The sequence below is a fragment of the Podarcis bocagei genome, assembly GCF_964188305.1.
Source record: "Podarcis bocagei genome assembly, chromosome: 6".
Classification (NCBI taxonomy): Eukaryota; Metazoa; Chordata; class Lepidosauria; order Squamata; family Lacertidae; genus Podarcis; species Podarcis bocagei.
Genome location: NC_138130.1, coordinates 91,004,576 through 91,246,669, shown reverse-complemented (window position 1 = coordinate 91,246,669; position 242,094 = coordinate 91,004,576). Strand labels below are relative to the sequence as shown.

The 242,094-nt window shown below is 46.1% G+C and overlaps 4 protein-coding genes and 3 long non-coding RNA genes across 22 annotated transcripts; 4 read left to right on the top strand and 3 right to left on the bottom strand.

Annotated features, from left to right (window-relative positions):
- Positions 1 to 21,686: 21,686 nt before the first annotated feature.
- Positions 21,687 to 24,048, top strand: LOC308588513. Of its 2 annotated transcripts, XR_014008813.1 has the most exons (4): positions 21,687 to 22,479; positions 22,788 to 23,028; positions 23,131 to 23,213; positions 23,921 to 24,048. It is a non-coding gene; the product is annotated as an uncharacterized lncRNA (long non-coding RNA). The 2 variants fall into 2 exon arrangements; XR_014008814.1 differs by having other exon boundaries at positions 21,689 to 23,028.
- Positions 24,049 to 36,950: 12,902 nt separating this feature from the next.
- FUT4 (fucosyltransferase 4) lies at positions 36,951 to 40,269 on the top strand. The gene has a single exon (XM_081197759.1). The coding sequence runs from the start codon at positions 37,217 to 37,219 to the stop codon at positions 38,393 to 38,395; it is 1,179 nt and encodes a 392-aa protein (XP_081053885.1). The 5' UTR covers positions 36,951 to 37,216; the 3' UTR covers positions 38,396 to 40,269.
- Positions 40,270 to 56,718: 16,449 nt separating this feature from the next.
- On the bottom strand, positions 56,719 to 62,609 carry LOC308588988. Its single transcript, XR_014008999.1, has 2 exons — positions 62,074 to 62,609; positions 56,719 to 57,812 (listed from the first exon to the last, which is right to left on the bottom strand). It is a non-coding gene; the product is annotated as an uncharacterized lncRNA (long non-coding RNA).
- PIWIL4 (piwi like RNA-mediated gene silencing 4) lies at positions 58,971 to 106,911 on the top strand. Of its 8 annotated transcripts, none has more exons than XM_081197639.1 (21): positions 58,971 to 58,991; positions 71,458 to 71,562; positions 72,883 to 72,961; positions 80,475 to 80,600; positions 82,168 to 82,382; positions 83,659 to 83,780; positions 85,290 to 85,370; positions 85,738 to 85,935; positions 86,573 to 86,684; positions 86,951 to 87,074; positions 87,997 to 88,114; positions 89,324 to 89,435; positions 89,700 to 89,884; positions 98,336 to 98,408; positions 99,684 to 99,884; positions 100,177 to 100,280; positions 100,708 to 100,778; positions 102,710 to 102,863; positions 103,043 to 103,171; positions 105,268 to 105,415; positions 106,460 to 106,911. In XM_081197639.1, the coding sequence occupies exons 2-21, from the start codon at positions 71,476 to 71,478 to the stop codon at positions 106,574 to 106,576; spliced, it is 2,556 nt and encodes an 851-aa protein (XP_081053765.1). In that variant the 5' UTR covers positions 58,971 to 58,991; positions 71,458 to 71,475; the 3' UTR covers positions 106,577 to 106,911. The 8 variants fall into 8 exon arrangements, with proteins under 8 accessions (XP_081053765.1, XP_081053761.1, XP_081053763.1 ...); XM_081197635.1 differs by lacking the exon at positions 58,971 to 58,991 and adding an exon at positions 66,444 to 66,557; XM_081197637.1 differs by lacking the exon at positions 58,971 to 58,991 and adding an exon at positions 66,450 to 66,557 and having other exon boundaries at positions 71,461 to 71,562.
- LOC308588986 lies at positions 106,694 to 116,820 on the bottom strand. 2 transcript variants are annotated; one of them, XR_014008996.1, is made up of 3 exons: positions 116,182 to 116,820; positions 115,177 to 115,500; positions 106,694 to 107,852 (listed from the first exon to the last, which is right to left on the bottom strand). It is a non-coding gene; the product is annotated as an uncharacterized lncRNA (long non-coding RNA). The 2 variants fall into 2 exon arrangements; XR_014008997.1 differs by lacking the exon at positions 106,694 to 107,852 and having other exon boundaries at positions 114,645 to 115,500.
- AMOTL1 (angiomotin like 1) lies at positions 114,451 to 204,538 on the top strand. Of its 6 annotated transcripts, XM_081197619.1 has the most exons (15): positions 114,451 to 114,643; positions 128,406 to 128,582; positions 131,028 to 131,078; positions 163,205 to 163,345; positions 164,747 to 165,662; positions 170,443 to 170,740; positions 172,248 to 172,392; positions 173,539 to 173,628; positions 179,031 to 179,176; positions 180,901 to 181,050; positions 191,054 to 191,244; positions 194,733 to 194,858; positions 196,678 to 196,904; positions 198,984 to 199,259; positions 201,506 to 204,538. In XM_081197619.1, the coding sequence occupies exons 2-15, from the start codon at positions 128,498 to 128,500 to the stop codon at positions 201,616 to 201,618; spliced, it is 2,955 nt and encodes a 984-aa protein (XP_081053745.1). In that variant the 5' UTR covers positions 114,451 to 114,643; positions 128,406 to 128,497; the 3' UTR covers positions 201,619 to 204,538. The 6 variants fall into 6 exon arrangements, with proteins under 6 accessions (XP_081053745.1, XP_081053748.1, XP_081053747.1 ...); XM_081197622.1 differs by lacking the exons at positions 114,451 to 114,643; positions 128,406 to 128,582 and adding an exon at positions 130,336 to 130,602; XM_081197621.1 differs by lacking the exons at positions 114,451 to 114,643; positions 128,406 to 128,582 and adding an exon at positions 130,609 to 130,731.
- Positions 204,539 to 219,052: 14,514 nt separating this feature from the next.
- On the bottom strand, positions 219,053 to 227,804 carry CWC15 (CWC15 spliceosome associated protein homolog). 2 transcript variants are annotated; one of them, XM_081197723.1, is made up of 7 exons: positions 227,655 to 227,804; positions 226,155 to 226,332; positions 224,361 to 224,473; positions 223,097 to 223,185; positions 221,765 to 221,875; positions 220,041 to 220,159; positions 219,053 to 219,486 (listed from the first exon to the last, which is right to left on the bottom strand). In XM_081197723.1, exons 2-7 carry the CDS (start codon positions 226,283 to 226,285, stop codon positions 219,357 to 219,359), a joined length of 693 nt encoding a protein of 230 aa, XP_081053849.1. In that variant the 5' UTR covers positions 226,286 to 226,332; positions 227,655 to 227,804; the 3' UTR covers positions 219,053 to 219,356. The 2 variants fall into 2 exon arrangements, with proteins under 2 accessions (XP_081053849.1, XP_081053850.1); XM_081197724.1 differs by lacking the exon at positions 227,655 to 227,804 and adding an exon at positions 227,507 to 227,627.
- Positions 227,805 to 242,094: the final 14,290 nt, after the last annotated feature.

The following is a 242,094-nucleotide window of genomic DNA, read 5'->3' as shown; positions in this document are numbered from 1 at the left end:
ACGTGGTTAGCACTGAAAGAAGAAGAAGTTGCGCAAACGATAGAAAATGCTTTCAGAATAAAAATAAGACCCAAACAAAATAGATTGAAAAAGGTCCCAGGAGACTGCTTAGTGATTTTTAAATCGATTGAAATGAGAAATACGATTTTGAGAGAAAGCTATCAGAAGAAATTGGTAATTGATGGAAAACCAATCATTATTTTTAAAGAAATACCAATCAGACTCCTTCGCAAGAGAGATGGCTACAAACAAATAGTCAGCACCTTGAAAAAGAATGGCATACAACACAGATGGGAATTCCCAGAAGGGATTTCCTTTTTTTACAAAGGAAAAAGGTTCAAGATAACCGAAAATCAGGAAGTCAGCAAATTTTTACGCAGATATGAAAAAGATCTCGGGGGGATGGAGGAGAGACATGGAGGGAGAGATGGAGAGAGGGAGGAAAGAGGGGGGTGGGTTTGGGGGGGAGATTGGAGAATGGGGGTGGAGGGAGGAGGGGAGGAGGATGGGGATGAAGAGGTGGAGGAGGAAGAGGTGGGGGAGGAGGAAGAGGAAACAGAGGACAAAACCACCCGAATCTAAATCGGTTAAAACTTAAATCGGCAAATCACTGACTTATCAGTAGATAAAAGTGATAATGAACCTAAAAATTTTAACATGGAATGTAAACGGTTTGAACGAAAAAACTAAAAGGAATAAAATAGTAAATGTGTTGAAAAAGAAAAAATTGGATGTAATTTGTATACAAGAGACTCATGTAGCAAAAAAGCACAAACACGTTTTAGTAAATAAGCACTTAGGAACGGAATTTATAAACTCCGCGGAAGAGAAAAAAAAAGGAGTGGTAGTATATGTCAATGAAAAATGGGAACCAAAAATAATCTACAAGGATGAAGAGGGAAGGATACTGGGGGTTCAAATCAGCTTTCAGGGAGAAAAGATCAACGTGGTAAATATCTACGCCCCAAACACAAACAGGCCAGAGTTCTTCAAGAAATTGGAACAAGTGCTATTAGAGTTAGGAGACAACAAGACGATACTATTGGGAGACTTCAATGCGGTGCCGACACCAGAAATTGATAGACAAATGGAAAAGAGAAAATGAAACCAAGGAAAGTTACCGAAATCATTTCAAGATTTGGAAGAAAATATGGACATATGGACTTGATAGATATATGGAGACATAAGCACCCAACAGAAAAACAGTTCACCTTTTTTTCAGAGGTACATAAAAGTTGGGGCAGAATAGATCAAATTTGGACTTCAAGGGCACTTACCTTAAGAGCAACAAAATGTGAAATCCAGCCAAGAACCCTCTCCGACCACAACTCAGTAACTTTGGAAATAAAAGGCGTAACACATGGAGGCTTTAGATGGAGGCTGAATGAATATCTATTAGACAATGATGAGGTTATTGAAAAAGCTAAAGCCACTCTAAAAGAATACTTCGATCTGAATCTGAACACAGGAACAAATATAGAAGTGGTATGGGATGCCAGTAAGGCGGTATTAAGAGGTCTGTTTATCCAGCAAAATAATTATAAGAAGAAAATAGGACAGCAAAAGAAGGAAGAAATTCTCAAGCAGTTAAGAGAGTATGAGAAAAAATTAATAGATCACCCGAAAGATGAACAAAGCATTCAAACAATAAAAATATTACAAACACAATATTCAATGCTGACGAGTGAAGAAATTGAATGGAAAATTAAGTCAATGAGGCAAAGATATTTCGAATCAGCGAATAAAACGGGAAAATTCTTAGCTTGGCAATTGAGAAAAAGACAGAAACAGAATCTGATAAACAAAATAAAGGAAGATGAAGAATTGATAGTAGACCCAAAAAAAAATACAAAATAACTTTCTTAAATTCTATGAGGAGTTATACAAGAAAGGAGAAGAAGACCCAACCCAAATAGAAAGATATCTAAAGAGCTGTAACGGGAAGATCATCACAGAAGAAGAAAGATTTCAACTAAATAGACCCATTAACATAGAAGAGGTTCAGAATGCGATGAAAAAAATGAAAGTAGGAAAAGCACCAGGACCTGACGGCCTTTCAGCTAAATATTACAAAGTTCTGGGAAGCCAACTGTCACCAGTGCTTTGTTATACTATGAACAACATTTTAGGAGGAGGGAAAATACCTGAGTCTTGGAGGGAAGCTTTCATAACACTAATCCCAAAACCAGACACAGACAAAATGTGCATCAAAAACTATAGGCCAATATCTCTATTGAATAACGACTATAAAATATATGCTGACATTATGGCAAACAGATTGAAAAAGTGCCTATCAAACTTAATCCACAAAGACCAAGCAGGCTTCCTCCCAAATAGGTTCCTGAAGGACAATGTGAGGCATATTATAAACTTAATTGAATATTTGGAAATCAATAATGATATACCAGCAGCCTTGATCTTTATAGACGCGGAAAATGCGTTCGATAACGTTTCTTGGTTGTTCTTATTAAAAATTATAGAAAAGGCAGGGATAGAGGGCGATTTTTTGAAAGGAATACAGGGGCAATATATTCAAATCAATCTGCCAAATTGGTAATAAACAATAATCTCACAAACACATTCCAAATTGGAAAAGGAACAAGGCAGGGATGCCCTCTCTCCCCGCTTTTATTTATTATGGTCTTAGAAGTCCTGGCGAACAAAATAAGATCAACGCCTGAGATACGAGGGATCAAAATAGGATCAAAGGAGTTCAAATTAAAAGCCTACGCGGACGACCTGATGTTATCCTTAGAAGAGCCGCAAGGAAGTATCGACAAAGCGCTGGAAATACTAGAGGAATATGGCAGGTTATCGGGCTTCAAATTGAATAGATCAAAGACAAAAATGTTGATAAAGAATTTGAGGAACGATGTGAAGGAAAAATTAGAGAGACAATATGGAATTAAAGTGGCTAAAAAAATAAAATATTTGGGAATTTGGCTCACACCCAAAAATATAAACTTAATCGAAGATAATTATTCGGCGACCTGGAACAAAGTTAAAAAAGATCTGGATGTTTGGAGTAGAGCTAACCTCTCGTGGTTGGGCAGGATGGAGGCAATAAAAATGAATATTCTCCCTAAGATGCTGTTCTTATTTCAAAATATTCCTGTTATTAGAGGGACCAAAATATTTAAAGACTGGCAGAGAATTCTCTCAAGATTCATATGGCAGGGAAGAAGGCCAAGGATTAGATTTAAATTACTTACAGACCGAAAGGAGAGAGGAGGGCTTGCAGTACCCAACTTGAAATTGTATTACGAAGCTGCCTGTCTATGTTGGGTTAAAGACTGGATAACCTTGGAGAACACTGATTTATTGGACCTCGAAGGTGCAGATAACAGGTTTGGCTGGCACGCCTACCTTTGGTTAAATAAAGAAAAAGCACATAAAGGATTTTCGAGCCACATCATCAGAGGTCCTTTGTATGAAGTTTGGGGAAAAAACAAAAAATTGCTAGAACCGAAAACACCCTGGTGGCTGTCCCCAACAGATATCCTATCAATCAAAAAAATAAATCTGGAAGAGCAAAGATTGACATATGAAGACCTATTGGTTAGTTCTCATGATAGCTGGAAATTAAAACCGTATGAGGAGTTGAAGGAGAAGCTGAAGGGTTGGTTACAGTATCATCAGAACAATGCAATATGGACAGAAGATAAGAAAGTAGGAATGAACGAAAAGAAATCCAAATTCCAAATGGAAATATTAGAAAGTAATTCTAAGTTATTATCCAAAATGTACAACATTTTACTGGAATGGGACACAAAAGATGAAGAAATTAAAGAAGTCATGGTTAAGTGGGCAAGAGATCTGGGGTATAACATAGAATATGAGAAATGGTCAAAATTATGGAATGAGGGAATAAAATTCGCAGCAAGCGCTGCAATTAGAGAAAACTTAGAAAAGATGATATACAGATGGTATTTAACACCAGAAAAATTAAATAGAATGTATAAGACTGGTTACAAGGTCTGCTGGAAATGCAAAACAAAGGAAGGTAACTTTATACATATGTGGTGGACATGTGAGGAAACGAAAAAAATTTGGAATCAGATATATAATGAGTTAAAAAAAATATTCAGATACACATTCCCCAAAAAAACAGAGGCCTTCTTACTAGGGATTGTTGGAAAAGAAATACCGGAAAAAGATAAAACCTTATTTCAATATTCAACAGCAGCGGCTAGAATGTTAATCGCTCAAAATTGGAAAAGTACAAATCTACCAACGGTGAGGGACTGGCAACTGAAATTATATGATTTTATAGAATTGGCAAGAATGACGCAAAGAATTAGAAATCAAAAAAATACAAAGTTAAATGAAGACTGGAATAAGTTCATGGCTTACATTGAGGGTAATTTTAGTAATTTACCAACTATAGCAGGTCTGATATAAAACTTTTGATGTTATAAACTAAAAACCAATACCAGCAGTAAATTGAAATTACTAAAAGTAGAAACCCGAAATCAGGAGGGAAGGAAGTGGATGTATGTCAATTGTTATATGTTTTACTTTTTTGCACTTTTCTTTTTCTTTTTCACTTTTCTCTTTTTTCTTTTTTAGTGCCCTTTTTGTCAATTCACCCAACTACGGTGTGAATTTGAACTTTTTCTTTTATTGAATTGGTTGTTTTTCTTTGTTTTGTATGTGTATGATGAAGGAAACATAATAAAAAGAACTTTTTAAAAAAAATTAAATTGCCCGGGCTCTCCTTGCGCCTGAAGACGTTGCTACTGTTCCATACAAAACAATAATGGAACAGCTGAAGGGGCATTTTTCGCCACAGCCCTCAGTGGTGGCTCGTCGAAATGCCTTCTACGCAAAGCGGCAAGCCCCTAGGGAAACCATAACTGGGTTTGTGACCTCTCTCCACCAAGCCGCCCGTTCTGCAACTTCTCAGAGCTGGAGAACATGCTTCGGGACCGCCTCATCGGTGGCCTGAAGGATGAGAAGCTGCAACGACGCCTCTACGCTAAGAAGGACCTAACGTTCCAGGTCGCTCTGGAGGAGGCCTTGGCAACGGAAGCTGCCAAGAGGTCGATGCAAGAGGCACGGCCGAGCCTGCCATCCCAACCGAGGGTCCACCACGAAGACCTCACCGACGACTCAGGATCTGACAGGGAGGAGGTGCACTGTGTACAGCAGCGCACTCAAGCAGCCCACATACCACAGCTGCCTCGACGAGAAGGAGGGAACTGCGCAAGCTGCAGGGAAAGTCACGAGAGGAGGACCTGCCATTTCCGCAACGCAGAGTGCAGGCAGTGCAGAGTGCTCGGCAATGACCTTAAGGAAACTGTGTCCTACTGGGGGTCCCAAACTCAGGCCAGCCCCATTCACCCTTCCAGAATGTAAGGTCCCCACAATGGGGGTGGGGACCTTCAGGGTGCAATACCGAGGGCGGACGCGGCAACTGGACTTGCTTGTGGTCAAGGGCCCCTACATTAGCTTACTGTGATTGGCATGGTTTGGACCACTGGGGCTAGCCCCGTATAGACGAGGAATTGGACTGGCTCGTGGAGCAAGGAGTGCTGGAGCCGGTGCCTAATGCCCCCTGGGAAACCCCAATCATCACACCCGTCAAGCCTAATGGTTCGGTCCGCATCTGCGCAGACTACAAATGTACCATAAACAAGGCCCTCACGGCCCATGCATACCCAGTGCCAGTGGTCAGCCATGTCCTTACCACCCTGGCTGGGTCGAATTTTTTTGGCAAGCTGGACTTGGCCCAAGCATATCAACAGCTGCCAGTAGATGAGGCCACAGCAGAGGCACAGACGATTCATCATCATCATCATCAACCTTTTATTCGACCGTCAGTCAGAAAAAAGTACAATTGTCAATACACAGTTAAAACATCCAAGAAGATTTTTGAGCTTAGCCAACACTAAAATGGGCTAAACAGATAGCCCCATATCAATACAATCAATTAAAGTCTTGCGACGCTTAAAAGCTAAAAAAAGAAATTTGGCCACCAAGGAAGGTATAGCTCTAGTGATGTTATTCAGCAAGTGTAAAACCTGGTTTTCTCTGGGTAGGGAGCTAAATTGACATAGAAGTGGGTCTATAAAATTTTGTCTAAGCTCTGCATAAGAAGTGCAAGTCAAGAGAATGTGTTCGGTGGACTCAACCACACCCATGGCACAATGACAGGTTCTCTGGGCGTATGGTACTCCCCTGTACCTTCCCCACAATATCGCAGAGTCAAGGACATTTAATCTAGCCGCTGTAAGAAGTCTGCGGTATTCCACATAGTGGATTTCTGCAAGGTAGGGGGCTGGTATGGTCCGATAAATCTGGTCCCCTAGGAACATCCCTGGTTTTACCTGGGCTATGTCCTCTTGTCTGGCAATGTCACTCAGTCTCCGGGAGATCACAGCTCTAGCTTGATTGTACGACATAGACTCAAAGTAAAGATGAGACAATCCGCAGGATTGAACCTCATTAGTGACCTCCCTTTCCCACGATGATTGGAAATCATCCCTCAATATCAAGGGGGCAATACCCACTGGTTTAAAACAAAGCTTGAGCCATAGTCAGAGCTTCGTCTTCAAGGCCACATACCGTAGAGCTTGCCAGCCGACCTCTAATCTCATAACTGCACCCGCTACCGAGGGGGGAATCCTAAGGATGGCTCTAAGGAATCGCGTTTGGATAGAATCCAGTTTCAAAAAGTCCCTACGGGAGCCTAAAGAGATGCCCACCAAAAGAAGGGGGAGGACTTTCATTTGAAAGAGTCTCAAAGCTATCGTCACTGATTGAGCCTGATTCTTAGCATATAGAGATCTAATCTGGATGGCTGCTTTAGATGCATTAGTTGTTATATAGTCTCTATGGGCCAGAAAAGACCTATTTGACCGTATTACTTGTCCCAGATATTTAAAGCAGTTAACCTGCTCTAGGGGGATCCCGTTCATCGACCATTGATAGAGTCTCGGTCGAGCAGAGAAGACCATGATCTTGGTCTTAGCATAGTTGGGTTGGAGCTCATGCTGATCACAGTATTCATGTAGAGCTTGCAACATTCTCCTCAGTCCAATAGGGGATCTAGCAAGAAGTGCGGCGTCATCCGCATACAGAAGAACATTCAGAGATCGGCCTGCTAGTTTGGGGGGGTGGAAAGCATCATTGGCCATGTGAGTCACCAGTGAGTTAATGTAAAAGTTAAACAATGCTGGGGCCAATAAACAACCCTGTCTTACCCCTCTAGTGGTGGTAACGGGGTTGGAGACTAGGCCTTTATTGTCTAGCCTGATTCTCAGAAAGGTGTTTGTATGGAGGCTGATAATCAGATGAAGGAGACGACGATCGATATTTGTTGCAGCCAGTTTTGTCCATAGCTGCTTTCTAGAGATTCGATCAAATGCCTGCTTAAGGTCAATAAAAGCCACATGAAGAACCTTTGGGGCTTTGCCGGCATACTTTTCCGCCAGGTGATTCAAGGTTAATATTTGGTCTGTAGTAGATCTTCCAGGGCGAAAACCCGCCTGTTCATCGGCAATGATATTGTCGTCCTCCATCCATTTCGATAGTTTGTTTAGTAGGTACCCCGAGTAAATCTTCCCAATGACATTTAGCAAGCTGATTGGCCTAAAGTTGCTCGGCTCTGTACGTGGGCCTTTCTTATGTATTAATACAATCAACGCAGAGCTCCAGCTAGAGGGAAATTTTGCTGTTTTGTTTATATACGTGTAAAGTGCTGCTAAAAGTGGGATCCACCAATCTTTATTTGCTTTGATGGCATCAATGGATATAAGGTCATCACCGGGGGCCTTGCCTGCTTTAAATCGATCTATGGCACAGACGATTGTGACGCACAGAGGAGCGTTCAGGGTAAAGTGGCTGCAATTCGGTGTCAGTGTGGCACCAGGCATATTCCAGAATATAATGAACTCGCTCCTTAAAGGGATTCCTGGCGTCACCCCCTTCTTCGATGATGTGTTGATCGGCGGGCCCACACCAGAGGAGTTTAAGGACCGCCTCCGCACCGTTCTGCACCGTTTCCAGACGGCTGGTCTCAAGGTGAAGCGGGGAAAATGTCTACTAGGAGTGCCTCAGGTGGACTTTCTGGGATTTATGGTGGACGCAGAAGGGGTCCACCCGACTGGGGACAAGGTACGGGCCATTTGTGATGCCCCAGCGCCCAAGAGCAAGACTGAACTTCAGGCCTTCTTGGGACTATTGAACTTTTACCATTCCTTCTTTCCCCACAAGGCGGCGGTAGCAGAGCCCCTACACAGACTCCTGGACAAGCGGGCCCCTTGGGTGTGGGGCCAGCGCCAGGAGGCTGCATTCCAGGCAGTCAAGGACTTGCTTGTCTCAAACTCGGTCTTGGCACACTTCGACGAGAGGCTGCCGGTGGTGCTAGCATGCGACGCCTCGCCCTATGGCATTGGCGCTGTCCTGGGACACCAACTCCCGGATGGAAGAGAGGTACCGGTAGCATACTTTTCCCATACACTCAACGCAACCGAGCGGAACTACTCGCAAATAGACAAGGAGGGGCTGGCAATCGTGAAGGGAGTAAAAAAATTCCATGATTTCTTGTACGGGCGGCCCTTCACCGTGGTGACTGACCACAAGCCGTTGCTTGGCTTGTTTGCCCCCGAAAAGCAGACCCCCCAAGTGCTGTCTCCTCGCGTCCTCAGGTGGTCAATTTTCCTTGCCAGCTACCAGTATGCACTGATTAACCGCCCGGGGAAGGCATTGGGCCACGCGGATGCCTTCAGCAGGCTACCACTACCGGAAACAGGCCCCGACCCAGCACCTGCACAAGAGGTTATGAGCCTGGAGCTGCTTCCCGACCGCCCCATTCAGGCACAAGAAGTAGCACACCATTCCAAGAAAGACAGGGTCATCTCCCGGGTCCTGGACTGGGTGTGGAGGGGATGGCCCAGCAGCAGCCCTGGGCCAGAATTCGCTGGCCACACAACCCACAAACATGAACTGTCAGCCCACAAGGGGTGCCTGTTATGGGGAAGCAGGGTCGTTGTTCCCCAGCCCCTCCGCAAAAGGGTCCTCACAGCCCTACACGAGACACACCCAGGGGTAGTAAGAATGAAGGCCCTGGCCAGGAGTTATGTGTGGTGGCCGGGGATCGACGGAGAGATAGAGGCCTCGGTCAAACACTGCCAGGCCTGCCAAGAATCCCGCACAGATCTCCCAAGGGCTCCAGTCCAGTCCTGGGAGTCCGCCCGAGCACCATGGTCACGCCTGCATGTGGACTTCGCTGGCCCCTTTCAGGGGAAAACATTCTTCATAGTGGTGGACTCCTACACCAAATGGCTGGAAGTCGCACTGGTACCGTCCACTTCTACATCAGCAGCCATCCGGGTACTACGCAGGCTGTTTGCAACCCACGGGCTCCCTGACACTCTCGTCTCAGACAACGGGACTGTATTTACGTCAGGAGAATTCCAAACCTTCACAGCGCAGAACGCCATCCGCCACATCCGTTCGGCGCCATTCCACCCTGCCACCAATGGCCAAGCAGAACGCATGGTGCGGACCACCAAGGACACCCTTCGCCGCATGACGCAAGGGGACTGGGAGTACTGCCTTGCCACATTCCTTCTAGCACAGCACAGCACCCCCAGCTCAACGACTGGCTGGAGCCCTGCTGAACTACTAATGGGTCGGCGCCTTGCAATCAGATTGGACCGCCTTCACCCCGATAGAGCTCAGGATGAGGTAGTGGGGGGGGGAAGGCAGGAACCCCCGGACCTTCGAGGCCCAGGACCCAGTGTACGCAAAGAATTTGGGGGCAGGCCCAGCATGGGTACCCGCCACCGTCACCAGGGTCACTGGCCCTGTGTCGTACGCTAACGGATGGGGGGCAATGCTGGCGCCGCCACTGCGACCAGATACGGCGACGATTCCCGGGAGAAAACCAGGAGGAGGAAAGGTCAGAGGAGTCCCAAGGGAACAGAGGGGCAGTGAGGCCCATAGAGCAGGAGGGGCCAGCAGGAGAGGCCGAATCAGTAAATACAGAGAGGACCCGCGAGGCCGAAAGGACACCGGAACCAGAACCATGACTGAGCGAGCCAGTTGCGCCAGACCAAACAGGCCCATCACAGCCAGCATCCTTGGAACACAAGCCAGAACCTGAACCCCGGACCAGGGAACACCACAGGCCACAACGCACACGTAGGCCGCCGGCATACCTCGAGGACTATGAATGCGACCTCCCAGGCAGGACTGGAACTTAGAGGGGAGGGGTGTTATGTACTGAGTTGAATAGGATCCAAACTGCAGCAGTCTGATTGGTCCTAGAACAATAGGATCCAAATTGCAGCAGTCTGATTGGTCCTAGAACAAAAGGATTCAGAATGCAGCAGTCTGATTGTTCCTAGAACAATGCAGCAGTATGATTGGTTGGCAGGAACCACCCAATCACGCTCCAGATATAAGTGAATCCACAACCTGATTGGCTTACAGTAGAATTCCAGAATTAGCCAATCATGTGCAGCCCATTGTGTAAATAATGTATATATAGCAGATACTTTGAGGGGACTTTCATTCAATTCTCCTCACCACTATGAGCTGAATAAAGAGCATGAAATCACTTTGCGACTCTGAGTATATTTCCGTGGTGCTTCAGGTTAAGAACAGTTTCAGGTTAAGTACGGACCTCCGGAACAAATTAAGTACTTAACCTGAGGTTCCACTGTATTGTTGCAGAATGCCAGACCCTGGGCCCTCCAACAAGCTATTGGATGAAATTGATCCTTGCATTCTTTTTCTCAGTCTGTCCTCTGCTTTCCGTGTTGTAAAACGAAAGATCAAATCAATGCGCATGGTTGCCTCCTGCGCCATACTTCCATTATATCTTCACAACTATCCTGTGCAGTAGGAATGACACAGGATGCCAGAGTAAGCAAAAGGGAAATGATATTTGCAAGGGGTGATGATTTCCTCATGTGTTTGGGAAGAAAAGGTGGGACCTGTTTGCAGACTGCAGAGCCAGTATTTACAGGTACAGCTTAATGAAGCAATCAAATGTGTTAAGCCTAAAGCTTGACTATAAATCACAAGGTCGCTCCCTCCCTCACATCTCTTAAGTGCCACGTCAACCAGCAAAACTCACTGGAAGCAAGAGAGAATGGCGTTCGGGAAGAAGATTCCACCTAAACATTAGGAAGAACTTCCTGACAGTAAGAGCTGTTCGACAGTGGAATTTGCTGCCAAGGAGTGTGGTGGAGTCTCCTACTTTGGAGGTCTTTAAGCAGAGGCTTGACAACCATATGTCAGGAGTGCTCTGATGGTGTTTCCTGCTTGGCAGGGGGTTGGACTCGATGGCCCTTGTGGTCTCTTCCAACTCTATGATTCTATGATTCTATGAAGAAGAGGACTCGGTGCTGCTGCAGAAACCATTATGGTATTTTATGTTACACACTGTCCTCAGATCTATGGATGTAGGGTGGTGTACAAATAATATGCATATATATATCTTTCATAAATTGTGTGGAGAAAGAATTATTGGAACGTGTCTGATACCAAGTGAGGCCACTGGCCATTGTCTACACTCACTGGCAGCAGCCCTCTAGAGTTGAAAAACATGAGTCCTACCGGATCAGAACAAGAGAGGGGGAAAGGCGACGTTGTCTGAGGAAAGTGTGGATAGTGCTTAGAGGGCTGGAGTAGGGCTTGGGTTTGAATTCCCCTCAGCCTTGAAGCTCTCTGGGTGCACCATTGCTCGAGACCGCCTCTCCTGGTATGTCCCACAGAGGAACTTACGATCTTCAAACAAAAACATCTTGGAGGTCCCAGGCCACAGGGAGGTTAGGCTGGCCTCAACCAGAGCCAGGGCTTTTTTGGCTGTGGCTCCGACCTGGTGGAACGCTCTGCCACAAGAGATTAGGGCCCTGCGGGACTTGACATCTTTCCGCAGGGCCTGCAAGACAGAGCTGTTCCGCCAGGCCTTTGGCCAGGGCACAGCCTGACTCCCTCCTTTGGCAATCTTCACAGAACTCTAGCCCAATGGTTGCCATCAATTTAATTTGAAGTAATTTTTTAATGAAATGATTTTAGAATGTTGTATTATTTTATTGTTGTTAGCCGCCCTGAGCCCAGCCTTGACTGGGGAGGGCGGGATATAAATAAAAAGTTATTATTATTTTTTATTATTATTAACCCCAAGAGAGCCCTCACATATAGAGATGAATCTGACACCAAAAAAGACATGCTGATGTAGACAGCAGGGAAGAAAGAGCTGTGAAGCTCCCCTGCGCTGCAAACACTCTCTGAGTCATGGACCTTCATCTGTGGAGAATATATCTGTAGACTCTTGCAGCAGAATGCAAAATACCTGGTTTGGAAAGGGTGGGAGTTCTCTAGATGTTGCAGGAAGCCAACTCCCATCACCAGAGCCTAACAACATCTGGAAAGGTCACAAGCTCCCCATCCCATTCCCTAGTGTAGGTGGAACCACCTTCATAGCTGGAGGCAGAAATGTTTCTGAATCCTAGTTGCTGGAAACTGCAAGTGGGGAGATTGCCCTTGTGTTTGCATCCTGGCTGAGTGCTTCTCAGTGTCATTACGGTGGCTCAGTGCATGTAGCTGTTAACCAGAAGGTTGAGCTGGTTTGAGCGGGTAGCGCTGTGGTCTAAACCACTGAGCCTTGGGCTTGCCAATAAGAAGGTTGGCGGTTCAAATCCCCGCGACGGGGTGAGCTCCCGTTGCTCGGTCCCTGCTCCTGCCAACCTAGCAGTTCGAAAGCACGTCAAAGTGCAAGTAGATAAATAGGCACCACTATGGCGGGAAGGTAAACGGCATTTCCGTGCGCTGCTCTGGTTCGCCAGAAGCGGCTTAGTCATGCTGGCCACATGTCCCAGAAAAACTGTCTGCAGAAGTGGACAAACACCTGCTCCCTCAGCCTGTAAAGCGAGATGAGTGCCGCAACCCCAGAGTCATTCATGACTGGACTTAACTGTCAGGGGTCCCTTTACCTTTACCTTTAGGAATGGTTGTGAGCAGGATTCCTGCATTGCAGGGGGTTAGACTAGATGACAGTTGGGGGTCCCTTTCAACTCTTTGATTCCATGATCTGAGTAACCACTGTGACACTAGGAATGCTGGATTAGATGCACCATTGGCCTGATCCAGCAATCTCTCCTTATATTTTCCAGGGGTACATGTGTTTGCAGCACAGCTCAGCCCTGCAACTTTTTGTACCAGTGTGCTTGCCTACATTCCCCCCCCCGCCTCTTTCCCACTCAGCCACCCACATCCCAAGCCACCTCAGCAGTCTATATCCACCGTTTACTGGTACAGTTTAATGAAGCAATCAAACTGCAAGTTCCCAGAACAGGGCGGTGATCCCATGTCCTAATTAGACTGGGGTGCAGGTGAGAAAGGATGGTGTCTTCCCTGGGAGAGGAAGTATGCGCAAAGCTCAATTTCTAAAAATTAAGGGGGGGCAAAAGCTTTTCTGGAACTGTTGTTGTTGTTTAGTCGTTTAGTCGTGTCCGACTCTTCGTGACCCCATGGACCAGAGCACGCCAGGCACTCCTGTTTTCCACTGCCTCCCGCAGTTTGGTCAAACTCATGCTGGTAGCTTCGAGAACACTGTCCAACCATCTCATCCTCTGTCGTCTCCTTCTCCTTGTGCCCTCCATCTTTCCCAACATCAGGGTCTTTTCCAGGGAGTCTTCTCTTCTCATGAGGTGGCCAAAGTACTGGAGCCTCAGCTTCAGGATCTCTCCTTCCAGTGAGCACTCAGGGCTGATTTCCTTCAGAATGGAGAGGTTTGATCTTCTTGCAGTCCATGGGACTCTCAAGAGTCTCCTCCAGCACCATAATTCAAAAGCATCAATTCTTCGGCGATCAGCCTTCTTTATGGTCCAGCTTTCACTTCCATACATCACTACTGGGAAAACCATGGCTTTAACTATACGGACCTTTGTTGGCAAGGTGATGTCTCTGCTTTTTAAGATGCTGTCTAGGTTTGTCATTGCTTTTCTCCCAAGAAGCAGGCGTCTTTTAATTTCGTGGCCGCTGTCACTATCTGCAGTGATCATGGACCCCAAGAAAGTAAAACCTCTCACTGCCTCCATTTCTTCCCCTTCTATTTGCCAGGAGGTGATTGGACCAGTGGCCATGATCTTCATTTTTTTGATGTTGAGCTTCAAACCATATTTTGCGCTTTCCTCTTTCACCCTCATTAAAAGGTTCTTTAATTCCTCCTCACTTTCTGCCATCAATGTTGTGTCATCTGCATATCTGAGGTTGTTGATATTTCTTCCGGCAATCTTAATTCCGGCTAGGGATTCATCCAGCCCAGCCTTTCGCATGATGAATTCTGCATATCCTGCTGAAAAAGTTGAAAATCCCAAACAGAGGAGGAGAGGCCTGGGGGTGTGATTAAGCAAAGGGCTTTTGCCTATGTGTCTTCTTTGTTGATTTAATGAAACTTCTTTGATTGATTGATTGATTGATTGATTGATTGATTGATTGTAATAAAAGGCTTCTCAGTGGCTTGGGTGGCAAGAGGAAAAAGAGGAACAGGTCTGTGTAAATGAAAGATTTCCAGCTGGTTTCCAGCAGAGAAGTCCAGTTGCACCAATAAGTGATCAGATCCTGGCACTTCTTTGTTTCACTTTTATTTAGTGTCAGATCACCACATCCATTGAGGTGAACACTAGGTCTAAGGCATGTCAACGACTATGAGTTGGGCCAAACTTATTCATGGACAACCCTGTGGAGGCCATGCTTTCCACGAAGTCCCGAGTGGCCCCTTGTAAGGTCGTGTTGGTGTGGATGTTAAAATCCCCCAGGACAACCAAACTAGGTGTCTCCAGGAGTACATCCGCCATGACCTGAAGCAGCTCGGGCAGGGAATCCTTAGTGCAGTGGGGAGTACACCAAAAGGAATCCTGTACTGCCCCTATTGCCCAACTTCCAGAACATGCACTCAGAGAACTGGGTCTTCCCCATCGGACGCCTGGTGCAAGCTAATGACGTCCTAAAAATCACTGCAACCCCTCCGCGCCCACATGACCTGGGTGGCTGTGTCTAAGAGAAACCTGGTGGACAAGCAGTGGCAAGAACAGGCCCATCTGCTTCATCCAACCAAGTCTCTGTTACACATGCCAGGTCAAATCCTCAATTCACGATCAAGTCATGGATGGCAGTGGTCTTATTAATTATTGACCTGGCATTACACAGCTGCTCCTTCAGGACATGTGGGTCTCCCTTGCTGATTCCAGTATCCACCCGGTCAAGACCAGACCTGGAGGCAGGGATAGTCCTCAAACAGTGAGTAAATCTGCTTCCTTGGTAATGACATGCTCTGCCTTTGAGCATGTTCAGTATGCAATTCCTTCTTGCATCATTATCACAACTTGCATCACACTTATCCGTGCTTAGGGTTGCAATACCTCGTACAGATATCTACACTCTGGCATTCTTATCTCCTGCCAATACAATTAATGGGCCAGAAAATAGTCAAATAGGAATGTAAGCACTTGGTCTAGATCAGACCAACAAATTGGAATTTATAAGTTTTTGGAACGCAGAAATAAAGTAAATTGTTAAACCATCAATTCTAGCACACGAGAGGCCAACTAAATTGTATAATTTGGCATCTCAATGATTGGGATTGTTAATTGTCTTATAATGTACAAGGATCCTCATGGATCCTCCACTTTTTAAAAAATAACTCCAACAAATCCAGTGTCAAATCACATCTGGAAGGCACACATACAGACTGGACTATAAAAAACGTGGCTCCAACACTTAGCCACGCTGCAGCACCACAAAAACATGGATCCTCATGAATTCATATGATTTTTATATTGAAACAAAATAAAAACACCATGATACTCTACACTACGTATTTGTCTGTAGGCAGAACCCAAAAAATCACACATCCACCGTTTCATGGTACTGCAATGGCACAAAAACATGGTTAAAAAAACGGATCCTCATGGATCCTCATGATTTTTGCACTAGATCAGCCCAAAGTCAGCATCAGATCAAATATCATAGCCATGGGCACAGCCTGCACCACAGAAATCACGGATACACAGCTTCCTGGCGACACCGTGGCCCAAAAAGTGGTTTTGAAGCATGGATCCTCACGCTTTATGCATTGGGCCACCCCAAACCCACATCATAGCCAGGGGCACAGCCTGCACCACAAAAAACTCGGATTCACGGCTTCATGGCAACGCCATGGCCCAAAAATGTGGTTTCGAAGCACAGATCCTCATGGATCCTGAAGCTTTTTGCATTGGGCCAACTCAAACTCACTGTCAAATCACACATCATAGCCAGGGAACAGCCTGCACCACAAAAATCATGGATCCACAGCTTCCTGGCAACTCCATGGCCCCAAAACGTGGTTTCAAAGAAGAAGAAGAGGAGGAGGAGGAGTTTGGATTTGGTACCCCACTTTATCACTACTTCAAACACTCTTTGAGGTGAGTGGGGCTGAGAGACTTCAGAGAAGGGTGACTAGCCCAAGGTCACCCAGCAGCTGCATGTGGAGGAGCGGGGAAGCGAACCTGGTTCACCAGATTACGAGACTACAGCTCTTAACCACTACACCACACTGGCTCTCATGGATCCTCACGCTTTTTGCATTGGGCCACCCCAAAAGGGACTAACATATTCGATAATATTTTTATTAATTTTTGATTTCAATCCAATAATAGCCTCATTATAATGATACCAAACTGTAATACAATTACTAACATCTATTGTTCAAATACAAAATTATATAATTTAGGTGGCCTCCCATGTGCTAGAATTGATGGCTGGTTATTTTATTTCTGCGTTCCAAAATCTGACGAATTTCAATTACATTCCAGTCAAAAAAAACAATCCCTTATATAACAACTGCAATATTCACTCCATAAATAATAAAGGATGGGGAAGAGTCACCTCTAAGTCTCCATCGTAAACCTTTTGCAAAATAGTGTTTCCCTCCCTTTTCCATTTTTTTTTTTACACGCACAGTTCTGTTTAATGTTATCTTCCATATCTATAATATTGGCCAGCCTTGGTTTCTAACTGCCTCAACCGTTCCTCATAAGGCTTGATTTCCAGACCTTTCAGCATCCTGGTCATCCTCCTCTGCTCACTTTCCAGCTGCTCAATATCTTTCTTCAACTCACCTGCACTGAGCAGCAGCAGCTCTCCATGGTTTCAGAGGGGGGTGGCATTCCCAATCTCCCCCCCCCCCGAGATGCCGCCCAGGACGGAAGACCTGTATGCCAAGCAGATGGTCCAGTCCTGCGCTATGGAGATGCCTAGCCTGCCTGGAAGGGTGTGGGGCTGGTCTCCCTTTGGGAATGGGGCTGCAGGAAGAGGGATGTGAAGTGAAGATGCAGCCCAGCTGCAGCCAGAACAGCAGGTGCCTCCGAGTTCTGACAGAGGAGCATCACCACTCAGGAGTGGCCAGGTCCTTGGGGGGGGGGTTGCCACGGTGACAAGTGTGGGAATGTTCAGGGATGCAGGAGAGGATATATTGTCTGATAATAGCCTTTCCAACTACTTGTGTTAACAAGTTTACAATTTTAGCAGAGTAACATTCCCCCTTTTAAACTTGCAGCGGATGCGTTTGCTCAGGCTCACTAAAACCTCTAAAATAACTGTTCTGGTATTTCTCCGCTATTCCCTCATAAAATATAAGACACGACACAGTCTTCTACAAAAGTATAAAAAGGTTTATTCATATATCATTCTGTTCACAATCGGATCCCAGAAGGCAGACTTAGCTTAGAAAAGTAACATACACTTGGAAACTATTCCATAAGAAGGCAGTCCCTTTGTCCTCTCTTGGCTAGAGCCAAGAGAGCATCTTTGGCTAAGCAGATGTTGCTTCTTCGATGCATGTAGTCAAAGAGAGAGAGATGGCTGCCCTACCCTGTGCTTTTGTTGTTACCTGCACAGGTGAGGCCACGCCCACCTCTAGTCACATGCAGAGGAAGTCTGTCCCAGCCCAGAAGGAAACAGGAAGTTTACCTGCTGGCTGGACAAACATTCCTCCCCATGTGTAAACACGTTCACTCTAGGAATGTTGTACTTGACTGCTCTTGTGTTTCACATCCCACAACAAGGACCCGCCCTCCTTTGTGACATCTCTTGCTTCTCCTTTAAAAGCCACTGACCTGCAGGCGGCCATTGCGGGTTAGTGAGGAGAGGTCAGAGGAGAGAGGAGGTGGTGGCAGTTGGTGGAGAGTAGGCGGAGGACTTTTGAATTGTTCTTTTTTCGTGTTCTTATTTTGATTTTGATTTCATTTATTACTTTTATTTGATTTATTTGATTTGATTTCTTTTTATTTTCCTTTATTCTTTTCTTTTAACACTTTTATTTATTTTATCTTTTGTTCTTTGTTTTAATATTTTTGTTTTTTGTGCACATCTGTACATATTCTGTATATATTCTGTATATTTTTATTTTTTACATAGAGGAGTAGTTAGGGTTAAGTGTAGGGTTAGGGTGGGGGTTAGGTATAGACTTAGGGCAGGGGTTGGGGTCAGATTTAAGCTTGGGTGGGCATTTCAGATAGTTAGTTACCTTAGATAGGAGGGTGGGATCTTTCGTGGACGACATGGGCAGGCTGTAAGTAGCATCGCTTTCTCTTCATTTCCGGGGGGTGGGGTGAGTCTGTTTCCCAGCCAAGTTGTCCTGGCCAAGTCCCCAATCCATGTAGGTTGGATCCACTCTTGTCCTTGAGATGGCTACATGTCTGGCACTCAGAGACCAGGAGGGCAGTGATTATCACCCAAGCGGAAGGGTTGCTGTGTACGTGGTCTCATGCTTCAGGGATGATGGCTGCCCCTAGCCATGTCCCAAGTGCCTCCTCTGGTAGCCATCTTCCTTCTGAGCAGAACAGCATTGGAACGGTGTCAATCTGATGTTGGATTGCTTTTATATGAATATTTGAAGGTTTTTCCGCTGCAAGAGTAGGCGAGTGCTACGACCAGATTTTTCTTCTTCTTCTTCTTCTTCTTCTTCTTCTTCTTCTTCTTCTTCTTCTTCTTCTTCTTCTTCCACTCATAGCCGAGTAAGATTGACTTCCATGAACAGTGAGTTTTAATTGTGAGTCCATAAGTGATTGTGGAAGCCAATTCTGGATCCACATGTCCTTCCACGGTGTAGACATAGTTTTCTGGGCAGGAGTTGATCACAGTGAGGGTTTGCCAAGAGTGCCTTCTTCTTAGCTTGTTTCTTCCTTGCGTCCTGAGTTCAAGTGTCTTCAAAGCCCATGACACCTTGGGTAAAGGCTGTTCTCCAGTTGGAGCCCTCACAGGCCAGTGTTTCTCAGCCATTGGACATGACCAGTCCAACGAAGTTGGTGTTGAAGAATCATTGCTTCCACACTGGTGATCTTTGCTTCTTCCAGCACACTGGCATTAGTTTGCCTGTCTTCCTAAGTGATGTGTAAAAAAAATTCAGAGACACCATTGATGGAATCTTTCAAGGAGTTGGAGATGGCGTTTATAAGCGGTCCATGTTTCACAAGAGTACAGCTGGGTTGATAGTGCAAGAGCCTAGATTGAAACTTAAAAGACCAAGAATGGTTTTCATGGCGGGTTCTGACTTTCCCCTTTTCCCAGTGGGAATTCCTACTTGCAGAGCAGAGGCCATGGCTGGTCGGCAGCTGCAGTGCCTGTGTGCTTTGTTCTGTTGTTGTTGTTGTTGTTGTTTAGTCGCTTAGTCGTGTCCGACTCTTCGTGATCCCATGGATCAGAGCACGCCAGGCCCTCCTGTCTTCCACTGCCTCCTGCAGTTTGGTCCAACTCATGTTGGTAGCATCGAGAACACTGTCCAACCACCTCGTCCTGTGTCATCCCCTTCTCCTTGTGCCCTCAGTGCTTTGTTCTAGAGGGTGCTGTTTCGTAGTGCTCACTGGTTGCTCTTGGACAGTTCTTTGGATAGTCTGAGCGGATTGGTTGAGCGCCTTGCGAGCGAAAGGCTCAGTCTTCATTAGGGCAAATGTTCTACCCTTATTTATGGGAGCCTTTGGGATAGATTGTGTCAGGATGTGTTTTGTGGGGAAATTTGCAGAAGTGAAGGTGTTGATTTGGGGTACAGTTGGAGGGGGGGTATGGTGCCTGCTGGAGGGGGAAACCCCCGCCACCCTTTCCAAAAAAATCCGGTAACCATGTTAAGAATGACCCAAAGCTCTCCCCTCTCCCTATTCATTTCATTTGCTTCATGAAATTTATATACTGCTTGACTGCATGAATGAGGGGACCAGGCTCTCTGGGTCCTGACATGGCCGTAGCTCTTGAACCCAGAGCACTTGGGACCTCCTTTCTCTCCCTGCCAGCCCTTCATGCTCTGGGCTGCCTCTTTCAGGCTCTGATGATGCCCCTTCAGGTCACTGAACTGCAGAGAGATGGAAGGAATTGGTCATGATGGGCCGGCAAGGATCGATTAGGCTCCACATATGTATTTCTGTTCTGCCAATTTGGCAGTGGTTCACTGTTTTCTCCAGATGCCCCTCCTCTCACACAAACACCCCTCAAGAATTGGGGCTGCCGGCATCTGAGTCTCTCTCTCTGCTCATCTCTTCTAGGATCAGGTGCTTAAGGCGCCTGTTCAGGCGCTGCCACAGGGTGGCCCCTCAAGACCCAGACCAGCCCATGGCGCCAGGTGAGCCAGTGGCCCTTCTTTTTTGGACAGAGGAGGGCAGGAATGGGCATGGGGGCAACTAGTCCAAGGATGCGAAAGAGGACTCACCTCTTCCCGTGTCCTTCTGTTTGCAGTTCTGCTGCGGTTCCACATCCCAGCCCCAGGGTTAAGTATTGGAGAAAACAAGAGCAGGGACTGGATCCCTCAGACCTGCCCCCCACTGCCCGGGCTCTCTGCCCCCCACTCTGCACTCTCAGATGCGGAGAAACCCTCCCCTCATGAGGAACGGACAGCCTGACTTTTGCATTTCAGCTGCTGGAGGATGAACAGCTCTACCTCTTGGGGGTCATCCAGAGCTGCCAGGCAGCTGAGCTCAGGGGGCTTCGATCCCTGAAGTGCTCCATGCAGGAGACGGCCCAAGCCATTTTGGTGAGTGATGGGGTGTGGGGGGAAGGGGCTGTGCATCTGCGGAGAGGAGGACCCTGCCAGCTTAGGGCATGGGGTTGTCATTCCCCTGCAAAGCCAAGCCTGGTGTTTGGGGTCGGAGCTGATTTTCCTCCTCTGTTCTCTTCCAGGACATCTTGTGGCCCTTGGAGCACTTCAGGGATCGCCCCCTGGCCCTGGCTCTTGCCTTGGAGGCCCTCCTCCAGCTCAGGTGAGTGGGGTATTTGGCGTGGATGGGGTTGTGGGTGGGGGCAGAACTCTAGGGGGAAAGAGCAGGCGGGAGGGAGAAAGGGGCAAGGGAGACTCTAACCCTCTCCCTTTCATCTCTGCAGCACGATGAGGCCCAAATTCAGCTGCGATATGATCAGTGCCATCCTGCACAGGACGTCGGAGGCCGTGCTGAAAGGGGCCGATGAGGAGGAGAGAGAAGAAGTATGTCCTTGGTTTTGACTTCGCTTCACGGCTCTTCTTTTTCATCACGCACTTGCAGAATCCAACCCAGCATTCAAACTCTCTTCTCTCTTTTCCCTCAGGAACTGAAACTGAAGAGGCACTTCCGGCTCCTGCTGGGGCGTCTCCTTATGGAAGCCCCCAACCCTGGCACCCTCCTCCACCTTCTCAGTGAAAGTGTCCCGATGGCATCAGGGAGGTTTTAAGGTTCTCCCGTTCCCCCATCCCTTACCCAATGGACTGGCCCATTTCTGGGGCACAGAGCCTGTTTGGCCCCCAATTTGGTCCAAGACCAAAGTTGGCAAACCCTCATGGTCCAGAAGTGCCAGGGACTCCGTGGTGGGGGCAGTGGGGGCTGCTTTGGCCCAGACTGGCCCCTGACTCTGAGACGCTCTTTCCTCCTGCAGGACTTCTGAGGATACGCCCTGGGGGAAAGTGGGGAGGCTCAAGGCTCATTTCCTTGCTGCTGGCCTTTGCCCGGTGTGGCGATCACACAGGGCCCCTGGACGTTTCACGGTCTATTGACCCTGTGCCACCACTGCGATAGCTTTCTTCGCTGCTACCACCCCGCTTCGCACGGGGACACACGGAGTCCAGACAGTTGTTAACATAAACAAATAATCAAGTTTATTTTTAAATGCAGGAACAAACGTATGGTTGCAGTTTATTTTTCTCTTGTCAGTTTCCTAATCTTAGTTCCTAGCAACTCCAACTGAATTATTCCCCACTGTCTATCTAACTCAACCTAACAATTCCTCTCACTTCCTCACAGTACAACTCTACCAACCCACACCTAATCCTCCCTCTTCCTTCTCCAACACCCAAGCCTCAACTCCCAACTGACAAACCTCAACTGACTTTCAAAACCTCCCACTCTATCTTTTACCCCCCCCCCCTTGCATTCTCACTGGCCAATCACATCACACCCATTTTCACCCTTTCCTTGACCCATCCTAGGAGGCAAACGCCACACCCGGAAATACCCCAACTTCAGAGTAAGTACCTTGCCTTCTTCTAGTCATTTCTTTGGTTACTTCCATCCCCCCAAGATCACATCCCCAAGTGATCTTTAGCGCAGATGATGTGGGGTGTGTCCCTGGGGGCCAGGATGAGGCCAGAGGCTTTTCCTGCCCCCTTTCCTGCTGCTGCCCTTCCACCTCTGCCCAGGAGGCTACAGGGCCCAGGGAGGTCCTCCGGAACAAGGGATTGGGCCCAAGAAAGAGGGAGACCCGTCCTTCCTGACTTGGCACTGCTTCTGTGCTCTCTTGCTCCCATCTGACCCCGATTTTTCTTTCCTCTGCAGATGACAGTAGTTCGGCTGGACCTGGCTTGCTTCTGCCTGAAGGTAAGCCCCCACACCTTGGAGACAGTGACCTTTGACTAAAGGCCTGTGGGAAAATCTCATTTTCATTTTTATTTTCATTTTCATTCTCTTCTCATTCTCTTCCATCCAGATGACATCATCATTGAGGATTTATAGGTAGTGCGGACCTTGGGCTCCACTGGACGCCAGAGAGAGGCCAACATCCAAATGCACTCAGCAGGTAAGACTTTCTCAAAAGCCCACCTGTAGTTAGAGATGCCCTGTTTCATCTATGAGAGAAGCAGGCACTCCTGGCATCCTGCTTACCTTTTTTCTCTTGCAGGTGACAGAACGATGCCAGCAAGACCTCCTTCTCCATCTTTTCATGGCGGCAGAAGGGCAGCAGTGGCTGTGGGACCGGATCAGGTAGGGGGAAGCTGCCTTGTGGGGACAGAGGCCAAGGGTGGAACAATGTCATGGACTGGTTGGGCACAGAGGAATGGTGGGAGGAACCAGGAACCAGGAAGGGAAGACGTCTCAGAGCCCAGGGAGTGGAGGGGGGACAAGGAGGAGCAGTCAGAGGAAGAAGAGGCTGAGGAACCAGGGGAGGGGAGCCAATGGGTCTCAAGCCCTCGGTGAGTGAGGGACTTTCCCCTGTGTCAGAAGACAGGCTCCGGCAGATGGAGCGGACGAGATCCAGAGAAGGCTGTTTGTGCACGTGCTGTAGAGGGAAGTGAGGGGCCGATGGAGCTCTTCCCTCCGGAAGGGAGCCCATTGAGGAGAACTCTGATTCTAAACCTCTGCTGCCTCGTGGGATGGCTTCGGGAGAAGAAAAGGCTCCAGAGTAAAACCTACACAGCTGCAGAGTGGAGTCCCTAAGATGGTTGGGTGGCGTTTTGTAGGCCTCCTTCTGACAACTCCTGCAGCCAAGCTGGTGCCTTATGCCTTGCTCTTCTTTCCTCTGGACCACATCAGGGAGGCAAAGGGGAGGGGGCGGATCTGGGCACAGGGCTGACCCCTTCGTTTTGGCAAAAGACAGGGCAGGGGAGGGGACAGAGAGAGAGATCTGAAAATTGTTAACATTCTTTTGCCCCAAAAGATCTCACGGAATTTTGGGTTTTTCCGTTCCTTAGGATATATGATCTACTCCCTGTGTAACTCCACATGTCAAGAAGAAAAAGAACTGGAAAAGAATGGAATAAAAATAAATATTCTTTAATGGATTTTGAATAAATGCTCAATAAATTGTTACTGTTTTGAATTTCATTGTGTTATTGTCTTCTGGGACGCTGGTGGCGGTGTGGGTTAAACCACAGAGCCTAGGGCTTGCCGATCAGATCGGTCCCTGCTCCTGCCAACCTAGCAGTTTGAAAGCACGTCAAAGTGCAAGTAGATAAATAGGTAGCGCTCTGGCGGGAAGGTAAACGGCGTTTCCGTGTGCTGCTCTGGTTCTCCAGAAGCGGCTTAGTCATACTGGCCACATGACTGTACGCCAGCTCCCTTGGCCAATAAAGCGAGATAAGTGCCACAAGCCCAGAATCAGTCACGACTGGACCTAATGGTCAGGGGTCCCTTTACCTTTACCTCTACCTATTGTCTTCTATTGGACGCTTTTGTTGTTGCAGCCTGAAATAGCATTAGCATTTTTTGCTGCTGCCACATCACTCTCAGGTTGACCATGTTAAGCTTGTGGTCCCCTAAGATCCCTAGATCCTTTTCCCTACCAGCAAACCAGTGTCCCTCATCTTATATTGGTGCAGCTGGTTCTTCCTGCCAAAGTGCAGAATCTTAGATGTCCTCTTTGCCCGCCTTCAGGGTGTGACCGTGTTGCAGTCAGTGCTGTGGTAGCTCCGTGTGGCATTAACACAATTCAGTGCAATCGCTGGTGTCAATCCAGTGCAGCTGGTGCCAGATCTAAGATGAGATCTAAGATGTCTTCAGAACACTAAGTGTGTTGCCTTGGTAGAGCACACCATGTTCATGACGCTGAGGCTGTGGTATGAGCACAGTTCAGGTAGCCTTTGTCCTACCCCTGCGGTTATCCCAGCTGTGATGAACTCTCCCAGCAGTAATAGTAATAGTAATAATAATTTTATTACTTATACCCCTGCCACTCTGGGCAGCTCCCAGCAGAACACTAAGAACAGAATAAAACTTCAAACAGGGCTGCCTTCAGATGTCTTCTAAAAGTGAGAGAGTTGTTTATTTCTTTGACATCTGCTGGGAAGGTGTTCCACAGTGCAGGCGCCACTACCGAGAAGGCTGCTGACATGCTGGTCTAGTTCCTTGCAGAACTTGTTCTTGATCTGCATATCAGAGCACACACAGTGCGTACTCAATATGTTAACCAGAATGGAGGTAGATGAGAGATGGAGAGAAGGCAAGCATTCTGAGCCCTCAGCTGGCAGTTCTATCACAGACAGAAGCGAGTCCCTCGCTGCAAAAATCTTATACCGTGAATCTTCGGGATGCCCTCCTTGCCACAAAGGGTGTAGTTCTCTCTGAGGCTGCCATTCGAAGCAAGTCTTGTCCCCTGTAGAGCAGCAATGTCAATGTTGCGTGTTTTCAGCTCATGGTCAATGATGTTCATCTTCTGTGAGTTGCTGACTTGCAGCAAGCCAGAACACATGGTCCTAATGTGCCACTCTGGGCAGCTCCCAGCAGAACACTAAAAACAGAATAAAACTTCAAACAGGGCTGCCTTCAGATGTCTTCTAAAAGTGAGAGAGTTGATAAAGATTTTCTAGAGAGTAAAACACCAAGGAGGTTATCACCTATGGAAGCGAAAGCTTTGAAAAAACTGAATATGGAGGCTAAATGGCCAAAATACTGGGAAATTCTAGAACAGGAAGGTGACAAACTGAAATTGCAGAGTTATGACAAGCTTAAGGAGAAGGTGCGAGACTGCCTACATTATTTTCAAATAAGAGAGGTATATAATTGAGGACAAAAAAATTGGTTTCCAGGTGGAAAAATCAAAGTTAGAAACAGAATTGTTAGAACCCAATGTAGAGACACTTTCGAGAATGTATAATCTGCTGTTGAAATGGAATACTGAGGAAGAAACAGTAAAATCATCAATGATAAAATGGGCACAAGACATAGGCCATAACATTATGTTCACTGACTGGGAGAAGTTGTGGACCACCGGGATTAAATTTACGGCATGTAATGCCTTAAGAGAGAATATTATGAAAATGATGTATAGGTGGTACATGACCCCAGTCAAGCTTGCAAAGATATATCATTTGCCCGATAATAAATGTTGGAAGTGTAAAGAAATTGAAGGTACTTTCTTTCACCTTTGGTGGACATGCCCAAGGATTAAGGCTTTCTGGGAAATGATATATAATGAACTGAAAAGGGTATTTAAATATACCTTCCTGAAGAAACCAGAGGCCTTCCTCCTGGGCATAGTCGACCAATCGGTGTTAAAGAAGGACAGAACTTTCTTTATGTACGCTACAGCAGCAGCAAGAATTCTTATAGCAAAACATTGGAAGACAGAAGATCTACCCACCGTGGAAGACTGGCAGATGCAACTACCGGTAATTGACTACATGGAGATGGCGGAGATGACTGGCAGAATTCGAGACCAGGGAGAAGAGCAAGTGGAAGAAGACTGGGGGAAATTTAAAATCTATTTGCAGAAACATTGTAAAATTTCTGAATGTTGATGACATTGAAATGAATTGTGGGGGTTCTAGCAACAAGATAAAATTTAAGATTAAACCAACAATAGGTAAATTAATGGGCTATGAATTTGCTGAACCAATTTTGAAAAGGGATACAAGAACGGGGGACGCGAGGAAGTCAAGAAAATATGTGAATTTAAGATATAAAATTAAGAAAGAGGGAATTTTTGTGTTTTCCCTATATGTGCTTTTTCTTTTTATTATTAGTTTTTAATGTATGTATTTTTGTATTTTTGTGCTTAATGTTTGTATTGTTGTATTTTGTAGTATGTATTTTGTGTTTTTATATTTTTCTTGTCTTTATCCTTGTATTTTTTCTTTTATACTGTGCATTGTTAAAACTTAATAGAAAACTTTACTAAAAAAAAAAACACTAAAAGTGAGAGAGTTGTTTATTTCTTTGACATCTGCTGGGAAGGTGTTCCACAGTGCAGGCGCCACTACCGAGAAGGCTGCTGACATGCTGGTCTAGTTCCTTGCAGAACTTGTTCTTGATCTGCATATCAGAGCACACACAGAGTGTACTCAATATGTTAACCAGAATGGAGGTAGATGAGAGATGGAGAGAAGGCAAGCATTCTGAGCCCTCGGCTGGCAGTTCTATCACAGACAGAAGGGAGTCCCTCGCTGCAAAAATCTTATGCCGTGAATCTTCGGGATGCCCTCCTTGCCACAAAGGGTGTAGTTCTCTCTGAGGCTGCCATTCGAAGCAAGTCTTGTCCCCTATAGAGCAGCAATGTCAATGTTGCGTGTTTTCAGCTCATGGTCAATGATGTTCATCTTCCGTGAGTTGCTGACTTGCAGCAAGCCAGAACACATGGTCCTAATCTTCCAGCTTGCTGGGTGCAAGAGGGTTTGTTCCTTTATTTTTCCTGATATAGCAGTTTGGTCTGCTTAGTGTGAGTGATACTGTGAGCTCCAAACACCCACTGAGGAATAATAATAATAATAATAATAATAATAATAATAATAATAATTATTATTATTATTATTATTATTATTATTATTATTATTATTATTATTATTTATTTATACCCCGCCCATCTGGCTGGGTTTCCCCAGCCACTCTGGGCGGCTTCCAAAAGAATATTAAAATACTGTGATACATCAAACATTAAAAGCTTCCCTAAACAGGGCTGCCTTCAGATGTCTTCTAATGGTCTGGTAGTTGTTGTTCTCTTTGACATCTGGAGGGAGGGCGTTCCACAGGGAGGGCGCCACTACCGAGAAGGTGGCCAGTCAGCACTTTATTGATTGGGGACTGCCTGGCTTTATTGAGGTTGAGTGTGTGTGTGTGTGTGTGTGTGTGCGCGCGTTTGTGTGTGTGTGTGTGTGTGCGTGCACACACACACAAACAGTGATCACAGGGTTGGTGGGAGAAGGCAAAGGAAAGGGCACAACAAGTCCCACCCCCCTCCTTTCTCTCTAGCAAGGAATTTCTCATTTTTCTTTGAAAAGTTATCCTGTCTCCTCAGTTCAGTCCAATTTGCCCGGACAAAGTGAAGGCGAATACTGTCCTTGCCCAACAAGCAGTACTTTTTTCTGGGGGGACGCATACCCCTAAACATTTTGTGAATCTAAGTTTGGCCTTATTGAGGGGGCTCATATTTCAATATGAGTAGGAAAAGGAGAGTACCCCTCCACAGATTTTTAGGAAAAAGCCCTGCCCACAAGGATGCAGATTGATCCCTGGGAGCCTTGCTTTCTGAGGGAGGCTGGTCTGCTTTGAAGCTCTTGACCCCATGGGGATGGGGTTTCCTTCCTTCCTGACTCCTTCCCTTCCTGGTCCTCCCTGACCCAATCTTCCCCTGATCCTTTCCAGGTCAGATTCCTCTTCCTACCCTGGAATCTAGCTTACCTTCCCATCACACAGACTACGGAATGGATCTCCTTGCTTTTAACGCTCTTCTCCAGAGAGGCATTGGTGAGGCTAGATCTGGCGACAGGAAAAAGAAACAACTCAGAGAGAGATCCTTGAACCTATCAGAGTTGTCCTCTGCAGGACGCAGAATGGGAGGGAAACGAGCCACGTTCATGGATTGAGGCGAAGCTGAGAGCCTTTCAGAGAATCCCAAACATTTTTCTTTTCTTTTTTTAAATAATTTTTATTAACTGGCCAATCACATCAAATTAAATCATATCACATAAATTCCGAATTACAAAGCCGAATTTTAAATTTTGTTGGGAGGACCCATATTTCAAGATCCGATGGGGGATTCTGATCATCTTCTTGCTGCTGCGTTAATGTCCCAATCAGTCCCAATCAGTCGAAACAAAGTTCATAGTTCTATCCCATCTTATCTTGCTGTTTCCACATCACATCTTGTTCATATATTTTCTCTTTTTTCTTTATAATCTCTTCTGATAGTCTCCTTAAGCCGATAAACACCAATAGTAATAATAGTCCTGTGTGAATTTTCCGTTCTTCCAATCCTCAAATCGAGATGGTTTCCATATATCGTTTCCTTCATAGATAACATCACTCTTTCCATCATAGTCTCGTAAAACTGTCGCTCTTAAATCCCACTGAGGAGTTTAACCCACAATATATAAACAGCTCTATTTCTCTCTTTCTCCTCCCAGACTCAAGACCTCCGACAGAACTTCCCAATATGGCGACGGCAATTTTAACTGCGTCATTCCCAAGCTCTTACACATTCCACGCTCTTCTTAAAACGTGCTTTGGTTCGAAAGTTTATCTCCACACAGCCTTAAATCAACAGCTTAAGTCCTTAAAACGACATTTCTGACTCATGAGGGAAGGGGATTCTTGTTTAATCACATAGGGAAAGAATGAAGAGGTTTTTTCCCCCTCCCCCATCAGTCATTTGCCATACCTTGTCTTGGCGTATCTTCTCATGTTTTATTCTTATATTGTTTTCTCAGAGATCTCTTCTGTTAGCAGTCTTTACTCCCCCTTCTTTCTTGAAACATGTGCATTCCTTTCATCCAAATTGTTTCCTTTGAAGTTCTGCATCTAGTGGCGCAAATCAGGGACGGCGTTCAGGAGTGCCAAAATCCCACAGGAGGGCTTTGTGCCTAGTGCCCCCACCCCCACAAATTCGGGGGTGGTATAGGGCACAGCAGGCAAGGGCCATCCCCCCCCACAATCCTGGGGGGGGGGTTAAGGAGGCTAATTACCCCCATCATAGCCTCCAAATTACCTCGTGTGGGTCGGAGAGATGTTATTGTCAGCCATCTTCCAATGCGCCCCCTAGTGCCCCCCCAAACATTTTTCAAAGAGGGCCAGATTTGATGAAGTGAAGGGTGAAGGGCTGTGAGGGCCGATCAATAATAATAATAATAATAATAATAATAATAATAATAATAATAATAATAATAATAATAATTTATTATTTATACCCCGCCCATCTGGCTGGGCCTCCCCAGCCACTCTGGGCAACTTCCATAAAAACCAAAAATACAGTAAAATGTCACACGTTAAAAACTTCCCTGAACAGGGCTGCCTTAAGATGTCTCCTGAATGTCAGGTAGTTGTTTATCGCTTTGACATCTGCTGGAAGGGCGTTCCACAGGGCGGGCGCCACTACCGAGAAGGCCCTCTGCCTGGTTCCCTGTAGCTTTGCTTCTCGCAGTGAGGGAACCGCCAGAAGGCCCTCGGTGCTGGACCTCAGCGTCCGGGCAGAACGATGGGGGTGGAGACGCTCCAAAAACCAGTTGTTGACCTTTTTTTTTAGGATTGAAGCTGTGGAGTTTTTTTCAGGGTTGAAGCTGAGGTTTTTTTAGGATTTAACCCCACGGAATAAATTGCCACAGGGGGTGGATTCAACCAACCGCAAAACAGACTTTGGACATGCCTGCCAGGGTTGGACTCAGACTCTCATCGCCTGGAGGGATGGCAGCTCCGTGAAGGAGAAAGAGGAGCTCGCCTCCACTGGAGACAACCACTTGCATTGCTGAGCCACCCTGGCTCACCAAAAGTGGGAGGAAATGTCCACAATCAATTTAGAAACACCTGCAACACAGCTGAAAATACACATTTTTGAAATCCATTTTGCTGCTGAAGCCCTCAAGTGTAGAACTACGGAGGGTCTGTTCACTGTTCTCACCTATCATTAGACCAGGACCACATTGTTGTTGTGTAGTCGTTTAGTCATGTCCAACTCTTCGTGACCCCATGGACCAGAGCACGCCAGGCACTTCTGTCTTCCACTGCCTCCCGCAGTTTGGCCAAACTCATGCTGGTAGCTTCGCGAACACTGTCCAGCCATCTCGTCCTCTGTCGTCCCCTTCTCCATGTGCCCTCCACCTTTCCCAACATCAGGGTCTTTTCCAGGGAGTCTTCTCTTCACATGAGGTGGCCAAAGCATTGGAGCCTCAGCTTCACGATCTGTCCTTCCAGTGAGCACTCAGGGCTGATTTCCTTCAGAATGGAGAGGTTTGATCTTCTTGCAGTCCATGGGACTCTCAAGAGTCTCCTCCAGCACCATAATTCAAAAGCATCAATTATTCGGCGATCAGCCTTCTTTATGGTCCAGCTTTCACTTCCATACATCACTACTGGGAAAACCATAGCTTTTACTATACGGACCTTTGTTGGCAAGGTGATGTCTCTACTTTTTAAGATGCTGTGGACCAGGACCACATATTCTGCCTATTATGTGCATCCCATGATAGCCTTTCCCTGAATATGCAATCAGCAGCACAACCTTCCTTTTGGGGAACCTCTTCACCCAGTCCTCCACCTCCTCCCCATTGGTCTTGAACCGTTTCGTTTCATGCCCGTTTTCCTCCTGCTTTCTAACTTCTTCTGCTCCCTCCTCTATGTTGCTGCAGCTGCTCTGCAGCTCTTGGCTTGCTTGCCAGCCACGGTGCTCAACTCCTCGGCCATTGCAAAGTACTAGAAGAGATCATCCAAAAGCTAATGAAGTCCTACAACAGCAGCAAGAATACTCATCGCAAAGTATTGGAAGACACAAGATCTACCCACTCTGGAAGAATGGCAGATGAAGGTGATAGACTACATGGGACTGGCTGAAATGACTGGCAGAATCCGAGATCAGGGAAAAGAGACGACGGAAGAAGATTGGAAGAAATTTAAGATCTATCTTAAGAGACATTGTAAAATTAATGAGTGTTAAAATGTTGCGGCTATAGAAGTAAGCGGATTACAGCTGTAAAGATTAGGTTAAAGGAAAAGAAAGGATTACAATTAGATTAAATTAAGAGTGAGGATTTGCTGAACTAAATATTTGAAATTGGAATGCAGAAAGGGGAGGTATGAGGAGGTCGGTGAAGTAAGTTTTAAGAGAATAAGGATTTGATATTATATTTGTTTGTCTTTGTGTGTGTTTGTTTGTATTGTGTTTGATTTTATAATTTGTGAAAATTTAATAAATATCTTTTAAAAAAAACAAAAACAAAAGCTAATGAAGTCCTTCATTTAAAGGGCATGTCAGCCATAGGAACCTTCTTTACACAGATATTGAATCAATCACTCAAAATCAACTGACAAAAGACCATTCTCTTAAGGCAACCAAGCAAGTAAGTCCAAAAGAAGCTGCTGGGGGTTTTGGTGCAGTAATATCTGGAGAGATCACGCAGCCCAGACAGGGAACCTGCAGCATCCAGATGTTAAGACTATAAACCCCCGTCAGCCCCAGCCAGCAGAGCCAATGGTCTGGGGTGGGTGCTATTCTTTATTAATTCATTTCATTTGTGAATCGCTTTCCATGAAGCATGATGAATTGGGAGTAGAACAAGATCTAGATCCAGAGGGCCACAGATTCCCCATCCTAGCACTACACAAGCAACTCGAGAATCCTCACCAGATTCTAGATCAGAATTACCAGAGAATATATCCCTTTTGACTTTGCAAGTTTCCACATGCAAGCCTAAATTCTGTAAGGGTAGAAATCAAATCTTCCAAGCTAGCATTGGCCTTAGCAAACTCCAACAACATCAAGCTTTTATCATTAACCATCATTTCAAGGTGCTGTTCGGAACAGGTAAATTTGGGAGGGACAAAATGGCTTCAGGACTTTTTCTGCATGCTTCAGACGTGTGGTTTGTGTTTGTGTGTGTGTGTGTGCTTGGTACATCTATGAACATTTATTTTATGTACGTACGACCTTAGTTCTTATAACAATAATAATATTTGATAATAATATTATAATATTAATGATATAAGATAATGATAATTATTATTTTATTTATACCCCACCCATCTGACTAAGGCTGCCGGAGCCACTCTGGGAGGCTTCCAACATTCATAAAAACATAAGAAAACATTATGCACTTCCCTATACAGGGCTGCCTTCAGCTGCCTTCTAAAGGTTGCATAGTTACTTGATCTTCTTGGCTCCAGGATCGCAGGACTCCATGCCCTCACAACATTTGTCTCAGGAACATCATACCACGCCCTCCAACATTTCTCCGATGGAAATAGGGGCGTCCTAAGGAAAAGCAGGACTTTCCGGGATCAAATCAGAAACCAGAATGGCTTCTGTAAATCCAGGACTCTTCCTGGAAAGTAGAGACAAAAAGCATGAGGATCCATGGGGATCCGTGCTTCAGAACCATGTTTTTGGGCCATGGAGTTTCCAGGGAGCCGTGGATCCGAGTTTTTTGTGGTGCAGGCTGTGTCCCTGGACACGATGTGTGATTTAACAGTGAGTTAGGGGTGGCCCAATGCAAAAAGTGTAGTCAGCAGTTCGGACCCTGCTCCTGCCAACCTAGCAGTTTGAAAGCACATCAAAGTGCAAGTACAGTGGTGCCTCACAAGACAAAAAGAATCCGTTCTGTGATTCTCTTCGTCTAGTGGTTTTTTCATCTTGCGAAGCAAGCCCATTGACGGATTAGCAGATTAGCGCTATTAGCGCTATTAGCGGCTTTTATCGGCTTTTATCGGCTTATTGGCTTATCGGATCAGCTGATTAGCAGCTTACAAAAAGGGGGGGAGGGAAAAAACCCCACAGGAACTCGCAAGACATTTTCGTCTTGCGAAGCAAGCCCATAGGAATTCGTTTTGCGAAGCACCTCCAAAATGGAAAACTCTTTCGTCTAGCGAGTTTTCCGTCTTGCGAGGCATTCGTCTTGCGGGGCACCACTGTAGATAAATAGGTAGCGCTCTGGCGGGAAGGTAAACGGCGTTTCCGTGTGCTGCTCTGGTTCTCCAGAAGCGGCTTAGTCATACTGGCCACATGACCCGGAAGCAGTTTGAAAGCACGTCAAAGTGCAAGTAGATAAATAGGTACCGCTCTGGCGGGAAGGTAAACTGCGTTTCCATGCGCTGCTCTGGTTCGCCAGAAGCGGCTTAGTCACGCTGGCCACATGACCCGGAAGCTGTACGCTGGCTCCCTCGGCCAATAAAGCGAGATGAGCGCCGCAAGCCCAGAGTCGGTCACGACTGGACCTAATGGTCAGGGGTCCCTTTACCTTTACCTCTACCTATTGTCTTCCATTGGACACTTTTGTTGTTGCAGCCTGAAATAGCATTAGCATTTTTTGCTGCTGCCGCATCACTCTCAGGTTGACCATGTTAAGCTTGTGGTCCCCTAAGATCCCTAGATCCTTTTCCCTACCAGCAAACCAGTGTCCCTCATCTTATATTGGTGCAGCTGGTTCTTCCTGCCAAAGTGCAAAACCTTAGATGTCCTCTTTGCCCACCTTCAGGGTGTGACCGTGTCGCAGTCAGTGCTGTGGTAGCTCCGTGTGGCATTAACACAGTTCAGTGCAATCGTTGGTGTCAATCCAGTCCAGCTGGTGCCAGATCTAAGATGAGATCTAAGATGTCTTCAGAACACTAAGTGTGTTGCCTTGGTAGAGCACACCATGTTCATGACGCTGAGGCTGTGGTATGAGCACAGTTCAGGTAGGCTTTGTCCATTCTTGTTCAGGCTGTAGAGCAGCAATGTCAATGTTGTGTGTTTTCAGCTCATGGTCAATGATGTTCATCTTCTGTGAGTTGCTGACTTGCAGCAAGCCAGAACACATGGTCCTAATCTTCTAGCTTGCTGGGTGCAAGAGGGTTTGTTCCTTTATTTTTCCTGATATAGCAGTTTGGTCTGCTTAGTGTGAGTAATACTGTGAGCTCCACACACCCACTGGCAGGTGGCCAGTCAGCACTTTATTGATTGGGGACTGCCTGGCTTTATTGAGGTTGAATGTGTGTGTGTGTGTGTGTGTGTGCGCGCGCGCGCGCGCGTGCACACACACACACACGCACACACACACACACACACACACACACACACAGTGATCACACGGTTGGTGGGAGAAGGCAAAGGAAGGGGCACAACAAATCCCATCCTCCCCTCCTTTCTCTCTAGCAAGGAATTTCTCATTTTTCTTTGAAAAGTTAGCCTGTCTCCTAAGTTCAGTCCAATTTGCCCGGACAAAGTGAAGGCGAATACTGTCCTTGCCCAACAAGCAGTGCTTTTTTCTGGGGGGACGCATACCCCTAAACATTTTGTGAATCTAAGTTTGAACACCACAACCCCAGAGTTGGTCATGACTGGTCCTAATGGTCAGGGGTCCCTTTACCTTTACCTCTACCTATTGTCTTCCATTGGACACTTTTGTTGTTGCAGCCTGAAATAGCATTAGCATTTTTTGCTGCTGCCGCATTACTCTCAGGTTGACCATGTTAAGCTTGTGGTCCCCTAAGATCCCTAGATCCTTTTCCCTACCAGCAAACCAGTGTCCCTCATCTTATATTGGTACAGCTGGTTCTTCCTGCCAAAGTGCAAAACCTTAGATGTCCTCTTTGCCCACCTTCAGGGTGTGACCGTGTCGCAGTCAGTGCTGTGGTAGCTCCGTGTGGCATTAACACAGTTCAGTGCAATCGTTGGTGTCAATCCAGTCCAGCTGGTGCCAGATCTAAGATGAGATCTAAGATGTCTTCAGAACACTAAGTGTGTTGCCTTGGTAGAGCACACCATGTTCATGACGCTGAGGCTGTGGTATGAGCACAGTTCAGGTAGGCTTTGTCCATTCTTGTTCAGGCTGTAGAGCAGCAATGTCAATGTTGCGTGTTTTCAGCTCATGGTCAATGATGTTCATCTTCTGTGAGTTGCTGACTTGCAGCAAGCCAGAACACATGGTCCTAATCTTCTAGCTTGCTGGGTGCAAGAGGGTTTGTTCCTTTATTTTTCCTGATATAGCAGTTTGGTCTGCTTAGTGTGAGTAATACTGTGAGCTCCACACACCCACTGGCAGGTGGCCAGTCAGCACTTTATTGATTGGGGACTGCCTGGCTTTATTGAGGTTGAATGTGTGTGTGTGTGTGTGTGTGTGTGTGCGCGCGCACGCACACACACACACACACACACACACACACACACACACAAACACAGTGATCACACGGTTGGTGGGAGAAGGCAAAGGAAGGGGCACAACAAATCCCATCCTCCCCTCCTTTCTCTCTAGCAAGGAATTTCTCATTTTTCTTTGAAAAGTTAGCCTGTCTCCTCAGTTCAGTCCAATTTGCCCGGACAAAGTGAAGGCGAATACTGTCCTTGCCCAACAAGCAGTGCTTTTTTCTGGGGGGACGCATACCCCTAAACATTTTGTGAATCTAAGTTTGAACACCACAACCCCAGAGTTGGTCATGACTGGTCCTAATGGTCAGGGGTACCTTTACCTTTACCTTTATTACCAGGAAGCCGTGGATCCGAGTTTTTTGTGGTGCAGGCTGTGCCCCTGGCTATGATGTGTGATTTGACAGTGAGTTAGCGTTGGTCCAATGCAAAAAGTGTGAGGATCCATGAGGATCTATGCTTCAAAACTACGTTTTAGGGCCACTGTGTCACCAGGAAGCTGTGGATCCGTGATTTTTGTGGTGCATGGTGTGCCCATGGCCATGATGTTTGATCTGATGGTGACTTCGGGCTGATCTAGTGCAAAGATCATGAGGATCCATGAGGATTCGTGTTTTTTAACCATGTTTTTGCGCCATTGTGCGGCCCCACGAAACAGTGGGAGCATGACTTTTTTGATGCAGCCTACAGACTAAGACGTGGTCTACAGTATCATGGCAGTTTTATTTAATTTGAATGAAAAAAATCATATGAATTCATGAGGATCCGTTTAAAATCAGCTGGATCCGCCTTTTACCCGTTTCCCATGTGCAGCATGCATTTCGTTCTTGCATCGTGATCACAACATGCGTCGCACCTCTCCGTGCTTCGGGTTGCAACACCGCAGCAGGTTAACTCAACCAGAGGCTAACTTCTAAGTACGCTCTGCTTAGGAGTGCGCTGTTAAAGCTTTGGGCATTTCCCTCCCTCACCGTTCCAACTCCAGCTAAAACCGTTCCAGCTCCCAACTAAATCACTGCATCTCCGAGCAGGCAGAGAGCAACGCCACAGCAAAAGCCATCCGATTGCGCGGGCTCACACCCCCTTCCACCTCTTACAGCAGGCAGAAATCCAACAGGTCCAGCTCTGCCATCCCTTCACCCGCGCTGATGGCGGAGGGGAAAGCTGTCGCGGCTGAATCTCTGCCCGCCCCAAGGAAATCGGCATAGACAAACAAACAGACCAACAAAGGGACGAGGAGCAAGCGGGTCCTGTCCGGCGGCTCTCCAAGGAGTTCGGATCCTTGGAGCGGCCACCCTTCCGCTTTGAAGCAGGGCTTGGAGGAGGCCGGAGAGCCGCGGCCCCCTCTGGGGAAGGCGGGCCTGCAACCCGGGACCCATCGGGATGCGCCACTCGGCGCCCTGGCAGGCGGGGCCGGGCAGGAGGCGGTGGCAAAGGCCGCCAAAGGACCACGATGCGCCCTCGGCGCTTTCTTCACCCCCTCGGTCGGCGGCGGCCCGCGATGGAGCCTCCGGAGCCGGGCTTGTTGTGTCGGCTGCGAGGCCGGCTTGCGCCCTGGCTGTGCCACGGCTTCTCCTGCCCCGGGGCGCCGGGGCTTAAGCGGCGTCTGCTGGCGGCCGGGCTGTGCTGCTGCACCGTGGTGGTCTTGTACGCCGCCAACAGCCTGCGGGATCTGCCGCCCGTGTGGGACCGCGGCAGCGACGGGGGCGACGAGCTACGGACAGCGACGGGGGCGACGACCGTCCTCATGTGGTGGGCGCCCTACGGGCGCAACCAGCCCTTGGACGGCTGCGAGCGCCGCTTCGGCATCCGCGATTGCAACCTCATCACCGACCGGGGGCGCCAGCTGGAGGCGCAGGCTGTCGTCTTCCACCACTCGGACCTCATGAGCAATGGCCTCAAGAACCTGCCCCGGGTTAGGCCCCCTGGGCAGTGCTGGGTGTGGATGAACTTGGAGTCCCCCTCGCATACCCGACGCCTCCGGGACCTGGCGGGCATCTTCAACTGGACCATGTCCTACAAGGTGGACTCGGACATCTTCGTGCCCTACGGGTATCTCCGCCCCAGCCAGACACCCGCCCCGCACCTCTCCATGCCCAGGAAGACCAAGCTGGTGGCCTGGGTCATCAGCAACTGGAAGGAAGGGCAGGCCCGCGTACGCTATTACCGCCAGCTGAAGGACCACCTCCCCATCGACATCTACGGTGCCCACGGCCTAAAGCTGAAGGACAACAGTGTGGTCAAGACGGTCTCTGAATACAAGTTCTACTTGGCCTTCGAGAACTCCCAGCATCCAGACTACATCACTGAGAAGCTCTGGAGGAACGCCTTCACATCCTGGGCAGTGCCCGTCGTGCTTGGCCCCGCGAGGTCCAACTATGAGCGTTTCATTCCCCCCGATTCTTTCATCCATATCGACGACTTTGCCAGTCCCAGGCAGCTGGCCCTTTACCTGAAATTCCTAGATAAAAACAAGAGCCGGTACCAGAGGTATTTTGCCTGGAGGAAGCAGTACGACGTGCAGACGATGTTCTTCTGGGTGGAACACGGCTGCAGGGTTTGCGACGCAGTCAGGGCTGCAGGCAAGCAACCCAAGACCATCCAGAATCTAGCCAACTGGTTTGAGAGTTGACCCCGTGTGGGGTTAGCTGGGGTTTCTTCTTGGTGTAATTAAGGGGAGTATGTGACGGGTTAAGGGTCTGGGGTGGCAGGTTCTTGTACAGATGTCTACACCAAAAAAAGGGAAATCCTTGGAGTTTTGTCTAAAGGCAAATTTGCAAGTTTGGGTTGCTTGCCTCATGGAGAGTCGGAAAGGATGTTGGGTCTAGATAGGAGAACGGCATTTTAATGATTCTGTATGTAATTCCCCCAGCACTTTGAAAGCTAGCACTTTAGTTCTTGCTGATGTATTACTGTATCATTGTTTAATTATAGTTACCCATAAATGCAATTCCTCTATCTAGACACACACACCTGAATTGCAAAATAGCCCCAGGACTCTGCCAAATAATTTTGCCAAACATGTAGCTCAACAGTGATTTTGCAGGGTGTTTTTGAGGTGGTGACTTCTCACAAGTGGACTTGTGGCATGATGATGCCTGATTTTGAGCATGGCCAGCCAGTTTGGGATGGTGACTTGCCAGCTCCAGGCTCTGCCATATTTTTAAGCTTTTCCATTTCACCGTGCCCCACGATGGTCGATCGCTGATTGATGGTTCCATGAGCCTAACCATCGTGACTAAATTCCCCGGTAATGGCAGAATGTAATCTCACCATGTATGCACCGCAGGTAAATGATTGCATAACAGAAGACCAGTGATACTATCTTACCTATTACCAAATGGTAATTGCAGATTCAGGACATTGAAATATGTGAACTTACCTTGACATGAGTTTTCAAAGATGGTCTTATAAGTGCAGCTAAATTAAATCGCATCATTGGGTGCTGCTAGACCCAGTGCTGCTTCAGAACCAATGTTCACCTAAATCCATCCCATCGTGGTCTTCCGTAGCTGAATCCATAGATGCTGCACAGACCAAGCACACTGTGCTGAGGACTTAAATATTTGTTTCTGTAACCATCCTTTCCCGCCATGATAGCTCTTTTGGATTGATGGCCTCCACTGTACTTAAGGCTTACCTCAACCTGGAATGGGCTGCCTACAACCCCCCTGCAATGCAGGAATATGCAGCTGTCCTATATGGGGATCGAACCTGCAACTTTGGTGTTATCAGCACCACAGTCTAACCAACAGCTATCCAGGCTCAATAGCATTTGTTTTCATCTTGTGTTGCTGGGAATTCGGATTCCTTTGAAGCTTGTGAGAGATTCCTTAGAGAGAAATTCAACAACAGTGGGCCAGTTTATGGGGTGGGGACCAGCTTATCCACTACTACCGATCTTCTACAATATGCTGGCGTGGTATGTGTGTGTTCAGGCACACTCTTATGGTGAAGACAGACATCATAATACAGAAATCTCACCTGGCTTTTCAACTTTCCGATACCTGTGAATCAAACACTGGCTGAGCCATCAGCCTTCCCCAGCCCCCCATTCCCAAGTTTTTGGAGGGCTATGTTTTGAATTTAAAAATATTAAGTGCCAAATTCATGTTTCTATGTTCATCCATTATATATATATATATTAATGCTCTGAAATGGGAGAAGTGTATTGCACCACAGCGTGCCGCCTTCTGCAAATTTGTGGAGCTGTTTCTTCCTACCGCAAAGACCTTGAGAGCACAAGGTACATGGCATACTGAAAGGAAGGGTGCTTTCAAAGTAGATCTGCTGGTTTACAAGTCAAGTATCATGTCTGCCTTCATATTTAGTTCGTTGGCGGAGCCCAGCTGTGCCCTGCAGGTATGGAGAGATGAGCGCATAGCTCAGTGACTGAACACATGCAGTACATGCAGAACATCTCAGGTTCAATCCATGATATATCTCCAGTTTTAGAAAGGAGCAGGAAGGCAGTGATCGACAGTATATATTGACAATATATATTGACAATATATATTGACAATATATGTTGACAATATTACTGATTGACAGTATATGTTGACAATATATTGACAATATATATTGACAATATATGTTGACAATATTACTGATTGACAGTATATGTTGACAATAATGAATTACCGGTAGATTAACCAGCTATCTGACTTGGTAGCTTTGTTTGTGTTTTCATGGATTCGTGTCTGAGCTGCTGTGATTATTACACACACAGACAAATCTGTGTTGGCAACTTTTTTCCAAGGTATTAAAACTTGAATCACACTCCTAAAGATGGTTTTAATAGCAATAAGCCTTTCTCTGTGAACCCTCAGAGAAATCCCAGCAGGCAAGAATTGCACAGACACACGCACAAGCACACAAAAAGGTGTGGGTGTCAGGACAAACAAACAGCCAGCCCTTTAGAGTATAAAGTATTTCTTTCACTAAAAATAACTAGTTGTGCCCAGAGAGAAAAATGAAGAGAGCCAAAACAGGAGGAAACGATTTAAAATGTCTTCAGCGCCTGAGTTGGGAGTTTTGTGTTTGTTTACAGGCATTTGTGTAATTTTCCCCATGTTCTCATAAGAGGGGAAATTTGACTTGATCTGTGACTTCATCAGAACTTTTTATATTTTTATTTTAGTGTCATGAGCCTGTATTGCGCAATGATTAATCTGCAAAACTCAAAATTGACAGGTGCTATGCAAGTCAGGGAAGTTCCCAATTTATATTCATGATGAACTTTGCCTATCTGCAAATGGAGAATGTGGATTTTTAGGGGAATTGTTCTGTGGGGCTGAGAAGAGAAAAAAGTATGAATGTATATTTGTTTTTAAAGGCAGGGAGCCAGAGGCCGAGTGAAGAATTGCCACCTCTTGACCAACAGACTCCCCATAATAACAAAATACTTCTTTTCTGCCAGTTTTAGCAGAAACTGAAGATGTGTGTTTACTTTTCCCTTCTCAATAAGCTTGATAGCTAGTAATTGTAAATGTGACTAGATTCAGAAGCATGGGCTTTTTCTCTGGTTGCTGGATTCTACTTTAGACTCCTGTCTAAAATTAAATATAGTCTGGCCCCTCACAAGGTCTGAGGGACAGTGGACTGGCCCCCTGCTGAAGAAGTTTGCTGACCCCTGTCCTTATCAGAAGATTAACAGTTTTGAATGATCTTTTTTGTGGTTTGTACAGAAGGGACGTGGGTGGCGCTGTGGTCTAAACCACACAGCCTAGGGCTTGCCGATCAAAAGGTCGGCAGTTAGAATCCCCACGATGGGGTGAGCTCCCGTTGCTCGGTCCCTGCTCCTGCCAACCTAGCAGTTCAAAAGCACGTCAAAGTGCAAGCAGATAAATAGGTACCGCTCTGGCGGGAAGGTAAACTGCGTTTCCGTGCGCTGCTCTGGTTCGCCAGAAGCGGCTTAGTCACGCTGGCCACATGACCCGGAAGCTGTACGCTGGCTCCCTCGGCCAATAAAGCGAGATGAGCGCCGCAACTCCAGAGTCGGTCACGACTGGACCTAATGGTCAGGGGTCCCTTTACCTTTACCTTTACAGAAGGAAATGAAAACGATATTGCTACCTATTAGACTTGGGCAATGTTTTAATAATAGCAGACCGAAGACATAATTTATTTAGAGAGAAAATAAAGTGTTGCTTCACCACCTTGTACAAAGTCCAACCTGAATCCATCACTTGGAAGTTGCTTGGTTCCAATAGGAAAAGCTTAAATCTCTTTCCACTGAAATCAATGAGATTTAAAAAGACCTACCGGTATAATTTTCCCCAGAAATGCAATTAGGTCATGAGGGAGTGAGGGAGTACCTTTTGCATCATCTGTAGGAATTTCACCAGCTACAGACCAATTTTCTAAGTGGTTAAAGAGAGGCAAAATCCCAGTGGCTAAGCATTTAGTGCAGTCTGTTAAGATTCCCCCGCCCTGGCACATTGAATTAAGGATAAATAAGCCAGAGCTAAAACAAAGTGTTGCAATGTGACGTGTTGTCGTTGACTCTGCCAGCCATTCACCTATAAAGAAGGTGCTATTTATTCGTGATTATGTTATCTGCCATCAGGAAGTTGGATGGTGAGGTACACTCAGTGCTTGCTTCATCCTAGCATTCATGTTGAAAAGTGCATTCTAATGTACATTGGTACCTGAAGGACGTCTGCTTATGTGCACAGATTCCCTTTGCTGAATCAGTGTATATTCCATGCAACATCAGGAGATGCAATTATAATTGGTTACAATTAGGTGCATAGAGTTCTGCTGTACGGTGTCCTTGTGTAAAACTTTATTTCTTTCTGTTCTGACTTGCTTGCAAAATAACCTGCTTGGAAGACCTCTTGTTTATTTCTGACGTGTATGTCTTAAAGTAGTATGGGAGTGGTTCTTTAAAAAAAAAATATTTAAAAAATCAAGTGAGGCGTCTCGGTTATCTGGACCAACTGAGAGACAAATTTATATGGTCCTGTATTTTTTTTTTTAAAAAATGCATTTCTGATGCATGTAACTCAGGTAATTTTATATTTGCTGTCATTCTGATCCCAATTTGAAAACAGGTTATTTTTATATTTGCAGACCTATTTCTAATAAGGTGACAATAAAATAAGTTAAACGAAGCATATTAAGATGTGTGTTCCCTTTCTCTCATTTTTGTTCCTTTTCCTTAAACATTTGCGATGGGTTTGGAAGTCTTTTTTTTAGTTATTATTCAACCGGTGAGTGGGAAGGGTGAATACTGCTTGAATACTGCTTCATTGAGCTGTCATGGCCTGTGATGGGTTTTTTCATCAACCAGACTTCAGAAAGTTTGAAGGTGGCATTATTTAAGCATCCGTTCTGAGAGAAGCACCACGTCTTTGCTCAACACCAGTGGCGGCAACTTTTGATTTCCCCCGCCTTATCAAAAGCAAGCCTGTTCTCACCCTCGATTTTTGGACTTCTAATAAATTCCTTTCGTTGTCACTCCTTAAATTTAATCCGTGAATGAGGACTGTGTGCAATGAAGAGAGAAAGCTGAAGTGAGAAGGACTTTGGTTAGAGAGCTCCACCGGGAAGGGGGGGGGCGCGAAAATACAGCCTCATAAAGATGGGTGTAAAAGGGAAATTGTGGGCCAATAAAAGGTTTGTTGCCATGTTCCCACCTGTTCCTGCTGCACATGAAATCCTTCCAATTCAGTCCCTTTATCTGATTGTTGGAATTCTTAAGCCACAGCCCCTGTCTCTGTGTGCTTAAACTCTGACAATAGCTCTGGGTTGTCTAGATCAGGGGTCAGCAACCTTTTTCAACCATCCCTCAGACCATGTGGTGAGCCAGACTATATTTGGGGGGGGGGGTATGTGTGTGAAATGAACGAATTCCTATGCCCCACAAATAACCCAGAGATGCATTTTAAATACAGTGGTACCTCGGGTTAAGAACTTAATTCGTTCTGGAGGCCCATTCATAACCTGAAACTGTTCTTAACATGAGGTACCACTTTAGCTAATGGGGCCTCCCGCTGCCGCCGCACAATTTCTGTTCTCATCCAAAGCAAATTTCTTAACCTGAGGTAATATTTCTGGGTTAGCAGAGTCTGTAACCTGAAGGGTCTGTAACCCGAGGTACCACTGTAAAAGCACACATTCTACTCATGTAAAAACACCAGGCAGGCCCCACAAAACACCTAGAGATGCATTTTAAATAAAAGGACACATTCTACTCATGTAAAAACACGCTGATTCCCAGACTGTCCGCGGGCCGTATTGAGAGGGCGATTGGGCCGCATCCGGCCCCCGGGCCTTAGGTTGCCTACCCCTGGTCTAGATGGAGAATAGACGGTGGGGGGTGTCAAAAGTAAATAGCTGCACATTTGGTTTTTTAAAAAGTGGTTCATTGCTATGAGGAACAGTTGAAGGAGCTGGATATGTTTAGCCTGGAAAAGAGGAGGCTGAGAGGATACGGGCTGGCCATCTTAAAATATCTCAAGGGCTGTCCCATGGAAGATGGAGCAAACTTGTTCTCTCCTGCTCCGGTGGGCAGGATCCGAACCAATGGCTTCAAGTTACAAGAAAGGAGATTCGAACTAAACATCAGGAAGAACCTCCTGACAGTAAGAGCTGTTTGACAGCGGAGCGGTCTGTCACGGCTAAAATGGCTGCTGTTCCTTTAATGCGAATAAAGCTGGGTCAGCATGACTCAGCGGTCTGCACCAAGTTGTATATATAAGTGAGAAATGTTAGTTTGGGCTGTGGCTGGTGTTTGGGTTGGTTGGTGCTGGTGTGTATAGTTATTCAGTCGTGTTTTGCACAAGGACTTTTAAGAATAAAACTCTGCAAGGTTATTCTCGTGGACTCTTTTTGTGCCGACAAGGAGACTGAGAAGATAAAGGGAGGTCAGAACCCTTTCCTTCTTTTTTTTGCTCTTTTACAAACACTGACAGGTTATGGGCCCAGTGTTTCTGAGCATGTGCAGAGTGCAAAACGACTAACAGCATTTCAGCAAGGAGCTGGTGAGTCCTGGTGGTGTACGGAGACAGTGGCTGTGCGTTGGAGCAGTTGGTGGCAAGCTGTAACTGTCTGCAGCGACGCTGGAGCGGCTAGGATCTGAGGATCAGGAAAGCACTCAGCGTCGGCTACTGGAACAGTTTGAACTGCTAGAGGACCACAGTAGGCGACTCAGAGCGGCTACACCAGTTGCGGAGCCAGGCGGGACCTGAGGGTCAACAGAGGCAGCAGCTAGAAGCCGGTGAGTGCCAGCCAGGACCATCCAGTTGGACTCTAAAGAGAGAGTCAGGAGAGATTGCTGGAGACCCCACAGAAGGGGCTCAGCAAGCACCAGCAGAGATGGCAGATTTCCAGTCTTCCCAAGTTGTAAATATTGGGGGAGGCATCCCTTTTGAACTTCTCTCAGAGAGCAACTGGCTGAGTTGGTCAATTAAAATGCAGCAGTTGTTAAGGAGAGATGGACTATGGGACTGTGTTGAAACTGAGGTTTTGAGACGGGACTCTGCTGAGAAAAAACGGCTGGATGAAAGGGCCCGTGCCCAAATTATGCTGTGTTTGAGCAACTCTCAGTTATTGCATGTAGCAAATGCCAGCACAGCGTTTGAGTGCTGGAATTTATTAAGGGCAATGCATGTCAGAGAAACTGCTGGAACTATCATTTCTCTGACCAGAAGGCTGTTCAGGACTGTTATGAAGGAAGGTGAGAGTTTGGCAACTCATCTTCAAACGCTGAAATCTCTGTTTCTTCAACTACAACAGAGAGGTAAGCGTTATGATGAGACTGACCAAACCTACATTATCCTTTCAAGTTTGCCTGAAAGCTGGTTGCCTGTGATTAACAGCATGGAGAGTATGCGTCCCCGAGATCTGACCCTTGAGTATGTGGTTGGCAGATTGACCGAAGAAGCAGAAAGAAGGTCAGATAGACAGGCTGAACTCCAAGAACGGAGGAGTTACAGCCAAGGGGGCCAGCAGCAGAATCTGCCAATGGAGCAACGCCAAGGTTTGGACTTGGCCATGGCGGTGAGGAGGTGCTATAGATGCAACCAACCCGGGCATCTCCAACGTCAATGCAGGGCAAGACTAATAGGAGATGACATGGAGCAGAGACAGCAATCGACACAGAAACGTAAGCAGAAGGGGTTCTCTTCAGGGAAGAAGAACACGCATTCTGCTCAGTTTGTGTCTGCATTTTCTCGGGAGGAGAGAAAGATACCTCGAGGAACATGGTTGCTGGACTCTGGCAGCAGCAGGATTATCTGCAACCGTCGGGAGGACTTTAAGACCCTGGAGAAGCCAGCTGATGGAAAAGACTCAATTTATCTTGCTGATGGTCATAGAAGCAAGATTGATGCCCAGGGAACATGTTTCCTGCAGTGCTTGAACACTACTCTACCAGAGACTCTGTTTGTCAGCAGTTTGGACTATTGTTTGCTGTCTGTAAGCTGTTTGATTAATGCAGGGTATAGTGTTAAGTTCACGCAGGATGGCTGTCTGATAAAGAATGGAACTCAGGTATGTGGCCATGCAAAGTTGGAAAATGGGTTATATGTAATGCAGGACAAGCCTGTTAAAGCAGCCCAGGTGGTTCAGGATAATTTGCCAGTTCATAAGGGGTGTGTACATCAACTGCACAGAAAACTGGGTCACGCCAATTTCCGTGTGCTTTCAGAAATGCAAAAGGTGTGCAAGAACCTAAAAGTAAATAGCTGTAACTGTTTCCTAGATTGCAATGTATGTAAAATGGCCAAATCTAAGAGGAAGCCTGTGGCTTCTAAAAGCGACAGAGTATCTAAAGAGGTTTTAGAACTTGTCCATTGTGACGTGATAGGCCCTTTTCCACAGAAGACTGAAGGGGGCACCAGATATGCTTTTCTGGTAATAGATGACAAATCACGTTTTAGTTGGCTGTTTTTGTTAAAGCAGAAATCTGAGTGTTTCCCCACATTCAGAGAATGGGTTGCCCAAGCTGAAAAGCTCTTCGCTCGGCCTGTTCTGCAGCTGCAAACAGATAGGGGCGGAGAATTTCTGAACAAACAATTTGGGGCATGGTTGCGACATAAGGGGATCACTCAGCGTTTGACTAACCCTTATAGCCCTGCTGAAAATGGTCTGTGTGAAAGACGTGGGGCTGTGATACAGTCAGTAAAGGACTGCCTGCTAGTGGATGCAGGATTGGGCCACAACCATAGGCTGTGGGGCGAGGCTTTTCTGACCGCGAACTTTTTGATTAATAGAACCTGGTCTAGCTCTATAAAAGATATTCCATATCGTGTGTTGTTTGGGAAAGAACCAGAGTGGACAATGCTCCATAATTGGGGTTCTTGGGCACATGTAAACATTCCCAAAGCTCAGCGTCAGAAAGGGGGCGCTAGAGCGCAGAAACTGCGGTTTGTGGGATACCAGTCCTATGGCAAAGGGTGGCGTTTCAATTTACGCCCAGGACGCGTGGTTCTGTCACGAAGTGCCGACTTTGCTGACCAGGACAGATGGACTGCGATCCATGCCAACCCTGATTGCCTACTGCCCCTGCAAGTAAGAGAAGAGGCTTCTTCTCAGCCATTGGCAACACAGGAGCAGAATGAGGAGGAGGCACAGATTTCCCCAAAAGATGTGGCAATAGATAATACTTCTCTAGAGGAAGAGGAAGAAGAGCCAGAGATAAGGGGGGAAGAAGAAGTAGTTGTGCCTAGGCGCTCCCAGCGTTCAAACAAGGGTGTACCTCCTCAGCGTTTGACCCTAGGAGGAGTGAGAGTATGCAATGTGAGTTGTGTGGAACCACAAAGTTATAATGAAGTCTTAGACTTACCCCGTGGGGAACGTGCTTTGTGGGAACAAGCTATGAAAGAAGAAATGGACTCTTTTAAACGTAACAAAGTGTTTGAGGTCATAATGCCGCCACCTGGTGGCAGAGTGGTGTCATGCAAATGGGTTTACAAAAGGAAAACCCTTGCATCTGGGGAACCACGTTTTCGAGCCAGATTAGTAGCCAGAGGGTTCACTCAGATTAAAGGGGAGAGTTATGATGAAGTGTTTTCTCCCACGGTAAAGAGTGAAACTTTTCGTTTAATGCTTTCCATTGCTGCTGTAAGACAACTAGCAGTGCACCATTTTGATGTTGATGCTGCATATCTGCATGCAAATTTAGACCATGAAGTGTTAATGAGACAACCCCCTGGGTTTGAAGAGGGGAATGGTGCAGTCTGGCGTTTGAGAAAGGCTGTTTACGGTCTCAAACAAAGTGGAAGGTGTTGGAACCAGTGTTTAAATGAAGCCCTTGTAAAAATTGGTTTTAAAAGGAGTGTGGCTGATCCATGCTTGTACACCAAGGGGACAGGCAACAAATATCTAATGCTCTTAGTCTTTGTTGATGATTTGCTTGTAGCAGGGAGTTCCACAGATGAGATCCAGAGGCTCACAAGTCAACTAGAAAAGAGGTTTAAGCTTAAAGCCTTAGGGCCTGTAAGCAATTACTTGGGAGTAGAAGTAAGGCAGGAAGCTGATGGAAGCTTCCTATTCAGTCAGAAAGAGAAAATTCTTCATTTGATAGAGCAGTTTGGCATGGAAAACTGCAAGCCAGTTCAAACTCCCATGACACCAGATTTCCCAAAGACAGTGTGTGATGATGAATTTGATCAGCCTGAGTTGTATCACTCAAAAATAGGACCACTGTTGTATTTAAGCCAGTGGTCAAGGCCAGACATTGCATGTGCTACAAATGTTCTGAGCCAACGTGTATCTAAACCCAGTACTGCCGATTGGTGTGCTTTGAAAAGGCTTGTCAGATATCTAAAAGGGACATTAAATGTATGTTTAAAGATATCTAGTACACAAGACGAAAAACTAAAAGTATTTGTTGATGCGGACTGGGGAAGCTGTGTAGCTACTAGAAAATCTACAAGTGGAATGGTTATGATGTTTGCCAATTCCATAATTGGATGGAGGTCAAAGAAACAAGGATTTGTTGCAACCTCATTCTGTGAGGCAGAATATGGGAGCCTGTCGCTAGCATGCAATGAAATCATATGGTTTATACAGATACTAAAAGATCTAGATTGCAAAGTAGATTTGCCTATCCAAGTGTATGAAGACAGCCAATCGTGCATTGCATTAGTGGGCTCAGAAATAATGAAATCCGCATCAAAACATATTGCTATCCGTCATGCGAATGTGAGAGATTGTGTACAGAATGGGGTAATCAAACTGGAGTATTGTCAGTCACAAGATAATATTGCTGATTTGTTTACCAAGCCTTTGCCAGCAACATGTCATAATGAATTGATGACAAAACTGGGTTTATGTATATAGCGTATGTATGTATTGTATGTATGTATTGTTTCTGTTGGGGTTTTTCGCATTTAAGAAACAGAAGGGGTGTCACGGCTAAAATGGCCGCTGTTCCTTTAATGCGAATAAAACTGGGTCAGCATGACTCAGCGGTCTGCACCAAGTTGTATATATAAGTGAGAAATGTTAGTTTGGGCTGAGGCTGGTGTTTGGGTTGGTTGGTGCTGGTGTGTATAGTTATTCAGTCGTGTTTTGCACAAGGACTTTTAAGAATAAAACTCTGCAAGGATAGTCTCGTGGACTCTTTTTGTGCCGACAAGGAGACTGAGGAGACAAAGGGAGGTCAGAACCCTTTCCTTCTTCTTTTTTGCTCTTTTACAAACACTGACACGGTCTCCCTCAGGAGGTTGTGGATGCTCCGTTCTTGAAGGTTCTTAGGCAGAGGTTGGGTGGCCGTCTGTCAGGGATGCTTTACCTGACATTCCTGCATTGCAGGAGGTTGGACTAGATGACCCTTGGGGTCCCTTCCAGCTTTACAATTCTGATTCTAACAATTGGGTGCGTGCTCTGGAGTTCACAATGTTTCCTTTGTGGCTGCACTTGCACTGTTCCACACCTGCCGCCCTGGAAACACCTGTATTCTGCCTTTCGTTTTGGAATCAGTAATTTGGAGTGAGATAAGACTGTTAATTACCTACCCGGATTTACGCATTACGATCTGGGTAATGTACTTTAAAGTTTGCTTTCTGAGCAAACATGGGGCAGTAAAGTAAATCAAACAGGGAGAGGTTTGTTGTAACCTCGAATACTTTCCCTAGTAAATTCGATAGGCAGCCGAGTCATAGCTTACGTGGCACCAGAAAAACAAAGACTGGTGCGTGCATGAGGCAGGGTGAAGCAATTTGCTTCAGGTGGCAGGTCCGACTCTCCTCCCCCTTGTATCTGCCCTGTTGCCCCACTGCCTTTGCCCAGATCACTGCAGCCCACAGTGCCCCTGCCTTCACTGCTAATACTGCACTTGTGATGCTGTCACTGCATTATGGCAGTTGCAGTGAGGGAGCCGGTGTCAGCGCGGACTGATAGCAGGGGCGGGAAAGGGGCCCGAATCAGGGGTGGGGCATGGCATTTTCCCTACAGCAGCAAAACGTCACGGGGGCCCCCCTGAGAAAAAGCCATGCCACCAGGCAGTAGATGCAAATTAGAAATCCGAAGTCCTTCATTCTCTGCTTTTAGCAGAAGATTCTGCATGGAATCCATGGAAAAAAGCTTCCGCAGACTCCCACTGAAGCCTTTCAACAAAAAAACGGGTTCTAAAGTGTTTTGCTCCCCCCACTTCTCCAAATGGTGAGAGGTTCAGGAGTGCCAGCTTGGCACTGTGACTGTGGGTGCCCAGGGTTGGTGCATGGCCCTGGTGCTGAAATCTGTGGGTGCCCATCCCCTTCATGGGGAATTTTGTGGGTGCTCGGGCACCCAGGGCGTTGGCACCTATGGACAGCTTCCAAGGGTTGGTTTTATTTGAAAACTGAAGGCTTATTGGTGTTTTCCAATATTTGCATTTCTTTGCAAAACAGGTTGCACGTGGCTGGGATCACAGAATTAAATAGGAACAGGGAACAGGATCTGACCAGCTGCTTCCCTCCCCGCAGGCCACCCACCTGCCAGTCTCCTGACATTACAATGATGCCAGGGGACTCAGCGTCATAGAACTGAGAGCACACCTTAAGGATGTTCTCGTTGTTCCTTTGCAGCCGTGGCTTGAACTCAAGCCAGGCTGTGCCTCCAAATTCAAGCCACCTCTGCAAAGAAAGAATTCCATTCCATTTGAAGTGATGCCTGGACCAAGTTGAGTTTAAGAAATTCCAAGGAGGGGGAGTCAAGGGTCCTGGTGTTTTCCATCTGCAGAGTGTATAGCAGACCATGACAGATTAGTGTCAGGAGTGCGTGCAGGAGCCAGGCCCTGTGACCAGTAGGGCTTCGCAGGACTGGAGCCTTCCTAAGTTTGTTCTGGAGAGGCAAGGTGCGGCCGCACAGGTGAGGCCGCTTGGTAGGGGTAACTGTGCCCCTGAAGGACCAGGTGCGCAGCCTGGGAGTCATTTTGGTCTCACAGCTGTCCATGGAGGCGCAGGTTAACTCTGTGTCCAGGGCAGCTGTCTACCAGCTCCACCTGGTACGCAGGCTAAGACCCTACCTGCCCGCGAACTGTCTCGCCAGAGTGGTGCATGCTCTAGTTATCTCACGCTTGGACTACTGCAATGCGCTCTACGTGGGGCTACCTTTGAAGGTGACCCGGAAACTGCAATTAATCCAGAATGCGGCAGCTAGACTGGTGACTGGGAGTGGCTGCTGGGACCACATAACACCAGTTCTGAGAGATCTACATTGGCTCCCAGTACGTTTCCGACCACGATTCAAAGTGTTGGTGCTGACCTTTAAAGCCCTAAACGGCCTCGGTCCTGTATACCTGAAGAAGCGTCTCCACCCCCATCGTTCAGCCCGGACACTGAGATCCAGCGCCGAGGGCCTTCTGGCGGTTCCCTCATTGCGAGAAGTGAGGCTACAGGGAACCTGACAGAGGGCCTTCTCGGTAGTGGCGCCCGCCCTGTGGAACACCCTCCCATCAGATGTCAAAGAGATAAATAATTACCTGACATTCAGAAGACATCTTAAGGCAGCCCTGTTCAGGGAAGTTTTTAATATGTAACACTGTACTGTTTTTAACACTGATTGGGAGCCGCCCAGAGTGGCTGGGGAAACTCAGCCAGATGGGCGGGGTATAAATAATAATAATTATTATTATATTATTATAGTAGCTTACTGCACGTGGTGGCAAGAGCCAGGAAGGGATATAAGGTCAGCATTTCCTTTCAGCTCTTTGCCACAGCAACACGTTTTCTGCCTTGCTGCGTTTGGCTTCTTGCTTCCTGACCCTCAGACCTCAGCTTCTTGACTCCTTGCTTCTCGACCCTCGGACCTGTGATTCCCTGCTTCCTGACTCTCGTTCCTGCTCCCACCCCACCATCTTGCCCCTGGTCCCGACGTCCTCAGCCGGGACTTTGATCGCCCGTAGACTGGACCGTGACAATTAGGCTCTGCCTGAGAATTTCCCTGTAAGACACTCCTGTACAACGCAACCCCTAGACTTTGGCGTTAACCCATGTGTAATAGGTTTCCTGATGTGAGCTGTTCCCTTCAAATAAGGATTTTCCTTAGCTAAGAATTAAACAATTATTTTTTTAAAAAAATGGATGTCTGAAACCATGCTGACTGGATTACCTTTCTTTGCTGGCAAAATATTAATATTATAGAATAAGATTAGGATTACAAGATTATGTGGCATCATGATATAGGTATTATTTTTTGAAAAATAGCATGGGTTCTATTTTTTTTTAAAATATTTTATTAAATTTTCAAATACAAAGTTAGAAATATACACAGAAAAAAAGAAGTGAAAATAAAAAAATAAAAGAAGGGAAAAAAAGAAGAAAAAACCCAACCATTCAAAACATTTTTTGTATAACTAACTGAACTTCCTCACATCTCCCTTACCCTGCATTCTTTATAATAAAAATATCAGCAAATTATTACCTTGTTTTGTACCTTATTTTGTACTTTTCAAATGTTATACTTCTGAATTTAAAGTAATTTTTGTCAATTACTTATACCTTAAATTAAACATAGTATTACTTTAAATTTCGACCTTTTCTTACTTATAACTTAATTTTCTATTTCACCAAATCCAATTGCTGGAGCTAAAGTTTCCGAATCGTGCAAATTCTTAACATTCATACAACTTATATTGTTTTTGTAAATAGTCCTTGAATTTTTTCCAGTCCTCTTCCATTATTTCTTCTCCCAAATCTCGGATTCTGCCAGTCATTTCAGCCAGTTCCATATAGTCCATCAATTGCGTCTGCCACTCTTCCAGTGTGGGCAAATCTTGTGTCTTCCAATATTTTGCGATGAGTATTCTTGCTGCTATAGTCGCATACATGAAAAAGGTTCTATCCTTCTTTAACACTTTCTGGCCGACAATGCCCAAGAGGAAGGCCTCTGGTTTCTTAACAAAGGTATATTTAAATACCTTTTTTAACTCGTTATAGATCATTTCCCAGAAGGCCTTCACTCTTGGACATGTCCACCAGAGGTGAAAGAATGTCCCTTCAGCCTCCTTACATTTCCAACATTTGTTATCAGACAGGTGATATATTTTTGACAGCTTGACTGGGGTCATGTACCACCTATATATCATTTTCATAATATTTTCCTTCAGGGCATTACATGCCGTGAATTTCATTCCGGTCGTCCATAACCTTTCCCAGTCCTCAAACATGATGTTATACCCAATATCCTGAGCCCATTTTATCATGGCTGATTTAACTGTCTCATCCTGAGTGTTCCATTTAAGCAGCAAGTTATACATTCTCGAAAGTACCTTAGTCTTTGGTTCAAGCAATTCTGTCTCTAGTTTCGATTTTTCCACCTGGAATCCTATTTTTTTATCCAATTTAAAAACCTCTTGAATTTGAGCGTAATGTAACCAATCTCGCACCTTATTCTTTAATTTTTCTAAGCTCTGCAACCTCCAATTGTCTCCATTTTTTTCTATTATTTCCCAATATTTCGGCCAGCTGGCCTCCATATTGAGTCTTTTTCGGGCCTTAGCCTCCATTGGTGATAACCATCTCGGGGTCTTGTTTTCTAATAAGTCTTTATATTTTGTCCAGACAATAAATATTGCTTTTCTGACAATATGGTTTTTGAACAATTTGTGAACCTTTACCTTGTCGTACCACAAATATGCGTGCCATCCAAAAGCATTATTGAACCCTTCCAGATCTAGGACATCAGTGTTCTCTAAGAGTAGCCAATCCTTCATCCAGCAGAAAGCTGCAGCTTCATAATATAACCTCTTTCCTTTGCATCAGTTAGAATTTTAAATTTTATTCTGGGCTTTTTGCCCTGCCAGACAAACTTAGAGATATCTTTCTGCCACTTTCCAAAACATTCCACTCTGTCCACAATCTGTAGGGTTTGAAACAGAAACAACATCTTTGGCAATACATTCATCTTTATAGCTGCAATTCGACCCAACAAGGAAAGTTTCAATCTTGACCAAGTTTCTAGATCCTTTTTGATTTCTAACCAACATTTTTCATAATTGTCTTTAAATAAGTTCAAATTTTTAGCAGTCAAATTAACCCCTAGGTATTTCACTTTTTTAACCACATTTAACTCTGTCTCTTTCTGAAACCTTTCTGCTTCTAAAGATGTCAATTTTTCCCCAAAACCTTGGTTTTTTGCTTATTCAGCTTAAATCCCGCCACCCGACCAAACGCATAAATCAGTTCTAAAACTCTTTTCGTACTAGATTCTGGCTCCTGTAATGTTATTACCAAATCATCTGCAAAAGCTTTAAGTTTATACTGTTTCACTCCGACCTGTATTCCTTGCACCAACCGGTCCTCCCTAATCATGTTCAAAAGCACCTCCAGGACTGAAATAAATAACAGAGGGGATAGGGGGCAACCTTGTCGTGTTCCTTTTTCAATTTTAAACTCTTCCGTCACCACATTGTTAACTATCAATTTAGCTTTTTGCTCTGAGTAAATTGCCTCTATTCCATTTTCAAACCCCCGTCCCACTCCCATCCCTTCCAAATTTTTCTTCATAAACTTCCAAGAAATGTTGTCAAAGGCCTTCTCCGCATCAATAAAAATTAACACTGCTTTTGTATTGATATTAGTTTGCAAAAGTTCCAAAATGTCAATAATATTCCTAGTGTTATCAAACAAATGTCTACCTGGGAGAAAGCCTGCCTGGTCTTTATGAATTACTTCATTTAGCACTTTTTTAAGTCTACTTGCCAAAATATCTGCAAAAATTTTGTAATCCACATTTAGGAGTGAGATGGGACGGTAATTCTTAAGTTGAGTCTTTTCAGATTCCAATTTGGGTATCAATGTGATGAAGGCTTCTTTCCACGATTCTGGTGCCTTCTTCCCCTCCATAATCTGTTTGCAGACCTCCAATAGTGGTTGTGTCAAAAATTCTTTCAATATCTTATAATACTTGGAGGTAAGTCCATCTGGTCCTGGAGATTTGCCTAGTTGCATATTCTGAATGGCACCCTCAATTTCTTGTTGTGTTATTTTATAATTCAGGATTGTTCTCTTTTCCTGGGATAATTTTGGTAGTCCATTAATTTTTAGAAATTGGTCTATCTCAGTCTCTTCCTGCGGCCCTTGCGTATAAAGTTTTTTGAAGTATCTCTGGAAACACTTTCTAATTTCCTCGGGTTTCTGGATATTTCTCCCTTCAATCTCTAGGTTAGTAACCGTATTCAATTTTTGTCTCTTTTTCAACTGCCTGAAAAATAGCATGGGTTCTAGAAATGATTATGGATTATCAAATTTCTAGCACACAAGCAGTTTTTTTGAGGCAAGAAAACTCTGAATGCAACACCAGCAACTTGCCCTTGTATCTTTTTCTTACACTGCAATATATTTTATTTCTAATTTCTGTCTCGGATTGAAATAATTGCACTAGTGCCCCATGCCCCCCCACTCCATTGACTCTTGTGGGGTTGGCAAACACACACACACCCGCCAGAACAGTGGAGGGGTGGAAGAGAGTTGAGTTTTCTGTGTAATGTTTGTCCTTTCTGCAAATATATTTCAAAATGCGCCTTTTAGCACTGCATAATTGGTCACTCTAGAAGTCAACAGGAGAAAGCAAATATCTTATATCTCATGCTAATGAGTATAGGGCAGTATAAAAATTAAATTAATAATAATAATAATAATAATAATAATAATAATAATAATAATAATAATAATAATAATGGACACTTCATAAATAGACGGTTAAGCTTTTCTAGTGCATCATTCAGCTGAATAACCAATATTCCACTGGAAGTGTTTTGTAAAGAATGCTATAGAAAATTAAACCCACAGGCTAACTGCATTCGTGCTGATTTACCTGTATCGATTCCTCTAGCTGTGTTCTCCAAAGTATCTCTTGCTAAGAGAGTTGTCTCAACTGCCAAAGAGATATCAGATTTCCATCTGATTAAGTGTTTGATGCCAACAATTTGAATGTGTTTATAATTATCTTTCAAATACACCCTGTGAGCTGCAGCTGTAGAATCACCGGTCCCCTTCCTTGACTGCAAGAAATGCATCCATTCTAACAATTATGGGTAGACTTCAGGCTTCCGGGATCAACTTGGTTCTTGTATATAAACCTGATATCCACTGATCACAACCAGTGAGGTGCAGAAAGTGGTTATGGGATGGGCACCATGTTGATGAACCAAGGGGCTGATTGGGTATAAGGCAGCATCCTACATTTTGTGCATAAGGGCCCAGTCTTAATCCTCAGCATTGCTAGCTGAAATGATCTCAGACAAAAAGGGCTCAGGAAGACTACCTTGTAAACATGTGGGGCAGGGAAGAAGGAAGGAAGGATGGGGGGGGGGAGAGAAACACACACATTTTCCCCTCTTTGGGATTTTTTATTGAGGGCAGCAGTGAGATTCAATTCCGTGTCTTTGTGGTTCATCATAGCTCACACTCTGAACCCCTACATTTGACTGGGGTTCTTTCCTCTTAAAAATCCGCATCCTGAAGTACCTTACTAGACCTAACGGTGGTGTTTCAGCTAAAAGGAAGTTTTTCAAACACTGAGGATCCTTAAAAGTTTATGGTGGGCTGCTGGATTCTCTGTGACAAAAATCAGTTGTGACTTTTTTGACAGCTACGTAGGTGAGGCACAGGACAACAGGCAACTCCAATAGACAGGATGAAGCTAAACCAGATTTCCCTTCTCTGCCTCCAGCTGGCCCTGACCCAACTTCTCCAGAGCCTCCTTCACCTGAACCTCTTCCCTCTTCTGATAACTGTCATTTCTCCCTCAGCCACCATGTTCTTTTGTGACATCACAGGCAGTCCACAGCCAATAGCATCACCACAACCTCCCGTGGCTTGACGATTTTGGAGGCACCTCCACAGGGGTTTGCTTATTTCTTATTTATTTCTCACCCAGCACACCTTTCCTGTGTAACGATACCAAGTCAGGTGTGTGATAGCCCATTATGTGACTTTGAATAAAAAGATAGAATAGCTACTGCAGGTGGATGTGTTTAGAAAGGCGTTTCTTCAAATGAAATATAAGCTGGCTTGCTTAAGCCCTGCAGTTCTCTTCACTGCTTTCATGGGTGGCCTTGAGGAAACCTCACTGGCGTCAGACATCCATGGGACCACAAATGGGACAGCTACCATATGGCAGCATCATCCAGGCACTTCCACCGACTTCTGCCTAGGGACTTTATATGCTAACTTTCAGCCTTCCAGCTTCCATCTAATCATGAACATTTCCACACATCCCACCTTATTCGCTCACATACATGTACCATTTCACCCTGACCGTTTTTGAGACCTCCCATTCCCACACACAAGCGTACGCCAGCCAGCATCCACGATGAACACCGGCAGATACAATCGGTCACAATTTACTCTCCATTCGTTTACGTTTGGGTCCTGCTTCAGTCCACAAATATCCACCGGCTTCTGTTGACTGGCCTCCGAAGGTGAGTTTCAACCAGCTGACATCCACAAACACCAGCCTTGAGACATCTGCCCACTTTCAAATGCAAGCTCCACCAGCTTTCACCCGCCAACCCCTGACAGTTTCCATTAGGTCCGTCACTATAGACTTCAGCCAGCTTTGGACCACGGATATCGGTAGACTTCAAGCCGCAATCCCACTCAGCAAACTTGCCCCTATAAATAAAGTAGAGATGAAATCGGTACAAGTCAATTCCATGTCTGGGAAAGCTTGCTGCAATAAAAGCACATTTTTAGCAGGTGTCTTTAAAAGTGTAGGCAGGCACTCTCTGTGGCAAGTCCTAAATTGTGGAATTCCCTTCCCACAGAGATGTGTCTGTTACCTTCATTACAGTGGTGCCTCGCAAGATGAAAAGAATCCGTTCTGTGATTCTCTTCGTCTAGCGGTTTTTTCGTCTTGCGAAGCAAGCCCATTGACGGATTAGCGGCTTATCGGTTCAGCTGATAAGCGGCCTAGAAAAAGGGGGGGAAGGGGAAAAAACCCGCAGGAACTCGCAAGACATTTTCGTCTTGCGAAGCAAGCCCATAGGAGATTCGTTTTGTGAAGCACCTCCAAAACGGAAAACCCTTTCGTCTAGCGAGTTTTCCGTCTTGCGAGGCATTCGTCTTGCGGGGCACCACTGTACATAGTTTCTGGCATATGCTGAAGATCTACCTCTTTATCCTGACAGAGTATAAATAATAAAATTATTATTATTATTTGACACCTCAGATATTTTAAGACCCACCCTATTCTACCAACTGTAATTAGTTTTAATATTGTATTTTAAAATTGCTCTATTCTTCCTCTTTCGTCGTCTTTCTTTTAATTTCTAGGATCTCTACATCAAACTTTCACTTTCCAGCTTTGTTTTTTTTGGTGGGAATTAAGACTCTAGTTCCCATTTGCAGAGCTTTGAGGAAGAGAGCCCTGGGTTGCAGGACCCGTTAATTAGTTCCCTCCTATAAAAACTCTGTGTTTAAAGTTTAAAGAACAAATTACTTTTACTTAGTGTACTGTACTTGCAGTTGCAGATTAAATATACAATGCCGGTGGGTGTTTTCTTAAATTGTTAATACATCTTACACAGATTAAATTGTTAAGCCTCCCTGAGGCAGACAGCAGCACAACAGTTAAGACTCTTCAACTAACTGCCATAGCGTGTATGACATCAGAGTTCTACAGCTCTTGCAATTCATGCACTTTTAACATATGCATTTTGGATGCTAACATCCAAGTTTTCAGTCGTGGAAGGGGTGCCATAGAATCATTGTTTTTCTGCATGTTCTGTCTCTTTTTCCTTTTGTTTTATTTCCCCCTTTTATTTCTTGGGCTGGCGCTTTAATGCCAATTATGTAGCGTGGATATTGCAAATGAAACTTGCAAAATAATCCTGGGAACTGTAGTTTGCTAAGGCTGCTGAGAGTTGTTAGGAGACCCCCCCCTTCTCCTCACAGAACTACTACGATTCCCAGAGTTCCCTGGGAAGAGGGACTCATTGTTAAACCACTCTGTAACTCTGTGAGGAGAATAGGGGTCTCCTAACAACTCTCTGCACCCTTAGCACACTACAGTTCCCATAACTGGGGGGAAGCCTTGACAGTGGTATGATACTGCTTTAAATGTGAAGCTGCATCCAGTCTCATTGGATATTCTGTGCAAAGTGAGTTAGGTTGGCGGGCCCTCTGCCGATTTGGGGGCCCTGGCAAATGCCCAAACTTGCCACCCTCTGGAGCAAACCCTGATGCTAGATCAGGGGTCAGCGAACTTTTTCAGCAGGGGGCCGGTCCACTGTCCCTCAGACCTATATTTTGAAAAAATATATATGAATGAATTCCTATGCCCCACAAATAACCCAGAGATGCATTTTAAATAAAAGGACACACTCTACTCATGTTAAAACACGCTGATTCCTGGACTGTCCATGGGCCAGATTTAGAAGGCTATTGGGCCGGATCCGGCCCCTAGTTTGCCTACCCATGTGCTAGGTAAACAGTTTGGCCTTCAATCTGAGCATTGCTGACAGCCTTGAGTCCCTCAGCCAGAGGAGACCTGGAAGGTCTAAGTATCTTTGGTGGTGAAAGTATCTGGCCGAAAATGAGTTTCATAGTTAGGTGGGGATTTGAACCTTGATCTCTACGATTCAAGTCCTATCTTATCTGCTACCTCATGCTCCAATGCATTCCACCTGCCAGAGACCCCCAACAAAAAAGGCACAAGTTCCAAAATTCTAACTGATGCAAAGGAAAGAGGGGGAATTGCCCTGCCGGACTTAAGGTTATATTATGAAGCTGCAGCTTTCTGCTGGATGAAGGATTGGTTACTCTTAGAGAACACTGATGTCCTAGATCTGGAAGGGTTCAATAATGCTTTTGGATGGCATGCATATTTGTGGTACGACAAGGTAAAGGTTCATAAAGTGTTCAAGAACCATATTGTCAGGAAAGCAATATTTATTGTCTGGACAAAGTACAAAGACTTATTAGAAAATAAGACCCCAAGATGGTTATCACCAATGGAGGCTAAGGCCCGGAAAAGACTCAATATGGAGGCCGTTTGGCCGAAATATTGGGAAATAATAGAAAAAACCGGAGACACTTGGAGGTTGCAGAGCTTGGAGAAACTAAAGGATAAGGTGCGAGATTGGTTACATTACGCTCAAATTAAAGAGGTTTTTAATTTGGACAAAAAGATAGGATTCCAGGTGGAAAAATCGAAATTAGAAACAGAATTGTTAGAACCAAAGACTAAGGTACTTTCAAGAATGTATAATTTGCTGCTTAAATGGAACACTCAGGATGAGACAGTTAAATCAGCCATGATAAAATGGGCTCAGGATATTGGGTACAACATCATGTTTGAGGACTGGGAAAGGTTATGGACCACCGGTATGAAGTTCACGGCATGTAATGCCTTGAAGGAAAATATTATGAAAATGATATATAGGTGGTACATGACCCCAGTCAAGCTCGCAAAAATATATCACCTGTCTGATAATAAATGTTGGAAATGTAAGGAGGCTGAAGGGACATTCTTTCACCTCTGGTGGACTTGTCCAAGAGTGAAGGCCTTCTGGGAAATGATCTATAACGAGTTAAAAAAGGTATTTAAATATACCTTCACTAAGAAACCAGAGGCCTTCCTCTTGGGCATTGTTGGCCAGAAAGTGTTAAAGAAGGACAGAACTTTTTTTATGTATGCAACTACAGCAGCAAGAATACTCATCGCAAAATATTGGAAGACACAAGATTTGCCCACACTGGAAGAATGGCAGACGCAACTGATGGACTATATGGAGTTGGCTGAAATGACTGGCAGAATCCGTGATTTGGGAGAAGAAACAATGGAAGAGGATTGGAAAAAGTTTAAGGACTATTTACAAAAACAATATAAACTGTATGAATGTTAAGAAACGGCACGATTGGAAAAATATGGCTCCAGCAATTTAGTTGAAAGATACAGGAAACTAAGTGATGTGTAAGAAAAGGTTGAAACTTAAAGTAATATTATGTTTAAATTTAAATTATAAGTAATTGACAAAAGCTATTTGAAGTTTAGAGACATAATATGTGAGAGGTACAAAACAAGAATTGAAATAAGGTAATAAATTGCTGTTACTAGTTCTATCACAGAGAACGCAGGGAAGGGAGATGTGAGGAAGTCCAATTAGTCATATAAAGAAGTGTTATAAATAGTTATGTTTTTTTTCTTTCTTGTATTGTATGTTGGTGTAAGTGTATGTCTTTTTTGTTTGTTACTTGTTTGGTGAAGGGTTTGTATATGTTTGGTATATTTTTTCTTTTATGTTTGAAAACTGAATAAAAAATATTTTTAAAAAAACAACAAAAAAGGCACAATTTCCTGTGAACCAAGTACCTCCTGAATATTATCAGCACCCAGGCGCAGTAAAGCGATAGTACGGTCCGTATAGTAAAAGCTATGGTTTTCCCAGTAATGATGTATGGAAGTGAGAGCTGGACCATAAAGAAGGCTGATTGCCGAAGACTTGATGCTTTTGAATTATGGTGCTGGAGGAGACTCTTGAGAGTCCCATGGACTGCAAGAAGATCAAACCTCTCCATTCTGAAGGAAATCAGCCCTGAGTGCTCACTGGAAGGACAGATCCTGAAGCTGAGGCTCCAATACTTTGGCCACCTCATGAGAAGAGAAGACTCCCTGGAAAAGACCCTGATGTTGGGAAAGATGGAGGGCACAAGGAGAAGGGGACGACAGAGGACGAGATGGTTGGATAGTATTCTCAAAGCTACCAGCATGAGTTTGACCAAACTGCGGGAGGCAGTGGAAGACAGAAGTGCCTGGCGTGCTCTGGTCCATGGGGTCACGAAGAGTTGGACATGACTAAATGACTAAACAACAACAATCAGGCTGAGCATTGTGCCCTCTGACTGCTGGCGCGATGTGCCACGTTATCTTCACCTTGGGAAGATTATTCTCCACGTGTCGCTTTCAGAGGGATGTTCTTGGGTGCTAGCCAATATTCCAGAATCAGGCCTGACGGTATTTCAGTTCATTTGTTCCTCTGTAATCCTCACAAATCACACCCACGCAATCTGTTGTGCCCATCTGCTGCCTGCTGGAGTGATCAAGAATAGTCAGATAAATCCACTACATTATAACAGATGCGATAGGAAAATACAAATGCAGCAGAAGAGTGGATGCTTTGTGTTTCAGCTGAATGTGGAAAGTGAATCTCAACTGCACAGTGCCACTGTTTTAATGAATCACGTATCATCTGTCTGTCTGTCTATCTGCCTATATGGGGTGATATCTAAACCGCAAGCTGCAAACCATAGGAGACAGTGCAGTTACAGCTTGTGGTTAGCCCAAGGGTCGGCCCAAGACATTCTGGCACCCAAGGCGAACCACAAAATGTACACACACCCCCACCAGGGAAGAAGTGGGTGAGTGAAGATTTGCACTGAAAACAAGGCTGCTCAGCATTGTGCATCAATAAAATGACCCGAGAGGAGGAATCAACCAGCTCTCAGCCTGCTCCAACTGGCCTCTGCAAAGGATCAGTGCCGGATTTACGTATAAGCTAAACAAGCTATAGCTTGGGGCCCCACTCTCTTGGGGGCCCCCAAAAAAATTAAAGGGAAAAGAAAATGGATGTATATTTCCAAAATATAGGATAAGTTCAACAATTACTTTGATAAAAAAAACATATTTTGTTATGTGCAAATGGCTTTAGATACCTATTAGGTACATAAATTACTATATAGCACAGGGGTCAGCAACATAAATAATAATAATAATTTATTACGGCCATAGGCCCATACAGATAAAAACAAGACACAAATAACAGCTTGTGCACGTGGGGAAAAAACAGCCGCTAAAATACTATAAGATGGAATGGCATACTACGCCTTAATTAGCTTGTGGTGCTCCTTGGCAACGCTTTTGGGTAAGGACAGCGACCAGGAACCTAGCCACTTTCAGGGTCGTATGGGTATCCTTATCCTGCAAGATTTGGGCAAGGTGGAATTTTGGTGGGGTACCCTCTAGTTTCTGTATGATTGATCCCAACAAATTTGCCCGTGGCACCTTGAATAAGGGGCAAGTGAACATAATGTGCTGAAGCGACTCCGGCGTCTCCTTATCACATTCGCACATGGCGGAGGCTTGGCCCTTTGAGAATCTATGTCTCAAGACATTGGAGGGAAAAACGTTAAACCTCGCTTTGGTGAAGGCCAGCCTATGGGCAACAGTCGAAAGGGAGGAGAGGTATGATGGAACGTGGTAAGTTAAAGTGATACCAATGTTCTGGGGCGAACAAACACCTCCCCCCAGCATATAATTTCGCTGTAAATCGATGTCATCCAGTCTTTGGCGGATCAGTCTTTGAGCAGTGATTTGATCTAGTTTTAGGGAATCTAAGGGAGAGATTCCATAGCTCAGGAGTTTGGCATGAATTCTACTAGTCCAAAGGCTGGAGAATTCATCTCGCCATAAGCATTGGACAAGGTAATGGTCTGGTAATCTATGCCACAATGATAACCAATAATTGAAGACTTGCTTCCACAGGCAAGTTTCTAAGGATGCGATCTTCAATTCTAGTCGCATGGCTGCGTTGCTTACGCACGGGGGGAGCATTAGGAGCCGACGTAGGAATTGGTTTTGCAGAGTCTCAAGAGGAGCAAGGTCTGTCATCACGGCCCAGATGGCAGCCTTTGACAGCGTTCCTAGAAATATTCTTTGGGAGAAACTTGCGAAACAGGGCATTGATAGAAGACTCTTATGGCTTATAAGTCAGCTCCATGAAGGTACCCTTGCCAGAGTGAGACTTACTCCTGCGGGCGACCTCACAAATTCGATACCAATAAACAAGGGAGTGCGCCAAGGATGTATATTGGCTCCCTGCCTATTCAATCTATTCATCAGCGACATGCGAGCACCCCTAGTCAACTCATCTCCAAGTACACATGCGCCTAGACTAGCGGATTACCGCTGTCCACTCCTTTTATATGCGGACGACGCGGTAATTCTATCTTATACACGTGTTGGCCTAACCAGAGCTCTGAAGATCTTTGCCACGTATTGTCAACTCAACCAATTAACCATCAACCATGCTAAATCTAAGATTCTGATTTTCGCCAGAAGTCGGAGATTATACGAATGGAAGCTTGGTGGAGCAAAAATAGAGCAAGTCCTAAAATTTCAATACCTAGGAGTTTTTTTTCAGTACAATTTGGGGTGGAAAGCACAAATTCAACACCTCCTTAACAAGGCCAAAACTCTGTCATATGCGCTCCTCCGATTTTTCTTTTCGGATGGAGCTTTGCATGTTCCCTCGGCCTTAAAGGTGTTCAAGGCAAAAGTGGGGTCAGCAACCTTTTTTCAGCCGTGGGCCAGTCCACTGTCCCTCAGACCATGTGGTGGGCCAACTTTTTTGGGGGGGGGGGGAATGAACATATTCCTATGCCCCACAAATAGCCCAGAGATGCATTTTAAATAAAAGCACACATTCTACTTTCTTCAGATGGTTTTATTTAGGTTTTATTGATTTAGTATGCTGTAAACCGCTTTGAGATTTTTCTTAAAAATATAAAGCGGTACAGAAATAAAATAAAATAAAAATAAAATAAATACTCATGCAAAAATACCAGGCAGGCCCCACAAATAACGCAGAGATGCATTTTAAATAAAAGGACACATTCTACTCATGTAAAAACATGCTGATTCCTGGACCGTCCACGGGCCGGATATAGAAGACGATTGGGCCGCATCTGGTCCCCAGGCCTTAGGGTGCCCCCCCCCCCGATATAGCATATGTTCAACACAAAAAACAGTGGCCATTTGTTGTTGGCACAGGACAGCTGGACATATAAAGGGCCCCATTACCTTCAGTAGGTTGGGGCCTTATCAAACCTAAATCCTGCCCTGCAAAGGATCTGAATAAATTGTTATCACAACTGTTCCTGTTTATTTTACTGATGCGTTTTCCAGTGGCTGCTTAAAAACACTCTTGCTTAGGCAAGCCTAACCAGACGCATGCAATACGGACATGTGTTTTAAGTTTATCATGGGTTTTAATTATTTTTTTGAATTTTCCAAATGCTTGGTTTTAATTGTCGTCCCCCCCCCCCCCCGGGGATTATTTTATCTTTTTTTTATTTTTGCAAAATGCTTCAAGGGCTTTTAAAGTGCTTTAAAAAAAAATCAAGTCTTATATACATTTTATGGGGGGGAGCCTGCACACACAAAACCCAGATTTTATTTTTGTTTTATTTATTTAACTTCTATACCACTTTATATTTTTAAGAAAAATCTCAAAGTGGTTTACAGCATGCTAAATCAATAAAATCTAAATAAAACCATCCGAAGAAAGTCAAATACAGTCATACCTTGGGTTACAGACCTTAGCTGTCAACTTTTCCCTTTTCTTGCGAGGAATCCTATTTGGAATAAGGGAATCTCCCTTTAAAAAAGGCAAACGTTGACAGCTATGTTACAGATGCTTCAGGTTGCGTGTTTTCAGGTTGCACACTGCGCCAAACCCAGAAGTACCGGAATGGGTTACTTCCAGGTTTCAGCGCTTGCGCATGCACAGAGGTGCTAAATTGCGCTTTGCGCATAAGCGCCTAATCATGACCTGCGTGGGCGCAGATGCGGCGCTGCAAGTTGCGAACGTGCGTCCCGCACGGATCACGTTCACAACCAGAGCATCCACTGTATAAACAGTCAAAGCAATGTAATTAAAACTAAAATATTATCATAAAGATTTCAAAATAAAACATCACAAAGGAGGTTAACTACGGAATACATAAAGTTAACAAAAAAAATCTTAAAACATTTCAAAAGAAAACATTGCTAAGTGAAGTCAAATATAAAATGCACATTTAAAACAGCATAATTAACAAGAGAATAAAAGATTATGATAAGCGTGACACGGTTTAGGAACTGGATGAACAGACGCAGATGAACTGGAGCAGAGCAAAAACTTATTTGCAAACCGTCGGGGATTTGCGCGCGTTACTCCCAGCGACGGCCTCGGGCAGAGGAGGAAAAACACAACGGGATTTTTGCGCGCGCTTGTGCTCATTGCAAATTACCTTTTTAAAACCCCTAGGAAACCATCGGATTGCAAAACAAAACAAAATAAAATAAAATAAAATAAATCTCCTACCCCACCCCACCCCCTGCATATCCTACCCACAATTTCCAGCCACGGAAAATTAAATTATTCGGAATATACGGTGCACGCTCGCTTCCGTCCCCTCCCCGCACCGCCCCCTGCCGGCAGAAACGACGAACTGCAACGGCGGGCGAGGAAGAGGAGCGGCGCGCCAAGGGCGTCAACGGCGGCGCGTGCGGGAGGACGCCGGCAGCAGAGCCTCTCTGGCAGCGGTTGAGGGCTCGGCATTGGCGGGTCGTTGGCGGCCGCGAGGCTTCGCGCCGAGGCACGAGTGCAGGGAGGGGAGCGGGAGTTGCGGGGCGAAGCAGCTCCGCTTTCAGTGCGAGGCGGGAAGGGAGGCGGGGGGGGGAGCTCCCGCTGCCAAGTGCCATCCCCCCCCCCGGGGTCAGTACTGCTTTAAGCAAATTATAAGAATAAGAATATACCCTCACGTATTTTATATTAGGGTGGTGGGGGTTTTTTTGGAAAAAAGCCGTTCATTTAAGGAGCGTTGGGTGCGGCTGCCAAAGGGGCGATTTGAACCCGCGTCTCCTAAACCGTTGCGTCGGATTTTCCCCCCAACCCTAATTCAGACTCCCGCTGGCTCCAAGGCTCGGTTTCCCCAAATCTTGGCTTTTTCCCCTCCCCCCCCGCCATAATCTTTGTTTTCAAGCAGCTAAATTATGGGTTTTTTAAAAAAAACAACAACCCACCACAATATCCAGACATTTTGATCTGTGCAATCCCTCAGTCTACTTTGTAATTTTTATTTTTGTCTTTTAGTTTTGTTGCTGATGTTGCATTCAGTGTTTTTTTAGCTACTTTCGTTATCTTTAATGCTGTATTTTACACGAAATAAAAAAATTCCTTCCAGTAGCACCTTAAAGACCAACTAAGTTAGTTCTTGGTATGAGCTTTCGTGTGCATGCACACTTCTTCAGATATCTGAAGAAGTGTGCATGAAGTGTGTATCTGAAGAAGTGTGCATGCACACGAAAGCTCATACCAAGAACTAACTTAGTTGGTCTTTAAGGTGCTACTGGAAGGAATTTTTTTATTTTGACTATGGCAGACCAACACGGCTACCTATCTGTATTTTACACGGTCCTGGATGAAGGGCGGTATAAGAATGTAGTAAATTTTAAGGAAGGGCTATAACCTCTTTAGAGGACGTGGGTGGCGCTGTGGGTTAAACCACAGAGCCTAGGACTTGCCGATCAGAAGGTCGGCGGTTCGAATCCCTGCAATGGGGTGAGCTCCCGTTGCTTGGTCCCTGCTCCTGCCAACCTAGCAGTTCGAAAGCACCTCAAAGTGCAAGTAGATAAATAGGTACCGCTCCAGCAGGAAGGTAAACGGCGTTTCCATGCGCTGCTCTGGTTCACCAGAAGCGGCTTAGTCATGCTGGCCACATGACCCGGAAGCTGTACGCCGGCTCCCTCAGCCAATAAAGCAAGATGAGCGCCGCAACCCCAGAGTCAGTCACTACTGGACCTAATGGTCAGGGGTCCCTTTAGCTTTTATAACCTCTTTACATGCCCAACCATTGGGGTGGATGGGGAGAGGGATTTCACATTTCTGTCTCCCCAACATCCATTCCCTGTCCCAATCCATGGCTGCAATTTCATAAAGATACTGCTCCAGGTATTACTGCCTTTTTCTCCTGCCTTTACTGACTCCAAGCAGATCCCGACATTACCCTTGGTTCTTACCAATCATCCAGACCAATTTTAAACATTGCAACAACCCCTTTCAGTTTGGAATGAGAGACTGACTGGCCTAAGGTCATCAAATGAGCTGGATGAAACACTGACAATTTGACTGCTACTATACTTTGTATATTTTATCTATTTTTAAATTGTATAATATAGTATACTTCTCTGGCTCTTTTAGGACATTCTTCTCTAGTGTAAAATCTGCCCACAAATGGGGACGAGTGTGCTCCAGGGTGGATTTCATTTAAATCAAATCTATTTAAATCACTAGTCAGTAAATCAATTTTTTTACGGAAAGACATTCCTGCTGGTATAATCTTAATATTTACAACCAGATGAAGGTTTCACTATTGGAAGAATAAATTTTCAGAGTAGTTTTTACCGTTATATCAGAAATTACTGATTTGGTTATAGTATTAGAAATACATAGACAGATAATTATGAAATTATTGTGAGGTTTAATAAGTTAACTCTATATTTGGACAACTTTTCTGCTGTGCTTTATTGGAAGGAGAAAAATAATCATTTCCTTAATAACAATTTAAACAATTTATTTAACAAAAACAGTAATGTAGCATATGTATGGAGAGACCTGTGGCTCGGGCGCGCTGCGCGCCCCTCAGTGGTGACACCCGGGGCGGCCTGCCCCTACCGCAGCCCCCTTCCTCTGTCCCTGTGTCTTTTATTTCTAATCCATCATTGCTCATGCCTATTCCTCCATCATTTCTCTTCACTTCCCTTGTACACTTGCATTATACATATTCCAGCTGTCTAGAAACCTCCTGCTACATTTCTCCTCTCCCAATGTTTTGGTTTGTTTGTTTTTTTAAAAAAAAACTTGATTTTTTTTTTCATTGTGCAGATAAAGTGAACAAAATGGGGGGGGGGACTCAAAGAAAAAGTGCTTGAAACTGTAGTACAATTCAGTATAGGTAAAGGTAAAGGGACCCCTGACCATTAGGTCCAGTCGTGGCCGACTCTGGGGTTGCGGCGCTCATCTTGCTTTCTTGGCCGAGGGAGTTGGCGTACAGCTTCCGGGTCATGTGGCCAGCATGACTAAAGCCGCTTCTGGCGAACCAGAGCAGCGCACGGAAATGCCAATTTACCTTCCCGCCATAGCAGTACCTATTTATCTACTTGCACTTTGACGTGCTTTTGAATTGCTAGGTTGGCAGGAGCAGGGACCGAGCAACGGGAGCTTACCCTGTCGCGGGGATTCGAACTGCCAACCTTCTGATCAGCAAGTCCTAGGCTCTGTGGTTTAACCTACAGCGCCACCCGCATCCCTACATATAAGGGTATAAATAATGCTACTTTTCCAACAAGTGTGCAATAATTAACAAGTCATAATTGTTATAAATGCATTACAAATATAATATTTATCCATGCACAATCTGTGTCTAGAAGCAATCCACTCATATGATGCATGGTGGTACAGTGGACTGGGAACCCAGGAGAGATTATGCCATCTCCTGGAGCCCCAGGGGTACTGACACATCTCCCTTGCTCTGGCAAGTGAATGAGGTGATAACAAGGCTTTTATGTTTGTGATATGTTCGCATAAATCAAGGAGAGCAAATATGAATTCATTCATTATTACTGTCATGAAAACACAGTGAATTGCAGTCCCACTGATTTTAAGACAGGATATTTATACTGTATTTGTGCAGCTGTTCTTTGCTGTTTTTTACACACATACAACAGCAACAACAACAACAATAATAATAATGGAGAAAGCCCTGCTGCCTGCTTTTTTGTATTCATCTAGGGGAGCTGTTTTGATGAGCTCCAGCTTTTAAAAATTTACAAGTACACTACTGCTCCCAGCAAATCCCATGCTGGCGCCTCCTCCACATTTTCTTAAAATTACTTAGAATTGCCAAATGAGAATTTGCAACAATAGGAAAATGCCACTCCAAAACAGCAAGCACAGGTTAAATTATTTGAATTTGTCTGAATCCACAGTAGGGAGGAGGTCAGTCTTTCAAATAAGGAACATCTGCAAACTCTCAGAACCGTGGTTTAAGGGCTGCTGTACACACCACAAAATTCCTGTGCAGAAATAGGGAAGTTTTTCAGCATTGATGTTTTTAGATGTGTTGTGAGCCTCTGAGAGTGGCTGGGGAAACCCAGCCAGATGGGCAGTGTATAAATAATAATAATAAATTATTATTATTATTATTATTACTACTACTACTACTACAAATACCAACAACTAAATTAAGATGCTGAAACAAAGAAGCTTTGTGGGGAGGAACTAGGAGTGGATTTTTGTGGTCTTAGGAGGGGGTTCTAAAATCATGCCATTACCAAAAGCCAGTGAGAATAAGTGGTTAGAGTGTCAGACTAGAACCTGTGAGACCAGGATTAAAATCCCCATAGCCGTGAAACTCACCTTAGGCCAGTTGTTGCCTCTCAGTGGAACCTACCTCACAGGGTTGTTGTGAGGATTAAACAAGGAAAGGGAGAACCATGTACAGTGGTACCTTGGTTTTCGAACGTCTCAAAAGGTGAAGGTTTCAGCTTTCGAACACTGAAAACCCGGAAGTAACTGCTTCAGTTTTCAAACGCCTTTTGGAAGCCGAACGTGCCACGCGGCTTGTGTATTGAGTTTTCAGGACATAAATGCTTCCGGAAATGCATGCTTCGGTTTTTTAATGTTTCGGAAGTCGGTCTTCTGGAAAGGATTATGTTTGAAAACCAAGGTACCACTGTACTTTACCTTGATCTCTTTGGAAAAAAATATGGGGTATAAATGCAATAAATAAAGAAATAGCCCTGTCCCATATAACCACCCACTCACAGCACCTCTGAGAGTTGGGGAATATGGGCGAAACCTCTTAAAATGACTTCAGTGCACGGGTAGTTTCATACAGGGGAAGTCAATTAGAATCATAGAACTGTAGAGTTGGAAGGAATCCCGGGGGCCATCTAGTCCAATTCCCGGCAATGCAGAAATCTCAACTAGATCATACATGACAGGTAGCCATCCAACCTCTGCATAAAGACCTTCAGTAAAGGAAAGTACACCACTTTCTGAGGGAGTCCGTTTCACTGCCAAATAGCTCTTACTGTCAGAAGGTTCTTCCTGATGTTTAGTTAGATTCTCCTGTCTTGTAACTTGAATCCATTGGTTTGGGTCCTAGCCTCCAGAGCAGGAGAAAACAAGCTTGCTGCATCCTCAATGTGACAGCCCTTGAGATATTTTAAGATGGCTATTCTATCTCCTCTCAGTCTACTTTTTACCATGCTAAGCATACCAGATTCCCTCAACCATTCCTCATAAGGCTTGGTTTCCAGACCGTTTATCATCTTGGTCACTCTCCTCCCAGACACGTTCCAGCTGTTGAAGGATTCACAGTCCCCTCTTTCTTGTGCATTCTACAGTAGTACCTATATTGCTCAAACTTGACCTGGTTGGATAGCATTCATTTCAAATGTCTGGATTTCTCTGTATCATTTTCTTTATTTCAGCAGCTTAAATCTGCAGTGATGACTGGGCGGGCTCGAGTAAAAGCCAGAGGGCAAATCCTTTCTGAAGAAGAACCTACGTTTGGACAACCTGGCTCCCTGCAACCGGTATGTAGGTGGATTCTGTGACTGATTTGTTGTTTTTATGCGGGGGGGGGGGGAGAGAGTGTTCACTCAAGTCTCAGAAATGTCCCTACTTAAGCAGGGTGTGGAGACTCACCACATGCAGCAGATTTTGGGGTACTAGTCAATGCAAGCAAAGTTGCCAGTTATTTCACACGTGAAGGTTGGCAACGTCATCCCCACCGTTTGGGAATCCCTTGCAGACAACCACAGTGGCTGGAGACAGAGACAGGTTGTGCATCCATAGCAGTGTCCAGAGGAGGAATGATGGCTGGGAGGAGTACAGAGAGAAGTAACGCCATGGTGCATCTGCAGCAGCACAACCAGACGCCTTCATCTGCCCCAGCTGCAACAAAACTTGTCTCTCCTCTGTCAGTCTCTGCAGCCACAGCATGTGCTGCAACCACTGCCCCAAAGGCACACTCCTCCATTGTCTCCTGAGACAGATGGATGCCAACAACCGTATAACTGTCTGTTTTAGGCACCAAAATGTCTTGGACCATCTCCACAAATTCTAATCTTTTGAGGGAAAGTGGTGGGCTATTGCTCCCAAACCTTAGTCATTATTATTTGTCGTCTTGTAACCAATGGTTATTGCTAAACAGGGAAACCAATGTTAGGCAAACAAGCAAACGATATACAAATTTAAACACAGAACTCGCTATAAAGTTTACAAGGTGAAACAAACAAATGAATCCGATGATGGGCCTGGGCTTAGGTACACCCCAGAATACCTAACACATTTTGTGCAGTGTATTTATTTCTAATCTTCCAATTGTTGCTTCTGTCATCAAGTTCCGTCAACTCAAGAGGAAGCCTTAAGGCTTCGGTTCAATTCTCTCAGCCTCCCATCTGCAATATGCAGAAAGTGACCCAGACCTGCCTTAACAGGTCTGTTGTAGGTCTGTTCCAGCCCACTTCTCAGGATATAGAGCCTCATAACATGAATTGTATTATACTATATATTTAAGGGGGTCTGTTCTTTACTTGTTGGTTGCATGAAACCCGGGGTAGGGAATCTGCCTCTCTAGATGCTGGGCTACAGCTCCCATCATGCCTGACCATGGACCATGCTGGCTGGGGCTGATGGGAGTTGGGGTACAGCAATATCTGGCGGGCCACAAGTAGTCCCCATTGAAGCATTCAATTGTTTTGATGAACAAACATCTCTACACTTCTATTCTACCACATGTCAATAGGGAATGGTTTGTTTTTCTTTAAAATAAATTACTTTTGTGCATAGTATTTTAAAATGATATTTACTACCTTTGTGCCACTGTCTCTTCTGCCATTTCTACTTCACAGAGTTGCTCTGGGAGTGGGGATTCTTTTGCTTTGCAGAAAGAAAATTATAATACAGGTTCTGGGAACAGCTCCCCTAAATGTAAGTGTTTGGCTTAAATCACTATTTAATAAGTAACTATTGTTAACTCATCTTTCTCTCCAGAGCATGATAAGGTGTTCAAAATGCTGGTAGTTATTTGAGGGTTTTTTAATTAAATTTGTATACCACCCTCCATCTGTACATCACAGGGTAGTTCACAACATAAAACTTTTGCTTTTAAAACTTTACATGGCATATCTGAGACAGCACCCTCTTCCACACAGGCCACTTCACCCTTCAGGTCATCTGAAGAGGCTTTGCTCTAAGATCAATCCTTTTCCAAAGGAAAATATTGTTGCACACACTACAATTTTGAAGTAGAGATTTTAGGGGTGTAGGTACATATTCATGGTTTGGTTTTCTTGGAATGAAGTTTGCTGGAGATGGTGGTGCCTTCATGATAAGCCGCCCAGAGTGGCTGGGGAAACCCAGCCAGATGGGCAGGGTATAAAGGGACTCCTGCTGCGGGGAAGCCTCGGACCATCGGCTGGGTGAGGACTGCAGGGCCTGCTCCCTTCCAAGGCCTTTTCCAACTGGCCCAGGGGACGTGGCCCAGGCCCTCTCTCCCAGCTATAAAGGGACTCCTGTTGCAGGGAAGCCTCGGACCATCGGCTGGGTGAGGACTGCAGGGCCTGCTCCCTTCCAAGGCCTTTTCCAACTGGCCCAGGGGGCGTGGCCCAGGCCCTCTCTCCCAGCTATAAAGGGACTCCTGCTGCAGGGAAGCCTCGGACCATCGGCTGGGTGAGGACTGCAGGGCCTGCTCCCTTCCAGGGCCTTTTCCAACTGGCCCAGGGGGCGTGGCCCAGGCCCTTTCTCCCAGCTATAAAGGGACTCCTGCTGCGGGGAGGCCTCGGACCATCGGCTGGGTGAGGACTGCAGGGCCTGCTCCCTTCCAGGGCCTTTTCCAACTGGCCCAGGGGGCGTGGCCCAGGCCCTTTCTCCCAGCTATAAAGGGACTCCTGCTGCGGGGAGGCCTCGGACCATCGGCTGGGTGAGGACTGCAGGGCCTGCTCCCTTCCAGGGTCTTCTCCAACTGGCCCAGGCCCTCTCTCCCAGCTATAAAGGGGCTCCTGCTGCGGGGAGGCCTCGGACCCTTGGCTGTGGGGAGGACTGCAGGGCCTGCTCCCTTCCAAGGCCTTTTCCAACTGGCCCAGGGGGCATGGCCCAGGCCCTTATTTGGAACAAGCTTTTGGGGAAGCTGGGAAGTGTTCTGCAATTGCTTCCCTGTTCCAAGTGGTTAATGTGTTTTAAAATGTCCTCAAGCAGTCGGTGGCAATTTAAATTTGTATTTCTTTTTTTCCTTTTTTCCTTTGTTGGGGGTGGGTGGGTGGGATGGATATTTGGTTGGGGATTAATTTTAGTATAATTGTCCTGTTTTTGTTTTCTGTTGTTTTATTGATTCTTTATAGTTTGTGTTTTGTTTTTAAGGGGCGGGATCAGGGCTGCCTGGGAGTGGGGCCCCAGCCAACACGATGGCTGGGACAAGTTCCACAGGGGGGGAAGCACTGGGACATCCGATCTCGGTGATCATGGGCAGGAGGCGGAGTTACGCTAAGACCAGACCATGGTCATTACCGAGGAGGCAGGTTTAGTCGTTGTTTGAAGACTATCCCTGCCTCCGGGTCTGGCCTTGACCGGATGGATACTGGAATCAACAGGGGAAACCCACATGACCTAAAGGTGTTGCTGTGTAATGCCAGGTCAATGATGAATAAAACCACTGCCATCCATGACCTGATTGTGGATGGAGGATTTGACCTGGCATGTGTGACAGAGACCTGGTTGGAGGAAGCAGATTGGCCTGTCCTTGCTGCCGCTTGCCCACCAGGTTTCTCTTATGCACAGCAACCCAGGTCATGTGGGCGGGGAGGGGGGGTTGCAGTGATTTTTAGGAAGTCATTAGTTTGCATCAGGCGTCCTACTGGGAAGACCCAGTTTTCTGAGTGCATGTTCTGGAAGTTGGGCAATAGGGGCAGTACAGGATTCCTTTTGGTGTACCGACCTCTCCGCTGCACCAAGGATTCCTTGTCCGAGCTGCTTCAGGTCGTGGCGGATGTTCTCCTGGAGACACCTAGTTTGGTTGTCCTAGGGGATTTTAACATCCACGCCGACACGACCTTACAAGGGGCCGCTCGGGACTTCGTGGAAAGCATGGCCTCCATGTGGCTGTCCCTGAATAAGTTGGGCCCAACTCATAGTCGTTGACATGCCTTAGACCTGGTATTCACCTCTAGTGACGTGGGTGATCTGACACTAAGTAAGAGTGAAACCAAAGAAGTGTCATGTTCAGATCACTTCCTGGTGCAACTGGACTTCTGCGCGACCCTTCCCCTCTGCAGGGAGGTGGGACCAATTCGGATGGTCCGCCCCTGCCACTTAATGGATCCAAATGGTTTCCAGAGAGTGGTAGGGGATGCTTTATCCCATGTTGATGGCCTTTCAGCTGATTCCCTGGTGGCCCGCTGGAATGCGGAGTTAACCAGGGCTATTGACTGTCTGGCTCCGAAGCGCCCTCTCCGATTGCATGGAGCCCGGATAGCCCCGTGGTTTTCTTCGGAGCTGAGGGCGATGAAACAATCGCTGAGACGGCTAGAGCGTCGGTGGCAGAAAACTCACTCCGAATCTGACCGGACACAGGTTAGAGCTCAACGTCGAGCCTACCAAGTGGCGATAGCGACGGCGAAGAAGACTTTCTTCACCGCCTCTATTGCATCTGCAGAAAATAGTAGCAGGAGACTCTTTCAGGTGGTCCGCAATTTAACAGAACCACCTTTACCACCGGGGCCTTGTAAAGACCCCAAGATCTCCTGCAATGATTTTGCAAAGTTTTTTTGCAGATAAAATCACTCATATTTGGAAGGAGCTAGACACCACCGTGGGAGCAGGGCTGGGACGGGAGAGTGCTAGAGCCCTGTCTGGTCAAGTTGCATGGAATCAATTTCAATCCGTTACCCCCGAGGATGTGGACAGGCTGCTTGGACGCGTGAAACCAACCACCTGTCTCCTTGATCCTTGCCCATCCTGGCTAATAAAAGCAAGTCGGGAAGGGCTGGGTGATGGGCTCTGCGGGATGGTGAATGCTTCCCTCTGTGAGGGAACATTCCCAGATCCGCTGAAAGAGGCGGTCATTAAACCGATTCTTAAAAAAACATCTTTAGACCCAGCCAGTATGGCCAACTATCGCCCAGTCTCAAATCTTCCATTCTTGGGCAAGGTGATTGAGCGTGTGGTTGCTGAACAACTCCAGGCACGCCTGGAGGATGCGGACCATTTGGATCCCTTCCAATCAGGGTTCAGGCCTCATCATGGGACTGAAACTGCCTTGGTCGCACTGGTTGATGATCTCCGGCGAGCTAGGGACAAAGGTGAGAGTTGTTTCCTAGTTCTGCTGGATCTCTCAGCGGCCTTTGATACAATCGACCATAACATCCTTCTGGACCGTCTAGAGGGGTTGGGAGCTGGGGGCACTGTTATACAGTGGTTTCGCTCCTTCCTCCTGGGCCGTGTTCAGAAAGTGGTGGTGGGGGATGAGTGTTCAGACCCTTGGGCCCTCACTTGTGGGGTGCCTCAGGGTTCCGTCCTCTCCCCCATGCTTTTTAACATCTATATGAAGCTGCTGGGAGAGATCATCAGGGGGTTTGGACTGGGTGTCCATCAATATGCAGATGATACCCAGCTCTACCTCTCTTTCAAATCAGAACCAGTGAAGGCGGTGAAGGTCCTGTGTGAGTGCCTGGAGGCGGTTGGAGGATGGATGGCGGCTAATGGATTGAAGTTGAATCCTGACAAGACAGAAGTACTGTTTTTTGGGGGACAGGGGGCGGGCTGGTGTGGAGGACTCCCTGGTCCTGAATGGGGTAACTGTGCCCCTGAAGGACCAGGAGCGTAACCTGGGAGTCATTTTGGACTCACAGCTGTCCATGGAGGCGCAGGTCAATTCTGTATCCAGGGCAGCTGTCTACCAACTCCACCTGGTACGCAGGCTGAGACCCTACCTGCCCGCGGACTGTCTCGCCAGAGTGGTGCATGCTCTAGTTATCTCCTGCTTGGACTACTGCAATGCGCTCTACATGGGGCTACCTTTGAAGGTGACTCGGAAACTACAGCTAATCCAGAATGCGGCAGCTAGACTGGTGACTGGGGGCGGCCGCCGAGACCACATAACACCGGTCTTGAAAGACTACATTGGCTCCCAGTACGTTTCCGAGCACAATTCAAAGTGCTGATGTTGACCTTTAAAGCCCTAAACGGCCTCGGCCCAGTATACCTGAAGGAGCGTCTCCACCCCCATCGTTCTGCCCGGACGCTGAGGTCCAGCGCCGAGGGCCTTCTGGTGGTTCCCTCATTGCGAGAAGCAAAGCTATAGGGAACCAGGCAGAGGGCCTTTTCGGTAGTGGTGCCTGCCCTGTGGAACGCCCTCCCATCAGATGTCAAAACGATAAACAACTACCTGACATTCAGAAGACATCTTAAGGCAGCCCTGTTCAGGGAAGTTTTTAATGTATGATATTTTAGTGTTTTTTGGTTTCTATGGAAGCCGCCCAGAGTGACTGGGGAAACCCAGCCAGATGGGCGGGGTACAAATAATAAATAATAATAATAATAATATAGTTTTATTCACATATAGATGTAGAGGCTGAACATAAGAGGGAAGGGGGCTCTGCATTGACGCTCTAACATACCGTATTTTTCGCTCTATAGGACACACTTTTTCCCCTCCAAAAATGAAGGGGAAATGTGTGTGCGTCCTATGGAGCGAATGCAGGCTCCTTGGCTTCGCGGCGACGCGCCTGTCCTGGAAGCTGGAGGAGGAACAGAAGGGTCTCCTTCTGTTCAGCTTCGCTGAAGGGTGCTGCGCCTTTTCCCTCTCTGCGCAACGCCTCTCCTGTGAAGGAGAGGCGCTGCGCAGAGAGAGAGAGAGAGAGAGAAGGCGCAGCGCCCCTTGAGCAACGCGCTTATCAAGCGAAGCCCGAGGAGGAACAGAAGGGTCTCCTTCTGTTCCTTCTCCAGCTTCGCTGAAGGGCGCTGCGCCTTCTCCCTCGCTGCGCCCTCTCCTTCTGTTCCTCCTCCCGCATCGCAGCGACGCGCCTGTCCTGGAAGGCGAAGGAGGAACAGAAGGGTCTCCTTCTGTTCCTTCTCCAGCTTCGCTGAAGGGCGCTGCGCCTTCTCCCTCGCTGCGCCCTCTCCTTCTGTTCCTCCTCCCGCATCGCAGCGACGCGCCTGTCCTGGAAGGCGAAGGAGGAACAGAAGGGTCTCCTTCTGTTCCTCCTCCCGCTTCGCTGAAGGGCGCTGCGCCTTCTCCCTCTCTGCGCAGCGCCTCTCCTGTGAAGGAGAGGCGCTGCGCAGAGAGAGAGAGAGAGAGAAGGCGCAGCGCCCCTTGAGCGGAGCGCCTGTCATGCGAAGCCGGAGGAGGAACAGAAGGGTCTCCTCCCGTTCCTCCTCCCGCTTCGCAGCGGCGCGCCTGTCATGCGAAGCCCGAGGAGGAACAGAAGGGTCTCCTCCCGTTCCTCCTCCCGCTTCGCAGCGACGCGCCTGTCCAGCGAAGCCCGAGGAGGAACAGAAGGGTCTCCTTCTGTTCCTTCTCCAGCTTCGCTGAAGGGTGCTGTGCCTTCTCCCTCTCTGCGCAGCACCTTTCCTGTGAAGGAGAGGCGCTGCGCAGAGAGAGAGAGAGAAGGCGCAGCGCCCCTTGAACGACGCGCCTGCCATGCGAAGCCGGAGGAGGAACAGAAGGGTCTCCTCCCGTTCCTCCTCCCGCTTCGCAGCGACGCGCCTGTCCAGCAAAGCCCGAGGAGGAACAGAAGGGTCTCCTTCTGTTCCTTCTCCAGCTTCGCTGAAGGGGTGCTGTGCCTTCTCCCTCTCTGCGCAGCACCTTTCCTGTGAAGGAGAGGCGCTGCGCAGAGAGAGAGAGAGAAGGCGCAGCGCCCCTTGAACGACGCGCCTGCCATGCGAAGCCGGAGGAGGAACAGAAGGGTCTCCTTCTGTTCCTTCTCCAGCTTCGCTGAAGGGTGCTGTGCCTTCTCCCTCTCTGCGCAGCACCTTTCCTGTGAAGGAGGGGCGCTGCGCAGAGAGAGAGAAGGCACAGTGCCCCTTCAGCGACGCGTCTGTCCTGGCTTCTGCTTTAACCCTGCGCAGCCTCTTTGGGCAGGGGGAGCCTTCATCCCGCTGCCCTGAAGAGGCTTGGCGGGGTTACCCCAGAAGCCAGCACAGCCACACGGTATCCCAGAAGCCAGATCCCTCTTGCTGTTCTGGCTTCTGGGGTTCAGAATAATTTTTTCTTGTTTTCCGCCTCCCAAAACTAGGTGCGCCCTATGGTCCGGTGCGCCCTATGGTGCGAATAATACGGTACCTTAATCCCCCATTAGCTTTTTAGGGGGATTCCCAGAGCTGTAACTTTAGTTTCAGAACAGAGAGCAAGTCAAGCCTTGCTCTGCCTTCCCAGCTCCCACCTTACAAGCCCTAGCCTATTATTTTCTTTTACCCAGGATGGCATCACCTCCAACCAGGTAGGGGTGGATAGACCTCACTTCTTCTGGAAAGATCGCTAACTAGTAGTTTTATGGTAACACACCTGGGTTTGGCCAACTCTTTAGTCATGCAAAGACATACTTAAGAGACTTGGCCAGAGCCATTAATTTGACACAGAGGTTCATGAAGCCATTTTCCCTATTACAAAATACACCTCACATTTATAAAACCACAGGGGACCCAAATATGACATTAAACTCCCACCCCCAATCCAATAACAATATAGGTAAAGGGACCCCTGACCATTAGGTCCAGTCGCGGACGACTCTGGGGTTGCAGCGCTCATCTCGCTTTATCGGCTGAGGGAGCCGGCATACAGCTTCCGGGTCATGTGGCCAGCATGACTAAGCCGCTTCTGGAGAACCAGAGCAGCGCACGGAAACGCCGTTTACCTTCCCGCTGGAGTGGTACCTATTTATCTACTTGCACTTTGTGCTTTTGAACTGCTAGGTTGGCAGGAGCAGGGACCGAGCAAAGGGAGCTCACCCCTTCGCGGGGATTCGAACCGGCGACCTTCTGATTGGCAAGCCCTAGGCTCTGTGGTTTAACCCACAGCGCCACCCGCATCCCTAATAACAATATGTTAGGGTGCATAACAGAACCCCTGTATTGTGATATGCTGTTGCTGGAAAAGCTCACCATGCTTCTTCATTTTTTATATTTTGTTGATAGTTAAATGATGTTCATGGTGAGTTTTTCTCATTCTCTTTGATTTTATGTTTGCTTTGTCTTGTGGTGTGGTGTAGTGGTTAAGAGCGGTAGTCTCGTAATCTGGGGAACCGGGTTCGTGTCTCCACTCCTCCACATGCAGCTGCTGGGTGACCTTGGGCTAGTCACACTTCTCTGAAGTCTCTCAGCCCCACTCACCTCACAGAGTGTTTGTTGTGGGGGAGGAAGGGAAAGGAGAATGTTAGCCGCTTTGAGACTCCTTAAAGAGAGTGAAAGGCGGGATATCAAATCCAAACTCTTCTTCTTCTTCTTCTTTTAGATGGCTTTTCTGTCGGAAGTTCTGGGTATAAAGTGATGGACAGAGGGGGAAGGATCCGTTGCAACTTTCAAGACATGGGAGTAAATACCAGGGAGACAATAAAACATGTGAAAGATTCTAAAACAGGTACAGTAATCTTTGTCTGGAAAGGGATTTTCATCTGGAAGTAGCCATCCTACTATAGCAACATGGCCTTTGCCCTGAGCTTTACTAGCACTGTAGCAGCCAATCTGCAACAATATTCCAGTTGCCGTGTTATGGGAGAGAGTAGGGTTGTGTGCTCAGTTATAGAAAGAGAGACGGCACAAAGCCACCAAATAACCAATCTCTTTCTTTCTCTTTTTCTCTCTTGTGAAGTCTCATGGTCTAGCCACAGGCTCTTCTTGTCTGCTTTACACTGAAAAATATGAATTGCTCCTTCCAAGCAAACTTGGTTGCACCCACACTGAAGCCACTTCATTTGTAGGGCATGACAAAGGCTGCTTGACTCTGCACACATCTTCCCCCAGTGATGCTGCTGCAGCCTCCGCCACTGCCACCAGAAAAGTGTTGGTCGCTGGCAGGCTACTGGTGTGTGTGTGGGGGGGACTTTAACCACATCAGTTACGTGGACCACTGGTTGCCTACCCATGTGCTAGACCAATTTATAAAACAGCCTGAACAGAGAATTTGTACCTTTGGCAAAATGATTGCTTAAATTCAGCTGAGTAAACTGAGATTAGGAATGTACAAAAAAAAAATTGTAGTAAAAGCAGCAGTCTTGTGGCAGCATAAATACAAAAGATGGCCCCTCTCAAATTGGGGTGTAAACAGGGAGACAGAAGGAAATCTACTTGATAAGTCCATTTTCAGAGGATTTCTCTGATCCCTATTCAGGTGTGTCTACTTTTTATATTGTGTTATTCTATCAAGATTTGGGTTGTTAATTAATTTGGCACGTTCATGCCTGGGGAGACGGAAGAAAGTGGAAAGGGCATCACAACACTTAGGAGAACCAGAGCCAATCTCATACAGTCTTCACAACTGAGTGCATGCCCAATACATAGCATAGGCATTGTATATACTGTTTGTCCCAGTTTGCATATAGCACTAAGCCACGCCATGGCTATACGTGAACATGCAGACACAGTAAAAATGATGTCCATTTCACTCCCTTTACCAGCTCTGCTTCTGCACTACCCACAGTCATCCATGGTGTGTCATTTGTCTCTCTCCAGACAAGCCATAAGCTGTAGCCAAGATTTGTTGTTTGTTCAGGGGAGAGAAACCAAGGTTTGCTTGTGACGCAAAGAGAAACCATGGCTTCTCTGAGTAGGGTGACAGCAGCAGGACTGGAGGGTGGGGCGGAACAAAGTTGCTATAATTTTTACTGTGTGTACCTGCATGCTTATGTATTGACTTGGTCATGTCTTAGTGTTATGTGCGAATCAGGCCTATAGTCTTAAGTTAAATTTATCTATAAAGGCAGTCACATATTTAGCTCCTGTTGTGTGGCTCTGTATGCTAAACACTGCACATTGTTATGGCAGCTGCAAGTATATCTCTATTAGTACAGTAGGAGTGATTTGTAGTTTAGGTCTGTCATTGCCTGGAGAAAAGTTTTACCCAATCAAGGCTAGCAGCACATTGAAAAGAATCAAGAATACTTATTTGTTAATGCAAAGTGAATTTTTAATAAGTTTGTCTATTTCAGGCTCAAGTGGAATTCCTGTGAAACTTGTTACCAACCTGTTTAGTTTAGGCTTGCCAAGGGAATGGCAGCTTTACCAGTATCATGTAGAATTTATGCCAGAGCTGGTGTCGAGACGTTTGCGGACTGCACTGTTGTATAGCCATGCTGAATTTCAAGGGAAAACCAAAGTATTTGATGGTGCATCTCTGTTTCTAACAGAGAAACTGGAGAATAAGGTAAGATCGTGTGCATCATTAAAATATGCAGGAGCCAACATTCTGGTATGTTTTGTTTGGGAAAGAGTTGCTCAAGAGGCGATATGTTAGCCTTCAAATATTGTAAGAATTGTCTTGATGATGATGGAACAAATTTGTTTTGTGTTTCTCCAGAGGATAGGCCCTAAAACAGTTGATTCAAATCACAAGAACCTCCTAATGGTATGAGCTCCTCTGACAATGGAACAGAGACTGCCTTAGAAGGTGGTGGACTCCCATTGCTTACAGATTTTTAAGCAGTGGTTGGATGCCCAGCTATTAGGGAGGCTGTACTGCACTAACAAGGGTGTCATGGGCTAGCTGAATGCCAAGACTTGGTGAGAGGCACCAGCTGGTGAACCCCCTGGAAACTTTATTAGCCCCCCCCCCCCCAAGCATGAATGGCTTGCAAAAACAATAAAACTCTGGGAAAGTATTTCGTTAGTAAAATTAACTGCCTGTCCCGAGATTCATTTATTTCAAGTAATGAAATTCAATAATTTTATTTCCCTGATTGGTGCAATTACCCGATGACAAAACATAAGAAGTGCCCTGTTACATCAGGCCAAAGGCCCATTTAGTCCAGCATCGTGTTTTCACATTGGCCAACCAGATGCCGCAACAGTTCATGAGCAGTCTCCCTACTTGCATCTCTGATACTGGAGGTAGCATAGCCTTCATGCCTAGAAGCCATTGATAGCCATATCCTCTCCGAATAAGGCACCTACATTTATACCAGGCCTTGACAATCTGTAGACTTCCTGTTGTTCACTGGTTGTAGAAGCTGCCTGGTGTGTGATATCTGCTTTCCTTTCAGTTATGAAGAGAACTCGGAGGCTTTCGTATGCACATTTCAAAGAAAAGCAACTAGGCATGAGACTTCAGCCATTAGTTTCCTAACTCATCCCAGGGTCTACAATATTCTCAGTACAATCCTTTTGCAGTACAGTGGTACCTCGGGTTAAGAACTTAATTCGTTCCAGAGGTCTGTTCTTAACCTGAACTGTTCTTAAGCTGAAGCACTACTTTAGCTAATGGGGCCTCCCGCTGCTGCTGCACCGCCACTGCATGATTTCTGTTCTCATCCTGAAGCAAAGTTCTTAACCCGAGGTACTATTTCTGGGTTAGCGGAGTCTGTAACCTGAAGCGACTGTAACCTGAAGCATCTGTAACCCGAGGTACCACTGTATTTAGAAATGAGAAGATGTAGTCTGAAGAGAAACCACATAACTCATATATTCCACTGACCCCTGGTTAGGTTACAGAACTGTCTTGTGTAACCCGGAGAGATGAAACTGTGAAGATGACTATTACACTAACCCACCAGCTGCTTCCCAGCAATCCTGTGTGCATTCAGTTTTTAAACGTCGTCTTTAAAAAGTAAGCCTTTTGATAATTTATTGTCAAAGATCAGTTGGTCATTAAAAGGTGCTCATAATATTTATATACTGCTAAAACAATAAAACAGCAAGGTATTAAAATAAAACCTTAAACATCACTGGCAGTTTATCATGTTTCTCTTTCCAGACTTCTTTGGGTGCAGTTTTATTATTGAAAAAAGTAAATGAAGCCACTTTCACTGTTAACATTTTTAACTGCAACTAAATATTTAATTTTCTAGCAAGAGGTCCATATATTCAGTGCATCCAATGGCCTAGTTCACAAGTCACAGAAAGCCACAGCTTATGGTTAACCGTGAACGCAGGGCTCACTCCTGCTTTTCTTCTCTTTTAGAATGGGTAGAAACAGCAAATCATGATCCCCAGCTTAGTATTATACTTGGAGCAGAGATCATGGTTTGGTTGTTTCTCACTCAAACAAACCGCAATTAGTAAACCAAAAACAAACCATTACTTCATCTTGTGGCTTGTTTTGGAGCTAAACAAACAACAATTCTCTGTTCAGAAATAATGCTAGGCATCATGGATTGCACCTCACAAGGGGAAGAGAAGTGAGAGCCATTTGTGTGTCCATAGAAAGCTGTTGACTGTGGTTTACCACATGGATCAGGAAACCTTTTCAGCTTGAGGGCCACATTTCCCTCTGGGCAACCTTTTGGGGGGCCAAATGCCAGTGGTGAATGGAGCCAGAGGCAAACAAAAGTAGGGGGATCATGAATATGAACAGTAGATAATGGCCAAGGACATCTACTGCCTTATCTCTACAGATACAGATACCTTAAGGTATACAGTGGTACCTCGGTTCTCAAACAAAATCCCTTCCAGAAGCCCATTTGGCTTCCGAAACATTTGAAAACTGAGGTGTGGCTTCCCATTGGTTGCAAGAGCTTCTTGCACTCAACAGAAGCCGTGTCTCACGTTCAGGTTCCAAAAAAAGTTTGAAAATGGAAGCATTTACTTCTAGGTTTTCAGCGTTCGAGAACCGAAACGTATGACAACAGAAGCGTTCGGGAACTGAGGTTCCCCTGTATTTCTAAACCTACCCACTAGTTATTGTGGGCATCAGATGTAACTTCCAACATGGGATATTCTGAATGCTGATAAAAATTCTCATTTCCATTGCCAGTTGTTTTGAAACCAGCAGACCCCTTTCAGATTAGCCCATCCAAAATCCCCAAGACACCAGTCATGTTCAGACATTTTCCACCAATTTCTGCTAGCTGTGCTCTTCGTGGTGCTGATGCCTCAAAATCACCATTCAAGATTTATTAGATGAAAATTGCTCTTTTTATATAAGCATGTTAAAAAGTACTATATAACTCTATTTGATTGTTCTAACCATAGTTTATACACCCGAATAGTTTCTGCCAAGGTAGATTTTAGTTCACATGTTTAGTTAGATTTGAGAAGTTTGCCCTGTGTAAAATTAACAAATTAGGAAAATGATGCTTCTGTTGCATGCCACATTTAAACATATGTTACTATTTAGGGTTTTGAAAAAGTTGTCTATGCACCAGATTGGACGAAACTTCTACAGTCCTTCAGATCCAGTGGAAATTCCCCAGCACAAGTGAGTTGGTTGCCCCCATCTTGTAATTACATAATTGAATCTCTTATTGGTAGATTGATTGTATGGAAATATGTTTTATGTGCAGCCCAATCCTATCCATATTTACTCCAGATAAGTAAGTCTCATTGGATTCAGTTGGATTTGCTCCTGCGTAAGAATTGCAGCCTTAATCTTTTTGCAGCAAATGTAAACTTCAGCTGTTAAACGATGTCCAAATATAGAACTCTGCTTTTATATACCACCATGATTAAAATGTAATTCTAGTTTCATTAGTGCATATACATGCCATGCCTTTGAACCAGAAGGTGTGCACAGTCTGGATTTATTAGATCAACCCAGATATGTCTTTGCCATCCTTTTCTTTCAGATTGACGCTTTGGCCAGGATTTGCTGTGACTATTGGACAGTTTGAGGAGAAAGTGATGCTATGTGCAGATGTGAGCCACAAAGTCCTTCGCAATGAGAATGTCTTGGAATTTATGATGAACCTCTATGGAAGTGTGGACAACTCACGTTTCGCAGAAACATGTGAAAAGGAACTGGTGGGGCTTATTGTCCTTACAAGGTAATGTTTGTTATTTGGAAGTCGCTTCTTCTTTTGGAAATTTTAAGTGGGTGCCTGCATTTGAATTGGCAAAATTAGCAAAGATTCAGTTGATATACACTCAGAACTTTTAAGAGCTCCCTGTATGAATCCTATTTCCTGTAAGTTTACAGATTGTTGGGTTCTAGTCAGATAGGGTGGATTTCCCGAACCTGTGGCCCTCTGGATGTTGTTGGGTGATATTTGGATTATGTTGTCACTATTGGCTACATTGGCTAGGGCTGGTAGAAGGTTTTGTTCAAAACATCATGAGGGCACCTGGATGGGGAAGGAACAGAGGAATCCTCATGCATAATCATTGCTTCCCTTCTGTGAAAAGAAAAATTGCAACTTGTCCCCAGGCCCACCGAAGGACAACTGCAATATTGCATGAATTCACAGATCCCATGTTACACCATTACACCTATGAGTAGGTCAAGCTTTCCTTTTAGTGCAAGTCATCTCTGGTGTGCCTGCCATTGGTGCTGAATCTTAGTGAAGCAGTGAATTCTGCTGGATCATTTTGGGTCTATGACAGAGCAGAATAATATTTTGAAATGCACTTTATAATATTTATAATATTTTGAAATGCATTATAATGTGTACTTAATAATTTCAGATACAACAACAAGACCTATAGAATCGATGATATTGAGTGGACTGTGAAGCCAACAGATGTATTTCAGAAAAGTGACGGCACTCAGATCTCTTATGTAGATTACTACAAACAGGTAAATAAGAAGCAGGCTGATGCATAAGGGATAATTTCTTTTCATTGCTACAAAATGGCTGTAAGTGAAGGGTGGAATTTCACTGGTAAAATATAGGAAAGAGTTGAGGCAAAATCGATATGGGATAATGTCATTAGGAATGCAAAATACTCAAATTCAGTTGGACATCCCATTTTGCCTTGTGCTGTGTATGTCTTGCCAATAAGTACCACGGGCACAGAATAAGAACAATTTGCCTACCTCTTATTTTAAATTTCCCTGAACAGCAGTATGATGCAGTCCTGACTGACCTAAATCAACCCATGCTCGTAAGCCAGCTGAAGAGTAAGGGCAGGAGCACTGTTGGACCTCGTGTGGCCCACCTTATCCCCGAACTCTGCTACTTGACAGGTAAGCAACAGGTGATCTGGCCCATTAGAGCAACTTTGTGAACTTAGAGAAAACAGCCTGAACTTGTCTTCATTCAGTCCTCCAGTATTCAGGGCTTACAGATCTGGCTTATAGTCACGTTGACTTTGGAGAAATTGGATGTTTTCAATTGTGGCAAGTTGAATCTGGAATACCCATTGCATGAGGATGGACTGTAATGACAGAGTACATTCTTTGCATGCAGAAAGTTCCAAGTTTAATTCCTGGCATCTGCAGCTAAAGCAGAGAAGGCCCATCAGTTGTTGTTGATCTACAGCTTCCGTCATCCCTGACCAGTGGCCATGCTGACTGGGACTGGTAAGAATTGGAGTCTTCTGGAAGGCCACAGCTTCCTTACTCCTGGCATAAATGTTAAAAAGCATGAAGAAGATAAAGCATGGTGGAGTGTTGTGAGAGTAGGCTGGGATGTTGAGAAGTAGCATTGTTTGCAGTATTAACAAAACACATAATTTATCTGTGTAGCCTTCTCCACTTCTTTGGCAGTCCTTTATTTGACACACACAAGTGTAGGCACCAACAGTCAACATTTGACAGTGCATATTCTAAGTACAGAGTGGGGTGGCTTTTTTGTTGTTGCTTACTTTAATTTTGCATTTGAGAAGCATTAAAACATGCACTTCCTCTTTCCCACTGCACTCTGAAGTGATACCATGTGTTGACTCTGAATGCATAGAAATGCTCATAGATGTTCTATCTACACATCATTGCAAGGCAGTGCAAATATTAGTACATCATGATTGAAGGCTTGCTGGATGAAGTGAGATATGAGATACTTTTGCACTTCTTTACCTGCCTTTCAGTCATGCCACCTGCCTTGCTTTTAGTTACCAACCTTTCCCCCCATGGGCCCAAGATTGATTTCCTGATGCAAATTGTTTGTTAGGCTTGAGCAACCGTGCGACTTCTGACTTCCGTTTGATGAAAGATTTAGCCCAAGAAACTCACTTGGCCCCAGACCGCAGGCACCAACGACTGTCTAGACTAGCCGACAACATTCAAAGGTAATTCTACTAGATCTGATGGACTGTATAAGTTTCGTCCAATTTGGTGCATAGATAACTTTTTCAAAACCTTAAACAGGTTTCGACAAGATCTGTTTCATGACTCTTGCTGCGTCTGCCATGCTTAGACTTGGACACTGCTTCAAGTATAGCTGCCCCAAGTGTGATACAGGCAGTATAATATTTGTGTGTGTGATCTCTGTGTGATGTGATCTACAGGAAAATTGACGGACTGTTTATGGACTGGATCTGGTTTGTGTTGAAGTTGGAAGCTGTTCCATATTTTTCACTCTTAAGGACAAAAAATAATGCTTTCAAGTTATAGAAAATGGACATATTCTACACTTTAATATTTATTACATTTCTCTTTTTGGATTTTGTATGCAACTTGTGTGTGTTTTTATGTATTTATTAGTTATGCTAGGCCTGAGCACATATGTTCCATAGTACTTCAGCCCTTACTGTTAAATGGCACCTTTGACCACTTATAAGGCATAAGGCAGAATATACATATATACCCCACAGTTTGCATAGGCATGCATATATAGAGAGGATTGCAGCCTTAGGTGTTTGTGGTGTTTATTCTGTGCCTACAACCCCTAGATGGAGTTAAAGTACCATAGCTGGTTATTACAAAGACTAAGAGTATTTCCCCCTTTAAACATCCTGAAACATTCATGGGTGGTTTCTACAAATAAGTCATTGACACTGTACACTCTTGTGTGTGGAAAAGACTTACTACAAAAAACCAAAAACCTGCATTTTTAGAATTATTCTGTATCAAATAATTTATGCTTTTTCTTTCATTCATTGCTTTCACCTTCAACTGATATTGTTAGCTGTGTTATGACAATACTGGCTTGGTTAAGCTCCAATAAGTTCATTCAGCTGTATGTTTTGATGAAGAGAATGTGGTGCTGGTGGGAGACAATGAACTTGGTCTTGGGGTGTTACTGCTGTGAATCCCTTCATCATAGGCTCAGGTTGTATATATGTAAATAAACTGTATACCCTAAAGTCACCACAGTATCTGTTGTACTTTGTTCCAAAGAAACACGAACCCTAGGTCAGTGCCCGGAACCCCTGAAATCTTGTACCGCTTGGAAATTGGGGTGGCATGCAACAATACAAATTTCTGCTTTGCCTTTATTTACACTGTAAAAACTATATACAAGCATACATAACATTGGGGGTCACATTTTATTGCAGAAACAAAGATGCGCGTTTAGAATTGGAGAGCTGGGGGCTGAAGCTTGGGTGTCAGGCTTCCTTGACTGGCCGTGTGGTCACCTCAGAAAAAATCCTCATGCAGAATGAAGTCGTAAGTATTATAGGGACTCCATTCCGTTTTATGTCCTGGACTTGAATGTTAGAGAGACTCAAACATGATTCCAAACATTGCCTTTGGCTATTAGAATAGTTCCTGTGCACAGCGGCATTTGTCTATGGGTGTGAGTCCTTGGAGGGAGATTCTGAACTTCTGTACAATTTAAGGTCATTTGAAGTTCCTGTTAGTTGACAGTTTATACATAAGCTTTCTCCCTCAAATTACTGGGGTCATTTGCATCTCTTTTTCTTCTTGCAGTGCATGCCAATGAATGCCAATGACTGGTTCAGAGATATGCGTAATATGAAGATGATAGGAGTGGCACATCTGCAGAGCTGGATACTGTTGTGCAGTAGCAGAAACTCGGAGCTTGCACATAGTCTCATGAACTGTTTGAGACGAGTGGGAGGTCCCCTGGGATTCCACATTGAATATCCAAAAGTGTGAGAGAGATTCAGATAACAAACCTTGTTTTCTTCTTTACCTCACTCCTTTTCATACATTGTGGGTTTGGGGTTTTTAAATGGGTGCGTGTATAAGAAATTTTTAAGTGTGCATATCTAAAAATGCAAAGTGTGTAAATGTGACAGTGATGCATTTACAAACTCATGGGGGAACGAGTGTTGAATTTTTGTTCACTATCTAAGGCAGAGGTTTTCAACCTTTTTGAGTCCACGGCTCCCTTGACCAACTACATTCTTTCTGCAGCACCCCTGTGGAACTGAAGAGCCAGTTATGTCACCCCTTGCCTGCAGAGCTGGCAGCCCCTCACCCTTTTTCAAACACCCTCCCTTGTGGAGTGTTCTCCTCCCCCCTCTCCTTGCCACTCTGAGGTCCATTCCTTGGTCCCTGGACTGCCCCACCCCAAAGACAGGTGTCTCCTCATACTGCCCCACAAGGGCCTGGGAAGAGGATGCCCCCAACGGGCCCAACGGATACTGGCCAAAGTTGAATGTGAGGCCAGCACCTTACCTTGGGAGGCAGCAATGGCAGCAGGCCTGCATGCAGGAAAGGCTAGCTGTGAGGGTTTGATTAGCTGCTTGTGCGTGAAAACGTGCTCCCTCAGAGTTTGTGCGCCCCCACAAACCTCCGTGTGTGACGGAGCTCCTCAGACATGTCTGCTCTAGTCACTAGTAGAGTCCGACAGTGGCTGCCTGCGGAAGCGTTTCCAGCAAAGAAGTTCCTTAACGGAAACGCGTCTCCTGGACTCACGGCGTGACAGTTTCCTGCGAGGTATGGGTCTCCCTATGGGAGACTCCGATACCTCCCCACTGTTCTCGCTGGAAGCCTCCCTGAACCCTCCCTCCTGCTCGCATTCCCTCAGAGACCCACTCCTCCCCCTGCTGGTCCCTGCTTCAGCAGTTGAGTCTCTTTCATCCTGCCTGAGTCCCTCCACCACCTGATGCTCTGATGGCAGTTCCCTGACATCCACTTCCCCTCCAGGGCCCCCCTCACCCCCTCCCAATTCCTCCCCCCTGGGAGGTGAAGGGCTAAAACCCCGAAACGAATCTTCCTCATCTTCTGACGTCTCGAACAATTCTCTCCATCGATCGTCGTCCTGGCCAGCTGAATCCTCCTCCTCTTCAGAATCTGGGAACCCCTCCAACTCCTCTTCCTCGTCGGTGGTGGCAAAGTATTCCCTTCGGAACCTCGCTACAGGCTGAGGTTTACGTGGGAACCTCTGATGAAAAGTCTCTATTAAAACCTCGTCATTGACATCCTCTGCCCTAACCCAGGTGTTTTCCGACTCCGGTTCCCCTTCCCACATTACCAAATACTCTACTTGATCTCCCTTCCACCTGGAATCGAGGATCTCCGCTACATGGTAGCTGTGTTCCTTCTCCTCCATTGCTGGTCCCCTAGTGACCCTCCCCTCACTGTCTCCTCTATACGGTGACAGCAACGACCTGTGAAAAACTGGGTGCAGCTTCATGTGGTTCGGTAACCGGAGCCTGAAAGCCACTGGATTGACCTGCTGTATGACTTCAAACGGACCCAGCCTTTTGGGTCTTAATTTCTTACAACCTCCTTTGAATGGCAACCCTTGGGTTGACAGCCACACCTGGTCCCCCACCCTGATGCTTTCACCTTCCCTTCTGTTTTTGTCTGCTTGCCTCTTATATTCCTCCTTAGCCCTGTTTAAGTTGAGGTGGAGCTGGCGATGGATCGCTTCCATTTCTTCCACGAACTGTTCTGCAGCTGGAACGCTCCAGTTCTCCCCCTCCCCCCCTGGGAAGGCTCTGGGATGGCACCCGTGATTAGCCAAAAAGGGGCTCATCCCCGTGGACACGTTCTCTGCATTGTTGTAGGCAAATTCTGCCAACGCCAGCTTCTCCACCCAATCATTCTCTCTGTCATTAACATAACACCTCAAATATTGTTGGAGAACCCCATTTGCTCTTTCCGCCTGCCCGTTGGTTTCAGGATGACGGGCCGTCGAGAAATTAACCTCTACATGCAGTAAGCTCATGAGCTTCCTCCAGAACCTGGAAGTAAATTGTTTCCCTCGGTCTGAAACCACCCTCAAGGGGGCGCCATGCAACCTAAACACATTCTCTACAAACAATTTGGCGGTTTCTTCTGCTGTAACCGCATGTGAGCAGGCTATGAAGTGGGCCATTTTAGTTAACAGGTCTACTACAACCATGATGGCTGTTTTCCCTCTAGACCTTGGCAGATCAGTCATGAAATCTATTGCCACTGCTTCCCACGGTCTCTCAGGTGTGGGCAGTGGTTCTAATAAACCAGCCGGCGCCTGCCTCTCCCCCTTGGCTCTTTGGCATTGTTCACACCCTCTCACATACTCCCGCACATCTTCCCTGACCTTGGGCCACCAAAATTCCCTGGTAACCAGCCACATGGTTTTGTGTTGCCCAAAGTGCCCTGCTGTGGGGCTATCGTGCAGCTGCTTGAGTACTTTCTCCCTCAATTCCCCTTCAGGTATATATAACGCTCCCTTATAATACAATGCCCCATTTCTCTCCTCAAAACCACCGGGTTTGTCTTCCTCCCCTCTGAGATCCCTGAGTTTCCCCTGGGCGTATGCATCCTGCACCGTACCCTCTACCAATTCCCTTTGCCCCACCAAAGTCGCCCCACACACCCAGCGGTCCTCTGGAATGATATGGGTTTCTTCGGGTGCTCCCTCCCCCTCCAAATATTCAGGTTTGCGTGAGAGAGCGTCCGCCCTAACATTCTCTGGGCCTGGCACATAACAAATCTCAAAGTTAAATTTGGAGAACTCTTGGGCCCATCTCAACTGCCTTTGGTTGAGCACTCGCGCCGTTCTCCAGTACTCTAGATTTTTATGGTCCGTGCACACTTGCACTTTATGTTGTGCACCAACTAGCAGATGCCTCCATCTCCGGAACGCCTCATGAATAGCAAGCAGTTCTCGGTCGTACACCGTGTAGTTCCTCTCGGATTTGTTCAGCTTCCGCGAGAAGAAGGCACACGGACGCCACTCCGACTCCTCCTTCCCCGGCTGCAGAAGAAGCACCGCCCCTATGGCTCTGTCAGATGCGTCTGTTTCAACCCTTAGCTTCTTTCGTAAATCCACATGCAGAAGTTGTTCTTCAGAGGCGAAGGCCCTTTTCAGTTCCTCAAACGCTCGCTCCGCCTCCGCCGTCCATACAAACTTCTTCTTACTGCTGAGACAGTCAGTGATGGGCGCCGTCAGATGGGCGAAGTTGCGGATGAACTTACGATAAAAGTTTCCAAACCCTAGGAACCTCTGCACATCCTTCTTGGTTTTGGGTGTTTTCCATTCCAGCACTGCCTGTACCTTGCCGGGATCCATGGCCAATCCCTTGTCTGACAGGCGGTACCCCAGGAATTCCACCTCCTTGGTATGGAACCGACACTTCTCCAGTTTGACCCACAGCCTGTTGGCTTGCAGTCTGCTCAACACTTCTCTGACGTCTCTCACATGTTGCTCCTCATTCTCAGAATACACCAACACATCATCTAGAAAGGCAACGCAATTCTTGTAGAGCAAAGGGCCCAGCACGTGGTTCATAAAAGATTGAAAACACGCGGAGCCTGCTTGTAATCCAAATGGCATAACGAGGTATTCAAACGCCCCCAAAGGGGTAAACATGGTGGTTTTCCATTCATCCCCTTTCCTTATGCGTATCAGGTTGTACGCCCCCCTTAGATCCAGCTTTGTGAAAATCTTTCCCTTCCTCACCATGGTCAAAATATCATCAATTCTGGGCATAGGGAACGCCACCGGTTCAGTCACTGCATTCAGCCGCCTAAAATCACATACAAGTCTCGGCTTGTCCGCATTTTTTTTGTCCACAAAGAACACTGGGCTCCCCCCTGCTGCTTTGGACTCTCTGATGAAGCCTCTCTTCAGGTTCTTGTCAATGAACCCTCGCAACTCCTGCATTTCCCTGTCTGACATGGCATACAACTTGCCCACGGGAAGCTGTGCTCCAGGGAGTAAATTGATCTGACAATCAAAGGGTCTATGAGGTGGTAGTTGGTCAGCTTCCTTCTCACTGAACACGTCGCTGAGATCTGCATACTGTGGTGGTACCTTCACCTTCCCCATTACTTCAGTCCCTGCTAGGGTGGCTTGGGCCCCTACTGAACCCTTCTCCCCTTTGCAGTGTTCTAGGCAATGTGCTGAACCAAAGGACACCACTCTTTGATGCCAGCCAACCAGCGGATCATGTAGAGCTAGCCAGCTCATTCCCAAAATAATGGGAGCGCCTCCCAGGGTGGCCACATTAAACGCTATCAGTTCTGTGTGCCTTGCCACCCTCATTATCATTGGGACAGTCTGCAAGCGGACTCCTCCTCCCAACAACTCCCTGCCATCAATCGTGGTCACCTGCAGGGGGTTGCTTAAAGGGATGGTCTGTATCTGGTGTTCAGCAGCAAACTCCTTGCTCATAAAATTGCAGGAGCTGCCTGAGTCCAATAGCGCCTTTATTTTTAGGGGGTGCCCATTCTGCAGCTCTAGCGACACTTCAATCACTAGAGCAGGTCGAGGAGCTTCTGGCACGGGCACTTTCACTGCTCTTTGGCCTGGCTGCAGTGCCCCAATTGTGGCAACCAGGCGTTGGCTTTTACCTGCTCCGCTCCCCCTTCTTCTCCCCCCTCAACAGCTCCCACCATCCCTTGCCATTCCTTCCTCTGGGGGCAGACTCTGGCAAAGTGGCCTGGCTGTTGGCAGAGATAGCATTTCCGGGGGCCCTTTCCCTCCTTCTTAGCTCCCTCGCTGGTTTTTGAAAATGCGCGCGCGCGCGCTGTTCCGATTTCCATCGGCTCTGCCGGCGGGAAAGCTGGCTCAGGAATGTCTGGAATGCGGAACTCCTTCCAACGTTCCCCTCTCCCTTCCCGCCTCTCCAAGGCTCTTGCCTCCTGCCGCGCTCCTATGGTCAGCGCAGATTTGGTCAGCTGATCCATAGACTCCGCCCTGGGGCTCCGTGCCAGCTCGTCTTTCACCCCCGAAGAAAGACCTTCTTCAAATAGCATTTGAACGGGTGCCGCCGATAAATCCCAACTCAGTCTGTGAATCAGCATGGTAAACTCAGTCCAATATTCACGGACAGATCGACTCCCCTGCTTACAAGCCATTAGCTGTCTGCGCACCACCCCTTCCTCAATATCGCTGGAAAACATGATATCCATTGCACGAAAGAACTTCATTGTGTCCTTTAGTATGTCATTGTGCGTTGCCATTAGGGGTCGAACCCAGTCTCTAGCCCCTTTCTCAAGATGCCCAATTACAAAAGCAACTCGCGATTCCTCATCAGGGAACTCATCGAACTGCACATTAAGGGCATATTGCATCTCTGTCCTAAAAGCATGGTAGTCCTTGGGGTCCCCCCCAAATTTCTGCACCAATCCTGGTACCTTTCTGGGGAATTGAGTGGCTCTCCCCTTCTTGTCTGCATCCTGAGCCCTTCTCTCCTCCAGCCTCGCCGTCTGCAGGGCCAGTTGAACCTCCAACGCTCGGTATCTATCTTCCAAGCTTGGACCAGCTCCAGCCCCTGCTCCTCCGGTTCCGGTTGGTTCGCTCATGATGCCTTCTCTTGCACAGGCAGCGTACAAAGACTGTCGGACTGCTGTGAGGGTTTGATTAGCTGCTTGTGCGTGAAAACGTGCTCCCTCAGAGTTTGCGCGCCCCCACAAACCTCCGTGTGTGACGGAGCTCCTCAGACATGTCTGCTCTAGTCACTAGTAGAGTCCGACAGTGGCTGCCTGCGGAAGCGTTTCCAGCAAAGAAGTTCCTTAACGGAAACGCGTCTCCTGGACTCACGGCGTGACAGTTTCCTGCGAGGTATGGGTCTCCCTATGGGAGACTCCGATACCTCCCCACTGTTCTCGCTGGAAGCCTCCCTGAACCCTCCCTCCTGCTCGCATTCCCTCAGAGACCCACTCCTCCCCCTGCTGGTCCCTGCTTCAGCAGTTGAGTCTCTTTCATCCTGCCTGAGTCCCTCCACCACCTGATGCTCTGATGGCAGTTCCCTGACACTAGCCATCAGCACTGGGCCCTCAGCTCCCAGGTAGGCCTTGCAAGACCAAGAAAAGCCAGCACAGTGACTGCCTGCCAGGCCTCCCACTTGTCTGTCCATTCCCAACAGCAACGGCTGGTGGACTGGCTAGCTGGACTCCCTCGCTTGCTTACTCCAAGGCCGCCTCAACTCCTGGCAACCAGCACCCCAGCCAGCCCCAGAGGCACCATTTGCCTGGGGAGCTTGTAGCCAGGGTTGCTGCAACAAACAGCTTTTGGGAGGCAGAATTATGAGAGGGCATCAGAAGAGGGAAGGAAGAAGAATCACTGATCTTAGGAACTCTTGGAGGCAGGCCCCCAAGTTTGCTGCTGCATGAGGTATGTGCAACAAACAGCAGTGTGCTTCTCTTTTGTCCTGTGTATATCAAGCACACTAAGGATGGATAGCGGGCAACCTTTGAGTATGTGGTGGCAGTTTGAAATTGCCATGTATGGTGGTTCCTTACTATTTTTTTTATTTCATAAAATGTAGACACTTTTTAATTGGTTTCCTTTTTTAACAAACACCTCATAGCAGTGTACAAAAAGATAAAACAACAAAAACAAGTAGCAGTTCAGTCACGTGCTACTGCCAGCACATGCAGGATTGAGCTTATCGCACCGGGTAGCACAGAACCACATTATTTGTGGTATATGGACAGCTTCATTCTCTGCAAGGCTGGCTGGATGCCAGCTAGTAGTCAGCATGAGTATAGAACTTGGTGGGAGACATTGAAAACCACTGGCTTTCGTATAACCTTCCTCCTTGCTAATTTTTTATGTTCTTCAATATTTGTGTGCTAATTTACTCAACCTTGATTGCCCATATCTCAGATATCTCTAGCTCAGGCCATGGTTTGATGGTCCATGTTAAATAGTGGAATTTCAGGCAAATGAGGACTTTCAAGTCATAAAAACTACCGTATTTTTCGCTCTATAACACGCACCCGACCATAACACGCACGTAGTTTCTAGAGGAGGAAAATCCGTAGGCATGCCACCCGTAGGCATTCCCTCCATAACACGCACAGAAATTTCCCCTTACTTTTTAGGAGGAAAAAAGTGAGTGTTATGGTGCAAAAAATACGGTAAATCCCCACTGCACTACTTTTCTGCCTGTGCATATTACATCAATTCAGGCCATGAGTAGTAGCTGATTCATACAATTTATAACTGGTGAAGTCAACCCAAGTTGATTTTCCAGTAGAAATTCACACACAGATGGGTTTTGAAGCATTCCACATTTACATACCCACTTTATGTTGACTTTGCTGTAGAGAAAAATCCAAGGATTGTATAGTTTTCATTTGATGTGATGGTTTATCTTTAATCAGCATATCCTACGTTCCTTTGTTGGTAGGGGCTCATATGTTCTTTAGTCCAGATAAAACCTTCTGTCCGTGAACAGATTTTGCATGGTTCGCTCTGAAACTTTAAACACAAGCATTCACACAGGGCTTGTATTGATCTTTGCAACTCCATAACTTAATATGCTTTGTCTCTCCCAGCCTCTCCTTTTTATTGAGTGGCTCCAGTCCTAGAATATGTCAGAATCCTGGCAGGGTAATCTAGCCAGCACGAGCTGGCAACAGTACCAAAGCTCCACCAGCTGCGAGGGGTCGGTCTGTAATTATGCTCTGGCAGTATCTCTATAGCCAGGCTTTCTCCTGCTCTTGGCAGACTTCATTGGGGGCAAGAGGGTTGGCACAGAAATCCCTTGCATTGGCTTCATGTCTGATTTTCTTACTGAAGTGGGAAAGTAATGACTGACCATGAATGAAGTGGTTTTAGACTGAAATATGCATGCTTATAACAGTATAATTGAAAGCATGGTGTCTCTGAAATAAGTTCCACTGAATTCAGCGAGGCTTCCTCTTGTAATTGTGTTGGGGGCAATAGTCTTAAGGAGGATTCCTCCCTTACCATATTTTGTTTGCAAACATCACAGAGTAGTGGAGAAAAGTATTTGCTGAATCAACCCTATACTGGACGTCAGAAAAGGGGTAGGGATGGGACGGGGTGTTTTCAGGCTTTTTCATTGGGTATTCCAATTATACACGATTTCATGTAAGTATGCATAAATGGGGAGTTGCCTGTATTACTGTCCTGGGGGGTGTATGTGTATGTATCACAACTTCATGATGTTTTACTCGGGCCCATATATAAAACGTAATTCCATTTTCATGGATCATCCTTCCTCTTCCCACCACTGTAATTTTGTGCATTATTAATCTCTCCTGAAATGCTGATGAATTCTATCCTGGGTTTGATATCGTTTTCCCAAGGAGCCGGTGGAATGCTGTGTTCTGAGAGATGTCCTTTAGACTGCCAATTACAGTGTTAGCATTTCTAATGTTCCCCATTGCTTTCTGATCTTTGTCTGCAGCATACCAGTGCAGGAGAACCCCTCAGCATTTATTCGAGCTCTGCAGCAGTATGTGAATCCTGAGTTACAGCTGGTGCGTATGCATATTTGAGTTGCTTTTCTAATGTGTTTGAAGAGAGGCGTGTATGTTGCCTGCTGATGTTCAAGGTGGCTGGAAGGAAGCTATTGGAAATTGGTCCTTCTAGAGAAGGCAGCGCAATAGGCTGCTTTGTATGCTGATGATTTTTGTATGGTACAATTTCTTTTCCTGTTAACCTTGACTGCATATATGTGATACATTACTTCTCCCAGATAATCTTGAAATCCGTAATTTATCCCTCACAGAGCTACAATTCCCAACACCCTTAACAAACTACAGCTCTCAGGATCCGGGGGGTGGAGGAAGTCTTGTGCTTTAAGTTTATGGTGTGTATGCAGACATTGTCAGCATTTGTCCTGGTATCCTCGTATTGAGTAAGCTTCCTCCTCACCCTCTGCCCCAGTTCTTAACCACAACTTTGCAAATTATACCAAAGTTATCAAGGACTATAGTTTGCAATCCACTGCATTTGTAATCCACAAAATTGCAGTGGGGAAATCTAATTTTCAGGATTCTTGCCACTCCATACTGCATCAAATTTAAAGGGTTACTATTAGTGCAACTTTACTATTATTACAGTGGTGCCTCGCAAGACGAAATTAATTCGTTCCGCAAGTTTTGCCGTCTAGCGAATTTTTCGTCTTGCGAAGCACGGTTTTAACGGTTTAACAAAGTCGCGAGACGTTTTCGTCTTGCGAAGCAAGCCCATAGGGGAATTCGTCTTGCGAGGCAAATCGAAAACGGAAAAACCTTTCGTCTAGCGAGTTTTTTGTCTTGCGAGGCATTCGTCTTGTGAGGTACCACTGTATTTAGCTCTTAACTATGCCTTCAGATTCAGTAAACTGGGGGCGTGGGGTGTTTAGTTTGTAATTTTTCTATTTTCAAAATGTAACTCAAAAGTTTTTTGATTTTTTTGCAGGTATAAAATTCAATTAAACAATTAGAAATTTTGGATGGCTCTTGCAGCTAACCACTCTGCTTTTGGCAGCTTTTCCTGATTTGGAAACTCATTTTCAATTAATCTTACGTTTGTACTACATGTTACATGTAAGAAAATCCTGACAACCTACTTCTGGTGGCTTAAAGGCATCCTTGGGGTGGTGCAATTGGCAGCTGGAAATCAGGGAGTCACGCCTTTCTTCCACCAACCTTTTCTGCTCCTCCTTCAGGAGAGTTCCAGCTGTGTAATGCTGAATCAAGGATTGAGCAATCCTGGCTTGTGAGCAAACCTCAGGGACTGAAACTGCTTGTCTGTTGTGCCACTTTTAGGTGCTGTGTGTGTTGCCTTCCAACAAGAAGGACTGTTACGATGCTGTGAAGAAGTTCTTAAGTCTTGAGCGGCCCATCCCTAGCCAGTGTGTGCTTGCTCGCACCCTGAGCAAGCAAGGGATGATGATGAGCGTAGCCACAAAAATTGCAATGCAGATCACCTGTAAGCTTGGAGGGTCACCATGGGCAGTTGAGATACCAGTAAGTAGTTGTTTACATCCACCCCCACATTGCCACTTCCAAACAAAGCAGGCCTTTATCATGCTGATGTACTACCTCCTCCAGAATCAAAGGTTGTATGCCACTGAGTACCAGTTGTGTGGGGATCACAAGTGAGGAAAGTGCTGTTGCACTCAAGTCCTGCTTGCAGTCCTTTCATCCTGGCATCTGGTTGGCCACTATGAGAACAGGATACAGGAGTAAATGGGCCTTTGGTCTGATCTGGCTTGGTGGTTCTAATGTATGCAGCCTCTATCTGCTGTTTACTCAACAGCTGAAGTCCGTCATGGTGGTCGGCATTGATGTCAACAAAGATGCTTTGACCAAAGGAAGCTCAGTTATTGGATTTGTGACCAGCTCTAATTTACAACTGACTAGGTAAGATTCTTGATTCACTAGCTCGACACTTCTCAGGAGATTGTCATTTCAGTGGAAGCTCAGTAACTCTGTAATGTGAAGGTGCAGTTCCCATGTACTTGTCAGCTGTTCTGTTGATGCACTGTGTGGGCATGAATGCTGATCTTTCGGATATTTCAGCATTTCCCATGGGAAATGGGAACAAAGCATGGGCATTTGTATCACAAGTATCTGGAGCCACATCTCTCAAATCAATTTCCTGTAAGACAAGTAAACATGATAGCGTTCAGCAGCTGGTGTCCCCCCCAACCTATTTGTGGTTTCTCTTGGTGATGTAGGAGTGTACAGAACCTCCGTGAAGGCAATAGAGGACTCCAAATAGACTTAGAGTTTAATAAGCGTGTACTGCTATAACCTCAAAACAAATTTTATTTCCTTTTATGTCCAGGTGGTATTCTCGTTGCATGCTGCAAAATTCAGGATCAAACATTGCAGATTGTTTAAAGGTCTGCATGAAAGGTAGGGGTGCTGCTGCATAAATTAGTGAAATATACTTAATGGTTGAACATTTATTTCTTGAGGTGGGGGAGTAGATGATCCTTCATGTATCTGGGTCCCAAGCTAAAAGTAAACAGCAGCAGCACCTTGAACTGGGGTCAGAAACTGACTGGAAGGCACTGTACTTGTACATCAAGCCCATACAATTTGTGTGGTCTGCCAAATTATGCACAGTCCTTGGGCTGTACATGAAGGCCTGTAACAGTAGGCTGAACCCTGCTCCAGCACCAACCCTGCAAGGTTGCCTAATTGCTCCAGGGAGTCCTGTCCTATTCTTCTGTCTCTCTGCTGCCACGACCCTCTTAGGAGTCACCTATGGCAAGGGGCACAGGATTCCCACTGCCTAACAGTGGCCTTCTCAGGAGTAGGGAAATAGCCAGCCGGATTCTAAGTCTCCTGCTTGGCAACTTCAGCCTGGCTCTCCTCCTGTTTCAGCAGTTTATTCAAATTGAGGGAATGAAAGAGCAAGTATGCAGATCAAAATAAAACATCATACCAGGATATTGGTCTCACTGTTTCTATGGTAGGCCAATCACTACAAAACTTACTCTCAGTGGTCATCTTTGGTGTTGATTGCATCAGGCATCAGTTGCAGGGACAAAAACTGCATCACAACACTAATATTTTAAAGAGTGCCTGACTCAAGTGGGTCTTGACTGACAGGTGGCTCTATCCAGCCAACCATAAGTCATGCCACATCACAAGAGATTAGGGCCCTTTGCTATGTGGCCTACCAGATACTTTATTAGGCAGCAAAAATAGGGTTTGGAGGTTCTGCTAGGTTGCTGTGACTATTTGGGGAAGGACTATGGATGACTCCTAGTAAACAGAACATACTTCACATGCAAAGGTCATAGGTTCAGTTGCCAGCATCTTCAGGCAGGGCTGGGAGAGATCCCCCATCTTTAAAGCCTGGAAAGTCGCTGCCAATCAGCACATACAATATTGAGCTGGATATAAAATGATCTGACTGTATAAGGCAGCTTCCTATGGTATACTGTGTTTATCATGGTAGCTTACAAGACTTTCCTGCATTTTATTTATCTTGTTCCCACTGTTACATACTGTCAAATAGGATTTTTAAATACTACATCATTCTGCAAAATGTGTTTACCAGAGGAGATAATGGGATTATTGTACATATCAGGAATGGTGGAATATGTGACCCTCGAAATAATGCTGAACTCCATCTCCCATCTGCCTTGGTCATGATGAATAGTTAGGGATGATCGGCTAAGGATGATGGAGAGTCACAAGTATCATTTGTATACACCAGGGGTCAGCAACCTTTTTCAGCCGTGGGCCGTTCCGCTGTCCCTCAGACCATGTGGTGGGCCGGACTATATTTTGAAAAAAAATGAACGAATTCCTGTGCCCCACAAATAACCCAGAGGTGCATTTTAAATAAAAGCACACATTCTACTCATGTAAAAACACACTGATTCCCGGACCGTCTGCAGGCCGGATTTAGAAGGCAATTGGGCCACATCCGGCCCCCAGGCCTTAGGTTGCCTACCCCTGGTATACACCATGCAATAGGCAGGTATCTGTTGCAGCCTTTCCTGAGCAGGTGCTCACCAGAAGCTTTGGACTACAACTTCTATCAGCCCCAGGCAGCACAGCTGATGGAAGTTGTAGTCCATAACATTGGGAGGGTATCGGACTGGAGAAGGCTGATCTGTTGCCCATCTCTAGTGCCATTCATTCTTGAGCAAGTAACACCAGCCTTTTAAAACAACAACTAAAAGCCTTTGTGCCTAAAGATAAAAGTTCATTCATTTTTGTTTCATCTGTAGTCTCAATGTGAAGGGAAGCTTACATATGATCAGCTTGTTCCCACATGGGATCAGTTATGTAACTCCATTCTTTATTTCCTCCTTGTGGTTCTGTAGATGCTTTAAGTAATTGGCAGACATGTAATGGGCAGCTGCCTGCACGCATAATAGTGTACCGTGACGGCGTTGGAGATGGGCAGCTGAAGATGGTGGTAGACTTTGAAGTCCCACAGATACTAAGTGCCCTCGATGAGTCCAGTGGTGGCTGCAGGTAAACTGATCCTGTCCTGCCTTTTGTCTTTACCAGGCAGGTAGTTTGAAACAATCATGGTTGCTGGAAGCAAGACTTGTTCTTTATCAGCATCTCTCATTTACCAGTGGTGGCAAAGAACGCATGGTTAGCCCTGCATCACTGATTCACCTTTTAAAATTTCTTTCTTTTTACATCAGAAGAGCCAAACTATCGCTGATTGTGGTCAGGAAGAAATGCCTTCAGCGTTTCTTCATCGAGACCAACAGAAGCCTGCAAAACCCTCCTGTTGGGACAGTTATTGACACAGAGGCTACTCGACCTGAATGGCAAGTATAGATATTGGCACAACTACGAAAGCGAGGTGATTGGCTAAGTAAGATGAGCTTATTAAGCAGTTTCTATCAGCTCCAAACCAGGAAGGCTCCCTCTCTTGAATACTTCTGCCCTATTTCTTTGCTTGGTTGTTCAAAGTAATAGCTATTCCAGAATGTTCTAACAGACTGGACAATTGGATAACCAGATGCTGCGTTAAATGGGATTTCTTTTTACATGATGTTACGAAGGTTCATGTTCAATGAATCTGAAGGGCTCCAAGCAGCAGGATCTGTCACAGGTCCCCTCAACCAGCAATGTGGGCAGAGGGTAGGGTGAGTAAACAGTCACCCTCTGAGTCTTGTGCCTCAATGCCTTGTGGAAGCAAGCCAAGTCAGTTAGTTGCCCAATTTCTTCTTTAAAATTTCACCTTCTAACTACAGGCGGTGACCATTTCGTGCAGGAGTTCTGTTTCTGGCCCCCATGCACCTCTCTGGAATGTGTATAAGCCTGCCCCGTTCCACTCCGTTCTGCCCTCCCCCCATTCTGCCTTGTTCCGGGTCCAAAAGGACCCGTGCATTTGCATGTCCATTGAATGTGCCTAAAATGGTCACCACCCGTAGTCTTGGTTTAATAAAGAAGAGCACAGGTCTCCATATCAGTGATGCCCCAAAACAGTATCTCTTCTGGTCCCCAATCTTTTTGGCTTTCACCACAAGATCATACCTTTATATTCTGCATTAATGCAGTATCACATTCTGGACCAGGGGTAGACAATGTAGTGCCCTTCAGATGGACAAATCACACCAGCCATCACCTTTAGTCACGCTGATAGGAGTTAAAGTCCAGCAGTATCTGGAAGGTACCACATTGGCTACCCCGACCCAGACCCATACTTGCAGTCACTAGTAGATATTGAAACTCCCGAATCATGTGCTGTGCAAGTATTTTATCTTTTTATGGATATAGCAAGATAGCTTATAATTGAGAGCCAATATGATACTACAGTGGTTAGAGTGATGGACTTTGACTGGGGAGAGCTGGACTCAAATCCCAATTCTCTGGGTCTCCTTAGGCCAGTCACTCAAAACTCAGCCTAACCTAACTCTCAGGATTGTTGCAGAGATATTGGTGAGATGGTTGTGGTAACCAGTAGCCATTTACAACTGCATGTGTGGAACAAATAAAATGTTAGCAGACCTAATTTAGACAGGAAGCTTAATGGTGCTCCCTATGGTCGTCCCATTGATTAGATATGGGCACAGGCTGCCACCTCGCTTGAAGACTAACTCTGGTGAAAGGTGTAGCTCTGCACCCACCCTCCTGCATGTGCAGAACTGCCTCTCCATTAAAACAAATGCACAGGAGCTTGGCAGTACTCAGGGCAGAACATGGAAAGCTTCACATTAGGGTAGGTGTGGGAAGCCTGCAGGAACCTCCACATGTTCTTGGACTTCAGCTCGCATCAGCTCTGGTCAGCGTGATCAGTGGTCAGGGATGATGGAAATTGTAACCCAGCAGCATCCCGAGGGCCACAGGTTCCTCATTCCTGGATTAGGGAAAGAAACACCAAATTGCTGCTGCTGCTGCTATTATTATTATTATTATTATTATTATTATTATTATTATTATTATTATTATTATTATTTGGATGGTCAAAACTGATAGCCAGTGCAGTATAACAGTTTTGGTTTTAAACTGAGGAGACCTCATTTGAATCCCCACTAAGCTGTGGCCAGTCACTTTCTCTCTGCCTACCCTTCTTCACAGGATTGCTCTAATGATTAAATACTTTATAGTGGTAGGGCCAGGATGACCATGTATGGATGCATAAAGTTGGCAGTCAGATGCCCTTGAAAAATAAGATTTCTGCTGCTTTATATGCGCCCAAAAAACATAAGCAAGCTCACTAATTTAGTATATGGTGATTATTATTAATTGCATTTATATTCCACCCTTCCCAAAGGAGCCGTGGGTAGCAACTAATATTCATATTAATCATATTAATCATTGCTTTTATCAATATAGTTTTTGTTATCATAATAGTAGTAGTAGTTAGAACATATTACATAGACTGCTTCCTTCTGCTAATTCTAATATTGCCCAACAGGTACGACTTCTTCTTAATTAGCCAACTTGCCCGCCAGGGCACTGTCAATCCCACATACTACAATGTGGTTTATGATGAGAATGGATTCAAGCCAGACCATATGCAGCGTTTTACATATAAGATGTGTCACCTGTACTACAACTGGCCTGTAAGTAACACAGTTGCATCCAGATAGTTAATTGCCTTCCTTTCCCTCCCACACGAAGTTAGGAAAGGATTGGCCTCCTTTTCAAGTAGTGCCAGTGCCCTCTTCCTCTTACATAGGATCAGCCCTGTCCAACTTGCAGCTATCGATGTAAAAAATGCAGTCTACCTGTTTTTGTTGCCCCCGGAATTGAGAGAACAAGCAAATTATCAGGCACCTGGCAGTTGCATACGCAAGTGGTCAGCTGAGTCACAAATTGTTCAGCATTGTGCTCTGTACATTGGTGCAAACTTCCTTTTGTCCAGTGTACTGGGTAGTTGTTACAAAATACCAGCTTTCAGCTGGTGAGTGAGGAAGATCCGCAAGTGAGCTATTGTTTTCTTCTTATTTTTAAGAGAAGCAATAGACAGAACTATGCAGATAAGAGAAAAACCAGTTTATGTCTCTTTAGGGCTGGGCCAAAATGCTTCCTTCTGCACACACAAAAATTCACAGCCCAGCTTTAATGATTGGTGGCCACCATCTTCACGCTCATTACCCTGTTTGGGGTTGAGGATGACTATTAGCTGCCACAGAATATGGCATTTAGGCAACAGTACCTGTTCATAATCCAGTTGAGCCTTGTTGCCATCTCAAATCTAGTACCCATCCAACCGTGGGAAATTCAGGCAGCACACACAGTAAACTAGTTCATGCAAGCAGTAGTTGAAGGTGTATGGGTTTTCTTTTTAATGGAAGGGTGGGGGGTTCACATGGTTGAATGCACTGCTTTTCTATACATAAATAAAAATGAGCAAACCAATCAATGTGTATAATTGTATTAAAGGAGAAAACAAACTCCAACAAACTAATACTTAGATAGGCTGCATTTTGATTGTACAAACCTATTTCTCGGTTAAATGTCATGTACACAATTTTTTATGTTGGATACTGCTGGCTGAAGAATTCACAGTCTTGTTTCATCTATTTTAAAGACACTGGAAGCAGCTAGCCAGTTTCAGCAGAAGGTGATGGAGCAAGATCTCTGATATACTCTTTGCTTTCTAGGGCCTAATAAGAGTCCCAGCGCCATGCCAGTATGCCAGCAAGCTGACTTTCTTGGTGGGCCAGAGCATCCACAGAGAGCCAAACCTGGCGCTCGCTGACAAACTTTTCTATCTGTGAATGGTGTTGAAATGGCAACTGTCAAGAGGTTTTGTCTTTGTTTAAAAAAGAAGTTTCTGTTAGAATTGAAGCAACAAACCTCGATTCCTACTGGTGATCATGGAGCAAGTCTGTACAATATATATGTCTGTGAGATGCCTTTGAGCATGTATCTGTATTCTTTCAAGTTGATTATTTTTGCACATAGATGTTTGAGTTCAAGTTTGGAGATACTTTAGAAGAGGGCTGTTTGTATAAAGCTGAATGGTTGGTTTTAAAATTAAAGTTATATTCTGTTTGTATGTAAAACTTGTCTCCCCCTCCCCTTATTGACATAAAATTATTTGGGCCCAGTTTATTGTTGTTTTTATCTGTTTCTAGTTGGAGCCTAGATGGCTGTCTTTTGATAGCAGTATTTCACTTTGCCTTAAACCCTGGTGATTAAGAGCAGGACATTTTATCTAACAAATATAGTTCAGTATTTGCAAAGACAAGGTAGCAGAAAGGTTTGAATACAAAGAAGACCCTGCTGAAAGATGTGTTTGAATTCTACGTTTCAAATGGAACTGATATACTTGTTGGTTTATATATAGATGTAACATTTATTCTTCAGAAGCTTTGAAAAGTCCTTTAAAAGGTCAAGTTTCTTTTCAAATTAAGACATGCCTCGTTGGCTTCCTGCTGCCAGTCTTCCTTGAAGGAGAGGATGGCTCAGCCCCTCCTTTAAGAAGACCTCCCTGGACCCAAAAGTGCTAAGCAACTATTGCCTAGTGGCAAATATCCTCTTTTGGGGCAAGGTCCTTGAGAAACAGGTGGCAATCCACCTTTAGGCATGCTTGGAGAAAACTGATTACTTGGATCTATACCAGTCTGGCTTCAGTCGTGGCATTGAAGCTGCCTTGGTCACCCTGGTTGATGACATTTGTCAGGGGTGTGTGCCCCTGCTCTTCCTCCTCAACCTATCAGTGGCTTTTGATGACCACAGTGTCCTGGAGTATCTCAGAGGTGAAAATTTGCTTCAGTGGTTCTGCTCCTCCTTGCAGGAACATTTCCAGAAAGTTGTTGTGGAAGGCTACTGTTTAGCACCATGAAAGTTGCCCTGCAGTGTCCCACAGTGTCCCTGCTCCTTATGACGCCTCCAGCAGCAGTCATCAGAGTTTTGGAGTGATGTGCAATAAATATGTAGGTGACACCCAGCTCTATCTGTCTGTTTCAACTGAATTGGAAGAGGTGGTTGAGGTGTTAGACCAGTGCTTGGAAGGAGTGATGGGCTGGATGGAGACAAAGAAGCTGAATCCTGAAATGACAGGGGGACAAGTTCATAAAAGAAACCCTTTCACACTAAGGAAAACTTTGCTTTGCTGGTGTGAAGAAGCTCTTTGTAAGGTGTTGCAACCCATTCTGCATTGTAACTGATGTCCCAACCAAATGATCCAGGGAGTCATCATTACTGCGTAGGAGGAGGGAAGCTTACGTGGATAATAACTTGCAAGCCCAGAGGGAAGAAGCCAAGGTGGAACAGGAAAATTTCCATATTTTCAAGGTTGTCTACTCTTCACAATTACTATTATGACTTGCATGGAGGGATTTGGTAGTGGTGCTGCTGCGAAATTGGCAAGCAGCACTATGGGGGCAGTAACAGCAAAATCATTTTCCTCCTTAGTCATTATTGCCCTTAGAGGTGACACGGGTTTAGTGAGGACACTTCTAGGTGACCTGTTAATTGAGCAGGGCAATTAGACTTCATTGACTATTTAATGAGCATCCACCCTGAATTGTTTTTGGGGAGGGGGAGCAAGTGTTGTCCCATACTATCCACTGCATTTCCCCCTAAAATTCCTTATCACAAAAGTCTGATCTTTTGCAATGAAGTAGGTTTGTCGCACAATATCTCCCAATCAGCTAATTTCATAACCTGAATCTGCCAGTATGTAATTGAATCCTACTCGAAAATAGAGATAGTTTGGAAGCCCTCTTTCCAGCCCCATGCATAATTCAACTGCAACAGGAAGACTTGTAGATGAATGAAGCTCCCCGAATGATTGAGCACCCTGGAAGATCAGGGTTCTCAATTGTGCAAGGAGTCTCCACGGATACACAAGACTCCCTGCTGCAGAAGCGCACTTTAGTCACACAAGAGCATGCATACACACTGAAGAGTTCGCATGATCTCGGGGGTCAGGGCTTAAAAGAGCATCAATGCAACCCCAGTCTACCAGTGTTGCCTCTTAAGGGCTTAGCAAGAACTTTGTAAGACTTAGCAGGTGCTTCTAGAAGTGGGAGATTTGGTAGTAGAATCATAGAATCATAGAATCATAGAGTTGGAAGAGACCACAAGGGCCATCGAGTCCAACCCCCTGCCAAGCAGGAAACACCATCAGAGCACTCCTGACATATGGTTGTCAAGCCTCTGCTTAAAGACCTCCAAAGTAGGAGACTCCACCACACTCCTTGGCAGCAAATTCCACTGTCGAACAGCTCTTACTGTCAGGAAGTTCTTCCTAATGTTTAGGTGGAATCTTCTTTCTTGTAGTTTGGATCCATTGCTCCGTGTTCGCTTCTCTGGAGCAGCAGAAAACAACCTTTCTCCCTCCTCTATGTGACATCCTTTTATATATTTGAACATGGCTATCATATCACCCCTTAACCTCCTCTTCTCCAGGCTAAACATGCCCAGCTCCCTTAGCCGTTCCTCATAAGGCATCGTTTCCAGGCCTTTGACCATTTTGGTTGCCCTCCTCTGGACACGTTCCAGTTTGTCAGTGTCCTTCTTGAATTGTGGTGCCCAGAACTGGACACAGTACTCCAGGTGTGGTCTGACCAGAGCAGAATACAGTGGCACTATTACTTCCCTTGATCTAGATGCTATACTCCTATTGATGCAGCCCAGAATTGCATTGGCTTTTTTAGCTGCCGCGTCACACTGTTGGCTCATGTCAAGTTTGTGGTCAACCAAGACTCCTAGATCCTTTTCACATGTACTGCTCTCAAGCCAGGTGTCACCCATCTTGTATTTGTGCCTCTCATTTTTTTTGCCCAAGTGCAATACTTTACATTTCTCCCTGTTAAAATTCATTTTGTTTGTTTTTGCCCAGTTCTCTAATCTGTCAAGGTCGTTTTGAAGTGTGATCCTGTCCTCTGGGGTGTTAGCCACCCCTCCCAGTTTGGTGTCATCTGCAAATTTGATCAGGATGCCCTTGAGTCCATCATCCAAGTCGTTGATAAAGATGTTAAATAAGACCGGGCCCAAGACAGAACCCTGTGGCACCCCACTAGTCACTCTTCTCCAGGATGAAGAGGAACCATTGATGAGCACCCTTTGGGTTCGGTCAGTCAGCCAGTTACAAATCCACTGAGTGGTAGCAGAGTCAAGACCGCATTTTACCAGCTTCTTTACAAGAATATCATGGGGCACCTTGTCAAATGCCTTACTGAAATCAAGGTAGGCTATATCCACTGAGTTCCCTTCATCTACCAGGCTTGTAATTCTGTCAAAAAATGAGATCAGGTTAGTCTGACATGACTTATTTTTCAGAAATCCATGCTGACTATTGGTGATCACAGCATTCCTTTCTAGGTGCTCACAGACTGTTTGCTTAATGATCTGCTCCAGAATCTTCCCTGCTATTGATGTCAGACTGACTGGGCGGTAATTATTTGGGTCCTCTCTTTTCCCCTTTTTGAAAATAGGGACAACATTTGCCCTCCTCCAGTCTGCCGGGACTTCGCCTGTTCTCCAGGATTTCTCGAAGATGACTGCCAGTGGTTCTGAGATCACATCTGCCAGTTCTTTTAATACTCTTGGATGCAGTTCATCTGGCCCTGGAGACTTGAATACATCTAAACTAGCCAAATATTCTTGTACTGTCTCCTTAGTTATTCTGGGCTGTGTTTCCTTTGCTGAATCATTTGCTCCAAATTCTTCAGGTCGGGCATTGTTTTCTTTATCGGAGAAGACTGAGGCAAAGAAGGCATTGAGGAGTTCAGCCCTTTCTGTGTCCCCTGTTTGCATTTCACCATCTTCTCCTCTGAGTGACCCCACTGTTTCTTTGTTCTTCCTTTTGCTACGAACATACCCATAAAAGCCTTTTTTGTTGCTTTTAACCTCTCTAGCAAGCCTGAGTTCATTCTGTGCTTTAGCTTTTCTGACTTTGTGTCTACACGTGCTGGCTATTTGTTTGAATTCCTCTTTGGTGGTTTCCCCCCTTTTCCATTTTTTGTACACATCCTTTTTTAATCTTAATTCAGTTAAAAGTTCTTTAGATAGCCACCCTGGCTTCTTTAGGCACCTTCCATGTTTCCGTCTCATTGGTATTGCCTGACGTTGTGCTTTTACTATCTCCCTCTTAACAAACTCCCAGCCATCATGAACTCCCTTTCCTTTTAGTATTGCTGTCCATGGGATCTCACCCAGCACTTCCCTAAGTTTTATGAAGTCGGCTTTCTTAAAGTCAAGAAATTGAGTCCTAGTATGCTTGGCTGCTCCTTTCCGCTGTATAGTAAACTTCAGAAGAGCATGATCACTCGCGCCTAATGATCCTTCCACTTCTACCCCACTAACCAGGTCATCAACATTGGTTAGGACCAGATCTAAAATGGCTGTTCCTCTTGTTGCTTCTCCCACTTTCTGGACAATGAAGTTGTCTGCAAGGCCAGTGAGGAATCTGTTTGACCTTATGCTCTTGGCTGAGTTTGACGTCCAACAAATATCCGGGTAATTGAAGTCCCCCATTACTACTATCTCCCTTCCTTTTGCATGCTTGGCCATCTGTTCCAGGAAGGCATCATCTATGTCCTCCGTTTGGCTTGGGGGTCTATAGTAAACTCCCACAATGAGGTCTCTGTTATTCTTCTCTCTCTTAATTTTGACCCAAATGCTCTCACATTGGCTTTGAGGTTCTAAATCTTGGATCTCTTCACAGGTATACACATCCCTGACATATAACGCCACTCCTCCTCCTTTCTTGTCTGGTCTGTTTCTCTGAAATAGATTGTATCCCCCCATTATTACATTCCAATCGTGGGACTTATCCCACCAGGTTTCAGTGATGCCTATTATGTCATATTTAGTTTGCTGTACCAAGAGCTCAAGCTCATCTTGTTTATTTCCCATGCTTTGCGCATTAGTGTACAGACATTGAAGTCCATTAATCATTCCCCCGTGTCTCTTATTTAAGGATTTTTTCCTCCCACCACTAGGTCCGCGTGCTGTTTGCTCCATTTGGTCTATGACATTTGGATGATCATCTTCATTAATTGATAGACTCCTACCTTCAGGAGCACTGTCTCCCTCCCCCACATTAGTCAGTTTAAAGCCCTCCTGATGAGGTTTCTGAGATTTTTGGCAAAAACATTCCTCCCAACCGTTGTGAGGTGCAGCCCATCACTTGCCAGAAGTCCATCTTCAAGAAACTGCAGTCCGTGATCTAAGAATCCAAACCGTTCCTGTTTACACCATTTGCGAAGCCAGCTGTTCACTTCCACTATTTTCCCCTCTCTCCCTGGGCCACGTCGTTCAACTGGGAGGACAGACGAGATGACAATTTGTGCATTTAGTTGCTTCAATTTCCTGCCGAGAGCCTCGTAGTCTCTTTTGATCTTCTGGAGGCTATTGCTTGCAGTGTCATTGGTTCCCACATGAACCAAGAGGAAGGGGTATTTGTCAGTGGGTTTTATGATTCCTTGCAGTCGTTCAGTTACATCTTGGATCTTAGCCCCGGGGAGACAGCACACTTCCCGAGACATCTTGTCAGGCCCACAGATCACTGCTTCTGTTCCCCTCAGTAGGGAATCCCCTATCACCACTACACGCCTCCTCTTGGGTTTGGTCGGGGTTCTTCCGTGAGCTGTCCGTTCCAAGGTCGCCTGCACATTCCCTGAGGACTGACTTTGCTGCTCGTCTTCATATACCTGATCGACTGTAATGAGGGAGAGATCCTCAAATGGAGTCTGCTCTTCGTCTTCCATGCTAGGGGAGAGGACCTCAAAGCGATTGTGTATTTCTAAACAATCAGAGTGAACCCTGGGCCTCCTACTTCTTTGAGTCACGTTTCTCCATATATCTGGCTCCTGTGTTGATGAACTAGCCTCCTTCTCAGGGGAGTCCCCTGTCTCCTCCTTGGTGGGGACGGTGTGCTCTGTTGCTTCCAAGAAGAGCTCCAGCTCTCTAATTCTTTGGAGCGTAGCTACACGTTCCTCCAGTTGCTGGACTTTGTCTTTTAAAAGGGCAATCAACATGCAATTGCTGCAGGTGAAGCTGCCTGCAACCTTTGGCAAGATGGCAAACATTGCGCAGGAATCACAGGCGACTGCAGCTGTTCCCTCCCCTTCCATCTTGAGATCGTGTTGTTGGGGGTGGCTACAGAGGTCCTCCATCATAAAAAGCTTGAAGACAGGACAAATAACTTCGCCCACAAAAAAAAAACCTAGGTCTCCCCCAACAAACGTTTGAGACTAGCTCCCCTAAATCTAAAAGATGGATATAACTACAAACTCTGAGAAGCTCCTCCCACAGCTAATCCCCTGCCTCAACAGAAACCCTGCCCCCTCTGACCTTTACACAGGGAAAACAGCTAATCAGCCACAAGAAACACACACACACAAGAAAACCCTTTTTGCTCCTTCTTCAACTGCTGCCCTACAAACACAATCACTGCTGTTCTGAATAGCAATTCTGCTTCCAAAGTCTCACACTCTGTAGCCAAGCAGGCAGTCCCCTTTCCCCAACACCAAGTGTTGTGGAGATTTTAAGTGTTAAATACTCCCAACTTTCTCACTGCACTGCTGATTATGATTGCTCCTCTGGCTGCAATTTAAGTGGAGGGAGAGAAAAGAAACAGATAGAAGGCAATGCTATTTGGAAAGGCAAAGGTACCCCTGACATTAGGTCTAGTCGCAGACAACTGTGGGTTGCAGTGCTCATCTCGCTTTACTGGCCGAGGGAGCCGATGTTTGTCCGCAGGCAGCTTCCGGGTCATGTGGCCAGCATGACTAAGCTGCTTCTGGCGAACCAGAGCAGCGCACGGAAACGGCGTTTACCTTCCCGCCAGAGCAGTACCTATTTATCTACTTGCACTTTGACGTGCTTTCAAACTGCTAGGTGGGCAGAAGCTGGAACCAAACAATGGGAGCTCACCCTGTTGCGGGGATTCAAACTGCTGACCTTCCGATCGGCAAGTCCTAGGCTCAGTGGTTTAGACCACAGCGCCACCCGCGTCCTCTATTTGGAAAGAGAAGCACCCAATTGAGTGTAAGATGCTTTGCTTATGAATTTGAGCAGATGCTCCATAAAAAAAGTGAGGGAGCAAAGCATAATTATTCCTCACTGAATGCTTGGAATAGAAACAGCCAGCTTCTCTTACTATACTGGACTACTAACTGGTACACTTAGAAGCCTGCATCTCACCCACTGGTCACTGGGATGGGAAATACTAATGTAGGCATAGGCAAACTCGGCCCTCCAGATGTTTTGGGACTACAACTCCCATCATCCTTGACCACTGGTCCTGTTAGCTAGGGATGATGGGAGTCCCAAAACATCTGGAGGGCCAAGTTTGCCTCTGCCTGTATTAATATATCACAGACAATTGTCGAATCCCTGGGGCAAGGCTGCATTTTCGCTAGGGAGAGGCCAGTGTGTTGTACAACTCAAGCTCTAACTTGATTTGCACAGTCGGGAATTTCTGGATGGGGCCAAAGCGCCTCCAACATGGGCAAAGTAGATGTCCCTGAAAAGCTCATATACAGGGATTTAAACAATTGGTGTTTTTGTCTCCTCCATCTTTCCAGCTGCATTGCAATTGTTTAATTTTCCAAAGTTAATTATATATTCTGGAGGACAATGAATATGCGCTTTAGATACTCCCAGTATTTATTGTGCTGGTTGGGAGGCTTGGAGAAGCCTTTTGAAGCTCTTTGAAAATGCAAGAACAGTAGAATTCCAGTCATTTCCCTATACAAACCTTAAGCAAGTCCAGACAACAGCCACATACTTTCGAGAGAGTCATCACCGGATAAAGAAACACGCAATTTGCAAGGGGGCAAGCCTTGTGCTTCGTAAAGCGTCAAAGGAGAGTCGACAGTGTACAGGTAAGATTTTGCTCTTTGTCGTTTTGCATTTATTACAAGAGTTTCTAGTGCTGATTGAGGTCAATGTGTTTAGGGTTGTTGCAAGGCAAAACACAAGAGTCTTAGCTTTGCTTTTCAGAAGGCAGTTTGGGAAGAAAAGCCACAAAGAAATTATTTTGTGCAATTCCGCATATGAAAATCAGATTGGCATCCTGAAATACCCTTGACTGTGCTGGAAATGGAGTCTTAGGGTGTTGTTATGGTTGCTTTTTTGTTTCACATTGTCCATTGCAAGAAAAAGACACACATGCAGTGTGTGGATCGTTTGAGCCAGGGCTTACCAATGAATCTGTCTTTAATGCGGAGACTTAGCTGTGGAACATTATAATTAGGGCTACAGTGTTTGGTTGATGAATCAGTTTGATTAAACCTTTCAAAGCGTTTCAATCGAGGAAAAAGGTGCCCCCAATTAATTGGAGAGCCACTTCTTTGGAATATAAGTACATGTTACAAGCTGCAAAAGACAAGTGTCATCTTAGCAGATGCTTCCCTACCTCTATAAGAGAAAGGGGGATGCATGCCTCTTCTAATATTATGCTTGCTGTTCGGCACTGCTTACCCCATCTAGAAGTTCCACGGAGATCATGGGACATCCATTCCCCTCTGATGGAATCAGCTAGAGGAAGCATCAGGGCACAAGGCTGGTTGAGAGTGAAGGTCTCCATGGGTCAAGTTTGGAATCAGTGAGGAGCTTTTGGAAGATTTACCTCTCTCAGCCTTTCTCAGAACAAATCATATGGACAATGTCGGGGGTTTTGAATCTTCAGTTTGCAGACCACCAGTAGTTGCAAGCTTCCTGCAGGTGGTCTGTAGTGTGTCTGTGAAGATGAGAGGTAGCACATCAGTGGCATGCGGTCAGTGGACTAGGGGAACTAGACTGATCCCTTAAACGTTCCTGCAAATTAGTCTGGGCCTCCTTCCCAAAGCCCAGGAAGCTTCTGCCCAGCTTAGGGAGGGAGGCATGATGCTCACATGCATAACATCAGGATATCATGCACACGGCATCATCCCCCCCCCAATCATCCTTGCAAGCTGCCGCTTACAATGAAATTAATCACATGCCACAGTAGCACTTGTTTGTTAAAAAATGTTAACAAACATGGATACATATGCTATAATGTTATTGTTTTAGTTAAATAAATTGTTTAAATGGTTATTAAGGAAATGATTATTTTTCTCCTTCCAATAAAGTACAGCAGAAAAGTTGTCCAAATATAAACAGTTAACTTATTAAACCTCACAATAATCTCATAATTATCTGTCTATGTATTTCTAATAGTATAACCAAATCAGTAAATTTTGATATAACGGTAAAAACTACTCTGAAAATTTATTATTCCAATACTGAAATCCTCATCTGGATGCAAATATTAAGATTATACCAGCAAGAATGAGTTTCTGTAATAAAATTGATTTAAATCAAGTCTTACTGACTATTGATTTAAATCATGATTTGAATTAATGATTTAAATCAAATCCACCCTGTGCATTATACATACCATCTTTCCCATATCGGCTTTATTTCTACATAGCAGAAATCATCCATGGTTTCCAACAGTGCCATCTTTAAAAACAGTAACAAAAAGAGCACATCACTGGTGCTTAACTGAAACTCGCATGGCTTAGCACAGAGGATGTCTGTGTTGAAGATTCATTCCCCATGTCTGCAGTCATGGGATTTTTGTCTATCACTTGACAGTGTATGTTTTGACTCCATAGAGTGGGAAGTGACGGAGACAGGATGTTTGTGTTACTGTGTTCCGTGAAGTTGGACTATTGTCCTTTGTTCATTCTCTTTGCTGTCTGATGCTAGAGAGAGAGGGAGCCATGTTGCAGTGCTCCGTGTGTGTTTATTTGTAAATAAAGTAGATTAGCCAAAATGCTGAGTTGCTGAGGTCTGTTATGCAAGCTGCAAAGACTCTGCGGATCCCTAAGTGTGCCGATGTCTGTTGGCATCAGTAGCTGTGATGTTCAGGCTGAAGAAAGCTATTGAAGCTCCCAGAAGAATGACCAGGAGGCAGAGAACATGCCAGTCGGGCATGTGACTCTACCAGGATCCTACTCAAGTATAGGACGAGCTCCTGACAGTCTGCATAGAGAGAGGCCACACAGACACACAGAGAGAGAAAAGTAATGAAGAAATGCACGTCTCCAAAAAGAACAAAAGAGGCCACAGATTGACATAAAGTGTGCACATGCAAACAAAAACTTCCAAATGCAAATTTAGAAAAAGTGTAATATAAATACTGTTATAGATTTTGGGGAGAACCCAGCTAAACCCTGGAAATTAATAAATGGTAGGATCTTGATTAGTTGGGATATGGATGAAAGTACAAGCTGCAGAGAATCCCTGGGCTGGTTTTACAAACCAGTCTGGCTGGCTTAGCGAAGAGCAAATCTGTTAACATGACAAAAGGGGTTGATGGGCCATTTGAGAGGAATCCTTTGACCTGGGGAGACAGATGGTGCCAAGGTAACTGGGTGAGAGGTGACAGGAAAAGGGAGTCTTTTAGCAAGGGGGGGAAGGAGGAGGAGGAGGAGGAGGAGGAGGAGGAGGAGGAGGAGGAGGAGGAAGAAGAAGAAGAAGAAGAAGAAGAAGAAGAAGAAGAAGAAGAAAGAAGACTTAGATCCATCTTGGGCAGGCTGGCTGAAGGCTGTCTGCACTGAAGAAGAAGAAGAAGAAGAAGAAGAAGAAGAAGAAGAAGAAGAAGAAGAAGAAGAAGAAGAAGAAAGAAGACTTAGATCCATCTTGGGCAGGCTGGCTGAAGGCTGTCTGCACTGCTGTGGGGGACAAGCCCCTCTTGAAATGACTGCTGTATTCCTCCATGCAGACTGAAGGTATAAATAGGTGAATAAACCATATTTCTTAAAGCTACAACAGTCTCTGCTGTGACTCAGTCCTCCAAAGGAACACAGACCCTGGGTGAGTGCCTGGAACCCCATGGACTTACTACTGCTTGGCAGAGAGAGGGAGAGGCACCCAACAATTCTAACAATACAGCTATAAGGCATTTCACCATACTGCGGAATATTGGGTGGTATCCAGCTAAACAGTACTGCGAACACAAGGAGTTTTAACTGCCCTCTCTTCTTCCTGTTGTGTCGGCATCAGTCTGTCTCGGGAGACAATGGAGGAGTGCGCCTTTGGTGCTGAGTTTAAGCTGTTGGACGGTTGCAGTGGCTGTAGAGACGGATATGGCAGAGACATGTTTTGTTGCATCTGGGACAGATGAAGGTGTCCGGATGTGCCGCTGCAGATGCACCATGGCGTTTCTTCTGTCTGCACTCCTCCCAGCCGTCATTCCTCCTCTGGTCCTTGCTGTGGATGCACCTCCTGACTGCCTGTCTCCAGGCACTGCAGTTGTCTGCAAGGTTTTCCCACAGGACAGGGTGGATGTTGCCAGCCTTCATGTCACATTTGCAGACATCTTTGTAACACTGAGTTGGTCTGCCAATTGGCCTAGCGGCGGAAGCCAGCGCTCCCTAATTCTGTTGTGGCATTTCCCCTAGACCCTCTGGAGCAGATCTGTGGAGTGTGCAGGAGGCACACTGGGAGAGGAAGCGGGAATGTTCCACAGTGCAGCAAAAACTACTTGCACTAGTGGAATCATTTAGTTAAATACTACCCACTGTGACTAGGTGGCTTGTACATCTGCTCTGTCTGTTGTCCAAACGCCTCGGCCCAGTATACCTGTAGGAGCGTCTCCACCCCCATCGTTCAGCCTGGACACTGAGGTCCAGCGCTAAGGGCCTTCTGGCAGTTCCCTCGCTGCGAGAAGTGAGGTTACATGGAACCAGGCAGAGGGCCTTCTTGGTAGCGGCACCCGCCCTGTGGAACGCCCTCCCACCAGATGTCAAGGAAATAAACAAGTATATGACTTTTAGACATCTGAAGGCAGCTCTGTTTAGGGAAGTTTTAAATGTTTGATGTTTTATTGTGTTTTTAATATCCTGTTGGAAGCCGCCCAGAGTGGCTTGGGAGTGAGTGAGTGAGTAAGTAAGTAAGTAAGTAAGTATTTATTTATTTATTTATTTATTTATTTATTTATTTATTTGCTAACCAAAGATGGATTTATTTATTTATTTGCTAACCAAAGATGGATTGAAGAAGTGTGCATGCACACGAAAGCTCATACCAAGAACTAACTTAGTTGGTCTTTAAGGTGCTACTGGAAAGAATTTTTTTTTTATTTTTTCAAAGATGGATAATCTGCTTTCTCTTCTTAGGTTCTTTATCTGTAAACAGGACTTGGACAGCTGTTCAAATAAAGAACACCTTTAAACAGAAGACTATCCTCTATAAAGTAAAACACATGGCCACACCAAAAAATTAAGACACCATCTCAGAATCCCTATTTGACTGAATGACTAGCAGTTCAACATTTCACGTTCTGTCTGGAACAAGAAACAGACTTGTTCAATGGAACGGAACAAAATGGAGCCAGTTGCCTTTGCGCCTTGCCTTGTACCAAGTATTGCATGGTGGTTTCCAAGAATGGAGCAGAAATCAAACCCCCATCCATTCCATTTAGTGTACATGTGTCCTGTAGCTGTAGGTCAGCCTTCCCCAACTTGGTGCCCTCCAGATGTTTAGGACTACAACTCCCAGGCAGCACTACTTTAACTAGACCCAGCCAGCCATGGTACCTTAATTAAAATGAGAAAAATATCCAGCCTTGTTAAAATTCAGCAAGCAGACAAAGAAAGAAACTCAGGAGGTGAGAAACGGGCCCAAGAAGTAAGCATCCAGTTTAGTCCCCTGATAGAATACAAACCACTTTGCACTACACACAAAACATAGGTGGTTGGTATATTTTCAAACCACCGCTGGAGTTTGTAGGCCGGAAAATTGATATTTATGCTCAAATAAAAGTTCTGAGGTATTTTTAGAGTACATATTTTAGACAGGTTTTGAAAAATGTATTTTTTTGTGTGTGTGCCAACTCTAAATCTGGAGTATTTCAGACCTTGGAAAACTCTAAAAAAAGCACCATGGTGGCACGTTTTCAATGAGAATTAAGGATTAAAGCAGACTACAAGGAATAGGATGTTGGAGATGAATTTAAAGAGCACAGCTGCCAGGTTCTTCCAAAAGGATCAAATGCCAATGTGGATCACAATAGGTAACTGAGAATCCATAACTTTTGCGCAAAATAAGAGGTGTGTGAGGTTGTGTTCCAGCCCCATAAATTTTCTTGCTTGTGTAAGCTGGTCTTTGCCTATTCCTTTTATTTATTTTTCCTCTGGACAATGTGCAAATCTAGTGGGGTGCATAAAGGCTAAAACAATTCTGGCACAGCTGTTCCTGTCCAGGGAAATACATGCAGCAGAAGATTATTTTAAACTGGAGACATTCCAGGCTAAGAGCTTAGCTGACCTTTGTTCCCCAGCATCCAGTTCTTAAAGATTAGTGGTTTTTGAAAAATGCAACTAGAAAAATATAATCCACAGACTACTGTAACTTTGATACAAAGGAAGGAAGGATTTTTGGTGTTTAGTCAACTAAACTTTGAATTGACCGAAATTAGGTTAAGCAACTATTTTTTATCAATTTAAAAAATGTCTCCAATTAATTGGACAGCTAGGTTTTTTAAAGTATTATTTCAAATGTAAACAGTTAAAGATCCACCAATGACAGTTTTTTTAAAGTATTTTAAAAAATTTAAACCATTTTTAAATGGTTTTTAAATGGTTTAAATTTTTAAACCAGTTTTTAAAAGTATTATTTCAAATGTAAACAGTTAAAGATCCACCAGTGACAGCAAGTACCAATACCATTTTAGAAGAGACTTTTCTTCTCAAAAACACAGAAAGGAAATCCTCTTTTGAGATAGAAACAAACCTGTATGAGGAACAGTTGAAGGAGCTGGGTATGTTTAGCCCGGAAAGGATGAGACTAAGAGGAGATATGATAGCCATCTTCAGATATCTCAAGGGCTGTTACATGGAAGAGGGAACAAGCTTACCGTATTTTTTGAACCATAACACTCACTTTTTTCCTCCTAGAAAGTAAGGGGAAATGTCTGTGCGTGTTATGGAGCGAATGCCTACGGATGATGGGGGGATCTGCTGCAGTCGTGAGCAGAGGATCCGTGGTTCCCCTTCCTTCCCTCCTCCGTGGCTCGCTTTGAAACAGCAAAGAGGGAGAAGAGCCGCTGAGTGGGGAGGAGAGAGGGACAGAGAGCCTGCTTGCTTTAAAGGAGCAAAGCGGGTGAGGAGAGGAGCCGCTTACACGAGTGTAAGTGGCTCCTGTCCGGTTGGCTCCTTTAAAGCAAGCAGGCTCTCTGTCCCTCTCTCCTCCCCACTCAGCTGGCTAAATAGCAGCAAAGTTTTTCAGCGAGCCGGGGAGGAGGGAGAGAAGCAGAGCCTGCTTGCTTTAAAGGAGCAAAGCGGGAGAGGAGAGGAGCCTTCTCCTCTTATACCCCTCTTCTGCATTATTAACAGCATCCTTCTCCACCCACCCCATGCTTGTTCCTTGTCCCTTCAGTGCTTTTCCTTCCCTCCCCACTTAAAACGTGGTTACAAAGCACAGATCCACATGGATCCTCAGGATTTTTGCATTGGGCTACCCCAAACTCACCATCAGATCACATGTCTGTGGCCATAGCATGAACCACAAAAATCATACATCCACTGTTTTGTTTAGAATATTTTTTTTCTTGTTTTCCTCCTCTAAAAACTATGTGCGTGTTATGGTCGGGTGCGTGTTATAGAGCAAAAAATACGGTATTTTCTCCTGCTCTGGAGGCTAGGACTCGAACCAATGGCTTCAAGTTAAAAGAAAGGAAATTGTGACTAAACATCAGGAAGATTTTTCTGACAGTGAGAGCTGTTCCGATCGTGGAATGGACTCCCTCTGGAGGTTGTGGAATCTTTCTTTGGATGTTTTTAAGCAGAGGTTGGGTGACCATCTCTCATGGATGCTTTAACTGAGATTCCTGCATTGCAGGGGGCTGGACTAGATGACCCTTGGGTCCCTTCCAACTCTACAATTCAATGATTCTATGTGCTCGCTGTGATATTGTGCAAGCCCTCTCTGAAGAACATTTTTCTTCAGAACATGCGGTGGTGATTGGACAGCTGTTTGTTTTAGCCGTAGGAAAACTTGTGCAGATATTAATTAATTAAATAAATAAATTGTGGTTTCTCAATTGGGTGCCGCCCTTAAATAAAACAAGGCTTTGTTTTTTCTTTCATTGTTCAAATCCGCGTGCAACAGAAGCCTACATTGTGTGGGTGTTTGTGCGTGAAGTGTAAGTGGCTTCCATTAACCTTTTCTCCCTGACCCAGCTATTGTTTGCATGCTCCAGTTTGTCAGAGTTTTCTGCTTCTAGGCATAGCTGTCAAGTGTCCCTTATTTGAAGGGACAATCCCTTATTCCAGCGCCATGTCCCACTGCTGTCCGTTATTGATGGATGTCCCTTAAATGTCCCTTAAATGACAGGGACGCGGACTTATAAAAAATATTGGGGGGGCCCGGGAAAGCTCATGAAAAATAAATAAGCTCATGAATATGCAAATAAAGTGGCGCCGCCTCCTCGTGAGCGAATAGGGGAGAGCGTGCTGCGCCTATTAATCAGCTCCGAAGGAAATTAGGTGGAGCTTTTGCTCGGGAGGGAGGGCAGGAGGCATGCAGCCCGACCCTGTGCATTTTGGGCTGGGGGAGGGGCGCTCTGCTGGAGGGGCGCCGGAGATTATTGGGGGGCGGAGCCCCCCCAAACGAATTTTTGAGGGGGCTCGGGCCCCCTCAAGCCCCATGGAGTCGGCACCTATGTTAAATGATGTCCCTTAAATTTCAAAGGAAGCAGCTCCTCTCCCTCCCTCCCTGCCGGCCAGGGAGGAGGGAGGCTCCAACTGTGTTGCTTGGCTGTGTTGCTCACCCAATAAGAAGTCTAAGAACGACTGGGGGGTGGAGCTTGCATGCCTTGTGTGTGGCTAGTTAATGCAAGCTGAGGGGTTTTTTCAATGCTGGACGCCATTTTGTTGCACGTGCTGCTGCAAACTTTGGAGTGCAAAGCCAGGCCGGGGAGCCATCTTAAGTTGAGGCTGCATAGGCCTTGTGGTACATGTGATTCAGATTCTATTCAGTTGAACCTCTGGTTACAAAGTTGGTTGGACAGTGTTCTCGACGCTACCAGCATGAGTTTGACCAGACTGCAGGAGGACAGGAAGACTGGAGTGCCTGGAACAGGTGAGGCTGCAGATCCCTTATTTTGGCTGCTGGTCCCTTATTTTCAAGGCTGCTGGTCCCTTATTTTCAAATCTGTAAGTTAACAGCTATGCTTCTAGGCCGGTGAATGCATACTGGTTTTCCCAGTAGTGATGTATGGAAGTGAGAGCTGGACCATAAAGAAGGCTGATGAATTGATGCTTTTGAATTAAGGAGACTCTTGAGAGTCCAATGCACTGCAAGAAGATCAAACTGATCCGTTCTTAAGGAAATCAGCCCTGAGTGCTCACTGGAAGGACAGATCGTGAAGCTGAGGCTCCAATACTTTGGCCACCTCATGAGAAGAGAAGACTCCCTGGAAAAGACCCTGATGTTAGGAAAGATGGAGGGCACAAGGAGAAGGGGATGACAGAGGACGAGATGGTTGGACAGTGTTCTCGAAGCTACCAGCATGAGTCTGACCAAACTGCAGGAGGCAGTGGAAGACAGGAGTGCCTGGCGTGCTCTGGTCCATGGGGTTACGAAGAGTCGGACACGACTAAACAACAACTATATATATATATATATATATATATATATATATATATATATATATATATATATATATGGTAAAGGTAAAGATACCCCTGCCCGTACGGGCCAGTCGTGTCCGACTCTAGGGTTGTGCACTCATCTCACTTAAGAGGCTGGGAGCCAGCGCTGTCCGAAGACACTTCCGGGTCATGTGGCCAGCGTGACGAAGCTGCACTGGGGAGCCAGCACCAGCACAGCACACGGAAACGCCGTTTACCTTCCCGCTATAAAGCGGTACCTATTTATCTACTTGCACTTAGGGGTGCTTTCGAACTGCTAGGTGGGCAGGAGCTGCGACCGAAAGGAGCTCACCCTGCTGCGGGGATTCGAACCGCCGACCATACGATCGGCAAGTCCTAGGCACTGAGGTTTTACCCACAGCGCCACCCGCGTCCATATAAAATCCTTTATTAGGCATAGCAAACCACACATTATCAGACACCATATACAAATTGTGCAAAATACGAGCTCAACATAACAAGGTTTGTTCCAGTCAGATCTTTAACTCCAGAGAGAATCAATTTGCATAAATAATACAATACAACACTACCACATCACCGATCAATTAAGAACCACTAAATCTCTTTATAATGGCCCAGTCTATCTACATGGACAGCACTCAAAAATTCAGCCGCTATTAAAGTAATTTGATTATTCCTGTCCGAGAGCAGGTCCTGAACCATTGGTAGCATAGAATTGACCCTGTTGAGCTGTATAGTTGTATATATAACTCAATAGGCTCAATTCTATTGAGTTGTACGTATATCAGCCTACTGTTTAATTCTGCTACCAAGGCCGAATCAGTGCTGCGTGTCATGAAGTTTGTTCTTGTATAGTTGATTTAAGAATTAAAATTTAAAGTGTGGGGTGGCACGAGGGAAGCCAAATCATAGAGTAATAGTGTTGCAAGGGACCCAAGGGTCATCTAGTCCAACCCTCTGCAATGCGGGAATCTCAGCTAGAGCATCCTTGACAGATGGCCATCCAGTCACTGCATAAAAACCTCCAAGTAAGTTGAGTTCACAACCTCCCGAGGAAGTCTGTTCCGCTGTTGAACAGCTCTTACTGTCAGAAAGCTTTTCCTGTTTAGTCGGAATCTCCTTTCTTGGTTCGAGTCCTATCCTCCAGAGCAGGAGAAAACAAGCTTGTTTCCTATTCCCTCTTTCATGCAACATCTCTTGAGATATTTAGCAATGGCTATGATATCTCCAACAAAGGTCCAATATAGTAAAAGCTATGGTTTTCCCAGTAGTGATGTCTGGAAGTGAGAGCTGCACCATAAAGAAGGCTGATCGCCGAAGAATTGATGCTTTTGACTTATGATGCCGGAGGAGACTCTTGAGAGTCCCATGGACTGCAAAAAGATCAAATGTATCCATTCTGAAGGAAATCATCCCTGAGTGCTCACTGGAAGGACAGATCCTGAGGCTGAGGCTCCAATACTTTGGCCACCTTATGAAAAGAGAAGACTCCCTGTAAAAGACCCTGATGTTGGGAAAGATGGAGGGCACAAGGAGAAGGGGACGACAGAAGACGAGATGGTTGGATAGTGTTCTCGAAGCTACCAGCATGAGTTTGACCAAACTGCGGGAGGCAGTGGAAGACAGAAGTGCCTGGCGTGCTCTGGTCCATGGGGTCACGAAGAGTCAGACACGACTAAACAACAACAACATGATATCGCCTATCAGTATTTTGCTCATGCTGTGGTTCCAGTCCGAAACTATCCGTGGCAGTATGCCTCTGAATGCTAGTTTCTGGGAATCACAAGTGAGGAGACTCTGCTGTGTTTACGTCCTGCGTTTGCGCTTCCCATTGGCATGAGGTTAGCCACTGTGAGAACAGGATGCTAGATGACATGGCCTACTACTGGTCTGATCCAACAGGGCCAGACACTTCCCCCTTCAAGCCGTGAGAGACCCCAGGGGTTTCAGCACTTACTCAGTGTTCTGTTTCCTTGGAATGAAGGTCAGCAGAAACTGTAGTGTTTTTAGAATGTATGGTTTTATTTACAACCTGAGCATAGGATAGAGGCTCTTGCAGCATTAACACCCCCAAAGAGCTAGCGTTTCCATTAGTTACAACTCTAGATCCAACAGAGCAAAAACCTGTCTCTCCGCAGTTTCTCACCTGCTTTTAACCTTATAACTCTGGCTGTTGTTCCTCCTACATACCAGCTAGGTGAGTGGGATGAGGGAAAGGCCCACCCATTTGCTTCAATGAATGGCACCCCACGACTTCTTTGTATATGCTAAATTGTGGTACTTAACTAGTCAGCCAAAGCCCAGTGCCTTGTTTAACAGGTTCCACAGTCTCTCCTACTAGATTATATCCCTTATTGGATACAGGATCATAGGCCTGGAGGGGAGCCAAGGAAATCATCTGGACTGGACTGTCCCCCAAGCCCATACACTTGACACCCCCTCTGACTCATAACGTTATGTTCTTAAACCCTGGAGAGACATCAGCTTCGATGGATTAGAACACTTCATGGAGGATGAGGCTCTCCGTAGCCACGAGCCATAATGTCTGTGGTAAATTTCCAGTCACAGAGACAGCATGCCTCTGAATACCAATGGCTGAGAATCACAAACACATCATCCACCTTCCAAAGGGAATGAAACCCTGCTGCACGGCACCTGAAACGTTTTCATGACTCGAAATAAGTGGGGAGCGCATAAAAATTATAATGAAGCCCATTGGGTGCTGATTGAAATGACACAAACGGCATTAAAATGTCAGCTAGGCTCAGGCTCCCTGTGCTGCTCTGGGTGCTAGGCCAGGAAAAATAAATATATATATATACACTAAAGGCTGCCCTAAGGGAGGCAGCTGCAGTAAGCCCTGCCAAGGCACTGAGGCTCTGCCAGCTGCCCAGGATGTCAGGTGCGGATGCCAGCCCTGTACAAATATAGATAATAAAACTGCATTGAACTGGAGTTGGACCCCATCTGCACTATGCATTTAAAGGCAGTATCATACTACTATAAACGGTAATGGCTTCCCCCAAAGAATTATGGGGAATGATGGACCTGGCACAAGACTCTTCCCAGCACCAGGCCTTCTCTGGCTCCCAGGAACGGCGACAGAGGAGGGGGAGGAATAGGTGGCCACAGTCTGCAGCTCTCTTCCCTCTGCTTCCTCCAATGTGAAGCCATTCCGATTAGTGTACCTCAACAAAGATGGGAAATAGGGACTCTGTGCTACAAAGTGAGAAGCTGTGATGGCTTAAGGTCCTGACATTTTCGGGGCTGCTGGACACTAGGCAGTTCCTCTTCCCAGGGAACTCTGGGAATTGGAGCTCTGTGAAAGGAACAGGCAGAGCCGTCTTCCCCATTGGTGTTAGTGGTTCGTTGCGCCAGGGCGCCGGTCTCTCAGGGGCGCCCTAGCAAGTGGGGGAGCTGCGTGGCTTTGCCAGCAGCCTCCCCTTTCCCTGCACGCACGCCAGCTGCGCCCCACCAACTATATGGCTGGCGGGCATGCAGCTTCCTTCCCAAGCCTCCGCAGGAGGAGAGCGATCCCCGCAGAGGCTTAGGCTGGAAGCCCCTCCCAAGCCTCTGCTAAAGACGGTCCTGCTCCCGGTCGTTGTCCTCCTCCTGCTTCTGTGCGCAGCCTTCTCGGGGGCCCCGACGCCAGAGAGCTCGTCCACCAGCACGTTTTCCTGCTTGATTGCTGCCACCACACCAGGGTTCAGGGCAGTGGAGGAGGCAGAGGACATTTTCCACCGCCCCCTCCCTTGTTTTGGAGTTGCCAGGGGAGGGGCGCCATAGGGATCTTTGCACCACAGCGCCAGATATGCTTAAGACGGCCCTGGGAACAGGGTCCTCTGAACAACGCTCAGCACCCTTGACAAAATGTCCCAGAATTCTTGGTTTGATACTGTCTAAAATGTATAGTGCAAATGGGGCCTTAGTGAGTTTCCTACAGAAAGCAACACAGCCAAGGATTGGAGAGGCAGTTTAATTGATATGATCGATGGAGCAGGGGTAGAGTTACAAGACCAATACTAACTGCACCCTCAAGAGATTTCATTCACCTTCACTAATACAGACCCTTCAAGTGTCCCTATTTTCCAGGGACATCCCTGATTTAGAGAAGCTGTCCCAGTTTCTGATTTGATCCTGGAATGTCCCACTTTTCCTTAGGATGTCCCTATTTTCATTGGAGAAATGTTGGAGGGCATGGAGTTATCCGACCCTAAAGCCGTCTGAAGGCAATCCTGTACAGGGAAGGGTTTTTCCCCCAAACTGTTTAATGTTTTATTATGTTCTTATACATGTTGGAAGCTGCCTAGAGTGACTGGGGCAACCCAGTAAGATGTGTGGGGTATAAATAGTAAAATTATTATTATGGAATGGGACGTCCCTGTTATGTACTGAAGTTCTCACCCTGGGCCAGCAGGGGGATACTGTAGATAGTTATGCAAATGAAGGATTGAAAGTGACGTTCAGTGATTGGATAGTTTTAGAAAGTTGCTACAGTAATGTTGTACTGGAGCTCTATATAAGCAGGCTGACTGAGCCCTTCAGTTCAGTTCAGTTCTTGCCTCTGAATAAACAAGAGCTGTTTGAAGAATCGCTGTGTCGTCTGATATGTTCACCCACAACTGAACAGTCCCTATTTTCATTGGATAAATGTTGGATGTTATGCTATGCACACATTATACCTTTAAAGCATATTCAGAGCACATTTTTCTCCTCAAAGAATTCTGGGCTCTGTAGTGTACCCTCACAGAGTTCCAATGCAACCTTAAACAAACTACAATGCCCAGAATTCTTTGAGTGAAGAAATGTGCTTCGGCTGTGTTTTAAGGGTGTGTTGTGTGTACATAGCCATACTGTGATGGGGCTTAGAGATGAAATGGGGTGGAAATCTTAAATGCGTTGCAGCATTTCTGCTTCACTGGCAACCTTCCATTCTTTCATATCCTGAAGTCGCTGGCAATTAACATAATTAACTATATGTTGCACATTTTTCTTTCAGAAAGAGCTGCCACATCTTGTCATCTTGCAAAGCTTGCCTTTACTTTGCACAGATCGTTCAAAGTAGCGGTTCCTTTGACCTTGCACCAAAAGATGGACTTGAGTGAAAACTGGGACTTGGATGATGCCAACTGGCTGACTCACAGTGGAATTCTTCATTTTCTCAATGCTTTAAGAGGTATGGTATTCCAGATGGCTGTTAGATCTTACCCACTTCTAAGGATGGAAGGATTTGCCAGTTTTGATTCTCTCGGTTTCTCATTTTTCCAATTTTAAATGCAGTTCACCATATTTTGCAGCAACGTATGGGTTGTTTTTTTAGAGTCCTAATGAAAAATTTTCAGCATTTTATTCCATCCCTTCCCCCAATAACTGCATTTTTACATGTGGTTTTGACTAATATACACATTTTTGCAAACAATATTCCCTAATGTAAGGCATGTTCTTTTCACTAATATTTTCATTTTTATGCGTATTTCCCCCAATATATGCATTTTTGCAAACATTGTTCAGTTGGATTTTTATTTTCTTTATTTTTTTGGACAAGTGCAACTTTGAAAGGATAGCTCTTTGCATTTCCTAGGTTATACTGAATTTACTTTTTCCTCCCAGGCCAATAGTGGAGATCAGAGGAAAGGAGAAATAACGAAACAGTTAAACACTCTCTCCTAGATACCTGCTTTCCTAGTGTTTCCTACATGTCTGTTAAAATAAGTTGGAGATCCTAATCACAGATCTCTTGCTGCATTACATTTAGGTTGGCATTCAGGCTGACTGTATACCCAATAATAATAAAAATAGCAAATAACAGTTTGCTTTCTACATGTGTAAGGGGCTTTTTGTAGTGAGGGTGATCTAGGATGGGAACCAAAGTGTTTGCACTGTGTTGCCTGGAAGGAAGGATTCTAAAGGCACACAGATAATTAGCAACCTTTGGTAGCCCTATTTATTATTAAGAGTTGTCCTATGTTAAGAGTGGATTTGTTTCTTAGGATCCCTGTCTCCACTGTTAACCCCATTTCAATACTCTGCAGCAGAAGACATTGCACCTTTTCGTTAACCAGGGGTGGTGAACCTATGGCAGATATTTGTGGGACTACGACTGCCATCATCATTGACCATTGGCTATGCTGGCTGGCGCTGCCAAAAATATCTACAGGGGAATACAGCCTCTTATCCTAGTGTACACACAGGCAACCAGTAGTCTGGTCCTCTGACTCTTTCATCCATGGCTTTATAATAACGGTTTATGCAGCAGTAGACCAGGGGTCAGCAAACTTTTTCAGCAGGGGGCCAGTCCACTGTCCCTCAGACCTTATTGGGGGGCTGGACTATATTTTGGAAAAATAAATAAATGAACGAATTCTTATGCCCCACAAATAACCCAGAGATGCATTTTAAATAAAAGGACACATTCTACTCATGTAAAAACACGCTGATTCCCGGACCGTCCACGGGCCGGATTTAGAAGGTGATTGGGCTGGATCCGGCCCCTGGGCCTTAGGTTGCCTACCCATGCAGTAGACAAATGTCTGCACAGGGCCACTGGCTTCGAATCCTCATTCAGCCATGAGGCTCAGTGGGTGATCTAGGCTTCGTTGCTCTTTCTCGGCCTAATTTGCCTCAGAGTGGCTGAGAGAAAAATAGAAGCTAAATCCACTTCTAAGGCACTGAGGGGTTTTTTTGGGGGGGAAAGGAGGGAGGCTAAAATAAAGAAAGAAAGCAGGCAGGGAGACCGTTGTTTTCTCCATGACACCATAGGCTGATAAAAATGTTGCAGGCCTGATGAAAAAGGGGGTGAAAAAGCTGCAAACAGGTGCAGGGAAGAAGTGAAGATTAACATTCCCCTTGCACCCCACTTTATCCTACCAAATGAGAAGTACTCTGGCTCCACAAATACCTATGGACTATGTGGGCTGCTTCTGTGATTACCGGTACTTACTCTACATTCAGAAGACTGTGGCATTTTCTCGATTTATTCAATTTGGATCTGGTCATTACTATTTTTATTTTTATTTTTATTTTTGTGGGAGGGGGATACAATTTCTAAAACACAACCTAAAAAAAGGATGGAGAGTTAATGCCTATTACGTTTGCAGAATATGCCTGCTTTGGTTGCCTAGCAACCAATGCGAGGCAGGCTCAGTTGGCAGAAAGGGGGCTGCGTTGACTGAGAGGAGGTAGCTGTGTCAATTCAGGTGGGTAAGGGAAAGGAATGCTCCGTTCACTCCTCACATCTGAAAGCCACAGATGGCTTTTTCAGAACAAACTTTGGGTTCCCCCAAAGGAAGAAGATGGCACCAGGGAGGTGTTGCCAAAATAAGGAGGTGAGAGTCGACAAAGGGGCTGCGTGACCATCTATCAGAGTATTTGGCCAGTGCAAAGTTTGTGGGCTGATGAGACCGAATAGCATCGTTCTGCGATGGAGATGCTTTTCCCCGTGTCCAAAGTTTATTGTCGTCATCAATCAAATCAGGCAGTGCTGAATTTAGGCACGGTATGAGGGGTGGGCCTAACTAAGTAGCTTAGAGAGAAGACCTTCGCAACTGCCACTCTGCATCAATTATGACAAATGCCATTACTCTGGTTTTTCAAAAGGTTTGTTTGTTTTCTCCCCCACCAGACACCGAGGCTTCCAAAGGTGATCCAGTGATCTTTGGTGCCCATCAGATAGGTAAGTAAATATCTCTGGAATTATTCGCATCTTCTGCAGTACAGTTTTGAGATGTTTTAGGCTGCAGTCCTGTATACATGTACATGAACTCTGTGGGATTTACTTCTGAGTAGATGTGTACAGGATTCACTGTTAAATACTGAAAATATAGGATGGCTATATTTTCCTGTGGGGTTTTTTGGCGAGTTTTTACGGGCTGAGCAAAAATGGCTTCACGGAAGTATTCACTCTGTTTGTGTGTGGTGAAATTGTGGGTGACATTTTGCTGAATATTCTTGGCAGGCGGAAGCAAAATTCCGCAACAGAAAATTCTGAGGGATTCCAGCTCCCTTAACGTTGAAACTCCATGGTTACTTCATACTCGTGGATGAATGAGCTAGGAGAGCCAGGCTGAAAAAGACAGGAGCCAAAGTCTATTGCTTCCTTCACTAATATTGAGAAATATTAAAAACTGGATCCACAGATGCACTCAAAACTCATAGGGGGCAACATATGGGGTGATATCTTGCTGAATGTTCTCAGGGGAGGACTGCAGTCGTCTAACAAAAACAGCTTGAAGAAAGAACATTTCTCCAAAAAAAATTGTCAGAAAATTATTTTCTGAGAAATTTTGGCTCCGCTCTGTCTTGCGATGTGAGATTTCTGCTGCTTGGAAGCTTTAGTCACCTGTGTTGGAGGTTTATTGTGAAGCTAGCTTGACCAAAGAGGCTGTACTTGCAGAACTGTTGCTTACTCCAAGTGTGGTGGCAATTGACCTCTAATCAATACTAGCCCTTAACCAAATGGCACCCCAGGCAAAAAATGAGAATGTTTGGTGCTCCTTTTCCTTTTTCTTGGTTTTGGATATCTTGTTATTTTTTTTTTGTTTGCTTTCGTAGCCTCCTGCACAACTTTGATGCACAATTTAATCAAGCTGTTGTACATCTTTCTGTGAATAGTTATAATCGGTACCATAATATCAACGTAATGTTATCCGTGTGGGTCAGTGCTGTCTTTGCAAGCAAATCTGTATTGTTTGTTTCAGGTGTTGAGTGGGTAGCCTGTGACAATGGCACCCACATGATTTTCTCAATTATCATTTGCTAAATCAGTCTCGGTATGTGATGGATCCTTTTGGTATTAGCTGCAGATGAATCCTACATTTGGGGCAGATTCTGCCTATTCTACAACTGCAGCCCCACTGACTGGAAAATATTCCTAGGAAGAGAGGTCAAGTTAGATTGAAATTTTACAATGTCAGAGTGTACTGACATAGTCAATATGCATATGATACATAGAATGATCACGTGAGAAGGGATCAAGTCCAACCCTGCCCGTGCAAGAAAAACATTGCTACAAGTGATTTGATGGCATACATTGTGTATGCCATCAAATGCCAGCAGTGCCCTTCAGCTCTCTATACTGGAAGAACAGGCCAAACCCTACGCCAAAGGATAAATGGACATAAATCTGACATCAGGAATCACAAGACAGAGAAGCCAGTAGGAGAACACTTCAGTCTCCCAGGACATTCAATACAGGACCTCAAAGCAGCTCTCCTATTACAAAATAAATAGACTTGAAAGAGAAGTTGCTGAATTGCAACTTATCACTAAACTGAAAACTATGGAGAGACCTGGTCTGAATAGAGATATTGGATTCCTGTCTCATTACATATGCTAATCATCTGCATACTATCCCTGGCTTTTTCCTGTAGGACTAATTGCAGTCATTAACGGGTTTACCATACCCATTGAGTCAATCATCCATCTCCTACTACCCTCCGGAGAAAAACCCCACCCCACCCTCCCACTATATATAAGGATCTGGTGACTTCTGTTTCAGTGTATCTGAAGAATTATGCATGCACACAAAAGCTTATACCAAGAACAAACTTAATTGATCTCTAAGGTGCTACTGGACAATTTTATATATATATATATTGATTGATTGCTACAAGTGTTCCTGATAGGTTGGATTGTTATCTATCAGGGGTCCTATATCATCAGATTCCCTGCATTAGCAGGGGGGTGGTCAAGGGAGTGGCTGGATCTCCTCAGCCACACCCAACTCTGGGTGCAAGGGTGCTTGCAATCACTGGAGATAAGGCTAGGAGTTATTCTTCTTTGGATCAAAGATTAGGCACCTTGGTGGAGGAAACTTAGAGCTGATTATCTACAACTGAGGTATTGTCTAGCACAGGCCTGGAAACGATGCCTTATGAGGAACGGCTAAGGGAGCTGGGCATGTTTAGCCTGGAGAAGAGGAGGTTAAGGGGTGATATGATAGCCATGTTCAAATATATAAAAGGATGTCACATAGAGGAGGGAGAAAGGTTGTTTTCTGCTGCTCCAGAGAAGTGGACACGGAGCAATGGATCCAAACTACAAGAAATAAGATTCCACCTAAACATTAGGAAGAACTTCCTGACAGTAAGAGCTGTTCGACAGTGGAATTTGCTGCCAAGGAGTGTGGTGGAGTCTCCTACTTTGGAGGTCTTTAAGCAGAGGCTTGACAGCCATATGTCAGGAGTGCTCTGATGGTGTTTCCTGCTTGGCAGGGGGTTGGACTCGATGGCCCTTGTGGTCTCTTCCAACTCTATGATTCTATGATTCTATGATTCTATCTGTGGGCCCCAGATGTTGTTGGACTACAATTCCCATCATCCCTGACCATTGGCCATGACGTTATCTGACCAGTTAATTTTAGAGCTGCACAAAGTGTCTATGGGGATGACAAACTTGTGATTGTTATGACCGGCCCCAATAAACTAATGAATCCAGATGGATCTCTGAATTCCCTGCTGTGGGTTAGTGGTGGTGGAGAGTTTCCTACAGATTCAGCCAGAACTCCTGGTCTCCATTTGGAATGAGGGAATGTCTTGGGTCATAGACGCAATTGCTCCCAAATGGCCCTGGACTAATTTTAAAGCCAGTTTGGAACCATGATTATACAGGTATAGTGCCCCCCCCTTTTAAGCATAGAGGCTGCCAAGTACATATGGAGGAATCTGTCAATTTTGCATTCTTGCTTTTCATATATTAAGTTCGTTTCTCCACATTTCAGCAGTCTGTGATTTCTTTTTAAGGACTCATGAACATTCTTCAGCTTTTCAGTGCAAATTTATCTGAATATTCCCATTTTTTAATGCAGTGCCCATTTCCACAAGCAAAAGCACATTTTTGTATGCCATTTTTCACCAATATGTGCGTTTTGGGGCACATTATTTGGATAACTGCATAGCAGAATTTTGAGAAGTCTGGATTTCGAAGAATAACTGTGTTTTGGTTTGCCTAAAGGTAAAGAAACCCCTGACCATTAGGTCCAGTCGTGGACGACTCTGGGGTTGCGGCGCTCATCTCGCTTTATTGGCCCAGGGAGCCGGCGTACAGCTTCTGGGTCATGTGGCCAGCATGACTAAGCCGCTTCTGGCAAATCAGAGCAGCACACAGAAACGCCGTTTACCTTCCTGCCAGAGTGGTACCTGTTTATCTACTTGCACTTTGACGTGCTTTCGAACTGCTAGGTTGGCAGGAGCAGGGACCGGGCAACGGGAGCTCACCCTGTCACAGGGATTCGAACTGCCGACCTTCTGATCGGCAAGTCCTAGGCTCCATGGTTTAGACCACAGCGCCACCTGGTTTGCCTATTGGTCCATAAAGTACAAAATAGGTAGGTTTGCATTGAAATGCAAACTGAGCCATTCTTACGGATGAGAGTCTGAATTCTCAGCTTCTCTCCTAACCCAACAGAGGCAGAGCAGTTGCAGTAATGATCCCTCCAGTCAGTATCCTGTAGAGGTCCCCTGCAGCTGATGCAGAACAGAGCCAGATGCCAGTGTGGACGTGCACAAAAAAGAGACGGAAGCGAAAGCCTTTGTGATTTTCATTGCAGCACAACTAGAAATCCTATTCCATTTGATGTTCTTTAAAAAACAAAAAAAAAATCTCCCCCAAGCTGTTTGCTCAGATTATTTAGTGGCCACCCAGCTGTGAGAATTGGCTTCCCCCCCTCCCCCTCTCACATTCTGACCTCATCTGATCTTGGAATGAATCCAAAGAGCCAGTGCTGTGGCTGACAGCATCCTCTGTCAGAAACAAAAGAGGTCAAATTATTAAAAGAAAGTAAGAAAGGGGCGCTCTTCACATCCAAATAGAGAAAACAGATGTGCGGTGACTTTTTTCAGTGCTCTTTCCAGCAGCAGCCCTGTACGTTAGGAGAAGGCGTATTAGGCGGATATGTTATAAATATGTACATTCATCACCATAGCAAAAGATCTCGTGGTGGCTATTAATTTTAGGGGTGGAATACAAGGTCTCTTTCAGTGCCTACCGGATTCGGGTGCCAATGGGCCATGTGGTAGCAAGGCTCGCTTTAAACACTTCTTGCAGACGGAACTTTGGAGCTACTGTGGGACAAGGCATGCAGTGAGGAGCTCCTTTGACTCTTTAACATTAAGCAATTTCAGCTGGCAGATTACTTTTGCCGCGAGACGTGCTGCAGCGAGCTGTGTTTCTCGGGGACGGGGAAATGAGGTTTGTGATGAGTTGGGAATAAGCAGCACTCTTTCGCTAGACCCGTGATGGGATGAAAAGGATGGTAAGTGACTTTCTTGATGCCACCCTCTAACTATAAATGTAGCTACCAAAATGTTCATCATTAATTAGGGTAGGGAGGGAATGTACTGATGGAGAGATTTTATATTGCAAGGGCTCCTCTGAAGATGCAATGTGCAAAGCCAGTCCTATCATTAGGTAGTGCTTGGGCAGAAGATGGTGTTTCAAACTGTTTTTGAGTTTTTGGAACAGCAGTGCTGTTTCCATTCATTTGAATGAATGAATGAATGAATGAATGAATGAATGAATGAAAAAACACCCCGTAACAAATAAAGTTACAAAACACCACTCTTTTTCAAATATATTCTTGAAAGTATTGTCATGCGTGGGGGGAGGTTATTCTGAATGCTTGGGCCCTTTTCTAATTCTTGTAATAGCCAGGCTAGCTTCTTCCTGAGGTAATAGCCTGGGTGATGGGCCATTAAGGGAATGAAGGAAAGAGCTCTGTGCAAGATCACCTCCTGGCAAATAGAAGGGGAAGAAATGGAGGCGGTGAGAGATTTTACTTTCTTGGGCTCCATGATCACTGCAGATGGTGACAGCAGCCACAAAATTAAAAGATGCCTGCTTCTTGGGAGAAAAGATGCATTGCTTCTTGCAATGACAAACCTAGACAGCACCTTAAAAAGCAGAGACATCACCTTGCCAACAAAGGTCTGTATAGTTAAAGCTATGGTTTTCCCAGTAGTGATGTATGGAAGTGAGAGCAGGACCATAAAGAAGGCCAATCGCCGAAGAATTGATGCTTTTGAATTATGGTTATTTTTGTAATTTGTGTGTGTTAACGGAAAAATCTGAGGGCTCTCTTGGACAAAAAGTAAAGACACCAACCAGGATAACTTGGAGCAAAACAGCAGCCTGTAGGCTTGGCCTTTATTGAACTGATGCATCAGGGTGTTCCCCTCACTTGCAGGAGAGAGGAAAGACCCAGAACAATGGGCTGCAAGACCTTATAAAAACTTTTGAAATTCCCCTCCTCTAGGTCAAGCCCACCCCCAGAAACATCATGCATACATTACAGAAAGGAGGGGTTGACATCATGCATACATTACAGAAGGGGTTGACATCATGCATACATTACAGAAAGGAGGGGTTGAGGGAGGAGTTGTGGTGGTAACCTGAGTGTCCTGTCACCTGGCTGGTTCCTCCTTTCCCCCTCCCCATGAGTACTTTCCAGGTGACAATGGGGAGTTTGCAGTTTCCTGCCCCCAGAGGGAAGATCTGATCATTGTCCTTTGTTTCAGCCTGTGGTGAATCCACTGTTCTTTGTGATTTTGATTGTCTTCTGTCTGGGATTATCAGGGTTGACATAGCAACTGGGCAGGGCTCCTGTGGATGTGCTGGTATGCTGAAGAGATTATGGCTGACCAGAAACCAAGCACCCCCCTTTGATCCTTTGATAGTCCTTGTCACATGGAGTAAAAAATGGAACAGTGCAAATCCGATGTATGGTTGATTTTCTATGAATTTATAACAGAAATGTGGCGTATGTAGTGTGTGAGTGTGAGTGTGTGTGAAGTTTGTGCAAACAGAATGATTGGGGTGGGGGGGTTCCTGCTACAGTTCCCCCCTTCGGAGATAAGATTGCAAAGGTGGCTACTTTGCAATCCTTTTCTCCGCACAATTTAAGGTGGTAAATAATAACCTGGTATTCTCCGTCCCAGATGTGTGTGTCCATGTGAACCTGAAAGGGACTTGGGTATCATGCTACTTTAAGGATATTTGCATGGAAATATAATGGTGTAACAGTGCACTGCTCAGTTACTTGTGGTATTCTAGCACCTTGGAAGAAATATTTTCTCAATAGTGATCTATGCTTTACATTTAGGCAGGAAGGTCCACTAATGACTGAAAAGTGCAGTTTGCTTCCCCCCCGCCATTTGTGTGTTCTCAGGTGTCAAGGTAGCTCTTCTGTGGTCTCACATCGGCATGGTGTCGCAGTAGTGGCAATCCCTGGTGAATCCACTTAGGGCTTTCATATTCATCATGTAGCCTGGCACCCACCACAGCTGGCACAGGTTTCGGACACGTCCTGAGAGAAATGTCTTCGCCTTGGCCAAAATCCATGGGATTTCTTATTATTATTACAGGCTCTGGTCTCGCAGATCACTTGCACTTTAAGGACCAAAAAGCTAATTGCAGCCTGGATACACTTGCCCAATTCAAACTGAGTCCAATTTGAATTTATGTGCCCATGGTTCTCAACCTTTCAAACCAGTCTGTAAAGGAAAACCGTTCTTAAAAGGGCACTTGTCCAAATAAGTCAATTTAAGTCTATAAGGGATCATTCCTGCTAAACCAAAGCATATCCACCTTCATGTTTCTTAGAAGCTTCTCCTTGGTAAAGCAAGTTTTAGCACATTTTAAAATGGATAGGGAAGGTTGGCAGAGTGCCAGGTGGAACAATGAAATGTGGTTATAAATTGAGCTAAACATTGGACTACACAATAGTGTGAGCTATTAGAAAGTATAAAATGCATGAGAATTCTCCATTGGTGTGTAAGCAATAAGACATTAAACATAAAAATTACACACAAAAATAAATTGCCCCCCTTTGTGGAAATCACACTGTCAGACACATTTCAACATTCTTACATAATAACACATAATACAAAACAAAATAATTAAATATCTGTTGCGTATCTTGACACAATTGTGATCTTTTACGTATGTATCTTTTGAATCCTGGAGCAGAGGCTTGAGGTTCAAGTGAAAAAATGTCCTTGCAATTCAACTCCTCCCCCCTTTGTCAGCCCCCCCCCTCAGTCTATAGCCTTTGAAAGAGATAACTGTGGGCACTTTGAAAACTCTGGTGTTGCAGGTCTTGTGAGTTGAGGGGTTGTTGCTGCTTTTCATCATTGCACATCTGTAGAAGTGATATCCTGTAAGGGGGCAGGGTTTTGGGGAAACTTAAACACAGTTAGACAAGGAAAGGGGAAAGGCAAAAGGGATGTCCTTGAGTTTTCCGTGGGAAGCTGCAGATAATAAAAAATCTTAGCACATTAAGCATTTTATTTATTTCAATATTATTATCACATTTCCACATAATTACTGTTATTATCTGCTAAGTTTGTTTGCTTTCCTTCACTTAATTTTTGTTGTTGTTGTTCTTTTCATATTATAAAATAAAAAATTACTCCACATGTATAGAGAACTGTAAAAAATACAAAGGTTAAGAAATGCAAAAGAAAGCAAAAAATTAGATTACCAGTCAGATGGAAACAAACTTGACACAAAGACATCAGATTTAGAAAAGAATTATTATTATATATATTATCAAAACCACACAGATTACTACTAGACTGAAAAAAATGGGAAAACCATGGGGAAAAACTTTAAATTCACCATGTGCTATTTGATAAAAGAACTTCATGAAACTGACTTTCAACATGTGATGAACATGTCCCCAAAGTAAAACACACACACACAAAATGACCTATGAGGAACCAAATAAATAAATGCTAAAACACACAATTAATAAGTAACCTGAAGTAATCTGTTTTGGCATTCTAACATCCCAAATGAAAATAAAATAGTGTTTCTTGATGTGACAACATCAACTGTAATACCAAGAAAAATGAATGGCAATTTAAAGTTGTGCAGGTACCTTGCACTAGCCAAAATGACAGAATTAATAAGAAATGCTCAGGCAAAAAGGTAAACAAATACCATTCACCAAACAATGTTTGGTTGTGCTTCGATTAACTTCATAGACATCATGGAGAGACAGATTAAATAAATGAAAACAGATTATTTGTAACTTTAAAAAAAAGTGTCAAAGCCACAAAGAGATGGAAGTTACTAATATAGCAGGGATTCAGACTTGTTTCACAGAACAGGAAGAAAGTTGCTGTGGGAGGAAAAAGGGACAAACACTTTGTTACCGGGGGTTCACATATCCTGTTAAAAGGGAAAATTATTTCATGTGAGAAGCTTGTCAGGAAATGCTGTTCCTAAAATTCCCATTGAGGGGGGAATGCTTTGATATTTACCTGTGAAAAGAATTTGGCATGTTAAGATTTGGAACTTGGAAAGCTCTTGACTTTTGATGGGCTAGTTGTTGTTTTGTTTTGTTTTGTTTTTTAGCCTTTTGTCTTAAGTAGCCCCTGGAGCAAAGACAGATTAAGGGTGATTTCCCTCAATGGTTCCAAGCAAGTTTTCTTTTCTTTTCTTTTTTTTTTTTTGGAAGAAACCTCCTCTCCCCCCTTCCTCTCTCTCTTTTCTTTAGCTGATCTAGCCTCTGTGCATGTGCAGAGTTCATGTCTCAGCAAACCTTTTATACTATTGAAAATGTTGCATCCTTTGGCTAAATTACCATTTGAATAAGGGAAGGGAAGGGTAAGGAGTAGATTTTGAAAACAGGGTTTGATTTTAAACTAAAAAGAGAAACTCAGCAATTTAAGTATTCACCAAAGCTAGCAATTTCAGCCCAAGCAAACTGAGACTGCTTCCTTTATGTACAGGAAAGGGCTAATATCCCTCTGGCCATTCGCGGAACAATCAACCGCTCTCTTATTTATGAGTAAAAATGACCAGAGTTAGAATTCATAAGTTTTTTTTTATTATTATTATTATTTTTTTTTTTTTAACATTCTCAGCCATTTCAGCCTTACCATTTGCAAACACTGTAATCACTCAAATGCTTGATATTACCAGTTGGGCTTCACCTCTCACCTTTTAAAACTAAAGAGCAAAGCTAAGCTGAATTTCAACTCCATTACCACACCAGAATTTAAGAATTACCCTCCAATGCTTGCAGACACATGGTCTTCCACACAGCCACAAATTGGGAGAGTTGAAAGGGACCCTGGGGTCATCTAGTCCAACCCTCCAAAATATAGGGTTCACAGCAAGATTTCGCAGCAAGATTTGTACTACCAAAGAGGTATACACATTTAAGTACAGATTTACAGCTGGGAAAGGAAACATCTATACTCCTGAGAGGATCTCTTATAAAGCACAGTTAAAGCAGCCCTAGATTTGATTTTTTTTTTTTTTAAAGGGAATACACAAGTGTTGCCCCCTCCCCCCTTTGCAGTTTCCTTTAAAGGAAGCTTACTCGGGAGTAAATTTACCTAGCACAGAAGTAAGAAGGGAGAAACCAACTGAAAGAGGCAGAGTGAAAAAACAAGGGGGAGGGGGGGCATTTTCTAACAAAAGAGGCCATGAAGTCTTATAGAGACTGATATCAGGAGCCTTACAATAACTCTTCTGTCCAATCAAATCGAAGTTAAAACTGGACTCAAATATTTTTTCTTAGAATGAACACCATACTTTTATAGGCATACGCTTAATGAAATACATACACTGCATTTTAGCTTGAGAGAGCAGTTGTGCTCAACTAGGCTTTTGCAGCAGAAACATTAGGTTAACTTCTCCTTCCAAAATAGACTGGAGCAAACTCAAAAGTTACAACAAACATCATTTACCATTAGACTTAAAATCACCCTCCTCACTTAAAACTAGAAGAAAGAGGTGGGGTAATCCCCCTTTCAGAACACAAGTAGCACGTATACAAGATTTCACCACTTGGGAGGGAAACTCTCTTTTAGAGCCTCTCTCAAATAACAAACATTTGCACACTCCATTCTCCATTTTGTTTTGTTTTAAGATTGATAAGGCGCAACATGGCTTCCTTAGATTTAAAATTTTGAAGCAAGCTTGCAATTTAAAACTATGTGCATTTAAGAACAGTCTGTGGATGCCAAGGCCAATGTAAATACAAACCCTTGAAATATTTCTAAATCTTTGAATACATCTCTTATTCATTTTTTTTTTTTTTGCCTCTGAGCACCATTAAGTTTACAGTTTCATGTTCTAGCTTTAGATTATAGTTTAACAACACAAATTTGATGTGTTCAGCTCTCCCTAAGAGTTCACACCCTGATTTTGTTGAAGGATCCCTGAGGTAGACACTGTGCCCTGGGTTCTAGGTGGTGGGCCTAAGCCACCCACTAAAAGTTACAGCGGTCTCGTACTTTGTACTTGGAAAGACCATTTTGCCCCTTTATTTTATTTCTATTTTTTCTCTAATTGGAGATGACAAGCTGGAGGGGCATATTAGAGTCCTCTCTGGGGCAAAAGGCTTCATGGAAGCTTTGTTGCCAGGAGGAGTCCAGCTAGGGTGTTTAGTGAACTCCCATTCTCTCATATGTTATTATTGGGGGGGGGGTTTCGTTAACGAAGTACGCTAAAGACAGAAAGAGTGGAAACACACACACAAGGGAGGAGGGGCAATGGGAAAGAAAGGGGGAACAGAAAAAAAATATCCTTTCAGTACTCAAAGTACCCTTGACTAACACAATTCCTACTTATCTATAAACCACGAATTAATTTCTGAAAATCTCAAACCTGAACCTGAAACAAAACCACGGGTCTCTCAGCCCGGAAACTCAAACCACGGGTCCCTCTGCCCGGAAACTCAAACCACGGGTCTCTCAGCCCGGAAACTCAAACCACGGGTCTCTCAGCCCGGAAACTCAAACCACGTGTCCCTCTGCCCGGAATTCCTTTACCTCAGCGCTGTTTACAAGACTAACCCTAGTGTGGGGCCCCACTTCATGAACCGCTCCTTCTACCCTCCACAACAGCCTCCTGCCTAGCCTTTGAGACTAAGTTTGGGCTCCCTACTGGACGCCTGCGCTGTGCAGTGCCAGATTGGGGGTCCGAGAAAACAAAGTTTTGAAAGGGGAGCAAACGACCTTGCGTTCTCGCATACCCAGGTCATCCCTAACAAAGGTCGCCAGGCAGGAGGGGAAGGTTCATTTGCAGAGTTAGGGTAGGTGGAGAGTAAGAGAATACTTGAAAGACTCCTCTGGACGACTCCGAGAGAGGGATGTCAGAGAAACAGTAAAAGAGCCACGCTTTCCCGGACTCAATTCCAAGACGGAAAACGGGGGAGAAAAGAGATAGAGAGATTAAGATGTTCCTGGACGACCCCGGGGGGGAACATCGGAAAACAGCAAAAGGTACCACAATTTCCCCGGCCACACACCGTGTAAGAAATTGAGGGGAGAGAAAGAGAAAGGTTTTGGCGTACCCAGACGACTCCGAGAGGTATGCGCCACACAGTAAAGTTCCGCGATCTCCCTGGCCACTTTCCGAAGGGGAGAATCGGGTTAGAAAAGGGTAAAGTTAGAGCGCACCCGGCCGACTCCGAGGGGCTACGCCAGAAATGAAAGAAGGAAAGTCTGGCTGTCGTGGGGTCGTTACTTTTCCACCCCCCTCCCAATGTATTTACTTCAAACCATACTCACGTTCGAAGATGTCCCCCGCAAATCTCAGGATCCTTTTCTTTTTAGCCGGCTTGACCTCGCCTTTGCTCCCCTGGTTGAGCTTTTGGTGACGATTGATTACCGCCCGCAAAGAGGAGGCAGGGAGAGGAAGAAGGATCTCTGGGCTAAGGTTGCCCAGTGGCGCCCGATCCCTTCTATCTCCCCTCTCACCTTTACAGGAGAACCAAGTGTCCCATCTGGGTCGCCAACTGTTAACGGAAAAATCTGAGGGCTCTCTTGGACAAAAAGTAAAGACACCAACCAGGATAACTTGGAGCAAAACAGCAGCCTGTAGGCTTGGCCTTTATTGAACTGATGCATCAGGGTGTTCCCCTCACTTGCAGGAGAGAGGAAAGACCCAGAACAATGGGCTGCAAGACCTTATAAAAACTTTTGAAATTCCCCTCCTCTAGGTCAAGCCCACCCCCAGAAACATCATGCATACATTACAGAAAGGAGGGGTTGACATCATGCATACATTACAGAAGGGGTTGACATCATGCATACATTACAGAAAGGAGGGGTTGAGGGAGGAGTTGTGGTGGTAACCTGAGTGTCCTGTCACCTGGCTGGTTCCTCCTTTCCCCCTCCCCATGAGTACTTTCCAGGTGACAATGGGGAGTTTGCAGTTTCCTGCCCCCAGAGGGAAGATCTGATCATTGTCCTTTGTTTCAGCCTGTGGTGAATCCACTGTTCTTTGTGATTTTGATTGTCTTCTGTCTGGGATTATCAGGGTTGACATAGCAACTGGGCAGGGCTCCTGTGGATGTGCTGGTATGCTGAAGAGATTATGGCTGACCAGAAACCAAGCACCCCCCTTTGATCCTTTGATAGTCCTTGTCACATGGAGTAAAAAATGGAACAGTGCAAATCCGATGTATGGTTGATTTTCTATGAATTTATAACAGAAATGTGGCGTATGTAGTGTGTGAGTGTGAGTGTGTGTGAAGTTTGTGCAAACAGAATGATTGGGGTGGGGGGGTTCCTGCTACATGTGTAATTTGGTATTTGTGTGTGTGTGTGTGTGTTTCTTGTTGTATAAATAAAAAACTTTAAAAAAAGAAAAGAAAAAAAGAATTATGGTGCTGAAGGAGACTCTTGAGAATCCCATGGACTGCAAGATCAAACCTCTCCATTCTGAAGAAAATCATCCCTGAGTGCTCACTGGAAGGACAGATCCTGAAGCTGAGGCTCCAATACTTTGGCCACCTCATGTGAAGAGAAGACTCCCTGGAAAAGACCCTGATGTTGGGAAAGATTGAGGGCACAAGGAGAAGGGGACGACATAGGACAAGATGGTTGGACAGTGTTCTCGAAGCGACCAGCATGAGTTTGACCCAACTGCGGGAGGCAGTGGAAGACAGGAGTGCCTGGCGTGCTCTGGTCCATGGGGTCACAAAGAGTCGGACTCGACTAAACGACTAAACAACAACAGAGGCCCCTGCCTCAACTTACAGGTAGTTAGAAGGCAGAGTTGAGAGCTGAGAGTGAAGGGATGTGAGCTAGAAACTGGAAGAAAAGCTGCAGACTGGGAAGCTGGAGAGACTAGGAAGCTGGAAAGAGTCAGAGCGATGCTTGATTTCTGTTTGAATCCAAGGCTGCACCTATGGAGTATTAATACTGTGAACTGCTCCATCATAGATTCAGGTAGTATATATGTGTAGAATCATAGAATTGTGGAGTTCGAAGGGACTCGAAGGGTGATCTAATCCACTCCCTGCATTGCAACCTCTGCTTGAAAACCTCCAATGGCCAAACCTAAAACAGCCTAATGAGGACTAAGCCTGAACATATTGCTGGGTTTAAAGCACATCCCCCCCATAAGAAAAACTAATATTGGGAACTGTAGTCTATTAAGGGTGCTAGGAATTGTAGTTCTGTGAGGGGTAACCTTACACTCACATCACACATTTAAAGCAAATTTAAAACATTTGGCTTCCCTCCGCCCACCAAGAATTCTGGGAACTGGAGTTGGTTAAGGGGGCTGGGAATTGTAGTTCTGCAAGGGGTCAACTACAGCTCCCAAGATTCTTTTTGGCTTTAAATATATGGCTGTGGTAGAGTTGGTTGGGACATCTGTCTGTCTCTGGAGACGCTGGAGAAGTGCACCTTTGGGGCAAAAGTCCAACTGTTGGAAGGTTTCAGCACCTGCTGTGGCTGCAGAGACTCATACAGGAGAGATGTGTTTTGTTGCAGCTGAGGCAGATGAAGGCGTCCTGTTATGCTGCTGGGGGTGCACAATGGGATTTCTTCTTTCTGCAGTCCTCCTAGCAGTCATTTTTCCTCTGCTCATTGCTGGAATAGAGCATGAGACCCTGAATCTCAGGGTTGTGGATTCAAGCCTTGCAGCAGGTTGGACTAGATGACCCTGGTCATGGGTGTAGGCAGGAGTTTTTGGGGGGTGGGGAGGGCAGGACGCCCACCTATCATCATCCTCTGCCTGGCTCTGTCTAGCAGATTTGGAATGAAATGTCTCAACAGTTGTTTTAAGTTATTGCTACATTTTGACTCCCAAGTGCTCAGAAAAAACTATCAACATCTTTCTACAATTTCTACTTTTATTTATTTATTTATTTATTTGGTTGGTTGGTTGGTTGATTGATTAGCGGGGGCAGCTGCCCCCCTGCCCCCTAGCTACACCCATGTCCCTACTTGCAGGTGTACCAACTTGAATAAAATATTGCGGGGAGGGGAAGTAAGCCCATACCTGCATAATCAATCACATAACATGATGCAGGGCTACCATTTGAATGGCAATGCCCATCAACTTTTTTGGGGGGGCTCCCTCAATTATTTTATGGGGGGCGCTAAAGGGACCCTGGGCTCCTATGCCTGGTGGTCCCTTCCAGCTCTACAATAAGAGCCCACCACCAGGGCTGACTCTCCTCCTGCAGCCTGCACAAAACCCAGCAAGAGACGATGCTTCCAGACCCTCCAAGTGTCCCTATTTTCCAGTGTTACAGAAAAATCTAGGTGCAAGGCTGCTCAGTCACCCAGCTCGTCGGGCAGAGCCTGTGGGTCCCTGTGGAACAAAGAAGGATTCCTGGCACCAACCGGAGCAAATAGCTGAAGAGCGAAGTTTATTGCGCAACAGGCTCAAAAAGGAATTGAGGATGGGGTGACAAGGACTTTAAAAACTTTTCCCCCATATCCCAGAATACAGTTCGTACAGCATCAGTGATACATCATTGCTACATCACTGACATGTCACCAACGGGGAGGGGTAGACAGGGGTTACACTAGTTTAACCCTGGCAAACATCCAGACAAGGCCTTGGTATAAGATTAGCATAAGCAGACATGTCAGGGCAAGACCCAGGTATAAGATTAGCATAGGCAAACACCTCTGAAGTCCCACCACCCAAAGTACAATAGAACTTCCTTTGCATGTCTGGACCCCTTGACAAGTCTGGTGATGGGATTAGGCTTTCCTTGGCCAACAATCAGCTCAGCAATTGTCACCTCTGGGCACTTCCTGGGGTAGGAGGTGTGTATACATGTCCTCATGTTTGGGGAGGTGGTAGGGAAAAGAGTCCTTTTTCCAAGGGCAAAATAGTGTTGAAATGGAAGAAACTGGCAAAGAGTTGATTTTATATGATTGTTAAAGCTAGGTAACTTCCCTGAGCTGTCAAGTCGAAAGGATACATTTATGCGTAATATTTAACAACTTTGAAGATGTGGCCCCCCATAATTTACGTAACACCAGGCACAGTCCTGAATTTACAGAAGCTGTCCCTGTTTCTGGTTTGACCCTAGAATGACCCTTGTTTCCTTAAAGGTAAAGGTAAAGGGACCCCTGACCATTAGGTCCAGTTGTGACCGACTCTGGGGTTGCAGCGCTCATCTCGCTTTATTGGCCGAGGGAGCCGGCATACAACCTCCAGGTCATGTGGCCAACATGACTAAGCCGCTTCTAGCAAACCAGAGCAGTGCACAGAAACGGCGTTTACCTTCCCGCCGAAGCGGTACCTAATTATCTACTTGCACTTTGACGTGCTTTCGAACTGCTAGGTTGGCAGGAGCAGGGACCGAGCAACGGGAGCTCACCCCGTCACGGGGATTTGAACTGCCGACCTTCTGATCAGCAAGTCCTAGGCTCTGTGGTTTAACCCACAGCGCCACCGGCGATGGCCCTATTTTCATTGGAGAAATGTTGGATGGTGTGGAGTTATTCCACCACAGAGCCATCTGAAGGCAGTGTAGGGAAGTTTTTAAATGTTTTATTATGTTTTTTTATAGATGTTGGAAGCCGCCCAGAGTGGCTGGAGCAACCCAGTCAGATGGGCAGGGTATAAAGAGTAAAATTATTATTATTTGCATTATTATTATTATTATTGAATAGGACGCCCCTGTTTGCATCAGAGAATGACAAACCTATACAGCATCTTAAAAAGCAGAGACATCACCTTGCCAACAAAGGCCCGTATAGTTAAAGCTATGGTTTTACCAGTAGTCATGTATGGAAGTGAGAGCTGGACCATAAAGAAGGCTGATCGCCGAAGAATTGATGCTTTTGAATTATGGTGCTGGAGGAGACTCTTGAGAGTCCCATGGACTGCAAGAAGATCAAACCAATCCATTCTGAAGGAAATCATCCCTGAGTGCTCACTGGAAGGACAGATCCTGAAGCTGAGGCTCCAATACTTTGGTCACCTCATGAGAAGAGAAGACTCCCTGGAAAAGACCCTGATGTTGGGAAAGATGGAGGGCACAAGGAGAAGGGGATGACAGAGGATGAGATGGTTGGATAGTGTTCTCGAAGCTACAAACATGAGTCTGACCAAACTGCAGGAGGCCGTGGAAGACAGGAGTGCCTGGTGTGCTCTGGTCCATGGGGTCACGAAGCGTCTGACATGACTAAACAACAACAACATGGAGTTATTCCACCATGGAGCCATCTGAAGGCAGCCCTGTGTAGGGAAGTTTTTAAATGTTTTATTATGTTTTTTATATATGTTGGAAGCTTCCCAGAGTGGCTGGGGGCAACCCAGAGTATATAAAGAGTAAAATTATTATTATTTGCATTATTATTATTATTATTAATTATTATTGATTGGACGCCCGTGTTTGCACCAGAGAAATGCTGGAGGGCATGCCCTTTTAAATGTTTTATTATGTTTTTTATATATGTTGGAAGCCACCCAGAGTGGCTGGGGCAACCCAGTCAGATGGGCGGGGGTATAAAGAGTAAAATAATAATAATAATAATAATAATAATAATAATAATAATAATAATAATAATAATAATAATAATAATAATAATAATAATAATTGATTGGACGCCCCTGTTTGCATCAGAGAAATGCTGGAGGGTATGTCCTTCCCACCACCCGGCGAGAAAGGAACTTTCCCCGGGCGGAAAGTTGCAGTTTCCGCGCGCTAGGACCTGGCAAGCGCCGCGCGGCGGCGATGTGCGACTTCCCTGCTGGAGCGTGTGGGTTGGCGGCGGCGGAGCGGGTAGAATTACGCTGGCAATCCCAGCCCCTTGGCCGCCTTTCCAAGGGACCGCTCTTGCTTGGCGAAGGAAAAGAAGGAAGATCTGCCCAGAGAGAGAGAGACGGAGAAAGCAAGAAGCAGACAAGAGAGAGCGCTCGGCGGGGCGAATACATGGGCCAACATTAGGACCCAGAGAAGCCGGCGATGATTTGGGCAGTAGGTAAAAAAGCTCCGCTGACATTCCTGGCATTCCGGCGCGAGGAAATAGGGGCTGTTTGGAGTATTTCGTGCGTGTTTGTTTGCTGCTTTTTCGGAGCGCCTGCAAACGGCGCTTTGCAAGGACGCAGCCTGTCATTTGCGCGCTTGGGGAGGGGGGGAGAGACACCCCTCCTCTCCCCATTGCTTCTCTCCTCTCCTCCCCTTCCTTCTCTTTTCTTTTTCCTGGGCTGGGCTGGAAGTGGGAAGCTGAGCCGCGCTCGCTTCGCGGGGTCTCTTGCGGGGAAACTTCGGAGCCAAAGAGGTAATGACGGAACTGTGCGCGGTGCGGGAGAGAGAGAGAGAGGAAAAGCCCGGGGCAGCCACCGCGTCATCCTCTGCAGGGATGATGGAGAGGGGAAAGTGCGGAGTTGCCTGCCAATTTTAGGACTCCCCACCCCCCCTCCACTCCCTAGGCATGGATGTTCATAGCGATCTGGAAAGCCAGAGGGGCTACTTGTACTCTGGGAAACTTTTTGGACATATGGTAGGAAAGCTTTGCGTTTAGCTTATTTTTAAGTTGTTGACCCGCGAAGAGGGCCGGGGGAAAGTCCTGATTTCTGTAAAGTTGAATCCGGGCTGCTCCATAGTTCAGCTGACTGCATTGAAAAAAGTAGAGCACGGAGAGAGAGAGAGAGAGAGAGCATGAGCAGAGCAGAGGAGCTGCCTCTAATTTAAAAGTATATAGTAATTATTTGTATCCTGCTTGGGGAGCTTTTCGATCAAGTGCCCTGTAAATATCCTGCATAAAATAAAGACCTGATTTCGGGAAGCGTGATATTTTCCTACAGCAGAGCAGGGGTGCGTGTACATGCCAGGAGGAAAATAGCAAGAAGGAAGGACATATAGTGCATTGAGAGTGTTCTTGAAAAAGCAGGGCATAGCGTGCCAGGCTGTTTTTCATTGCTTGACAGGAGGCTGCTGTAGCATTGGGAGGCTGCTTTAGCTTTCCCCCTCGGTTACAGCGCATATCAATGTGTGGTTTCCAAAATAGGTCTGTCATATGGTGGGGTTTTGCTCTGCCTTTAGGGAGATGATCCATCATTGCCAGGTTTAGCGCTCTTTTGAGGCTCAAGAAAAGCTGGTGGCTTGTCAGATTGGAGGGTTGGGGGAATCCACGGTCAGGTGTTGCCATCTTTTGTTTCTCTGGAGAGGCTCTTGGTCCCCAAAGAGGTTTCCAACAAGCAGGCATCCGTCCACACTGCAGAAGCGTTTTCCATGTTTGTGCCTCCACGGTTGGGATTTGCTTGGGCACCCTATCATGTTGTCTGTCTGTTGAAAAAAGTTGGCAACCCTTTCCAAGGGACGCAGTTATAAATGTATGACTGTGTGGCGTGCCTGGTTTCTGAAACGAACCATGTCGGGAATCCACAAGCCTGAAAAGAACCTGTGAATGCTACTGAATGAGGCCAAGGCCCATCTAGTCCACTTCCTGTCTTCGCAGTGTCCAACTAGATGTCTGTGGGAAGCTTCAAAGCAGGACCTGAGTCTTGCACCATCTTTTCTAGAAGCTCTTCTTTGCGACTGTGGAGGCTGGGTGTGCTTGCTCAGTTATGAGAAAAATCTGGAGGCGCCTTTGATTCAGTGGGAGAGATCTATCCCAGTGTTTCCCAAACGTTTTTGGGCAACGGCACACCTGTTTACCGGAAAAAAATATCGCGGCACACCACCATTAAAGCCCCGCCCCGTGACGTCAGCGCGCAGCGTCACGCCGGGAGGGACGCACAAAAGTGAAAGTTTTTTCCCTCCCCCTTGCCGGGGTGGGAGGAGGCAGCAGAGCGAGGGACTGAGGGACGGCGGCAGCTGAGGCGGCGGCGGCTGTTGTGGTGGTGGCGGCGATAGCGGGCGGAGGAGGGGGCGGCGGCGGGGCTTGAGGAGCCGTCGCCGGGAGTTGCTGCTGCTGCTGTTGCTGCTGCTGCCCGGACATGCCGGCCTCCTCCTCCTCCGCTGTCTCGCGCTCCTCCCTTTTGCGCGCGCTGCCCCGCCGCTCGGCACCACCACCGCGGAGCCGCCCCCGGCTCGACACGGATCCTCGCCGCCGCCGCCTCTCGCCGCCCGACTCGCCCGCCTCCCTCCCACGGCACACCAGCCGATGTCTCACGGCACACTAGTGTGCCGCGGAACACCGGTTGGGAAACACTGATCTATCCCTCGCATGCAGACCTTCCTAGACTTGCCAATCAGAAGGTCAGCAGTTCGAATCCCCACGACGGGGTGAGTTCCCGTTGCTCGGTCCCAGGTCCTGCCAACCTAGCAGTTCGAAAGCACGTCAAAGTGCAAGTAGATAAATAGGTACCACTCTGGCAGGAAGGTAAACGGTGTTTCTGTACACTGCTCTGGTTCGCCAGAAGCGGCTTAAGTCATGCTGGCCACATGACCCGGAAGCTGTATGCCGGCTCCCTTGGCCAATAAAGCGAGATGAGCGCCACAACCCCAGGGTCATTCACAACTGGACCTAATGGTCTGTTTACCTTTAGTTTAAAAAGGAGTTCAGTTGGCAGATCTGGAAAATACCTGGGGATGGGAGGGGGTGTATTGCAGGATTCATAGCTCTGTGGCAGAGCACTTGCTTGGCATGCAGAAGTTCCCAGGTTCGATCCTGGGCATCTCTACTTATAAAACAATCAGGTACAAGTCGGTGGCGGGGAAAGACCCTCTACCTGAAACCATAGAGAGGTCCTGCTGGGCAGAGTAGAAAAAAATTACTAGCCTAGATGGATCAATAGTCTGATCTAACACTGAGCCTCCTCATAGGTCTGCGACACATGCATTCACATTGCACTGCAAATGCTGCTGTGTGTGCAACAGCTAAGGAGCCTTGACTACAAAACTGGCTGCGGTGGAACTTTGGCACCTAAAATCCTAAAACACCTGTGACCCAAATTCTCTGCAAGCATGCCATCTTCCATGCTGACCTACTCCTGGCCTTAAGATCAATAGATGATGCCCTCTTAGTAATTCCTGTACGGGATGAAGTGTGTGGTGTTGAGGGTTCAGGAGAAAGCCTTTTGTATTGCGGTGCACCCGGCCTCAACCCTAATATAACTTTAGGCGATTGGTTAAGGTGCACTTCTTTGGGCGGCCAGGTGGAGGAGGAGAGACCTAACTGGATAAATTAATCGATTTGTTGCTGCTGCTATTAGCAAATGGTTGTTGATTTGTTATGTATTTGAGGGTTGTGTTATTTTGTGGATGTTACACTTAGTTTTTATCTTGTCTAGTTTTGTTGTAAACTGCCCTATGGCTCATAACAAGGGTAGTATATAAACACTCCAAATAAATATTCTGATGCCCCAATACTGGCAAGAAGTTTAAAAAGATAAACTTCTTTCTGAGCCTGTACAATTCCGGCAAGGAAGCAACTCTGCCTGTAGGGTGGTATGTGATTCTACCAGTTCCGTTGACTTGTTTGTTTTTAGTGTATGAAGAGAGCAGGAAATATTTCCAATACCGCATAGTTTTCAGTCAACAAACATTGCTACAAAAACGAAACATGTCTTTTGTGTGGACCCTGGACTGGTCCCAAAATGGTATCATAATCTTCTCCTTATTGCGGTAATGTAAGTGTGTGTGTGTCATTGACAGCTGAGATAAGAAAAAAACCAGCTCTTGGACAAGGTTTGTACATTGTACCATCCATGACACTGTGCTCCTCAAACCACTGATTCTGTAGAAGAGCCCTTTGGTAGACCAAGTTGGTATAGTGGCTAGATCAGTCTCCTCCAACCTCATGCCCCGCAGATTATGTCAGTCTCCTGCTCCCATCAGCCCCTGACAGCATGGCTCATGGTGAGGAATGCTGGGAGTTATGGTCCAGCAACATCTGAAAGGCAACAGGTTGTGGGGGTGGGATTGGGTTAGAGCATAGGACTTTGGCCTGGGTCCAAATCTCTAGTTAGCAGCAAAGACTTCCTGACAGTAAGAGCAATTCGATAGTGGAATTTGCTGCCAAGGAGTGTGGTGGAGTCTCCTTCTTTGGAGGTCTTTAAGCAGAGGCTTGACAACCATATGTCAGGAATGCTCTGATGGTGTTTCCTGCTTGGCAGGGGGTTGGGCTTGATGGCCTTTGTGGTCTCTTCCAATTCTATGATTCTAAGATTACTGGGTGGCCTTCCTTGGCCAGTCACTATCACTCAGCTTAATCTACATCACAGGGTTGCTGTAAGGAAGAGGACCTGTGCTCCCTGGAGGAAGTGGAGACTATAATTCAGCCTTTTATTTAATATCTTGCCTGATATACAATGGCTGTGACCAGGCTGGGATAGCAAAGATAATAATAGTAATAATAATTTATTATTTATACCGGGAGGCGCTGTGGGTTAAACCACAGAGCCTAGGACTTGCCGATCAGAAGGTTGGCGGTTCAAACCCCCACAATGGGGTGAGCTCCCGTTGCTCGGTCCCAGCTCCTGCCAACCTAGCAGTTCGAAAGCACATCAAAGTGCAAGTAGATAAATAGGTACCGCTCTGGCGGGAAGGTAAGCGGCGTTTCCGTGCACTGCTCTGGTTCGCCAGAAGCAGCTTAGTCATGCTGGCCACATGACCCGGAAGCTGTACGCCGGCTCCCTCGGGCAATAAAGCAAGATGAGCCCCACAACCCCAGAGTTGTCCGCGACTGGACCTAATGGTCAGGGGTCCCTTTACCCTTTACCTTACTCTTAATCTCAGGGTTATGGGTTCAAGCCCCATGTTGGGCAGAAGACTCTGCCTCATTCATCTGCACCAATCCTGGACAATTCTACGACTCCAGGTATGTGCGCTCATGAGAGAGAGGCTGGGGACAGGGATCTGTTTTCTGAGCATACATCCTGGTTTGCTTGCACAAAACTTACACAGCGCCTAGTCTTTACCGAGTCCTTATTCTGATTTGTTTGTGGTGAGGTTACACAACAATGCTAGTTTATTCTGATTTCATCCTTTCTGTTAATCATTGATTCCGTGCTTTTCAGTGCATTTCACAATCAACACCGAAAATAAATGAATATCGCGCCTTGTTGCACCAGAGCGATAGAGCCCCTTAATTCGCTTCAGTTGTGTAAACTTAAAGTTCTGGTGTGGAATTGAATCCCTTCCCCTCTAGAGTCAACTTGGGCGAGAGAGAAACTGAGACACAATAGCGGCAAAGAGCAGAGTCTTTATATCAGTAGCTCCAAGGCTGTGGAACAAACTTCCCTCTGTAGGTTATAGCTCTCCCTCTCTATTGACTTTCCAGCAAGGGTTGAAAATAAAGTTTCCGGTCATTTGGCCTTCAGTACAGCTAGCTACCTAGCTTGGTTGGTTGGTGCTGTTTCTGTTGTTCCCTGTCTACAGGTTTTGTTTTTTTGTTTTTAGGCGTGGGGAGTAATTAGGATGTTTTTGTACACTGAGTTTGTGTGAAGGTGGCTAACAGGTTATTCTGAATAAATAATAATACAATCAGATAGTAATGTTTATCCTAACAACAGGGCATCTGGCTCCATGTGGTTTCTGTGAATTCAGTTAAGTTTATTTACTTAGGCAGTTTTGTTATTTCCAAATAAATAAAATTAAGAGGGGCAGGGGAGTGTACAGGAATTGTATATCACAAATCAGGCCATTAATTAAAAACATATAGCACTGTGCTCAGTTTAAAAATGAAGTTTATAGTATGTGCTGGCCATCTGTCATGAGATTCCTGCATCGCTGGGGTTGGTCTACATGACCCTCTGGTAACTTTTCAGCTCTATGCTTCTACCATATGGGCATTTCTGCTTTTACACCGTTATTATCCCTACAACTCAGACTGCTGTATGTACCCTAAATCTCTCCTGCATCTAGCCAACCCACCTCCAAATTCTGCAAAATTTTGTTATTCAGCAAGCAGAGCCATGTAAAAAGGGAAATATTTGTTCTATATCTTTCTCCCATCGCTGATCTTGATATTCTTAGAGCAGAATTTTAACCACTCTCCCAGCTCAAGATAATAATAATAAGAAATAACAACGATACTTACAGTAATTACCATTCTGTGTAAAACACACTACATTTTAGGTTGCTTCTATGTGCTTTGTAATAGCGGGTACCAAATCCCTTTCAAAGAGTCAGATATGAATGGCTAGGATTGCTTTTTCTAAAAAAAAACAAACTCCTGCAAGCGGGAACGGTGTGGTTTGCATAAGAAAAACCACACACTGGTGTTAACAATGGGCTGGCTAATTGCAGGAACAATTCTAAGTAAATGATCCTAAAAAGGTCTTTCCTTGGCAAACAGCCTGAAAAAAGAGAGAGAAAAGAGCAGGCAGACTCTGTGTTGACTGCTCTAAATGCCAAACATACAAGAGGGATTATCTTCCATTATTTACTTCCAGGGTTCTTTCTCGTTGGAAACTGCAACTGAGGTTAAAAGGATTCAGGCTGCAGCTCAGTACAGAGAAATCTAGTTTGGTGCAGATGAATGAGGCAGAGAGCATTTTAGCACACTTTGCACACTAAAGTTATATGGAAATGATTGGCAGTGGTGACTACAGTGATTATAGTATTCGTCCTTATTAATAAGCAGGGTGGGTTTATTTAAATGGGTGGGCTGGGTCCTGACTAACAGTGCAATCTAAGTTCTATTCAGTTCAGTGTGGGGTATTTATTTGCTATATTTCTGGGCTGCCCTTCATCTGTCAGGATCATGCGGCAGTTAGCCATTGCCCTCATGTTGTTTTAACACAAATACTTCATTTTTTTTGTTGCTGTATTTCCTCTGTTGTTGGTATATTCAGAGGCATGCCCTCCCTGATCCTAAAAATAGTACATTATTATTGTTAGTATTACAGTGGTACCTCGGGTTAAGTACTTAATATGTTCTGTAGGTCCGTTCTTAACCTGAAACTATTCTTAACCTGAGGTACCACTTTAGCTAATGGGGCCTCCCGCTGCTGCCGCACGATTTCTGTTCTAATCCTGAAGCAAAGTTCTTAACCTGAAGCACTGTTTCTGGGTTAGCGGAGTCTGTAACCTGAAGCGTATGTAACCTGAAGCGTATGTAAACCGAGGCACCACTGTATTAGTATTAGTATTAGCATTTCTATACGGTTTTTTTTATTTTTAAGGGGGGGATCTCAATCATGCCCCAGAAGCTTTTCCCTTCATTAATTTGTCTAATCCCTTTTCAAATCCATCTAAGCTGGTGGCCACTGGCCACTTCTGCTTTCTTCAGAAGATTAATTTGGTAGTTGTGATGGTGCACCAGACTATGCAGGGGTGCGTGCTCAAAAAGCCCATCTGAGCCGATGTGTGGGTGGATGAAATGAAATACTACAAAAGATTGCTTTTATACTTGTTTCTTGGAACATGAGCCAGCTGTGTGTATGGTTTAAAAAGTGTAGATTCCGTGTTAGCGTTCTGTGTTTTATGCTACAATGGGTTTGTTTAAAAAGTAAAATTAGCTCCTGAAATGAACAAGGACACATTCAGAATAGTAATTTATAATCTTGTTTGTGTCGTGCTACTCATAACTAGGTTATTCCTCTGTAATAAACAAAAATCAGCCCTTATTTTCTTATGGGGGACACAAGAGCCCTTATAGAGTCCTTTGTAGGTTCTCCACCAGTTGGAGAAAATAACAGAGGCCAACCAGAGAATATTGAGAAGCAAAGCAGCTTGCAAGCCTGATCTTTATTGAACTGTTGCAACAGGGTGCTCCCCTCACACACAGGAAAGGAGGAGGACCCAGAACAAAGGTGTGCCCGCCCTTATATAGACATTTTAAATTGCCCGCCCTGGAGTCCAAGACCACCCCCAGAAACATCATACATACATCACAGAAAGGGTTTACCTCAAGACCACCCCCAGATACATCATACCTACATCACAGAAAGGGTGGTCTACAACAGAAATCTGAGTGCGTTGTTTATCTCCTGTCTGGCAGATTACCTGTTAATGGTCCCTTGATTGGATTACTTGGGGAGCCTGGCCAGTCTTTTGTAATGATAAATACTTAGTTCCTGAGCCAGGTCACAGGCTCACCCTATTCATACACAGACATACCCTTAAGACAGGATTTGTGAACAAAAAGACAATGGGAAGGCTTTTCCATTTTCCATCGACCTTGCAGAGAAATATTTGAGGTCAATTTGGGAGGGACAAAATGGTTTCAGGACTTTTTCTGTGGGGTTCCAGACATGTGGCCTATATATGCAGTTATGAACATTTATTATATATATAAAAGACCTTAATTTTTTTATTATTTCACCACATAGCTGTGTGATTTTGACACAGAAAAGTGTAGAATGAGCCCAAAATTCAGAGTGGGTTGGTTGTAGCTGACCTAGCTCTGCAGCCTTGGCCTAGCTCTGAGGCAGGTTTGGTTTAGGTGTGGACAAGGACTGGAAAGTCCAGGAACATGGGTATGGGGAGATACTTGGGAGTCAGGCACCAGATCAAGCAGTTATGGAGCAAAGGGTCACAGGGCAGGCGCAGAGAGCCATGCAGAAGGCTCTGGGGTAGCAGCAGAGGGTTGGAGAGGCCAATAGCCGCTGTCAGGTCAAAGGCAAAGTGGACAGCCCAGGATCCACCATCTGAGGTAGCAGTCAGGAAGCAGGAGAAATAGGGGAGAGTCTTTGAACTCAAGACCAGTTGCTCAAGTTCGGCTTGTTGTGTCTTGATGCCTTTTAATGTCAGCTGACACTCTTCAGGCAAGTATTGCAGCCTAGACGGCATCCATTTATCCCAGGCATCCCCAAACTCGGCCCTCCAGATATTTTGGGACTACAATTCCCATCATCCCTGACCACTGGTCCTGTTAGCTAGGGATGATGGGAGTTGTAGTCCCAACGCATCTGGCGGGCCGAGGTTTATCCCAGCCTAAGGCCTAGTCTGCCCAACTTCTTGCAGGCTTTGTCTGAGTGCTGGGGATCCTTCTCCACAGCCCTTTTAACGGCTCCAATGTGGTAGATTACCCTCTCTCATCTCTTGGTCATTTTCTGGCATGACAAAGAGCCAAGAGACCAGAAATCGGCTTTCTGACCTGCCTCAGCTGAAAATCTATAGCAATCAGTATTTCACATGTAAATTTTGACAGTGTAAATTTTTTTGTGTGAAAAAGTGCAACATAAATGTTGACAGTTGCATAAATATTATATTCAGCATTCGCTTATGAATGTCTACAAAGCAAATCAGGATCGTCAGCATTCAGATACAGTCACCAAATTGCTTAATATGGATGATGAGTACCTTGCTTGTGTAAGATGATGTTTGCTGATATCTGTTGGGTGTATAAAATATTGTATTATGTTGGTGAGATGTCCCTGAGCACTTGTTCCCTAGTGATATGTATGTGGATTCTAACATGCAATTTCAAAGTCTTTCCCCAACCCCATTCCCCCCCCCCTTTTATTAGAAAACACAGTCATAAATACAGTGGTACCTCGGGTTAAGTACTTAATTTGTTCCAGAAACTGTTCTTAACCTGAAACACCACTTTAGCTAATGGGGCCTCCCGCTGCCACTGCATGATTTCTGTTCTCATCCTGAAGCAAAGTTCTTAACCTGAGGTACTATTTCTGGGTTAGCAGAGTCTGTAACCTGAAGCGTATGTAACCCGAGGTACCACTGCATATTGAATTCTGGCACTGCAAAGTCCAGGCACGCTTCAACCTTACTGCCCTTGGGAGACAAGCCTTCTATATTTCCCAGTCAGGATTCAGGCCTCATCATGGGACTGAAACTGCCTTGGTCACACTGGTCAATGATCTCCAGCGGGCTAGGGAGAAAGGTGAGAGCTGTTTCCTAGTTCTGCTGGATCTCTCAGTGGCGTTTGATACAATTGACCATAACATCCTTCTGGACCGTCTAGAGGGGCTGGGAACTGGGGGCACTGTCATACAGTGGTTTCGCTCCTTCCTCCTGGGCCGTGTTCAGAAAGTGGTGTTGGGGGATGAGTGTTCAGACCCCTGGTCTCTCACTTGTGGGGTGCCTCAGGGTTCTGTCCCCCATGCTTTTCAACATCTACATGCAGCCGCTGGGAGAGATCATCAGGGGGTTTGGGCTGGGTGTCCATCAATATGCAGATGATACACAGCTCTACCTCTCATTTAAATCAGAACCAGTGAAGGTCCTGTGTGAGTGCCTGGAGGCGGTTGGAGGATGGATGGCAGCTAACAGATTGAGGTTGAATCCTGACAAGACGGAAGTACTGTTTTTGGGGGACAGGAGGCGGGTGGGTGTGGAGGACTCCCTGGTCTGAATGGGGTAACTGTGCCCCTGAAGGACCAGGTGCGCAGCCTGGGAGTCATTCTGGACTCACAGCTGTCCATGGAGGCACAGGTCAATTCTGTGTCCAGGGCAGCTGTCTACCAGCTCCATCTGGGACGCAGGCTGAGACCCTATCTGCCCGCGGACTGCCTCACCAGAGTAGTGCATGCTCTGGTTATCTCCCGCTTGGACTACTGCAATGCACTCTACGTGGGGATACCTTTGAAGGTGACCCGGAAACTACAACTAATCCAGAATGTGGCAGCCAGACTGGTGACTGGGAGCGGCCGCCGAGACCACATAACACCGGTCTTGAAAGACCTACATTGGCTCCCAGTACATTTCCGAGCACAATTCAAAGTGTTGGTGCTGACCTTTAAAGCCCTAAATGGCCTCGGTCCAGTATATCTGAAGGAGCATCTCCACTCCCATCGTTCTACCTGGACACTGAGGTCCAGCACCGAGGGCCTTCTGGCGGTTCCCTCACTGCGAGAAGCCAAGTTACAGGGAACCAGGCAGAAGGCCTTCTCAGTAGTGGCGCCCGCCCTGTGGAACGCGCTCCCACCAGATGTCAAAGAGAACAGCAACTACCAAACTTTTAGAAGACATCTGAAGGCATCCCTATTTAGGGAAGCTTTTAATGTTTGATGTATTACTGTATTTTAATATTTGGTTGGAAGCCGCCCAGAGTGGCTGGGGAAGCCCAGCCAGATGGGCAGGGTATAAATTATTATGATTATGATTATGGCTGGGACACATCTGGAGACTTAGGATACCTGGGATGGACACATGGCAGGTTACTTAGGTGCAGTGGCTCACTAAATGGCTTGGACAATTAGTTGTCTGTATGTGTGCCTTATAGTGGCTTGGGGTCTAAGGTAAGCTAGCATAAGGAAGCTCATGGAAATAAAGTTTCCATGTCCTCCTCTCTCCATCACTACATTCGACTTTGTTCAGGGCCAAGTAACCATCCAGAGCAGGAGTCAGCAACCTTTTTCAGCTGTGGGCCGGTCCACTGTCCCTCAGACCATGTGGTGGGCCGGACTATATTTTTTTGGGGGGGTGGAATGAACGAATTCCTATGCCCCACAAATAACCCAGAGATGCATTTGAAATAAAAGTACACATCCTACTCATGTAAAAACACGCTGATTCCCGGACCGTCTGCTGGCAGGATTGAGAAGGCAATTGGGCCGCATCCGGCCCACAGGCCTTAGGTTGCCTACCCCTGCTCCAGAGAGATCTTAGGAAGACGCAGTCAGCTACAAAGGGATGGGAATTTTTTCTTAAGGGCACCATGATCAGCCAATGTAACCCAGCTAGTTTTACCATGACTTGATGATTATTGTCTTGCGGTAACATAGAGGCAGGATTTTCACTGGTGACACCAGTGTTGTGGAATGCTTTCTCTCTTGAAACGGGAGAGGCCCATCTGTATTGGCATTCTGCCGGCTCCTGAAGACTCACCTGTTTAGGCAAGCATTCCCCTGAACTGAACTTGTGGTTTTATTGTTTCAACTGTTTTAATTGTTGTATTAATTCCATATCGTATTATTCCAGATAGCTTGGTCCTACCCCCAACCTAAATCCTGGCTTCGCCCATGATTCCTACATTACAAGCCTACATAGCTTTTGTAAGATATTTCCAGCATGCTTATCTGATGAAGTTGGTTGATTTGGCTGAATACATAGGGATGAGATACTGAGATCAGCTGCATCAAACCAACTTGCCCCTTTGTTCAGCTGTGGTGTGTTTCCAAACCAGCTAACACCTACATTGTGTCTAGGAGAGTAAGGCGTGTTAACGTTAGCTGCCCCGAGGCCATAGGAGAGCCGTCTTCTCCTATCCAGGGTGCAATTCTGATTAAAAGGATGTGAGTCAGCTTGAGCTGGATTTACGGCTGTCTCTCCAGATGCTAAGGCTGGCCTCCTTCCCCATAATTCCCAGCTTAAAAAACAATGCTATAATAAAACTCTTGCCCCCTTTCATCAAATGATTAAAGAATAAAAGGGAGGGGTTTTGCAATTTGAGAGACTGGGGAGAAGGGAGAGGGAAGCAGTTTTAGAAGGCAAGAAATTCATTTGTATTCATTTCCTACTCTGCGTCTGATACAAGAATCCCAAATTCTGTGCATGATCACGCACACATACATTTTGTTGAGATGTAATGTGCCACTTCAATAGTTTGCGCACCCAGACTCCACTGAGATAAGCTGCTTTCCTGCTGCAATTTTTTTTTTGGTCAGTAGAATCAGATTTGTGAGGGGTTTCCAGGCTGATTTGCACGCCGTACTCGCTTAATCCGTGATCAGTTGATCGCTCACTTGACTACTGGATTACATGGCTTGATTGCTTTTTGACTCTCAGCGAAATGTATTGTTACAAAAGTAATGTGATGCCCCCATGTTCTGCAAGATTCCTGGGGGTTCCAGGCACTCACTACAGGGTCCTTTGGAGAACTGAGACATGGTGGATAATGTCATAGCTTTAAAAAATATGGTTTATTCACCTATTGATACCTTCAGTCTGCCTGCAGGGAGTCCAGATCTTACAGCATGTTCATTTCAGGAGGGGTTTGTCCCCCACAGCAGTGCAGCTAGCCTTCAGCCAGCCTGCTCAAGATGGATTCCAGTCTTTCTTATTCCTTCTTCCCAGAACACCCAGCTAAAAACTCTCTTTCAAAGCCATTGTTATCTCCTTCATACAAACCAAGGAATGTTGTCTGTGCAATTTCATTCTAGGGTTCTAAACTTATATGGTTACTGCAGTAGATAATGAAATCAAGAGAGGGACATATTCCACTGGGACTGCCATAAATTCAGCAGTCTGAATTTAAATATTAAGGTGTCGTAAGACAAATCAGGCGTGTTTTCTCTTGTATAAATTGTCAACTTGCTGTAATAGAGAGTTTATATCCAAAAAATAAGCAAAGAGCACATTCATGAATGGCACTGTGAATGGCTTTTCCCACTAATGCTTTTTAAAAAGTGTTAAATTAGTATGTAAAACAGGGAATGGGCACTATTAATTCAAAACAATAGTTTCTGGAAATTAAATTTCCTTGTGCAGATGCAGGCAATATATCCATATAATTAGTTATTCTTGTGACAGTGGTCTCTGGATAGTATAAATGTCCAGCATGTTATTTTACAGGCTGTTGTCCAGATTTAAAGTTTATGGACAAGAACATACCTTGTACTGCAGTAAGAGGTGTATGTGCATCATATATGTCTGTGTGGTATTTTGGACATAATAGGAAACTTGAATGCTCCTCCGTCCTCTCCTCGTACCTTACTGTGAGGAGATTAGAAGCTTCCACTTCTCCATTGAAGCAAACTACAGTTCCTTGAGTTCAAATGTAACAGGGAGCTATGGTTTGTTGGACAAAACCCAGATTTAATCACGGTTTTGCATCTTGGCTTGTCCTGAACCATATTTTAAACAAGGGATTGGAGTTATGTTGAACTCCAACTCCCATCAGCCCCTTTCCAGCATGGCCCAATGATAAGAGATTATGGTAATTGTAGTCCAACAACACTGAAGGGCCACAGGTTCCTCAGATCCCCAGACTGAGATACTCTGGATTGTTTAAAAACAGAAGTTGCTGATCTCCTTGTGGGCACAAAAGAGGGGAAGGTTGGAGGCTGCGGATAAGCCTGAGACTTGTTCATGTAATGGGAAACCCTGCTTTTCTACTGCATATGAATTGACACTATGTCTGTTTTGATCAAAAAATTCTGAAACCAACCAAAAGCACTTTGCTTGCTTGCAGTAATAATGATGTAGTTTTAATATGTTGCTTGTGGACGTAAAGTTCAAATTCTAAGCCCACCCAAGTCCTAATCCAAGGCTGCGATAGCTTGGGAACTAAGCCATTAGCAATCAGAAGAGCGGTGAGTCACTTGGCTTCAAAAACTCCATTGTAATTCTAGAGCAGCTCATCCACTGACCAGCGATGTGAGTTTTCCTTGAAAATTTAGAATTGGAAAATACTGGGAGCTGCCAATAAATGAATGACCATTTCTCTATCATCTATTAAGTCTTTGAACGCTTGCCAATATGGCCTGGGTGCTTACCCTGTCCGTGACTTCCCTCTTACAGTTCTGTGGCAAGGTTGTGTTGTTTGCAGCAAAATGTGTTTCTGCATGCAGCCTTTTATGTAGACAGACATCTGAAATGATTCACTGAGAAGTATGTATACAACGGATGTCTTTGTTGGGGGCTGTGAAACAACGCTTAAACATAATTCAGAAGCCACAAGTGTGAATCACTTTAGGAAAAGTGTTGGGGTATTTTTTATTTTTTAAAAAAACGTGACTAGTTCATGGATAAACATTTTCTTCTTTTTCTTTTTGCTTTTCTCAAAGGCCTCCCATCCATTTGCTACACTTCCAGTACTCCTGCCCAGATACTGGAAGAAACTGGCTGCCTTTACACCGATCCTCAGCTGTTTGGCAGCAGGCGGGATGGTTCACCGTTAATGATAGACTTTGTCAGCGATACTGAAGGTAGGTTCTTGGTGCTTGTAAAAAACCATGCTTTCTAGCTGCTTTCGTCAATTGAGTTTCACACTGGTTTTTTGTTTTGTTTTTTACAAATGGCTTTCTTCAGATCCTTGTTGACGTTGAGCCTTGCAAGTGGATCATTATACAAGGGAAATGGGACCCAGGTGCAGGACAGAGAGGGCACTTAGGTTTAATCAGAAGCAATTTGGTCCCTGAAGAGCAGAGGTGGGGAGTCCCCAGACCACAGTCCAAATTTAAACTACCAAGCCACAGCATCTGGACAGAGGTCTCATCAGTCCACACTGCCGTCAAATGATGCTCTTGCATCCTTCTTCCCTTGTACCTCTCTATTTTGTACTGGCCTTACCCCCTGATCAACAATTGAAATTCACCAGGCGCATTTTGCAGCTGGCTATCATCTACTTAAGAGCAAGTGAAGATGCCCAGGCGCCAGGATGGCGCTTGACGTCTCCACCATCTGGAGGTGCATGACTGGGGATCATTGGATCTGTTTTCACACACTTGCAACACATCCTGTAGAATTCTATCCGTTCGATTTCATCTGAATTTCAGGAGCCCAAAGGTTTTATTGAAAAATATGACTTTAGAGCTGTTTGGCCCCAAAATGACAATGAGGCATTCCATTTTGGCAACTGTAACCCTGGTTTAAGGAGCCATTTGGCACTTACCGCATTTTTCGCTCCATAAGACGCACCAGACCACAAGACGCACCTAGTTTTTGGAGGAGGAAAACAAGAAAAAAAATATTCTGAATCTCAGAAGCCAGAACAGCAAGAAGGATCGCTGTGCAGTGAAAGTAGCAACCCCTTCTACTGTTCTAGCTTCTGTGATAGCTGCACACCCTGCATTCGCTCCATAAGACGCACACACATTTCCCCTTACTTTTTAGGAGGGAAAAAGTGAGTCTTATAGAGCATAAAATACGGTAGCTTATACAGTCATACCTCGGGTTGAATATGCTTCATGTTGAGCGCAGTTGAGTTACGCTCTGCGGCAACCCGGAAGTAATAGAGCGCGTTACTTCCGGGTTTTGCCGCTCGCACATACGCAGACGCTCAAAATTACGCCACACGCATGCGCAGAAGTGGTGAAAAGCGACGTGCATGTGCGCAGACGTGCCATCGCTAGTTACGTTTGCTTCTGGATGCAAACGGGGCTCCGGAACGGATCCCGTTCGCATCCTGAGGTACCACTGTATATCTGAATTTCTAACGCTGCACCTGACATTTGGCTGAGTTACGAACTCAGGTTGGCGGTAGGACAATTGATGGAGGAAAAGGCCATGCAGGATTTCTCCATCTTCCTCATTCAAAATAATCCAACCTTTCCTTTTTTGTGTGTGTCTCTTTCTTTCTCTGTCGGCCATCTTTTCTCTTGCTTCAGCTGAAGACCCCCCTTGCAACTTCCACCCCCCGAGCTTCCTCCAGGTTTCAGAGGTGGAAATGAGAGGTTCGGAGGACGTTGCCCCTGGCACTGTGTTACAGCGGTTGATCCAGGAGCTGCGCTATGGCAACCCAAGCGAGAACATGAACCTGCTGGCCATCCAGCACCAGGCCACAGGGAGCGCAGGACCATCCAACCCCACTGCCAGCACGCTGCTTTCTTCTTCCACGGAAAACCTGGTGCCCGAAGACCCACAAATGGTCCAGCAGTCGGCCCGGCAGGAACCACAGGGCCAGGAGCATCAAGGGGACAGCACTGCGATGGAGAAGCAGCCCAGGGGCGCCCAGCCTCAGCAGAACAATGAAGAGCTGCCAACTTACGAAGAGGCCAAAGCCCAGTCTCAGTTTTTCAGGGGCCAGCAGCCCAGCAGCGCCGCTGGGGCAGGTTTTTACATGGCTGGAACCTCCTGCCCGAAATCCAGAACGGAAGGGAGGCCGACGTTGGCTCGGGCCAACAGCGGGCAGGCGCACAAAGACGAGGCGCTCAAAGAACTGAAGCAAGGCCACGTGCGATACCTTAGTGAGAGGATCATGCAGTTGTCGCTGGAGAGGAACGGCACGAAACAGCATCCGCCTGCCTTGGGGAAAAGCAAAGGGTTCAAAGCGGGAGGGCCGTCCCCTCCTCAGTCCACCAGCAAAGGTGTGGATCCAAGGGGCCCGCCGCCGGACTACCCATACAAAAGCAAGCAGGTGGTCTCTCCGGTGAGCAAAGCTCAGGAGCACGGGATGTTTTTTAACGACCAGCATTCTGGAGTCATCCAGGAAGTGGTGATGCCCTCCTATTCAGCGCCCCAGGCAGCAAGGAGCGAAGTAGCTGTTGTCCGTTATCAGCCTCCCCCAGAGTATAGCCTGACTAGGTAATGTTGAACTCCTTGCCATCTTATTGCCTTCCTTTCAATCTTTTGGCAGAGGTTTTGCTTTTTTTCAATCAATCAATATCCTTTATTCGACCGATAGTCAGAAATAAAACACAATAATTATAAACTATAACATCATAGGGGTACATAAATAAGGTAGGGCCACAGTACTAGACCTCTCACAGATAACCCACTTCTAAAGTTATGTAAGACTCTAGACTCAGGGTGGTTTTCAGTAGGGCTGGGAGATATATTGATATATCATCCATATCATGACAGTGGTTTCATAATTTTGGACCTGGCAATATGTTGCAAATCATGATGTGTGTTAGGGCTGGGTGGCATATCATCCAAAACTAGTTTGAAGTCCATACCATGATAGCAGTTTCATAATTTTGGACCTGGCAATATATTGCAAATCATGTGCGTGTGTGCATGCAATGCAAAAACCATGATGCAGGAAAACCTGTGAAGCCAGCCAATGCTTTTACATAGCTCCATCTTTATTTCAGACGTCGTGATATTTCGGTACAATTGTACCTTAGTTTTTGAACAGCTTAGTTCTCGAACGTTTTGACTCCCGAACGCCGCAAACCTGGAAGTGACTCTTCCTGTTTGTGAACTATTTTTGGAAGCCGAACGTCCGATGGGGCTTCTGTGGCTTTCGATTGGCTGCAGGAGGTTCCTGCAGCCAATCAGAAGCCTCTCTTTGGTTTCCAAACGTTTTGGAAGTCGAACGGACTTCCGGAATGGATTCCATTCAACTTCCAAGGTACAACTGTATATCACAATGTTTAGCTGGTGATATACTGCGATGTTGAAAACCGAATGTCGCCCAGCCCTGGTATTCAGTTATGCAGTAGTGCAATAACTCTTAACTACTGTACATAGCATAATCTCCTCACCTACTTCTCTCCCCACATGAACCCTAAATGTGCTCCAGGGGTTCCCTCCACCTTTTGGAGCAGATTTAGGCAGGTTGCAGGGAGAGGAGCACTTGGGCAAGTTACATTGTCCAGCTCAAAGCCATTGGTTCTAGAATAATACCGCCCCAAAGGGCAAAACAAACCTTTTGTGTACTGCTTGTGTACTTTGTAGATGTGCAGCAGGAGTGTGGTGCTTATTCCTCTTCTTGCATGATTTCCTTCCCTCCTCCTCTGCACCACCACAATCCTATCGCTGAGTAACTTCCCTCTACTTGATGTGGTGAACATGCAGCTGGGACCCAGAGGAGTTAGAATCCCAGGAGAGAAGCAGTGGGCAAAGGTGTGGGAATTGCTTCTCCATGCTATTTTACATCTGCAACACAATGACTTCCTCCTGCTGTCTTTCTAATGGGAAAAGCGTTGGGTATATTTGTAGGCCACACTCCCAGGTTCAAGCAGGGGCAATGGGCAGTAAGCTCTGTGCACTGAGTTTTTGGATCAGGTCCATGGTGCTTTGCAGCAATACGTTTCTTGAAATGGCAACCTGGGACACAGCCCCTCATGGCTCCTTGGCTGCTGGTGTTGTGTTCCTGAAGCGTTTGCATTCCATCTGATCAGCACATGTTTTGAGTCTCAGGCAACAACATATGGAGAGTTGGGTGTGTGTTTTTCCAGCCAGAAAAGCACGGCTTTCAAGAGAAATGTGAAAAGCCCTCTTTATGTAAGCGAGGTAGCAACAAGGAAATGAGGAGAAGGAAAGGAAAAACAGGGTCAGCTTCGGGTTACAGTCTCAGGAAGTTGTAAGAGGATTCCATCTGCAAGTCTCCTTTCAGACGGAGGATTTTCCAGGTGTCAGGCACATGGATTCCGTGCGCCTCACGCTTCAGTCTCAAGCCATGTGTGCTGAATGGGACATCTCCTCCGGTTGTGTAAAGACCAAACCAGACACGACGTCAGGAAATCTGTAATCAGATTTCCTGAATGTGTGTGCTTTTGAGATAAAAGCGCCATAGCCCAGTGGTCAAGCACATGCTCTTCATGCAGATATCTCCATGGCACCCCCAGTTAGAAGGATAAAGTACATTGGTACCTCGGGTTAAGTACTTAATTCGTTCCGGAGGTCTGTACTTAACCTGAAACTGTTCTTAGCCTGAAGCACCACTTTAGCTAATGGGGCCTCCTACTGCTGCTGCGCCGCTGGAGCATGATTTCTGTTCTCATCCTGAAGCAAAGTTCTTAACCCGAGGTACTATTTCTGGGTTAGCAGAGTCTGTAACCTGAAGCGTATGTAACCTGAAGCATATGTAACCCGAGGTACCACTGTAGCTGAGTCAGGTGTGGGACGCTTTGGCCCACAAAATATTGCTGGCTTGGAAGTCCCATCAGCCTCAACAAGCCTGGACAGGGATGATGGGAGTTGTAGTTCAGCAAAATCTGGAGGGCCAAAGGTTCCTCACACCAGATGGTAGTAGATCCAGGGCTCTTTTTTCTTCAGCTGGAACTCAGTTCTGGCACCTCTGAGAGAATGAGGGAGGTGTTCATGGTCAGTTCCGGCACCTCTTTCCCCCCCAGAAAAATAGCACTGAGTGTAGCCTTCTCTGCCTGACTTCCTAGAGAGTCTCTGTTTGTCAGAGAAGTCAATACTGGGCTAGTGGGAAAAATTATCTAACCTAGAATAAAACAACTTCCTATATTTTTGGTGGGAGGAGGGTAGGTCTATTAGTAGCATCCGGAGGTGATTTATATCAGGAAATTTATATCAGGTGATTTATATCAAATCACCACTAGCCTGTCTCTGCAGCTGCAATCTGATTCAAGGACCTCCACAGCTGTTTTGACCTGCAAGGGGTGCCAGTCAATGTGGGAGAAAGCAGTATGACACTGAACCTTGCTTGATTTCCATTCATCTGCTCACCTAGGTGAACTGGCAACTCACCCTAGGCAAGCAGCAAATGGCAGTGGACGTTTATAAAAAAAAAGAAAACCTTTACGATGGAAATGCTGCTTCTTATTTGGTTCAGGGTTAGTTGTTTAAAAACAAGCTGTCGAGAGAGACTGGCTATTTGCTGGCGGGGAGAGTTAGTTCTTTCTAAAACAGGTTGGCTTGCTACAGTGAGGTGTGTCAGTCGCCTTGTACGGACAGGCTGAGACTCTGCACTTATCAGTTTATATATACAATCTGAGGGAAAGGCTTCAAAGGCAGATCTGGGACAAATGTGGTTTGTAAACAGGGGAAGAGGCACTATTCATCCCGAAGAGTAACATGTTTAACAGCTGCACATCTAAAGGAGCAATACAAACCTCAAAGAAAGGTTTGCTGGCATGTTCGCATGAGGCCATGACTATTCCAGCCCAACCTATGCAGAACACAGTCCCCTATTTAGTGCAGAGCACAAGGCCTGGTTCTGTTCTTCTAGCTAGGAGCAGGACTGTGCTTGCTTGTGTTTCCACATGATTGCAGATAAAGTGGCTGTATGCGCAGTTATACTTTTAAAATATATTCGAAGCACATATCCCCATCAGAGAATTATGGGCACTTTGGTTTGTTAAGGCTTGCTGGGAATTGTAACTCTATGAGGTGTAAACTACAGTGCCCAGAATCCTTTGAGGCAAAGAATGTCCTTCAAATGTGTTTTAAAGGTATACTGTGTACTCAACCACATGTTGTGGAATTTAGCTCCCTCAGCGTTCTTAAAAAAACCCACCCCAAAAAAACCCCACCAATTGCTGTCTGTTGTTGCAGAGACAAGCTTGAAAATAGTTTGGCAAATTCCCACTGAAATTTCAGCTGCCAGACAAATTTTGCTGAATAAGCTTACCTAGTGGTCAGTAAGATTTCCCAGAATTCAGTATTTCTGGATAGAGAACTTGAAAGTCGCCTCCTGCTCTTTTGCGTTCCCTCCCTTGTCTGCAACTAACACCTTCCCCCATATTTGTCCCATGCTGACCTCTCCCTTTCCTTACCCTCTGCTTTGTTGTCTCTCCAACTACTGGAAGTTGGATTGTAAAGTCCTTGGGGCAGAGGCTTTTCCTTAAAAAAACAAAGTTACTCTGTACATACATAGTGCTATATAGGTGTCAAGTTATATCGGTAACTAATATTATTATAACTGGTGGGACCTGCAACAAAATGTTGCCGCATGGAGTGCTCCCATCCACTACTTCCACCCTTTCCCACCCCTTGCCCCCAACAGAATCCTGTGGCCGCACAGCATGCTCAGTCTTCATTCGGCTATTCTCTCCTCCCTGCCCCTCAGGATTCCTTTTGAACTTCTTAAAAAGTCTGCTGATACCTCCCTCTTGTGTGCAGGTGGTACTGTTTTGGCTACATAAAAATCCACACTTGGGGAAAGTGTTTCACTGTTCATGTATGGGGTAGAGGTAAAGGTAAAGGGACCCCTGACCTTTAGGTCCAGTCGTGGCCAACTCTGGGGTTGCGGCGCTCATCTCGCTTTACTGGCCGAGGGAGCCGGCGTACAGCTTCTGGGTCGTGTGGTCAGCATGACTAAGCCGCTTCTGGCGAACCAGAGCAGCGCACGGAAACGCCATTTACCTTCCCACTGGAGCGGTGCCTATTTATCTACTTGCACTTTGACGTGCTTTCGAACTGGTAGGTGGGCAGGAGCAGGGACCGTAGCAACGGGAGCTCACCCCGTCGCGGGGATCCGAACCGCCGACCTTCTGATCTGCAAGCGCTAGGCTCTGTGGTTTAACCCACAGCACCACCTGTGTCCCATTCATGTATGGGATACTAAGCACCAATAAGCAGTCACTTCTGGCAGACTGACTGCTCACACTACCGATGATCCGATTAATCTGTTCCCACCAATCATCTGTTTCCCCCTCCCATACAGCCGTCAGTGCCAGTCATCTTTTCCATCCCTGCAACAGCAGCACAGCCCGATGTCCTCACAGGCCTCCTCTCTTACTGGCCCATTGCACTCTGCCTCTTTGCCGCCCCTCTCGATGGCCATGGCGTCTCAGTCCCTGCCTGCAACTCCGCCGAGCCAGCATCAGGAGCAGCCGCTCCCACCAGATGCCTTCACTATAGTCCAGCGAGCCCAGCAGATGGTGGAGATGCTCTCCGACGACAACGAGGCCCTGCAGAAGGAGCTGGAGGGCTACTATGAGAAAGCAGATAAACTCCAGAAGGTGCGTGGTGTGGTTGAGTGGGACTGGGCTTTGCGTCTTGATCCTCTTGGGTGACAGAAGAAAAGTTTCCTGCGCCACTTGCTGATGGGGATGAACAGCACTGCCTGGTTTGGCCCAGAATATGATCAATTTAGGGACACGGCTAATTTGGAACTTATATAGTGCAGCAATGTGGGACCCAGTAAAGGTCCAATTCAATAGCTTGGTTTGAAGGCACGTGAGGCTGCTCCCTAAGCAGGTCCAGGTCTGGTCAGTGCTTGGATGGGAGACTTCATGGGAACCATGTGAGTGCTGCTTTGCATTCCATGATGGAAGGAAAGTGGGATATTTCACTGCATATACTGCTTTGATGTCCTTTGCAGGGCATCCTTGGGAGAAGAAAAGGCTAAGGAGCACTTAAGGCGGTTGGGTGGTGTCTTGTACAGCTCCTGCAGCCAAGCTGGTGCCAAACGGATTGCTCTGATTTCCTTTAGACCACATCAGCGAGGCCGGGAAGGGGTCTTGTTGTCTGGGCAGCCCAGGACCTCTAGACACACTGCCCAGGCTTGCAGCCCAGAGAGGTTATTTCAGTGCAGCCCATATCACCAATAGGTATTTGCATGCCTAGCAACAACAAAAAGTGAATAGGTAAAGGGACCCCTGACCATTAGGTCCAGTCGTGGCTGACTCTGGGGTTGCGGCGCTCATCTTGCTTTATTGGTCGAGGGAGCCGGTGTACAGCTTCCAGGTCATGTGGCCAGCATGACTAAGCCGCGTCTGGCGAACCAGAGCAGCGCACAGAAATGCCGTTTACCTTCCCGCTGGAGTGGTACCTATTTATCTACTTGCACTTTGACGTGCTTTTGAACTGCTAGGTTGGCAGGAGCAGGGACCAAGCAAAGGGAGCTCACCCCGTCACGGGGATTTGAACCGCCGACATTCTGATCGGCAAGTCCTAGGCTCTGTGGTTTAACCCACAGCGCCACCCGCTTCCCCAAAAAGTGAATAGTGGTATATAAATACTGGATAATATGATGTGATGTAAGTTGGGGGAACTGCTTGACTTGGTAGAATTCCCATGACCAGCAGTGGCTCTCCATAGAGCTGCTGAGAATTAAACCTGGGTCTGCCTGCTGGATAGCATGAGCTGCACCACTGAGCTGCGTCCTCTTCCATTGCTGGAGTCGCTTTCTTCTGTCATGGCTGGGGAGCTGGTTTCCTTCAGCAGCAGTAGGATTATTAATGCCTGTGGAGGAGTTGTATTTTTGGCATCATTGTAGGAGAATTCTTCCTGCGGCACAGTGCTAGTGTGAAAGTTGGCACACGCTTCTGGCCACTGCACAAACCTCTCTTTCAAAAGTTTCAAGTCAATGATTGACATGCATCCCTGCCCAGCTTTTAATGGAAAGTTGTATGCTCTCCCTTATTCTCTCTCTCTCTCTCTCTTCTCTCTCTCTCTCTCTCTCTCTCTCTCTCTCTCTCTCTCCCTCCCTCTCTCTCCTCTTCCTCATACACACAAACATTTCAGTTTGAAATAGAAATCCAGAGGATTTCAGAAGCCTATGAGGACTTGGTGAAGACCACCACCAAGAGGGAATCGCTGGACAAGGCGATGCGTAACAAGCTGGAAAGCGAAATCAGGCGTCTCCATGATTTCAACCGGGCCTTACGTGGTATGTTCTTTTTACGAAAGGTATTTTCATTCCCCTCCCATTACATTTCTGTTTCGTTCCTGAACTATCATATTCCAGATGGCCACGTCAAAGATTCTGACCGAGCAAACTGTTTTCCTGTAACAACGTTTAGAGGTTATTGTTGGTAGAGCCATTAAAAATATATATTATTCCTGGACCTGGTTGAAAAATTGTACTTAAGTCTCTCCCTGCCCACCTTAAATTATGTGGAATGGGGTGCCCTCAATGGCTGCTGCAGCCTTGCTTCAGACACAGTACCTAACCCACAGTTTACTGCCACACTACAGGAACAAGGCTAAGCAAGCCTTGGACTCTTTGTACAGCCATGAGATTGAAACTCTTTGCTCCCGTTTTCAGCTGACTTCAGTTGTCTGCTGCTTTATTGAAACTGAGAACTGCCCCACCCCCTTCTTACGCACCTCAGCCTCAGCTAGCATGCCGGTGCTGAGCAGTGATGGGCTGTCATTGTCGAAGAACATCTGGTGGGCAACAGAGTGGGGAAATACAGATTAGGGAATCAAGCCAGGTGTTTCTGGACCTCCTGTTGGTCCCCCTTGGCTTTATAGACAATTCACTTTGGAATTATGTTATAGCAATGTCCCTGCTCGAATACAAGGGCTGTTCTTTTTGATAGAAGTCCAACTCCCCCTGCAAATCAATTTCATCTGTCCTCAGGTGTTGCTACCAAATTTTAACAGCTTCACTTACAAGTAAAAGAATAAAAAACCCCAAAGTTTTATAAAAGCAAAAGAGTGAGAAGTCCATATTTTAATATTGAAATTGTTTGGATTTTGCATGGTGTTTCATAACCAGGACTGCTGGAGAGCACCAACTCTATGAAGGAACATGAGCATCCATAGGGAAGTTTGTATAGAGAAATATACTTTCTGCCTTCAGACAGAGACCCTACAGAACAGAGTCCCTCCTTTGGGGGGGGGGGGTTAGAAATGCAGGCTGGCCTTCCCTGTTTTTCAGGACGATCTACATGTCTTTCAATATTGTATAGCTGGCTTCCCTTTCCCAAGATTCTTTTTATATCATGGTGCATGTGGCAGGTCTCTTTATTCTCTGAGGCTGGCCATATGTATATGTTTATTCTTAAGCTGTTTCCCCTTCTCTGTGTAGAGCGATTGGAAGCTGCCAACAGGCAGCTAGCCAGCAGAGAGTTTGATGGGAACGAAGATAAGGCAACAGAGGGTCTTTATGCCTCTCAGAGTAAGTACCACATTGATATATAGCAGAGATATGCATGTTCACTATGTGTGGTTTGTCAGAGAATGGAAGAGGTGTTTGTTTGTGCTATGTTTTTAGCAGTTTTTTTAAAAGTTGGAGACTGGTTTCTTTCTAGCAGACTTGTTTTACCGTATTGCTTAGTTGGAGTTAGTGGTAGGTGGTAGGCAAGGGGGGAATTTAAATAAATATGTTGATGTCAGGGCAAAGTCTCAAGAGAAATATGCTTCATAGTGAAATGGAATTCTTCTCTCCTTTTGGGATAATTCTGAATTCACACAGGTACAAATAAAAGGAGAACAAGGCCCTTTGTTTCATGAGTTTTGAACAGGCCTTCAAAGGGATATTTCGTACCACAGCTCTGAGGGAACCACTTCTCAGGGATTTGTTCACATGTCTAGGGGATGGAGAAGAAACTTAGGTTTGTTTGCATTTAAATTGAGAAACTCCATAATTCGCGCATCTTGAAGTAATACGTGAACTGAAGCATGGCTAGTCTTTGAAATTCACACTTTTCTGAATTTTGCAATGCTGTTCTGCAACCATTTTGTACTATTAGGGGAAAATGTGCATGGAAATGCATATATTAGTGAGAATAACACCTGAAAATGCATTATATTAGAAGAAATAGCTTAACAGTCACAGCAAAATGTCTTTGCCTACCTAAATTAAGCTGCTGAAATTGGGGGGGGGGGGGAAGAGAGACCTAACTAGGAATGGAATTTAAATGACTGTGAGTTCAGTTCAGTTAGTTCTGATATTGAAAACAAACCTTCAGGCTAAGAATATGCCCAGAGGCACTCTTGTTCTGTAATTCTATCTCTATGTCTCTTGTGCCCAGCTCTGGTTGTTAGATCTTGGTGTTCTGGTCAACGAACAAGTAGATTTAAGCATCCCGAAGTCTGCCCACCCCTGTTAGGTTGCTGTTGTTATAAATTACCTGTCCTTCACCTGAAGGCGGTTGTTGTTTAGTCGTGTCCGACTCTTCATGACCCCATGGACCAGAGCATGCCAGGCACTCCTGTCTTCCACTGCCTCCCACAGTTTAGTCAAACTCATGCTGGTAGCTTCAAGAACACTGTCCAAACATATCGTCCTCTGTCTTCCCCTTCTCCTTGTGCCCTTGCACCCTATATGAAATCATAGAATTGGAAGGGACCCCAAGGGTCATCTAGTCCAACCCCACTGCAATTCAGGAATCTCAACTAAAGCATCCATGACAGATGACTAGCCATGGCCGCACTAAGCTCATAGGGACCACCAGCACCAACAGGGTTCTTTGGCCGGTCCCTGCACTGCCAACGCTGCTGTTACTGTAAACAAGGGGGAGCCAGGGCGCCCAATGCAAAAATTAAAAGGGCTGAGCAGAGCCCCCAACCCCCTCCCTGATGACCTCAGGTCCACCGGGACTGGGATTGCCCTGGTGGCAGTCCAACAGGAGGTCCAGAGGCCTCTGGAGCTGAACAGATCACAGCGGAGCCACACCCACACCCACCCCAGCCAAACACTCAGCAGCCTCCACCGCTATGGCCACTGCTGCTGCTGCAGCCATCGAGAGAGAGAGGTAGGAGGGGACCGGGAGAACTAGGGAGGCCGCGTAGAAGCCCGCAGCCCACTCCAAACCCGGCGCAACCCAACCTCTCTGGTGACTGGTGTGAGGGAAGTGGGCAGGGGCCCAACAGAGAGCTCTGCAGAGGGAATCACCCCAGGAGAAGACGGGCACTGTTTGGGCCCTCCCTTGCCAGCAGAGGGGTGCCGCTGGTGGCTAGAAATGGACACAGGATCCAAAACTTTTAATTTCTTTCATATATATATACACACACACACACACACATACACATATATAGAGAGAACATATATATATATATTCCTTTAAATATATAAATGATGTTGTTGTTGTTGTTGTTTAGTCGTGTCCGACTCTTCGTAACCCCATGGACCAGAGCACGCCAGGCACTCCTGTCTTCCACTGCCTCCTGCAGTTTGGTCAGACTCATGCTGGTAGCTTCGAGAACACTGTCCAACCATCTCATCCTCTGTCGTTCCCTTCTCCTTGTGCCCTCCATCTTTCCCAACATCAGGGTCTTTTCCAGGGAGTCTTCTCTTCTCATGAGGTGGCCAAAGTATTGGAGCCTCAGCTTCACGATCTGTCCTTCCAGTGAGCACTCAGGGCTGATTTCCTTAAGAATGGATACGTTTGATCTTCTTGCAGTCCATGGGACTCTCAAGAGTCTCCTCCAGCACCAGAATTCAAAAGCATTGATTCTTCGGCGATCAACCTTCTTTATGGTCCAGCTCTCACTTCCATACAACACTACTGGGAAAAGCATAGCTTTAATTATACGGGCCTTTGTTGGCAGATATATAAATATATTCTTTTAAATAAATAAAGGAATATATATTCCTCTATCTATCTATCTATCTATCTATCAGTCAGTCAGTCAGTCAGTCAGTCTGTCTGTATCTGTGACAGTCCTGGGCATCCGGCTTGGGTCTCATAAAGTCCCACCGTTTCTCCTTGTAACACAGCATTCCCTGAACAGCGCTTCTGTTCACGCATCGCTATAAATATTGGTGCGGACACTTTCACTGCCCTGTCAGTTCATGACCTGTGTGCAGTGATAGTTCCTTGAGACAGGGTCATATAAAACAGCAGGGATGTTTAGCATGCCTAGTTCATCTGGGCCAGACAGCTAGATGCTACAAATAGGAGAGAGAAGTATTTCCAAGAATAGAAAGAAAGGTTGTATACAGGACCTCCTCAAGCAGGTCAAATTTATTTATATACTCTCATCCCTCTAGCCAGAGTTGAGGGTGTATCATGTAAGCCGTAGCCCCTGAGGTGGAAGGGAAGCCTGGTTTGCTAGAGTGGCTGGTAAACGACCCACAGATTATGTTTGGTTTGTTGTGTCTTCGAAAGGGAGAATGAAAACTAAGGAACACCCATGCTTGGGTGAACATTTAGGTCTTGTATGCTAAGGAAACATTGCCATTGGATTTAGCTCATCCGCTTTAGAGTCCAAAACAAAGCTTTAAATGGAGGAAGAGACTGCGTGGTCTGCATGCAGAACCTGGGCTGTCAAGGAACAGGCCTCTAAAATCTTAAGGATCTGTGCTGTGTCGCCGTGATCCTATTGAGGGTTCTTTCACTTCGTCAAGGTCGAGAGGCCTCTGGGTAAATGTCTACTGCTGAATGAGCAGGCGAAAGGCTATCTGGTAACCCAGAGCCCGTCCCAGGGCATGACAGCTATTCTGGAATGTTTGGCAGCAGCTGAAGTGATGTGGATTCCTGTGCATTTAAGTGACTCGCAGCAAAGCTCACTTGAATGGCGCACGGCTAAATAAAGCACAGCAACACCCACTGGGAAAGGATGTTGGTACTAGTGAAGCATCTTCAGAATCAACAGCTGGCATAAAAGAGTAGCAGTATACCCCACCGATACTTACATTTTTAAGAGTCAGTGGGATCTAATGAATGGTGTGTCAGGACTGAACCAGGGAAGCATCAGTTTGGCAACTTCTCCATGAATCTCATTGGATCACTTTGGACCCAGCTGTTCTCTCTTAGCCCAGGGATGAGGAACCTTTGACCCTCCAGTTGTTGTTGGACTCTCCGCAGCCGCTAGCCAGCTCCCTTGCATTAAAGGTAAAGGGACCCTTGACCATTAGGTCCAGTCGTGGTTGACTCTGGGGTTGCGGCGCTCATCTTGCTTTATTGGCCGAGAGAGCCGGCGTACAGCTTCTGTGTCATGTGGCCAACATGACTAAGCCGCTTCTGGCGAACCAGAGCAGCGCACGGAAACACTGTTTATCTTCCCGACGGAGCGGTACCTATTTATCTACTTGCACTTTGACGTGCTTTCGAACTGCTAGGTTGGCAGGAGCAGGGACCGAGCAACGGGAGCTCACCCCGTCGCAGGGATTCGAACCGCTGACCTTCTGATCGGCAAGTCCTAGGCTCTGTGGTTTAACCCACAGTGCCATCCGCATCCCACTCCCTTGCCTTAGTGCTCACCTATTTTGCTGGGTAGTTGTGATAATAAAATGGAAGGAGAGACCTGGGCTTTACATGCTGAATAATCAAGCAAATATACATTTTAAAGTTCTAGCTGCGAAATAGCTTGCTTTCCAGCAGTGGAAGAGGCTGCAGTTAAGGTGATTGAAAAGCACATGTAGTTTCACAGCGATATGGGCAAATGTAACAGCTGGGCTTTTATCTAAGTCTCACCCGGCTAGCTCTAAAGTAAGAAGTGTGAAATGGTGTCTGAAAGAACAAGTGCACAGCAGTAGTGGTCTTTAGTTCAAATAAGTTCCATAATGAATGACGGGGAGTAAGACAGCCTGCCAGGGGCATGTCTAGGGGTTGACCAGGTTGGCCCCTACCTAGGACACAGACCCAGGGAGATGCAAAATTGCGGGTCTTCACTCTAGCTCGGAATAGCTAGGAGTTTGCCTGGCTTGCGCCTCCACTTCTGGGGGAGCCTTGGCAAGGGTTGGAGGTCGGAGCACTGATACACTCCTTGCCATGGGGGCAAGGAAGCCTTGCTACACCTCTGCAGCCTGCCCAATGAAACTGTGAAAGTCTTTATGTATTTACCGTATTTTTTGCTCTATAAGACTCACTTTTTCCCTACTAAAAAGTAAGGGGAAATGTGTGTGCATCTTATGGAGTGATTGGAGGCTGCGCAGCTATCCCAGAAGCCAGAACAGCAAGAGGGATTGCTGCTTTCACTGTGCAGCAATCTTGCTGTTCTGGCTTCTGAAAATTCAGAATTTTTTTTCTTGTTTTCCTCCTCCAGAAACTAGGTGCGTCTTGTGGTCTGGTGCGTCTTATAGAGTGAAAAATACGGTATATCTCGTCTTTCTTTTAAGGAGCTCACGGTAGTAGCAGAAGTGGTTCTTCCCTCCCTCTCACAAGAGCCCTGTGAGGTGGGTTTGACCCAGTGACCCAGCGGGCGACCTTGAACTGTGATAATGCCTCTCGCTTGCCTGGATTGAGAGCTTGGTAGGGAGCTTTGTGTTGGCTTTTGTGTGGCTGGTGTGTAGAATGTGTTACGTCAGTGTTTCCCAAACTTGGGTCTCCAGATGTTTTTGGACTACAACTCCCAACATCCCTAGCTAGCAAGACCATCGGGGATTATGGGAATTGTAGTCCCAAAACAACTGGAGGTCCAAGTTTGGGAAACACTGTGTTACATCTTTAATAATAATTATTATTTATATACCCCGCCCATCTGGCTGGAACCTGGCCCTCTAGCTGAAAAGGGTCCTGCAGCCCTGCCATGACCAATGCACCACGTTGCCTCTTTTTGAGTTTATTTCTGTTCAGTGTCCCTCCTGGGTCTGTGAGAGCTTCTGATGCAGCTAGCCGTTGCCTCCCTTTCCAGACAAAGAACATTTGAAAGAGAAAGAGAAGCTGGAAATGGACTTGGCAGCCCTGCGCTTGACCAGCGAGGAGCAGCGAAGGCACATCGAAATCCTGGACCAGGCGCTCAACGGCGCACAAGCCAAAGTCGTCAAGCTAGAAGAGGAGGTAACACCAGACCGCCCTTCAGTTCAGTTCACCACCTACACTTTTCTTTCTCTCTCCCTCTCTCTCCCAGACATGCCCTATCTGCACTCTACATTTAAATCTCTATGACACCACTTTAAACACTCATGGCTTCACCCTAAGAATTCTGGGTGCTGTAGTTTGTTAAGGGTCCTGAGAGTTGCTAGGAGAGCTTCACAGAGCTATAATCTCCAGAGTTTCCTGTGAAGAGGGATTGATGAAGGCGAACTCACTAAAGTCCCCATGATTTGTTGGGAGAAGGCATGGCTGTTTAAACTGGTTTAAGAGTGCTTTAAATGTATGGTGTTGTTTTGCCCAAAGACATTTTACTGTTAGCATTCACATCTGCAGCCTGATCCTAACTGTGTTTTCTAAGCAATGCCGCAGAGCTCAGCGGGGCTTACTTCCAAGTAAGTATATTTAGGGTTGCTGTCTTACAGCAGCTGCTGAATATTTTCCGGCACATGATATGCTTGGTTGCTAGAAACCAAGGAAATTTGAAACTCCTCCCTAAACATCCTAATATAAGAGAGAGTGACAAGCCACCGTTATTGACAAATCAGCACAAAATCTGAAATTACTTAGAGGAGCAAAACTCAACAGACATTTTTGCAGGAGAATGCTGGAACCATTAGCTACACAAATAGACCAAATATCAGTCTGAAAGGTTTATGTCAATTTATGGATTATATGACGAGGTACTTTGCATTTAATTTTTGGTCTATTATGCAGTCCACTATCATTCTAAGGGGATCAACTTGGGAGGTCCACAGAAATAAGGTTAGTGGCATTTGTTAGGGTTAAACAACTTTGTTAGATTAGAGGTGGGGAACTGTAGAGTACTGAGGCCCCCTTCTCTGGCCACTGAACCCCTATCCCCCCCCCGAATAATTGTCAATCTTTCCACCATGGTCATGAGGTCTGGCAACTTGGGGTTTTTTAAAATGAAAGTGTCTTAGGATCTTGCCTCCTATCATATTGAGCGAGCAGTAAACAACAGAGTCAAACAAACAGCCTCTTTAGTTTGGGACTGAAAGCTTTGACTGGCAGCAGCACGTCAACACTTGGGATTTGCTTCGAAACATAGAATTGTAGAGTTGGAAGGGGCCCCAAGGATCATTTAGTCCAACCTCCTGCAATGCAGGAGGGACGTGGGTGGCGCTGTGGGTTAAACCACAGAGCCTAGGACTTGCCAATCAGAAGGTCGGAGGTTCGAATCCCCGTGACGGGGTGAGCTCCCGTTGCTCGGTCCCTGCTCCTGCCAACATAGCAGTTTGAAAGCATGTTAAACTGCAAGTAGATAGATAGGTACCGCTCCGGCGGAAAGGTAAACGTCGTTTCTGTGCACTGCTCTGGTTCGCCAGAAGTGGCTTAGTCATGCTGGCCACATGACCCGGAAGCTGAATGCCGGCTCCCTCGGCCAATAAAGCGAGATGAGCGCTGCAACCCCAGAGTCTGCCACGACAGGACCTAATGGTCAGGGGTCCCTTTACCTTTACCTTTTACCTGCAATGCAGGAATCTCAGCTAAAGCATCTGTGACAGGTGGATCACCTTGGTGTCTGAGATCTGGAGGTGACCAGGTGCAGGGACTTAACCTCCATAAAGCTTACACTGTTTTCCGCCATGCGCGAGCTCTGTGCTGTCACCCTCCACTTCCGCCTAATGTCTCTGTGTTCCCCCTGTGGCAACCCTGCTGCCCTCCAGCTGTGCAAGAAGCAAGCTCACGTCGAGAAGGTGGAGAAGCTTCAGCAGGCCTTGACCCAGCTGCAGGCAGCCTACGAGAAACGGGAGCAGATGGAACGCCGCCTGCGCACCAGGCTGGAGAGAGAGCTGGAATCCCTGAGGATGCAGCAGGTGAGACAGAACTTGGGGTGTTGAGTCTCCCAAAAGCGCCTCTCGTTTCAAACCTATGGCAACCTGCCATGAAGATCAGCTGCGGTGGCCGTCGTGTTGGTGCTGTTCCCCTCCAACACGACGGTTGCTGCACCTTACGGGGTCGGGAGCAATCGGTTTGGGGGCTCTGTGGACACGCTGGCAGAGCCAGTCTGGCATTGCTGAAGGTGCCTGCAGAAATATACCTGTCCAAAGCTCTGCTGCACCACACCTGTGATGTGTCAAACCCCACAGTTCAAGCTGGGGTCCCTCCCATAAATGTAGCGCGCAGGTACCACACCATTGCTGGGCTGCTGGTTTGTTAGTTTTTGGGGTTTTTTGTAGGATAGAATCATTACAGGTAGGGACGCGGGTGGCGCTGTGGTTTAAACCACAGAGCCTAGGACTTGCCGATCAGAAGGTCAGCGGTTCAAATCCCCGCAACGGGGTGAGCTTCCATTGCTTGGTCCCTGCTCCTGCCAACCTAGCAGTTCGAAAGCACCTCAAAGTGCAAGTAGATAAATAGGTACTGCTCCGGCGGGAAGGTAAACGGCATTTCTGTGCGCTGCTCTGGTTCGCCAGAAGCGGCTTAGTCATGCTGGCCACATGACCCGGAAGCTGTACGCCGGCTCCCTTGGCCAATAAAGCGAGATGAGCGCCGCAACCCCAGAGTCGGCCACGACTGGACCTAATGGTCAGGGGTCCCTTTACCTTTACCTGTCATTACAGGTGTTACCCTTTGGATTTGATCCCATACAGTTAGATCCAGACCAGCCACACAGTCCTCTGCCAACCTACTCAGAAGGAAATCCCGATGAATTCAGCGAGTGTTACTTTTCATGGGTATAGGGGTTGTAGCCAAAATCAGTTGGCTGTAGTTCCCGTTGGTTTAGTAGGAGCCAGGTTCAGCTGGCAGCCCATTACCTGGGGAGTGTGGATCTGAAGGAAGACACAATTTGGCTTTCGTCACTAGCCGCAGAGAACCCTGGGGACCATAGGTTGCTAAGGATGCTGGGAATTGTAGTTATGTGAGGTGTAAGCTATAGTTCCCATGATTCTTTGGGGGGCATGCTTCAAATATGTTTTAAATGTGTGCTTTGCAGGCAGCTCAAGGACCACTGGGAGACTACAGTGGTACCTCGGGTTAAGTACTTACCGTAAATTTCGCTCCATAACACGCAGATTTTTCCTCCTAGAAAGTAAGGGGAAATGTCTGTGCGTGTTATGGAGCGAATGCCTACAGATGGCGGGGGAATCTGCTGCAGTCGTGAGCAGTCCGTGGCTCGCTTTGAAACAGCAAAGCGGGTGTAAGCGGCTCCTGTCAGCTAGCGGAGCCGGGAAGGAGGGAGAGAAGCAGAGCGGGAGTTGGCTGCTTTAAAACAACCCCGTGCTCTCTGTCCCTGCCTGCAGTTTTTTGCTGTCCGATTTTGGATTAGGCACTGTAGGGGCTGTGTGTGTGTGTGTGTGTGTGTGTGTGTGTGTGTGTGCTTGAGCTATCGTTCTCCTCCTCCTGCTTCCCCTTCACTCTCCCTCCGACGTTAGAATCGACACTCTGTGTGTCTGTGTGTGCGTGAGGGCTGCTTCTCCTCCTGCTTCCCCTTCACTCTCCCCACGTTAGAATCGACACTCTGTGTGTCTGTGTGTGCGTGAGGGCTGCTTCTCCTCCTGCTTCCCCTTCACTCTCCCCACGTTAGAATCCACACTCTGTGTGTCTGTGTGTGCGTGAGGGCTGCTTCTCCTCCTGCTTCCCCTTCACTCTCCCTCCGACGTTAGAATCCACACTCTGTGTGTCTGTGTGTGCGTGAGGGCTGCTTCTCCTCCTGCTTCCCCTTCACTCTCCCTCCTTAGAATCCACACTCTGTGTGTCTGTGTGTGCGTGAGGGCTGCTTCTCCTCCTGCTTCCCCTTCACTCTCCCCACGTTAGAATCGACACTCTGTGTGTCTGTGTGTGCGTGAGGGCTGCTTCTCCTCCTGCTTCCCCTTCACTCTCCCCACGTTAGAATCCACACTCTGTGTGTCTCTCTGTGTGTGATTTGCTTCCCATTCACTCTTCCTGCGACTTTAGAATCCACTCTGTGTGTCTCTCTGTGTGTGAGGGCTCCTTTTCCTCTTGCTTTCCATTCACTCCCCCAGCGCCCCTGCGACTTTAGAATTGACACTCTGTGTGTCTGTGTGTGTGTGTGAGGGATCCTTCTCCTTCTCTTGCTTCCCATTCACTCCCCCAGCGCCTCTGCGACTTCCAGCGCCCTGCAACTTTAGGGCCAGTTCTCTCTCTCTCTCTCTCTCTCTCTCTCTCTCTCTCTGTGTGTGTGTGTGTGTGTGTGTGTTGACCTCACTGTGCTTGTTGGGGGAGAGTGTTGGTCGCACTTTTTCTTGATTTGTCTCAGAGTGGTTACTATCGTGGTTTCCTTGCTGGGGAGGAGGGAGAGATGCAGAGCCTGCTTGTTCTAAAGGAGCAAAGCCGGAGAGGAGCCTCTCCTGCATTATTAGCAGCACCCTTCTCCTCCCCCCCCACGTGTGCTCCTTGTCCCTTGAGTGCTTTTCCTTCCCTCCCCACTTAAAACGTGGTTACAAAGCATGGACCCACATGGATCCTCAGGATTTTTGCATTGGGCTACCCCAAACTCACCGTCAGATCACATGTCTGTGGCCACAGCATGAACCACAAAAATCATACATCCACTGTTTTGTTTAGAATATTTTTTTCTTGTTTTCCTCCTCTAAAAACTACGTGCGTGTTATGGTCAGGTGCGTGTTATAGAGCGAAAAATACGGTAATTCGTTCCGGAGGTCTGTACTTAACCTGAAATTGTTCTTAACCTGAAGACCACTTTAGCTAATGGGGCCTCCTGCTGCTGCCGTGCCGCCGGAGCACAATTTCTGTTCTCATCCTGAAGCAAAGTTCTTAACCCGAGGTACTATTTCGGGGTTAGTGGAGTCTGTAACCTGAAGCGTGTGTAACCTGAAGCATATGTAACCCGAGGTACCACTATACATCTCCTGCCTCCCAGGAATGACATGACAGCAAGGGAGAGACCAGTCTGACCTAATATTTTGGCTAATAATATTTATTTATTTATACATACATACATACATACATACATACATACATACATACATACCCTGCCCATCAGGCTGGATTTCCCTAGCCACCCTGTTGCTCCAATACTTGCTTTCCTCTTCCCTCCCTGTTCCTTTTTCCTCTTGTATCATGCCTAGTAAGTTGTGAGCCAGTAGGCAGGGCTGCCTTACTTTTTACAATCTCTGCAGTGCCTAGAATATATTTTTTTGGTCTTTTGCTCATGTTTAATATTAATAATCCAACTCAGGGAGAGCTGTGGACTTCAAAATGCTACTACAGTCAGATCAGTAGCATGTGATCTTGAGTTCTAGTACCATGCAGGCAAAAGAATTTCTCTGTATCTACAATTTTCACATCGTTCATTGGTTGAGCAGAAAAGACTTTTGAACGTAAATTACAAATTTAAAACAACAACCAGCAATGTCATCGTGTTGTTAGCCATAGGCCTGTGAAGCAAACATGACATCTTGAACTTGCATAAACATCCAGCAAGTTAAAATCTGCTATGAGCCAGTCCTTGCACAGGGACATCTGGAAAAGTCGTTTGGCTCAAGTTCCTTTTGAAATGTGGGAAGTCGCTTTCTGGTATATTAAAAATCTGGTGGATTCTTGTGGTTTGCATAGTCTTGCAAATCTTAGAAGGTATGTTTTATTCACAAATTCCTACAAATATGAAGCTTTCCAGGATTGAGCAGTTGCAGTTTTCTGAGATCAATTTTTTTTAAAAGTCCACATTAAGAGTCCCCAGGGGCACTCTCTCAGTTAAAAGCCGAAACTGGAAAACTCCCACTTGAGATGAGAGTCCACCTGTGTTTATTCAATCATTGGCTTATACTAATCCATTTGCCAGAGGACAAGCTCACAAGACTCGTTTAGTGGGAGCAAATTCAACTAAATTCTACCAATTTAATGACTTGGCTGCGGGAAACGGCTCCTTTGATTCAATTACACGGCTTTTCTGTGAATGACTTGATGGGGACCTCGTTGTAGCTGCCAAATTGGAATTTAGAGGATGCCTTCTGGATATTTTCATGCACAGATGAACTAGTGTAAAAACAGCACCCTGGCACGCCCTGGTAAATTTCAAGCCAGTTTGGAAAATTAATACGTTGGGTTTTGTTGACGTTTGCTCTAAGGAGAGCTTTCAACTTCACTGAGAACCCCCAACAAATGCCCTTAACTATTCTGGGTGGATGGTATGATGCCACACGGGAATATCATTTCCTCTGCAAGATTGGGTGGGGGATAATTTCCAGGACACTTATCCCCACTTTAAAATTTCATTTTGTGATAAAGGTATTGACCCTGCTCAAGTTAGTCATCACTAAAAACCCACTGAGAGTTATAGGACGTGGAGCAAGGTGTGGCGGAACTTTTCCCATCGATTTCTGTGGGACTTTGGAATGACTGACGGTAGCTGGATCAGAGCCTGTGGCCCAAATTGGCCTGGAGACTAGAGGAGGAGCTTGCCTTGTTTTGTAAAATGCCGTTAAATGTGCTGAATGCAGGGAAGAGACTGTATCTGATCTTCTGATTATGGGATACCTATTAACTCAAGGGAGACAAATTATGAAACAGCTATTTAAACACTCTTCTACAGTGGTACCCCGCAAGACGAACGCCTCGCAAGACGGAAAACCCGCTAGACGAAAGGGTTTTCCGTTTTGGAGGCGCTTCGCAAAACGAATTTCCCTATGGGCTTGCCTCGCAAGACGACAGCCCATAGGGAAATCTCCGGGACAGCGGGGAAGCGCAGCGCGTCTTCCCCACTGTCCTCGGACCTCCTCCCGCCGCACGGCATCGGAACGAAGCTCCGATGCCGGGCGGGGGGAACGCCTCCCCCCGCCGCGCGGCATCGGAACGAAGCTCCGATGCCGGGCGGGGGGGGAACGCCTCCTCCCCCCCGCGCGGCATCGGAACGAAGCTCCGATGCCGGGCGGGGGGGAACGCCTCCTCCCGCCGCGCGGCATCGGAACGAAGCTCCGATGCCGGGCGGGGGGGACGCCTCCTCCCCCCCCCGCGCGGCATCGGAACGAAGCTCCAATGCCGGGCGGGGGGGAACGCCTCCTCTCCCCCCCCCCGCGCGGCATCGGAACGAAGCTCCGATGCCGGGCGGGGGGGGAACGCCTCCTCCCCCCCGCGCGGCATCGGAACGAAGCTCCGATGCCGGGCGGGGGGGGAACGCCTCCTCCCTCCCCCCGCGGCATCGGAACGAAGCTCCGATGCCGGGCGGGGGGGGAACGCCTCCTCCCCTCCGCGCGGCATCGGAACGAAGCTCCGATGCCGGGCGGGGGGGAAGCCTCCTCCCCCCCCCCGCGCGGCATCGGAACGAAGCTCCAATGCCGGGCGGGGGGGAACGCCTCCCCCCCCCGCGCGGCATCGGAACGAAGCTCCGATGCCGGGCGGGGGGGAAAGCCTCCTCCCCCCACGCGCGGCATCGGAACGAAGCTCCGATGCCGGGCGGGGGGGAAAGCCTCCTCCCCCCACGCGCGGCATCGGAAAGAAGCAAGAAGCTCCGATGCCGGGCGGGGGGGAACGCCTCCTCCCCCCCCGCGCGGCATCGGAAAGAAGCTCCGATGCCGGGCGGGGGGGAAGCCTCCCCCCCCGCGCGGCATCGGAATGAAGCTCCGATGCCGGGCGGGGGGGGACGCCTCCTCCCCCCCGCGCGGCATCGGAACGAAGCTCCGATGCCGGGCGGGGGGGGGAACGCCTCCTCCCGGCGCGCGGCATCGGAACGAAGCTCCGATGCCGGGCGGGGGGGGGAACGCCTCCACCCGGCGCGCGGCATCGGAACGAAGCTCCGATGCCGGGCGGGGGGGGACGCCTCCTCCCGCCGTGCGGCATCGGATGGCTTTCCTGAAGACTTGGGGTGGGAGGAGGGTTTTCCTTCCCACCGCCAACATTCAGAATGCTGTTCTGAATGTTGGCGGCGGGGAGGAAAAACCCTCCTCCCACGCAAGCCCCGGGAACAGAGGGAAAGCGCTGCGCGCCTTCCCCTCTGTTCCCGTACCTGTCCTGAAGGCTTGCGGTGCGGAGAAAAGCCCTTCTCCGCACCGCCAGCCTGGCAAGCGGTTTCCCTAGGAACGCATTAATTGATTTTCAATGCATTCCTATGGGAAACCGTGCATCGCAAGACGAAAAAACCGCAAGACGAAGAGACTTGCGGAACGAATTAATTTCGTCTTGCGAGGCACCACTGTATTTATGGACTGTCAGGTCCCAGACAAGCCTTGCCCCATAAGCCATAAATACTTTCCCATGTGTCCCGCTCCGTTCCTGGCTTTTTAGATTATATGTAACACACTTTCTCTTCCTGGTGTAGTTTAGCTGGGACACTGACCTACATGCAGTGAAAGATACCCATGCTTGCCAGTTGAAATATGCCTTGTGTGAGCAGCTGGAATCCTGTATCTTAGATATGTTTTGACTTAGGGAGCAGGCGACCAGTTTATCTAGTGCCCATCCTGATTTGCCTGCTCAATGAGCATTCACCCTGATTTGTTTGCAGGCAATTGGATGTCATTGCATAAAAGCAAGCACTGCCCCATTCTGCCCAGTCCATTTCCCCATCACTTTCCTTCCCGCAAGCAGTTTGATCTTTTAGGGAAGTGGGTCTGTAGTGCAAGAATCCCTCCCAGTCAACTATAATTCGCAACCCGAAATTGCCAGTTTGTGATTGAATCCCGCCCGGAAATAGCCGCCGTCTGGAATTGCCCTTATTGTGATGGCCAAATCAGGTGCACAGAAAGGCATTTCTTTGATCTGGTTTGTCTGCCGATTTTAAAGAATTTTAGTTGGCTTAACGTGCATATCACCAAAAATTCAGCCTGCATCCAAGCCCTAAGTACATGCAGCTGAAACAGCATATTATTTCTCCACTTAGCTGTGTCTCTGCTTCTCTTCCTTCTCTGCTGTTACCGCTATGTAAGATTTCAGATTGTAAGTTCCACAGGGCAGGGGCCTGTCCTCTTGTTTTTTGTTTTTTGTTTTGTAAAGTGGCATGCACGCTGTTGTGGTATATAAATAAAATCAAGTTCCATATAGATGCCACTTTCAAATATTGAAGGAAATGGGAACTAACTTAACATTTTAATATGTACTACTCTTTGTTAGAACAGGTTGGGGGGATTACTGGGCCAGGGGAGCACGAAGAAAGTACATTTACAGGAGAATGAGTCATGTGAAATGTCCTTTCGTTCAAGTAACCACAGTGGTTCAGCAACTGGGGTGGAATGAGGAAGAAAACTACTGTACTACTGTACTGAATGCTTGCTCTCTCTGACCCCAATTCTAACCACCCATATCAGAAGGAAGGTCTGGAAATCATTTAAATCCTTTTTGTTATCACAGAACAGAATTCCTTTGGTCCACTTTTTGCAGCAGATTGACCTGATTCGATGTTCCCAGACTTGCTTCCCGGGTTGGAATTCAGCTATCAGATTATACAGTTCTCAGCTTTTGCCGTGTAGTTTTGATCCCCAAAAGTATGCACAAAAACCCACATTTTGCACAAAAATGCATTCAATGTGCATGGGGGCGGGGAATAAAAGCAACAAAGCAACAGAAATGCATATTTTACAGTGAAAGCGAGTACAGAATGCATAAAATTTACATAAGGATGTTTTGGTGCATTCTTTTGGAATGTCCACAAACCAGGACAAATCAGACGTAGGACCCGAGTGTCAGCAAACAAAAGACACAGAACAGGGTTAAAGGTAAAGGCACCCCGACCATTAGGTCCAGTCGTGGCCAACTCTGGGGTTGCGGCGCTCATCTCGCTTTATTGGCTGAGGGAGCCGGCGTACAGCTTCCGGGTCATGTGGCCAGCGTGACTAAGCCGCTTCTGGCGAACCAGAACAGCACATGGAAACGCTGGAAACGCAGCACATTACCTTCCCGCCGGAGTGGTACCTATTTATCTATTTGCACTTTGACATGCTTTCGAACTGCTAGATTGGCAGGAGCTGGGACCGAGCAACGGGAGCTCACCCCATCGCGGGGATTCAAACCGCCGACCTTCTGATTGGCAAATCCTAGGCTCTGTGGTTTAACCCACAGCACCACCCTTACAGAACAGTGTTACACTGATCCAAATCATGACACATTGCTTTCAAGTGCACATCACAGAAGTCCAGCAGCTACTTTTCTTCTTTATAGTATCAGTTCAGTTTCACTTGTGGGGATTCTTCAGTCCCCAAGTCTTTGGTTTCCTCATCTCTTCCTCAATCCTTGGGGGGGGGGGAGACACACACACACACACACACACACACACACACACACACACACACATCTTTTCCTGATCAGCGGCTGAACTGTCAAAATAAGGGCATATATAATGTGAGGACAACGACAACCTAAACGATATATAAGTGAGGACAACGACAACCTAAACGATCTTTTAGTGGTGATGGGAAGCGACACAGCATGGAAATATTCCACTAAGCACCACCCACTGGTGTGGATGGGAAATGGCAGAATTCCTATGAGAAACATGCGGGCACTCGCATGCCAATGGCACACGCCAATCAGCCAACATCTGAACCAACTTGCTTGCAATATTTAGCGCCCTTTCTGGAAGCACTGCAATGCACACTGGAAAAAACACTTCTCCAGATTTTGGAAAACAGTTCTCTCCTCAAATAAAATATCACCACGTGTAAAGAAATGAATTTTAGGATAAAATGCATCTAGAAGTGCATACAATACACTGAGATAAAATAGGTATTTTGAGATGCATTTTGTGATAAAATGCAAATTAAACTACGTGTTTTTGTTTAGATTACTTTCTTTTTTAAAAAAGTAATCACAGATTAATGCAAAAAAGTGACAGAACCAATCTATCAATGAACACATTTGAAAATGGCACATACCATAGACAGACTGATTTGTCCATCTTATACACACACAAACAAAAAAAACCTGTAAACTGAGCTTTTAGATGCTATATATAGAAAGGAAGGAGAAATATTGAAATGTATAATAAACAATAAACAGGTTAGTCTTCAAGGTGCTGCTGATCACATTCACACTATACATTTAAAGCCCTGTTAAACAGCTTTAGCAGTTGTTTCAGCAGCGCAGATGCATCTAGCATCTTCATTATACAGCTTTTGGTGAATGCTGAAGGTGCAACCTCTATACCCTGGCCTCTGACACCTGAGATTTGTGTTTTCAGCACCCGCCCTATTCCTGTGACACTGATTTGTTTAATACACAATTTTAAATTGTCGTAACCACCCCTCTGAGGTTTCCTGTTCAGGGGTGGATGGTGATGGCAAAAAATGGTTAAGGGCGCTAAGAATTGTTTGGAGACCACCCCCCTCACAGAGCTACAATTCCCAGCACCTATAACAGACTACGGGACGAGGGTGGTGCTGTGGGTTAAACCACAGAGCCTAGGACTTGCTGATCAGAAGGTCGGAGGTTCGAATCCCCACGACGGGGTGAACTCCTGTTGCTCGGTCCCTGCTCCTGCCAACCTAGCAGTTCGAAAGCACGTCAAAGTGCAAGTAGATAAATAGGTACCACTCCAGCAGGAAGGTAAACAGCGTTTCCGTGTGTTGCTCTGGTTCGCCAGAAGTGGCTTAGTCATGCTGGCCACATGACACAGAAGCTGTACGCCGGCTCCCTTGGCCAATAAAGCGAGATGAGCACCGCAACCCCAGAGTCATCTGCGACTGGATCTAATGGTCAGGGGTCCCTTTACCTTTATAACAGACTACAGTACCCAGAATTCCTTGGAGAAAGCTGTGATTGTTACACATGGTATAAGAATGTGGCATCTGTGTTATAGTAGTTATGATGTTGGGCAAGATGAAACTGTGATTGGCTCCAGCAGGCCTCTTGTTTTTGTTTTGTTTCTGGTGGGCGCTGCTAACTGTGTTTTCGTTTGCTTTTCTCTAGCGGCAAGGGAGCTACCAGGCAGCCCCGCTGCCAGAGTACAACGTCCCTGCGTTAATGGAGCTGGTGCGCGAGAAAGAGGAGAGGATTCTGGCTCTGGAAGCCGACATGACCAAGTGGGAGCAGAAGTACCTCGAAGAGAGCGCCATTCGGCATTTTACCATGAACGCCGCGGCGGCAACTTCCACGGAAAAGTAGGGAAACGGCTAATGGAAGAAAGAGTCTGTCAGCATTGTTTGTGTTTGCCTTCTTAAAAAGAAGAAAATGAAAACGTACATTGGGCTCAAAACTCAAATCAGTATATAGATCAGGGTTTCCCAAACCTGGGTCTCCCAGCTGTTCTTGGACTACAACTCCCATCATCCCCAGCTGGCAGGACCAGTGGTCAGGGATGATGGGAGTCGTAGTCCAACAACAGTTTGGGGGACCCTGATATAGACAATAAACAACTGGAACTTGCAACAAAAACTGTGTACACACTATAAAGCACAACAGAAATATATTTCCCTGCTGGAAAGAATTCTGAAGGGTTTCTGGGAATTGTAACTCTGTGATGGGTAAGCTACAATGCCCAGAATTCTTCGAGAGAAAGAATGTGCCTTAAAATTATAATGTTTATGCAGCAAAAGGCCGTCATATGGAGGCCTCTTTTCTGTGTTATAGCTAGTCACTGCCTCTTCACCCCATGCCACCCGGACAATGTCCATTTTCTCCTCCAACAGTCAGCCAGCATTTTGTGGCCACTTAAGCAAGTTTGGCCCTCACTGGGATACTTCAAAGGCTCCCACACCCACCTGGGGACTTTCCCTCCTTGAAATATGCCTTGTGCTCCTGCAAACTTCTCCCGTGCCTGCTGATACCTCTTGTCTTGTGTGTGAGTGGTGGCATTTTAGTCACAAACGGATCCACATTTGCCCCTGAACTTCAGAAAGAGAAGGAAAGGTTTTATAGTGAAAAACTATTCAAATAGTCTTTGAATTCTGCATAATTCTTCTTCAGGAAGATGAGTCGGTGCTGTGGATAAAGACTTGGCTGTGGGTGTTCTCCAGTAGTGGGTGACTTTTTGGGCGAATATAGATGACCATTTGTTGTTTGTTGTTGTTTAGTCATCTTAGTCGTGTTTGACTTTCCGTGACTCCATGAACCAGAGCATGCCTTGGAAACTATCACTTTCTTCTCAAAACTTCTCCTTTTTTATGTCCGTGGAGTTTTCTTGGCAAAATACTGGAGTGGATTGCCAGTTCCTTCTCCAGGTGGATCACATTTAGTCTAAACTCTTGGCTGTGACCTGTCCGTCTTGGGTGGCCCTGCATGGCAAAGCAGGTGGTAAATTGCTATAGTGGGCATATAGCCTCTCTCTGTCTGTCTGTCGCGTCCTGTCTAGTGGAAAACTTTACTGCTTTTCTACTGCTTTTATTTTGGGTTGGGTGCAGATTTTGGTTTTCAAAAAAATCTGCTGTGGCTTCATGTTGCAGATGACTCACTGTGGGGAGAAAGAACATACAGTGGTACCTCGCAAGACGAATGCCTCGCAAGACAAAAAACTCGCTAGACGAAAGGGTTTTTTGTTTTTTGAGCTGCTTCGCAAGACAATTTTCCCTATGGGCTTGCTTCGCAAGATGGAAACGTCTTGCAAGTTTGTTTCCTTTTTCTTAACACCGCTAATACAGTTGCGACTTGACTTTGAGGAGCAACTCATAGAACGCGGTGTGGTAGCCTTTTTTGAGGTTTTTAAAGACTTTGGTATTTTTGAAGCTTTTCCAAAACTTTCCTGACACCGTGCTTCGCAAGACGAAAAAAATTGCAAGACGACAAAACTCGCGGAACGAATTAATTTCGTCTTGCGAGGCACCACTGTAGCTCAGTGTTCAAGTACCTGCTTAGCATGCAGAAAGTTCCAGGTAGAGTAATGAGAAAGTAATTAGATTTAGTTTACATTTAAAGGCAAACCTACCCAGCACTAGGGACGTGGGTGGCGCTGTGGGTTAAACCACTGAGCCTTGGGCTTGCCGATCAGAAGGTCGGTGGTTCGAAATCCCTGTGACGGGGTGAGCGCCCGTTGTTCAGTCCCTGTTCCTGCCAACCTAGCAGTTTGAAAGCACGTCAAAGTGCAAGTAGATAAATAGGTACCACTCCGGCGGGAAGGTAAACAGCGTTTCCGTGTGCTGCTCTGGTTCGCCAGAAGCGGCTTAGTCCTGCTGGCCACATGACCTGGAATCTGTACGCCGGCTCCCTTGGCCAATAAAGCGAGATGAGCGCCACAACCCCAGTCAGCCACGACTGGACCTAATGGTCGGGGGTCCCTTTACCTTTACCCAGCACACACTTTCTGAAATGTTGACACGAACCGAAACATAGCCAGCCTTCTCCATATCTTGCAGTACAGTTCTTCAGCCGAGTATTTTGTGTTCCAAAAGTGTGTTCAAAGGTAAAGTGTGCACAGGAGCGCTAACAGTAGTCAACGCATTATATTAGGGGAAATTGCTTTGCAAAAATGTGTATTTCTGTATCTTGAGAATGTAACTTGTTTATGTTTAATACTGAATTTTAAATTTTTGTGACCATAATAATAATAATAATAATTAATATTTATACTCCGCCCACTGTGGGTGGCTCACAACAGAATATTAAAAACATGATAAAACATCAAACATACAAAACTTCCCTAAACAAGGCTACTTTCAGATGTCTTCTAAAAGTCAGATAGTTGTTTATTTCCTTGACATCTGATGGGAGGGTGTTCCACAGGGTGGGCGCCTCTGCCTGGGTCTTGCTGGTGAATGGTAGGTGGTATTAAGTAGATAACTAAGTAAGGCAAAATTGCATACACAAATGTGAATGAACAAATTAATTAGTATACCACCCTTCACCTGTAGATCTCAGGGTTGTTCACAATATAGGAGAAACGCACACCAAGCGGATGAATTTTCTTTTTTCCCCAAAAAAAGATATTTATTAAAGTTTTTAAAATATAACAATAAAAAAATAAAAAATAAAAAGAAACAAAATACAACATAAAAACAGTTAAAAAACAAATAATTTTCCAAACATATCTTCCTTACGCTTATTTCCCCAGACCTCCTCATACCTCCCTTCTTTGTATTCCACTTCAATTTGTTAGTTCAGCAAATCCTTACCATTAAGCTTTTACCCATTTATAAACCTTTTTTTTCGTATCTCCTAAAGCATTACAGCTGTAAACCCCTTAATTTCTATCCAACATCCTTCTAACATTCATTAATTTTACAATTTCCACATCGGTTTGCGAGTCTTTTTTTCTTTTTTCTTTTTAAGTCCCCATGAAAATTCATCCGCTTGGTGGACGTGACCAAGCGGATGAATTTTCATGGGGACTTAAAAAGAAAAAAAAGACTCGCAAACCGATGTGGAAATGTGGAGAGCAGAACATAAAAGTGGAGCTATGAAAAACTGTATTTTGACAGCTCTGCCCATCTCTAGCTCCGTGTTCAATCCCACGCCTCTACAGTTAAAAGGACCAAGAGACAGATCTCCCTTTGCCAGAGACCCCTGGAGAGCAACTGCCAGTCAGAATAGAAAACATTGGGCTGGAGATGCAAATATTCTGACCTAGTATAAGGAAGATTATTTATGCTCCTTATCTTTTGACCAAATCAAAACTGAAGGTCCCCCCCCCCCCCGTCTTTCCCTCTCTCGTTGCCAGGGATGCCTCAGCCATTAATCACTCGCGGAACGGGAGCTACAGTGAAAGCTCCCTGGAGGTCCGCATGTGGCAGGAGGAAGAAGAGATTTTGCAAGCCAACCGACGGTGTCAGGACATGGAATACACGTAAGGAGCAGCTGTCAAGTAGCTACCGTGGGATTTACATGAGCACCCGCAGTGCTGAAGCCTCTTGACTGTCTTGATATTCTGGCAGGCACACCAATTCAACCCCATCGCGTTAGCCCTATGCCAAGGCATGGCGGTGGGAACATAGGGGCAGGCACAGTGTGAATGCGCAGCTCGACTCTCCCTCTGACCCCCTGAGCACCCAAATAAGACTCTAGTAAAAGCATGCTTTATCAAATACTATGGAGTCCATGTGTGTGTGTGTGTGTGTGTGTGTGTGTATGAGAGATGGGTTGTATGGGGTGTTATGGAAGGGGTAGTACCTCTGGTGGGGGACACGTCATGCTCCTTCTAGGGTAATTTGTCCACCTTTGGTCCCCACCCTTCCTGCACTCAGCTCTCACCTGTGGCTCCTAGAAGCTGTCAGCATGCGACAGCAGCCACACCCAGCTTCGAGTGGCCAGTTAAACCAGGTGAGAGTAGCCGATGGCTCTCAAACCTTCGGTGGGTTATGGACTTCCCCTGCAAGCAAAGACAGGCTCCGGCAGATTGACCGGACAAAACCAATAGTGGGTTCAACAGTCAAGAAGGCAGTTACTGCAGATGATGTGTAGAGGGAAGTGAGGGGCAGATGGGGCTCGGCAACCTGGGAAGGTAGCCCATCTAGGAGAAGGAAAACTCTACTGCCTTTGGGATATCTTCAGGAGAAGAAAAGGCTAAGGAGTAAACCCTACACCAGGGGTAGGCAACCTAAGGCCTGGGAGCCGGATGCAGCCCAATCGCCTTCTCAATCCGGCCCACGGACGGTCCGGGAATCTGTGTTTTCACATGAGTAGAATGTGTCCTTTTATTTAAAATGCATCTCTGGGTTATTTGTGGGGCCTGCCTGGTGTTTCCACATGAGTGGAATGTGTGCTATTATTTAAAATGCATCTCTGGGTTATTTGTGGGGCATAGGAATTCGTTCATATATTTTTTTCAAAATATAGTCCGGCCCTCCACAAGGTCTGAGGGACAGTGGACCGGCCCACTGCTGAAAAAGGTTGCTGACCCCCTGCCCTACACCAATCCAGAGGGGAGTCCCTAAGGCGGTTGGATGGTGCCTTCTACGCCTCCTTCTAGCAACTCCTGGTGCCAAATGTATTGCTCTGCTTTCCTTTGGACCGCATCAGTGAGGCCAAGAGGGGAGTCTTGTTGTCTGGGCAGCCCAGGACTTTCATACATGCTGCTCAGGCTTGCGCCCTGGGAAGGTCACTTTGGTGCTGCTAAGGTAGCAGTTTGAAGGTGCACTCAATTGTCTTTGGAGACAGACAGGTGCCATCAATGTGCATGAAGGAGCAGTTTTGAGTTTCAGACATTCTACTGTTTGGTTATTCAAAACAGTACATAGAGCATTCCTCTTACCTTATTAAGCACTTGGGGGGAAATTGCATTTTGATTCATTTCAAATTGAAATTAGAGTTTTAATTGTGCATTCTCTGTGCTAAGGAATTTAAAGGTTCTGAAACTGGAAAGCCTGCTTTCTGCAACCTGTGAAAATTGAGCGGATTTCTGCAAATTTTATAATGTTGCAGTCAGGTTGATTCCACAGATATTCTCCCTCTGCGATAAACACTCACTGTCAGACACAGGAAACTAAATATACACCACGTCCATTAATAAACAACACTTTGCAAACTCCTACAGTTGCAGTCTGGGCACTTCTTTTAACAGATACCAGTACTAAAACTCAATTTGTCATACCAGCGTGTGGGACCAGACCACCTCCTTTCAAGCCTCTTCTCATCTCTGGAACATGTTTATCTGCATATTTTAACAGGATAAAGAACCTGCATGCAAAAATCATAGAGAAAGATGCCATGATCAAAGTGCTTCAGCAGCGGTCCAGGAAGGACCTGGGCAAAACTGATGCTTCAAGCTTGCGACCTGCTCGGTCGGTCCCATCCATTGCTGCAGCCACTGGAACTCATTCCCGCCAGACGTCCCTCACCAGCAACCAGGTGACCGAGGAGAAGAAAGAAGACAAGATTTGGAAAGGGAGCATAGGTGAGCTTCGGTGTTAGTTGGGCCCTGGCAAAGAGATTCAGCTCTCCCCATCTCTTAGTGGAACAGCTTTGGACTACCAACTCCCATCAGCCCCTGCCACCTTATGCGTTGGCCCCATCCATTGCAGTCCAAAACATAGGGAGGGCACCACGTTGGGCAAGTCTGCTTCCACTGGTTCTTGCTGCTTTTCTGGCTGTTGTGTTTTATGAAAGTGGATTGTTGTTGCTTTTGCTTATTGAGTGAGTGGATGAATTTATTTGTTGTTACAAACATCATGGTCATTTCAACCATCACTATACACACACACACACACACACACACACACACACACACACACACACACAAAATTTACATAGATATACCATTACAAGGCAGAATCTCCCAATTCATACATGCATACTGTGTGTGTGTGTGTGTGTGTGTGTGTGTGTGTTGTTGTTGTTGTTGTTGTTGTTGTTGTTGTTGTTGTTGTTGCTTTTGCTTACTCTATATTGATTGGTGTTTTATTGTGTTGCAGTTTTAATGGATTTTTATGGGGACCCTGTGACTGAAGATGCAGGGTGAAAATGACAATATATAAAATAGCACGAAAGGAGGAGATCAGCCAATTAAAAATGCTTGGTCAATGCACTTGGTAAAACAAAAGCCCTTGGCAGCTGGGGATTCACACTTTATAGTACTTTGAACTTAGGCAATAATAATAATAATACTGAAATATAAGTGGCACACACACAATCAATTTAAAATAAGCAATATGAATTTTTAATTCATACAAGAGCAAGCATATGTCTTGGGTATTTGTTGAGTCAAATAATCACATTTGTTTCCATTAAGTGGCAAAGTTTAAATGCAGAACATTGTCAGTGGTGCATTCACATTTAAATTATTATTATTATTCTTTGCAATTGACACAAGAGTATTGGTTAGTTCAAATCCAGATCTGATGTTCAGCTCCCACATTCCACTACTTTGGGGGCCTTTTTTTCCTACCTTCCTCCTTCAGCCTCAGACTACCTATCTCTTTATCGCTTACTTCCCAGCTTTGTGAAAGTTCTTTGTAGCCTTCCCAGTAAAGCTGCTTATTCCCTTTCTTTCCCCAGGACACTCTTGGCCAAATTGGCAACTTACCCTTCTCTCGCTGGACTTGTACTGCAAACGTCCCGCCTGCTTTGTTCTCTAAGCAGTTGGAATGTTTGTGGACATTCTGTGCCACCGTGCCATCTTCAGCTAGTATGTTATAAAAAAGCTTCACTGTGGCAAGCACGGTACAGTACAGCCGCACAGAGCAGTCATTTCCTAGTCACTGCTTACAATTGTTCACTTTCTTGTTGTTGATTCCATGGTATTGGCATTTTTAATCTAAATTGTTTGGATGCGAAAGACAAAATAGCAGAGATGGGGCATATCTGGTATTTTATATTGTGTGTTGCATCTCCCCCCCCCCTTGTTTTAACATGCTTTGTGGTTAATTTAAACCACTTTGAGCCTTTGGGAAAATAGAACAGAACTTTAATTATACCAATGGGGTTGTGTCAATCACACAGGGTCCCCAGATGTTTCACCGTCTATAGATCCCTGTGCCACCACTTTCTTTCTCGCTGCCACCACCCAGGCCCTACCTGGTACAATACTGAGTCCAGTCAGGGTTAAATTGGAACATAAACTTCTGTTTATTTATTACAGTTTAACAAGCGTGTGGTTTCATAAACAGTATCAGTCAATTACATTCATGGGGTGCCTATCCAGTCCTATAACTTCTGCTACCTGCTCTCACTCACTAAACCACCTCTCCGATATTTACTCGTCTTCCTAGCTCCTAACTGTTCCTGACTCAGCCTATTTTGCTACACTAACTCAACCTACCCACAGACTTTATCCTAATTCACTCCCACTCCAACCAACCACCCAACTCCTCAACAAGCTCCCCCTTTTGCCCCTCCCAGAGCTGCTATTATAGTCCCACTGACTCCACCCCCCTGGGTCCTGACTGGGCAACCTGTTTAACTATTTCACCTCCAGCACTCTCTCATATGTTAACGCCACAGAGGTGCTTTCCCTCTCTTGTTTCCCCTACTCTAGGATTGCTCTTAGGGAAGGAGACCCAGGACCAGTCGCCCATCCCTTTGTTGCCACCTCCACCTCCTGCCACACCGTCTTCTGGAATGTCCTCATGGCCGGTGACTGTCTGCCACACTAAGACGGGGAGCAAAGACAGCAGCACTCAGACGGACAAAGCCTCTGAACTTTTCTGGCCAAACTCTGCCTCTTTTCCAGGCAGAGGGAAGTTGACTAACACCCCGAGCGGCAGCCCAGCCCTCAGGCACACTGCAGGCAGAGGCGTTGGAGAGAGACCGGGTGAGTAAATCTGAACACCATGGGCCTGGGAACAGGAGCAGGGCAGGAAGGGTGTTTTGAACTGCAGGGTGCAGAACTTAGAATTATGAAATTCTGTCTCCAGAAAAGAAAGCTTTAAATAGACGGTTGCCTTGCCTCCGTAATAGACTGGACGAGAGATGAACTGATGCTCAATTCAGATAAGGCTGAGGCACTGTTGGTAGGAGGTTCCCTAGACCGGATGGCTGGGAGTTTGCCTGCTCTTGGTGGGGTTATATTCCCTCTGAAGGAACAGGCACCTAGCTTGGGGGCTACTTCTGGACCCTTTGCTGTTGCTTGAGGCTCAGGTGGCCTTGGTGGCCTAGAGTGTCTTTTCTTAGCTTCAGCTGGTGACCCTATCTGGACAGAGATAGCCTAACTTCTGTTGTCCATGCTCTGGTAACCTCGAAGTTAGGTTACTGCAACACGTTATACATAGTCAAAATAAAAAATTCCTTCCAGTAGCACCTTAAAGACCAACTAAGTTAGTTCTTGGTATGAGTTTTCGTGTGCATGCACACTTCTTCAGATACACTGAAACAGAAGTTGCCAGATCCTTCTATATAGTGAGAAGGTGGGGAGGGGTATTACTCAGAAGGGTGGTGGGAATGGGAGATTGGCAGATAGCTGAGATGAGCCTGTTGACGACTCTTAACGACTGTAATAGGTCTTACAGGAAAAGGCAAGGGGTGAGAAGGTGAGAAATGGCTTAGTCATGTATAATGAGATAAGAATCCAATGTCTTTGTTCAGACCAGGTCTCTCCATGGTTTTAAGTTTGGTAATGAGTTGCAATTCAGCAGCTTCTCTTTCCAGTCTATTTCTGAAATTCCTTTGTAGTAAAACAGCTACTTTGAGATCTTGTATAGAATGTCCTGGGAGATTCATAGGGCTATACATAGGGCTGCCTCTGAAGACTGTTCAGAAACTTCACTTGGTGCAGAATTCAGCGGCAAGGTGGTTTGAGCACGTCCACACCAATCCTGATTCGACTGCACTGGCTGCCTATCAGTTCCCAGGCGCAATTCAAAGTGCTGGTTTTTGACCTATAAAGCCTTAAATGGCCAAGGACCACAATACCTCAAGGACCACCTTTCCCCATACGAACCGACCAGGACCCTCCAATTATCTGAGGCTCTGGTGTGCTTCCTCCTCCAGAGATCTGTAGGGCGTCAACATGAGAATGTGTCTTTTTGTTTAGGATTGCGCATCAGTTCTAAAGGAGCAAGTTATTGCTCCTTCCGCAGGCAGCGCCTTAAATCTGATTTATAGCATCACAGAGTGCTGTACCCAACCCCCAAAATATCTCAGATTAACTCCAGGAGACCGTCACTTACCTCTGAAGGTCAAACTGCATGTTGCATTATATAAATTCCATTATTCTTCCCCCCCCCCATTTATTTTTATGCAGAGCAGCTGTAGGTGGCTGCAAGGTTGAGTGGGTGTCTGGCAGGGGAAGAGAATCTGCTGCACCCTTTCACTGCCAGCTGGTTTGCTTGCTCAGAATTGCTCCAATAGGATCTGCTTTCCCATATCTGGGGGACGGGGGTGAGACACATGCTTCCCATATTCCCCCCCCCCCCCATGGAAAGCAGCACAGTTTTAAGCAATCAGCAGCCAGCTGGTAGGAAGAAAACGGTTAAGTAGACTCTCCCCACCCCCAACTTCCCTTCTTCCGCTATCAGTTTTCACTTTAACGCCACTCACAGCTGTGCACTTAAAATGCTTTTATATCACTTTGACCAAAGTGTCCTGGGAACTGTAGTTTGTTAAGGGTGCTGAGAATTGTCAGGTGACCCTCCCCCCACAGGGCTACAATTCCCTCGCCAAACTACAGTTCCCAGGATTCTTTGGAGGAAGCCACGATTCTTAAAATGGAATAAGAGTACAGTGGTACCTCGGGTTAAGTACTTAATTCGTTCTGGAGGTCTGTTCTTAACCTGAAACTGTTCTTAACCTGAAGCACCACTTTAGCTAATGGGGCCTCCTGCTGCCGCCGCGCGATTTCTGTTCTCATCCTGAAGCAAAGTTCTTAACCCAAGGTACTATTTCTGGGTTAGCTGAGTCTGTAACCCGAAGCGTCTGTAACCTGAAGCGTATGTAACCCGAGGTACCACTGTACTTTAAATTTGGTGGCCAAGCCACACCCAAACAATTGGGAATTGTGGTATCGCAATGTGCACTTTGGCCCCAAGATCAGCTTTCGCCCTCTTCACTGTTTCTCCGCAGAGAACTCTCCCAGCCATGGCAAGCTACCGGACAGCAGCAAAGGCGGCAGGGTCAGCAGCCTGCTTCACAAACCTGAATTCCCAGATCCAGACATGATGGAAGTCCTTATCTGAAGCTACAGTTCTCAGGTGCTGCCGTTTCCCCTGCTGGTGCACATAGCCCACTGAAGGAGGGTGCTGCCGTCGTTGGCACTGTTGCTGCTGCTGCCGTGCAAAACTCAAGAGCTCTGGAGAATGGTACAAAACCGGACCAAAGAAGTTTAAATCTAGACGGCAAACGAGACTTTTAAGCAAAGCACAGAGCATGTGAGACGTTGGAGATGGGACATTTGGGATACCTGCTATGTACAATCATAAAAAAAGATTTACATTGGCTAATGAGATGTGGATTTGAAAGAGCGACGGCAAAAGCAAGACATGGGCAACTGCATTTTCTGTCGGGGGTGGGGGAAGGAACTTTGGAAGGCACGGTCAGCATGCCAAGGACAATTCTGCAACCACCAAGTTAGTGGTGGTTGCTTTTTAAATCACCGGCTAGCTAACCAGAGCAGCCGCATTCCCTCTGTGAAATGTTTTGTGCAACGTGCACCCCTGGGACGAGGGAGCAGGACTTCCCTATATTTAGACATCATCCCACTGCCTTCTTCCTGCTGTTTTTGTTTTAATCTCCCTCCCACCCACCTTTATATAGAGAGGGAGACATGGTTAAAAACAGGGTGCGGAACAATGTGCCCTTTTGATAAATTTTTGCAACTCTTCGCCTCTATTTAATATTTATTGAGCAACGACAGCATGCAGTTGCCATCACAGAAGCAGCAGGGTCCTTCCTTGCTAAGAGGGCTTAGAACATGGGTAGCTGATGGGGGGGGCTCTCCAGATGTGCTTGGATTAGAGCTCTCTTTCGCCCCAGCTGAGAGCCAGGAGCGAGCTGTAGCCCTGTAACATCTGGAGAGCACAACGTTGGCTGCCACTGGCTTCAAATCTAATGTTATCTCACGCATTATAGGTGAGACTTAGTTACCTCTTTCCAGTAGTAGTAGTAGTAATAATTTTATTATTTATACCCCGCCCCTCTGACTGGGTTTCCCCAGCCACTCTGGGCGGCTGGGTGGTTCTGCTGGGGCAAGAAACCTACCAAACAAACAAAAATGGTCATTAAAGAGCACCTTAAAACCTGATTTGTGGTCTCATAAACTTTCATGGGCTTAAGAGTTTTGAGCAGGGGATGTTCCCAGCTCTGCTTGGAGATATTGAGGAATTGACCTTGGGAACTTTCTGCTTTATCGCTGAACTATGGCTCTCCCTTGTCAAATATAGGCATGGAATCCTATGTAACAACAGCATAGGAAGCTGCCTAGATGTCTGGGTGGTTTCAAGTAGATCAGCAAGGATTTTTCATTCCCGCTTGTTTAAGAACGGCAGCAGAAAATGCCCCCTCCCCCATTGTACTGCTGAAATTAAGAAAACTGGGCGAGGGGGAAGCAAGAGGTAACCAGCAGAATGTGCTTGGGGTGTGCGAGTTCAGTTCTCAGAACAGAATTCCCAGACTCGGAAACCTTTAAGTGTAAATGTACGCCTTTTGCACCAATTGCGGTTGGCGGTTCTCAGGATTCTTGTATAAAAACAAAGTCAGTCCCACAGTCCTGAGGTCTGCCCACTGCTGCTATAAACAGGTTCGTTTCAGTGTCCCTTTTCCTAGGTTTTCTGCTAGTTTTCCAAAACTGTTCGATGTGTGGCCGTGCATGTTTTGCAAGGGCTATAAGCTTTGCTCTTCCGTCTCGTGCAGGTTCTGTGAAAATGCTGAGCCGTTTAGCAGTGCTTTGTCTTTTAAACCAACCACCAAGCTCTTAACCCTAACTCTTAGAGATTCAAACAGTGGTATGCCATCTGCTTTGTGCATTTATCCCAACCAGCAAGGGTGACTGCAGGAAGCCACCCAGGTTGCCCTGTTGTCTTTGTTGAAAGGCCAAGTGGAAACTGAGCATAATACACATACTCTTCCCATGTGTGATTCCTGGCAAATGGAGGGCACAGCAATAGCCATCATGCCTAGTAACCACTGATAGACTTGCAGCAAGAAGACATAGACAAGCTCAGCCTCCTATGTCATACATGCTTGGCTCAGCAACACTTAGCAAGTGGGATCCAAACGTAAGTTTCACTTAGTTCCTGTTGGAAATCAGTGGGACAACTTTCCACGTTGGATTTCAATGGGACCCGAAGTTCAGCTAACTAAGACCTACTACAGTCCCTTGGAGGCTACTTCAGCTTCTCACTCATTATTATGGAGCAAACGCAGGAACCAGGGCTGTATGTGACATAGTTTGCCCGTTGTGCTGGTCCCGAGGTGCAGTTTTAGGAGAATTCTCCTGCAGTTTCCTCCTCCTGTATATCTATATTGATGTGCCTTTGTACTTGTAGCATTCAGTTAAGCACCACTTACAACAACACCCCAAGGGTAAATTTACAGTGTAAATGATGCTTGCGTTTGGCAGGCAACTTTCTGCAGACGAACTCCATATATATATTTGAAAATTTACAGCCCAAAGGATCAGGAAAGTCTATGCTTGCTTCTCTAGTTGTGCTTGATGTTTTAATGCAAAAAAGAGAGGTTTCTCTAGAGCACCCCATGTTAGAGCAGAGTGTATGTGGAATACTCCTGTTATGACTAAAGTGGTGGCTTAACCTTTAGCAAAAACGTTTCTGCCCCTCCTTGAACACCTTGGCTTGTGTGTTACAGTATTGTGCTGTGTGACATTTGTGTTGTATTAATATTACAGGTAAACGGGTTGTAAGATAACGTCAGATCGCTTCCCTCCCCCTTCCCCCAGTTGTCCTTCTGTTGTACAGAATGGCTGGTGTAGAGCATCGTTCAGCTGGAGTGTGTTTGTACATACATGGGGCAGGGAAGAATCGAGGAGTTTATACACCTCCCACGAGAAATACTGATGGCCTTGGGCCTGCCAAAGATTTTTCTCCTCTGCTGCTTAAATTTGTGCCTTAATATTGTATATAATAAACGTATACAGTGGTGCGCCCCCTTTGACTTTTTTGGTTTTAAATGGGTTGGAGGGAAGCATGTTGTCTTGTTTCAGGGCAGTTGGCAGGAGCTGGTCAGCAAGAACACACACTGTGTCGGTGAAATCATCTCTCTCTCTTCAAAGAAACAAAACAGCACAGGAGGCCAGGCCTAGCGAGCCCAGCAACTCTGCCCTAATGTGTCAGTTGTGAAGACTGAAGGTCCCTAAGTTTCCTCTTCTCATGGGTCCTTCCCAAGGGAGACTCCATCGCTGTGCCTGTCTTTGCTTCTCCCTCTTCATGCCTCTTCTGGTCCTGGGAGAACAGGAGGAAGGAGATCTGGTCACAGCAGCAGGAGGAGACCCTCTGGACTCTTCAGCAGCCTGCCTCATCTCTGCCTCTTGGCCCTCCTCCTCTCTAGCCTCCACTTCCTGCCACAGTCTCTTCCTACTCACTAAACCCTGTTACCCCTTCAGCTTCTTCCACTTCCTCTTCCCAGTCTGCTCCCTCTTCTTCCTCTGACCACTCATCATCGTCCCACCACCAATCCCCTGGCTCTGAGCCTTCTTCCCTTGGGGGATCCCCAGCTGGTGCCTCCCACCACTCCTTGGCATCCAGCCAGTGCACGTGCCATCTTGATGCTTTCTTCACATTGTTCTCCAAGCCAAGAGTTTGACGTGTGAGCTGAGAAATCCTCAAGTACAAAACCTTATCTCACCACTTCCGGGAACTCACTTGTGGGCCTAAGCAGGTAGCTTCTGGGTGGAAGTTGCTGTTTCCTGATTATCGTATTCCTGCCCACACATCCATCTTCCATTGCTGTCGGCCACCCTACCAGTGGTTCCATGGCAAACCCCTACATTAACAGCATCGAAGTGACCTCCCCAGGGCGCAAGCCTCAGCAGTGTGTATGAAGGTGCTGGGCCGCCCAGACAACAAGACCCCACTCTTGGCCTCGCTGATGCGGTCCAAAAGAAAGCAGAGCAATACGTTTGGCACCAGCTTGGTTGCAGGAGTCGCCAGAAGGAGATGTACAAGGTGCCATCCAACTCCTCTCTGGATTTGTGTAGTGTTTATTGCTGAGCCTTTTCTTCTCCCAAAGAAGTCCTGAAAGGCAGCCAAGGTTTAGGATTTTCCTTCTCCTAGATGGGGTACATTCCCAGGTTGACGAGACCCACCTGCCCCTCATGTCCCTCTACAGCAGCCTTTCTCAACCTGTGGGTCCCCAGATGTTGTTGAACTACAACTCCCATCACCCCTACCTAGCAAGGCCAGAGCTCAGGGATGATGGGAGTTGTGGTTCAACAACATCTGGGGACCCACAGGTTGAGAACCGCTGCTCTACAGCATGTGCAGAAACCGCCTTCTTGACCGCTGGACCCATTACTGGTCTTCATCTGCTCAATCTACCGGAGCCAGTCTTTGCTTGCACGGAAAGTTATTGATTCAATGAGCATTTGAGACCCATCAGCTACCCTCACCGGGTTATCCAGCCACTTGAAGCTGTTTCCCAGGGTGTGGCCGCTGTCACAGGCTGATAGCTTCTAGGAGTCAGGTGAGAGCTGAGTGCAAGGTGAGGACCAAAGGTGGGCAACTTACTACAGAAGGAGCACAACGTATCCCCCACCAGAGGTCTTACCTCTTGCCTAACACCCCATACACCCTGGTGGTATGAGTTGTTCAACAGTGGAGCAGACTTTGTGGCAGAGTCTGTTAAGAGTTTTTTAAGCAGAGCCTAGGTGGCCATCTTACTGTGACTAAAAATGTAATTAAGCTGGGTGGAGGTGAGAAACACGATAAATAAAATGGATTTAGCAACTGGCTATTGCATGCTCCTAAATGAATCAGAAAAATGTTGGCGCTAAGCCAGGAGGACATCTTCTTTGTAAGGCATGGCAACCCACAGAGCACATTTTTCCAATGGCCCTGCAACATTCTTGCCTGGCAGTTCTGCACCTGTTGGGTCCCAACTCCTTTCCCTTCCTTCCTCTTCCACTATTTTTCAGAGGGAACATTTGTCAGCAGGATGCCACAAATACCAGCAGGGATGTTGGCAGTGCTGTATGAATCGCGAGGAGGGCACAGCAGACTGATGCTCCATGCTTCATAGTCCAGCTGCTTTTTCTGAGGTACATCCACTGCATGGAACTTATAGTCCTCAAGTGCTTGGCTGAAAAATAAAACAGGTTCGGCAATGATCCTTCAGAGTGAACAAATCTTGCATATATTATTTTTAAATGTACCGTACCGCAATATTCAAGTCCAGTATGAGGTTTCCAGTCAATAAGCAAAATTCCCTCCTCACTTCCTTCTTCTTTGCCCTGTCCCCACAGAGAAAGAATTTAAAAGAGCACCAAATACTAATATATATATTTAATCAAACACTTAATGAGCCTTCCTCAGGCTATAGGAGCTGAGCTTGATGCACAGCTGTTTAATGGTATTACTAAATTCAGCTTCAACCAGGAGTATCCTTAGGGATTTTGTATGATTATTGGGCTGCTTAGTACAGCGTTTTCCCAAACTGTAGTCTTCAGCTTTTTTTTTTTTTACTACAACTCCCATCATCCTTGACCACGGGTCCTGCTAGCTAGGGATGATGGGAGTTGTAGTCCAAAAACAACTGGAGACCCAAATTTGGGACACCCTGCCGTAGTTCACTGCTGGTTCTGTTTCCAGACAGGAAGGATGGGGAATCTGTGGTTCTCCAGATGTTGAAATTTTTAAGCACTTGGCTTTTCCTCCCCACCAAGAATCCTGGGAACTGTAGAGCTATAATTTTTGGGAAAATAAGCAAGGGGTCTCCCCAAAAAGAGTGATCTTTGTGACAAGCTGCGAAAGAAAAAAGAGAGATGGCTCCATGCAGGCATTCACAGAAGAGCAGAAACCTTACACTGTCTTATGAAGACCTCACTTCATTTCAGCTAACAGCGATTCTCAACCTGTGGGTCCCCAGATGTTGTTGGACTACAACTCCCATCATCCCTGAGCTCTGGCCTTTGCTAGCTAGGGGTGATGGGAGTTGTAGCTCAACAACATCTGGGGACCCACAGGTTGAGAAAGGCTGAGCTAGGAGCACATGGGTGACAGTCCCAGTGGATATGGGGCCCTTGGTCCCCTTCCAGTAGACGGCAAGAGGACGTTCGTGTTACAAAAGCTAGGCAGCTGAAGGCAAAAGAATAAAATGAGACTGACAGGTTGGCGAAAGGGGAAGAATAAACAGGTAAATCAGCGCACACTCACAGAGACACGCAGCACAGAATGGAATTCAAGGCTATAAATAAAAGCCCAGTATTATGTTGCCATAGAAACGAAATATGGAAGAACAAGGAGATGAAGAAAACAAGTAAGTGGAAGGGACTCCATGTCCCCTATGCTGGTGAGCACTTCAGATGGCCATTTATGCCCCTTCAGAGATGAAAATGCATGTGTGTGCGCGCCTGTCCTTCCTAGATTTGTTCTGGCTTTTCCATCGACACCAACGTGAGCTCCATGTTGGAAGAAAGGCAGGATATAAATCCGGAAACTCAGGGAAATCTGGCACCCACAAACCCTGGCACCCACCACGCATGACAAGATATAGGATAACTAGCAGTTAGCTTCCAAAACGGTCAAGGCTCAAGCCTGCAAGGCAACGTGTGTCCGAATGATGCCAAGCCCTTTGTGGGAGAGACAACAATGGAGGGGAAAACTCATTTGTGAAAAAGTGCATGTGTGAATTTGGAATCGCTGTGAGGGATGCCGGCATGTGGACGAAAGACGGTTACCGGGGTGTGAATGGAGGAGCGATTCAGAGAAGGGTGTTTTTTTAGCGAAAAACAAAAAGCGTATAAAATGAGAGTATGAAATAACATTCATTTTTAAGTAAACATGCAAGGTGTCAAGGGGCCTCGGATAGGAAACCAGAAATACTACTGATTCTTGCACACCAACCCTTTCCCACGGTACTTCACCCCTTCACACAACGTTATTCTGGCCTTCAGATGAAATCTTTTTTGAAAAATGGCTTTTTTTAAAAAGCACGATAAATGACTCTTGAGTGAAGCTCATGTTTGTTTGGGCCCTGGATCAACTGTGCTTTATGAGAACCATGTGTTTGGAACAAACTTGAGAAAGATCAACTCGACTGTCTACTCAGCAAAGAAATTGCCTCAGTAGGAGAAACACACCAGATGTCACTCATCTGAAATTTATCTTTGACCCCACACCCCAGTCTTCAGCTGTGAGAAAATAAGACAAACTCAAGCGGCCTGAATTGAAGTGTATCATCTCCCTGTTCCCTCCAAGACAGTGGTTGCCTGACCCACTGACCCTCAAGATGTTATTGAACCACAAATCCCATCATCCCTGACCACTGGCGCTTCTGGCAGGGGCTGGTGCGAGTTGTTATTTGACAACATCTGGAGGGCCACAGGTTAGCCACTCCTGCTCTAAAACAATTTTTGTCCACCCTGTTCGCTTATTTCATGGCTTTCCTCCAAGATCTCCGGGAGCGAAACTAGATTAGCTCACTTTATATTCGCAACTCTCTTTGAGGTGAAATTTTGGGCTAAATTACATGCGGTTTTGGAGTACTGTGTCAGGAGCTGCCACTGTAGTTCCTCTTTTTTTGTAAAAGCAGCTGTGCCCCACACACAACAGCCCCGCCCCAATTTAGAGTGGGGTTGTAGTCACTTATAGATGTTTTAAAAGATGAAAATTTAAGCCACTCAAGGAGAACTACGTGTTACTTCAGGGTGGGGGTGGGGGTGGGGGTGGGGGAGAAACTCTGTTTAGTAAGGGATTTTAGTGCAAACCTACCTAATTTGCCCCTTCCAACACATGAGAACCAAAAGAACCAACTGTCCTTTGAAAATTGCGCTTCTCTAAAACTTGTGATGCAAAGATGTTTACAAAAATGCATAGGAAAAATACATTATAGAAAATAACATATAAAATGCATTTTTTTTTTAATGCAAATGCAAAAACATTTATTTCACTATATATCTATATCTATATATCTATATCTATATCTATATCTATATCTATATCTATATCTATATCTATATCTATATCTATATCTATATCTATATCTATATCTATATCTATATCTATATCTATGCATGCAGTGGTGTGTGTGTGTGTGTGTGCCTACAGTGTTTAAAACCTCAATAATATGCAAATTAGACAAAGTACCACACAAAAATGTGTATATACTAGGGGAAATTTGCACTAAAATTTTAATGCGTACTTGGAAAAATCCACAAATTGTTGCAGGAATTTGGAGAACTGAATGTAATAAATGAGAAACGCGCATGAACTGAAATGGACAGATGCATTCATTCTTACTTCCGGGAAGAGTGGGGACCCTCCCACAGGAGATGTCAAAATCAACACAAAGGGGTTGCATAACTCTCCCTTCTCCACCCCCTAATGCTTCCCACAGCTGTTTTCTCCTCAGCTGAGCTGATTTCTGCTCTCAGGGTCTGTTGTGAGGGGACAGCCAAGGTGAAGAAGGAGTTGTGAGGAGGGGAAATTGGCAGCAGGTAGAGAAATGGTTAAACACCCCACACCTGCTACTACTGCCCCTGGAACAGCCCCTCAACCGACCCCCACATTAATGGTATTCAGCAACCATGGGACCGGAAATGGTTGGTGTAATCTATAGTTTATCCATGAATAAGTTTTGTGGCTGAAGTATGGATTAGAACCCCTTATCCACTACAAGGCCACAGTCACTCAGAGAAATCCGCCTGATTGAAGGATAAGGATGAGGCACTCTGTTAATTTTGGTTTTTCTCATTTTCTTATTTCTCCAGTCTTACGGCAGGTGCACACCCTCCAACATTTCTCCAATGAAAATAGGGACATCCTATTCCATAGTAATAGTAATAGTAATAATAATAATAATAATAATAATAATTTTATTATTTAGACCCCGCCCATCTGATTGGGTTGCCCCAACCACTCTGGTCAGCTTCCAACATATATAAAAACATAACAAAACATTTTAAAGAAAACTTCCCTAAACAGGCTGCCTTCAGATTTCTTGCAGAGTTGTCTAAAGGTTGATAGTTTGTCTAAAGGTTGCATTTATCTCCTTGGCTCAGGGGGGGTCGCAAAACTCCATAAACTCCAACATTTCTCCAATGAAAATAGGACCGTCCTAAGGAAAAGCGGGACTTTCCGGGATCCACTCAGAAACAGGGATGGCTGGGAGGGACATTTGTAAGTGTAGGTAACTCTGAGGCCACCCAGAAGTTGTTGGATTACAGCTCCTACTGTCCCTGACTGCGCTGACTGATGGGAGTTGTAGTCCATCAGGCTGAGGCCAGTGCTTCTCAAACTATCTGAAGCGGTGGAGTGACAGTTTCTTCTCCCATTGTGCCAGGGATCAGGACCAGATTTGGCCCCTGAAGCGTCCCACCCAACATGGCTTGTGGTGGAGTTACTGGGAACCAGCAGCCAACGCCTTGCAGACTGGCATCAATTGGTCCACGGTCCTCCACTTTTGAGTAGCACTGGTTTAGTTTAATACCTTAGCAAGTACTAATACCTTAGCAAGTTTCTGATATATTGCAACTCTAATGGAACTTATGACCTGGGACATTGTTGAGTTCTTGCTGAGTGTTATTCCTGCTTGCTGAGGTTATAGCAAAGAGCACTTCTCCCTCCCCCTTCCCCGAGCTAATAAAAATGTGTGAGAAACTGCCAGAAGTCCCGGTTTTCTGCTCTTCTATAGGGATTTGGTTTCAGTGTCTCTTCCTCTGGCCTGTGCAAATAATGACAGGGGTCAGGATGGAAGCTCTCCGGGATTTGCTATTCAAAGCCAAATGACCATGAGAAAGAGAGGCAGCCGGCATTCCAGAGGGAAAGTGCACAATCCCTCTCGCCTTATAGCGAGTTTGAGAAAGTGCTATTCCTCTGGAATTTCCCAAACAGGACTCAAGCCAGCAGCCCAAGTGATGAATGGGAGGGTTGGGTTGCCAAAAGAGAGAGGGGTGGGGGTGGAGGAAAGAAGAGAGATGGAAAAAGCATCCAGAAGGCTGTTTTTCTTGAGGTTTTAAGTGTGTTATTAACCTTCTTCTCTCTTGGCCAAACAGTTTATGGTTGAGCAGTCGCAGAGAGCCATTTTCCCTTGCCTTAAATCTAAGCAGCTTTCCATGGAAGATTCTATTGGAATCAGTGGGACTTATTTTTAAGCAGCGAGTGGAGGCAGAATGGGGCCCTCCTCTCAGCCAGCCCTGCCTCCTACTTCCTTCCTTGCAACCAGTCCAAGGGGCAGCTGCAGGGTCTGCCAGCTAACTTCTTCCATTTCAATGTTTCCCCTTGCAGGGAGGAAGATGAGGACAAAACTAGAATTTGTTGGCTCTGCCTGTCATTGGCTCAAGCTTCAACTTTGGCTGGCCCCATGTCCTCCGCCCCACTGGTTCTAGCCCAGGGGTGCCCAAACTTTTTTCAAAGAGGGCCAAATTTGATGAAGTGAACATGTGTGAGGGCCAAACATGTGTTGTTGACCTTTTTTAAGGACTGAAGTTGCTGAACTTTTTTTAGGATTATGCCCCAGGGCCAGATTAAATCAACTGGCGGGACAAATTAGGCCCCCAAAACGGACTTTGGTCGTGCCCATTGGTCGGAAAACTAAGGCCCGTGGGCCGGATCAGGCCCAATTGCCTTCTGGCCAGCGCACGTGTCGTCTCCCTCTCCCTCACATGGCAGCGGCGCCGCCGCCTCCTCCCTCCCTCCTCCTGGCTTCTATCCGCCCTGCCTAGAGGAGGAAGGGGGCTGGGCTTTGTTGATGCCAGCAGCAGCAGCGCTTGAGCGCCCGCCATTTTAAGCAGCCCCTCTCCGGAGCCCTTTCGCACGCCGCTCATCTCCCTCTGCCACCGCCAGCCCCTGCTGCTCGCAAGACACAGGTAAGCGGCCACCGGGGGAATGTGGTGCTCTTGTATCATTCCCCCCCAATATATTCCGCCCCCCCCCAAGGTCTGAGGGACAGTGGACTGGCCCCCTGCTGAAAAACTGCTGCAGGGCAGCAGTTGAAGGAGCAAAAAGGGTTTTCTTGTGTGTGTGTGTTTCTTTGTGGCTGATTAGCTGTTCTCCCTGTGCAAAGGTCAGAGGGGGCAGGGTTTCTGTTGAGGCAGGGGATTAGCTGTGGGAGGAGCTTATCAGAGGTAGCAGGGCAGCAGTTGAAGAAGGAGCAAAAAGGGTTTTCTTGTGTGTGTGTGTTTCTTTGTGGCTAATTAGCTGTTCTCCCTGTGCAAAGGTCAGAGGGTGCAGGGTTTCTGTTGAGGAAGGTGATTAGCTGTGGGAGGAGCTTATCAGAGGTAGCAGGGCAGCGGCGCACGCCTAGCGGCGCGCGCAGTTTGATCCATCTTTTAGATTTAGCGGTGCTAGTCTCAAACGTTTGTTGGGGGAGACCTAGGTTTTTTTGTGGGGGGGAGTTATTTGTCCTGTCTTCACGCTTTTTATGATGGAGGACCACTGTAGCCACCCTAACGACGTTCTCAAGATGGAGGGGGAGGGAACAGCTGCAGTCGCCTGCGGTTCCTGCGCAATGTTTGCCATCTTGCCAAAGGTTGCAGGCAGATTTACCTGCAGCAATTGCATGTTGATTGCTCTCTTAAAAGACAAAGTCCAGCAACTGGAGGAACGTGTAGCTACGCTCCAAAGAATTAAGAGATCTGGAGCTCTTCTTGGAAGCAACAGAGCACACCGTCTCCACCAAGGAGGAGACAGGGGACTCCCCTGAGAAGGAGGCTAGTTCATCAACACAGGAGCCAGATATATGGAGAAACGTGACTCAAAGAAGTAGGAGGCCCAGGGTTCGTTCTGATTGTTTAGAAATACACAATCGCTTTGAGGTCCTCTCCCCTAGCATGGAAGACGAAGAGCAGACTCCATTTGAGGATCTCTCCCTCATTTCAGTTGATCAGGTATATGAAGACGAGCAGCAAAGTCAGTCCTCAGGGAATGTGCAGGCGACCTTGGAACGGACAGCTCATGGAAGAACCCCGACCAAACCTAAGAGGAGGCGTGTAGTGGTGATAGGGGATTCCCTACTGAGGGGAACAGAAGCAGTGATCTGTGGGCCTGACAAGATGTCTCGGGAAGTGTGCTGTCTCCCCGGGGCTAAGATCCAAGATGTAACTGAACGACTGCAAGGAATCATAAAACCCACTGACAAATACCCCTTCCTCTTGGTTCATGTGGGAACCAATGATACTGCAAGCAATAGCCTCCAGAAGATCAAAAGAGACTACGAGGCTCTGGGCAGGAAATTGAAGCAATTAAATGCACAAATTGTCATCTCATCTGTCCTCCCAGTTGAACGACTTGGCCCAGGGAGAGAGGGAAAAATAGTGGAAGTGAACAGCTGGCTTCGCAAATGGTGTAAACAGGAACGGTTTGGATTCTTAGATCACGGACTGCAGTTTCTTGAAGATGGACTTCTGGCAAGCGATGGGCTGCACCTCACAACGGTTGGGAGAAATGTTTTTGCCAAAAATCTCAGAAACCTCATCAGGAGGGCTTTAAACTGACTAATGTGGGGGAGGGAGACAGTGCTCCTTAAGATAGGAGTCTATCAATTGATGAAGATGATCATCCAAATGTCATAGACCAAATGGAGCAAACAGCACGCAGACCTAGTGGTGGGAGGAAAAAATCCTTAAATAAGAGACATGGGGGAATGATTAATGGACTTCAATGTCTGTACACTAATGCGCAAAGCATGGGAAATAAACAAGATGAGCTTGAGCTCTTGGTACAGCAAACTAAATATGACATAATAGGCATCACTGAAACCTGGTGGGATAAGTCCCACGATTGGAATGTAATAATGGGGGGATACAATCTATTTCGGAGAAACAGACCAGACAAGAAAGGAGGAGGAGTGGCGTTATATGTCAGGGATGTGTATACCTGTGAAGAGATCCAAGATTTAGAACCTCAAAGCCAAAGTGAGAGCATTTGGGTCAAAATTAAGGGAGAGAAGAATAAGAGAGACCTCATTGTGGGAGTTTACTATAGATCCCCAAGCCAAACGGAGGACATAGATGATGCCTTCCTGGAACAGATGGCCAAGCATGCAAAAGGAAGGGAGATAGTAGTAATGGGGGACTTCAATTACCCAGATATTTGTTGGATGTCACACTCAGCCAAGAGCATAAGGTCAAACAGATTCCTCACTGGCCTTGCAGACAACTTCATTGTCCAGAAAGTGGGAGAAGCAACAAGAGGAACAGCCATTTTAGATCTGGTTTTAACCAATGTTGATGAGCTGGTTAGTGGGGTAGAAGTGGAAGGATCATTAGGCGCGAGTGATCATGCTCTTCTGAAGTTTACTATACAGCGGAAAGGAGCAGCCAAGCATACTAGGACTCAATTTCTTGACTTTAAGAAAGCCGACTTCATAAAACTTAGGGAAGTGCTGGGTGAGATCCCATGGACAGCAATACTAAAAGGAAAGGGAGTTCATGATGGCTGGGAGTTTGTTAAGAGGGAGATAGTAAAAGCACAACGTCAGGCAATACCAATGAGACGGAAACATGGAAGGTGCCTAAAGAAGCCAGGGTGGCTATCTAAAGAACTTTTAACTGAATTAAGATTAAAAAAGGATGTGTACAAAAAATGGAAAAGGGGGGAAACCACCAAAGAGGAATTCAAACAAATAGCCAGCACGTGTAGACACAAAGTCAGAAAAGCTAAAGCACAGAATGAACTCAGGCTTGCTAGAGAGGTTAAAAGCAACAAAAAAGTCTTTTATGGGTATGTTCGTAGCAAAAGGAAGAACAAAGAAACAGTGGGGTCACTCAGAGGAGAAGATGGTGAAATGCAAACAGGGGACATAGAAAGGGCTGAACTCCTCAATGCCTTCTTTGCCTCAGTCTTCTCCGATAAAGAAAACAATGCCCGACCTGAAGAATTTGGAGCAAATGATTCAGCAAAGGAAACACAGCCCAGAATAACTAAGGAGATAGTACAAGAATACTTGGCTAGTTTAGATGTATTCAAGTCTCCAGGGCCGGATGAACTGCATCCAAGAGTATTAAAAGAACTGGCAGATGTGATCTCAGAACCACTGGCAGTCATCTTTGAGAATTCCTGGAGAACAGGCGAAGTCCCGGCAGACTGGAGGAGGGCAAATGTTGTCCCTATTTTCAAAAAGGGGAAAAGAGAGGACCCAAATAATTACCGCCCAGTCAGTCTGACATCAATACCAGGGAAGATTCTGGAGCAGATCATTAAGCAAACAGTCTGTGAGCACCTAGAAAGGAATGCTGTGATCACCAATAGTCAGCATGGATTTCTGAAAAATAAGTCATGTCAGACTAACCTGATCTCGTTTTTTGACAGAATTACAAGCCTGGTAGATGAAGGGAACTCAGTGGATATAGCCTACCTTGATTTCAGTAAGGCATTTGACAAGGTGCCCCATGATATTCTTGTAAAGAAGCTGGTAAAATGCGGTCTTGACTATGCTACCACTCAGTGGATTTGTAACTGGCTGACTGACCGAACCCAAAGGGTGCTCATCAATGGTTCCTCTTCATCCTGGAGAAGAGTGACTAGTGGGGTGCCACAGGGTTCTGTCTTGGGCCCGGTCTTATTCAACATCTTTATCAACGACTTGGATGATGGACTCAAGGGCATCCTGATCAAATTTGCAGATGACACCAAACTGGGAGGGGTGGCTAACACCCCAGAGGACAGGATCACACTTCAAAACGACCTTGACAGATTAGAAAACTGGGCCAAAACAAACAAGATGAATTTTAACAGGGAGAAATGTAAAGTATTGCACTTGGGCAAAAAAAATGAGAGGCACAAATACAAGATGGGTGACACCTGGCTTGAGAGCAGTACATGTGAAAAGGATCTAGGAGTCTTGGTTGACCACAAACTTGACATGAGCCAACAGTGTGACGCGGCAGCTAAAAAAGCCAATGCAATTCTGGGCCTCATCAATAGGAGTATAGCATCTAGATCAAGGGAAGTAATAGTGCCACTGTATTCTGCTCTGGTCAGACCTCACCTGGAGTACTGTGTCCAGTTCTGGGCACCACAATTCAAGAAGGACACTGACAAACTGGAACGTGTCCAGAGGAGGGCAACCAAAATGGTCAAAGGCCTGGAAACCATGCCTTATGAGGAACGGCTAAGGCAGCTGGGCATGTTTAGCTTGGAGAAGAGGAGGTTAAGGGGTGATATGATAGCCATGTTCAAATATATAAAAGGATGTCACATAGAGGAGGGAGAAAGGTTGTTTTCTGCTGCTCCAGAGAAGCGGACACGGAGCAATGGAGCCAAACTACAAGAAAGAAGATTCCACCTAAACATTAGGAAGAACTTCCTGACAGTAAGAGCTGTTCGACAGTGGAATTTGCTGCCAAGGAGTGTGGTGGAGTCTCCTACTTTGGAGGTATTTAAGCAGAGGCTTGACAACCATATGTCAGGAGTGCTCTGATGGCGTTTCCTGCTTGGCAGGGGGTTGGACTCGATGGCCCTTGTGGTCTCTTCCAACTCTATGATTCCATGATTCTAAGTTTGCTGACCCTTGTCCTAGCCAGTCACCAGCCAAGACCACTTTAAGGAGAGACATGCGAGCATCTGATACCTGCCATGCACAGGATGCTGGCGACTTGTTCACAGAACGAGTGAATGGCTGAGTTCTTTTACCATCTTGAGTCTGAGGAAGAGTTCTGGAGAACTCAACACCTTGCAGGGGTTTTTTTGTGATATTGTGCTGGCCTAATACAGGCATTGCCTTGATATGGATTTTATAATCCTTGGTCTCTCTCTTCCTCTGGACATCCCCCTCCCACCCCGCATTCCATTACTTTTCCCTGCCCCACCCTGGTTTTCAATTTGCTTCCTCTCTGCAGTCAGCTGACATTCAAAGGGCAACGGACATCTTCGTTTAGCTGTTTTTGGGGCGTCTCCCCCACTTAATTCCGCCTCCCTAAAGTTTTTTGTACTTCTGCAACATTTGGCTTTTTTTGAGTCTGCTAATATCTCCTCCTTACTTACATAAACTTTGGAATTACTGTAGAATATGGGATTTAAATCTGGGACTGTTGCCTGGCTCACAGCTCCTATGTCTCAATGACTCTCTTCTCTACAAATACATAAGCCAGTGCTTGGCGTGTTACTTCTCTTCTGAGTAGCTTCAGACTGTTCTGATGGCTCTTCCACCTGCACATGGAGCTGGGGTAGAGAATTACACAGTGCATGAAGTAGCAGGGGACTTGCAATGTGGTTTGTAGGCAGTGAAGGAAGATTATGGGCTCTGCTGCTAAGCTGAGACCACCACTTTTTTCTAACCCAGTGAAGCACAAAGTGGGAGCACACGGATTAGGAATGGAAAACATTGGAAAGAGAGGATTATAGTGCATTACATTAATTGCAATAGGAGCTTAGAGCTGGGCTTGCCGAAGACACTATTAAATAATGCACGAAAAGGATGCTGGAGTATCTGTCAAAAGTCCCACTGGAATACATATTGTAAGAACAGCGTTCGCATCTATTGCTGAGTTATTTTCTTCATCAATTTTTCCTCAATAGGGATTTTTAAAATCAATTTTTCCTATCTGGAGCAAAAAATACTTTCTCAGCTTCACATTAATGTTTCCAGAACAGGTTTCATGCACTAAAATACGTAACAGGCTGAAAGAGGTCAGGGAAGACCATGCGAATGAAGATACACTTATGAGATACATATTATTATTGTTTATTGTTATTATTATTTATATATCACCCTTCATCTGAAGATTCACTGAATCCCCATCAGATTTCTTGGGGGATAGAGCAAGTCAGATTCTTTGCTGCTTAATATACCAAAATACTGAGCTCGAATTGTTTATTCTATCTTCTTCATATCAAGGCATTAGCCTATTATTAAATTAAAAACCTATCCCAAAATAGCTTCAAGCTGGTGTTTCAACACTGGCTGCAAAGGAGGGGGCCTCCACTGACACCCATTATTTTTATCAACACTAATCTGATCACACCTAGCGATCCGTTAAAAAACTTAGGAGCAGAGCTGGGTAGGCCACATATTTCCCCCCTGAGAGTGGACCCAAGTTGGAACTGCCCCCTGGGGAACTCCCACAACTATGCCTGTCTGCAATTGGCCAATCTGCAGGCAGGCCTGCAATTCCGCTGAAGTGGCCGTTGCCAAGCCATCAACACCACCCGCCATTAAAAGTAAGCGGACTTACATTGACGTGTAACCTAATCTGATCACATCTAGCACACATCTTAGCAGGTTTGGAATGCTTAAAGCACTTCAGGTATGCTATACTTTACAACATGGGCCAGCAACACGGCACCCATGGGTGCACATGTAGCCAGAGGTCTTTGCTGCCCCCCCCAGACCCAATCCAATTAGGCATGAAAAAAGGCCTCCAATTGGCTTCAATTATTTGGGGATGATGGGCACTGCACAACACCTGGAGAGCCAGAGGTCAGCCACCTTGCCTAAGGCGGGTGTGCGGCCTCATCCAGAACAGGTAAGCTGCTATGGCAGGTTGAATATAAGACACAGCACTTAGAGCGAAGGGTTTATTGTACACCATTTTCAAAACATTTACAGAAAGGCCATTACATGTAATTTCATAGCAACAAAATGAAACATTTCTGGGAAATTAGCTGCCCGAGCTAAAACAAACTAAACAAGGAAGTATTCCAGAGACAGGGTCATTTTATGTTCAAAGGGTAGCGGCGACCTTGGAGAACTGCTACTCGTTGCCAGATTTTCACTTTAACCACGTTTTTCAGAAGGAAGGAAAAGGCTTGCTCCATTTAGTCCATCAGTGACATAGCATATTCAAAATGAAAAAAAAGGAAAAGTACTACTTGATGTATTTCTCCATGAACTTTTTGTGAAATTCAGACCGCAGCGTGTCATTGACGAATCTTTTGTCCTTTTTCATCTCATCAACTCCCTTCGCACAGTTCTTGAAGACCACGTCATCGTCCCATCTAAATCCAGGAAGAAGCAAAATATGTTAACCGTAAGAATTCAAGAGAAAATGTGTGACATCATAACAAGACAAAAGGTAAGGAGCATTAATCCATGCTACAGTGCAATATCCACCAGCCACAGCCAGCGGTGATTTGTGGGGCTGTGCACTGGACTTGATGTGATTCATTATATATCTATGCTGATTTTTATTCACATGAATCACAAAGTGGCCTGCAAACAATAAATAACAACGTAATAGAACATCACAAATCATATAGTTCAATTAACAAATCATCAGTAAAACCATTACAATTCATAAAACACTATTGAAACAAATGAGGAAAACCGCACAATAGCAAAAAAATATATATCACATTATAGGATTCACAAAGTACTACAGCATTCATAATCTCTAAGACAATATTAACAACATTAACAAAACAGCAACAAAAAATAAACTTAAGCATACAATTAAGATTCATTTAAAATATTCTGGAACTGTGAAATTGTGGAGAAGTTGGGAACAGGTAATTTAGGTGGCCATCCCTATGTAAAGCAAGCACCTCCATACCTCCTCTTCACTTTGAAGTTTGCCTGAGGCTGAACTGGACCAGTGAGGTTCAACAAAGGGTTCCCACTCAGGATGTTCTCCATCCGTATCCTCTCCTCTTCAGCTTTCTGCTCTAGTTCCTGGCAAGGTAAGAAAAAGATGGCCATGAGCTATAACACAGACCCTATTTTCTGTTCCACCTGATTTTGAGGAAGCTGGGGACTTGGCCACATAAAACTCCCAACCATTTTGCCCAGTCGTCTTTTCTGTTTTTCCGTCTTGCAGTACCAGGTTTTAAATTAAAGGCAGCTGTCACCATTACAGTGCTGAAAACAAACACACGGCAAATATTGGCTCGGTGTGCAGCACGAAACTGCTCTGGGGTTTTGGCTTTATGTATCCCCCTGAGCTTGGAACAATAAAGTCAAAACAATGGAGGGCTGATCTTCAGATTTCCCCACAGCAGGGCATGGTTATCTCTTGATATGAATTCTCTAGGAAGGGCAGGGAAGGCTGTAATGGAGCTCTGCACATCAAAGAGGGCACTGAGTCCAGAAAGCTAGAAATCTCTCACCCACAAGCCTGGTTTGTTTGTCTGTATGGAAACCTGTGCATCTTCCTACATGCAGCTCCTTGTTGCCCATGGCAACCAAGCCAGGGCTTAAATATATATGGCAGATCTTCTGCATTAACAGATTCAGGACCAGCAGGACATTCTAGAGGGGCCACATGCAGAAGGGTACCAGGTTCAACTCCTACTTAAAAGAATATTGGAGAGCAATGTTTAAGGCAGCTTGAAACATTGAAAGGGATAACTAGAGCTGGCAAGGGAAACAGAACGATTAATACCATAATGAAAACCAAAAGGCAGCCGCATAAGGTTCTCCATCTTAAACAGCTTCTGCTGGCCTCTAGTGGCATCAAATGGTCATTTCTGGAAACCGTTTTCTGTAGTATTTGTATACAGCGGGGGTGGGAAACTGGGTCCTGACATCCCCCAGCCCCCACGGGGCACTTGGGAAGGTGGGTGGGAGCTGCCCATCTGTCAATCACCTGGTGTCACCATGACATCAGGTGAAGAGTTTTCCTTTCATTCCTTGGCTTGAATTAAAGCCAGTTTGCAAAGGAACAGAACGTTCCTTTTGCCAATGTGGTTTAAACTGCACAGGGAAAGGAAGCATTTCCCTGCAGGGCTTGCTGCAAGAACAGAGCAAGACCTGCTTTGCGGAAGGATCAGCTATAGTATGGAGCCCCTAGTTGCCACAAGCCAGGCTTGGCAAGAAACAACAGAAACTTCACTCTATGGCTTCCAATCCATTTGGTCTGAGGGCTGGAGGTTCTCCCCTGAAGCTACACAGCAGCACCATTCTGCACCTAACCAGGGCTAGGACTTCACTTTGGAGATCAGTGGATTACCCAAAAAGGGGACGGAACTATTTCTGACATAACAAAATCACGTACAGCGCGTGTCCATTAATGTTGTTTGTTGCTTGAAAGGCTAATTGCTTTGAAGTCTTCAGGCAGGGATATAACACACACACACACACTTTGAAAGCTATACAAGTCATTAGCAGCGTAATGGTTGCAGAAACACCTGGCTTGCAGAAAGCTCCAGATGAAGTCCCTACATTGTGCCTGCTTCAAAGGATCCAGGCATTGGAGCTAGCAGAGGAGACCTCTACAGGTTAAATGGGCCAATGGCCTGCCTATGGCAGCTTTTATAATAAGAATTAAAAGATGCTTACCTTTCGGGCCTGCTCCTCAGCCCGCTCCTTCTTGATCTTTTCTAGCTCAGCTAAAAGAGCAGCTGTGTCATCGTCACTCTCTTCGTCATAGTCCTCATCTTCATCCTCCTCCTACAGATGCAGCAAAGTTTTAGAAAACACTGTCCCATCTCCTACCCACCGTAGAAACTTAGGCAGAACTTTATGCGTAGCATTACAGACAACGGCATCCTATTTCCAACACAACGGATCAGGTGAACCTCCACATGAATGTCCTACACAGACATTTTTGCACTTTGCAATTTCCATAGGCCCACGTGATGTGCCAATATACTGCCATGTGTCCTGCAGGCAAGGTTTTAAGTTTAAGCACACCAACCGCAGTGCTTCAAGACTGGCCCGTGTTGCCTAAGCTTACTAGCCAATCTCAGTATGACAAAATGCTCCATCAAATCAACTTGGGTTCAGCGCATCTTGTCAGTTTCCTCAAAATTGACAGTATAAAAATCATCCTCTCTTCTCTACATCCATATGACTCTACCATTTTAAAATGAAATGACTGTTCCTCAGTTAAGTACTGTGGGCAAAACAGGTGCCTGACAGCCCATATATCATAGAATTCCACAGTCCTAGACAGGCAGACAGGTCAGAAGACTTATGCAGCCCCAGGTGGCTTGCAATGCACAGCTGCCGGGCTGTGTTTGCTGTAGCTGATCGCAAGTTGCACATGCCTATCCCAAAGAGGCCCTGCAGCAGGCGTGGGGAACCTGTGGCCCTCAGATGTCATTGGGCTCCAACTCCCATCAGCCCCGGCCAGCATGGCCAGTGGACGAGGCTGACACAAGCTGCAGCTGGGCAACAGGTTCCCCTCTATTGCCCTAGAGAGGCACCCCATGTTTCTGACGTTTAAGCAGAGAGAAGGATTATGCCAATAAAGGATGAATGAATGAATTTTGTCAACACTTCAGACTCTGATATTAGAAAGACTGTGTGTCACAGTTCCGCTAATGGACTACTATTCTGATAGCAGGGTTGCACTCATCAGGGTTCCTCTGCAGATGGAAAGCACCTTGAGCCACTGTCAGCTTCCATCAATAGATTAGGGATGTGATTTTCACCAACTCCCCTTTCCCACTCTATCTGCACCTTCCTGCCTGTTCTGCTGATGGAAACCTCTGTCAAAGCAAAAAAGGATGCAACCAGCCACCCAATGTAGCTGAGTGGAAATATTAAAGTGGCAAAAACTTGTTTTCACTTCTTTTGATGAAGTTTTTGTTGCTGCCCCAAAAAGAACCCCACTATTGATTTTTAAAGCATCTGTTTTTCTGTCCAGCAACATCCAAGAATACATACGTCAGTCAAAGGATCATCTGCATCCAGGTTAGCTGCAGGGATCTGATCTAGCCGGGGTTTCTTAGACACAGAAGAGGACGTTGTGTGCTCTGGGGAGCAAACGCACAAAAAACCGTAAGAACTTGGGCGACCAACAGCAATAAAAGGAAAGCATGACCGAAACATAGAGAACACTAAGCTTACTGCGAACCCAAATGCAAAAATAAAATAGAATTACTAGAAGCATATGACTCTTTTGCCAACACAAACCAGTGTTAAATCATTTGTTGCATGTACAACCCTTCCTGGCATCATCTCACTCTTGGATCAAACACCTTCAGATGTCTGGGGAAACCCACATTAAGGAGACAGACTTGGCTTGATCCTTGCTTTTTGGAAGAAGGCCTCAAAAGCCGAGGCGGGTATAATACTTCTCTCTTCCACTGCTTTGTTTTACAATTCACTCTCAGCTGGTTTCTCCTATTAAGCTCATGGTACCCTTAACATTAGGGACGCGGGTGGCGCTGTGGGTTAAACCACAGAGCCTAGGACTTGCTGATCAGAAGGTCGGCGGTTTGAATCCCCATGACGGGGTGAGCTCCCGTTGCTCGGTCCCTGCTCCTGCCCACCTACCAGTTCGAAAGCACGTCAAAGTGCAAGTAGATAAATAGTAGATCAAAGTACCTTCTCCAGCGGGAAGGTACAGCGTTTCCGTGCGCTGCTCTGGTTCGCCAGAAGCGGCTTCGTCATGCTGGCCACATGACCCGGAAGCTGTACGCCGGCTCCCTCGGCCAATAAAGCGAGATGAGCGCCTCAACCCCAGAGTCGGTCACAACTGGACCTAATGGTCAGGGGTCCCTTTACCTTTAACATTACCCCATCTGAGGAGCAAATTTGCCAGGCAGGGATCTATGTGGTGAGGGGAACTCTCCTGATCTTCCAATACTTGCACTTTTAAAAATGGGTTTAATGCAGGTTTTAATGATGTGAACTGCTTCCAGACCTTCCTCATAATAAGAATTATAAAAAAAATCATTTGAATTTTTTTTAATATTTTAGAATTTTTTTAAAAAAAATACTTTAAAAATATTCTTATTGCCTACATACAATTCCTTGCTGCCTATGGGTACCCAGCAAGTGCTTAAATGCTTAATTCTACTTCGATTAACTTTTGCTGAATGACCTGGAACTGTCCTTGAGACACAACGTGATTCCCCAGCAGCCTGCAAGTCACAGCCTGACCTCCCCTCCAAAAGGGAAAATAATCTGCCAAAACAACACAGACCTCGCGCAGGCCTGTCTCTGTTCTTCTCCCTCACGACAACTCTCTCCCTCTCCTCCAGTTCTCTCCTGAAGTCACGGTTGCGTACCTCTTCAGGGGCATCCTGGGTGGTTTGTCTGAAACAAGAAGCAAGCGCAGAAGCTGAAGGGAAGGAATTAGCCACATACAGCTGACGCATTACAGTTGCTGTGACTATGAGAGGTGAAACATTCGTAACAAATATCACCTCGGCCAAATGCTCATCATTTTACTTATTACAAATCACTAACCCACTCTGAAGACTTCTAGACCACCTCAACACATTTAAAAGGAATAATCAGACGCTTAAAACAACAGAGAATAAGCTTTTGAAAAGAAATAAAAACTGGTGGCAGTTGAGTCTCCCTGGCAAAGGCATCCCAGGGCTAGGAGCCACCACAGCAAAGAGGCAAGGGGACCTGGAGAAGAGCCTAAGAGAATGAAGGAAAGCATAGCATTTCAAGTACCCCATATGCCAAGCTGAACTGGGCTTTGAAAGCTGCTGTTTTATGGCAAATGGGTCACTGCCCCACCACCTTCAGGGTGCCCTTAGCCAATCCCCACCTGCCCCCTTTATTACTTATAACCAGCCCGGGGGCAATGCCTGTCAGCTTCCTCCTCCTCAGTCCCAGTGTTGCTCAACAGGGAGGAAGATGGGGACAACCCTAGATTTAGCTAGCTCTGGCTGCCTCCGGCTCCGACCCTGTTCCCTGCTGGTCTCCATTCTTTATGCTCTACCACTTCCAATGGGCAACAGCCACCACTGGCCTTTAAGGTTAAGGACCAGTACCAGAACTAGCAAAGTGATACTAGGCAAGCTATTATTCTTGCAGCTTCAACCCACTTCTACAATATGGAGATAATGATACTGCCCAACATTATCAGTAACTGCAAGCTTTCAGCATTGATTTGGAAGCAGGTCCCTTCAAATTACAGGGGCTATTATAACCCCACAGTACACATGAGGGATAGGGAAGCTGAGGAAAAGGTCGCAAAAAGCACAGCAGCCAAAATCAGTCTGATCTTTTACTGGTCCTTATGATGAGCCTGTTATTAGATCCAGTTTAAACTGCATGCTCGTACCCATCTGGTTGTGGAAGATGCTTTGCCCTTATTGCCCATTTGTGAAGTTCTACAAGAATTCTGAGATGGCCTTATAGTGGTGGGAAACCTCTGGACTACAAGCCTAATTAGACTCACCATGCTGACCCATTTGGCTCATGGGGCCATTTTGGTCAGCCAAAACCCACCTCCCATATACCTGGTGCCATATATGACATCAAGTGCAGGGCAGATGAAGATATGGTTTGGCTGAAAGCAGAATTTATAGGAACCATCGAGCAGCTGATTGCTGTGTCTTGCAAAGTGCTGTTCCTCTACCCGTGCAGTTCTTCAAACTGCTCAGATAAAGAAAAATGGGTCACTGGCGGTCAAGTGATTGACAAGCCATTTGACACCCTCCTGTCAAAACTGGTCTGCAAGGGTGGGGGTGGTGAGGATCTGTATCCAATTCTCCACCCTTCCAACAGAGTTAGTTTTGCGAAGACATCCACAAAAGTTAATCGCTCACACAAATTACAAAGAGTTTGTCTGCCCACCCGCACAGCATTTGTGCTATACTGATAGCCAGAAATAAAACAAATAATGAAATCACTTTTAGTTTGTAAATGTTTTCCTGTAGCAAATTCTACCTGCCAAAGGGACAGAAAAAACTATTCCCTGCTAAAGACAAAATAAACACTACAGAAAACAGCCCCCACAAGAAACGTAAACTGTTACCTGTATTTGATTTTAGTATGAGAGGGAAGATCTCGGCTGGAATATTGTTTGGACAGCTGACTTAAGTCACCTTCTCCTTTCCCTCTCCCTCCTCTTGCAGGTTCAAATGTTGGTCTAGCTGCAGTAGTCATCTTTAATACTGTGAGATCAAATGCACATCATGGATGGATGCTAGAGCCTGCCAGAGCAAAAAAAGCAAAAAATCTAAATCAACATGCATAGCAAGCCTTATTACCACACTGCAGTCCCACATAAAATCACTCCTCTGTGGCAGCTATTACATTTTTTTAAAAAAGCAAGATAGCTGCTTATGACGCATTGAGTACCATACACAATTTGGTCCTACAAGCCTAGGCAGCAAATCAGGAAGGCCCTGCCTTAATTCTCACCTCTACCATAACCTCACTACTTGGACTTTAGCAAGCCATTCTGTAATAAACCTCAACACCACACTCTTGTAGTAATGATGGCGATAGTACTGACATACCTGAGTTAGCGAACTGGGTGCCCTCCAGATATTGCTGGACTCCCATCAGCCCTACCCAACATAGCCAAAGGTGATGGGAGTTGTAGTCCACAGAACTGAACTACAGTTGGAGGGAGCCATGTTGGCTGCCCTTCCCTTACAGGGCTGCTGTACGGCATTCAACTGGATAATACATGGGCACTGCTTGGAGCGCTTGAAAACGCTAGGTGGGCATTAAGCACCACCTCCTTACCCTTACATTCCGTGCACTCTGGTTTCCGTCACGGTGTCCCATTGCACCAGAAGCGGTTTAGTCATGAGCCAGAAAGCTGTCTGTGGACAAACGGCTCCACTGGCCTGAAAAACGATATGAGCGCCGCAATGCCATAGTCGCCTTCACTGGACTTAACCATGCAGGGGTCCTTTACCTTTACCCTTACATTCCGGCACAGGAACGGAGGCAATACTCTTTCATTCACTCCTACTATTCTGCATTGATTCACCAAATAATCCATTAAATTGATTTGCTACGATCCCCTCGTCGTAGCTGTCAACTTTTCCCTTTTTTTAAGGGGAATGCCCTTATTCCGAATAGGATTCCTCGCAAGAAAAGGGAAACGTTGACAGCTATGCACCTCGTTGTCATGTACTGCAAAAGGACATGCTTGGCATTTTAACCCCCTGAACCTTTAGTGCGACCCGCCTTTTCCCCGCTTATCTTTGCACAAAGAAACGGTAATGGCTGTCCTGAGGCGGCTTTGCTACTGAAAAACAAATTCTGATTCTTAAAAAAAACACGAAGCCAGGGTCTCCCTGCGCGGCAACCGACCTAAACCACCGGCGTCTCCTGCTACGTCAAAGGCCCGCCCGAGCCCCCTGGTCTCACCCGTGGGCCGCCCAGGAGTCAGGACCTGAGGCCTCCCGCTCCTGCGACCCCCACCAAAAGGCGCTCGGAGGCACGGAAGCCGCGACAGGGGAGCCACGGGCAGCTTCCGGCCTCCGAAGACGCCCCTACCCCCGCCCGAAAGGCTCACCGGCTGCTCCCTCCTCACGGGCACCAGGGCGGCGCGGCCACTAGGCCGACAGATCCGTCGCAACCCCCGCACTCCCGGCAGCCACCGCGCCCAGCGCCTCAGGTGCGCGCGCAGACCCCGAAGCCATAGAAAATCTACAGGGTAGAAGGACGCGCCGCTCTAGTTTCCGGTTAAAATAAATAAATAAATAAATAAATCGCGTCGCGCGATGGCTAGGTTGCTCGCGGCATCAACTTTCGCCTCATCTCTCGTGGGAAGAAACGGAGAGCAATCCAAGAGGGAGGTGGGGCCGGAGGCAAGACTCAGGCAGGCTGTAATGAGCAAACGCCATAGAGGATACCATAGAGATGGAGGTAGAACGTCTCCGCTCCTCTTTTTTTCCCCTTTCCGTTGCGCAAAATGGCGGCGGCCAGTTGGAAACCGGAAGTTCTGGAGAGGCGCGCTTTGCTACGCTTCTCGTAGACTTCCGCCCTCGAGGACAAGGCAATGGCGGGAGTCGGGGAAAGCAACGGTCCGGTTACGTCACGCGGCTTAGGATGCCCCGCCCACAAAGGGGCGGTGCCTGGTCGGAAGTGAGATGATTGCTCCCCGTGAGTTTCTGTTGCCATGGTGATGGAGCGAGGCTGGAAAGGCTCGAAAGGGAACAGTTTCTGGAGCAGAGCAAAGGGCTTCTGGGTGTGTGCAGAGTTCTTTCCCCACCCCGCTCCGTAAAGATAATTTGCCGTCACGTGTTTGGACTTGCGGGGCGTCGCTTCATAAACCACTTGCCTTTCTTCTTCTTCTCTTTTTTACGGAATTGAAGAATAGCTGTGCTGGTCCCACCAGTCAGGGCACCTCGAGGGGCCCGACAGCTTTTCTTGAGCTACGGGGACAGTGGCTTCCACCTCCAAATATTCGTGACTCAGCAGCTTCTTTTCACAGTAAAAATCAAGTTTTATGCCACTTTTTCCCTGTTCAGTGGTTCAAAGAAAGCTTTAAAAATCTATATCTGAAATGCTAAAAGTCATGCTAAGCCACGAGAGGTCCTCAGGGAGCTGCAGAACTCACCAGAATCACTGAGGTGCTGTAAGGCGTTACAGTGGTACCTCGGGTTACATACGCTTCAGGTTACATACGCTTCAGGTTACAGACTCCGCTAACCCAGAAATAGTACCTCGGGTTAAGGACTTTGCTTCAGGATGAGAACAGAAATCGCACGGCGGTGGCGCGGCAGCAACGGGAGGCCCCATTAGCTAAAGTGGTGCTTCAGGTTAAGAACAGTTTCAGGTTAAGAACGGACCTCCAGAACGAATTAAGTATGTAACCAGAGGTACCACTGTAAAGACAAACCACGAGGTCTGTCTGGGGACCAGGGGCTTGTCCACATTTGAGTATTATTTAGCTGTTTTATTATTATTATTATTATTATTATTATTATTATTATTATTATTATTACTACTGCTATTAAATTAAATTTATATATCACCCTTCATTCAAAGATCACAGAGCATTTTGCAACACTTTAAATTCATGGCTAAATTCACAGCCCCCATTCAGATTAGACCGGAGTAGTCCACATCTGCATGTATTTGAATTTGTATATATTCTGGGAAGCAACTTCAGTCTTTCTTTGGGGTCCCTTCAGGCAGGTCCCAAACCAACGGATGACACGAAAGGAGATTCTGGCTAAACATCAGGAACAGTGGCGTAGCATGGGTTGTCAGCACCCAGGGCAAGGCAAGTAATTTGCGCCCCCTAACCCGTGGATTTGCGCCCCCTAACCCGTAGATTTGCGCACCCTAACCCTAACCCCCAGATGTTGCGCCCGGTGCGGCCACCCCCCCCTGCACCCCCACGCTACGCCACTGATCAGGAATAACTTTCTGAAGGTAAGATCTGTTCAGCAGTGGAATGGACTCCCTCAGAAGGTGGAGGGCAGGTTTATTTCATTGGAGGCTTTTAAGCAGAGGTTGGGTGTCCATCTGTCAGGGATGCTCTAGTTGAGATTCCTACATCACAGGGGGTTGGAAAGGTCAACAACTTCACTCCTAAAAAAAGCTCAACACCTTTGGCCGGCCCTCATGCATGTTCACTTCATCAAACCTGGCCCTCTTTGAGAAAGTTTGGGCTCCCTGGGGTTCCTTCCAGCTCTACAGTTCTCTGTTTCTATGACCCAACTGGGAAGGAGCAAAAGGCTTAGATGGGGCTAGTAGAGCATGTGCTTTGCATACAAAAACCCCCAAGTTCAGTTCCTGCCATTTCCAAGACTTGGTCCGGAATCCTTGGCCAAATTCACGATATACTTCTAAAGCACCATGATACCATTTAAAACATTTTAAACAGTGGTTTAACAACAAATCCCTCTTTAAAGGGAAATCTGTTACTTGCAGCTCTGTGAGGGGAACAGGGGTCTTCTAACAACAAGCCATTTGTGTTTAAAGTAGTGTCATAGTATTTTATATAGATGGTGTGAATGTGGCCCTAGACAGCTGCTACCAGTCAGGGTAGACAATAGTTTGCAAGATGTTCCTACTTATTTTGACTTTTCTTTAGTAGAGCAAGTCTGCGGTTGCTCCCTAGATTAAAAATCCAAGTTTTTCATTTCAATGCATTGAGGGTCTTCATAGAATCGTGATGCTCCTACTATCAGCTCTTCCATTTCTTTGGGCTCCATTTAGTTCTCATGTATACCTATATTTACCAGCTTATGTTATGCTTCTGATAAAGTGGCTAGAATATGCACTACCAAGGTTTATGCCACATTACTCTGTTAATTAAGGGGCCACAAGTCTATCAAGGTGTAGGTATCGTTTTTGCTGCAGCCAACTTACTGAAGTTCATGTTTTAAATTGACATCTCTCAAATGCTTCCACCCAGCAAAAATATGCAACTGTGAATAGCTAAGTGGAAGGTGGGGACCTTATCAAGGTTTCCTTATTTCCTCCAGATTTGCCACTTGTAGACGGAGCAGGCAGAAATGTTTCTGAGGAGGAGTGGTAAGGAAAGAAGCTGTCCGTCCAGTTCATAACCTGCAACTTGAGTCCCACCCTTTCAGCAATGTCTCTCTTCCAGACCTGTCCCAGAATTGAACACGTGTGTGTGATACAAAAGATGCAAGCCCAGTCTTGCCTTCTGCGGAAACTTGGAAGGGATTTGACACTTGTTTCGGCAACAGTAAATATGAAAGCTATGTCAAAATACTAAATCTCCCATTTGTTGCCAGGTATTTACTTCTGGCAAAGAGAATCAAAGTAACACCTCATTCCACGTTAGGGCTTGCACAGAGGGTGTGATCTATAACAAAACCATTTATTTAATAGGCTTAAGATCACAATGGATGGTTGCAATGATATTCTGGTACTACAAACACGGTGCTCTGCGTTTAGAGTCAACAGCAAGGAGCACGCAACTGAGATTCAAATTGGAGAAAGTGTGCACCCAAGGCCCCTCTCCCTTGGATTCTAATGCAGTAGATTTTGAGTTTTTTTCTAAAGAATAAGATACAAAGATGCAACCATTTGAACAGTTGATGTGAGAGAATCCAGATGATATTCCACCTGCTGCTGTGTGTTGTCTCGGGAGACAATGGAGGAGGTGAAGTCAAACTTTTGGAAGGTTGCAGTGCCTGCTGTGGCTGTAGAGACCGATATAGGAGAAACATGTTTTGTTACAGCTGGGGCCTGGTGTCTGGTTGTGTGTATCCTCTGGGAAATGGCGTGTTCTGAGTTACTGGCAAAATAGGATTGCATAAGATACTGGGCTTGCTGAAGAGCCACTGATCCTGAGATAAGAAAACACACACACACACACACACGCACCATATGTTCCCTCATTCTGTCCCCCTGACCAATAGAAACAGATATACCCTACTTGGTTGCCACCTGCTTATCCTGTACATTTCTACCGAAATATTACACAAAATGACATAAAGTTTCCATGTTCTCCACTGATCATGGAAACTTTATGGCATTTTGTAATCCCGAAGCTGCCATAGAGCACTTCCAGTTCATGGGGAATGCAATGCAATATTGTTGGGTTCAGTACCCTTTGCAGGATTAAAAGTCAAATGCCAATTCTGTTTCTTCTGGTCTGGTTACACTTCTGTGTTTCCTTTCACCTAAGGAAGGAGTTGTTTGAGGGTGGGGTTGGGTGAATATTTGTAGCCAGCCTATCAAACTGGTTCCAAGTGGTCAAGATGAAAGAGGGTTCAAAAACTATTGCAAGCTTTACTAGCCTGACTCTTGGCAAGGCTCCATGCATTCTCGTTGTTCCCTGTTGAGCTTCATCACCCGCCTCCTCCCATTCTTGTTCCACCAAGCCTACAGCTGGCAACAAATGAAAGCAAGCTATAAATCCTTCCCATCTCTTGCCTGTTCAAGCCCTGCAAGGGCCAACTGACTTCTCCTGCAACAGTTGAAATATCTCCTTTTCTATGTGGAACAAAAAATTCATTCAGTCAGTGGCTGATTTTGTCGTAGCAGGCTGCTGAGAAAATCCATGATGATACTGAGGCTGCATGTCTAATATACATGCTTCCCTGAGAACAAGTTCCACTGAATGCAGTGGGCATTATTTTTTAAAGCAGGAGAGAAAAAACTTGCTTGTTTACCACCTGCTCACACTGTTCCTTTCTGCATGGATATTAGTTGGGCCTTCCGTATGCAGAACAGATGCCTTACCATTGAGTACAATTTATCAAGAGCTCTGGCCTCTGCAGATAAGAGGGCTGCAGTTGGCCCTTTTTTCAGTCCCCAGACGTACAAGGGAAGGCAATGTGCTCAGATGCTGGACTGGAAACTGTTTTCTTGTGCAGAGAAACAGCATAAAGCTCTCTTTGATCAGTAAGCACAGCAAAGCTTTAGGGCAGAAACAAAACATAGCAGGCGCTGAATATTCCAGGACCATCAGAGGCTGAACAGACCACAAACCCCATTTGTAACTATTGCACTTTTAAGTTATTTTAGACTCTGGAATTAATGGTCTTACAGGGAAATTCTCCTTTGGGCTGCAGTGGGCTAACTTCAGGATATGCCACCCTGGCTAAATTGGGGGCCCCTCCAGCTCATTCTGCTGAGTGGGGCCCTGGAAGCGTGCCCTAAATTCCTGCCCTGATGGCACCGCTGCAAAGAGTGTTGAATTGCACATTCTTCTCTTCTCCTGTTCGCCGTTCTGCTAAACCAACTGGAATGCAATGTCAGAAAACAAACCTCCGAGCAGATTCTTTACCCAGCAATAATATTTGACATTGCGATTGCCCATCTGGTGTGTATCCCTCTGCCAAAAACAGCAAGTTAAACACCGAGGCCGGCTCAATAAATTTTGCTGGACAAGGACGAGGCGATGCCACCCTCCATTCCGCAGGCGCCCAATGGATTAGGAGCTGAATCTCAGTTATAAACAGGCAACAGGGTGGTGCCCCCAACTGCAGTGCTCTTCACCAGATGTTGTTGGACTATGATTTCCATCATCCCTGACTATTGGCTAAGCTGGCAGGAGATGATGGATGTTGTCGTACAACAGGATCCATGGACCCAAGGTTTAATAACACTGTCCTATTGCACTAGAGGGCAGTAGACTTGTCTAGGGGCTGCAGGGCACACACAGCTCTGTGCTCCCAAGAACTCACCGCTTCTTCCCACCCCATAATATCTGCCGCCTCACTCTGCCCAACGGTAGGGCCTGCTCTAGCTTCAAAGTTTGGCCTTGTGCTCAGTTTGATCTTTGCACTGGTATTCAATCCCAGGCCATTACGCCTACGAGCTAAAGCAATCTGTATGACCCTGCAAGTCAGGCCAGTATTATAATATTGACCCAATTACAGATTGTGATGGAGGGGTGAGTGATAATGGCACCCATAAAACCAATTGGTTCATTCCTGAGCTGAGCGATTTGCACTTCTGCTTATTATATTATTTCGTTATCTTTGCCAATTTCCCCAGTGATTCAGAGCTCAGAATGAGAGCTTATACAGAAGATGGACTCTCAAGCCCTTCTGCTTCTCAGGCGGATCCTGACCAGGGCAGGCGCTTACATGTGCTTCTTCTTCCTCCTGAGTAGACTCACGTGTTGCCAGCTGGTCACACTGCCAGTACCCTGCAGCTCATCTTGGGCTTGCCATCTTCTCTGCCCTTGTGGCCATGGGTGTGTGTGTATGTGTGTTTTGACAAAATCCGAGAACCAGCAAGGGTTCCAGGCAACTCCTATGGAGACCTCCAATAGCTCCTCAAGGTTGCTCCTCAGTGTTAGAGGAAAGGGCTATAGCTCAATTATAAGAGCATCTGCTTTGCATGCAGAAGAACCCAGTTTCAAACCCAGAGAGGTATGCGAGAGATCCCTGTCTGAAATTCTGGAAAGTCACTTCCAGTTGGTGCTGATAATACTGAACCACATGGACCATGCTTCTGAACTTGGCATTTCTATTCTGATTGTGTGGTGGTCAGCTGGGGAGGCCTGCTCTTCTTCCAAGGAAACGACAGGCTCCAGGTCTGGATCCTGGAAATTATGGTGTTATATGGTGTTCCAGGTGGTGTCTCATCTTACATGTAGCTCCATCTGGCTTCCCGCCTGACAAGCTCTACTCCTCCTCAACGTCACCATTGCTGAAGTATCAGGTGCTCTCCAACCAACCACATCAGTGAAGATCACAAGCTCATTGTTCATTCTCATAACTGGTGGAAAATACAGCTCCTTACCTCACACTAGCCCAAAGGGCTTTGCAAATTTCGTGTTTGCTTCGTGACTGAATAATCTGTCAGTGGTGAACATTAGCAAGCTGTAGTCAAGCCAAGACATTGGCTGGCATGCCTGATCTTCCTAGATAGGCAGCCAATGGTACCTAAATGGAGTTCAAAATTACACTGAGCTCTGTATGACAGCAATGCCACGAGGGATCTCATTAAATTGATTTCATGGGCTGTGAACACGTATGACTGGCATGTATATGAGAAGCCAAAATGACACAGCAGCTCCATTTAAACTGCATACCACAAGAGTGTATCCTATGATTCCCCCCCCCCCCCAGTATCGGTTTGTAAGTCATCTGAAGTCTTTTATGTAATAAGTTGCCAGGCACCTGCTGATGTCAAACCTATTCTGGCTGTGTACACACTCTGCCATCAACACACAATCAAAGCACATTCCCCCCCAAAGAATTCTGGGCACTGTAGTTTGTTAAGGGTTGCGTGTCAATGCCCCTCCCCCAAATGAAATAAAGACACAGGACACATTGTTTAAGTTTAATGGGCATGAAAAGGCCACAACTTTCTTGGTTAAAGAATTGAAGGTATTGGCCTTAGGCATTGGCTCCTATCAACTACCCGGCATGGTGACCGGGAAGGGTTAACACAAACCGTGGGGGGTCCTGTTGAAGTACGCCAACTAGGTTCCCACGGGTGTCACCGCTCGGGGGCGTGCCGGAGGCCCTTACCCTCCCAGGTTTCGGACAAGACAACGCCCCCCGGAGTCCTCTACCGGACTACCCCTTATCTTGGGGGAAGGTGATGGCGTTCCTTCCCCCCCACCATTTTCGTACCCCTTGAACTCTCCTCCCCATAGGCGCCGACTCCATGGGGCCTGAGGGGGCCCGAGCCCCCTCAAAAATTCGTTTGGGGGGGCTCTGCCCCCCCAATAATCTCGGGCGCCCCTCCAGCAGAGCGCTGCTGCCGCGCTGGCTCTGCCTGTCGACGCTTGGCGCGTGCATGGCTTTTATAAGGCGCCCGGCGCGCACCAGCTCGATAACGGGCACCGGCGCGGCGGGGGGCGCCGGGCCGGGGGAGGGGGGCGGCCGGCCTGTCTCCTTGGGAACCCCATTGAGCAGCGCCGGCTCCCCCGGGAGGGCCATCCCCCCGCACCGCTGATCGCCAACACCGCCGACGCTGTGGCTGCCCGAGCCCAAGCCCAAGCCCGTCAGTCAGTCAGGAAGGAAGGAAGGAAGGAGAAATGGGGAGGGAGATGAGGGAGGAAAATTGCGCGCAGGGTGAAGAAAGGAGAAGGGCGAACGAGACGAGCTTCCAACCCAAAAAAGGGCTGGAAGACTGGGAGGATGAAGGATCGGGAAAGAAAGCGACGCCTTCCCCGCCCGCGACGTCGCCCGCTTGTCATTGGCAGCGCAGCGGCCCAGAGGCGTAGAGCGCGGCCCTTGTGTGGCCCGGTGGCCAGGTAAGCTCGGGCGGGGACCCCCATGCGAATCTAAGACGGGAGAAGAGGGCAGAGCAAAGGGGGTCCCTTCCCCAACCTCCGGCTCTGAGACTTCCCTGCGCCCCAGAAAAGCGAAAGGATTTTCTCTTCAACCTGCCCTCCATCCTCTTGCGGAAAACTCTTTGCCTGCCCTGCCCGTATCTCGTTTTTGCTTTTTAATTCCACACACGCACCCTTCGGACTTCATGGCAATCGGGCGCGCGGGTGCGTTTCCTAAGAGAGTGAGGACCCCCGCCTCCCCACCTGCTCCCTCGCCAGCCAGCCAGCCAGCCAGCCGCGCGCCCTAGCCGGAGAGCCCCGGCCGTCCCCGTCGCGCAATCGGCTGGATCTCCCTTCAGCAGGCCGTGCTCACAACTCGGCCCAGGGACCCCCCAGCAGCGGATCTCCGGCCCAGCTGAAGAATCCGGCAACAAGCCCCCTCCTCCCCAATCGCTCCGCTGAAATACGCTCCAAAACCCCCCAGATAGGCCGCCGGCTGCCAAGTCTCGTGGCGCCCTGAGCGAGGGTCTCTCCCCAACACCGCCACCTCGAACTGCGTTCTCCCGGCTACCTGAGCGAACCAGCGGCAGGACCCCGGTATGGGCCCCCCCAATATTTTTTATAAGTCGGCGCCCCTGCTCCTCCCGATGGTCGGAAATGGCTTTGCTGGAAATTGTAACTCTGTGGGGGGTAAACTACAGTGTCCAGAATTATTTGAGGGTAAGAGTATGCTTCGAATAAGGCATAATGTGCTTTTTGCTCAATCATTTGGTTCCTTAGTACTGTACAGAGGACATCATATGAAACAGGTTTGCATTATTAACTGCAGAAGCCCTCTGCTCACGACCTGATGGTACAAAATGGTGCTGGAGGTGTTCGGAATCTCACAGCAGGCAGGCATAGCATGATAATATGAGGTGCAGTCCAGAAAACACTAGATCTGCTTGAAGCTGATTAAACAGCTGGAGATTGGCAGACAAAGATGGCTTACAGCAGAGCTGTGGCTAACCTTTAGCCCTCCGTATGCTGTACAGGCAACAAACAGGTCCAACTGATGCGTGATCCTGCCTGTGTGCATTGCAGGGACCTGGAAGTGACTGGGAAAGGGGAAGTAATGGGGTGGAGCGGGCTTATGCAGCCTCTGCCATCAGGCACAATGATCCGGAAAGCAACCTCCATGCAAATTGGAGGTTGCCTGTACTATGACTCCCATCCAGGGCCGTAGCTAGGGGGTGGGCCCCTGCCAGGGGCGCAAGCGATGGGGGAGGTGCAAAATCGGCTTAAAAATATGTCCATAAATATAAATATTGATTATTGCCTAATAAGAAATGGTTTTAAATAGAGGGTGAATTGAGTGGGTGGGGGTTGGGGTGGAGGAGAGGCGGAAAGAAGAGCTAATTTAGAATAGAATAGAATAGAATAGAATAGAATAGAATAGAATAGAATAGAATAGAATAGAATAGAATAGAATAGAATCATAGAGTTGGAAGAGACCACAAGGGCCATCGAGTCCAACCCCCTGCCAAGCAGGAAACACCATCAGAGCACTCCTGACATATGGTTGTCAAGCCTCTGCTTAAAGACCTCCAAAGTAGGAGACTCCACCACACTCCTTGGCAGCAAATTCCACTGTCGAACAGCTCTTACTGTCAGGAAGTTCTTCCTAATGTTTAGGTGGAATCTTCTTTCTTGTAGTTTGGATCCATTGCTCCGTGTCCGCTTCTCTGGAGCAGCAGAAAACAACCTTTCTCCCTCCTCTATGTGACATCCTTTTATATATTTGAACATGGCTATCATATCACCCCTTAACCTCCTCTTCTCCAGGCTAAACATGCCCAGCTCCCTTAGCCGTTCCTCATAAGGCATCGTTTCCAGGCCTTTGACCATTTTGGTTGCCCTCCTCTGGACAGGTTCCAGTTTGTCAGTGTCCTTCTTGAATTGTGGTGCCCAGAACTGGACACAGTACTCCAGGTGTGGTCTGACCAGAGCAGAATACAGTGGCACTATTACTTCCCTTGATCTAGATGCTATACTCCTATTGATGCATCCCAGAATTGCATTGGCTTTTTTAGCTGCCGCGTCACACTGTTGGCTCATGTCAAGTTTGTGGTCAACCAAGACTCCTAGATCCTTTTCACATGTACTGCTTTGTCGGTGGCTAGGGGACACATTCTGAAGGAAATCAGCCCTGAGTGCTCACTGGAAGGACAGATCCTGAAGCTGAGGCTCCAATACTTTGGCCACATCATGAGAAGAGAAGACTCCCTGGAAAAGACCCTGATGTTGGGAAAGATGGAGGGCACAAGGAGAAGGGGACGACAGAGGATGAGATGGTTGGACAGTGTTCTCAAAGCTACCAGCATGAGTTTGACCAAACTGTGGGAGGCAGTGGAAGACAGGAGTGCCTGGCGTGCTCTGGTCCATGGGGTCACGAAGACTCGGACACGACTAAACGACAACAGACAGTTCTGCCAGGGGCGCAAGATCACCTAGCTATGGCTCTGCTCCCATCATCCCTGACTCTGACTATTGGTCATGCTGGCTTGAACTGACGGGAGCTGGATTCTATAACAACAGCTGAAAGGCCATAGCACACCCCCCCCCCATTGTTTGTTCCCATACCACTTCTTGTCAAATAGGCTTTCTATTACAATTCTTAAACAGCACCGTGTAAATAAATTTGACCTCCTCTTCTATATCACTGCCTGCCTTTCTCAGGAGATCATTCACAGATGTTCATCAGGTAACATCTCATTCAGGTGAGCTGATGATGTATATCTGCATATGACCTCCTTAAAAAGTCAGGCACAGATGCACAGGTAGAGATCAAAGTTAATTATATGGTGCTGTTTTAAGTTTGCAATGGATGGAAGGCTGCCGCTAAATTGATAGTTTGGGTGCATGCAGGGCAGGACCAAGGCATTTTCCTTCCCTAGGTGAAGGACACAATTGGCTCTCTACCCCATTCCACGTAGAAGAGTCACCGTCAACAGTGGGGATGGGATTGCATCCTCCATTGCAACTGGGGCTGCAGGGTAGTTTAGCAGGGCCAGTGCACGCATGTAACACACATAGCTCTGTCTTCCAGCAGAGTGGAATGGCTAGGATGCTTCAGAAGAACAGCCAGGGAGCCCCAACTGCCGCCCTCCCAGCAGCTGCTGCCTGAAGCGGTTGCCTCACTTTGCCCAGTGGCAGAGCCGGCCCTGCAGATATGTCTGGTGCAGATGTGGGAATTCTAAATGGTCAATTTAACAAAGGAAAATCACATACCACAGGAGTGAATTGGCATCTCCACCAGTAACATACATAGTGCTCGTGGTCGGTGGTGCAGGCAGTGGCGCTTACCTGACCTGTCACTGAATTACCAGGAGAGAAAGGGGGAGGACTGAGATGGCGACCAGGTTGCGGCAGTGCAAACACACCAGCAGAATGGTTGGATTGGCTCTGCCAGTGCATCTCCACTGTGCTGACCCCACTCTCCCTCTCTCTCCTGGTAATTTACCATAACTCTGCCTAAGTGTTGCCACCCTGCCCTGCTGACAGCTACTCATACATAGTGATTTGTTAACAGTTTGTAAGTAAGTCGGAATATATCTCTTGTCATGTAATAAGTGGCTGTGGGGTTGCTCATGTCAGAAAGGCCGTAGCTCAGTGTTAGAGCATCTGACTTGCAAGCAGAAGGTCCCAATCCCTGGCATCTCCAGTAGGGTTGGAACAGACTCCTGTCTGAAAACCTGGAGAGCTGCTGCCAATCAGTGTAGATAGTACTAAGTTAGACGGACCAAAGTTCTGACTCGGTATAAGGCAACTTCCCATGTTCCTATTTCCTGTAATTGGATAGAATTAAAGTGGTTCAAAGCAGACCAGAAATTATTGTGTCATTCAGTGCTCAGGAGAACATATTTGCAATGCATGGCTGTCCTGAAAATGTGAAATAATAATCTTTGCTCATGTGCAGAGCACACCACGCCAGATTAATCATAATAAACTTCTTGTGTCTCAGATTACAGAGAATTATCTCCCAGGTGTGGGGAAGGATCTGGATACAGACAGGCATAGAGTCCAAACTTTACATTTTAGAAATTTACTGAAAAATCACAAAAAGCAAGCAAGAAATAATAGCAGGATTTTCCTCCATGTTGCATTCAATACATTTTGAACTTAAGCTAGAGGAGAGACTTGCTGGAAGCGGACCCACACACATTTTTTTGAAAATACTCTGGAGTCCAAGGGGTATGTTCTGGTGAGAGGGCCAGAGAGGGCCACATTTGATGTTGATGATTTCCATATCTGAAGCGGTCATCATGAACCAAACATCATCTGACATCCACTTCAAAATTCCAACCATTTGATGGAGGCTACTCAACACAGCTGGGACCAAGTCACCAGAGGAAAAGTCACTGAGTTATGGGATGCTGTGCAACACACATGCATGCCTGAATTGGCTGTGTTGTGCTGTCACTCAGCGCAGGTTACTCATTAATTGCACCGTAATTAATGCTTCATTCTTTCTTCCCCACTTGCTTTGATGAGGAATGCAATTAGTGCCAACATCCAAAGTGCCAAGATTGACCCAGCAACCATTGAAATGAGCAAGGAAGTACTTAGTCTAGGGGTTGGTTCCAGAACAAATCCAGAAGTAGACATAAACCATTCACACTTTCTCTGCTGTCATGGGCCCTACCACAGTGCAAGATTCTCTGTGAACAAAAGAATCATTATTTTTTAAAAGCCCCGGCAGATGCTTGGCATATAGTACATTGTTTAATGCATTTACATCAAGGAGGGACGTGGATGGCGCTGTGGGTTAAACCACAGAGCCTAGGACTTGTCGATCAGAAGGTCGGTGGTTCGAATCCCCGTGACGGGGTGAGCTCCCGTTGCTCGGTCCCTGCTCCTGCCAACCTAGCAGTTCGAAAGCACGTCAAAGTGCAAGTAGATAAATACCTTCAGCGGGAAGGTAAATGGCATTTCCATGCGCTGCTCTGGTTCGCCAGAAGCGGCTTAGTCATGCTGGCCACATGACCTGGAAGCTGTACGCCGGCTCCCTCGGCCAATAAAGCGAGATGAGCGCCGCAACCCCAGAGTCGGTCACAACTGGACCTAATGGTCAGGGTTCCCTTTACCTTTACCTTTACCTTTCCCAACCTTCTGAGTTCATCAACCCCTTAATGAGCTGATAAATTTGTTGTTGACCCCAACCCAAATTCTTAGGAATGAAAAGCCAAGAAGTATCACTATCTAATCAACATTGATTAATCACCGACCAACATAAGCAGGAATCATAGTATAGAACAAATAAAGCAGTTGTATTGTGGAACCATCCTATTAAATATAGGCAGTTCTCATTGGCAATAGAGGTGCATTCTGTACATGCCTATGCTCTTTATTCCTGACAAAACATTTTGGCACCTGTGGTGAACCACAGAATTGCACCTTCCTCTCACCAGGGAAGAAGGGGTGGGGAAAGATCTACGTCAGGAACGAGGGAGGGATAAAAATATACATTAGGATCTGCTGCCTGAGGCAGTCACCTTACCAGACCTTATGGTTGGGCCGGCACTGTTCCTGAGATACTTAGTTCCTAATTAAATTATTCACACTCAGGGACGCGGACTTAGAAAAAATATTGGGGGGGCCCGGGAAAGCTCATGAATAATAAATAAGCTCATGAATATGCAAATAAAGTGGCTCCGGCCCTAAATAGGGCAAGCCACGCCCCCCAGCCAGCCGATTGGCTGGCTGGGAGGTGTGGCCAGTCGGGATTCCCCTGTTCTCGCGGGATTTCCGGCAGTGCCTCCGATTAGGGCGCGCGGCTGGCTGGCTGGCGAAGGAGCAGGTGAGGAGGAGGCGGCGGGGGACGGCGGCGGTGCTCTGCTGAAAGGGCGCCCGCCCGAGATTATTGGGGGGGCTGAGCCCCCCCAAAAAAATTTTTGCGGGGGCTCGAGCCCCCTCAAGCCCCATGGAGTCGGCGCCTATGTTCACACTATACATCATAAACATTTTCCCCATTTTGGCCCCCCTTCAACCTCTAGGTCTTTCTTCACCCCTGAGCAGCTCCACTGACCACAGGGGGTCAAGCCTGACCACTTTGGGAAATGCTGATTTGGAGCACTTGACCCCACTTTTCAGCCAAAAAGCCTCACGGTGAGGCTTACAAGCAATGAATTAAATTAGGGCGTGTTAAATTTATCAACTTTTGAATTCCGAAAAGGCTGGGTGCTGAAAAGTTGTAATATGGCTTGGGAATTCAAAATATATTCTGGTTAAACCAATATACTGTGGT

Excerpts from the sequence above, each read along its gene's own strand:
- FUT4 (XM_081197759.1), top strand. The coding sequence starts at position 37,217 with ATGCGCCCTCGGCGCTTTCTTCACCCCCTCGGTCGGCGGCGGCCCGCG.
- PIWIL4 (XM_081197633.1), top strand. The coding sequence starts at position 69,403 with ATGATGCATGGTGGTACAGTGGACTGGGAACCCAGGAGAGATTATGCC. Across the intron at positions 72,962-80,474 it reads TGGGAACAGCTCCCCTAAAT|ATGGCTTTTCTGTCGGAAGT; the intron begins GTAAGTGTTTGG and ends TTCTTCTTTTAG. Across the intron at positions 100,779-102,709 it reads TTTAAAGGTCTGCATGAAAG|ATGCTTTAAGTAATTGGCAG; the intron begins GTAGGGGTGCTG and ends GTGGTTCTGTAG.
- AMOTL1 (XM_081197619.1), top strand. The coding sequence starts at position 128,498 with ATGGACTTGAGTGAAAACTGGGACTTGGATGATGCCAACTGGCTGACT. Across the intron at positions 172,393-173,538 it reads TTTCAACCGGGCCTTACGTG|AGCGATTGGAAGCTGCCAAC; the intron begins GTATGTTCTTTT and ends TTCTCTGTGTAG. Across the intron at positions 179,177-180,900 it reads TCGTCAAGCTAGAAGAGGAG|CTGTGCAAGAAGCAAGCTCA; the intron begins GTAACACCAGAC and ends GCTGCCCTCCAG.
- CWC15 (XM_081197723.1), bottom strand. The coding sequence starts at position 226,285 with ATGACTACTGCAGCTAGACCAACATTTGAACCTGCAAGAGGAGGGAGA. Across the intron at positions 221,876-223,096 it reads CAGATGATCCTTTGACTGAC|GAGGAGGATGAAGATGAGGA; the intron begins GTATGTATTCTT and ends CTGCATCTGTAG. Across the intron at positions 220,160-221,764 it reads CTGAGGAGCAGGCCCGAAAG|GAACTAGAGCAGAAAGCTGA; the intron begins GTAAGCATCTTT and ends TTACCTTGCCAG.